This window comes from Dermacentor silvarum, chromosome 2 (genome assembly GCF_013339745.2).
Source record: "Dermacentor silvarum isolate Dsil-2018 chromosome 2, BIME_Dsil_1.4, whole genome shotgun sequence".
NCBI classification, from domain to species: domain Eukaryota; kingdom Metazoa; phylum Arthropoda; class Arachnida; order Ixodida; family Ixodidae; genus Dermacentor; species Dermacentor silvarum.
The window spans coordinates 215,573,350-215,860,499 of record NC_051155.1 but is presented as its reverse complement, the minus strand read 5'-3'; the positions used below and the strand labels follow the sequence as shown (position 1 = coordinate 215,860,499).

Below are 287,150 nucleotides of genomic sequence, written 5' to 3'. Positions count from 1 at the left end.
CCGGCTACCAGGGTGAGGCATTCCACACATACAAATTAGTGATTATTTATTGCAAATGTGTCGGTTCCATCTTACTCGGGGCTCATTACACTGGCGATTGACACAGGTCGTGTGACTGGGGACCGATGTTGCACATCCGCAATTCTGACATTCGCCTGTCGCCACACTGAAATGTTCGCGTCTGCTTACACTGCCATCGCCATGTAAAAAAATGTGTTAGCTTATACAGACGTCCTGCTCCTGTCGCTGATTCGTTCAGTAGGTTTGTGACTGCAATCATGCTACTGAAAAATGAAGCAGTAAGAAACTAAACCGAAAGTCTCTTTCGATCATTTGCGACCAACTTGGTCGCATGGCGTTTGCAAGTCGCTAATGTGAGTAAGTCCTAAACCTTATAATTCACTCTAAGAAAACCTGTCAATGTTCCTGTAGCTTCGTTTGAGTAGTAGTTTGACTTGTGTGACATTAGTTTGCATGCACCCAAATTAACAGCCCACTCTTCTTCAAATAAGTAATTTATCGAGACATGTAAAAGCTTCAGTATCACTAACTAAATGCGCGTTGGTGAAAGAAATAATTGTCATGCTCATTGTGATAATAGTCAAAAGTTAATCTAACAAGTTATCAGTTAAAATGATTTAAACAAGAATGTGGTCCTTGGGACAATTTTAATTGTTGTCTAGCCACTATAGTCTATCCCGGATATACTAAAGCCAGAAATACCAAATGTATACCAAATGATTGCTTATATCAAACAGTACTAACATCTCCTTGGAAATCCTATGCAAAAGTGTAGTGCTGCTGTAGGTGTATATTGAACTTCTGTTCACCAGCCTATTTGATATATCAAATGCTGCACCTTGGTCCTGCAAACGGTGCTTCTCCCAATGAAGCCGTAGATCACCTCATGCCGTCGGAATTATTCAATGCCGATAAAGGGCACAGTTTTGCCACACGCTGCGAAACAAGACATCACATCTGAAGGGAGCGAAAGGCCAGAAGCAACTTAAAAAGACTGCAGGCCGCCCGATGATAGTGTTGTGCATGCTTTCAAGAAGCCCTGCATAGCAAATGCTTTGGATAACACTGATCATGATTTACTGTGGGACTATCAAAAGCTGTTAGCGGCTGTCCTCGGATGAGAATCCTGACAGTCGAGACAAATTATTTGTGTGGTTTACGTCTGATAAGTCACCTTGACCAAATAGAATGTGTTGTTCACTACATTGCAGAATTTACATTTTGTGTAGCCGGTATACGTTGTGCGGGGGATTCAGCTGTATGTATTAGTCTTATATAAGGCCTTTTTAAGATTTTTTGCGATGTTCTGCTTATTGTGTAATGTTGCAGCTAATGCATAATTTTAATACAGGCTATGGTGGCTACAACAGCTGGGGAAATAACCAGAACAGTTATGGCTATGGAGGAGCTGGTGACCAGTCCTACAGTGGTTATGGTATGTTTGCCATTTTCTTTGTTTAGCAGCACCTTGAAGGTGCAGTGTGTACGTGTGTGTCATGCATTAAGAAAAAAGAATAGTACGTGAAGGTGGTCATTCATTGCTAGTTGTAATAAAATATAGCATATGTACCCTGTCCATAAAGTGCATTACAATGGAATCTTGTTGATAAGATCTTCACGGGAACCGGAAAATAAAGGGTATCATCCGAAAATTGTATCATCCAACCAAATCATATCGTATCCAACTGGATCCTATCGTGGAATAGTGGATCCAGTCGTATCCAACCAAATCATATTATTGGGAAAAGAGAAGGAAAGAAAAATAAATAAATCAATGAGGTTTTACTGTAGTCACTGATGTGCCCATCCAGCCTACATACCATGTGTCATAAATTATTTCATATACTCTAATGTAGAAATGGATTACACAGTAAATACAAGCCTGCCTGCATAAAAACTTAACATTGCCAGGTGTGCAGAAGTTGCGGGACAAGCTTGTTCTGTTATGAAGTTGTAGCCACATAGTACATAGCTCGATGACCACAGCACAAATGTGGCTACTGGCTGTAGTACAGTTGCATGTTTTTTGCAATGTTGTAGGATCATATGGGCAGCAGCAGCCCTCAAGCTATGGACCCATGCGCACTGGCTACAGTGATGGATATACAGCTACCCCAACAGCTACTGGTAAGTGCAGTTTGTCTAATTTGATCTGCATTCATTTACATTTGAAGAGATGCTAAAGAGAAAAAAAAAAATGGTTCAGCTGCAGTATTATCACCTTTCTACAATACCAAAAAAAAAAAAAAAAAAAAACTTACCATGAGAAAAGGCTTGGGAAGCCAGGAAAGGCCCAGCAACGCAAGATCGGTGATGATGTTGCCTTAAAGTTATTGAACCAGATTGCCACAAACGTCGCCAATTTTGACCTCGTCTGCTCAGGCCTAGCAAATGTTTTATTACTGAAGAAGCACAGCATTGTATTTTAGGGAGCCAAAGACTGAACTTGGAAAGTTTCGAGCAACTTTTGCTGTGCCACATTACCTTAAGTGTGAAAAAATACTTGGAAATTTGCGATGTCATATCGGGGGGTGCTGGGGTTTCGGTGCAAATTTCAAGAACTGGAAGGGAACAATGTTTCCTTGCTACAAAAAGCCTAATTAGATGTAATGGACTAGTCACATTAAAGATCGCTTAAACTTGAGGTGCTGTCAGCCGGCCTGAATGTCTGGCATCGGGGCACATGTATGTCTAATGAAGGAGGCAATGGTCTAGATCTCTGTGCTACCTGGGTGCTTCTCTGATGTGTTGGTGAGGTTGTAGAACTAGCTTTACATGCCTATGTGCCAAAGGTCAGTGACATTCTGCCTTTAAGAAATGGAATTGCCTGTAACAACACCGCAATATCTGGCTCTGTGCAGGTGGCTACAACGCACCCAGCACCAATGGCATGGCAGCTGCTGCAGTCGGCCAAACTGATGGCGCTTACCATCCGTACCGGAGGTGAATCTGAAGGCACCAGCGAGTGTACATTCCTCACGCCTCCCCTCCCCCCCTTTTTTTTTTCTCGTCCTCTCAATGAAGTCCACCTCATCACCCTGGATTTTTTATACACTCATTTGCCTACAGACTCGTTCAGCCTCATTTTCATTGTGTCATTTGTGACTGTGAAGCCATTCCACATGGCATGGCAGTGTCTTTCTCTTCACGGCTCAGCGACTGGGGTTCCTTGAATGTATTCTGTACTGAAAAACAAATTTCAGGACTTCTTTGTTGCCCGAGAAGGCTGGTGTCACCTGCCCTAAAGCATAAGGTTCTCTTGATTATGTGTACAGCATCTTTGCATATGTAACCCACAAAAAATACATTGAGCACTATATGTGGGTTATGTACCAATTCTGCCTTCAAGTGCAGCTTCACTGCTATGGTTTATTTATTGCCATGAAGTAGCAGCTGAAAACAAAATTTGCACATGGATGCACCCGCTCAGTGCGCTGAAGCATGACCGCTCTTTAAAGTAGCAGCGGAAGTGGTTGCGACTGAACTTACATGAGGCAGAATTATTTCTAAAGACAGTACATTGCCACGGTAGCAGCGGAAGTGGTTGCGACTGAACTTACATGAGGCAGAATTATTTCTAAAGACAGTACATTGCCACGGTAAGTAGCACTCGTTCACTCCTATAAAGATCTCAATGTTGTATGCTGTTATTTCTAAGGTGTAGCACAATTGCAATTGAGGGTTCAGGTTATGTGCAGGAACCAGTTAAAAGCACTGAAATGTGGTATGTATGGTTGTGTGGAGAGTAAAATTTTGTACACAAATGGACCTGCTAAATATGAAATGCCATTGCTGCGAAGAATGTGTGCAACAATAAGTTGGGCTGTTCATCTGGCTGATATAGGTAAGTGCAAGCTTCTCCAAGTTTGTAGATGTCACTGACTGGCCAGAACATATAAACACTATAACTTAGTTAAAATGAAAATTCTTACTTCATTTGTTGCAGTTGCACAGATGTTAATTCAGTGAATTGCTTATGGAATTGACCCCAGCATGTTGCTAACTGTGCTGTCCTTGACATCTGCTGGCCTTATAGAAGTTCCTGCTCTGAGCTATATAGTTGTAGTGTCCATCTGCTGGCCTTATAGAAGTTCCTGCTCTGAGCTATATAGTTGTAGTGTCCTGCTCTGAGCAAGTATCTGCTGGCATAATCTTTGAAACTGGGAAAACATGAGCCTGGTAACAAGTCCCCATGCAAAAGAAATCCTGCCAAAAGGCAAGTTCGCGCCCCTGCCTGCCCGTTCCAAAAGCTTGAATCTGAGGCAAAATCATGGTTCTATTGCACTCTTTCTGCAAGCTTTTCTGCTTTTTGTAGGCATATATTAGCGCATTGGGTTTGGGTGCTTGTTTTACTTGTGCAAAAACAGTTGTACAGTGAAGAAACCACTTATCGCAATATTCAATTGCAGAAAAAAGCAAATCGTATTGCAAAAAAAAAAAAAAAATGATGGGACAGACGACAAAACGTTTAAAATACGGTCGAACCACCTTGCAGAATTACCGGTTTTAACATTACTTGGATGTAACAATAAGCAGCTGTGGCACCTGGAACTTTGGTGTGCGTTTTATGGTAAAAGAAATTGGTTACATAACCGCAGTCCGCGCCCTGAAAGGAAACGTGAAATGTGGGAAGAAAACGCGTAGCGCGTTTTGCTTCTCGCTTCCACCCCTCCGAAACCAGAGTCGACTGCGTCGACGAGGCTTCGGCTTCGTCCTGCTCGCGTTACGGAAGGGTGGAAGGGACAAGTGAAGGCTGGTGCGGCCTTTTGTCTTTTTCCTTACCATTTTCTAGGATTTTGCGTTCCTTTTCCTTCCGGTGCTGGCACCCTAGTAGCCAGATTTGTTAGTTATAATCTTATAGCGCGGCATGAGAACATCGTAGCGAGTGGTTTAGTTTGCTGTTGAACGCAAAAAATTAACGATGCCGCGACTTCTCATTGTTGTAACCAACCTATGATCCAGTATATTGCATTGACCAAACCGGTATCGTTATAAATGGGTTCGACTGCACCTGTCAGGTTTTTGGAGCATAAATCTCGCTGCTTCGCGCTGCAGCCTGGACTCCGTCACTAGTGCACAGTGGTTGCGGGGGCGGGGCGAGGGTTAAGGTAATTTCTCTTGTAGCACAGATGAACATGACTACAATGCTGCTTTCCTGTGTTCTTTAATAATGGTCGGCCTAATTAAGCCCGCTACAGGACGCGACCAATGGTTGTATGCATTACATGACCTGCCCAACTACTATATTTCTCCATCTCGACTGGCCGGCTTTGATGCCACTCGCATGCTGTTTAAATGTCCGTCGACTGTCTCTCTTCTGCGGCCTCGCAGAGGTGCCGATGAGGCTTCAGTCATTACTACTTTGAGCTTGGCGCGTTCTCTCGAGCGACATAGCGGCTAAACAATTGGTTTGAGAAACCCTGGTTGGCCACGAGGATACCGCCGAAACGAGGCCGTATCCCGCGACCGTCTGCCTATTTTCCGCCCCTTGGGGCGGTTCCCTTCTGCAGCACTGTACAGCAAAGTGTTGGAATATCCTGAATATACGAAATATATGATGCAGTGGTAGGAAAAAAAAGGAACGCTTAACCTTGCACATCATTAAGGCTCTACATCTCAAATGTTACGGGGACTCCCGCATTTTATACGCTAAATTTGCCTTTAGGTGTGCCTTCACGGCAGTGCGAATTTGCCCTTATTGTATGGCTTTACAGCAGTACGCGCCGCGCCGCCACACCGAAAGGCAAAATTCGCATGCAACCCGCACTCCGCCAATTCAATCCCCCTTCACCGCTTTTTGTGGTCGTGATTTTGCGTATTGGCATTGTTAGTAATACAGTTTTTCGGGCAAACTCCGCCTAGGCACAATAATACGTCGGCTACTCTATATCCTTATATTAGCGTGCATACTTTCGTTTTCCTGACCCCCCTTGCTGCACCCTCGCGCTACAATTGAATGAGTACGGTATTTCAGTGGCTTTTGGTTACAATGGTCATTATTTTTAATATTCTTACATAAAACAAAATGGGGAAAGCAATATTAAGGGTCAGAACTGGAGGCTACTTAGTTGAGCAAAAATTGTGAATTGCCACGAGTGGATAAATCGTGCGATATGTGCAGGGTCAAAAATTCCGTCACACTCACCTCTTCCTGCTGCTCTTGCCACTGCATTTGGCACGATTTTAACTACCATAAAAGTTGTCGGCACAAATAGCGTGGCAGTCGAGGTGGCTCTTAAGAATTCAGCTTCTTTCATGAATCAACTGCAACCTACCAATATTTCTGTAGCATTTGCTTGCGGTATTGAGGTAACGTGGCCAATTGTATTTACTAAATCCTGAATTTCGCACATTTGGTAGGAGGGAAGGCCACAAACATGGGTGTCACGGTTAACTTGATCCGTCAATGTTCATGAAGATGTCAAGCTGTGTGGGCAACTTCAAGGAAATTGGAATAGGTAGTCTGAATTCAGAGACTTCTAAAATATTTTGCATTCAATGGAGGCTTCACTGTAGTTTCCGGAGCAGCACTCCAAATATATAGCCCGCCTAAAATCTAGATCAAATCGGGTAAAAAGAGGGATTGGGCTAACTTTCGGTGTAAAATCGAGGAAAGTTGAGGAAAAAAAAAGTTGTGAAGGTTTACATAGCCCTGGTTCAGTCTTCCTCAAAACATTCAAAAGAACAGTCACTATCACATTCGAACTGAATATTGATGATCTCGCCATGCAAAGCTCTCTCGCATCCTGACATCCCTGCTGCTCAGTGACAAAATAAGTGACCAAGTTTGGGGATCATTCAGTACTGTTCGCACATCTCCCGTGGTACCTAGCTTCTTTCTGCCAAGGTCACCATTGCAGCCAAAGCGGATGAACCAAAGACTGTCGTTCCCTGTCAGCATTGTTCCTTATGACCCCGTTATTGCTGTGGTCGCCATTGATGGCACCCCCTCGGGACAGTGGGATTACGAGAAGTGAGCTATATTTTGGTGTTCTGGGGAAAAAATTGCAAATTAAGCCATTAACAGGGGTGGGGCATATCTTGGGATATTAGTTGTGCCGCCCTGATTAATATTCTGCTTGCAACACACCTGTATTTGGCTTAACATGGTGAGGTGCATATTTTCTTTAATTGGTCCTTTGTGTTTCAAGGTAACCCACTCCTTGCAACTTATAACTGCTACCCTTGAAGATTAAGGCGTAGCAGCCTTCTTTTATTAACATCTCTTTGGTAGCCGGCTTGTACCAGCAGGCTCGTCTCCTTCGCCTTCCACACGAGGCTGCAGTTTGAGCACCTCGGCTCGACCTTCATCAAACCATGCCGTGACGTGGATGCTATCAAGGACACAGTAGTACAGCCTATCTGAACAGTTGTCCTTGCGATGAATAGAACGTGGGTCGGCCTTCAAAAGGCATTCCAATGCTCTGGCTGCGGCATGCGAGTCCTCGAAGTGCTGCAAGCACCAAGAGCAGGGTGTTTCAAAAGCCGGGTGGCTGCTGCGTCCGTGGAAACGAGAGAGCTGCTCTCGCGCCCTCGGGGTAAAGTCAACTGCCAGTGTGGTGGCCTCCTCAATCCAGCTTGCCCATCGAACGTCTGGTATCTCATCCAAAGTCCCCTGCTGGGGGCTGTCGTACTGAGGCAAGTAGGGCTTAATGTCGAGGATTGGCGTCCCGTCCACAAGGTCCACTCCAGACAGGTGCAGCACAGAACCTGCATAGTTGAGAAACGGATACCTGGTACATGCATTGAAGACAAGCAGCACTGCTGTCGCTAGCCACAGCTGACATTCATCTAAATCCTTGGTAAACAAACGCTTCACATATTGTGGAGGCTACTAGCAGCATTGAAACAGCAGACTCCCGGTAATTCTGGCCATCTGTTGGGCACTGAAGGGGTTCAACTACCAATTTGAGCAAGGTTTCGGTGCTGCAGGATTTCAGCTACCAAGTCTTGCAGCAAGCTACAAGCCGAGGCCAACTTCAGTGCTTGCTGGGCATTATCTTTTGTTTGAGTAATCTTTAAAATGACTTTTTGAGGAGTTGCAGATGGCTCTCTGTGTAGGTAAACTTGTTGAATGGTTCCTGCAATAAATGCTTATGCTAGTAGCAGCGGCTGCTCGATGTAAACAAGTCTCATTAATTTTAGTTTACAGCCACAAGGTTGTTCACGCGACACCAGCATAACAGTATGATGGCAAGTTCAAGAAGCATTATTAGCACATAACGGTGCAGTTTCAGTACAAATGTTGCGAAAACTTCTAGAATATTAGTAGCCTCCAGTTTTGACCCTTAATATGTCAAGCAAAATAATACAATGAACAGCAACACCTCGCCTGCATATTAGTCCTTTTGCTGTAATGGCCTTAAACTCGCTCGTATAACTGCAGTAATGGCTAGTTCTAGATGCCCATTGATTGGCCTGTAAGGCATCTTGAATAAATGAAATGCCCGATGCAACATCCAGAAAACTTGTTCGAAACCCATGCATTGCTATTAGAACCTGTGTCCCATGTTCACTGGCCCAAGGAAGGTTGGTCACACTATGCTTGTTAAACGGCAAAGTACTTTCCCCCATTTTTCTAAAGCTTGCAATCTCTTAAAAAATATAATTTTCTATGCTCCTGTGGTATAAAGTGTTTACTAATGTTACTTAAATAGACTTATAACATCTTGAGAGAAATTATTTAATTTGGTGGTTATGTAATTCATTCTCACGTCCGGGGGCTACATTATTGGGACAGCATTTCCTGGCGATCACTTTCGGAGGTGGTTTCACTTTTGCGAGACTGTGCTTTGGATGTGTCAAAGTACACAGCTGATAGCACTCTTGGCACTGCGGAAAGATGGTGAGCTTGGCAGAGCACCAGAAATGCTGCCAGCCATATATACACGGATATGTCCATTGCTAAGTGGCACTATATCTCTCGTAGTAAAACTATCTCTGAATGTGATCGCCAGAGTATACTGCCCTTGGACGGTCACTTCCAGGGATACTTTTAAGAGATTTTGCGTGACTAGCGCGGGATGCATCAGCGTCTACGATGGACTTGGCATTGTGCCAGGAAGGCTGTTGCCCATGGACGTCAATGCATCTGGTGCTAGTCTCGCAAAAGTGAGTGTTCGAAAATAACGCCACAGCTTGTGGACATACCTTCACAAGTGCTAATGGTGATACATAACAAAGAAAGACATAGCGGTAAAAAATATATTTTTGTGACAAGTTTACATACATAATTTTGCAATTGCCAAAAATAAAAAAGGTTGGTTCTAATAATTTAGTACATCTGAAATAAAGGTAACATGCCAAGTCAACTACAGGTTGATTATGCAAGAATATCATCCAGTGGCAAGTCTGTGCCACCCTGGACTTCCTACGTTTGATTCATAATAATCGTTGAAATACCCAATCAAGGTCCTTAACCAGCAAAGGGTGATTGGAGAATTATATATTATGGCCAATCTGGCTGGTTGCCACTACCTCCCGAGATGCATCCACACCAGCTTTCTTTTTTTTAGCACTGAGGCAAGTCCTTGATAATACATTTTTGTACAAGCCCAAGTGAAGTATGAATGACAAGCTTTGCCTAATTTGAAAGCAAAGTGCTACAATTAACAGAAAAAAAAAATGTGTTTGTGCTGCCTACTGTTCCATGAGCATATGGCCACTGTCTGGAACATGCTTCCTGGCAGCAATTTGTGATTTACATAAGTTGTCTCTGTGTATGCTGGCAGCTGATGTATTCTCAGGTTTGCAAATTGTGCGTCCATGCTATCTTTTCTTTGATGTACAGGTTGAATGATGCAAGACAAAGCGTGCAGTGGCTTTTTGCTTAAAAACAGATATGTTTACACAAGAGAACACATGCCAACAAATGCCTCAGAACACTTGCAATCACCTGGCATCAAAAGTACACTGACAAATATGCTGCATAAATAAAATGTGCAGGTAAAGCACAATTATACACTCGTTTCACTTGGGGCTTAAAGGTTCCGTCTCCTCTCGCGGGCTTGCACACGCTGATGCTTACGTTTTTTTGTCAAGACTGTCATCCGTATGCTGTTATGCATATCCGTATGCTTTTATGCTTTTATTAGCGGTCAGCCATTCAGCACAATGGAAAAATATGAGAAACATACTAAAATATTGCCCCAGGCCGACCTAACGGTGGTGGTAATCATCATTAGGATGTTCATGAAGCCAAGGAGCTCTGGAACAACTGAATAAAAGACGCGTCAACCCAATTTTTCTGAAAAGTGGTGATTCTCACAAACACTGCGCTTTACTTTGACATGCTCCACAATTTTTTTTAATTTTTTTTTTTTTGCACAATTCCTCTGGCCAGAAGTGGCATGTGGGATTAGTACAAAGATATCTGAAGACAATTGAAAGTGTGTGACAATCCCTAGTTGATTTTTGCTACGGTACAATATGCACTTGCTACGCTGCAGTACTCGTTCGCCAAACCTGATGGTGGCAGTGTTCTACTGCTATGTGCAAGGTCACAGGCTTTTAATGGCTTTTTCCTTGCTTTCATGATGTATTTACAACTCTGCTATGGTCTGGCCACTAAGACTGCAGTATCTTTGAATAAATTAATAAATCTTGCAGCCATGGCTGCATTTCAATAAGGATGGAATACAAAAGTACTCGTATATTTAGATATAGGTGCATGTTAAAAAGTCCGGTGGTCAAGAGACAGGTACACCCGTGAGCAAAAGTATACAGACCACAGGGTTGCCGAAAAAACTGAATTTCTTCGTAATTAACAAGCATAAACTGGAATTGACGAGTACACTGAAAAGTTCCCAATGCCAAGTTTGGATTGCATTCCTCAATTTCATGTTGCGTTCACAGGCACAGGAAAAAATGGGCTTTATCGCGCAACCCCTGGTCCGTATACTTTTGCTCACGGGTGTACATAAAGGCAGGGAGGTTAAGCCGAACAGAATATGCAGTTTGCTACCTTACACTGGCAGAAGGAGGAGGTAGAAAGGTAAATGAGATGCAGAGAAAACAGATGCGATTACTGCACACTTCACAGCACAATGGACACATGACCCAGTTGGTCAAAACCGCTCTGGAGCTCTCTGCTATGCCATCCATCATAACCGAGGTGTTGCTTTCGTTTTCTCGCTGCAGCTTATTGTGATGGTAATTTCTTTTTATGCCACGCTAAGTGTCTCTGAACATTATGTAACTTTTCTGTCCAACATGTTCAAGTAAACCTCAATGCACGTAATCCACTTTGGATGTGCCCTGGGACAAAGATAATATGCGAAAGTTTACCTAAAAAGGTGTGAAATTGAACAGTGATCAAGCTGAAGACGGAAAAGTGGATTATGGACAACACATTTTGTCACTGTTGCAGTATCTCAATGAAATGGGCCTGCATGCCTATATTGAGCTCCATTATTATTTTATGCCGCGTGGCAACCTAAGGGAGAATAAAAGAAAAATGCTAATGCATTTGAAAGGTCTTGGGCTGCACCTTGGACAGAGTGTAACCGGGCTAAGGTAAGCCCTACAGGGCAAGGTCGATGTGGGGAGCGGCTGGCCAGGACACCCCAGGTCTGGCCACCTAGGCGGGGTGGTTGAACTTTGCTTCGGTATGCAAACTCCCCTGAGTCTTCCTTCCTGGTATTGCGGTTGAACACTGACAGCAGCCTGCGCAAGGAACACGGTAAGAGAGTGAAACAACGAAGGAGCTATTGTGCAGCCAAAGGAGAAGCTTCACAGCACAATTATGACTGCAGGAAGCAACCAATCATAATCAGTCTCAAGTGCACTCTAGATGTAGGCCTTTATATTAGAAATTGTGCTTTCACAGATTTGGCCTAGATTTACTCGCAACTGTTGCGCAATACTTTGGAACTTTCATTCCTGGCTTCATCCACCGAAATGTTTGCTCTGCTGTCTATTAACATTAAATATGCTACTTTTTTGGGCAAACCTTGACTAGGGTTTTCTAAATAGTTTATTCTGTCTATCTGGATACAGGCTACTGACACATGCATACTTCTCTTGTACTAACGCCAACCAGCGCTGTGAGATGATAGGTACATGTGTCATGTCACACAGCAACAATGTGCTTTAAAAAACATGTTGCAGAAGTACTCTGTTGCTGACTAGTTGGTTCACACTGAACAATATTTGTAATGGACCAGCGCTCTGTCCTATTTTCTTTCATCTCTTCTTAATGTGTATTGCATAGTGCATTACAAATATTGCTTAAAAGGTAATATAGCAGGTGGATGCATGCAGTTTCCATTAGGGAATAGACACATAAATAGAAAGCACAAATAATTGCCTGCATATGCGAGTCTGCATCACATCACATAGCAACAAGCTGCGCATAAAAGCAACAGCATACCCGTTGCATCGACCCTTTCATTGTGGCAGCCAGCGCTTTGAAATGGTATTTGACATTTTACTGCCTTCGGGATAGGTCCAGGGTGTCATGGAACAGAATGTAATATTTAAAAATCGGTAATGCAATTGTCGTCACCCTGATGTTGTCTTCACACAAACATGCTGGTCCATCTAATAAAGTATTGCAGAACCCGAAACAATGCTGGATAGCAAGCCACCCACAAAATGCTTCGCGTAACATTTATGCCTCATAGCATGGGATCTGCAGGAGTTTTTTTTATCATGCTCCATCAATACCCTTATTTTTGATATTTTGCAAATTCATACATAAGTTAACTGATAATAGCGCTGCCAGTAGTGGGGAGGAACAGTAGTACAAGAGCTTAAAGGCCCACTTTAATGAAATCTTTAACGACGCAAAAGCCCAGTTTAAGATAATGAAGATATACCTTCGTGCAAAATTTTATGACTGAAACACGAATGAAAGTGTAGCGAAAAGCTAGCAACAATAGCCGTTTTTGATAACCGAAACGCCGCCATGAGCGCTCACCGGAAGTGATGCATGATCTAGAACGAGCGGCTCCTCGAAATGACCTCCAAGCTAAGGTTGCGCCTGTGGCTGCCTGAGATGCGCTGAAAAATTGGAGGTGGGTCTTTCATCATAGCAACAACCACCAGGTGCATGCACTGCCTGCTTAGCTGCTGTTTAAAGGCTACTGACAAGAAAACCCAGTGTATGAGTGTAGTATACTACTCATTCATAATAAATTTAGCAGAAGTGAAATTTCGTTGCAGATCACTTTTAATTTGAAATTTTGTAGGCATAGGTGGCCACCGGTAGTCCAGAGCACTAATAATTGCAATGCAGACAATGCATTTCATATGAGCCGCATATCACTGGAACATGGTAATGTAGTGCTGCCATCACACGAGCTTAAGTGGCAACACAGAGTCATCATTGGCAGTGAAGAATGGTGTAAAAGCATAATTGGTGTGCCAATTAGCTAAGTGGCAAAAAGCCTGACAAACCTCCTGCAGTGTTTTCTTTTTTTCTGCACTGCAGTGTTTTCTTTTTTCTCTGCACTGCCTAGCCATCTCATGGAACAGGGCAAGTCGGCTGTGGAGTGCTCCATGGAGCCTAGCCACTTTCTACAATGCGTCATTCACTTTGCCTTTAAATGTGCACATATACTGTCTAATTGCAACTGTGTGCTTGCTGAACATTTTGAGCTTGGAATTAAGCAATGCTTTTGCAAATCTCAAAAGCAGATATGCATACATGGCTGCTTCCATTTAAAAATATACGCATTAAAAAAAAAGAGACGACAAGAAATGATTTTCAAGGGCCCCTCACAAAGTCAGAGTCCCGTTTCCAGCCAAAGTGTATTGTTTTGCAGTGCAGCGTTTGCAAACAGACATGCAGTGTTTTTTGCACTACATGCAATGTCTTCTTTCTGGGGCTTTACGTGCCAAAACCAGTTCTGATTATGACGTGCCAAAACCAGTTCCGATTATGAGGCACGCCGTAGTGGGGGGCTGCGGATGAATTTCGACCCCTTAGGGTTCTTTAACGTGCACTACAACGCAAGCACACGGGCGTTTTTGCATTTCGCCTCCATCGAAATGCGGCCGCCGCGGCCGGGATTCGATGCCGCGATCTCGTGCTCAGTGCTTTAGCTGACTGAGCCGCCGCGGCGGTTCTACATGCAATGTCATTACAGAGGCTGCTTGTTATCTGAAACTGGAAAAAGTGTTAGGCAGACTATCTCTACACTTGAACGTGCATGGCATTGTTGTCCAGCACAAGCTGCACAGCCGCTTCTGGTTGCTAAATACATGTCTGCACCATGTCCGCTCAAAATGAACTTGCGAGTAATTACGTAAAATGTTCATCTTGGATACAAAGTGAGATGCACACAGAACTGCATGGAAGCGGTTTAATCATATTCTTAGCATTGGTTTTGGAGAAAATTGGCACCAATTCGATCTGAACCGTTATTTACAGACTACGAAGTGCAACTGCAAGGTGTATTCCGAATACCACGAATTGACATGAAAGTCCAGGATGCATTATCAAAATGCCAACATACCATGTGATGTTACACCTTCATCTCTGTGTAGAGGACAAGAAAGGTGGGTTTTATGTTAACAACATGAGGAGGTGGTCACTTTGTTTACATACATAGAAATGCTGCCTTCAGACATATAAAGGGTTTCAAATTAAAATTAAATTCTGTGGTTTTACGTGCGAAAACCACAATATGATTATGAGACACGCCGTAGTGGGAGACTCCAGATTAACACGGTACGCAGGCATCTTTGCATTTCGCCTCCACTAAAATGCAGCCGCCGCAGTCTGGATTCCATCCCATGCCTTCGGGCTAAGCAGCGCAACGCCAAAGCCACTACGCCACCATGGCGGGTTGGCATGTAAACGGTGTAATTAAACAAAATAAGTTTTTTTCGTGTTCATAATACAGCAGTCGGTAATCAGAGTGGTCATGTGCCTAAGCAGACTTCAGGTCCCAGGAAGAGATCATGCCACACAGCTGTGAATTCACTGGAACACTAGTGTGAATGCCTTATCAGGCAAGCTAGTACTCCTGGCTACCCTACCCCAGTGTCTCTACTAAAACTTGTTACAAGTGTTTGGGTTAAAAATTATATTAAAAATGTGACTGCGCTAACCAAGTTCACCATGAGAAAAGAACAGGATGTGCATTTCTAACAAAACAAAAGTTAGCTTCCGAGTGCACATACATACATGCAACGTACAAGCTGTAATTTCCTGTCAAACAACCTTAAGAGGAAATAAACTTTCTTCCACTCAAACTTCCATACACACGATCTGCAAAGACAGGTGAATAAGTTTCGTATGTAATATGCTAGCAAGAAAGCAGTTTGTAGCAATGAGCATAGCATCTTTCTATTATAGGAACATGATGTGCGTGCTGAACTAACAGACACAACATAACGTGACAGATGGATTTCCATTCTTGAAAAGAGGGGGGTTTCCTCACCAGAAAAGTTGCACTGCGTGAATACTTGAACCAGACAAAGAAGCACCATCAATGTGTTCATCCAATACATTTCGTAGCTGCTGGATGTGAGAATTTTACATTTTGTCGCAGCTGTCCTGTTTGTACTCTCCTCTTTGTGCTAGCTTTCATGTTTGCATACAATATTTTTTTGTTCAAGGACCTTTATAGATTAAAGGACCTTATAGATTAAAGGCAAACACTGACAGAGGAATGTGTTGTCAATACCGCAAGAAGTCTGAACCATGCTTCTCAGAATTTCAGAAGACTGAGTTCTGCCACACAGAGCCAGCCTAGTACATGATGCGCACCACGCCTGACTACTTACCAGACATGAGAAAACTTGTCAAGGCCTTCCAGGCTATGCTCGGGGCATGTGAAAACTTGCTTGTCCAATATCAGAACTGCCTGGCTGTCAGGACAAATGCAGCCTTGACGAGGTGTTCCATTCTTGAAGGGAAATGCTGTCTGAACGTATCCTATTGGCTGGAATGTAAAACTGCTGCTGTCGGCCGATTCTGAAAAGTATTTGCCAGTTGCCATGTCATTACCAGAGTCCTTTGATACTGAAAGGACTCGGACACTATTAGGATAATATGGCCAGCTAAAGGTGTATGCAAAGGTTATAGCATAAAAAAGTAAGGGGACAGTCAAACATGTTTGAATCAGACGTATCTTACAACCGCGTAGCAGAAATACAGGAAAGTAGTAACCAGAGTTATTGCGTGGGTGATCACAGCCTCGATTCTCTATATTTATGGGCATAACTAATCGACATGCACATTCGATTATTCAAAACAGTTGCTTTAAGTGAAATTATTAAGCTTCCTATCTCCAGCTGCCACTATCCTCGACGTTTTAAACTTCGCAAACACGTTTTAGCAAGCTTTTGTTAAGCTGAATGCTCAACTTTGAACTTCCATCTATTCCTTCTAGGAAATAGTACCAGCCTACAAGACGCAAGTGTGCAAATGCAACTTGCAAAAATGCTAAGGCAGTTTTCATCATGTAACACAACTTCGCTGTCAAAAATCAGTGAGAAAATGTACCGCAGTCTCGTGCCTGATGATGTGTAGCCTCAGTAGTGCCATTTCGAATTTTCAGTGCCTGCAAAATTTCCTTGCACTGCCTGTTGAACTGTGCGCTCATTGCCCGCAATTTCGTCCTGTAAAAGACCAGCACAATAACTAGATTAACAAATCGTCTGCACCATCAACAGTGGCAGTCAATGATCATAATTAAGGGTAAACGAAACGTTGACACTTACCGCAAATTGGCTATTTCGCTTCTGCATATTGTTAATTGCTGTTGGAGCACTTCTACGGACGACGACGCTGTCTGCGGCATGACCACTGTTTGAGGAGCTCGCTTCGTGCGCCCGTTGTGCAATTGATACGTCCGAAATAATTATGAAGAATGGCTCATGTGCGTACAGCGCGCTTTTGGCCCATTTGGCTTGCGATACTACACATCATAGAACCATACGCATAGAGTTTCATGTTTTTTATTTAGAAACTCTATTTAGAAACTCTATGACCATACGCAACATAAATGTGGCGACAATGATTTTCTAGAGTTTCGGTTTCGGCGACGCATTCATCAGCACGCTAAATAAATTTTATATTGACTGTCTTGCAGTAATTCTCATTGTCTTTTTCAGAGATGCGCAATAGAGTTGAAAAGCGTTTAAATAATTTGCTTGTAAACGCTGGAACTTCAAATGTCTTATTTTCTTTTTCTTTGTTGATACGACACCGTTTACTAGGCGGTGTCAAGCGGTGATTCTTGACGTCATTGTCCGCCATTACTGCTGCTGCTCAGTTTTTTCTTGTATACGTGATTGGAGTGTGTGCTATGTGTTTGTGCAGAACGCGTTGGCAAGTGAAACCCTGCTTATAAGGGAAGGACTGTGTATGTCCACTTTCTGAGCGGTTCGCACCGACCAGGTACAATGCTACGCAAAGAGGGACTTGTTCAAAGAAAGAACGCTTGTTCGAACCCGGACGGTCGGGGCAAAGACGTGGACGAGCCCGTGAACCGACCAGAGAGTGAAGACGATGTCGATTCAAAGGAGACTCGCCTAACGCTGATGGAAGAAGTGCTTCTTTTGGGGCTTAAAGAAAAAGAGGCAAGTAATTCCATGCTGCGGATCCGCTTTGGCGCTGTCGTATGTAAAGATAACAGTGCTGGGGTCTCCTTCCGGTGACTCGTTTTGCCTAAAGCTTTCACAACGGAACCTCGCGCAGCGCTCTCTGCAGCCGCCCTCATGTCAGGGCCGCCGAGTAGGTTACGTAGTGATTGCGGATGCTTTGGCTCCATTTGTGCCTGAATTTTGCTGTTCCGGCGCCGCTCAAAATGTAGCTTAAGGAGTGGCATCGGCATTGTGTCGCAAATAATGTAGTTGAAACTCTCGTTCGATCCAGAAAGACTTCGTTTCCACATGCCCTGCCGGCTGTATTGCACGGCAATGAATTCATGCGATTTAACCTTTCGAACTACAGTTTCACGCTAGCGACACTGGGTAGCGAACGTGAGTGACGTCCGTCAGGCTTTCTTCTGAGCGAAAAATGGTGCTTCTGAGGGCCTGTCGTCATCCACCTGTTTTCTTCTGCCATCTGCCTGGCTGTGCGCGTGCCTCGCACCGTAGCAGCTGCGCGTTTTTGAAGTGTGTGTCGCGGGTATCACCGCCCTGTCGTTTCTTCGAGGCTGCAATTGGCAGACGTTGGTGAAGTCCGGCGGAGTTTTGAAACTCGAAAGCGCGTGCACGTTCATGACAGCCGCGAACTCGCCTGAGCGGCGTACCTGTATCGGCGTTTCTTCTTACGTGGGGAATTCCGTGTTGCCGACGTCCTTGCCTTGCGTTACTAGAACCAGCACGTGACGAGCGACTACAGTGCCTTTTCTTTTTTTTTTATTTCTGCTTTCGGCGTTGATGTTGATTAAATGAGCATAAACATAGCGATCTTGCAGCTGAACTCAGGCGAAGCGTACACTTCTGTATGAAAGCAAATAGCGTGGGGAGCCAAAAGTTAGTCTGTGGGTGGACGTTTTTCAGAAATGCTGACGTTTGTGTATGAGCAAGGCACAAACTCTGTTCCCAATACAGTCGACTCTGGTTAATTGGACTTTTCACATAATTCGAACGCACTGGAAAGTCCCGGTGAGAAAACATACATTGGGGGAGGTTACGGAATAAAAACTTTAGCTCGTACGTGAAAGAATACCTTTTCGGTTAATTCGACCCTTGCCGGTGTCCTCTCGGCGCGCAGTGGCTATGAAGGCTTGAAAAACTAAGTTCATGTGACGGCATTTTTGCATCCCTAGGCCGAAGCTGTTTTACTTTTCCTTATAGTCAACCCTGAGACAGTGTTTAAATATGTCGGTACTTGCTACCGCATGCCGATTGAGACGTACTTCCAGAGCAGAAATGCGACTGCGTCCAGTAATAAAAATTTTTTTTTGAATTTTTCATCTTACCTTGTAAATGAATTCATGGCATTTATTGAGTAGTAAAAGCCACTAGTTGTCAGCCTTGTTTTCATAAAATTGAGCAGTGTCTCTAAGGCAGCGACATCTCTTCTAACCCCAACTTTGGGAGAACGAATAGTGAAAGATTTGCAAGGTTTATAGCACATTTGTAACCTCTAAGGAAGGCAACAAGTGTTGGAAAAATGAATTTTGATGCCCCATCTAACCATTGCTTGCATCGAAGTTCTTTCGATTAGATAGGTATGCTAAATGATGTTATCATTAGATAATATGCATAGTTAAAATGTAAATGTAATGATTCGATGTGAAAAACCAAATAGGCTAACTCTGCACAAGGGAGACACGTAGAATCATTGTGAAAGTAGCACGAGGGGCTCTCAGCCTACATTATCAACAGGATTGTCAGGTAATGAGGGCTGGCTGATAAGAGCAGAATAGACATACATGTTTTTCTGTTATACTGTTCCTCAAATGTTGGCCAAAAGATAGAGAACTTTGTGTAACCCTGTGCCACAACTGGTGTAGGCATATTGTGTTTTTGGCGAGACTTGTGTTGTCTCTAACATTATTTGCACAGTATTTTTTACTATAATTGTTTCATTGCAATGTTGTAGTGCAAGAGCTGCTACATCGCTTACAAAGAGAGCTGTTTGTATTGTGTTTTTGGAAATGCCATCTACAGTGCGAATGATTTTAAAGCAGCTGTAGCTTACATTTAGCCTCCAGTTTAAATATGCATTAGTAATGACCCTTCACTTTCTTATATCCTTTTTCAGCTGAGAGTGCCTTAAGTGACACACATTGCTACAGGGCCTTCTAACACAAAAGGCCCTGTAGCTAAACCAAGGTATGAAAATAAGAAGACTTTTAGCACAGAAAATGTCATCGCAGTAATGGGCATCTGGCTAATCACTGTGAAGCGTGCGGTTGCAGCCCTCTGTTTGAAGAATTCATTATTCTAAAATGGTATCCCAGTCAGCTCAGTCAAGTTTCATATCTTGACTGTGCTAATGGCTAGAGGTTAGCAGATAGTGTGCGGCCTCATGGTGTTTGCTACGTGCATGCATTGTTTTTAACAATTAACATATATACGTTGAACCCCTGTAAATTAACTCAGTTGGAAGTTAGCGTCTGTGCTTGTTTCAAAGTCCACATTTTTTCCTTTCTGCACTGAAAATCTTTCATTTTTTCATGGAATACCAACTCGTCCAAAGATACACCGCAATAAAATAAATTGCAAAAATACTTTCTTAAAATTAATTGTGAGCTTTAAGTTAGAAAAGAATTCAGAAATGATAAAATGCCAAGGACTGCGCTGAGTGAGTGACGGCAGTAATGTCATTTTGCATCTAAGCTGACCCACTAATGAGTTCATTGCATTAATTTTAGTTCAGTGCTAGAGATTGTACTAAAGCGACACTCAAAAGGAATATAAGTAGAGCTGGATGCATAACTTGCATTCCTGGAGTGCCACAAAACATCATTCCTATCATGAGACGATGCTTGTAAGCCAGACAAAAATGCAAAATTGAAAGAATCACGGCTACACCAACTTGGAAGGTCCCACCAGCTTTCATGCCATCATGAACTTCAGCAGTATATGCTCAGGACTAGCCAAGTTCTTAGTGATAAACTAGCATCACATTGCATTCTAAAGGAATCAGACTTGACCCAGCAACATTTGAGTACTTCTGCCATGCAAAAGCAGCTCGAATGTGCTCAGTGTGTAGCATTACAAAATGTCACCGGTGCTATCATGGAAAATAAATAAAGGGGAAGTTTGCCTTTCATTTTCTGTGCTGATAATCAACTTTTCGTCCCAAAATAAATGGAAGTGGAGTATTTGAAAAATACTTCTGTCTAAGCTGGTCTAGTGTTGCCCTTCAAGAGAGTTTTGGCTTGTCCATTTGTTACCCTTCATGGAATACCGTGTTTCTGAAGATAGGGACAGCAGTAACAACACTGGTGGCAAGGTCCTGTAATGCGTCATCCAACCACAGTGCATAAGAAACATTTGTGACGCAGGTGTGTTCTTGTTGAAGGAAAATAATAAAAAGGAGCTGCATGTTAACAATTACTTTGCTTGGAAAGTTGTTGACATTAGATGCCGACCTTGAAAACTAAAAATAAGACATTTTGGCTACCCCACGGGAGCCGGAACATCTGATTTTTCAATTTTTGTGGTCGGCATCCAATTTCAACTAGTTACCACGTACGTATCTTCCCGACCACACAGGTTTCCCTTGACTGCAACAATTAAGTTGCTGCTGATGCATTACAGCAGCAGCTAAGTAGAATATGGTTGGTCACTGCAGTAGCAGCTGTGTCCCCTCTGGATCAAAATTTGTGCCACATTTCTAGCAATGTAGTGTTCTGGGAATAGTGACACATACCTGGACACGCTAAAACTAGAGCTCGCTAATGTCTCTCAAAACCAGAGGAGCACTTTTTCTAGTTATTGCTATATTTTTAAATGGTGATGATGGGGCTTGCCAAAACTTGCTACAACCTTCTTGCCGGGCAAATTTCTGGTCTGTTATGAAAAACTCATGAAAGGTAGGTGGTTTGAAAGTGGCAATCGTGGTCAACTGTTACTAAATTGGATTTTGTTGTGTTGTGCAGTTCATAATAACTGGCTGTTGTCGTGACAGTTCTAAAAGCTGCTGGAGACATTACGTTGAAGTAAAAAATCACTTATTGCAAGCAATTCTTCTGCATGAAAAAGAACTTGATGAATGTGAAGATGTGACAGTATAGAAAGTTAGAACAAAAATGGAGTGCAGTTTAGAAAAGCCCTCAAACTAAACAGCTGGCTCATTTATAAATTTCACATAGTTTACCAGCTATAGTGAGTCACTGGCTGTGGCTGCTGAGCTGAGGTTGCAGGTTCAATTCCTAGCAGTGGTGTCCGCATTCTAATTGTAATGAGGGCTGAATGCAGAAGCATTTGTATATTTATTTTAATTATTTAACCCTTTCAGACATGGCGTCCACATTTGTGGACGCGACCTATAGCAAGGAATAGAGCACAAACATTAAGCTTAGGGTAAATTGACCATTCCACTAGCGTATATTACTTCCATTTTACTTCTGAGTGATAAGTATTGTTGCAGAGTACAGCTTTAGTGAAGGCACTACCGTGTTTTAAGTGGTGTTTGACGTGGGGCATGTTGGTAGCAACCTGGAATTTTTTTTTTCTTGAAATGCTTGTGGCCAATAAATTACTTGTTCATGTAATTTGAGCAGGTGATTCAATCTTTTTTATGAAGAAACTTAGCATGACTGACTTTACAGTATTCAAATATTTAGTTACTCTGTAATTATGACTCATAAAATGCACAAAGGGTCGTTCTACCACCTTGATTGACTTTAATCGAGTCTCAAGCATCCTGGCATAAAATTATGTTTCACACATGTTTCGACAGTCGCTCAGAATTCGTGTCTGAAGGAGTTTTAAAGTACCTCACAGGCTCCAGTTTGTATTGCATGAGTGAGTGAGATACAAAGTGAAACGTTTGTTGTGGGTATACAGAATTGAAAATATATGAACGTTCTGCACCAACTGAAGACATGAATGGAATAAACACATCTAAGTAATGCAGTGATTATGCAAGAATGCAATTACTGAGCTGGAACTGAAGACACTGCAATGTTTCTATGCTTAGGCTTTAACTTGACCAAAGCTTTTTAATATGCACTGTAACAAAGTTCCCGTATTATGTTCATTGATCTGAATAGTGCAGCCTCTAATGTCATTATTCTTATGATGACCTACCATTCATCCAACTACTTCTAGTAGTTTGTTAAAAAATAGCCCACACTTAACCTTCCACAGGCTTTATTGCAGTAGTCATATCACGCATGTTGCTTTCCAATCAGTCAAACCTTATCAGGATGTCATTGTCTATTGTTTCATACTACTCTGTGTGCATGCTTACCTGTTTCACACAAAGCCTTAAAAAAAATGGGGTTTCTCAGTTGAAGGAACAGTGGTGTACTTAGATAGCCCCAAGAGCAAAACCATTTTGCACTTTGCATAGCACTTTGCATAGCATCATCTTTATCGAAGCTGTTTCACCCTCGTTGGGTAAAGGGCGCCACTGTTTCCGTGAAATTTTTCTTTTTTTTTGGGGGGGGGGGGGGGGGAACTGAAATAGCTGCAGACATGTAGTTTGCCTGTACTGTATGTGGTGGTGAGCTGACCTTTCCGAGGTTGCTGGAACATGCAGGGCTACACATCCTTTTGGAATGACTGCATTTCGTCGGGCCTGCGAGGGTGCATCCTGGTGGAGCTGGCATTGCGAGGCCGCATTGAGCTGGAGCGATGTGGGGTGCGGCGCCGGTCGCTGCTGCTGCGAAAGGTGCTGCTACGCTCAGACACACCTACAGGCGACGTCCTTCTGGATGAAGCATTGCGCCACCTCAAGGAGACTCGACCCCCCGAGACCTTGCAGGCCTGGATTGACTACCTCAGTGGTAGGAGAGCAGATCATGGGTTTTATGAAAGGTCTTGCATACGCATCAGAGCTCATCATGGCAGCAGGCCAAGGGTCAGGTGACCATTGTGCCGATGGCAAGTGATGTTGGCATGCACATGTGCTTTGCAGTGGCACATCAACATTATGTGAAAAAAAAAAAAAAAGATGCACCTTTCACCTGATTTTACCAGAATGCTGCAAGTGGGACTAACTAATTTTCTCAAAAAACAAACTTAGCTACATAGAAAAGTTCGACTAGTCCAGGAATTACATACAGGACCACTGCAAGTGCAGCACAGTCACTTTGCCAACTGAGGCAGCCAGGAGCTGTATTTTCTAATGATCTAGTATTTTATTTTCTCTCTTCTGTTTTCATTGGCTGTAGTGTGGGTTGGATGCCACTGTGTCACTAAGAAAAGAATTGCAAATAGGTCAGTGTTACCTTATGTGGAGGCTTTGAAAGTCAGATTGAAGAAACGAGAGGTGGCCTTCAGCAGCTCTCGTGACGCCATAGTTTTGGACAGTCTTCAGCTCCTTTAGTGGCATTTTTCTTGTTTAAAACAAATAGGAGTACCATGTAACACTGCTGAAATCAAGTCTTAAAGGAACAGCAGCATCACTATACTGTTCCCCATGTGTGTCATGAATAGTAATTTGTTTTAGTGCCCAATGGCATTTGCTGTGCACTTGGTTTGAGGGCATCACGAGGTTAAGAGGTGCAAGGTTGGATCCCATACGAGTGCCAAGTCGAGTTTATTTCTACAGCCACACCCGTGCTGGCCATAAGGACTTTGTCATGGTGTGTTTTTTGTTCTCACCTGTCCTACACCACGGCCCATAGAATTGTTGTAAGAGTTATTACGACACGTAAAATGATAGGGAAATAAGATTGTCACGTTATGCAGCCAAGCCAGAACGTTGTGCAATTTGAATCGAACTTTCTAAGTTGTTAGTGTAGCTTTTTTCTTCAGTCATTTTCTTGCGCTGTTGTGTGAAGGAGATATTTTAATAATGGAAGCATTGCTTTTGTCCAGGTAGGAATGTCGCCTTTATAAATGTAAGCTTGGATATGCCAGTAGTCTTGCCAAGATGTTTTCTTGGAAACAGCGCAGTGATGGTATGTTTATCAGCACTGCATTATTCACTGCACCGGAGGTCTGTAAATATGGGACACCTATATAATTATTGGATATTTACTTGGCAATTTTTTACTTTAGGGCGCTTGTTGTATTTGTAGAATTAAAGCCAGTCAGTGCACAAAGGCACATTCACTTTTTGGTCTGCTCGTATGCAGGTGAGACCTGGAATCCACTGAAGCTGCGCTATCAGCTGCGCAATGTCCGTGAGCGTCTGGCCAAGAACCTGGTTGAAAAGGGAGTCCTGACCACAGAGAAGCAAAACTTCCTGCTCTTCGACATGACCACACACCCGTTGGTAGACCAGACGTCCAAGGGCAAGCTGGTGCGCCGAGTGCAGGAGGCAGTGCTGAGCCGTTGGGTCAATGACCCCCAGCGCATGGACCGGCGGCTGTTGGCATTGCTGGTGCTGGCACATGCCTCTGACGTGCTGGAGAATGCCTTTGCACCGCTCTCTGACGATGACTACGAGCTGGCCATGCGCCGGGTACGCGAGCTGCTCGAGCTTGACATGGAGGCCGAGGCAGCTAAGCCCAATGCCAATGAGGTCATGTGGGGTGTCTTTGCCGCCTTTGTCAAGTGATGCAGCCACGACTCGACCACCCCCGCACCCTGAAGGAGGATAGAGGGGAAGATAACGGGCTGGTGGAGTGCCCTTCTTGGGCACACTTCCAGCCCTACCGAGTGCCTCTGGTCATAACGCCTCTCTTTGGAGCAGGCCCGGTCCTTGGGGGAGTAGTGGCAGGAGCTGCGAGCTTTCAGTTCTCATACACATTGGTGCTGCTGTCGCTGGAAATCAAGGCAATAAGAGCAAAAATCCTCCACACGTTTGTAGAGCTACAGGCAGTTAATGTGGTATCATGCCATTGTTACTATTACTGGCAATTGACGCTTCAGGTGCTGTTTCGGCACTAACATGTGATCATTGCCTCAACATTACTTCATTGAAACAAGCGAGACAAAAGCCATGTCTATTCATCATATTCCTTGCCTCTGTTCTTGTTCCTATTCCCTAGGCTAGTGCCATAGTGTATTGCATAACTGAAAGCTCGCAACAAGGTTGGGTGACCCCCAGCTGGGCAGTGCTTGCCCTTCAAAAGTTATTGGCCCCAAAGCTTTTTCCCAAGCACTGGACCAGATGTTTTCTTTTCCCCAAGGGAGCGCGGGAGGCAACCTTTGTGCTAATCCAGAGCTCCAGCTGCCTGACACTGCAAAAGACCACCAGTGTGCTTTGTGCTGCACATTACAGAAGGTCTGTCCTTGTACATAGCTGGGCCTTTTATTTTTTTCACTCCTGTGGGTGCGGCTCTTGCCGTCAGCTTGGCGGCTTCTGCAGTAGCTCAATGCCAGCTGGGAACCTCTCTCTTCTTTCGCTGTATTCTTTTGGTAAAAGGTGGCTCTCCTGTCGTTCTGATTGTAAATAAACAAACTGCTCTCAACTGAATGTCCAGTTATGAGTTTCATACAGACACGTACCGCACGAAGGCAACAACGGCATGGAAAAGATGACACAGACACAGTGATGTCAACTTAACAGTGCACTTCTACAATTTTATACAATTCACCTGCCTCGCCTTCAGAGTCTGTGCTAAAAGTCCGTCACTCTTCCTTTCCGCTCCCAGTCTCCGTAGCGAGTCGGCTCAGGACCGGTGGGGCCACCGACTTCACCAGTCTTCGGGTTGGTGTTTTCAGGAAAACGGGCAAACGGATCCTTGTCGGATGAACTTGAGTCGCTTTTCTCGCCAGTGCTTGCATTTGCGGGGGGAGTGCTCGCTGGTGCAGGCTCGGCCTCCTTGTGGCACAGGCGAACAAGCACAGGAGTACTTCTTATCAAAGTATTCCCGCACAAGCGCAGTTGCGTGGCGTTCGCGAGCATGTCCGAATGTTGCGGAACCCTTGAGAGCGGACGGCCACGGAGTCTGGGTGCTCGAAGCTTTATATTTAACGGTTTACTTTTCTCACATAAGTTATCACCTGCCCTGCTCACGGCAGCAACACACAAATAAAAGCGACGCGTGCACGAGGCGAACATAGGGCCCATAAATGATGACGACGATAACATGCGTAATGGATGTATCTAGTCGCCGCCTTTGTTAAATGGGTTGAAGTGGACTGCTGGACTACCTTCAGTGCTTCAGAGAGGAAGTGGCTTTCACCTAGCGGCACGCGGCGCAATTACGGCTGTAGTTTGTGGCCTCTGTGATTGGTGTAAGTGATGTCGATCTTAAAGGCGTTACAGCTTGTAATTCACTTACATTTCGTGTATCGTTTTATATTCGGCACGTAATCGCCGAAGTCAACTATACCGTGCCGCGAATATCTTTCATTCAAAACCTGCTTCCAGTCAGGAGCTAAAATCACTAACATATTTTCAACTCTGCTATCCGTGCAATCCCATCGCTCGCATCCACCGCATCCTGTGCTACATGCTGCAGCAAACTGCACGCACAGGCACAGCTTCTTCCCGCATCTCTAACGTTGAGAGGTTTCTTCCATCTGTCATATTGGTTACATGCGCAGAAATTCAAGTTTCTTGCCATGTAAACTCCTGTTTGCATGATATTGTAGTCTATCGACTGCTGTGCGATCACTTCGTTCGGTGGGTTCGGTACTCTCCTCCTCTTGCTGGAGGACGAAGCATCCATCATCTTTCAAATGATGTGACTGTCCGGCATCGTTCGTGACCACTGCCGTTAAAGGTGGAAAACTGCAGTTCGTGTGAGTTCATCGTCAGCCGTGTCAGGCATCTGTGGCTCTCTGATCGCGGTCGAAGCTGTACGTGTGAAACCAAAATTGTGCTCTTCCCGGGCATACGCTTTAAAAATGCGAACCGCTGCTTCTTGCGTTAATAAAAGCACAGTAAAATGTATTGCGTTCATAGCTGATGTATGTACGTGCATTTATTCACTATTTCTCATAAGCAAATGTCCAATCACAAATAGTGGTTAGTCGAGCACACGCTGATTGTTTGGCATAGTCCCTTTTCTGGAACGATACGCTTGTGCACATCAGCTGCAACGTACGTTAACCAGATTACTCTACTTTATTTATTGCTCGTATAGGAAACTGGTGTTCAGCTCACCGAACCTGCACCATGGCTGGTGTTGGAGAGGACACTCCCAGCAACATGACAACGAGCGAAACGGATGCAGCTGCTAGCCAGACGGGCCAGGTACGGCAGTTTCTTTCATCTTTTTTAAGCCGAAGCTTTCTTTGCCTAGCTCAACACGATTTCGCGTTCGTCTGTCGGTCGGCCAGTATCTCGGTGGATACCGGTTAAAGCCCCAGCAAGCCGGCCTTTATACTGCGTGTTGACCGACAAAGGCCAGTGAGCGCACCTCTGTTCTGCGTAATCAAACTATATCATGACATAAAACTGTCACCTCGTAGGTATCTATTAAGCACACTGACCTCTTAATGGAATAGCACATGATATTGAACGGCTTCTTTGATTTTCTTCTTTTGGCCTACCCCCATTCTTGGACAACTAGCTGCTTGATGTGCCACTGGATGATCTGTTCTGAAAAATCAAACAATAAGTTGCTACATAAAATCTGTGATGTCAGTCAGCTCATGTGCATAGGTATCTCTAAAATGCACAGACGCGTTATCTGAAGTTCTTATATCTGGCTTACCCTGTTTTGGGGCCACTGAGTGTGTGCCCATTCTTGGCCAATCCCACAGAATGGGTATGTGCCACTGTGACACAAGGGGTACAGAAGCCTTAGATGCATACAATGCGTCATGCTTCTCTTTGCGTAATCTCCCCTCATCATTCTTCCCGCGGCAAACATCAAACATCGCCTTTGTCCTCGTAACATTGCTGCGTTGACGTCTCACAGTTTGCATTCACACAAACTGTTATTTCTATTTCAGCTTAGCTTGTGCATGGTGTAGAACTTAAACATAGCATCACACTGAGGTTGTGACCTGTACATTGCATAAACATAACCATTGCATCGGATAGGATGTAATTAAAGACAACTGTATGTATTACATTTAGTTTTATAGCATTTAATTAGCGACTTCACGAAAGCTTTGCTTCACATAAATTCCAACATGTGTATTGAATTTGCATAATTTTTTTTTGAAGCAGCACCTGTACAATGTATTGCCCCCTCCCCCTTATCGCATTGCTCATAAATGGCACGTAAACAGCTGTGAGCAAAGTATCACAAAAAATTGCAAACACATGGGTTAGGGCTGCATCTACACACAATAAAGGTTTCCTGGCACTCTTACTTGATTATTTTCCCCTAGAAAATCAAACAAGGCAAAATATACGTCCTTTCCAATAATTCTTATGTCTTGTCCATGGCTATAAGACTGTCTTCATGTGAGCTGATTGGTATGTATGAATAAAGCAAAGCAGTGTGTAAACTTGACATAAAAAAGAGAGACAAACACTAAGCACTGACAACCAACCACTAGTATCATCACCTGTTTGCTTATGTGTTTCAAGGGTGCAGAAGCAACAGTAAATAACCCAATTAGCACTGAGGCCATTGTTGAGGCAACACTACCCAATATTGGGCCAGTGTGTTCCTACATTGGGCCTGCATCCTGACACACTAGGGGAGAAACACTTGCGACCTCACTAAAGGCTCAGGGTCACAGAGATGCACATTCCTGTTCATGCAGAAACAGTGGCAGCGTGCTCAGACACATATCTTTATTGCGAATGCCTTCCAGATCCCACATTTCCTTCCTTCACAATATTTATAAAATTGCACCCTTCGGACATCAGCATGTATCAATGTTCGTGTTAGTGGTTGGCTGGGTGGGTGTTTGCTTAAGCAAACATGTTTTCACAGAAGTACTTGTTGATACATAATCCATTGTGTTATGTAACAGTGCTGACACGACAAGAAAACTTTAGCTTTTGCAGTGTTTCCTTTTGTAGCCTGCTTTTCATTTTCTGTATTTACTTTTAGTACAGTGTCAACACCTTTTCAGTTAGGCATATGAGAGGTTGCCCTTGTGCATTTCTGACTGTGTTTATTAGATTATCAGCTACTCTGTGAAGGCATTGTTTCTAGGGAATATGGTCATTTGAGCTAGTGGTCTTCTAAATTCTAACAAGGTTACAACAATGCTCCTTATCACGCTCCTGCCCACCTGGGTTGAGCATCTGCATCTGGAAGCAATGGTTGGCCCTTTGTTCACATGATTTTCCTAAGCATGATTTTGCGCTTGCATGCTTATTGTAAAGAGCACAGAGACAATGAAATGATTAGTAGATCATTATCAATTGGAGTTTGACTGTCCTCTCTGTACCTAGATATTTTGCCATTTGCTTACCTGATTGGCTGTGCTAGAAACACATCTGAATAATCGCTGATGTCCAGGTCAGGCTTTCAAACCGAGCACATGTTCTCAGAGCCTCAACTGTTGGTAGTTCCTTGTGGAATGCCAGTGTTGATTTCACTAATTGATTGGTGATTGCTGTCAATCTTTAAAGTTTGAGAAGCACAGGGGAAGAAATGCACTGCATTTGTGCCATGGAACTTGGCCGACATAAACCTGTCTAGGGACTCTTATTTTTACTTTATCACTCGTCATTACATGATCAAGCATCATTACATGATCATCATCATTACATGATCGGCATTTGGATTGAATGTTGTCTGGCTACATTTAGTTGAGTTCTGGTTACAAGAGAGAGAGAGAACTTTATTGAGAACCAGCAGTTAGTCGGCTGGGCCTAGGCCTCCTACGATGGGACGTTGAGGTCTTGCCTCTTCGCCGTTTCGTAGGCCTGCTGGGTAGCCCAGAGTTAGTCGTCGAGATGGGAGCTAGCTGCGCAGGTGCCATCTCGACGAGAGGGTCACGAGATTAAGGTCTGGGTATTGATGTTTGCACTCCCATAGCATATGGGGGAGTGTTGCTGATTGAGTTTTACAGATCTTGCACGTGTGGCTTGGGTAGATGTCGGGGTATATAATGTGATAGCATGTGAGGGAGGGGTATGTATTGGTCTGTAACAGGCGAAGAGTGGTTGCCTGTGCTCTGTTTAACTTGCAGTGAGGGGTGGGAAAGGTTCTTCTTTCGAGGTAATATGACTTCACAAGGTCGTTGTATCTTCTAAGGCGGTCGCGTCCTGCGGGTGCACATGCACCGTCTCCGGCATGGTTGACTAGTTCTCGTGCTACGGAGTGTGTAACCTCGTTGAGATTGGTGAGGTGCAGGTGGACATTGCCGGCGTGTGCTGGTATCCAGACGAGGGTGATTTGATTTTCAGACGAATGCGGGGCTTGATGTAAGATACGAAGTGATTGTTGAGAAATACAACCCTTGATGTAGTTGTTGATTGCCGTGCAAGAATCGCTCACTATGGTGTGACAGGCAGGGTCAAGAGTGGCCAGGGCAATGGCCACTTCCTCAGCCGTCTCGGCATTTTGGGTAACGATGCTGGCAGCTAAAAAAAAAACGTGATTCTTTGATCTCCTTGCACAGAGCAAATCATTTGGGACCTGCTGTGACCAGCATGCTGTTGAGAGCCCTGCAAATGCTTCACCACCAATGAACCGCCGAGGCAGTGATGCCTCGCAGTGTCTTACAACCAACGGTGTGCGAGCACGTGGTGACGATTCACTGGCACCTATTGGATCAAACAGTGGCCAAGTAAGTGCCAAGTTTGTGTCGGGTGTTGACAGCTACACCACAACATTGCAATGCTTTTTCATTACTAGAAGTGTGTTTACTCGAAACACATGAATGTGAAATTGAAATAGACAGCATTCCATCTGCTTGTCAGACAATACCATCAGTGCTATAATATTATGAAAGTTAGCACTGTAATTGCAAAAAGCAAATATAACAATCACCTTTGTTTATTGTACATTGACAAATGAATGTTGGGTATGGGTGTACCCAACATGCTAGTTTTGAACATGGGATTTCACAATGAGCAGTTGAAGTGATCACACTTCCAGCAACTATTAATCTCATTGCCTCATTGCTTACCTAGGTCCTGTTCAACTGGCAAGCTTCGAAAAGCACCGTGCAGGAGCGGCTGTCTTTTCTCTTCAACAAGGAAATCCTCAGCGACGTACGTTTCCTGGTTGGCCGGGGTGCACAGCAGCAACGGTTGCCCGCTCACAAGTTTGTACTGTCTGTGGGAAGTGCCGTCTTTGACGCAATGTTTAATGGGGCCCTGGCGACAAATGCAGAAGAGGTGGAGCTTCCCGACGTGGAACCTGCTGCTTTCCTGGCCCTACTCAAGTTCTTGTACTCCGACCAAGTACAGATTGGTGCTGAGACCGTCATGACCACCCTCTACACAGCAAAGAAATATGCAGTGCCTGCTCTGGAGAAGGCTTGTGTCGACTTCCTACAGCGACAGCTGAGTAGTGACAACGCCTTTCTGCTTCTAGCACAGGCACGGCTATTTGATGAGCCTCAGCTGGCAGCACTCTGTCTCGACACTATCGACAAGTGCACAGCAGAAGCCCTTGCAGCAGAAGGCTTTGTGGACATTGACCGGGACACCCTGTGCGCTGTGCTTGAGCGAGATACGCTCCGTATCCGGGAGGTGAAACTGTTTGCTGCTTCTGTGCGCTGGGCGGAGGCGGAGTGTGTGCGCACAGGACGGCCTGTCACTGCGGACAACAAGCGTGCTGCTCTCGGACGGGCACTGTTTCTAGTGCGCTTCCCACTCATGAGCATCGAGGAGTTTGCGTTAGGGCCTGCACAGAGTGGCTTGCTGACGGACAGGGAGCTAGTCTCCCTGTTTCTGCACCTTACGGTGAACCCAAAACCACCCGTTGCATTTCCGGACAGCCCTCGCTGCTGCATCTTGGGAAAAGAACAGGTGGTGGCACGGTTTCAGCAGACTGAGAGCCGTTGGGGCTACTCTGGAACATCTGACCGTATACGGTGAGGTTCACCTGGTTTAGCCATGTGTGAAGTCACTGGCTCAGTTGTTGCTTCCAATGCACTTGCCAAACTTGGTACCCAGAAAATATTGAAGTTTGCTGTGACAAGTTTGTCATGAGGGACAAAGAACTAAATGTTATTCTAATATCTAGAGGCATGCACTAGATACAGGGGTCGCTGAAACATACTTGAGCTCACTCTTTTGAACCTTTCCTTGAAGAGAATGTTACAAAGAAATGTTCAGCAGAATTTGTAGCTTACACCTCTATGAGTACTGGTAGGCGGCCTTCTTCGGTAGCAATAGACTACATGTTGAGAAACGACATGAAAGCATAGATATGAACTTTGAAATTCCAGCAGCTGTTGCCTATGACGTCATAGGTAGTGCCAGTGTTTGACATAAATTATTCCACTATTTATTAGACATAATGAATCCATGACATTTGAAAATAAATGAAAATTCAACCTGGCAATAATCTGTTTAGTGTGGTCAATGAATGTGTGCTAGAGATTCGCTTCCCACCTGGAATCTGGTTTGCACAACACTTTGTGTGATAACAAAACGCAGCCCATGCATGTCCCGCTATTGGGAATTAAGGTGTGCATTTTTGATTCGTCATGCTGAGTGAAGCCACTCACATAGCAGATGCCTCCATTAAAGGCAGCGTTTCATATTTATGGTGTGACAAGGCTATGCCAAGTATAGGATTAGTTCATAGCTCACAGCCCCTTTCTTTATTTTAATTGTGGGCTTTCTTTTGAACATAGAAAAAGGTGATCTAAGCACATTTCTCTCAACAGTAAGAGTTAGCAAACGACTGAGTGAAAATTGTATATGTACTTTGTATATACACCCAAGTTTGATGCAACAATATATTTGCCAATAAGTAGTTGCAATGCTAAAGATTTATTGCTTATGCATAGCATACTAAATTGAATGTAAGCATTATTTGCGTAACTTACAATAATGTTCATGATATATAGAAGAATGCGTACATTAGTAAATAAAACAAAGTTTGAATGCAAGCACATTGCTACCCACTAGTTTTGCAAAAAATGGTATGAAAATTTGCCTTGTAAGCCAAGTGGCACAGCTTGTTTCGCATTGCCATGTGTAAGAGCGTCTGAGGGTGACACTGCTGGCAAGTGGATAACACAGAGAGCAATGCTCACCTAATATCCAGTTTGTCCCACTTTTCAGTCTCTGTAACATGGTGACTTTGCCTGATTTTGCAGCCAGTAACAAATTATTAGGTCTCTACAATTTGGCTGCACTCCCTGTTCTCAAGAATGCCATGTGTGGTGAAACACACAATCACATCGTGCAAGTGCAGCTGCATGCCTTGTGGCATTTGGAAATTGAGGCAAATAGTGCAGTCCAAATCGAGCAAACAGCGCTCATACCATCCTCTTTCTTCCTATGGGTTCTAGGTTTGCACTTCTTTATATTTATGAATGCAGTCACAGTTGGGGCTGTTTAGGATGGCTAAGGCTTTCCAATGAATTTGCATGTTGGATTGCGAAGAATAGCTTCCTTCTGTTATTGCAATGATCTCTGTTGTGGTAGTACTGCACACTAATGTCAAACTGGCAGCTGTGAATATCTGTTCAAACAAAAGGAATTTAGCACATCATGAGCCTTTACCAGTGTGTCCTGACTATTATTGAAGCATCGAACTTGTAACTCACTTTCTTATGCAAACCAAACTGACTATTGTAACCTAAGTGTGAGACATTTCTGTCCGAGAACTGCTAGTCAACTATTGCTACACCATGTCTGCTACCAAGAGTTAACACCACGCCTGCACTTCCAAAGTAGCGAAGGTAGAGAACCGTGGACTCGTGTTAAACTGTCTCCTATAATGCCAAACTGAAGCATGCGGTATAGGCAGCACATGCTGCTCTAATAAATCGAGGATAAAAGTGCTGCACTCCCAGAACTGGTGCAGAGTGCAGCCAAACAGAAGAGACCTATTGAGTTCTTTCAGTACAGACAGGAATTTAGGCTGAATCTATTTGGCTTAATATAGAATATTAATATCCTCACAATCTGAGTTGACATCTAATGTGGGTGTCACATGGCACACTTTTGATCGCAATTGAGCCCGATCCGGATCGATATTTGTGGTCACGATTGGCTTCTTCGCTCATTCTGCGAAAGGGAGCTAATCGTGTTTGAGAATTTCTATCCAAGTTGGGCTCGATTGCGATCGAAAGTGGCCATTTGAGACTGGTATAATTCATTGTGTGGAGAACTCTTGATTTTTCAAGGGCTGGCTAGGTGCACTGACCTTTAAACCATCATGTTTACCTTCCCTCCCTCAGGTTTGCAGTGGACAGGAAGATCTTTGTGCTTGGCTATGGTTTATATGGGTCTATTCATGGCCCTTCGGACTATGATGTCAACATTCAGCTTGTTCAGACAGGCTCTGGCCAAGTGCTTGGCTCACATGACACAAGCTTTAATAGCGATGGATCATCAACCAGATTTCGTGTGCTCTTCAAGAGCCCAGTGGAAGTGGCTCCTAATGTCAACTACACAGCTTGTGCCACGCTCAAGGTCAGTAAATATTTGCATCTTTTTTTTTTTTAGCTGTCTAGCACTACATAATATGGTGGGCACAACTTACATAACTATATTATACTGTCAAAAGTGTGGCGCACAAGCATAGCACTTTGCTCTGAAGCATTCCAATTCTCTGCCTGCTACTTTGCTTTGAGCGGACCTGCCACGGTAGCTCGGGGGCTATGGCGCAGCGTGGCTCAGCACGAGGTCCTGTGCTCAATCCCGGCCACAGCCGCCACATTCAGATGTCAGGCGTGCAAAAATGCTCATGTACCTTACATCGGCTGCACATTGAAAAACCCTAGGCGGTCAGAATTAATTTGGAGGCCCCCACCACGGCAAGCTTAATAATTAGATGTTAACTTCCATATGCATTGGATGATCAACTTTCAATTTGTGCTATTCAACATGCTGCAAATCTTTGGTTGGAAACAGTGACCCGCTGTAGTGGCTATGGCGATGCGCTGCTAAGCCCAAAGGTGCGGTTATAAATCCCAGTTGTGGCGGCTGCATTTAGATGGGGGTGAAATGCAAAAACACCTATGTACCATGCATTGAGTGCACATTACAGAACCCCCTGGTGGTCAAAATTAATCTGGAGTCTCCCACTACGGCGTGCCTCATAATCATATCGTGGCTTTGGCACATATAACCCCAGAATTTCATTTTAAAAATTCATGAGTCATTCCCCTCTGTGAAGATGGATGACCAGCGAAGCTGTTTAGCGCACGACACAGAGGTGACACAGAATTTTGAACAAAAGTATGAACATATTTATTGTTCTGTCTGGTGGTCATTGTGACGGTAAGTGTGCACATACATTCACGTATCACCTGTGTTATTAAATCTGTCCATCACTTAAGACGGACAAACCCCTTAAGCAACGGCTCATGCCTCCGTAAATGCGGCCTCCCCATTACGAAAGCAGAAGAGAAGTGAAATTCTACGCTGGAATGATGAGTGGCAATGGAGCCAGCTGTAGAAGAAGACGACGACAAATGCGTGAGCAGGGGCACAAGCGCGTTTGCACGGTTGCACCGAGGGTTGCCAACCCTTTTCCCTTGGTTGCCTGATAGGCGCACACTACGTCACATACTATGTCATACATTCACAGAGACACATCGTTTTAGACACAGGTGGCCGTTAAACCGAGCTCCGACGCGAGCGACGATGTGCGTTTGCTTTTGTTGTTGGCTCTTTCACTCTCACTTTATAGGGGAGAGCTTTTCCGTGCTGACGCCATAAAATCCCGGATCCTAACCATAGACAGCTTTGCTGTAAAAGCCTGATGAACCAAATGAGAGCAATCTGCTCCCCACCATCACTGTGGGATTTAAAAAAAAAAGGAAAAAAATTACATCACAAAAAAAAAAAGGAATAGAGAGAGAGAGAAGCAGCAGTCGTTGCCAACGTGCTAAAAAATGGTTTCCATGTTTCTTTGCTGCCAGGACCACATTCAGCAGATCAAGGTTGTGGTTTCGATCCCGGCCTCAGCAGTCAAATTTTGATGGGGGAAAAATACAAAAATGCTCGTGTACCATGTATTGGGTGCATGTTGAAGAACTCCAAGTGTTCAAAAATAATCCAGAGTTCTCCAATACAGCATGCCTCACAATCAGATTGTGGTTTTGGTATGTAAAACCACAGAATTAACCCCACAAAGCCCAACGTATCAGTTTTGATACGCTGAATTTGATGCCTAAAAATTCAAATATATGTGCTAATGACCTAAACTAGAGCCCGTACTGGGGTTTTTGATGTGCTGGAGGACGTTTACGGTCGTGATAGTACAGCAAATAAATTACAAATTAAGTAATTACCATACTAATTAATGTTTACTCAATAACATTTCATTGTTTTCCTTGTACCAATAAACATATCTCCATGGCCAGAAATAAATGTAAACCACGCTGTTTTAATTGTCTTTGGTAGGGAATGGTGTTTGGGCTTTGTGGGGTTAAATTTTTAAAACAAAGGCCGGTGGTCAACAGCAGATGACCCTCCCCTTCAGCAGTGCTGCATCTGCATCCTCTACCTGCAAGGGAGATCTTGAATTGCATGGTCTAAATGCAGATGTTGCCCACGAGCCCACTTCAGAACTTGTCAAAGTGCAATGAAAAGACGAAATACAGAGGAATGATAGGACAAGGTGCTTCTGAGCTCACTTCTCTATCCTTGGAAGCCCAAGTGACAGCTAGCCCATCCAAAAGGAAAACGAATTATTACCTCAGAGCATCACACATCGAGCATAGTGGAGTCAAATAATTTTTACATGAGAATCTGATGGCACAAGAACCACCACCTTCGCCACAGTGGCATAAAAGGGGGAGCTGTTGAAAGACACTGTAAGGTGTTCAAACATCATGTTAACTTTGACAGAACAGTTGCCCTGGACAGGGAAGGTAGATGTGGTCGTAGCATATAGTACTAGATGACTGGGAAAATCAAAGATACTTCTAGAATGTGCGTGGGCATGTATGCGTCTGCAATGTCACGATGATGACCTTGCAGAAAATTGTTGCCATTGTATCTCTGCCTCGTCTCCAGAATGTTGGGTAGCCCATTAATTGTCTTGGTTAGAGTTATCAGTTTGTTAATTTCTTCCAAACCGGATGTATTTTTGCCAAATATCTGCTTTTGACCTTTATTTAATGTGCGACTGGTTGAATTTTGGCGTAGCACTGTGGTTTAAGGCTAGGGATGCTAGGCTAACATTCGGATCTGAGCATTAAATCTGTCTAGCTTTGTGAAAGTGTGGTTACTGCACCGCAACATGTCAACAATTTCTTTTTTCTTGCTGCCCTCTTTGTCAACAATTTCTTTTTTCTTGCTGCCCTCTATGAATCTCTTCGATGAGAAACAGCATGTGGTTTTTATCATGTTCAAACTGATTAGCCCGATTGGGCACACTAATGACAAAGCGACCTTTTTCTGCCTACAGGGACCAGACTCTCATTACGGAACAAAGGGCTTGCGTAAGGTAACACTCGACTGCCCTCGTGGGAGCAAGGTTACGTTCCAGTTCACCTATGCTGCTGGAAACAACAATGGCACCTCTGTTGAAGATGGTCAGATTCCAGAGATCATCTTCTTCACATAGTGCATCTGACAGGAATTCCAGTACTGTACCGGTGCATTTAAGACAGACTGCAAAGCAGCGCTGTAATTTAATCTGTTCCCGAGGACTACAATCGGGGAAACTGTGTGAAAGCCTCAGCATTACCCCGAGCCAAAGGTGCGGATACCTTGGTTGTGGTAGGAATGATCTGCATATGTAGCATTGGAACTACTTACCTTTTGTCAATTTATGCGAGTGAGCTTTGATGTTGATTTATTGCCATTAGTGGTCATTAGTGCCCTTACCATGGAATGACATTGCTTTCCACCTCTCAAGAGTTGTGTACAAGCAGTGTAGAACATCAAGCATTCCCAGAATGCCTACTGGTAAAAGTGTGTGAATGCTGGTTTTCGAAAGCGAATCAAATGCAATAGTTATGGTACCAAGTTGGATATAACTTAATATTATTGCATACTTTTCAATTATGTTGAAATATCTTTCAAATAGAGAACATATTTGTACTGGTCTTTAAACTCAATGTCCTCAAAGCACCCTGACCCCCCCCTTTACTCTATTTTAAGATGGACCTCGTTAGCTATGAAATCTACCAGGTCACAGGCTACCTTGCTATTTTCTATGCTTGCTAAACACAAGTAAGGTTTCAGGTATTTGATAGCATACGTGTAGATGTGGAAATGTTTAAGTGAATGATGAAAAAGCTTTGAGCAACAATTTAGTTTTTGACTGCAATGTTACTACACTAGTGGTTAATAAACAGCATTATGTAATTCTGAATATGAATGAGGACCTCATCAGCATACAAGGTTCTTTAACACAAAATGCTTTTGCATGTTCTCACTATTTTTATCAACATGAAATATACATGACCAAATTTTTCTTTTGAGAAGCAAGTGAAGTTAATAGTATTTATTATGTTTTGAAAGATTTTAAATATTTGCACACCCCTACCTCTAGGCGTTGTATAGACGTGGGAAATCAGTGCTGGCAGGTGTTGCTGTGCATGTATATGTAAATGCTGTTTCACTCTGTGCAGTTGTAATTACATTAATGTTCATGGAGTTGTTGATGGAAGAACTTGGACAGTACTACCACGGCCGCTGGATAAAAAAAAATGGTGTGGCCTGCCGTGTCGAGCGCACTGCAATGGGAGCGAATGTGACAACCATAGTTGCATTGTCGGCCGCTTGGCCGGGCCGAATGGCGCTAGCTATCGGTGAGAAAATGCGACGACATTCCAAGCGCGTTCCTGACACATTTTCTATGCCGATGCCAAACAACAGCCCCTGATGTGTGGCGCCGTGGCGGATCACACCGTTTTCGATGCACGTGGCAGGCCGCACCTTTTCTTTTTTATCCAGCGGCCGTGGTACTACTGACCAAGCCATCTCAATAGACCGTTGTGCTGCTATGTGCTATGAGTGAATCTCTAAATGTGGTTTTGAAAAGTCTTGCCACAATGTTATTATCAGGAGCACTACGACCTGGACAGTCAGGTGTCTGATTTTATTTATTTGAGTTATGTTGTGAAACCGAATTTCACGCACTTGGATGGCTGTAATTCTGCGTGGAACATGGCACATGGACCAGTGCGCATTGTGCAGCATTAGCACTCGGGCACATGCTTCCCAGTAAAACCTTATTACACTACATGTATGAGTTGCTCACTTGTATATTGTTTATCTAGTCTCCTGTACCTATTGCAGGGCTTTCCCTTCTTTGTTTTCAAAAAAAAAAAAAAAAAGAAATCTGCAATTGCAAGTTGCTTGTTTCTTGAAATGTACACTATATATACTTTATTAAACTGACCCCTACACTGTATCCTTTAGAGCAATTCGTGTCACTATGGCATCCACTAAGCTGCCCACGGTGAGTTCCTTCTCAGTCACCTTGAAAAGTTTTGTAAGTGCCTGAGAGTCGGTGAACTGTGGAATGCTGTCCAAGGGCAGCTGACGGCCCTTGATGCGTTCCGTGAGTGTTTTCAGGTGGCTGTCTCCTGGGTCATCAAGGCGCACAACAACAATTGTTGAGTCTGTGTCTTGCGCACCTATCTGGCGTAATGAGTCGCCAATGCTGCCGGTGGGCCCCAGAACATAGAGAATCTCGGAGAGCAAGCTTCTTGTTTTCATGCGCCCACTGGAGTAATTTGCCAATGCCTTTGCCACTGCACACTGCACTTGGAAAATGTCTGCCACAAGAGATGCCCTGATGAGGCACACTTGCAGGCTTCCACTTAGCACCAGCTGCCGGAGTTCACCACAGTTTGTCACATCACCAAAGAGCAGGATGGATGCTGCCCTCTTGCCCTCTCGGTTGTGCATAACAAAATCCATTGAGCTGCAAAGTGAAAAGATACACTCTGATGATTTTGCAAGTAAGACTACTAGCTGTGAATAAGCTGGACACTGTAGTGCCCTTGTCATTTTTAGGTATCTGATTGTGCCTGAAATACTTACACTTTCCATTTTTTAGTACTAATGATTAAGAGAAATTCTTACTGCTCAAGCAGCAAAGATGTGTTTTTCCCTTGTAAATGCTCTTGGTCGTGGCACATAGTTGCGGGCTCGCAGCATAATTGTGAAGCTCGTGGAGTGCGCATATCTTTCCCATTTGTAATGTCGGCGCTGGAATTTACTGCCATGAATTGCCATTCCCTGATTAAAAATTACGTTCTGTAATTTCATAGCATGAAAACAAAGGATGAAACAGAAGGAAAACAACATACACAAGCGCTAACTTCCAACTAAAGGTTTATTTCTGATACAGTACAGTTTATACATAAACAACCATGTACATGAACCACATTACAATCGCATAAAGGGACAAGAAACAAACCAACAAGAACCACTGCACGTTATAAAGAAAAGAAGTTCCAAGTTACATGCCAGAATCTGTTGGCCATCACCTACACATGCGACACTTAGATAGCGCAATTCCTTGCTTGACAAGGCGATGGCACACTCGCGCACTGACGATCTCCACTGGCCGTTTCTGCAGCTTTGACTATTTCTCTCGTCTACTGGTCAGCATGTGAATACAGAACGAAGCACTTTTCAAACTATGCTTTACACCCACAGCTGCTATGAATTCGCTGCCATGCATCCTTGCAATCCATTACAGATGCTGTAGCTGTGTTCGCGAAGGTGGTAATTGAGACAACGCCCGGTCTGTCCCACATGTCAGTTACTGCATGAGAGAGGGAAAATGTATATCACAGCCTTCTTGCACTCTACAAAATGGACAGGATGCTTCGTAGAGCATTTCAACTCTTCATTTTGCACTCGCGCCTACACTGCGTGAGTGCGCCATCTATTGCCTTGTCAAGCAAAGAATTGCACTCTCTAGGTGTAACATGTGTAGGCGATGGCTGACAAACACCAAAGCCTACTTATTATGTTTATGCACTGCACCGCTCACAAGCTATGCCAAAATGACACCAAATCAGGTAGATGAACAGTGCGAGACCAATACAAAGCGATGCCACGAGGACGAATGCGATGTACGACGGAAGAATGTAGAGGGAAGAATGGTGACGACGGGAGATTATGGCACCATTACTTGAACTTTATTTTTTCTTCATAACGTGCAGCGGTCCTTGTTGGTTTGTTTTTCGTGCTTTTATGCAACCTGCGATACACTAGTGGTGCAGGTTGAGGGATCTCTGCTTTATGTCCCTCCCACTTTCTGTCCCTTTATGCGATTGTAATGTGGCTCATGTGCAAGGCTTTTCATGTATAAACTAGAAATAAACCTTCAGTTGGAAATTAGTACTTGTTTAGGTCATTTACCTTCTGTCCGTAGTTTTTTTGCACTAAGAAGTTACATCATGGAATACCAACTAGCCTGATCTGTAAAACTATAATTTACAGCATGACACACATGATGCACAAAAACAAGAAATATGTTTGCTGCACAATAACCCGTCTTGATTATTGGTAAATTAAAATTGCAGTGCAATAAGCGGAAACGAAATTGCACCATTGTTTCTATGGGCCTCGTGTGCTGCTGTTTCGAGCTGTACGTCTGGTGCCATCTACGGCAAGTGGTGGCGAAAACCGTATGTTCCTGGTGTGCAGCCATGCAGCACCTGCCATACAACCGTACAGTGTTGGCCACTTTTAGCATGCTACAGTGTATGGCGATGGCCGACAGATTCTGGCATGTAACTTGAACTTTTCTTCATAACGTGCAGTGGCTCTTGTTGGTTTGTTTCTTGTCCCTTTATGCGATTGCAATGTGGTTCATGCACATGACACCTGATAGCGCCAAAAAAAGAAGCACTTCTCTGTGCTGGTATGGCTAAGGATTTCACAAAGATTAAATACAAACGGCCTTAAAGCTACCAAAGGTGGAAGAGCTGTCCGCCACATGTATTTCTATTGATCGACAAGCGAGAAAACGTCTCTAGAACTCGTTGCCCATTTTACGATAGTGAAGCTGATTATCCCTTTGAAACTTTCTGGGTGTTTTTTTTTTCTTTTATACAGTCCGCATGGACAACATCTATGCGTCCAAGAATTTATAAACAGTGTTGGCCACTTTCAACATGCTACATTGTAGCTTGTCGGCACAGGAGGGAGTGCTGTGCTAACCAAAATAAAAGCTACCTTCTAGTGCGTGTGTTCTAGCACTTGCACACTGTTTTTATTATTATCTAATCATACTGCAAGAAAATAAAAACGCTTATCGCATGCGATGCATTTAGACAAGCAAATGCATGCAGACAGAATTCAAAAAGGTGCTGCATCATTTTCCTGAAGTGACTTAAACGAATGTTTTCCAACATAATAATCTTGAATAGAGTGAAAACAGGCTACACCAAATGTTAATTCCCAGCCTTGCTACTGATGGATCTCGTGCACTTTCGAACCATGTGTGGGAGTAACAAAATGCAATGTTTGTTGGATTTCTGGAATTATGAACTTTATCTTCTATAGTAATTTCAAACAGAGCACTACTAGAGTTGACCAAATGTTTATTGACCAATCGGTGAGCCTTAGAAGTGATGCGCGTCGTGCACTCTTGAAAAATATTTGGGGAAGATAAAAATGCTATGTTGGTCTTTTGAAGTTACAGACAGGTAACCAACCCGCACAATCGTGCTCTGCGTGAAGCATTCAATTGGCCATTTATCCGTAGCAGTAAGATATTAGTGTCGCGAACTAGCCACTGGAAGCTTACACCTGCTAGCTGATCCACGCACAAAGTACGCACGGAACATACGGAAGGCACACACCAAGCGAACAGGGACGAATTAGTAGGCCACTACTGGATGAGAATGTGCACGAGTTGATTTAGGGCTTAGAACGCCGCACAACAGATGGAAACGAGTCCCCGAAATTAAGCAAAATGTTTTAAGGGAGTGGATATTGTACCGGCAGTCTGCATTTTACCGCCCCGGAACTGCGCGACCACAGCCAAAAATTTATTTATTCCTTAGAGTAAGTTCCCATAATTAACCGTAATTGTTCTTTCATACCAGCAATTATTTAAAATAAATGTCGATTGGTCGCTGCTTATATAGGTACAACGTAATGCGAACGGCCCTGGATACGTGGGCTACCTCCCAAGTAAAAAAAGCGCACGTTGATACAGCACTTCGTGTAACGCTTAAAAATGTAACATTTCCCAGCATCTGTCATGTCGATCAAAATGTTGGCTTACTTCATTACCTTTTCTTCCCAAGTTCCGAGAACCCTGGAAGCTCCTTTATGGCATACCTCCTTCGTCTGCTCGCCAGGGCTCACTGGATAGAAGCTGTCTGTATTGAAGCTTCAAAACAAGCCGCGCGAAGCCGGAGTTTATTTGTTTTCGTTATCTGACATATCGCGTCTAGACATAGTTATGAAAATAAACTTATAAGTTACTTGGCAGGCAGTTTTAAAACTTTAAATGCTCGCTAATAGGTTAGTTACTACCAACGCAGGTTCTATAAACGTTGGTTACTACACGTACCAGACAGATACGATACGTTCAGATCCAAAACAAGTTCGAAGCCTCAGACGCATGTGTGAAAGACAGACGACAATTCTCTGCTTCTCTGCGTCTCTCTGACGCCTGCTTTATTTTAACACTCCGAGGAGAAATCAGTTGTATGATCCCCGGTCTTCGTTACACGGTACTTCATTGCTTGACTCACTACCTTGCATAGCTAGGAACTTCTTGCACAACCTAGAAATTTATCACCGTGCGTTCATCTTGGTTTCTTAAGTGCACACAAACTTGTCACCGGTGCTTTAATGTATCGGTTAACACATCTATTTCCGTCCTAGAATATTCTTATTGTTTGCATGCCGTGCGCCAGTTTAGGATGCCGTCTACTGTCTTTTCTGTTCTCTACGGAGAGTAATCTGTCCCATGTCTTCTGTTTTCATGAATCATTCTGTGATCTTTGCTTGACAATAAAACCATAGTGAGATAAATATACGTATATGCATGTCTTAAGAAAATGAAAGTGTAATTCCGTCTGCAGTATTCCTATTTTCTTGAACGTACGTGACAATAGCCTCTAGCCTCTTCTGATTGCCTTTTTGTATTCCCAGCGCTCCGGCAAGCGATGACGAGTATCTTGAAACAGACGGCGTTGCTGCCTGATCAAATTGGCAAGCCTCAAAACCACAAGTGCATAGCGCCAGGTTGCCCGAGCATTGGAGAGCGCAGACGTGTGCGTTATTTCCGTCTGCCTTCAGATGAGCAAAGGCAAGTCCACCCTACATTTCTTTTTCTTTTTGAAATCGTAGGGTTACGTGTTCATAGTAGTGGAATCATCTGCCACTTTAAAGATTGTGAACATGTAGTCAGAACTTGTTTCGAACTGATTTCGTTGAAACAAATAGTTTATTTTCTCCAGAGCTGCCTATAACATTATTTTTCTATATCAAAATTTCGTTAAAGTTACTGTGAAAATGTGTTCTTGGGTCCACTTTGACTCCCCCCACTCCCTCTTTCTTTTATTTGCCGTTATTTGTTGTTATTTCCATTACAAGATGTGGCCCATGTAATGCCAGCGAGAATTTAATCCTACCAACATTTCATCTTTAATCCACACAGTCGCCTATCAGTCTCCTAACATGTTATGCCTACAATATTAGGTTATCAGAATATCAGTACTGCGATATGCAGTGGAATTTGTTTCACACACATTTTTAGAGGGATGATGTCACAAACTTTTCTATTGCATGCAGACGCAATCAGTGGCTGGCAAACTGCAATCGTCAGGACCTCAAGAGCCACTCTGAAAAGAGCCTGTACACCAAAGTGTTGTGCCAGCTTCATTTCCACGACTCGCAGTTCATGAATGCACACACCTATCAGCGTCTCATCTGGAATGCTGTTCCAACGTTGTTTGGCAAAGATGTACGCAGGCTGGAAGACTTTGAGCCTAATGAGGGAGCTGGTAAGATTCAGTGTATTAGTTGCATTAAGCCATGAATGAGGCATTTAGCAAGAAGAATATATTTATTTTTGTGACTTTAATCAAAATGAATATTTTAAAGCCACCTGTGAAACACTTTCAAGCAGGTCGTGCATTTTCAAATTGCTGTTTGTTGCACACATACCTGTTCCTCTTACGTTGTAACATTAAGTTAGCCTGCTAATTACATGTGGAGGCAAGATGGAGGCTGATATTTCACATTTGGCTCAAGCAAGCAACCTGACAGTTGCCAAGCCATTGGTGCTGACATTTGGCACTTGTAAATAAGCGTAGTCAATTCTGCATCATGTTGCAAGTAGGCTCACATTGTGCCCTCGCCTACTAGCTACCCCTCGATTACAGAAGGTAAAAATGGCTCGCATAGTTTTTATTGCTTCACTGAATCCTTTCTGAAAGGTTATATTATATAGATCATAACACTAAATGTTTTTGTGAGCTTGTATAGCTCATCCACCAATGTTTCTTTCCTCTTGTGTATACGTATGTGTGTGTACAATACTGTGGTGTCTACAATTTCGTTCCTTTTAGTTTTTTTTTTTTTTTCAGTTAATTACACTCTGTATTTGTGCAGTGAGAGTGGACCATGCATACACTGCGCCAACACCAAGGTTACCACTACCATCATCCCCACTGTCAGCATTACCACCAGCACCACTGGCACCAGCACCACCATTGACTGATTCGCTGCGCCACTATGTAGCTCTCTGTGCTGAGCTTAAGATCAAGCTGGCTGAGAAGGACAGGCAGCTGAAGGCCCTGGAGAAGTGCACTGATGGCATTGTGGATAGTGTTATTCGTCAAGTTAAGATGTTGCCATCTGAGAAACAGCAGCAGCTGGTCAGTGCTCTTGCACCTTTTGTGAACCTGAGCAAAGATGAAGGTAAGTGTGATTTATCTTGTGTGTCATCGTAGTGGCCAGTGATAGGCAGTATCAGAATCAGTTTATTCATGTCAGTAGTGAAGTTGGAGTTACAAGAAATGTGTATGCAGGAGGAGGTCGTTGGAACCCGAATATAGTTAATGTAAAGTAGCTAACATAATTAAAACAGGTAATGAACGTCTAGCACTATTGCAACTGTGGTGGCGACGAGGACAAAGTTCGCCCATTACATGGTGCAGAGAAGACGAGAGAAATTGCATTCTTTGCTGATTCTTCAGTTGTCATCAACACGCCCGCATCTATGGCCAGGCCAGCTTCTGTAGTAAGCGAGGTAGCTCATTGTTGCTCACCTGTTACAAGTGAAAAATGGAACTCTCCGCTGCTGCAGTTCAGTGGCTGTGATGTTCTGCTGCTGAGTAAGGTCATGGGTTTGATTCCTGGCTGCTGCAGCTGCGTATTGGCAGAGTTGGAGTGCAAAAGCATCCATGTTTGATTTAAGTGCACGTCGAGGAACCCATGGTGGTGAAAGTTATTTTGGTGCCCCCCACACAGCATATCTGATTGCTAAGGTGGTGCTTTGTGACCTTAAGATCAATCTAATCTATCATTTCAAGAAAGCTTGGTTATTTTAATCAAGAAAGTAATGCATGTGAGTATGTATAGTTAGATCCCCATAACTCATGTAATCAATCAAAGAAACGTTTCGGGGGGATGGGCCAGTGTTTGCTGCGCTTGCACACATACAGGGCAGCTGGAGAATGCCTAAAATTAAAAATTGCATTCTAGTGCATAATGCCTAGTTATTAAGAATGTAGTGTCATGCTGTGAATGCGTCATCCTACAACCAGAATACAGTGAATGGCCCTTAGTTTTGGGCACTCAATTTGTTTTTAATTTGTATGAAATTTTATTCTGGTGCTAATATTTTGAAAAATTTTGGGAGACTAATTTTCTCAGATTTTAAGCAGCGATAGCCAAGCACACATTATGAGAAGTGGGCTTTTGGAAATCTTGTGTTGTGAATTGATTCCAGGGCCAAGATCATATTTCTTTCTTCTTTCTTCAAATTGTACATCATTTGTACAAATTCACACATTATGCCCTGCCCTCTCCTCCTGCTGAAAAAAGGAAACAGTGGAGGGGGGGGGGGGGACTTGGTTTTCTCTCTCCGTCTTGTCTTATATTTTCACCAGGATGTTGGGGCTTGGCAAGCCTAGTGGGATTGATGCACACTGTACTCACTTGTAACATATGCTTGCCTGTAACTACTTTAAAATAATTGGCGTCCACTAAACTGTGGAAGACGAGTCGCGCAAGTAACACGTGGAAAGTGTGATTAAAAATTTTAGAAGCACTTGGCTACATGCCCATTTGCATAGCATATGTACCATTCTACGGTTTTGGGCTGAATCCTTTTGCTACAGCAGTCGTCTACAAAACGCATTGGCCATCTTAAACCCAGCTCAGAACCAAGTGCCTATTTAATGCCCAACTGATTATGTTCGCTGCCAGGAGCCGCAGAGTTTGCATTTTGTCCACAATAGGAAAGAACATTGAATTTATTGCCGAAAACAGTCATTTGGAACATATCCCCTTTCTTGTAAAGGCAACAGAACTTCCGTTGCGTCATGCTAATTGGAAAAGTCAAATTTTGGCATTTGCCTGACTGTATTGGTCTTAAAGAAGTCTTAAAGATGTTCTATACTGCTGGTCAGGAGCAGCAGGTGTCCCAGTTTCGACCCCCGCTAACGAGAACAAGTTTATTGCAGTATGAATCTTGCTTCTATAGGACACCAAAACCTAAGGTATCTGCATTAGTTTGCTAGTCAGGTAAATGACAATTTTTCCTCCTGTAAAACATTCTTTACATTGGGCATTTCCATACAGCTTATGTGAGTAATTGAAAACGTAATAAGTAAATTTCTATGAATAAATGCACGAGTGAATAACAGCCACATGCAAGCTTCATAACAAGACCCCACACCCTACTGTTAGGCATAAAAAGAACTCCAGACTGTTAATATTTGCATTTTCAAACTCGTTCTCAATGAGTTAAATGTGACCAGCGCTGCTCCCCTTCCATTGTTGCATTGTAACAGGCACATCGAAAGAGCCAAAGGTCCGTGTGGAAGTCCTTTTGCTGAGCAGGAAACATCCAGGCTGCACTCTGCTTGGCTTGCGCAGCAAGTGCTCCTGGGCGAGGGGTCTCTACATGGTGCCTGGGGACTTCTTGCACTTTGGGTATGTGTGTACAGGTGCATTTCTTTGCACATTCGGCAGCCAACAGATTTGCTTGTACACCGAGCCCACACTTTTTATAGACTTTTTTTCAATATTCTAAACTGCGCTTCTCTGCACAGCAGATGTGCCTAACTTATGGAGGCACCAGTCATTGTTCATATTAACATGCATACTTGTTTATCTTTATCCGGTGACTGCATTTCACCGGCTAACAAACGTTAAAAATTATCGTTCAGTGCAAGATGCTTTTTTCTATCGGAAATTTCTCGAATGTTATTGATCATTCTATCTGTTGTCTATGTTGTCGCCGAGCCTCATGTAATAAAATTCTGTGCGTGACGGGAATATTGTTATATATTGTAGAACTTAAGCGAGCATGAGCGATTAGGCTGGAAGGTTCATTGAGTCACGTGTAAATAGCCGAAGCATCTTATCTGCAGGTCAGATTTCGCCGATCACCGACTGTGCTCACCACTGTCGTTGTGCTTTGATTGCCACTTCTTTTGCTGGGCATCCACTGAAGAGTGAACGTTTTGAAGTCATGCTTTTGACAGTGTGCTATTCTATGCCATCACGACAACGTGACAGTATGAAGACGGAGTGCTAACTGCACATGCTGGGACTTGTCTCGTACACATGGTTTCATCATGAGAGGAATGCCTATGTTTTCCATGTCATAATACAAGTAATTGGTGCTTGTACACGCTGTTTGCAAAAAATAAGTACTCCGCCATTAGTAGGGCAGACTACCTAGCAGGAAAGCTAGCTGCACAATAATGAGAAGGGTCTGTTGTGCATCTGCTCTTGTTCAATGCGACATCCATATTTACAGATGAATGTCAAGTTGGATTTGGATATCTATTGTATACCTATAGTCTAGGGAAATGTGTTGTAGTACAGTGGAACCTCAATGTAACGAGCATAGATATAAAGAATTATAGCTTATAATGCAATAAACCTAAAATCTTTCTCACTGATATCAGCGGTTAACAAATATATGCTTATAGTGAATGTCGGATATAACGAAGGTGTTTTCATGTCGAATGAGACTTTGTTATATTCAGGTTTTTGCTTGTACACGCTGTTTGCAAAAAATAAGTACTCCGCCATTAGATGGGCAGACTACCTAGCAGGAAAGCTAGCTGCACAATAATGAGAAGGATCTATTGTGCACCTGCTCTTGTGCATTTCCTTCGGATATAACGAAGGTGTTTTCATGTCGAATGAGACTTTGTTATATTCAGGTTTTACAGTGTTTAATTGATTACAAGTTTGTTTCAGACAAAGTTAATATATCATGTTCAGAGGTGTTCACATACTAGCTTTCACTGATAAAATCAGCAGTGAAAGCTAATGGCTGGTATGGTAATTTCTTGCACTAATGAAATTTCTCCATTCTTGATTCAAAAGTGTTCATCGGTTCATCACAGTGAACATGAAAAATGGCAGGATTTTTAATGAGTTAGCAGAAAAGGGAGGCAGCCTTCCGAGTGAAATTTTAGTCTCCCTGTAAAGTAATATTTGCCTTAGATGTTCGTGAGAGTAAGCTCCAGCAGCTGGACAGGTTTATTTATCGCATAAAGAAAACTGTTGCAGGGCCCTTAAGGAGCACTGATGCATATTTTTTAAAGTTTTAGAAACTTTACCACACACTTCTAATGCGTAAATGGATCACATTTACCTAGTATGATGGTTGGAAAACACTCATAAGAATTTGATACTAAAGTTGTCTAGAAATTACGTACTTATTGTCACTGACATTATCACGATGTGACACAAAGCAAAATTTGCTGATACTGTGTGGCAATAAGGTTAGTATGATGGTGTTGCTCATAAAAAAATTAATGATATTGCCATGTGTGTTCTTCTTGCTGCACTTGTGTGTGGCAACCACAGATATCACAGGAATGGAGCAAGCCAGTGTATATAGTGGCTTCTTGTTGCATCCACCTTCTGGGTATAATTCTGTTCACTGCGCTATACTGTTACACAAAGGATGAAATATTTTGTCCGTTGTGTAACAGTATAGGCGCAGTGAACAGAACGGTGTCGTAGCCCCAGTCGAAGCCTTCTGGGTATACTGAAAACGAAATTGGGTCTTTTAGAAACAAAGTATTTTAGTAAATTATTTAGGGCACTGTGGTGCTCATCAGTATTTCTCCTAAGATTTAGGAAGTTCAGATTTTCATTTACCACAAAAACATGACAAGTCGAAAATGTAATGTCGGTACAATTGGTGGAAACACCACAACTAGACCTGGGACGTAGGAAAAAGAAAGACACACACCTGTGCTATGCACGTCTTCTCTTTCATTATCTTGTGTCTAATTGCACTGCTTCCCCCAAACGGCAGCCCCCCCCCCCCCCCCCCCCCTTCAAAAAGATTTGTCACATTGTCCATTTGTCAGGGGTGGGACTGCCCAAAGTCATCCCGGAGCAATTTTTTGAGCAAGTAAAATTGTGTTTTGGAGCAGTTTGGAGCAGACAAAATTTCATATTGGAGCAGAGTAAATTTCATTTTGGAGCAATTCGGAGCAGGCCAATCTGAATTTTGGTGGAATAATGGAATATGGCAGCACACTTAGAAACCGCGATGGAACAGAGAATCAACCAACACAAAGCGCGTAGTAGAAGCACGCTTTGTAGCTATAGCGTACTAGAATATGGACGAGTGGGTTGAGCAGTGGCACGGGGTTTGTTTTCCTGTAAAGCCGAAAACATCGGTGGAACTACAATCGAACTATATATTCCAGCGCTGATGCTCATGATAATAGCAGAAAATGTTCTCAAGTTATGCGATCCAATCGACGCGCTAACATACTTTCTGGGTCACCATATGTCACCGCAGACCCAGAGAGCCGCAATCAACCCTGGGTTGGTATAACGTTAAACTATTCCAATCTGTCTTTATTGCTATATCAATTATATGGACACTCCAGGCTCATTTCTGCCGTCATCGTCGCCGTGATGTTCCTTAGAAAGCCCAGGAGTGATAACATCGCCGCCGTGCGCCGTATGTGCATGTGAAAGCGTGCGAGGGTTAGCCAACAATGGCGGCTGAGTCTCGCGCGTGCAAGGGAGGAAGCGCGCCGTCTTTGGTCGCACGCAAGGCACCGTGGGGGGAGGGGAGGGAGGGGGTATTCTCCGGCGGCTACTGCGTATGGCGCGGCAGCGCGGGCCCTATCTTGGAAGCGATATGCAATGGGGACAGAGTGCGAGTGCTGATAGTTTTGTGCGCGCTGTGTTTTCGCCGCTTAGCTCGAGTTAAAGCGAGAGGCAGCATGAAGGTCAATTCGTTCGCTGCTGCTGCCGCACTTCCTCACTTCAGCGTTTAGACAGCCAGTTTCCGGGGTCATCGAGTGAGACATGCTCATGATTGTTTGTGTTCGCGTGACACCATCCTTGTTAATTTAGTTAGTAAGCGAATGTTTACAAGTGTATACGGCCGATAAAACTACTATCCTTACTTCGTATAGATGTCTACTAATTTGCTATCGCAATCGATGCTTCACCTTTCAGGCGAAACTGCGACTTTTTATTCTAAATTCGCAATTAGCCCTTTGCGATATGCCAAAATGTCTCAGGCCTCGCCGATGTGGGCATAAAAACAGATTGGAATATTTTTACGGTATACTGGCCCTGGGGACAGAGACGGCCGCCCGCTGAACCCCCTGCAGCGTTTGCCTCCCTAATATCTAATTCGCTCGCAGTGCCCTAAGCCTGCTTTTCGTTTTGAGAGAGGGAGATAATTTATTTGAAAGAAAGCATCGGCCTGAGCTAGCGTGCTCTAGCCTGCTACTCTGCACAGAGGGAGGGGGAACGGGGACATAAAGGTGTGATGAGGGATGATGATGACATAGTAAGGGATGCACAACAGTGAAAGCAAGTTCAACATTCTGTTGATAGACATTCAGACATGTCATTCATGAAGCCACCAGTGGGTTACAGACCTTGTCTGGGGTCACTAGTTCAAATGAACCTTCAGATGAAGGCGCTGGGGACGAAGCTGGTGTGTGGGCTTCTCCTACATCGGAAGCACAAGTGCCAACTAAAAGCTTTACATAATGTAAAGAGCCGCGATAAACGGCTCCAGTACAGCGAGCACCTGCAGGGCACTTTTAGCGGCCGGATTCTCGACCCCGCAGAGAATCGCTCGCATTGACTATCTTGCGCCTCAGCTAGGGAGCGCCGCGCCACTCGGCCCACTCAACTGTATTCTAGTACACTCTAAGCACAGCTGCCCTGGCCGTTCCGACAGCAGTGACAACAGTCGAGTATGGCTGCACGCGCGCCGGCCACTGAAGACTTTACCGGCCGCTTGCTGGAAGCGCCGAAAAGCCCAGTGTTAAAAGCACGAAAATCACGAGAAACTGTGCGGGAAGTGCCGTCACGCGGTCTGCGGAATGTGAACAGCCGCACTCTTTTTCGGAGAACGAATCCGCTTGCTGTTCGCGGCCACTGTCGGAGCACACATGCCGAAACCGTTCTGGCGCAGCGTGGTGCAATTTCAGTCAATTTCCTGCGTTTGGCGCAGGAATCTGCGTTTGGGTATCAAAATGGCGCAATTGGCGCAGGAGTCCCACCCCTGATTTGTTCTTACATTCCAGTGAATCTTGGGAGGCAGCCGCCGTGCGTGCTACAAAGGAGGAGACTGGTCTCGTTGTTGTTGAACCATGTGTCTGCTCAGTGGTGGAGATGGTGCAAGCGTCTGAGGGATACCACTGGATTAACATATTTATGGTGGGCAAGCTGGCTGAGCCAGCAGCCGAGCCTGCTGCACCCAAGGATGCTGTATGTACAGGTGAAGTGATCCTCTGCAGTCACTGCCACATTTGGTGTCATTGTGGGAACCATGCATCAGTGCACAACAGCTTTCTGACAAAGGAGTCCTGACATGAAGTTTTAAAAACCAACTCATCGCTGTAATTTGGTACTCCTAGAGTCTATGATGCTATGCTTAAATTACCTGTTATGTGTGAAAATTCGTTTTTCACTTTAAATGAAATCGTGTTAACACTTGTGCAGCAGCCAGCTTTAAAATGCAGCACGGCAGTGCGATGCCCTCCTGTAGCTTCCAAAATGGCTTGACTTTGTGCACATTTCTGTGCCATCTTTCAGATGCACAGGTACGAGATGAAAATATCTCGGCTATCTCTGCCATAAACAAACACACAAATGTGTTTGTTTATGGCATGAATAATGCGAAGTTAAGACCTATGAGGAGGCCACAAAGGAACAAAACATTTGTGTACAGAGCAATCCACTGTTAAGGGGCATAAGTGTTGCTCATACATGTGCATTGTTCCCTCTGGCAAGTGTGCGATTGGTCTGTTTTTCAGCAGACTCTTTTCGGTTGGCGACGCTGGCAGCTTTGTTCACACCTGTGTAGTGTATCGACATAACTTCAGCCACACAGTATTACACATTAGAGTGTTCCCACTAACAGTGGATTGCACTGTATGTTGCACGGTGCATATATTTGTCTCCTACATGTGCATTTGAGAGATGGCACAGGTTATCAGATGCACTTGTGCTCAGTGTTGGAAGTACTGTGACATGATGTTGCACAGCACTAACAGCACATTGCTCTCATTGCAGTTGAAGCCACAACAAGGTATGGAAAATAACATAAGAATTTAATATATATTGAATACCTTATCAGTGTGGCTACTTTGTTAACATTAACGCTTGTAAAACAAAACAAAAATGGCAATAAACATTCAGTTGCCTTTCCTAGATAAAATGTAAGAAGAAATGTTTTAGTGCAAGTTGTTTTGCTTGTGTCTCACACTGATGGACGTGCGCAATGCAGTTGACAGCAGTGTGGCTAATCAGGACAGGTGCACCAAGTCAGCAAGGGGTGCATTTTTATTATCATTTGTTTCAGTGTGCCCAAATCAAGAACTTCATGTTGGTGTACAAAACATCACTATTAGGCCAGTTGTAATGTGTACTTTGCCTAACCATTTAAGAGCAATGTTGTTGAGCAATGTTGTTATTCACAGGCGATTAGTGTCAGACACGGCAATGCTTGAGTTTTTGTGAAACACCAATCCTGCTGTCATGTGACCATCAATCATTCAGAGACATTATGTAAAGTTGTGATCATGTACTGCTTTAGAACTTAGATAAAATTATGTGAAGCATCCTGGTAGGTAAAGAAGAAAGGTGATCACTGGGTTGTGATAACCACAATATGTGTCAGCAGTTTTTAACCTGGAAGAACATGGTAGGATGTCAAGTGGATTCTTGATGACACAATTTGTCACGATTGCAGAAAACATGCGTAGCTCAAATGACCTGCCTCCTCCACTTAGTAAATAAAAAGATGATCAGTGCATAAGTTCAGATTGTAACCATAAATATATTCGTATTATCCAGAAATTAGTACTACAGTTGACTTTCGTTAATTCGACCCTTATGCGGCCAACGAAATTGATCGAATTATCTGGTGAGTTGAATTAAACAAGATGCAGAAAAAATGCCCAAAGACGCCGCTGATTAATTTCACAGTATTTTCCCGATTCTAACACGCTCTCGAATCAAACGTGTTCACTTTGTGTGTGTCCAAAGTAGAAAACTAGTGTGCCTCTCTTGTCTTCCGTCGGTTCCACGCTGTAGCATTCTACGATGTTCAACCTACAAGCACAACCGGTTACTCTGCTAGAAAACTAATGTCGAAAAGACATTAAAGCACCTAAACAAAGTAGACATGTTACGTGCACCCGTTTTAGCAAGAAAAGTGGGCAAGGGTCCAATATGTGTTGCACAACGGCGGCCGGTTTCTTATAGTCGGCTTTTCCGCAATGCAGCAGTGTTATGCGGCAAAGCATATGAACTCCGCAAAGGCGGTTTACAGCTTCTCACGTGGGGAAAACTAAAAGGCGCGCGTTAGGATTGGGTAAATACCGCAATCAGACTGCCTGCATGTGCTGCATCTATTCTATAGTTATTACTTGAAAATATTCCTAGGGCAGGCCAAAAATAGGTGTTTTTGACGGTAGATTGACTTGTGTTCGATGCATTCATCGAACACAAGCTCTTGATAGATCTTGATAGCTCCACTAAAGGGGTCGCTATCAAGATCACCATAGGGCTCAGCTACGAGTGCTGACAGGGTCAAATTCAAATTATCCAGCGAAGGCCAATTTTAGGATCGAAATAACGAAAGTCTACTGTAGTAGTCGGCTTTTCAGTCGATCAGCTGTTCTCACGTTCCAGAATCAGTTTTCTTGAAACAAGTGGGTTTTAGAAGAAAATTGCACAAAATACAGTAGTTTGGGAACCTTCTGAGTGCGCATCTATGAAAAGCCAATTGCAACGAAATGTCGGACAACAGGGGCCCTGAACCACCCCTCGGGCTTGGTGAAATAACATAGTCCGCGGGTAGCATACGCTGCTGTGAACATCTCAGCCAAGTTTTACTGTCGTACGCAGTGCGTGGCACTTGCAAGCGAAGCGCAAAGTCACCATTCTCTCATACGCTCTTTTCATCAGAAGCCATGATCCTCACTCTTTTCTGGACACTTTATTCCCATACGTGGCTGCTATTGGTTGCTGCGGTCGGCTACACCGCGGCCGCCGTGGGGTGCTGCGACGAGTCCACTGGCTAAGCGCACCATGGCTCGCTGAGGACATCCGCGTTTGGCTTATGTTTAGCACGTCCTAGGTACCAAAACTGGAAGTCATGGTGCCTACAGTAACATACAAAATGAAATTTGAACTGCGCGCCATGGTGACATTTTGAAGGCGGAGCGCTCCGTTGTGGCGACGCCTCACTCCGCCGTAGCCTTTGCAGTGCAAGGCATTAAAGAAGGAATGGCAGCACAGCGGAGGCTGTGTCTGATTGCCAATAACTCCGCTTCTGCTGAACACATTGAAGTACTTTTTGCGGCAAAGTATTTCTGAAATACCCTATTTTCATTTCAAATGCATTTCTCCACTTCGATAAAAAGTGGTTCAGGGCCCCTTTAAAAGGAAGAGTTTCAGATAGTGTAGGTAAAGAGCAGCCTTTCCGCACAATTTTACATTTCAAATACAAGTGGATGCACCAGAAAAAGCTAGCAAAAACAGACATTTTTTATAGTGAAACTGGAAAAAAAACTTCACCATTATTGCTCACCATAAATGACACAGAACCTAAAACATTGAGCCTCTTCAACTTGTTGTCCCAGACTGTCCAGGACTATCTGTGACCCTGCCTATGCAATGCTCATTGGCTGAAAGCACTGCTTCAGACAGTCTGGGACTGCCAGGGATGGGTAATTGCAAGAGGCTCACCGAGAACCAGCGCGGTGGCTCCTTGGCATTACCTCCAAGATCAGGCACACTACAAATCTCGTAGGCTTTGGTCCAAGATTTGCATCATCTGTTTAGGTGCTATTTAAATGTTGTTAAGAAAATTACACAATTACGACCCTACAGCGTTGCCAATATTTTTTCGATAGTACCTGTACACCACTCATTTAAAGCCAATTTAGCCAAACAGAAATTTAATTGAAGTTGGCCTACAAGAATTCCCCGGGGCCTCTTTAGTCAACGTGACGTCGGCCGCTTCTGTTGTGCCACGGGCGCGAAAAAAAAAAAAAAAAAGTGTTCTTCCGCGCTTACGGACTTTTATCAAAATGGCCGCCTCTGCTGTTCGCCTCTACCCATTAGTGTCGTCAGCGAGATCGTGCTTTCTCAAGCTGACTATAGTGCCGTTCAGTCATATCCAAAGGTGAATTCCGTGAAAAGCCCAGTTTGTGTGTTGCGAGCAGTGTTTTCAACACACTCGGTAACGACGATCACTCTGGCGTTTCGTCTTCTGGGTCACCGCTCAGCGCCGTCAGGAAAGAGCCGCCTCTGCAGTTTACTGGTATTCAACTCACTGCTCCAGTTGAAAAATAAGCCCTTTCACCTCATGTGTAGTAACAGACAGATAAAGAATTTGAGCTAATATTTTATTTTCACTCAAAATAAATGCGTCCTTCGGAACTACTTATGTGTGCGTCTGCACTCTGAGAAACCTGGCTCCAACAGCACTACTCGTTGGTGTAAGGCGGTCGGCCGCGGCGTCACGTTCACACAGCGACACCATTGGCTGGAAGGGGGTCCTTTAAGGGGGAAAGCCGCATTTCTCTTGACTTGTATCGGACTTTAAAGTGTGTAGATAGGCAAACTGCTTGCTCGAGAGCTATAATGAAGGCTTGAAAATTGTGCAGGGTGGCACTGGTTTGCATGGGATGCACTGCCTGGCGAAGAGCTGCTTTTCTGGAGTCTGCGTGACTTGCGTCGTGAGAACCTGCTTGATTTAACTGCCTTCCAGTAGCAAAAAGTAGAAATGTAAATAAATAAAAAAGCACCACTGAGCAGTGTAAATAATGTACAAAGAAAGAGAACACTAGTGTTGTATACATATGTTGTACAGTAATGGAAAATATAGCTCTTTTCACAACAGTTTGTGCTGTTCGTGTTTTACTGTGAGTAGCCTCAGATTTCAGAAGAAAATGCACGGCAGAAACTGTTATTTTATAACTGTAAATGTTATTGCTGTGATGTGTTTAGAAGTAAGCGAATTAATTGTAGCAGCTACTGAAACAAACATTTTGGGCACTTGTGAAACATCCAGGCACTGAAGATGCATTCTTAGAAACAGTCTCAGCGCTCAAGAATAGATGGCAGTACATGCTCAACTGCTAAGCCATTTGGGCTACCCTTTGTTTTTTACATCCACTGGACAAACACCATGACATGTGCTGCCACACAACAGACAATTGAGAAGTCCTCCAGGCAATGTGTTCTAAGCCACACATGACATGGTGGTGAGCACGGCAAAGGTTGATCTTGGATGCCATGCGACGTGCGACCTTTCTTCATTGGCTTAGGCTCTAAATCAATGAAGAAAGGTCACATGTCGCATAGCCTCCAAGGTGCCATACTATGCACCTCCTCACCGGCACTTTCATGATCACTGGTTGTACACAGAACGGTGATGTGGGCAAAGCATTGCAGCAAAAATGTTTTCTTCATTGTTAGCCATGTGGTGGCACACACAGTGGAGTGCCACTCAGGCATGGCAAGACATTAGATTCCTATGGTGCCGTATTAGTGGGACCCGCTTCAAGCTTTTGTAAAATATGGCCATCTCGTTTGAAAAAGCGCATCTCAATCACTTTTGGCATTGTTGTAGCTTCAGATGTCACAAATATGCCCATAATGCTCTTTGGACTACAAGCATGAATGCACACGCTGAAAGGCATTGTTGTTGTTGCCTCACGTTTGTGTTCTTGTCGATACAGAGGATTTTACTCTAACACTCTTAACTGGTGACTCACCTTGTTCAAAATATAAGAAACGTGCCAAAGGCATCTAATCTGACGTTTCAAACATCTGAAGTACTGCAGAAAATGAAACTTGTGATTGCAATTTCTGAAGGGGCATAGCCGCCTTTTATATCCATCTTTACATTCGCAAATTTAGAAACCCTTTTTCAAGACATGCAAACTGTCATTTTGTGCAGAAGTGAGCAGATTACCGTGGCAAATTAATAGTTTTTTTTTTCTTTCAAATTGCAACTTTTCCAAATCCATAGTTGGTTGGTGGTACGAGACTTGTGGGGAGCACACGCCGCCACCTTCTCCCGCGGGCACTCGCCGTCGCTTGCGCATGTAGCCCACTCGGTCGGCGGGCGGACACGGGAGAGATGCACTTTGCCCTCTCCCGGTTCTCGCTCGCCTCTCGCGACGCGCGTGCCCGTGCGGGAAGAGGGAAAGTATCCGACGGGCGAGGAGGACATTCCCCTCGTCAAAAGGTAAAAAGGTATAAAAGAGCGCGACCGCGAGACCCCCGGGGCTCTCTGACTTCGCTACACCTACCTGCCCATACGGATATACCCGCTGCAACCCGTGAGTGACCTCATTTGCATGACTATCACACGCGACGAGGCAAGCCTCTTTTATTACTTATTATACAGAGCGGACTTCCCTCTGCAAGTGTGTTTTATTGCCCACAGCAATAAACGTTGCTGAGTTGACTCGCTTGTTGCCTTATTCGCCCGAACCCTACGTAGCTGCGATTATACGTGCTACGGGTTGGGGAAGACCCCCGCAGACTGATGACATGCTTGAGTGAAAATGACATTCAATGAAACATTTTCTTTATTTCTACATGCCTTTCAATATAACGCACCGCTTCTCTGCAAGAGACCTAATAAAAACTCCGCATCTGAAGATTGACAGTATGCAGATTCTACCTATGGCATAAACAACAGCGGAATGAAAACATTTTCCTATATTTTGCAATCACATTTACATAATGCAGCTGGCTGTAGTGTGCTAACAGTACAGCAGTACCAGCTCGCTATATTAAAGCATCACAAAACTGTAATATCACCCTTCCCAGGAGTACATGTCACTGAGCTTGCCCCATGCGAAAGACTCAAATACTGCTAACGGCAGTTATGAGTTCTCTTGCGGTTCTTTTCCTTTGCCAATTCGCTTCTTTCGAGCTGCTGCACCATCTTCTGCCTGGCATTTTTGAAGAGCACACATCTGAAACCTGGCTGCTTCTTCTCAAGCTTCTACCTTTTCAACCTCGTTCGGTCAAGTAAAAACTCCAGCTGTGACTATCCATGCTCAACTCTGACAGTGAGCATTTTATCTTTCCATGGTTTCATACTGCACCGGACGAGAACCAGCACGAAGCTTTCTATGCTCATCTCTGGCCTCGCACCCACCATGCTAAAGCAATTTTCTTTCCTACTGTGCATCGACAGGCCGGGATGGACATGCTCATCCCATTTCCTAGCTTATATAGTGGTTGATTGCAGTAGAAAGCAGGCGTGGAGTAGTGGGTGAGACATTTGGCTTGAATACGCATAAGTGCATGGTTCGATTCCCCACCCCACAATTTTTAAAGCGAAGTTTTCTTTGCGAACCCTCCCGCAATTTTATCATTGTGGCTGCTGCTGCTGTCTTGCTGAATAACTTGCACATAAAAAAAAAAATTACATGCTCGATGGTCGGATCGAATCTCGGTCTCCCAGTACAGCATCCGTATGCTCTAACCATTAGGCCACAATCAGACACATACTTCTATCGTGCGAATGCCAACTAGCCCTTTGAGATGATTGCCGCGTGTTTCACATGGCATAACAAGGCTGTGCAGGAGCACATGCAAGCACGCAAGTTTCCTTTACACCAAAGACGCACGAATGAAAGTGACAAATTTATAGCATTTGAGTCGCTGCTTCACGAAAGCTTCCAAGATGTGCGTCGTATCTGCATTATTTTTTTCCTATGTTGTATAACAAAAGCTCAAAATTCTTGTGAATGGATGGATATGTTCAGCCTATTCACGAGCTCATAACCGCTGTTTGCACTAAAATGGTCAAAATGAGTGGTGCGTCTAAATAGAACAATGTTTTCTAGTCAGCTACACTTTACACATTTGCAATTGTATTGACTCAATCCTGTACCATTTGAAAACGAATACTTGTAGGACTGAATGTTTACATGCGAACTGAAGCCTAACAACTGGTCAAAAAGCTCAATGACATATGAAAGGCACATGAGATTGGTCGGGTGATGCCAACGATTAAAAGCAGTGATCTCGCCTACAACCACAAAGTACACTAAATCCTCCTTACACCGTAGTCACTTTATTTGAAATAAAACGACAGACATAAAAATGAACTACAGTAGACCTATAAGCTAAATTCTATTATTAGTCAACAGTATGAGAACCTTAATTTATTATCTATGAACTCAATGTGCTAGTGTTCACTTGAATGCCAAGTAAGGTGGGCAGATTACCAAGGTCTGCATCTCAAAGAAAAAAAAATTCTGGGGTTTTACATGCTAAAACCACAATATGATTATAAGGCGCACTGTAGTGGGGAACTCCGAATTAATTTCAACCACCTGGGGTGCACCCAATGCACGGTACACAGGCATTTTTTAATTTCACTTCCATCGAAATGTGGCCACCTCTGCCAGGATCCGATCCCGCGCCCTTGAGCTTAGCAATGCCATAGCCACTATGCCACCAAGGCGAAACGCCCGTGTGCTTGCGTTGTAGTGCACGTTAAAGAACCCCAGGTGGTCGAAATTAATCCGGAGCCCTCCACTACGGCGTGCCTCATAATCAGAACTGGTTTTGGCACGTAACACCCTAGAAAAGAAGAAAGAAGAAGAGTTCTCAAAGAGTGTCTTTAAAGTCAATGTAAACTTTTGTACCAATACGAGAGTATACTTTGCCACCTCCTCATTAATGGAGCCAGAGCTACAAGCCAATAAAAAAAATCTACAGAGCTGCCTGAAGAAGTGCTAACGATCCTCTGCTTCCAAATGTTCTACTCAGGCCACCGCAAGAAAGCTGAAAGAGTCTCACTACCGTGCCATAATGTGTCTGGCTTCACTGCTTTATCACATGCCGATAGCTGGGTCAGATTATGAGTGAGAAAACAGATAAATTCCAAAGGTTAATCTGCAACAGGTGACAGCATGGTACCAACTTATGCTGCATCAGGCCCAAACCACAAAGTGGGTCTAGTGGAAAAAGAACAAAGGATACAGATGGAAGGAAATAAGATGGGAAGGCATGTCATGGCAGTTTGCAATAAAAACATAGAAGAAATAGGGGTAAGCGTTTGCACTTGTTGGGCTATGTAAATTTGTATGCTTTAACCAGGTCGGAAATGCAAATAATCCATTTACTACTATTAGTAACACAGGGATGTGTAGTTGTAGTGGACGCAGTGTAACAAGCTATGTTAGACACAAAAGTAAAAAATTAGCGGCATTTCACAGAAATCCACACACTATTTGCATCCACTTTTTTAGGTTATGAACCTAAATAAAAATGCCACAATTAAGAGTAAAAAGCTTTTTTTTTTTTTTCATTTTCATGTGTGTGTTCTATTAACTTTTGTTGCATACGGATGAATTTTTCACATCACTATAGCTGTCTTAAGTGTCTCCTTGGGTTTACCAGAATACTGCTTAGAACGAAATTTTGCTATTTTACCTTCCTTTTAAACTTGCCCTATTCATGATCAAAAGGACATGTCAATCTCATAATGCCCCAAAGCCACCACTGTCTCTTGGCTAGCAAATTCTAATATTTGTCCAACCGCACACTGTTGCCAGTTGCTTGCAGAGTTTGGTTAAAAAGCTATACACTACTCCCTGGCACCAACAAAAACACTGAAGAGACAAAAACTATGTAGTTTCAAGCTGACTACAAAATTAATCCGGAGCCCTCCACTACGGCGTGCCTCATAATCAGAACTGGTTTTGGCACGTAAAACCCCAGAAAGAAGACTACAGAATTGCTGGATGCACCGTCAACAAGAATGGAGTAGAACCCAAATATTGAGGTCTATGATAAATCATGCAGCTTCTACTGCAACATGTAAATATACAGTGAAAGTACAAGTTTTTCTGCTAGTGAAATAGCCACTGCAGGAACAGTAAAAAGGTTTTATGGCTCAAAGACAGCATCTTTTTGCTTCTATTCAGCTGCAAAGTAGAGCAGCGGAATTGCTGTGCAACATATCAGTTTGGCCATTTCTTCTCTGCAGTGCAAAGGCTAGAAATAAATTTCACTGGTATATTAGAAGATACTTTTCTTGCTCCGTGTTGAAGACCTTGTTTTCCACTAAGTTGAGTCAGAGGGGGTTGAAATTTTGCTCCACAATCAACGCTCCATAGTAGATCGCTATCTCTTTTGCTCTTCTGTTGAGGTACGGGTTCAAGTTCTGGTGCTTGGTATGTTCTCCAGCAGATATACATGTACAAAATCTGAGCACATGGTCAAGGATTTGGGTAGCCGTTCCAAAATGATATGTGGAGGTCACCATAAGTGCGAGTCAAATCACTAAAGCTTCAGGTAAGTTAATGCCTTTTCTCAAATGCATTGACTTTCAATGCCCATTAAGAAACAATTTAGCAATGTTGTCAATTAAAAGAACATCTTTGCAATGGATATAGCTAGCTGCTTGTGCATTCAGAGACAGCACACATATTTATGCTGCAACAACACATTCTTCTGATACAATAGTCAAAAAGTATTTTGCTTATTGAACATAAAACAGCCAACATTTTGCACACCATCTTGTTTTTCATGTAGTGTTCACATTTTTTATCATGGTCTTGTACCAATTCCAATTGGCATCCTCCACAGTTTACACTATTTGTCGATTCTTGTAGTATTCCAAAGAAATTTCTCGGTATGCTTTAAAACTAGAAATTTCTTGCTCGTTGTTACCTACACATCTACACTCTTTACACACTAACAAAGTTCCTTGCACTGTTGTAGTTGGCATTAGCAAATACCTCTCACTGGTGTACTTCTGTGGATCAAATGAAGCCACGTACTCTTAGGCATCGTTCCAAGGCAAATGGCTCCCACACACACACAAATTATCTGTGCTTCATGCGTGCTGCGATGTCTCTTCACAAGCATTGCAGGTCATTTATGTCAGCTTGGCAGTACGGTGAACTGATGCTTGACAAGTCATTCCAACGCAAACCTGCACCAGGATCCTGCACAGCGCTGGACACCACTGCACTACGTGATGCACTTCGTACGAGTACTGTCAATCTGAAGCACGTTTCGTCACCTTGTCTCTGCTGTCCATGGGCGGCGGTTCTTCTTCCGTGTATTCGACCTGAAAGAATTCCCGGGCACTTCAATGCAAGCCAGAATGTTTTGCCAATAAGCTTGCAAAAGGCTGGTACTTGAAAAAATACATGGATTCCAGTAGACTTCTGATCTGATCTCTGAAATTACATGCTAAATTTCGTGAGAACAAAATTTATAAAACAGTTTCTTCTTTCTCTTGTTAGTTGAGAATTGCTATGTTCATAAGCAACCCAGAGAAGCCATGACTTTGGTGTTGTTATAACATACAAGAAACCATAGCATGTACTGGCAACAAAGCCCAAATACACATAAATATGATGTGACAAGAATGGTCAAGTAGTGACAAGTTAACTGCAGTAAGAAGCGTACATGCACCACATGTAAACATAAAACAAGCATTAAGAAATGGTATAATACAGGTCCTCACAGTAGCCTTGTCTAGGAACTGACCTTTATTTTCACCTAATTCTTGTTCCGATTTTAAGCCCTTCATGGTTAATGAGCACATCTAAATTGTTCATGCTTTCTTACAATAATTCATGGACGCATGGTAACTTCCGGTACAATTTTTTTTTTCTATACCACACTTGACTACTGATCCTTTTTTGGTTAAAGGGCCCCTCACCAGGCCCCATCACAAATTTTGGTTATACATACACTATAAACGCCATCTAAGGAGTATTTCTCTGAAATAATTTTTTATCGGTTCGTTACTGAAGGAATTAAAGGGAAAATGAGACATCCACCCAAATGTAGCAATTGCTACAAAGGAAACCCATACGGGTTCCTCGAAAGAAATCCTCGCAGTTGAAGAAAAATTTGTCCTGGTTCGGGACTCAAACCCAGGACCACTGCCTTTCCGGGGCAGCCGCTCTACCATCTGAGCTAACCAGGCGGCTAGCAGATGGCAGGGCGAAGTTGAATTTGTCAACAACTCGAAACAAAGGCAAGTGTTTGACGTAATAGTTCAGCGCAAACCCGCTAGGTGGAGAGAAGTAATTAAAGGGAAGAAGAGACATCTGAAGGAGATAGCAGAAATTAATTGTCCTGTTAACATGCCACCAGAAGGTGAGTGTCACTGCCAATGAAGACGTTCTCTCTCTGTCTCGACATAACCTTCTGAAGCTGTGTTCCATTCTTGCCTTCTCCCATACTGGAGCCGAGAGATGTCGAGCCCCACCTTCCACATTGGATGATTAGTTATGGTTAGTGACAAAACCTGCATGGTGAAGAGGCATTTATATGCGTGACTGTGACTCTCAGGCTGGAAGCGGGGCTGCTTGGAGAGGAAGGCATGCGGTGATTGGTTTGAAATTTCAGTTGTTTTTTTGCGGCGCGCTGCACCATAATACTTTGCAGTCATTATCATCAGCACGCCATGTATGCGCTCTACTTGTTTGTTTAAAATGGCCGAGCCTGGTGAGGACCCCTTTAAAGCCAAACTTGTACCTCCACAAGAATGGGAGCGTGCAAGTAGTCTCAGAGGCCATGTCGTGCGTACCTCTTTTAGATAAAAAATGCCACGTTTAACATGGCAGTTAAAGCAACTGAAACAGTAACTGACAAGTGTTGCAGTTGCACTACTCCTGCATAAATTGGTTACACTTCTTCACTTAAGTTGAAACTTCCTGAAACCTAAACACTCAACCAAAAGCAGCTTATTTATCTCCTGATTTCATGAACATGGTTTGTACTTACTTGTACAAGCCCTGACAGCAGAGCATACGAAAGCATGGCGACTGTGGCCACACCGACTGATATCAGTGAGTTGAGCCACGAGAAGGAGAACTCCTCTGTCGATGCCTTTGAGGCTACTGAGTCTCCACTACCGGTATCTGCAAAGTGAAACAAGTGCCGCATGTAACCATATCGTGCTTATTGCAAATTGTGTAAAACACTTTCCCTCTGAAATTTCATTTTGCAGTGGTAAATTTAGTGGCTTTCAAATTTTATGTGATGCAACAATAATCACTGACATACCATCAGCAACCCAACAATGGGAGAAGAGAGAGAGAAAAAAAAAAAAAAACAAAAAAAAACATTGGTTCTTTCGACGTGCACAAAGCTGTAGCAGCATGTTAGCACGGTGTACACACATCATTCATTGTGATCCCATGTAATGTGTGGAATCAAAATCAAGCAAAGAAAAGCAAGAACAGATGACAAGTTGTTTCAAAGAGAGCGAGAATCTTGTCGTCTGTCCTCCAACTTTAGCAGCCAGCTGATACTTTTTACGCTTCATATAATTGTACATCCAATAATAAGTCCTCAAAATAAAACAAAACATGTATTTGTGTAATAATAAAGCTAAAACTGCTGTTTTCGTGGTGTTTCAGTAGGAAATGAATCGTTGTGACAGACGGAACAGTGCTAGCCAGGCGCATCTTCAAGGCGTCCTGGCTCTCCGAGAACGATGCCAATCCGAAGTCACAACATACCGGCATTACCATGCATACCACAGCACAGCAGCGCCAGATTTCCCTCTAGGTAATCTAGTGAGAAACTATGCTGCAACCTGGCAAAGAGGTTGTGCCCTCTCGACGACCTCGCTCGACTGCCACCCACCCTGCTGCATGACGTACGGTAGCATTTTGTGATGTTTGAAGAAGTCCATTTATGAAATATACATGGGCTCTAGGGCTGGCTTCTTTATGTGGCTCAGGTGCTTAGTGGCCGAGCCTGCTACAGAAAAACAATCTAAATCTTTCAAGTAAACCATACAAATGTATAATCTGCTAAGCTATAAATCGAGAAGGACAACTGAGTGGCGCTGCCTATATACAATGATGCAGAAAAACCCACCTTTGACAGAGAAGTACCGCAGCATAATTCTGGTAACAAATGCCGCCAGGTTGTCACATGCCTTGAGGTGGTTCTGCAAGGCGCAGCTTGGAAATGGTGCACGCAGCAAAGGAGCCAGGTGGGCAAACACAATGGCGTCCAATGAAGTGGGGCTGGAATAGCATTGGCGCAGGTGGACAAATTCATGCACTTGGTAGCTTGTAAAAGTTACATTTCATGCCAGAAGCTTGAAAATCATAATCAGCACTGCCAAAACATGAAAATTTCTCAAATCGCGGTAGAAAATATACAAGTTCAAGAGAAAAAGGAGATTAATTTTTTGTGGTGCCTCAAATGTAATTTATTTATTTTTTTTCACAGGGAAAGGTTACTCATTTAGGCCTTTCAGCCTTTAGCCAAAGGACGCTCTTGCCTATATATCTAATTACTGCTTTGTATGTACTATTTACATAAAAAGTGAAGTTGCACACGTGGCAAGAAAGCGAACAAATGAAGAAAGCACAGAGCAAAACTATACTGTTCTGTATTGCATGGTGTGATTTACAGAATTGATTGCATAAGTTCAGGGCACACATCAAGGCTGTGTGCAAAGAGGATTAGGACTGCTTACTTGGCGAAAGATTCACAAAGCCTATGTAAATTCCCTGATGTAAGTAGTCAGAGTCACGTGTTATTTATTTTTTTACTCATTCTACAGCAATTTTTTGCAACATATATATTTCCTGTTTAGCAAAACTACCACAAGGGTAGTTACATGTTATGATTTCATTTACTTGCATTTACTTACAAGTTTTTTCAAGTGTGGCAGTGCTTTTTGTGACCCTACTAGGGTCAAATTCACAGTATGAGTATCGAGCGACAGCTCCACAAAAGTTCGTGTTCTCACATTCTCACAATTCTCACACAGTTCATGTTTGTACATAGCAAAACAGTACAAAGTTGCACTGGTTGCATATTTTAGAGTGGGCTCGAAATCTCAATTCCATGCTTTGTGCTGTATAAATATACGCTTTTTCCGAGGCCCTGTGCCATGTAAACTTTTTATGCCAATATTACAGCCTAGTTCTGAAATACTCATAACACAATATGTGGCACGCTGCCTTACCCATTTTCTTAATTCTTGCATAGAAGAGATACCACAGCCCTTGCTGATAAGAGTATTCAGTATGATAAGTTTTCCAACGCTGGAAACCAATGGGTTTTGAAAACTACGAGCTATGGAATACTTATTAACTAACTTACTATAGTCTACAAGGCTCTTCTGCAAGGCTTTCTTTCAGGCTCAATTGGCAAACAAGTCACTCACCTCTGGCCAAAGAAAAATGGTTCTTTTCCAAGCCGCTGAGATAGTGTGGTCATGCACTCTTGTGCTTCCTTGAAAAGCTGAAAGGAATCATTCACATTACTTCCAACAGCATTAGAAGCCCGAAGAAAACTATTTGGGTGCATGGCTATTAACAAGCCTGAAACTTATTTTTAAAAGACTTCTACTGTTGAGAGACAAGGCCACTTCAAGAATAAAATAATCTACACTATCACTTTCCAAAGAAAGTCATGGCAGTAAAGCAAAGCATGGCAGCACAAGAAAGTGCAGCAAGGTATAAGTTAGATGTGTCTTACTATTACAAGTTACCTAATTTTGCCAGGTTATCAAAACAATAAATAATTTTTAAAGATAAAAAGCAGAGTGCTTCTTATGCTGACTAATGCATGAACACTGATGTGCATTCATGTAAAATATGAAGTTTTAATGGCAAAAGTTCACTGTGGGGGCATGTGTGTCACTATACACAACTTTACAAGCTGATTTACAAATAAATTTGACCTATAAGGAATAGTAATATGCTTATTTCCATCAATGAGAAGCATGACCTTTTGACCTGCATTGTGATATCACTGTATGTTATGATTGGTTCTCGGTTCCTTTAAAGCCGTCAGTTAAGGAATGTACACATACCGCAATCTGTGCCTGGTCACCTTCAAGGTCAAAGCCCTGCAGCTTTGAGTTGAGGACAGCAGTGGCGGCACGCTGCATCTGTCCAGGGATTATGTAGTTAAAAGGAAAGCCGAGCGCCTTAGCGTACCAGGGCCTTGTCAGCTCCACATAGTTCTGGGCATCGACCCACCACTGGTAGAGCTGGAATGGAAGAAGACATTTGCGTTGAAGCTAGCAGGAAGTTCCAAGAAACAGCACTGGCTTTCATTTCTACTTCGCAGGCTAAGGAGGTTGAAATCATTGTTTCTGAGGCCATCGTATAACAATACATAACGAGGGAGCATGAAAACATGACCTGCACAGTGTTATATATATATATAGCACTAAAAGCTGGCATCCCTAGTAACTAAACTTAAACTACAAGTGCAAGGTAGCGGTGGGCCTTGGTGACTGTATATAGACATGCAATAAATGTCATGGTATGTGCATGTGCAGATGCGTCTATGCTGATATATACTGAGTCTGATGCAGCAGAGACAAACATATGACATGGTGTCCGAAGTAGCTCTGCATGCAAATTAGCAAGTTACACATCGCCTTTCAACTCTTGTAGCATCCAGCGTTTACAAGTTTGCCACAAGATTTGCAGAATGAAACAACTTACCAATACTAAATGTTGTGCATGCCACCACAGTGATTGTGAAGCTACTCTCAGCACATTTCAGCTAAATTAAGGCCCAATATTTAACATTTTATCACACACTTTCCCATCTGATGCCTCTTTTGACTTGATTGTATGGTTCTTTAGTGCAGGTTTGTGTAGGCCTATGATAAAGCCTTTACTGGTTTTTTTTTTCCCACCCTGTTCACTTATGTAGTACCCCAATGTAGCTCCTAAGCGAAACTTAAATGACAGTACCAATCAGCTTAGAGATACGTTGCCCATGATGTGCGTGATCCATGCATTAAGAGGTAAGAACCATGTCAGACCCAAAATGTATGCCACATGCAAATTCTTCACATCCTGGAGAACAGGTTACACGTACCAAAGCGGGTTTGAGTTTTTGTCTCAGCATGGCAATGTAAGCCTTTGCATCTGAAGCTTGTTGTGGCGTCAACTGTACATCCGCGCTGTAATTCTGTTATCGAAAAAGAGGGGGAGAAAATAAGAAAGTTGGGGTGAACAAATGTATTAATATGCTCCGCAACCACTATTTCGTGTTTCCTGCCTGTTTTCGGAGGTAGGCCACGACATCTTGAAACTTCGTGAGCTTCGTCTCAGGTCCATGCCGCATCACCGGCAACGATCCTGCAACAGCATTTCGTCAGGATTTCGTCATAACGATCGTAGCCCAAAGCGAAATTCCACAGCAAAACTTCATCGCTTTGGACAACAGCAGGAATTAATCGCAAGCAAAGCGATTTTGCCAGCAGTGCTTACGTACCGAACCAGGGTCGACGGACTTCTCTAGTTTTCAGTGGCGCCCCGGAAAATTTTGCGTACGCCTACCCAGAAAAAAAACAAACAAACAAAGAAAGTAACGCATCGTGAGAAACAAAATTCCTGCACACAGCGCACATGTGAAGTACGATTGGGACTGATGCGAATGAATTACCATGACTTCCAGGCACGCAGTGTCGATGCTGGGCAGGCCCCAGTCACCTTTCCAAATATACACCTCCATCGCACCGACTACGAGCACAACTTAAGCGTAAGTAACTACACCAATACAGTAAGCAGGGGCACACGCTTCCATAATTACGTTTGCGCACTAGAAAGGACAGGATAGCATGCTCTCCAACAGCGCCCGATGTTCGGCAGCACACATCTCAAACAGCTCGCCGGAGTGCCAGCGGCGTGCGTGCGTATGTTTGTGCTGACCTCGATGCCGTTCCGGTCGCTGGATGCAAGAACAGCCCGTGAGGCTCAACCAGTCGGCGCTCATTCTGAAATATGAAAAATTTTTACTTTTCCTAAAGTTAAAACACCCAGAGACTAATAGAAAGGGGAAAACCCGACTATGTACGCAATGCAGCCGAGTCGTTAAGTTTTTGTGCATAAAATCACTGCATCAACATGGTACTACATATGTAAACAGCAATGGCTCCGCCTAATCATTTCGGTGCTGTATTCACCGGAGCTGTTACACTTTGCGAAACGTGTTTTCCTATCACTGTGCAGCTATAACTGTTTCAAATAACTCTCAGGGCTCGCAGATGTGATCTGAATGTGCAGAACGTTTCTCGGGGCATCTCGCGTTTTGTAGTTTCGGTTGTGTTTACTGACGAGCGTCAAGGGATTGGGGCACGTCTTCATGAAGACAGGTGTTCCACTCTTCCAGCGACAAGGCGAAACACCGAGCGTTCTAAATGCCGCTTAAGTTTTTCAATACTGAATAATATTCCAGACTTCTTCAACCGGCTTGAACTGACAGCCGGTTACGAAGGATCAAGATGAGTGCCGTCGCTGCAATTCGACTCTACATTGACAAGATGATAGAAGAAAGTGGGCCGGGAATGAAAGTGTTGATGATGGATAAGGAAACCGTAAGCTAACTAGTGTATTCGAACCGTTTAATCGTTTTTAAACCTCGGCACGTTGTAAAAGTCCTAGAAAACTGGGGTGCATGCACGATGTGAGATGACTGCGAAGGGGCGTACTATTCGAAGATCTCCAAATGATGATGCCATTAATGCCGGTAATAGGCTGTAGCATATTTACTAATTCTGGGACTACCTTGCTTATTCGAAGGGCAGTAGGAGACTGTTGGAACCTGTATGCTAATTTGTGTTCATAAAAGGTCACACGCTGGGCTACTTAAGCACATCTGTTCTCAGAAAAAGCATCCTGTGCCATAGGCAGTTCAGAGACCGTTCTTGGTTTCTACATGTACCCTTTTGTGCCTTTGCTAAAATATGTAAATTATTTGTTGATTATATATAAAAGTGACTAATTGCTGCATAATTAGTTTCGTATATGCACGGCTTGAGCTGGCCGTTTCTTTATTGAAACCTGCGGTGTGCATGTTAAGGTATGGAATACTGAAGCACAGGCACTGCAGTCAAATTTAGTAATCAAACAGTCATCGATGATATCTTTCTGTCAACAGCGACGCTACGCTGGAGATATTAAAATGACCGTGCCGTGCACATCTGTCACATTATTGTCTTAAGTGTGTATGCTCCTCCGATGCCCTCTACACGGTTCCCTTTCAAAATATAATCAGGACCATCAAACCCTTTATAACAGCAAGCTGATTTGTGAAATTAATAGCGCCAGTAATTTGAACACTTGTCATGGACGGTACACACCCTGTATTACAACACAGTGATAATGGCACCTGTCCGAGAAAAATATTTCCATTGCTACATTTTGTATTAATATTGGTGCTAGAATGTTCTGAGTTAGTTGACAAACTAGCACAATAGGCACGTCTCTGTTTTTATTCAACTGATGACACTACTGCACATGGGCCAAGAAAGCTACTTGGTTAAAGAGGAGTGACTTAATTTATGAACAAAAAACTGGAAATACTGTGGCTCATGCTTTCAGAAGTGCAATATTGTGTTTGTATAGTGCTGGCAAAAGCAATGAAATGTGGGCATGCTAAAAACAAACTAGAAAGTAGATTTCACCTCGTACATTTGTCAGCACGTGTGACAGTGGTGCGATCCTCTCACAGGGGCATCGTTTTCGGCATAGAGCCCATGTATAGTACTCCATTTCATGCATAGCAGGCAACACTATGGATGCTAGAGAATCTTCTCCGACTCCTTGCATTCACAGCAAAAAAAATAACGCATTACATATAAAAGCAAGGTATAGGTGTGCATCATATAATTCAATGTTACATTTATATTGTGAAATGTGGTGTAATCATCTGAATCTATTTACCACTGAAAGAACTGAGTGACACATTCCTGTGACCAGCGACTACAGTGCACCAAAGCATAGCACAACATGTTCTGGAAGCATTGAGGAACACAAATAATATGCGATTTAACGTAACCTTATGACCACAAGCTGTAGTTATAAATGTAAAGTAGTTTTTCCATAGAAATCATCGCAGATAAAAAACGAACTGCATAGCGAAATGCGTGGAGTGAGGCTTCCATGACTGTACTAGTTACATAGCTGATGTAGCATTCACTGCTGAGAATAAAACGGAGTATAGCTCCCAGTTATAGCACATTGCGAATTCGACCAGTCTAGTGTAAGAGGTGTTTTATTTTTCTTGCCTCTCGCATTTAATTTTGGCCTAATAACATATTGTGTCTGGCCCTTGCATCACTAAACACTACACATCATCAATAATATATTCTATACGCTCTGTAAAATTTGTTACAGCTAGGCTCTCACACAAATTACATTTGTATAACAGCCTCATTTTTTTTTTACAAATTGCAGTCGTGTTATAAAAATAACAAACCACTGTGCTAACAGATGGGACGCAATAAAGCATTAGAATGGTACAGAAGCTCCCGTCCCATCTGCTCTTTGTGTCCTTTTGTATCTTCTCTATTCGCAATGTGTGCCATTGTTCAGGGGAACAAACTTGCCCTAGGAAAAGTAAAGTCTAGGTGGTTCTTTTTTTTTTTTAATTTGTGCATGCCCAGCTCATTTTCTTGACTTGTATTCCTTTTTAAGTTGTACTGCACTAACTTGGTGTCATTACAGTTGCAGCCCAGCTCTGTGTGACTGTATAACTGTTTTCTTGGTTTTCTGTGTGTCTTTGTTAGCGCATATACCCCAACCACAAGGAACAAATTTCTGACTAATTTTCGGCATCGTTCGAGGACAATGTGATGTGAGGGTGACGCTCATTCAACACTAATGTCCACCCTTGCCAGATCACAATGCTGACACCCAAAAGACCCAAAGAAGCTAGCAAAGCATGTGATGCTGTTAGCAAGGTGACACAAAGCAGCTAGCAAAGTTCATGACGCTGGCTGGCGCCGGTGTTGCAAATCCATCAAAAACTTGTTCCTTGTGGGAGGCCTTAATACCATGAGTGTATACGAACTGTTTTCTGTAGCATTCTTATTGGCAGCCCTATTTGGAAATTAGGAACTGTCATTTGGCAGCATGCTTACTTTTGTTTTGTTCTTCTGTGCTATTGTGCTTGCATAAATACAGAGTGGGTGCCAGTATTCAAGGGAACACCTGATCGATTGTTATACAGGACTTGGTGTCCCAAAGCTGTCGTGAATTAGTTTGGCTATCTGGGGTATCCAATGCCCAGTACACAAATGCTTTTGCATTTTGCCTGCATTAGAATGCACCTGTGGGGGCTGAAAATAAAAATTGTGGTAGGGTCATCACCAAAATAATATTCCAACAACTACTGCAAAGGTACAATTTGCAGTGTAACATGCTGATGCATGCTATGTAGTTCTGGTGTTAATAAAGTGCCACTTGGATGTGGTGCTAACATTTCGTTGCAGAAAGCAAGGGTATAGTAATATATATATATATATATATATATATATATATATATATATATGTAATTTTACAGGGTGATCATTCTGATGTTTTACATAATTTTTTAGAGATCGCCTATCGCAGATAGCATAATTTTAGTCCTTGGTCTGAGTTACTCAAGAAGTGGACATTACTTTCAGGGAAAATCGAAACACACAATCAACTAATTAACAAAAATGTACTAATTAACATCTTAATTAATTACTTTATGGCAGATATTGCAATTTACGAATTGTAACCACTGAGTTAGCAAGTCATATCCACTTAGAATTAATTATCGGGATGACACCAGCTTTGAGATATTCATTTCCAAATGCGCAACTAAATACATGGGCGTTCCAGCTACTTTTGTGCTGCAATGCATAAAAAAGCTTTTTGTTAAACAAGTAAGTGGAACAGTGCATTTTAACCACTAGTTTGATGGTGCATGTCTTGAAAACCATGCCATCCTCAAAATTTGTTCCAAATAGATATGCCCGACAAACTCACCGGCTACAATTTGTAAACTGCAATGTGTGCCGTAAATTGATTAATTACGAAGTTGACTAGTGCATTTTCATCAATAAGTTATGTTTTTCGATTTCTCATACAAGTAATGTCCGCCTCTTTAAATAATCCATCTCAGGGACTAGAATTATGCTATCTGCCACAGGCAATTTAAAAAAAGTTCTGTAAAACTTAAAAATGATCATCCTGTAGTCTAGTATGCAAATCAATTGTTCCTTTTCATACTGTGCACCAAGATAGGGAATGCAGTTGTAGTTCTAATTGTGTTGCTCATTATTACACAGCTCATCTATATGTAGCACTATCTATACCATGACACATGTGTACTTTGCTTACTCCCAGCGATCACCATGTTGAATCTTTTCAGACGACCACAGTGAGTGTTGTATATGCTCAGTCAGAAATGCTGCTCAAGGAAGTGTACCTCTTTGAGAGAATTGACGTGTGTGCTGGTACTGAGGCTATGAAGCACATGAAATGCATAGCATTCCTGCGGCCGATTCGAGAGAATGTGGACCTACTTGTCCAGGAATTGAGAAATCCTCGCTATGGTCAATACTATATCTGTGAGTCAAACGCATTGTGTATCCCTTCTCCATTACAATGTGTGTTACTTCTCTAACTGATGCGATGCATTCTGCGATTTTAATACAGCATGGGCCGATTCTGCATGAATGCAGCTCAGTAAATAGAGACTTTAAACCCACCCCCATTCTCCATATTTAAAGGTTCTTACGTTTCTTCTTCAATTTAGAAGAAGATTGGAATTTCCTTTTTTGGAAACTGCTCTGTCACAATTGATAATGCCAGACTGAAAGAAGAAACTAGGCATTTCTAATTGGTGATAACAGTTCACAGGCCTACCCTTTATCAAAAAGGGATACAACGACCACCTGAGTAAAACTGAGCATGGAGGCATGATAGTTAAAGCTAATTGGTTCGTCTACATAGATTCTGTTCACCCAAACAGTGGCTCTGCTTGACCCCGACTTTTGATAAGTTGTGTTTACTGGACATTACTGGCATAACAGTTTGATGAGAGCATGGCCACTATCTTCAAGCATACATTTATTCTGAATGCATTCATCACTTTTAAGAGCTGGCTTGAATTTTCTGGCCATAAGCAAGCTCTCAAAGCCTGGTGTTTTTCTTGGTGAGAAGCAGTACACAGTTTTGCAGCCCGTGGTTGTCATGCTTTCTTGATAATGTTAGCAAATAGTCTGCAAGTTCGCTAAGCTCATGATTACTTGGAGATGCTAGCAAGCTTGCCAGTGACATAGGTGAACCTTTTGGCTTTATAAATTTTTTTCTGTAGATCTAATGGTTTCTTTGAAGAGTAAAGTGCATGTTTGCAGCAATGATTAGTGCATGCCGGTTCAGCAGAAACAGAAATAGGGATCTCTAGAGAAAGTAAAGGTGTGTCCTGATGTTTCTGATTTACAGATTTTAGTAACACGGTTAACCGCAGTGACATCAAAGAGCTTGCAGAGGCTGATGACCAAGAGTGCATTCAGGAAGTCAAGGAGTTCTTCGGGGATTATGTGGCCTTGGCACCTCACCTATTTTCATTCAACCTGACTGGCTGCTTTCAGGTAAGGGTCTCGGTGTTCGTACACCTCCTTGATATCCTGGAAAACCCTTGAACATATAAAAAAAAAGAGCGATTCAAGGGCCTTTAAAACTCCTTAGAATTATAGTGCTCCTTGAATTCCTTGAAAACTGGGCTGAGGAGCGACTTTTGAACATTCAATGTAACAAACTCTGCATTGGGGCTATACCATGGACACTGTATATCGAAAAATTATCCTTGATGTTTTCTTTTCAGTGCGACTAAGTGATGCCATGTGGCATGTCCACATCCACCAATGACAGGCTTGTTTATCATTGCCATCGGGAGCTAGCTGAAGCAACCAAGCTCTATCACTTTTTTGTTGTTTTGCTAGTTGGTTCACACTGCAGCCATCTCCATTTAATGTGATAGTGTTAAGGGTCCCATCCCGTGTCGCAGAAAATCCGGTGTCGGCGTCTGGCACCGTAGCCAGCGTTGACGTCTTGTGAGCGAAAAATACTCTATACGGCACTAAATAGGTCTTCTACCACTAAAGTTGCTCACACTTAGTCTTACATTGTTTTCCCTGGATTCTTTACAAAGTTATTCCTCGGAATTTTGAGAATGACAGCCCACAAGCAAATGTCATGAAACAAAACCGACAGCGCATGCCTTTTATGTTAAATCTGCTCAGACTAAAATATTAAAAGTGTGAAACAATAAGTGAAGATCGGCCCACACAAGAGGCCCTATTTCTACCGGAAAGCTCGCCTTCGTGCATAGCGTTTGCCGCCAGCGTTTCCCGGTAAACATTCTGGTTACATAAGCTGCAGTTACAAAGAAGCTCGAGAACAAGTTAAGGACCGGACAAATTAAGAGCGATGAAACGAAAAAATGTTAGGCCTAACGTTAAAAGACGGGAAGAGAGTGGTGTGGATAAGAAACAAATAGGGATAGTCGATATTGTAGTTGACAATAAGAGGAAAAAATGGAGCTGGGCAGGCCATGTAATGCGTAGGATGGTGGACCATTAGAGTTACAGAATGGATACCAAGAGAAGGGAAGCACAGTTGAGGACGGCAGAAAACTAGGTGGGGTGATGAAGTTAGGAAATTTGCAGGCTCAAGTTGGAATCAGCTAGTGCAAGACAGGGTTAATTGGAGATCACAGGGAGAGGCCTTCGTCCAGCAGTGGACATAAATATAGGCTGATGATGATGATGATGATGAAGCTGCAGTTTCCGGGAAGCGTGAGAAGAGTCAGAGATCTTCAAATGCTATTGCGTTCCACTCTTAAAGGCGAAGCTTAAGCATCCTCTAAATTTTTCCAACTATCTCTGGCTCCGTTTTTGAGCCCTATAGACTCTATATATGCCTGGCGGAACGCAAGTTTCAGCCATTTGGCTTCAATGCAACGAGCATTTTCAGCGAACACCAGATACTACTAACCATCATGTTAGAAGGCGATTAAATCATTAAAATGGAAAAGTTAACGTTGAAAATCCCCCTGAAGAGTTTGAGGCATGCGTTCAACTCAGCAGCTGCTTAGCTTCAAGAAATTGCAGCTATGAAGGATACGGGATTTCACTGTTTTTCAATGTATGGTGTACAAATTAGGTTTGTTTTCCCTCCTTGAATTGAGTCGAATGTTCTGTATGAACCGTGGGTAAGGGTCTGCTTCTGAAACCACTGTCAAGAGAAGTTGTATGCTAAAACGGTATAGTTGCTCAGCTGTGGAATAGTATTGCTATTTCATTATGATCTCTGCACAGAATTGATTATCTTGTCAAAAAGTACTTATTTTTTTAACATACATGTCTGTAATGTCTTTTCTGTAAAGAAAATTTTGCTTTCTTTTTGTCTCCTGTCACTCTACCCTGTCACACTCACTTTTATGTGCATATGTGCATGCTTCACTTGTACGAAGCGCACTCACCCTGTTCCACGTGGAACGTGGTTAAGAAATCTTACATGAGTGCTTTAACATTGGTGAAAACAGCACCGTTTCCCAAACAGAGACTCTGTTCAAGAATGACTGTTTTACCTCCCATTGGTACCATGCTGCATGATCTGCTAGTTTGGAATGACCAAAGTAGTAAGCAAATAGAGCATAAAATGCTGCTTCTTGTGGAGTGAACTCAGACAAGAGACTGGGAGATTTTGCACATCAGTGTGTCTGTGTGTGTGGCCAAGCTAGTGTGCAGATTTGTAATATCATACTGGTGTGCTCCCTAGCCACCACAGTGCGGCTGGAGGTGAGCACATTTGATAAAGGTGTAGCTTGTCATTGTGCAAGGGCTCCTTCAACATGGTGCCTGTTATGATGTCAGTACTAAAGTCCCTAGATTTCCTGCTCTTTTTTAAGTAGCGACATCTACTCCGTCAGCTGCCATTATCTTCTCAGATAGAATGCGATTGTCAACGGCCGCTGCTATCTACGCTGCTCGCAGCAGTGTGCAAGTGATTGCGGGGGAACAGCGTTAGGAAGAACATGGCTGCCGGAATGAGCGCCGCCCAATGAGATTCGCCGGCGGTGCTTCAAAGCTTGTCGCTGCTTAAAGAAAGCAAAAAATATCTAGGGACTTTAGTCAGTACAGGCCATCCATGCTATGATATATTGTAAAACCTCGCTATAACTAAGTTAAAGGAGAGCCACACTTACTTCATTATATCCATTGTTTCGTTATGATTGTCTGCCCGCATGGCTGACATTGGCTGCGCAGAAAGGCGGAGGTGTATTGTTGGTAACCACTGGGTCAGCCGATGCAAAAGCAAACTAGGCAATGCCAAAGGACCGCATTTTTTTTTTCCAGTTGTGTGCTTGTTGCGGGAGTGTGGAACTGCTGATTCAGATGCATTACAGTGTAATGCGCTGCCACATTTTGGCCTAATTGGTGCAAAATTATCAGTGAATGTTCATTCTGAACTTTTGAATTGATTTATTTTAAATTGATTTTAAATTGATTACTTTAAATTGATTAGTTTCTATGGGAAATTCAAGTGGAGCTACAATTACTTCATTATATCCATGAAGTTGTTATAACCCACTTTGTTATTATGAGGCTTGACTTTGCATCATATCTGAATAATAATAATAGTAATTATAATAATAATAACACTAGCCCTGTTGTAATCTTATCATTCTAATCCTCCGGGCCCCTCAACTCTGTTTCTCTTCCCTAGGCATTTGTTCTGCATGTATAGTTGTAGGGTGTGTCTGACACACATGTATATCTACATTATTACAAACATATTGTGCAAACAAAAAATGAAGCCAGAGAAAGTGCAGGGGAAAGATTGTTATGTTTAATTGAAATGTAATAATGAAAAGATAAACGAAAATTGATTAAAAAACAACTTGGCATTAGTGGTAGTTGAACTTGCATCATCAGCAGTGTGTTCGGTGATTTACTTTATTGTCTGTTGCTTCATATGGTTGTAACTAACAAAAAAATTAAGCCTCTCGGTTCCCCTCACTCTTCTCACTGTATATCTGATGTCTTATTATACCTTTCTCTTCTATTTTGTTAAAAGGTAATCGCCTTTTAACCCTTTATGGTTGAGCTGTTGCCTACAGGCAACATACCAAGAACTTTTTCTTTCTTCCTGAGTTTCGATATAGAGTATGAAGTTTCTGGCTAAATGTTTTCAGCCAAGACAGGCAGCAGGTGTTGTTTGTTGGTTTAGAGCAGAAACACAGGACGAGGAAGAAGTTTGGCATGCGACTCACTTTCTTTTGAAAGCACGGTCAGAGGAGACAGATGCAAGATCTCCGGCTGCATTGTTATCACACATGTGATGTAAATCAAATGAAATGTACACCTCTGGGTCAGATATGATGAGAGCTGTCTGTACCAATTCCAAACAAAGCCATAAGTGGCTAGTGGTGATGCCCATTTCCAATTTTCTTCCTGGTGTTTCCAACCCTATTGCTGAAAAAGTTCCCACAAAAAATATATATTTTTTTCGTCGATTATGCTTGTTCTCAATGTGTTTTGCACATTTAGATAGAATAGCGCTCTTAACATTCATTGAGACAATAGTTTTTGGTTTTGTTTTTCATATTTATATGTCTCCTCCAAGGGTGAATTAATGTGTGATACCGTGATGCTGTACTACATGCACCAGTAGTTGTCGTGTCATGTCATGTCATGTTTGCAACTGCCCTCATGCAACTGCCTAGATCTATGTCTCCGTGCATGCAGGGTCAGCGCTGGAGCACGGCTGCCTTTGAGAGGAGCGTTCAGGGTCTGGTGGCACTTCTGCTCAGCCTGCGCAAGGCTCCTGTGGTGCGCTATCAGTGCAACTCGGAGCCAGCACGGCGGCTAGCTGAAGGTGTCTCGGTAAGGCCCATTTTCAGCCATCTGTGTGTTATCTACTAGAATGTGTGAAAGGATGAAAAGTACTGTAGACCACTTAACACACATTCTGACATTTTCACCTGGAACCTCAACCTAGAACATAGATCAACCAAAGTCAAACAGAAAAGATGGTCTTTTGCGTTACCGAACTTCTGAAAAGACCATGCTTTCATATTATTAAAATTTTAGATGATGCGCATTCCTGAAATGTACAATGCACCAAAATTAATAAGATCAAGACCAGTACTACTTTTTTTTTGTAGCTCAATTTGGTTATATACGTACATAGCCCAGTTTGGCAAATTTGGTAGCAAATGGGCTGTTTTCCTATTATAGCATCATCCTTATGCCATTCCCACAAAAATATTTAAAGTAATGGGTAAACTAATTGTTCAATTTTCTATAATTTACTAATTGGTATTTTACATTAATTGACATTGTTTGACAGCTGCCATCAGTAATGTGGTAAAAAAGGAAACACTAATAAACTTAAAAAAATATTGTAATGGAGATGACAATCACTTGTGGATAAGCAGGTGTGTTGTCAACCAGTTGTGTGCATCAGGCATTCAAGCTTGGAGACATTGCTGTTCTTGGAATTGCTCTAGCCATCATTGACTCTGTATTGAAATTGAGTAAACCTCCTTTAAGATGTCTTCAAACAAAGTATTTGTAATTGCAATCATTACTTTTTTTCCTGTAAAATATATCGGCCTGAAACAGGGCCATTAAAAAAACTTGTGAATGTGAGTTTATACATTAAATTGCCATGTTTTGGATTAAGAAGCTCAAACATCAGGAAGTCTAAAACCACAACTTGTGGCTGAAGAATCTAATTGTGACATGGTGAAAGCAGCAAGTCCAAGTTAGCTTACAATAAGCTGAATTATTTCATCATGTTAGTTTGCAACGTGGCATCAATATCTTTAATAAATCTGCTATTAATGTTTACTAATTAACTGATTGGATAAAATACAATAAGTACTAGCATGTGTTACGTGTGACTGCAAATAATGTGGAGTTGATATAATTTGCATAAGGGGCCTCATTTTTTTATCATTAATAATTTTTTTAACTTGGCATGTGTTAGTTGGGACATACTATATGTACAGTTGCGCTCTATCTCAAGAGTTGTACTTTAAATTATTGTTCATTTAGTAGAAGTGAAAGTGGCACAACTGTAAGAGAACTTTTTGAATAGTGGCATTGGACCACAAACTTAAATGTATGCAGACCTAGCCGTTTGATTGAAGGGTTCTTCTCTCCCATGTGGAAAATTGGAAAATTAGAAAACACGACATGTGTTGTTAAAAAAAATGCCCATCAGCAAACATCCAAATATGAAAAGATACTAAAAATCTCCCAAGGAAAAAGATAGCACAGTGCACAGGCATTTCTTTCGTTGGGTCATTAGGTAATTATGTGACTGTTCATGGAAGGGATAAAAAATGCGTACAAGTGCAAACAGGATTTTGAGAAAGAAAAAGAGGGATATAAAGAGTTTAAAAAAGGGTGACTGATGTCATCATCATTTATGTTGTGGCATGGGGGTGGTAGAGCTCACTTTTGTTTTTCATAATGCTTAATAGCTATAACAGGAACCTTTCACTTTGTACCAGCTTTGTTGTACAGTGAACATATCCATAGGACAAAGTTAAAAGTGCTAATTTATTAGTTGCAGCCACATGACAGCAACAAACAATGAAGCCAAGTGTAGAGGAAACAAACGGTTTTTAATTTTTTTTTGTAGAAATGTAGAAATAATAAAGACGAGGGAAATAAAAGTGGATGAAAAGACAGCTTGCTGCATGTGGAAGCCAAACCCATGTCTTTCGCATTAGGCATGCCGCATGCGATGCTCTAGCATTGGGTAGCCGTGAGTTGCACTGGCTAACACTCACAGGGTCAGGCCTAGTACAAGTGCACAACCACCCAAAAATGTTAGCTGGAGGATGGCTGCCACAGTAGCTCAATGGTAGAGCATTGCACACGTAATGAAGAAGGTGCAGGTTTGGCTCCTACCTATGGGAAATTATTATGCCGTTCCCTTTCATTTATGTTTTCCTTACTATTTCTAGATTTCAAGTACAAAAAAAATTTTAATTTGTCCTGTTCTTTATTTGGATTCATTGTGTATTGCTTTTATGTGGTTGTAACTAACAAAAATTCAAGCTCTTGGTTCTTAATGTTCTTACTCGATGCTAAATTGAATTTGTGCCAGTTGTTTGTGACAACAGCATAAGGCTTTGAGCAGTTGCTACTAACTGGCTGTAAACACATGCATTCTAGAATATATCTTCATGTAGTCACGGTAAAACATTAACAGTGACAACATGTTGTGGGTATTTTGAGTAATCACTTGTACACATCACAGAGTGAGCTGTGCCGTCATGCTCATTCTCTTATATTTTCGTTATTTTGTTTTTCTTTCATCAGAGATACAGTTAAACCTGCTTATAAGGAACCTTCATATAACGAATTCCTGGATATACCGAAGTTTTTCTATTCCCCGCCATTACTCCATAGAAGCACATGTATTTGAGACCTCTACGTAACGAAGTGGCAGTGGGAGACCCCCTCGAAATAACGAATTTTCCCCGCCGACAACCTAGAGATTTCGTCCCAGATTTTGTCATTTTTGCGCGAACAGCAACCGGAAGCACCTTCTCCGCCACTACGGTATGCGAAACGGCGACAGCGCGCTTGGCGCGCTTAAACTCACGGCGACTGCGAGGCGAGAGTGAGCGCACGTGTGCGTGCGTGCGTGCGTGCGAGCGTGCACGAGGCGGGCCTGCATTCCTCGACCCAGCGATCTTGCCGCCGCGGGCATGACCTTTCCCCCTCCCTTCATTCAAACCTGATCCCGCCGCTTGTTGCAGCTGGCCTAGCCCGCCAAGCTGGCACTCTCCTGTTCCAGTTGATCTTGCCGAAGGAAAAAAAAAAACATTTTTTTTTTCAACGCGGTGGCAGTGCCACTCTTTGGTTACTGTGCAAGTCTCTGCACTTCACTTCACTAACCTGACACTAGGTGACACTATATGACGCTACGACACCATCATGTCGCTCGCTCTTCGTTTCCGACGCCTCACGCTTGTGCGAAACGACACGTGTCCACGCATCCAGTACCTGGTGTGACATTCCAAGGATGAGTGCTTCGACGAAGAAACGCAAGGAAAACGGGTGCGCGTTACAATCGAGGGCGCGTTAGAATCGAGTAAATACGGTAAGAGTTTCTTTTTCGAATTTTCGTGCCGAACCTGCATATAACGAAATTCTCTTTATAACGAAGAAGTTTTTAGGAATTTGTCAATTTCGTTATATCCAGATTTAATTGTAGATCAACGTCATATTGTGGGCAGCATGTTTCATTCTTTATTTCACCTTTGTCTGATCTGCAGCAATGGATGAAAAGAGAAGCCAAGCTCTTTGACTTCAGGAAACCGGAGGTGCCACCATTGCTGCTAATCTTGGACCGTAGAAGTGACGTAGTGACACCACTCCTAAATCAGGTAAACTGCAGTTCGTTTGTTTAATACTACATGTAAAGGTCTCAAAGTTGCTAAATAAAATAAATAAAATAATTGGTACAATTTTATTCCTTCATTTTCCCTCGCCCCTTTAAAAGGAATTCTGCCTGACAGCATCATTGTTCTGTCTTCAGTGTCCTACTGACCATTCAGCCAAATGTCCTATGCACAATGGCTTCTCTTTGTTTTTCTTATTTTGTAATGTATCTTCATTTGGATATCAAATTCAAGCACTTGGCTTGGTTCATAGAAGCATGCCTACTGCTTGGGATACTCGTTGGTGTGGCCCAGAAAAAATACATAATCAGTATTGCTTTTTTCATTTTATAGCAGTTAAGAATTATGTTCGCCACATGAAGATCTTACTTTTGAATTTCCTTTCACCGAGTGTTTGTGATGTCAAATGTGATGTAAATTGCTTCTGATTGAAAGAGGTGTTTCCCAGTCATGCATTGCCGAACATCTTTTTTTTTTTTCTTTTGCAGTGGACATATCAGGCAATGGTTCACGAGCTGCTAAAAATCCACAACAACCGAGTCAACCTTTCTCAAGTTCCTGGCATCTCACGAGACCTGCAGGACATGGTGCTGTCAGAAGATAATGACGAGTTCTACAGCAACGTAAGCTTTCTGCGGTGTTTAGTATAGGGTAGCACCTGTTGTAATCACGGATCATTCTTTGTGCAGAACATGTATAAGAACTTTGGTGAGATTGGTTCTAACATCAAGGACCTCATGGAAGAGTTCCAAGCCAAGACAAAAAGTCATGATAAAGTGGAGTCTATAGCTGACATGAAGGTATGTGGCATGCAAAGTTTTGAACAGTCGATAATACTAGAGCTGCAAGCCAGCAGACTTGATGTTTTCTGAAACTTTATTTCTTGCTCATTGAGTGACTAATATTTAGATTATATTCACTCACAATGTTGACATTGCTATGATATTTTTTTTTTAAACTGGAGTAGGTAGTCATGCAAATTGACATGCATTCAGCTTGAACTTAAACCAGCTTGTAGCCTTTTGTGCGGCAGCCTAGACAACTGCGTACACACAATGTCTGCACATAACAGCCATGTGGTAATGGCATATTTTATTACTAGTATAATCAGTATAGACAACTGAGAGTGGCATTTTATGGGACCAGCTACCTCGAACTTGCAGGTTGTTGACATATGATACTTGTGTGAAAGTAACACATTTTCTGTGATATTGCCATCTCAACAAAGTACCTTGCAATATATTTAAAACCACACTCGAAATCCGATTATTCTTTTACTTTCTTTACCCTTCACTGCATGACAAGCTCAACCACTGGATGAGTGAGCTGTTCAGAAGAGCTGTCCTCGATGTTGTAGGAAGAATAGATACACATGTTGGGAGGGGAATGCAGTTTTATGTGCTCATTCATGTCCTGAAAACTTGAGATGGCAAATATTCATTTAGTGCATGAAAAATGACTAAGGAAATTTAGTTGCGATTCTGTGTAGCTGTAGTCACCTAAGGTCAAGTTTGACTGTCTGAGGCACATTAGCATTGTATGCAGCTTCAACCGTATTGACTGATTACACATAACAGCAGCCCTGCATTGCGATTTCTGAAAAAATAAGATACATAGTAGTGAAAGTAAAAAAAAAGAAAGAAAAGGAAAGGAGTTCATAAAGTTGGCGCTTTCCCTCTCGCTGGACAGGCGTTTGTGGAGCACTACCCTCAGTTCAAGAAGATTCAGGGGACTGTGGCCAAACATGTCACATTGGTTGGCGAACTGTCACGTCTAGTCGGTGCCCACAGCCTACTAGAGGTGTCTGAGGTAGAGCAAGAGATTGTGGCCACCAGGGACCACTCGGACCTTCTCAAGGTATGTTCTTAGTAACACCTAATGAATAATAATTTATATTTTCTTTATCTTAATTGAATGGAAGTTAATATATTATGTTCCACTGGCTTTATGAAACACACTATGGTTTATGACTTTTATGATGGTCTCTTTAGAAGTGTTTTTTGTGTTGCATGATTGTTTTCATCAAATGAAAAAAGCCAGAAATGTGTTCATGAAGGTTACCTTGCTACCAACACGCATTGTTTATGGCAACAGTTGGATAGGAAAAAATTAATTGTCCAATTTTTTTGTGATCTGGCTTAACGTGGAGTCTGAAGATGTTGCCAGCACTGTTGCTGCTATCTGCATCTGTGGTGTTTTGTAAACTGTAATACAGTCGACTTCCATCAATTCGACTCTGACGGGACTGATGAAATTGATAAAATTATCTGGCAGGTCGAATTAAATAAGACTCTGAAAGGAATGCACACCACTGATTCATTTGGCAGTGTTTGCCCGATTGGAACACAACCCCAAATCAAATGCGTGCCTGCTTTCTTTGTGTCCAAAGTAGAAAACTAATGTAGAAATGTCATTAAAGCTTCTGAACAAAGTAGGAATCTAACGTGTACCAGACTTTTTAGCAAGGAAAAAGGCAGGGGTCTAATATGTGTTCCACAATGGCGGCCGGCTTCCTAAAGACAGCTTTGTCGCAGTGCAGCCATGTTATGCAGTAAAGCATATGACCACCGCAAACGAGGTTCTGGTTTTGTATTCGATAGCACCGCACGGGCAATTTCCATCCGAATTTTCTTAGAAAATAAGAAGCGTGTGTTATAATAAGGTAATAACCATAATAGGACATCGTGAGCTACCATTATTGCCTGAAAATCTTCCAAGGGCAAGCCAAAAATAGGCATTCTTGACGGAATTTTTTTTTTACTATTATTACTTGCGTTCACTGTCCCCTAAGCTTTGGGGAGACATGCTGCCACTAAAGGGGTTGCTATTGCAGTCACCATAGGGGGCGTGTGTGCATGCCGAGTGGCCAAGTTCGAATGATCCGGCAAACACCAATCTTAGGATTGAAATAATGAAAGTTTGGGCCCATAGGAATGCATGAATGCCAGCCAGGACCTTCGGTCAGGATCCAATTAACCACAGTCAAATTAACGGAAATTTACTGTAGTACATGTGCACCAGGCTGAAAACCTAACAAGTTTAGCTTAAGGTGGTGGGCCACACACACACACACAAAAAAAAAAACATTTTCTTTAAATAAAGCCAGGATTTAAGTTACTTTTTTTTCCTGAATAAGCCTGTCTTATTTAGCTTAATTGACTATATAAAGTGCAGAAAATGGATCATTTTATTTTTTGGCAGGTAACTTTTGTCATGAAATGTGGTAAAAGTGCTAGTTGTGCCAACAGTGATAAGTGGGTAACTAATGAATTGGTGAATTGAGTAAAGCTTTGGCATTTAGAGTAAAGCGTTGTAGCTAAGTGTGGACCTGTGCAATGAACTAGGATAAATGCAATGTGATAAATATTAAGGAAGTAATGTTCGATAAACTAAGCGACCAAATTTATTTGCAAAATGAGCTGTAAATGAAAGAATATTCCATACATTTCTTTTATTCTAGTTCGTTGCACACATCTCTTTGTGAGGAATGAGTGTGCAAAATTTCATATCAAAATATTCATTAAAAAAAGTTATCAAAGTTTGCGTAACATGAGGTGGAGCAAAATCTTGTTTTGAGAAAAACGTAAACAAATCTTCAAACCATGTGAAAGTTGTCAAAAACAACACAGAGCCCTAAAATGTACCAGCTTCATAGCTGGAGCCTCCATGAGATGCACTAGAGTCTTCTTTTGTTTGTGTGGCTGCTCGGCGACAACATAAAATGAATAAAGTATATTGAATAATAATTATATAAAAGAAATAGTACTGATTTTTGGTTTGGCAATACTAGGGTATGGGTTGGAAAACTCACTAACTCCCAAACTAATGGTGATAGGAATATAATTTATTTGGAGCATGTGGCTGAATGTATCTCCTGCCAAAAAAAAAAAAAAAAGGCTTTTGAAGGTGGCCTACCACCTTAACAAAAGTGTACACATAATCTATAGGTACCAAACACTGAAATGTTTAGCTTATCAAAGAACATGGCTTAGCAGAGTTCAGCTTATAAGGAGTCTACCATGTATACATTAATTAGATATCTGCCCAATGGTCACATTCTTTTGTAGTGCAGATGAGTGCTATTTTTATGATGTGTTTGATTGCACTAACTCGGTGTGTCTTCCTCCAGTACTTGGATGAAACAGGGCCATGTACAACTCGGTGCACTTTTTCGTGGTTCAGTGTCTCACCCTCCTTCTTTTGAAAGACAATAATTCCACAGATGCACCCCTAAAGTTTGACTTCTCTGCATTTTTATTATAAAATCCCAATGTGCTGAGATCCGTGTGTCTGCCATTTTTTGCAGGTGTTCTAATTCTTGTTTCTAACTCGCTTTATGATTTTTGTTCCTTGTTCCTAAAATTGAAGTTGATTAATAGTCAACTTTGCATTTTTCTTATTTTCTGCAGCGGGTGCGAAGCTTGATTGGCAGCAGCAAAGTGCGTGACATCGACAGCCTACGGTTGGTCATTCTGTATGCCTTGCACTTTGATAAACATAGCAGCAACGACCTTAGTGGCCTAGTGCAGCTCCTGAAAAACAGAGGCATCGCTGAAAATCTTTTACGGGTGAGTATCAGAGTCAGTCACAATGCATAGCAATATTCAAATAAGAAAAAAAAAAGAAGGTTGATTTTGATGCATACATTGTTTTACTTTTTGCCGCTGACTGTTTTACATCAGATCATCACTGTTATCAAGTTGTCGCTTGGCGCAACACATGCCTACTGTATCCTAAATTTCTTTAACACATTGCAGTCACGCGCAGTTTCCCAATTTGTGGTTGTTCTAGTCAGGAGCCATTTCTTGCGTTTAGGTGCCACGCAGAAAAAAGTGCTCAGGTATGTTAAGTGATTGATTTCGGAAAATTTACATATTCCTGAGGCTCTCAACAGTACTTGAGCACTGTGTGGTAGTGCGCGAAGCACTCTCTTGGTTGGAAGCCAGGATTTACACTGCAGGTCTATAGGGTCCTCATATTTGCTGTCTTCTAAAGTACTCTCACCTGAGGATGTTTTCTGACCATCTGAAGGCGAAATATATTTATTTACAGCACTAAAGTCATCCTCTGATTCACAGAACTTACGTGAATTTCATCCACAAAATGGGCACGTGCAAGAACGCCACCATCTTGTCGGCACTTCAAGCCATAAATTGAACGAAAATTTCTTAAAGCATGAAGGAAGGAATAAGAAGTACTGGCCCTCGTTTCGAGACATTATATTTCAAAAAAGTTTCCAAAAGCTGGCACCACCAACCAAAATAACTGGCTAATGTGAGCATGCACGCGTGTCGGGCACTTCCTGCTTCGACTGGAATGGATATTTTCTGGTTAATGTTGTCGCGTTGCTAATTCTATAGCAGAAGAGCCTTGTTTAATCAGATAGTGTGAATGACGTAAATAGTGTTGTACATTATTGAATTACACAAGCACCAGCAATTACTGCTCATGTACTGTGCATTGAGCACAAGTTTAAGAACCCCAGATCGTCAAAATTAATTTGGAATCCCCCACTACAGCGTGCCTCATAATCATATCATGGTTTTTACACATACAACCCCAGAATTAAATTATTAAATGAATGAGAACGGAGTTGTGAAAGAACAAACGGTTGTTTCACCAAAACTATGCATGTTGTTCCGTGTGACAGGACCCTCCCCCACCCTCACTTTTTTTTTTACCCCGTAATTGTTACTTATCATAGGCTCTATTCTCGATACGCATGGCGGCTGCACGGCCGCCATTATCCGTCATGTTGACTCTCTCATTGGCTGTCGAGAGGTCACGTGTTTTAAAATTTGTGCCAGGAAACGGAAGTTTTGCAAAATGCAATTTTGCGTTTTCATCAGAATGACGAAACGTGAGGTGGAGCTGCAAATTTTATCGACTAATACTTTTTTGTGGTCCTTGGCACCTGTATTGCGACTTTAGCGCTTTAAAAAAAGTGGACAGTAGCGTGCAGAAACCCGTGCAATGCATCTGCAATTTCGCGAATATGTGATGGCTTTCCAAGATAGCCGGCATGTCAGCTTGTTGATTGGCTGAAGGAATATCCCATGAAGAGCGTCACAGGAAGGGCCATTTCGTAAACGTCAATTTGACGTTGCGTGACGTTGAGTTGGGCCTGCCATTGCAGATATTTTGCGCCATAATTTGAGGTGCGACGAGCCACGCTAAATTATGATAATGAGTGACCATATGCAATAGCAGTTGAGAGGCATGTGGATTGCCGCATTTTCCCTGTCATTTGGGGCCATGCAAATCTTTTGTTCACAATGCGTGCTCATAGCATTTGCATCACTCTCGGGTGGTGTTGGCATTTGTGTTTTGAACCATCATTTTTTATTAAAAACACATTTATTTGAAATAATATTGGTTGAAGCTAACAAACTTTCTGCAACTTTTTGCACTTTTCACTGCTGCGTTTGTATCATAATCAATATTAATGACTTTTTGCGTCATCAAAGGCTATGACAACGGCGACTTTTTAATTTATAAAAAGAAATGTACGCAAGGTGGGGCCTTGAAGCTTCCTCTAGCGGTGCGAGTAAGCAGCGGAGTGAACAAGAGATGGCAGTGCCGGCGCTTCCGTCGCGCAAGCGGATGCCTGTGGTGTACCTGTGGCGCACGCAACGCTATCGATGATATTTGGCCGCTTCTCAGCCAGACGAGTCGGGCGGAGTCACTTGCGTTTCACGAGATAGCGATAACGCGGCCTAGAGCGTGCGCTCATTATCACTGGTAGGTCGCTTATGTTGTCTCAAGGTAGAAAGCGAGCGCGTGGGCGCCAATATACGATGACTCATTCCGTTTCCCGAGGACACGCATCCTAGCTAATAAAGCAGACGACAGAAGCAAGAGACGATTTTGATGGAATAATCTTACGCTTTGAGCTAGCTGCTTTATTTTTACTGGGAGGAAAACTGTTTTGCTTTATCAAGAACGCTAGGTTCAATGCCTACATTACAGCTTCTTAGGCGAAACGCCAAATTTGCGTCACATTACGAAAGCGAATCGGGGCCATCAGCGCCATTTTGTAAGCTTCGCGTCTACGTCACGCCTCGAAGAAAATGGCGGAATGTCCAGAATAGCGGCTCAGCTGAGGTAATCTGCTTGGATTGTGGGGTGGATTATCAGTCAAGGCAGGAAAGGGGCCAGCCGTAACTTTTCCACCAGTCTAATGTTTGTGCAGTGCCAATGCTGGACTAATATTGCACAGAGTGGTGGTGGAGTCGGCAAATTGGTGCGGCCACTCCCAACCTCTTGCCCCTCTACTTCCAAAGCTACTGGCAGCAGGTGCGCTTAGTACAAGAATGGCTCTGAGCTGAGATTTCAGAGGACATTAAAAAAGATTGAGGCATTCAGAATGGATTTAGAGCTGGCCCATGTGCCTTGTATAGTTGTAATTACAATGCAATACAATACATTATTGATTGTCAGGCTTAATTGAATTTTATTGCTATGAGATACTTGCACTGGATACATTGTGTGTTTAGCAAACTTTATTTTATTTGTTTTAATCAGTTATTTATTTTTTCAGATGATACCGGCAGCACTTGACTTTCAAGAACGCAGGCTCCAGCCTAACGATAAGTTCAGTGCGGATAATGTGCGCGCCTTTACAAAGAAAGTCATCAAAGGTCTAAAGGTTAGTCCTTTTACATTTCCTTTTGTAAGTGTGTTTTTCATGTTTGAAGATGTTTAGGTCTGTGATCACTCATAATGAAAAACAATTCTTATTGGATTGGGGATAATGTACCAGTTTTATGTTGGGTGAAACTTGCCAGAAGACTTAAAGGGTATAACAGGCTTAACGTAGCATATACAGCAGGACTATGGTTTACACACTGCGTGTAAATCTTAACTTCAGCTCGTCATGTATCTCACCACTTTCTGATTGGCTTGTTGCATGCAAAGGAGATCAAGTGGTGTTTTTTTCTTCACAACATAGATTGGAGCAGACATTTTACCATCATCGTTATCATCACTTTGAGTTAGATTTTCCAAATTACAGATAGTTGCAAGCATTCCATACATTCCAGGGTCATACTATGACTTGCAATGACACTCCTGATGACGAGTCAGGTTCTGTGTTGTGAGTGTGAGTGATACCACACCACGGTCAGACCCGACATGGTGGCGTGGTGCCTATGCCGTTGCACCGCATAGTACAAGGTCACAGATTAAATTCCCGGCCACGGTGGCTACGTTTTGATGGAGGCAAAATGCAGAAGTGCTTGCGTGCTTAAATTTAGGTGCACATTAAATAACCTCAGGTCATGAAAATTAATCCGTAGTTTCTCACCATGGCAAGCCTCGTAATCATATTGTGGTTTTGGCACGTAAAAAACCCCAGTCTTTAATTCATTAATTTTAACCACGGTCAGTCTCCAGTAGTCTGCACGGCAGCTGTGAAGGAATGCTGCAACTTTCCTACTGTAATTCAAAACAATGTGTCCCGTTGGTTCCCGTTGGAAAACAGTGGTTTAATCATGCCTGTAAATAAACATTTATTCATTGCTGTACAAGATTTGCTGTTATGTTTGTGTTTTTTAACCATCTCACCGAAGCATTTAATGTCATAATAAATGAGCCATTATGGTACTGTGTGGAGAGGAAAAATTCCCCTTGAGGGGTTAATAGTGAAGTTGTGCATGTTTTCATTGCAGCTTGGTGCCGAGTCCTTCTAAAACTTTTTGAAATATCATTTTCAGGGTGTCGAGAACATCTACACACAGCATGTGCCACTTGTCTATGACATACTAGAAGACTTGTTGCGAGGTCGGCTAAGAGACAGTGCTTATCCTCAAGCCTATGCACCATCTGACAGGTGAGACTAGAGCAACTACCTGCTTACAAACAATGCCAGCACAGCATTGTAAACCAAAAGTGTGCATTGTAGTGATGTTAGACATTGTGGAGCCAGTGCTTGTTATGCAGGCATTTACAAGTGTAAGTACACACAGAGTTACTGCTCAGTGATACATTCTTAGTAAAATTATGAGAGGACAATATTTTTTTGCAAGAAAAGTAAGATAAATAGACAATAAAAAAAGAAAATAATGTAAGAAAGTTCAGTATGTGACATCTCTTAATGAATAAAAGAATTTGCAGCTTTCTTGCAGATAAAGTATACACTGTCAGCATAGTGTGCTGTACCTTTATACACTTCTAGTTTCACTTCTAGCTCTGTTTTAACAAATTCATATGCAAGCAACAATCGTAATATTACACATTTTTAGCTGAGTGTTGTTTACACTTTGCTCTGCGAAAATTTCACGTTCCAGGGCATTTTTTTACAAGTGCGTCTTCCAGAGACGCAAGGGGCGTGGAGTCATCTTGGCTGTAAAATGTAATAGAAACTAAGATTCACCATCATGCTCCACTCACTGGGCGTGCACTAGTGTTCCCACTCAGTGGCTGCGTGCAAATTGTTAGGATATGCTGCTCTGAGCGGAGCGGACCATAAATGCTTTCTATTGCCATTCGTTAAGGTTTCTTTCCTGTTGCACTTTCTTGCTCATTGTATTGTGAGCTTTGTGAAGGTTGTTGTCACAAGGGATCAAGTCAGACATGTCTTTTACTTCACAGCAGCAACATTCTGCGCTACCAAGACATAACAGTGTTTATTGCGGGCGGAGTGACTTACGAGGAGTCCCTCTCTATATACAAGCTCAATGTAGCGAACCCTACAGTTCGTATCATGTTGGGAGGAACATGTGTCCACAACTTCTCAAGGTAAGGGAGTTTTTAAAAGAGCTTTATGTTTGATGTTTGTGTAAATTGTTTTTGATTAAAGTTGCTAGTGGGGATGTTCATTGGTTTAATGTTTTTAATGCTTTTAATGCAATAGCTCACCAGCATTCACTGTTGGTGGTGATGCAAAATAAAGTGGGCCAATGGCAGAGGTGGTGTAATCAGTGGCATGGGTCGGTCTATCTTAATACCAGTACACAATTTGTCCTCGCACGGGTTTTATTGCAGTTTGTAAAGTGAGCCGTTTCCTAAAGCAGTGCAGCCAAAACATGGGTGTGCTAATTCTGATCATGCTGTCACGTTACAGTTGCTCAAGTCAAGTATGAGGGCCTGTAAGTTTTTATCTTAAGAAAGTGCTGTGCTGTCATGAGGCATCTTGTGTCACAGTATGGTTTTCTTAAAACAGAATTCATATTGTCATTGTGACAGCACAAGCAGTGCCGCATTTCTTGCCACATTTAACAAGAACTGCAGAGCAGCAAGTCTGGGCATGATCTTCTGGATATCATGTGTGATGTAACACACAAGCTGTGTACCCTCAACAAACTGTGCGCCCTTATATTATATTGGTTCAGCGAGGACTGATACAAAAGTAACTCGGTGGTCATGCACAGCAGTGGGAGCCCCGCAGAGAAGGTGATGCAGTTTCTCACCACGTAGTAAGTGACCCAACCACATGCCTATAGATGGACAAGGGCAGCAAGTGGATATAGCAATAATTTGAATACAGGCATCGCCTTCATCCACTTCATTCTTTCTTTTGTATGTTTCCTGTTCACTGGCGGTACCTGTAGAATAAGCACACCCTTGCAGAAGCTAGAGAAAGGAAATGAGCTAAGGTTGGCTGGTGTGTGCACAAAAATTATTTCAAAGTGCTTTTGCCACCGCATTCCTACTAGGTTGTGACCTACTAAGTCTGTACAATGCACTCCTGAATGCAGTTATTGACTGGGTTTGGTTCACATTAATATGCTTCGCATATGTAGAACTAAAAAAAATGAAGTTTTAATGCAGTTTTACCGCATACAAATGACTTGCAGTGTTTTTCTTTTTTTATTTATCTAGTCCTGAAAGGAATCTGAGGTTAACATCATAGAATTGAAAGTTTTTGTATGAGGCATGCAGTTTTGAGCATGATTATGATTTTACTAGTGTTATGCCCTTTTTCATTTCCTTTTAGCTTCCTGGATGAACTTCGAGCTGCATCTAGTGAATACACAAGGTCAGGAAGACGTCTGTAAGGTTGACATTCCATGTTTTCAAATGTACTCTTGTCTGACATTAGTGTATGCGTATCACCGGAAGAAGGACTTGCATTTGGACCTGGAGAGATATGTGTTGTGCATTAGGAAATGGTATGAAGTGCTGCTGTGGGTGTGAAGAAGTGGGATGTGGTGGCATCCTTGGCACTCGTTAAAAGAGGAGTCTTGCTTGACACCGAGTGCAACTTTGTTAAGCTTGTGTGAATATTGTAAAGTTCTTGTTGCATCTAAGTGCGTGGAATTAAACATTGTATAAATAAAGACTGTTCTCATTATTTTGTGCTTGAGATAAAACTGCCGTAAGGCGGAACGTGAGATAGGTAAGACAGTTTATAGAATTATCTACGTTTGCAGTCCAGTGGCTTCCTTTCCATACATAGACCAACAAGTCAAATGTGAGCAACTGCTGTCATATAAAAAAATGTAGGGCTTCTGGTTGCAGTAGAGCGGACTGTAGACTTTCCAGCAGCATCCTCCCATTGTACTTTTCAACACAGCAAAGGGGCAATGTGCGCCGACATGATGTGTCTGCATTGTTATGAGAAGAAGAGAGTGGCCACAATACTAACCACCATACGCCAAAACAGCATCTGGATATATTAACGAAGCTATATTAACGACATATTAACAAAAGTTGTTACCACTGTTGGTGCGTTCGATTTGTCTGCACCACTGTGAACCAGTTCACTGCGAGGCATGCTAAGTGCAGAAAGTGTGGAGCTCGAGTTCAGCGGTGCAGGCACAATGCAACACGGAAAACGAATGCCGAGGTGCATATGTGGTGCAGTCTTTATGTTTGTCCACCTAATGTGCGCCGTCCACGTATGTTTGAGAGGCGGGGTAAAGCACAGTGACGGGTCCCAAGCCGCAGGTATGGTTTGCTTCCAAGGTGTTCCATTTTGAAAACAACAGAGAAACGGTTCCTACACTACAGAAAATCCGACAGCACATTTCTAAGAGCAGTGCACCGTATAATAGCGCACCTTGGAACTGAACTTGTGCTTTCATGGTCGAACATGCAGCATATTTTCTTTCTCTAATTTCTCCAGCTCGGTTTTACAGATCAATAAATATAGAGGAAAACCACCAGCGTTTAGATATTGACAGATACATGTTTTTTTTTTCATCTGAAATAGTGTTGGTTTGATCAGCACGGACAGCTGAAATGCACGCTATGACAAATATACAAAGTGTCCCAACTGTCATGCACCAAGATTTAAAAATATACAAAAGGCACGTAGCTGGACAGAACCAAGGTAATGCTGTTTGCCGTTGCTTGGAGATACTCAGATTATTTTTTTGCATTCCAAGTGCCTCGGGCGGCCACTTGCACGGCAATTTTGCATGTATTCGTGGGCTTCTTTCACGCTTGGAGAAACACTTTTATGTAGCATGTATTGAGCAACAGAAAGCTGTATTGAGAGTTTTTCATGTTGCTCTACAATTTTCTCATTGACAGTTTTCATCTAATTATAATATTTGAGAAGTTGATTAATTAATTAAGACTAATTATCTAATTAGGCGGATGCCAAAAATAATCTGAGTACTATCTACAAGTGATGGAAAACAACTTTACCTTAGTTCTGTCCAGCTATGTGGCATTTGCATATTTTAAAATCTTAGTGCATGATAGTTGGGACACCCTGTATAGACAACATTCTAGTGTAAACATGTGCAAAAACGCACTTAAACAACAAATCCAGCATTGCACAGACACAACAGATGCGCTTACACCTGTATGCTGCTGCGTCTGCTGCTTTGCACTTGTATGTCTACACCAGGTTGGCATCGCCAGTAGGAAGAATTGGCGTAGTCAGAGGGGGGGTTTGGGCCCCCCCCCCGAAATTTTCTCACAAACTACCCCCCCCCCCCTTCCCCCTTTCCCACGGAACAGAAAGCTTCAGGAGGTGGGCTCAGAAAGAGCGACATGGATGAAAGGGGAAAAGTATGGCGAGGGCTAGCGGCGGTCCGAAGGGAGGAGGGTGTTGCCATGGGGGCGATCTTCTCTCACATGCACAGAACCTTGCGGCCCCACTCATGGCGCATCTCTACCTCATTAAGGATTGTGTTAACCATAACTGCAAAGAGGGGATGAGCGCTAAAAATTCCACACAACACAGGTAAAGATGGGACGAGTGCGTGTTGTCTAAGAGCTTCTCATTTCTGGTACTAGACCGAATTGTTGGCCACGCTTCGTGGAAGAAAACGCATTCCAAAAACATTGCGACTTGCTTGTCTAGGAAATGCATAATAAGCTTCCCCCCCCCCCCTTTTTTTTCCCCCTCGTCTCTGACTTTCATTATGTTTATACTTTAGAAGAGCTTGCTGTTAGGCTAGTTTGTACATGCTGTTACGAATTAAAACAGCGCAAAAAACGGGACAAGAAGGAAAGAATTATAGAACATTGACTGGCGCATGGCAAAATATATCAAAGATGGGGTTACTGGGCCAGGGAAGCTAAGAAACTGCCACAACAAACAGGTGGGAGGGAAGGTAGGTGAATAGCCTCGAAGATCACGCAGAAACGGAAATATAGGAATGTTAGGGGCCGCCGCGCCATTAAACAACCTGGTGAGAGAGAGAGCGAGAGAGGAAAAACAGGGAGATTAACCAGACGCAAGTTTCCGGTTTGCTACCCTGCACTGGGGTGAGGATTTAGGGGTTGGAAAGAGGGCGAAGAGAGAGAGAGAGAAAGAAAAGAGTGCGACAGTGACTAACGGAAAAGAATTTTAAGAAAGGGAGTGGGGTGATGGATACAAGGAGGGGGGTGCATAAAAGATGTCAAGAACGAAATTGGCGGATATTTGTGGACATAAAGGGAGCGTCTCGTAACTGCCCAATCACTCGGCACCAGACGGCTGTGGCTAGTCGCCTAGCTGAGGCTCACCTACTCCATCATAACATGTGCCGCTTGCTGCGGAGAGCCCATCCTAACTAAACGTCTCGGCAATTTTCAGAATAGCCAGGTGTAAGGAGACACGACAATTTCAAATCTCACGGAGCTACTGGCCCTTATTTTACTGCGAACTACGGATGCCGTAATTTTCACAAAGACTTCTAAACAGGAAGCTGCCCTGCATCGACTATCTGCCTCATCAATTTCCGAGTGTGATCAATTAACAATATGCGTCGCGTGATGACTACGATACCATGGGCACTAGTTACTTCCAAATATCTCTTCAAACAAGTCGGACTGCAGGTCACCGAAAGTGAGTGAAACTTGCATCATATGATATCGAAGTTCTAGTGCAAAGCTTCGGTCCCGTATTTTGAAATCTAGAGTAATATTGCATGCCCACAATGCCAAAAGTTCGATTGATAAGAGACTGATAGTGCCCGCCCTCTTGTGTACGTAGCCGTGGATATATGACTCATTAGAAGATCTGGCTGGAAAACAATGGTTATTTCCACTGTTACCTGGGCTGCAACAAGTCTGGGCTGCAAAATGCAAACAAGAAGACAAACGGTATAGTGCGCTGTCTTGTTTTTGTTTGAACCCGTTGTTAGCACTGTTCGTTTTTCCAAGTCATGTACCAGCTATAGGTCATCAACATATACATGATGCAAATGCATGAATTCGTAAGCGAAATTTTTTTTTAATATCATTTTCTAAATATCGCATAAGGATGATAGCATAATTTGATGCGAAGTGGCTGCACACTTTAGCAATGAAAAACTTTTGTCAGAAGTTAAGCAAGGTGTTGTTTCGGCAACGCAAACACGTTCATCCCCATTGTTAAAGCGTTTTTGTCCGGGGAGTACTAGGAGTTTGTATTTGCGTGGTCTACAACCCCCTCGAAATAAATGTCTGGCTACGTCGCTGTTAGGAAGGGGGCTAAAATAACGAACAAGCCCTGCACTTTTCCTGCACCTTTTGAATCTAACGGCATGGTTCAGAGGGTGCCACTGCTGTGCCACTGAAACTAATGGCAGGGTGGAGCACCTCGTCAAGTAGTTCAGGTGGTGCAGGTGAATCGAACAGACCTGTGATTTGTTCAAGTTGATGAGGATGTAGAAATTTCTTAAATCTCAAATGCTGTGTAGTTCCCAAACTCTCAAATAGCAGTGCAGATAATTAGTGCACATAGCTAGCTTGAAGCGTGTCTTAAAATTTGGACAGTTCGGAAAGCTTACTCTAGGCAATTTGTGACCAGGTTATGTTCCCGAGGGCTGGTTGGCACATGTCTAAGGCAAAGCTATGCATATACAGAACAAATGAGCACAAAGTTTGCTGCATATGTTGTGCTGTTTTCCTATAGTGTTGTTGCAGTAGGATGGGTAATTGATGTTTCATATCGCTGTGTTGCAACTTGTACAATAACAACTGCATTACAGCTGAGGCTACTGCTACAGCATTCATAATTTGGGATATACTACAGTGAACTGTCTGTAGCTCAAGTAACAAAAATTGATATATGAGCTCAGTTAATGTAATTGAATGATTCCATGTGACAAACATATGTTTATCTGAGTAGTACTAGTATATTACACACCCTGCACATTGTACCAGACTCTTTATATCAATAGCCTAATACAAACATGAAATGGAAGCAACAGTATATTTTACAAGCTGAGCCAATTAACAGTAAACTAACTGATCCTTCTCACTCTCTGTTATGTATGGCAGCAGTTCTGTTTTCTACGGTACTTACATGCAAAAAGAAACACAAGGCTGGCAGCCAGAAGCGTTGAGGACAGACGCACTTCTGTGTTAAATATTGCATGAGTGGTGACTGATGGGGAAAAGGACCTCCATACCTACCCATTTTCTCATATGGATAAAAAATTTAAAAGATTGTGGGCATTGTCACAACTGACACACACGCATACACACACGCTTTCCACCTCAGCATTTATTTTCATCACGTACACGATCACCATTTACATTTGAAAGCTCTGTCACTTTCATCCAATTTTACATTCATATTATATTGGTAAAAACTGCAAGGGTGTACATTATGTAAAAGCCCCCCAACCCCATCCGAAAAAAAAAATATATATATAATAAACTAAAAGGCTCACAGTGCAGCATGCCGATAAGGCGCATTAAGTATTTTCTTGTTTTGGACTTGATCCAGTGGTGGCTTCTTTTTCAGCTATTGCCTGGTAGCGCTCCCGTGTCTTGTTGAGAATGTGGCTCCGCTGGTCTTCCACTTTAGGACCACTGTGGCCCAATCCTTTGCGAGTGTTTCTGGAGGCCACCTTGACCTGCAATCCAGACGTTGTGCAACTGTTAAACAACATGCTCTATTTTCTCAAGATTGAAGGGGCAGTGAAACCTATTTTTGAAGTTGTACAAACTTTACCACACACTTCACGGAAGGATAACGATTACACTAAGCAAGTATAAAGGTTGAGAAATGCTCATACATTAATTTGATACCAAAGATTAGAAGAAAATGCCAGACCTTGTGTCATTCACATTATTATTACATCATGGCACAAAGTAAAATTTGTTGATGTGTTGCAATAAGGCTAGGTATGATCATGGTGCTTCTAAAAAAACACGAGCGTTATGCATGTTTCTTCTGGCTGCACACACTTGTAGCAGGGATCACACGAACAGAACAAGCCAACGTATCATGACGCATGCACACCCCTTAGTAATAAAACCTAAACTTGTTCATAGAAACAAGTACAATCATAGTAAACTATCGAAAGCGCTCTAACACTAGCCAGAACTTTTGATAAGGTTTGGAGGGCTAGGAGGGTTCACTTACTGCACTGAATGAATGAATGACAAGTTGAAAGTTTCATGCCTGCACTCCACACATCTCACTTGTGATGACCAGAGTGGGGGGAGCATGCAAACAATATATGTTACTAAGTCTGTTTGAAGAATATAATTTTTGTACAGATAAACTCAAGTCCTTGGGGCCAGGTCAAATGACGGGGGAAAAAAAACAAATCTGGCTTGCTTGTCAGACTGTACTTCACATTCGTTTATACTCATTCAGTCATGACATAGTGTCATATACAACTAGTTACTTGACCTAGTGCTCCCACTGGTATTGGTATCCCATAGATTTTGCTCACTTCATTAAGGCATCATAAGTTGAACAGTGGTTGGGAACAAAATGGATGCTTGCATCAAATTAAGCATAAATATAAAGCCTTGAAACAACACTAAATGTGATGTGATTTTACATATATCTTTGTTTGTATGCTCAATAAAATTTGTATCTATAGCAGCTATGCCATGTTTCACAGGTCTTATGCTATTTTAAGCACACAATTCTTGAAAAACTCTGGCTGAAAATTCTTGTTGTGCTTTTTGTGCTCATATTAATGATTAATAAACTGCAAAGTGATCGTGAGTCCTTGTGATGTTAATTGCAGTACATCTAATCAGCACAAAGTGATGCCTTCTACTTGGCCAGTGACACGATACTGGCATAGCTACCATCGCTTAAAACTGAGGTAGACAAGGAGACATGCAAATCACTTGGCAAAAGGTGCCTTCCTTCATGAAGTCTCTTATGAGTGCATGTGAAAATCTCTCTTGAGTGCATGTGGGAATTTGAAGTCTGGGGTTAGTGTCATCTCTGGATTGCAAGGAAAATGCCAGCCCACAAACAATTATTTCATTCTAGTGTGTAAATGTGCTGGCTCCCACACACGTCGCACTACGCTGAAGCTCATTGCATGGTTTTCAATTCACCTCCTGGTGAGCTAATTTGTGGGATCATCTTAAGTTTAAATCATACACCACAGAAGAAAGTACTGAAATGTGCTCAAACCGAATTCCACATATCACCACTGATCAGCATCCTTCTTAAGAAGTCTGGTGCCACAACTTCGAATTTCTTAAAGCTTCATGGATACAAATATGAAATGAGAGCCCTTCACATAAATATGCTGTGAATCTTGGCAGTCAGAAAAATATGAGGGTATCAACTAATCATGTGTGTTATTCACTGATCGCAAGGCACTTAAAAGCAAGCACCAACATAGTTACCATCTGTTTCCTTTTCACATTTTAAAAATAAATTAGAGCTCCAGCGTCAAGTAGAAGAATTCAGCAGTGACTTAATATACGACATATTCAGCAATGAACATCCAAAACTGAAGTCCACTTTACTGTCCAATTAAGGTGGCACTAAACAGAAAAAGGCCTGCAGCTGACAAACAAGCATTTGCATGTCGGACAAGCCTTTGAAGCAACAACAGTTTACCTACTCTTTCAAGAAATGTTTCCCTTGGTGTGTTTGCCAGAAATAGCTGCTTCATTTCTTGCATATTCCGCCAGGTCGCAGCAGGGCCAACGACATCACAGACTCCGCGTTCACACTTTGTTCGTACTTCTACACTGTTGACTCTGCTCTTAGCGAAAATTGTGCATTTGGTATTTTAGGTATGAGGCCGATCGGTATAGCTCAACTTAATACTCTGATTTAGTGTCTCCTTAGGACACACTACTCACAGGCTCAGTGGCTCCTTGCTGATGTTTTCCCAAGCCGGCACCTTCTTTCCAGCCCATTTTGTGCAGCAGCTTGAAGCCTATGTTGTCTTCTTGCAATGGTCTGCACAAAAGTATGCGTTAACAGCAGAAGTCAAAGCTAAAGTGGTAGTAAATGCACATATTTTGCCAACAGCCCTGGAACCAATGCACACTGTCACATGCTCCACCAGAATAATGGCGAAGTAAATGGCAAGGTGACATCTCAGTATATTCGCTTTGAGCCAGACACAAAGGGAACCTGGAAATCTGTCTTATCACAGATTTAGCTTAACAGAAATGCACCGAGTAAAGATCTCTAATTGTTCAGCTTATCAGAGAATGGAGCTTAACTCTATGGTACTCTACTGCAGTTTACTATTCGTGTAACCAGCTTCTATGCATCCTTTAACTGAAAACTCTTATCTATAAAATTCTGTCTTATCAGACGTTCAGCCAGAGGGAGTCTATTGTAGTTGATGTGTTGTGTAACCTGCTTCTAGACATCATGTAATCAAAAGAACTATCATCCAGGAGCATGAAGCGAAACAGCGTAATTCCTAGGTTAATGGGTGTGGCCCACATGCTCAAAGAGGAGCAAAGAGCGAAAAGAAATGACCATACTTGTCTACACTCGCTGGCTCCGAGTCCCGTTCGTGAGGAAAGTTGCTTCCACGAGTTTCTCTGCGTTCTTGAGCACGGTCCTGATAACCTCTTGGTGGACTTTTCGCAACATACTCCATGCCCTGCACATCACCATCAAAAAGCACCAAACATTGACCTTACATTCGCATACTTTTGCAGCATAGGAATTGTGCTGTGATGTCGTCCTTTTCTTGCTTCTTACCAATGCAATGCTCTATGGTTGTTCAAAAAAGTGGCTACGTTATTAGTAACAATTGCAAAGTGCTGCTTTTAGGTTTGCAGCTAGCAGTATTAGCTTTCTTTTCCTCTCGAAAAACAAAAACAAAATGGACCAACTGCCAAGATGTGCAAGAAAAATGTAAAAAAAATGCGCACTACGTTAACTGCTGAAAGCATAACTTCTCTGAACATTTCAGTTTAGACTACTGCACATGAAACTGTGGCTTTCGTTAATTTATATCCAATCAGTAGGTGCAAATAAAATCTTTATTTCCTCATGCTTAAAGACAGAAAAAAAGTCGGCAGGCACTCATTTTATAATTTAACCAGTGAATGTGAGCAGTTAATATCTGTAAAAACATGTATACACTTGTTCTATTGCACCACGAGCAACAGACAAGCCAGAACCTGACCTACGGCACAGGATATTAATAAGTGTTTGATGCACAAAAGTGATGCACAAGCAAATGCTGCTGAATATTTCAGAAGGCACATTTTGCTGCAGGAACAACTGAAGTTGTGAATGCATTAAGGAAGAATGAAAAGGCCTTCAGCATAAGTTTGTTTGGACCACTGCTTTATGCTACTTCAAAGGCTCTCAAGCATGCTGGCTGTGCTCTTGGCTAGTGCACACACGAGCAATGAAGTGGCGTTACTTGCAGGGAAGTTAGCTGGAAGGAACCAGTTAATAATATTTGTCTTGACCTTTACAGCACTTGCCCATGTCTACAGCAAATCTGCAGTCCACTGCAGAGAAGCACTGTAGCCATGGTAACCACAGAAAGCCGATACAAAGGTAAAAGAAAATCAGTCAGAAAAGCACTGCATGTGACATAAAAAGGCTGTACACAGGTATTCATCAACAGCATTTTGTCTTCTCTTTGTATATTATAACCCATCATAATTATTATGATATTATAAGCATATAATTTGGTACTGACAAAGCTTTTGTTACTCTATCTCTGCTTATGACCTCTTCAGTCAAATATAAATATCTGCACACATACACAGTGAGCAAGAAAGCAGTCCCTCCACAGTGTGCCACAAGCATCAGTGAATCACAGGTATACCACTCACATATCAGTGACTCACAGTGACCGACAGGTATTAGTGACCGAAAATTACCTTCAGACCATATTTAGCCTTAAGTTTCTTGAGCTGTGCTCGGCGTTTCGCCTCAGAACTGGGCGATGGGGCCCTCTGTGACTCCTGCTGTCCCGAGGTCGAGTCCATGAGTCCTGGCTCGCACCCAGTGCATGTGTTGTGACCTATGTGGATGTGTGCTTCCAGCTCGACTGAGCCCAGCTGCAGCCGGTCCATGTGCTTGCACCAGTGACTCTTGGTCCTGCCACAACCAAAACAGCCACAGTGACTACAATGGCATGGATTGTTTTTATGACACTGTAATGACACCACTACAAAGGTTGCCTCAAATGAAAGGGAACATAATTTTTAAAGAAACAATGCACTCCAGGCAGCCACTGCGTATGGCGCGGCAGAGCGCGGCCGCGCGAGCCTATCTTGAAAGCGATCTGCAATGAGTATAGAGTCTAGGTACACCGAGAGCTCATAGCTTCCTGTGCGCTGTGTTTTTGCAACGCTTAGTTCGCGTTGAAGTGAGAGGCAAGAGCAAGGTCAATTCGCTCGCTGCTACTGCTGCTCTTCCTCACGGCAGCATTTTGACAGCGAGTGTCCGTACTCATCGGGTGAGATATGTTTCCGTTTGCCTGTGCATGCTTGACACCATGCTCATTAATTTAGTTAGTAAGCGAATGTTTACAAGTTCGTACGGCTGATAAAACTGCTATGTTTACTTCGTATAGCTGTCTACTAATTTGCTATTGCAATTGATGCTTCGCCTTTCGGGCAAAACTGCGACTTTATTCTTAACGCTTTATGTTTGCCACTGTTTTTACATTATGTAAAACAAACTATACTATCAGTCCTTTTTTAGCAAACTTGCTCTAAACAAACCTGCTCTAACGGAATGCCATTCAATGAAGTTCCGGCCTGGCTCTGTAGGTCCTTGAGCAGGTAACCCCCTTGATCCTCAGAATAGCGTAGCTTCGCATGAGTCTGAAATATAAAATGACTGTTTTAGGCTGGCACCATCTGCTGTAGATGTCTTGCAACACGTGTGTGAGGAAAACGGGCACCAGCTGACCATGGAGAGCATTTTGCACACAAGAGAACAGTGGCGAGGTGAAATGAAGTTTCTACAGCAAGAGATTCTTTCCTAGCCCTCACATGTTGTAGTTTAACATACTTTTCAGGTGAAAATATTTCTTTTGGCTGTGCAGATGTACACATAAGTGAGCCAGGTGTAAGCACACAAGCCTATTCAGAAGGATATAATGCTGACACGTCATGGCTTACTGAATTTGTGGTCATTAGTTACTTCGAAAATCGCTGCATTTCTTAAGCGGCTTACTGAAAAACGAAAAGTGAGGAGAAGAAGAAGAAAGAAAGGAAAAAAGAGAATTTACAGAGCAAATACACTGATAGCTGAAAAGCCATGTACACCTGTGAGGAAAGTATACAGACCAGGGGTTGCGTGATAAAGCTGTATTTTTCCTCTGCCTGTGAACGCAACTTCAAATTGAGGACTGCAGTCCAAACTTGGCATTGCAAACTTTTCAGTGTAGTCGTCAATTGCAGTTTATGCTTGTTAATTACTAAGAAATTTAGTTTTTTCGGCGACCCTGTGGTCCATTACTTTTGCTCACGGGTGTACCATTGTTAACTAAGGTAAAATAACCTTGTTCCCTCCAATACTTTGTTGCTTTCTCGATGCAATTGATGAGAAGAGAGACCTTCTACTGGTTGCCTCATCTATAAACGGGAGACAAAGCGCCTGAGGTATTTCCATTACGATGTACCAAGCTGGTCACCCTTGCCCCCCCCCCGTCAGCAGCAGCACCATGATACTTGCTGCAGACAACTATAGTGTGGCAGTGTGGCCAGGCAAAAACAAAGAAATCCTGAGAATATCTCAAACAATAGGTATTCATGCCTCATCTACGCTGTCCACATTGGGAAGACAGAGTGCGTGATCAGCGTGGGTTCCCAAAGTAGCGCCTGGAAGTGTCACCAAGTACAGCCTATGCTGCACCAAGTCTCGTGGCTCCTTCAGTACAAGACGAATGCACGGAGGATGCTGGCTGGCCGGATCTTCATCTGCGCTGCTGCTGTCATCGGTTGAACTGGCACTCTCGTCAGTGAAGCTGTCTTCCAGCTCTCCTTCTTCCACAGACTGCTCCGCGGCTGACTCGTCTTTCGGCTCGAGCTTCTTGCGCTGTTGAAAGCAGTAGGTATGCTGCAGTGGCCTACCATAATGATTTGCTTGCTGTTATTTTTTACGCTTGCTTCTATTGTCCTTATGATAAAATACAATAATGCAAAAGCGATATTGTTCAATTTCCAGGATAATTTTCTGCAGATATCACATTAAGGAATGAATCCTTTGATAATGTTAATTGTGCTGTATGCCTACCTGTTTTGACGGAGTAATCCTTGCATTGTTCTTTTATGTGTTCATTCATGTCAATTTCATAAGGCAGCATGCCCACCCTCACAAAAACTTTAAATCCTCTCACTTTATGCTGTACAACTAACATAAAAAAAAAAAAATATTGCACACACAATTATAAGCCCTAAATGCATTGTCGTGCATGCTTGGTCTATTCAGGAGCCATGTTTGTTTCTGGAGTGCATCGGCATGCACGATATGCACTTGAAAGCAGTGTGTGTGTGTGTGTGTGTGTGCACATGTGTGTGTTTTATTTATACATACTGCAACCCTACGAGGGTTATCATAAGCAGGAGTGGGGTACAAAAATCAAAGGTGCCATGCACGCAGCAAAGAGAGAGAGAGAGAAAAAAAAATCAAAGCTGCCACATACACAGCAAAGCACAAGTGCAAGAAATATGCTTAAAAAATGATCTCAATGCATACATACACACATGTATGTGTATATACACAGTATATAAAAAATGGTCCAAGGAATCACAAGGTTTCTGACAAAGTCGTTACATGTTGCATGCATAGTGTTTGAGATTCACTATGAGAAGTGTGCAAGCATTAAATAAGTACACCTATGAATAAATAATGAAGGATTATACTCATGCTAATTTACATATGTATGATCATGCTACCGGAATATGAGCTAGGTCAGGTTGGTAAGTGCAGAGCGGGTGACAACTGGCATTGGTGCCCAATGCCATTTTATCAATCAATCAAATTGGGAGTTTATTATCAAAAACAAAAATACACAAATATTTAGATCATTAGCCCATATGGCTAGTTATCGGTTCAACTGGACACACATGCTCATGCAAGCCAGGTGAACGAACAGAACTGTTATAAATACGTTACTTATACGTGATCATAAAAATTATATTCTATGACTTTATAATCCCAAGGAGAATACGGATTGCAGTAGCAATCATGAAATATGTGCATTTACTAACTGAATTGCAATATCCAACAATTAACACTATATCAAACATACTATAAAAAGGAACTACAAAGTGCATGTACATTTAATATTACAATCTCTGTTGAAAGCATTTTAGTAACATGATAGAGATATGACATGAAGATATTAGATTTTAGCAGTATTCACATTACTAGTTTAATTACAATGTGACTTGATTTAAGAAATCTAATTTACATGAGAATTTAAAATTACACGCAAGTTTTATTTAAGTGGAATGGAGTTCCAAATTTTAGTGCCATTGGATTTAATTAATCTTTTTTCATATGTGTTTCCGCAAGTCGGGAGATTAAGTTGCCAGTGGCTGTATGTCTTGTGCTATGCGTTAGTAAAGAAAACAAACTTAGGGGTAATGGACAGTTAGTGTTGACTATACTATTTACCAATACCAAAACAGTCGATTAGTAATTTTTGTTGAGACATGAACAATTAATATTAGAGCACGTGCAAACAATTCAGTACTTGGACAACGAGTAGAAGAAAACATTATACAGAAAAACTCGTCAACTCGAAGTTGTAAAAACTGAGAAACACTTTGAGATGAGCGGAGTTTCGACATTAGTGAATTCATGAAAATATAAGCTCTCGGCCAAATATAGGCCACATAGATCCTTTCAAAATAGGTGCCAGTAGCGCTAAATTTCTCGCTAAAGCCCAATATACCAGGAGAGGTATTTTCAGTAGATCACTTTTGCGAGATACTGTGCGACTCGGCACACGACACGTCGGGCATCTACGGGCAACAGCGATCCTTGCAAAGAGCCAAGCAAATGCTGTTGACGCAGGCACTGACGTGTCCAAAGCCTATAGTCATGCGAAATATCGCAAGTGCTCATGTCACAAAAATGAATCAACCAAGAATACCACCCCAGGGCCACAATTTTGTAGCCACACCTTCACTCGATTATATGCCACTTTTTCATCCACCGTTTTTAGCTGCCTTATCCCATTAATAATTCTGGCGGAGATTCGCTATGACTACCAAAGAAGCATGATAAGAAATGGCACCGAGAAAGGCATCGCTACATAATTGCATCCCAGAACTTGTTACTTGAGAAAATGCCAAAAACATGCCAAACAATTGGTGCAGCTGGCGTAGCGTGGAGCATGGCGTAGAACGCGAATCCACAAACATAGAAATGCAGAGCATGACGAATAAGCAAGCTGACGACGCTCTGCGCACACGTAAGTATGCATGTTGCGGTATGCATGTATCACGCTTCGTCAGGGGTCAGAGTGGCACTCCGCCTGCATTATCAATGAGATCGCAGCCAGCCATGAACAGTGGATGATAAGAGTGGCGTAGAATGAAGCAGAATTCGTTACAAACTTGCGGCCCTGTTATTTTTTGGTGATATTGCAGCTTCGCACAAAGTATGGAGAACTTTAGGTAATGACTTTTTCCCGACATCTTTGCAGTCGAGATTTCTAGATATCTGAGGGGGTATTCTGTAAGGGTCCACCTAGTGGACCGTCCATTTCGGCTGTCGCGATTGGCTCCAGGTGCACGAGTGAGAAGGAGCCAGCCAGTCTCCTTCTCACTCGTGTAGCTGGAGCCAATCGGCTACAGCCGAAATGGACAGTCCACTAGGTGGACTCTTACAGAACGCAGCAGTAGATTAGGCAGTAATTGTTATGTGCCTTTCTGACAATGTACCTACGTGAACAGGTGTAATGCAATAAACTTCAGTTACTAGTGCAACTATGTATGCGTCTTTGCATGTACCTCACTTACAGCCCTTGTCTTCTAGTACTTTCCCGCACCATATTCATAGTAGAAGCTGTTTGGTAGAAAATATCAGTCATTAGCAAACCCTGCGTTTTATGAAAAACACAAATTCAGTAGCCAGCAACCACCTTGTAGTAGAAGATGAAAATGCATTACTGGTGAGAACAGTGCCTCTGGTCCCTGAACCTAAGCAAGGTACATATGGAGTAAAAGCAACCAACCTTGCGTTTTGGCTTCCTAACTTTGCGTGCTTTGCTGGGCTGTACTTGAGAATGCACTTCGTAGCTTCCAGCATCTGCATTGTAGCGGTAGTAGGTACCTGAAGTTGGCTCATAAAGAAGCTGTGTTGACTGTGGAGAAAAAAAGAAACATAAATTAGCTATAAATAAATAATAACTAACATAAATAAATAAACATAAATTAACTTAAAAGATTTAGAAGGCACGAGAATAACAGAAGACCACATGAGACAAGTGTCCTGCACTAGACTTATAGTTTTGCACTATATGCCAACTATGTCACATTATACATACTATACCGACAGGCTGTGAGCACAGGTCAACACTTTTAAATATGTGTTAATAAGCAAATGTATAAATATAGCATTATTATGCAGTATGTCCTGTCGGAAGACTTACTGGGTCATAGTAGCAACCTGTTGAGACACTGTAGTACATCTGATACTCTTCATTGAAAACATAATCTGAAGAGTCAACCGCTTCCTGTGCTGCCGCCTTCACCAAATCTGCTACTGTGACCTGCGCATTAATAGAAACACAGTAAGACACTTGCATTAATATAGATTGGTGTAAGGCTAAAGTGGAATTAATGGTGCTAACTGTAACATGTTTTAAGAAGGATGCTTTCCCTACAGGTTTGTGTTATTGCCGGAGATAATGATTTAGAAGGCCTGGTCTTATGCAACCACCGACTCTAATTTGAGAAGTGTTGTTCCCTAGTTTATTCAATTTGTTCGTTTGCACAAGTGGCAACTTATGCTAGCAGTTATAGCAGTCGCTTCCTACTAGCTCTCTTCAGGACTGAAATTTTGTAAGCCTAGCTAACCAGAAATTCATCATGAGCAAAGTGAGTCGAGTGCATAAGATAAACATGAGGTGAGGTTATGTCTAACTGCTTGCACGATTGATTAGACGGCTTAATAATTAAGGTATATGTAGGGTGTTCGACTAGTTGCACCATTCATGCGTAGCTGCAAGTCTTGAACTACAGTTGCATGCAATATAAGCCGCAACACCGGTCTTGTGGTCAGAAGGGCTCCAAGACTGCGTGGCTGCAGCCCGTCATACGAAACGCTGCAGACCTAAACCATAGTTTTAATTACTGGTATTTATTACACCAATATTTTGTTCATCAGAGCTGCTGTGCAGTCTTAGAGCCCCTTCAACCATGGCACCGGTGTGGCAGCTCATATTGCGCGCGGCTGTACCTGAAGTTTAGCACTAAATGGTCATATAACAATCTAATGTCGTAGAGTTATGGGAAGAGCGCCAACCGATCTGCACATCTGAGTCTTCGTATTGGTAATCTTTTACTTCACACTTAACTTGATGTATGTTTTTTGCAATACAGAAAAGTGCCCAACCAAGCTCTACTCAAGCGTAGGTTTTTCTAACAATATAGTCATCCACTGGCAAATACCTGTGTTTTGATGTTACTAGTCTGTACATGAACACATCACAATACATTTTATCAGCGCACTCTCCTTTACCATCTGCGCACTGAACAAATCTATCAATCAGTGTGGCTTTACATGGTTTGAACTTCTGCTGTAACATAGCGGTGCTGTAGCATTTTCACAGCGACATGCAATGTGTGTTGTTCATCGTACTGTAGAAAAGAGCTTTCCACTGGGAAAGTGTATCCTATCTGGCATTTCCCCCCAGGTCTGTGAAAGAGGGGTTCTCTGCTACAGTTGCTTATACAGTTCTGATAGTAGTGGTAGCACAGTGGCCGGGTGGAGCAAATGCCGGCAATCTTCCGTCGGCCTAGATGTGTATATTTACGACCACTATCCGTTCAACAATGTATGACAGCATTCGTATTACACAACACACAAATAGATTCAAGTTTTCCAGAAAGCCAGTCAAGTTAACTAGTGAATGGATCTCACATTTGAACCCTCTGGTGGTTTCCAGTCTTGGGTGCCATCACCACTATTTGATGGTACCGGTTCATTCTTTGCATGACACTGACACGGGCAGCAGCGGTCGTCGGTGCCATCCTTGGTCACCAACGCCAGGTCGAGCAACACAGCGTCCTTTCCGTCCTCTTGTCCAGCACTTATTTTTACATCACTGAGCATAATAACAAGCTGCCCCAGTACCCAGCGCACATCAGTTTCGATGCGGGTAGCAGGTGTCGTGCAAGTCCTTGACCAGCGACATGTGTCCTTCCAGTCTAGTTATGTGCTCTTTGATGGACAGCTGACGTTCTAGGTTGCTTATTTTCTCCAAGAAATGGTCGACGCACTCTGTCTGGCCCATTTTTACGTTCCGAGTCCGGTTCGTGCCGACGCAGTGAAATGATTATCCTCGGGAGAGCAATAACCGTGCGGGTAGAGCAGCTCGAGCAAGAAAATGCAGCGTCACAGTTAATAACGAGATGACTGCAGCATGCAGAGTAATCTGACGTGAAAAACCAACACGAGCATTGCTCAAAACACGCGCAAATGATACATTGCGCAGCCGAGAAGCGCTGGTAGCTGCGGTGGAACGAAGTCAAGTCCGTCAAGCAGCGCCAACGGGCTGCGTGTGATTAGAAGCCGAAGCCGAAAACCGGAAACCTTCGAAGACTCAGCGGAACTCCACAAACATGGCAGGCATGTGTGCGCAAGGTGATTTTTGAATGACTCATGCCCTGTGCGGTGATACTCTGAGATCTTGCGTGTATATAAAAAAAAAATCAGAGTGAAAGCACCATATATAACCGCTAAACTGTCTTCAGTGACCTTATGAGGTACAACCTCTTTTTCTGGCCTCTTAGAAGTGCTCTTGCGTCGTGCCCGTGAGATGCGGATAAACATGCAAACACAAGTAAGCGAGAAATGCGAGGCTTATTTTGGGCGTCTGTACAAACGCAAGGATGACATTCGCGTACATTAGCTTTACAATGAGACCTTAGTCTAGGCCATAAAGTGATTAGATGACAGTCCAGCCCGTACACTACGTCGCCAGTCCCATTCAAAGGGTCACTGCACGGCCACAATATTTGTCAACAGCGATGTCATACAAGGAGTAGCGTGTGTTGCACTGCTATTGCTGCCATATCTTGATCTTCGACTGGTTGATTAATTGTGTTTCCTTCTCTCATAAAAGCTTCTGTACAAGTGCGTGTACACTACAAGTTTAGAGGTTCTGGTTTTCGCTCTTCAGCGCAACGAAAGTACGCGTCCGATGGTCACTTGTGAGCTTTTAATGAACTATTGGTGCATTTCTTCGCCTAAATTCAGTGCGTACCTTTAGTTTTGACTTCACTTATGTTTAGGGGACTGCTTAAATGTAATTTCCCGAACACGTTAGTGGTGTGGTTTAGCTTTTGCTATCTACCGCGTGTTTTGAGCAACGCGAATTAGCTGCCGCTTTGCGTACCGCCGCATTTGCGAGGTGTGGTACTCGCCCATCTCTTGCTTCACCGACGCGGCTGACGTACTGTACGTTCAAAACGCGCCTGTTGTCGCCATGCGCGCAGATATTGCGGGCGTTCTTTAGAGATAAAGGTGGGGCATTGATCATGTTTTGAACAAGCGCATCCTTGCTTTTCTTAAGTGATACGATTCACAAGTAGGCTCGACCAAGTGAGCTGAACCGGTTCAGCGCTTGAAGCCTGCGTTCAAAACTTCTGCAGGGATCGCCGACGAAAAGTCAGCATGGAGGTTCCCTGAATGAACGACAAGATGCCTCTGCGAGAGAAACCCAGCCTGATGGATATTTATAGTGCGGAAGACAGAGGAGCGCTTCATTTGTGAGCATACTTATAGTTTTACTAATTATTGGAACCACGTGGCCGTGAATGTGCAATATATGTCAAATGCGTGCTGTTCAACCAAATTTTTTCTGCAGGATTGATGAAGCTGTCATGATCCTAACAGTGCTGTGTATCAGCATTGGTATTTACATACTAGCTTAACTATGCTGTTTCAAAAAAAAAAAAAAAAATATGGTGTAAAGAATTATGAGATTTGTGTAAATATACTTAATTATCAATTAAAGACATTACTAGCTTGTGAAATGTTAAATATCACTAGCGAGTTGGAACCTATGGGACAGGGAAGTGTTTTATAGCTATAGAAACAGAGTCTAGCTCATTTGGATTTACACAGTGACATATATTTTGCTTGATTTTCTGTTCTAAAGCAACATCATCTGACATATGTTACTTCGTATGACGCACCATTACAGAACTTGTACAGGAAAAAAGTTTATAGCATGGAAAGAGTGAACGTTAAAGCAAGAAATTACGGCACGATAAGATGACAGGTGGGTGTGGTCGCTGTGGTAAGAAAACACTTCAGTTTCTGCCATGCAGTAGGAATAATGTTCAGCATTAATTTTGCTGTGCTGTGAATGGTTAGAGGACAATACATATACATACAAAAATGGAAGTTGAGGTAGGGCCTTGCATACAGCTTCTTTGCGCATACTATCCTGACAGATGACAGCAGCTTTAAACAGCTGTATATTGTTCATATTTGTTTTGTGCTATTTTTATAATTCTTTTTCTCCAGCTTTAGAGTCATTACAGCAAATTACCCACTGTGATGTTGCTATTGTACGGCGAACAGCTTGTAATCTTTGACATGTACTGTCGTGAGCAAAAGTAGCAGAAGCTCAGCATTTCTAAAAACCGCAACTGGACATCACTTGAGAGGACAGTTACCAATCATTCTTGTTTAAGGTGTACTCATATGCCTGAAGAACATCCTCAACTAGAAACAATGATGACATTTTACCTGGCTGATGCAAAAATGGAGGTCAGAACCAGAGGAGGGGGAGTTTGTTACATTTGCACGCGGGTCTGCTTTTAATTTTGTGTTTACTTGAGAAAGACATTCTGTGTAGAAAGACATTCTCAGGGCTTTGCTATTGAAAAAAAAGAAAAAGAGATTGTTTAGTCAGGGCTTATTAGTGGATTAAGACATTGTACTAGCACATTGTAGTAGATGCAGGGCCTGAGACATGACCACACATGGTACAACAGTTGGGCATGGCAGTCAGCAAGAGGTATAGCGCTTGTACCTATCATTGATACTACCACAAATGTTAAGGGACACCAGCAAAAAATATTAGGCTGAACTAGATTGCTATATTACATATAAAACTACAGATTGGTCACTGTTATGAGCAGAGCTTTGATATGCCAGAAAGAATGGAAAAATTCAAGGCAGGAAGAAACAGTACGTCAAAATTTTAATACCAGCTCTCTGTGTTGCCAAACATTTTAAGAGCATGTCCTAGAAGGTAATCAATTCCTTACCAAAAAAAGAAAAAAGGATGGATTAAGTTACATTTGGACATAAACAGCAACTGAATCTGGCAACTTTTCCGGACGACATTTGCGTGAAAATGACTGTAATGTATGACAATAATTGCTAAATAAGAGATGCCCGGTGGCATCATTGGTGCTCTGGTTTTGTTGCACAATTCAAGAAGTAGGTATCAAGCCACCATTTTTATTACTAGTAACCAGTCCCTTTCCACAAAAGTGCAGATAAAGTGTTTTGGAAAAGTGATCCATCAGTTAAATTGCTGTAGTGTCCCTTTAAACGCATACAAATCTAAGTTGTATTATTGGTTATGACATAAGGTTCTCACACTTTGTCACTACAGATGCAGTACTTCTGCTTCTTCTTCTTTTTTTTTTTAATATAACAAGTTAGTGAATTTTGATGCCTGTCAGAGTGTGTGGCACATGCGAGTACATTGATGTGTCAGATGAAGCTTTTTGTACATAAGAAGGCCGTTTAGTCAGAGGCCTGCATTACAGTGCCACCTGATTTCACTGTGCCGAGTTGGAGCATCTGTCTAGGTATAGATGACTCTTTTTGGGGTGATGGTGACAACTCGACTTTAGAGATAAATGTGTGGGTGAAACTCCAGCTTTTCACCATATCGAAGATGTGGTCCTAACTGTTACATCGAGGTCGGTTTGAACACAAGTGATTAGTTTCAAAATGCTTCAGGCTCTGGTTATCTTGAAGAACCATTTATTTTTTAGCTACATTCAGAAAATTGGCTGTATTCATGCTTTTGGTCACAGTACGGTATCCTGCAGACCATAAAAGGTCATTTATAAATAACAGATTAAGAAAATGATGAAAATTTGATCCAAATGAATATGCAAGCTTTCTGTGCTGCCATCACACACTATGGTGAGCAGGAATACGCTTCAGTGGATGGCCATGACAGGCTTTTAACTGATTTATCAGAGTCAAAACGCTCAACTATTGATAAGATTTTGTCTGACGTGTGCATGTTTTGCTTGTGAAAATCAGCTATAACTGTCATAGGATAGTGTGATAAGGTGCGTGATGGAACTCTTGAAATGATAAACAGAAGTGTTTGTAATCAGGCATTGTCTTCTTGCTACCTATGATGATGGGCTGTATAGATAACCAAAGCACACAGTCTTTAGTGAAGATGTGTACTTCAGAATAGGGGGGGGGGACAAAAAGTGACAAGTAATGGTGATAATTTCTGGTGCTTAATAGAGTTTCTCCATTTATACCTTACCAGCAATTATGTCTTCGCTGTGTGACTGGAATTGTATTTTTGTAAACGCTTGTAATTTAAGATTTAGAGTGCACAAACTTCCCACAATATGTCATGCTGCAGTTCTGAAGCAGACCATTTAGGGTGACTATTTGAATACAGGCAGCATCATGAATGAGGATGTAGCCTTTTTGCCAGTCTCACACTTTGGCCATTTCAGGTGTTGTTTGTCCCTGTACAGGCCTGAAGGGCATCAGTAACCAGAATTCTATTCGTTTTATTTCTTTTTGCACTTTGTCACTGTCTTGTGTGGCACCCACTCTATATTAATAATCAGAAACGGCCAGTCCAGTATGGTGGATTACAACAACTGCACAAAAAGGAGGGAGGAGTAGAAATTTACAAGATGCAGGATTGCAGAAAATTGAAAAATTTATCGAAGGGAGGCCTAGTTACCTTAAAAAAATCAACCTGCCGTGTGCATTTGCTTTGATGTGCTTCTTCTACATAAGTGCCTGTGAGGACACATTCGAGAGATCACCTCTGCCCTTCATTCAAAGCTTGCTCCATATGGTACATTGTCAATGAAATTTAGGAAGAGACTATAGGCAAAGAATAAATTTAACCATAGCTCCTGGAAACCTCACACTGTCTTTTTTTCTTTCGGTTTCTGTAGATGGCTGAAGCGTGGATCTCTTGCTCAATATTTCCAGGGATTTTTGTTTTATTTATGCTTTGTACTGATATGGAATTGGTTGCAAGTCATTAAATCGCAAACATTTTGTCATCAGGAAATGACATCATTGTCAGAAAGGAGAAGCGAGACCTTGCGCAGCTTGCTGCCTACCACCTGAAGTCGTAGCACACAGAGGCAAGGCTGCACAACACCATGGAGGAGAAGCGTGTGGCTGACTACTTTGTGGTGGCCGGGCTGCCTGCCAACCCACGGCCTCTGGAAGAGGACTGCGTGGCGATGCAGTCCTCGGGGGGCAGCTTTGGGTGTATGCCCGTGACGGACATTGCTGTGATTGTGCGCACTGAGGGTGAGGTGCCACCGCCCGGATTCGAATGCATCGAGCAGACTCCGTTGGGCTTCCCAGCTGACCTAAACCACGGAAGCCTAAGGAGTCCCAGCATCTACCTCTGCTACCGCCGGGGCAGGGACAAACCTCCGCTTGTGGACATTGGGTGAGGTGTTGCCTTCTTCCTTGTGTACTGGGTCATCCACTCTTGGTGGAGGTGGGAAGGATTTGAAAGGGGAGAGGGCACCTATCTAGTGTTTAGTATAACGCCAACATTTTATCGATGTTATTGAAATAAAGTGGCTGAAGAGACACCTAATGGCAGATAGCTACTAATGAAAGTTTGTCCTGCAGGCTTAATTTAAAATTGCAGCTGCTGTGAATACTTGAATACTAATAAGGTGTTCCCCTAGCTCTGGACAACCATGCATGTGCATGATCATTGTTATCACCATTATCATTAGCCTATTTAAGCCCACTGCAGGACAAAGGCTTCCCCTAAAGAACCTCAACTACCCTTGCCCTGCATGAACTGTACCTCTCGTTGCCCACAAACTTCCTAGTCTCTCTGTTCCATCCAATTCTCTGCTGCCTTCAAGCGCATTTCGCTTCCTTTGGCACCTTTCATGCAACTCTAGGACCACTGTTGATCTGTTCTCTATGCAGTACATAACCTTCCCAACCCTTCCTCTTTCTGTACAGGACAGTAGGCGTCCTTCAGGTGAAGAAAGCCTACTTCACCTGAAGTAGACTAAGGTGGCTCTTGGAAGTAGCTTATCAGCTGAATACTCTGATAAGCTGAACAGCTTGGGAACCTTTAGGAGATGTTTTGAACTTGATAGGACATATTTCCTCAGGTTAACTTATGTCTCTGTGATGAGGAAGCTTTATCTTGGGCCTTCCTTATTTAAACCCGTGTGAGAAACAGACGTGCTCTTTCACAGTATCCGCTGCACTGATTTCAATGAAATTTATTGCATTAATGAAGAAAAGGAATTTTTGGGATTTAAAACAATTTTAAAATTTACACTTTCATGATTAGTAAAAAACATGATGCAAAATCTGAGAGAGAATAATTAGTCAAAGATTAAGTCGTTTTTGTGGTCAAACCTCCTAGTCCGGAAGACCGTTGGCTTGTGGCTCTTCTGGGTCCGAGCTGGACAGGGTTGCCTCCGACTCGACTGTCGTCAGATTATGGTTGGCCAATATTTTCGGATTCTGTTGGCACGCCCAGACCATGTGATATAACGTGACCATCTGGGGGCATAATTTACATTGTGGATGGTACGTCATAGGATCTATCTTGGACAAAACATAAGGATTCAGAAAGGACAATGTTTGTAATTGCTGCCATGCTACCTGCGTTGCCTTATCTAATTTGGGACCAGGCGGGGGCAGAGTGCGTCTACTCAGCCGAATGTGTTGCAGGATCTCAGAATATGAAAGGAGGGGCTGGGAGTTGTCCTGGTCAGCGAGAAGTGGCGGAGTCCTGGTGTAAAAGTTCTCAGGTGGAGACATGAGCGATCTCATAGCCCCGAACTCCCGCATACCCTGGTACCCATAGCAGCTGTTTCCACTGACCCTCTTGACGATTGTCTGCAGCTTGTTGCAGTATTGAGTGTGCGAGGTGGCCGACTTGACCTCTTGTGAAGTTGCGATACGCTGCCTGGGAATCCGTGAGGACTAAGGTGGCTCTTGGATTACGCATGGCTAAGGCTATACTGGCCTCTTCATGGCTGTGATGTCTATTCCGGTGGCCGAGATGCAGTCTACCAACTGTCCCCTGTGTACAACGGTTGCCGTGGAGCGGTTCTTCAGGGGTCCGGCAGCATTTACAAAGAAGGCACCTGCTTGATCCGAATATTTGTCGTAGGCTTTGGTTCTGGCAGCTCTCCTGTTTTCGTGGTGGACGCGGTGCATATTACGTGGCAACGGGCGAGCCACTCTTCCAGAGTGATGTGCTATATAGCAGTTCTGTCGGCTTGTAGGTGGTGGTATATAGCAGGTAGTGTGGAGCTTTTCGAATTGCTTCCTGCAAAATATGACAATAATAAAAAATGAATTGGATCATCAAATTCACACTTAAGTCTACAATAAACGCAGATACAACAATTCTGTAAACTGCGTATCTTAGATTGCTGAAAACCGACAGAACTGCTATATAGCATGTCACTCTGGAAGATGCCGCTGTTTTGTGATAAGGTATTTTACAAAACTCCCATAAACGAAGGGGAAGTAAGAGTTTCATACAAACTCTGAAATAATGTACAGATCTTGTCAATGTTACCTGCTCTTTCATATGCAGTTTATGTAGCTGCAATGTGATTTTAATGCAATAGCATTAAGGGTGTCGTGTTGCAGAAAGTCTGGTGTCAACGTTGGCGCCGTTGCCGGCGTTTGCGTACCGTGAGCGAAAATTGCCGTATATATTCTATACAGCACTGAAGTTCTATCACTTAGTTGCTGATACCTTTTCTTACATTCTTTCTTCTGCTTTCTTGCTCCTGCTTTTACCTTGTTCTGCTCATTGTCTTGATTTTCCATCTCCCACCTTCCCCTTGTTTTCCCTGGATTCTTTACAAAGTTATTCCTCTGAATTTTGAGAATGACAGCCCACAAACAAATTTCATGAAACAAAACACCGACAGCACATGCCTTTTATGTTAAATGTGCTCAGACTGAAACTTTAAATGTGCGAAACAAGGACAGAAGATTGGCTCATGCAAGAGGCTGCGTTTCTACCAGAAAAAGCTTGCCTTCGTGCATAGTGTTCGCCGTCAGCGTTTCCCGGTAAACATTACAGTTACACAAGCTGCAGTTGCCGGGAAGCGTGAGAAGGAGTCGGGGGATCTTCGAATGCTATCGCGTTCCACTCTTAAAGGCAAAGCTGAAGCGTCCTCCAAATTTTTTGTTGCCAAGTTCTAAACTTGATGCTTCCATTTTGTGAAACTATCTGATTTTATGTTATCTTTGTAAAATGCTTGAGGAGCATAAATAAATAAATAAAAGCCTTCTTCAACCATTCTGTAGAAGTTGACATTTTCTTTTATAGTCTGCAGATATCCAAATCAGTTCAGAGGTTGCATATCGGAGGCATTCATTCACTTGAGTGGAGGGCCAGAGATTAATCGTCCTTTTAATTAAATGGGTTCCAGATTAATAATTGTTTATTACTTCCTAAGCTTTTTGATCTGAATGCACCTTGTGCACTCTACAGTTTTTTTCATCCTTGTAGCCTTTTCGTGAAGCAGCTTTTGTACAGAATGCCTTGGACATTATGTTCTGCAGCTGGTTAATTTACCAAGAGTAAGCAGGCAGCTATTATTTAAGTGCCCAAACCTGCAGTCATCGTCTGTGAGCTGTAATGTTAGATGTTAACACTATTCTTTTCCATTTCAAATTTTGCAAGTGAGGGGCAACATTGACTGTGTGTGACAATGGTAATAGGAGGGCGAAGTGAAATCAGAATCTGAATAATGCGGCTTGATGTCCCAAAGCAACACACAGGCTACCAGACACGCTGTAGCAAGGAGTCTCCCGATCAATTTTAACCTCCTTGGATTCTTTAACGCATGCCTAAATTTAAATTCACAAGCATTTTTGCATTCTGCCTCCATCGGGGTGTGGCCATGGTGGCTAGGCATCGAACTTGTAACCTCATGCTCTGCAGCAGGATGCCATAGCCACTGAGCCAATGCGGCGGGCAATAGTAGAGCGGGCTACAGCAGCATTTGGTAGTATCACAGCAGCAGCCTCAAGAAACCAGATTGGTGGGCTTGCATGTACCTCGGTGTGATGACAGGTTCCTCGGGGTTGAGTTTTTAAACTGAGGCTGAGCCTCAGTTCAGGAAAGACGAAGCCATTTTTTCCCCAAAACAAAATTAATATTCATTACAAGATAAAGAAAACAAGAGAACAGTAAACAGCACACAGAAAGTACATAAGAAAACAAACAAAAGTACAACTAGCCACGTTAGTCCACGCAATAGGTTCAACCGCCTCTCGGTCCCGAACAAATAAAGAAAAACTCAACCATCAAAAGTCCTATTTACTCGGGCAGTGCGTTGACTGCATGCGATGGCGCTTGCGTTGACGGCAGTAGTGGCGTGGCGGGCAGTGGCATACGAAGGACGCGGACTAACGGTAGAGCAAACCTGGGGCATGAGAGTCCCAGGCTGTCAGAGTCGAAGGCCGTCCAAGTGCGACCGCTACAGCTGAGCGGCGTAAGTACTGGTTCCTTGGCTCGCGGCTTCGCCCTGGCGCCTCTCACCAGCGTCGCTCCAGGCCTCTGGGCACCCCCAGGTGACCTCTGCTCTCCGCACGGCGGCTCAGGAACAGGAACGCCAACAGGAACAGGAACGCCAACAGCAGCAGGAACAACACGAATAACCGAGCCCTATGCACGGCGGATCTCTCCAGGGACAGCCGGGGTCATGCTGGTTCTGTCGAGGCTCTCGGGTTCGGGTCTGGACCCCGACGACACCGACCTCAACACCAGCGATCTTTGCACCCCCGTCTCCGAGTGATCTCTTTCCGAGCGTTCCAGTCTCGTCTCCTTCTCTCTGCTCGTTCCTCGTACCACGGTGGTTTTGTGCCCACTACTGATTGGTTCATCCGCTTTCTCCCTCGTCCGGGCGCTCGTGCGACCGCCTGCCAACATCGTCTTCTTTGTTGGCAACTCGATGGTGTTTGGAGCAGACACTCCTACGCAGTGTTTTGTCGCTGTCCACTCACTCATGACACTCTGTCACACAGGCCACTTTCAGTCGCAGTCGAGCCCATGACCAACTTTGACTACTGCGATTGGCTCCCTTTTGCCGCTTGTGTAAATGAACCATTTGCGATGGAGCAATTTGATCTCAGTCTGGCTTGATCACGATCGCAAGTGCTCCATGTGACTGTGGCGTAAATTTTGTGTAGTGGTCCTCCTTCTATTTCTCTCTTAGCATCATTTGTTTTCTCTTTCATTTTCTATGTGTCGGAGCAGGGTCCTGTACGAAAACAAGCAGCGTGTCATGGCTGACAGCGAGATTCTCAAGAAGACACCTTATGGGCGGCCAGCCAATGTCAACAACAGTGGCTCTCGAACATTCCTCACTTTTCGCAGGGCTTCTGAAAATGCCCCGTGCAATCAACTGGTCGTCACTGACCTCTGTGTCATTCTCGCTAACAAGGTGAGCACTCTATGTTTGGCTAACCTAGCGAGGAAGTTGCTAAATTTAGTAAGTTTTCAGTAACCTGAACGACAGCTTTGTCTTCTTAGAGTGTTAGCTACATTCTGGGTGAGTTTCTTGCTTGCCAGTTAGTCTTTCTTGCAGCATTGTCAGAATGACTGCTTCTCGGACCATAAAAAAGTCAACTGTCGACATAGGTAAATTGCAAGATTTCTGGAAAGCGCACGTTGCACTGGTGGAGGTGACCACGTGAATATTGAGTTTCCAATAAAATGGTTTTATGTTCTATAGTTCGCTAAGTCGCTTGTGTTATTATATAAAATGATACACTATGCAGATAGCCCATAAATTGCCTTGATAAAATTCCGCAAAGAACTTTTTCTAAGTTCAGTGCTGCACCTTGGTTTTATCCTAAGGGTGGAATATATGTGCCTCCATTTGTCGTGACTTCAAAAGGCTTACCAAAGAGCTTATCAATGAGCCATTTGGTTGCATGAAAGCTGCTTTTCTAGGCAAAGCAAAATCTTGAAATCTAATATTGTTTTAGGAAACCTGATATTGTTTTAGGAAATGTTGCCTTTTGACATTCCGACTGTTAACTTGCCACCACAGTCAGTAACTTAAATCAACATTTTAAAGAAATAATAAGGAAGACGTCTAGGAACAACAGAACTAATAAAAAGAAAAGAAAATTTATGAGCAAGTCATCATCATCGTCACTTAGCAACATTTCACTTGAAATTCCGCATTTTGGCATGCGACCAGTTGACTTTGTCCAAGAAAAGTTAACAACACTAGTGACCAATGTTTCAAGCTTGATAATTAGCGGTTTACATCTTACAGCCATTTGATCTGATTATGCAGACACAGACCAGGGCAGGGAAAGCATTTTCGTACTTCAAAAGTAGTGAATTATTTCTTGACCAGTAGATTACTGTCCAAAGCCTTGTGAGTGCTTTACGTAGTTCAGTAGAAGAGGGGAATTAGCTTGCACAGGGTAATAGTACCCCTTAGATAAGGTAAGTTTTTCTTTTACTCAATTTGCCTGTATGTTTCTTTTGCTTTTTATGGTAATACAACTAATTGAATAGTGGCCAAAAATTCTATAACTGTAGTACAAGGTGTGGGAGAGGTGTATACTTGATCTTGCCTTCGGGTATGACTTCACGGCAATGAATTCTGCATTGCTGTGAAGCTGCAGCAGGAGGCAGAAATTGCATACTGATGCGATGGAAATTGCCATGAGGCCACACCAGGCTTCTGAGAGCACCAGTGATAGCAGAGATAGCTGAGGATGCTTTATAAAGATTTGTGTGGGTTAGACATGCTACACGTGCTATGTATATATATATATGCAGGAAAGAGACAACAAACTTTTTGGAGATAAGACATATGTACTGTACATATGTACTACATATGAACGTTTTCGTCTGGTGGACCAGCCTTTGTTAAGGCTGGTCCACCAGCCGAAAACGTTAGGTAACTATGTCTTATTTCCAAAAAGCTTGTTGTCTCTTTCCTGCATCTGTTACGTCAGGTCCAGCGTGTACAACTTTCAAGAAACTCCCTATATACAGGGTGTTTCAGCTAACACTTAAAAATTCTTATAGGTTGCCTGTGGCAGATAGCACAATTTTATTTAATGAGCTGATCTACTCGAAGAGGCGGACATTACTTGCACAAGAAATAGAAATGCATAATCGAATAATTAACAAAATTCACTAATTAAGTTTTTAACTAATTACCTGATGGTCCATATTGCAATTTACAAATTGTAGTCGTGGATTTTGCAAGACGGATCCACTAGGAGCGAATTCTCGGGATGACACCAGTTTCGAGATATTAATTCCCGAACTTTGCGGAGAAATGCATTGGCATTCCAGTTAGTTTCTTAACAAAACGTAACTTTATGCATTGAAACACAAATTTTTTGTGCAAATAATGTCCGCCTCTTCGAGTAGACCAGCTCATTAACTAGAATTGGGCTATCTGCCACAGGCAACCATAAATAAATTTTGAAAGTGTTCACTGAAACATCCTATATATATATATATATATATCCAAAATGCAAAATCGGTGAACTTACAATTCAAAATGGCAGAATGGTCGTATCGGAAATAAAAGTAAAAAGAGAGACAGAAAGGATTAATTGTGCTGTAACTGAATCAAGCTCAGACACCTTTGTGTAAAAAAATATGGCCTATTTTGTTTACAGTGATGTGTGACAGTTGTATGGGACAACATTGCAATTGGAGGAGCGTACAGTCAAAGTGCTTGTATCACGCCTTTCATTGTAGGAAAAGTGTGCCTAATTGGATGCTTGTTGTACTGCAATTCTTCAGCAGCTGTTTGCAAATATTGAAAGTGTAGCACTGATATTTTAGTTACAAGACAGGCTTCCTCCTTTAATTTTAGGGTGAGACGCCTCCTCATGCGTACTGCAAGATTGACCGCAATCTCAATAAAGGCATGGTGAGTGCATCAGGTTTCTTAATGCTCATTTCTCTTCATACTTAAATCTTTGAGCACTAGCAAAATTATAAAATTCAAAAATGCTTGCTTTTCTTATTGTGTGTCTGAATGGAACTATTTACACAATAAGAGTACGTGTATGATATTGAAAAAAAAATTTAAATAATGCCATCTCTAACTTTAAAACTGCACCATGAACAAGCGCCTGTGACCTTAATAACAACTTCTGCATATCATAGATGGAATGAACACAGGAATTGATTGACATTCAATAAATTCAACCACATTATTGGCATTCATTAGCTGCAGAAGTTTATGTGAACAAGCCGGACTCATTTCTGGCAAAGAGGATGAATTGTGATGACAATAGTTGCAGTGAGCTCTAGGGTAATATTACATTTGATAGTTCACATTGTTGTACCCTGTGCACCCGTAAGGGTCCTCAGATAATGGCTAAATATTTGAGAACCACTGCGTTTGAGTGCCGTATTTTCCGTTGTATAAATCGCATTTTTTTTTCTGAAATTTTTGTCGGTGTGTCTTATAGAACAGTGCAACTTATATACACTTTTTTTCGGAAAGACTGCCGTCAAAATCTGATTGGATGCTATGGCCATGCGAAGCGCGCTGGGTTGTGTGCGTGCTATGGAGGTACCGGGTTCTTCTCGTGATTGAGTTGCCGAGCGCCGTGCGAGAAGGACGGAGCAGCAACGCAAGCGGCGGCAGGCCAACCATGAGTTGGCTGACCCCGAAGTCGTCGCATCTGCAGATCAATTTCAAGATACGGCACGCGCCGCTGCAAAAACTACGCAGTTGCTACCAGAGCACAAGCCACCCCCCCTCCCTCCCGAGCTCCCGTTTTCCTTCCTTGTGTGAAATTCAGCTCACTGTTGCACGCTTTCACTCACACATACAGCATATGGCGTGCGGGGACGATGTTATCACCCTTGGACTTTATACAGAACATTGCGGCGACCACGACGGCAGAAATGCTCCTGGAGTGTCCATATCATTGCTATCGCAATTATATAGGATTAGCAACCACACGCTTGCACGTGACCCGCGTCCACTAAGTGAAATGTCACTGCTATTTCTTTAAATCGCTTACCGAATGAACAGGTGCGTGTTATACACCGGTCCAACTTAAATATGTTTTTTTCCCAGAAAAACTGCCGTATTGAGGGGGGTGTGACTTATAGACCGGAAAATACAGTGGTTGTGTGGCCAACTACCACAGCCTCATTGGATTTCCCGATTTTCACAAGGCCTTACAGTTAAACTTAGAATAAGACAAAACAGAAAAATTGCCAATACATTCTATTAATGGGGTTGTATTTTCACGTTTGCAGGTTGGCTCAGATGTTTTTCTTTGTTACAAGAAGTCCATGAACAGGCCTAGTCTCATTTGCTACGAGCCAGGTAAGCCACCTGTTCTCTTGTAATAACTTTGTCTCTTCCCTCAAAAGTTATAACCGTTCTAAAGTGGCGCTCAACAGATTCCTTGCTGAGATAGCTGTCTCCTTTTTGGCGAAGGAAATAAAAACAAATAGCTCTTCACATAAACAACTGAGAGGGCTTGTGATAGCAAGTCATTTTGTGCCACTGGCTTATTTGCTGTTGGTCACCAGTTGTCACTTCATGTGCATGTTGAAGGTAATATTGGTTGCCTTACAAGGCACCAATCTTGGGTGCCTTTGTGAAGCTTCTGTGTTTTCTATGATGTGGTGTTGTGGTGCCATCTAGCATGTGCTCAGTGAATGGTTGCTGTTGCCTCTGAGATTTTAGTGCACAGCTTGGTGTCTTTATCTGCTGTTGCCTGTTCTAAATTTAAAATTTATTTTGCATGATTAGGCATATGACACACGAAAGGCTTCAGACAAAATGAAGCAAACCAGTGCAAACAAAAATTCATTGACCATTCCACTCTGTGAAGGTGGTTGACCAGCGAAGTTGTAGAAGTCACCGTAGGTCATATTTAGGGAGACATTTTTAAGAGAAGCCATCATACATATATGACATGTGTTACGAAATGAATGAAGTCTCATTTATTTCGTAACACACGTGACGATGGCTTTGTGGTCACTGTGATAGACAACTATGGGCTCTGCGATCACACTAGAAAGGTGACACTAGACTAGACACTAAAAACGACACTGGTGACGTTGTTATCGAATGACAGTCTGTCACACACGCTGCAGCTCGAGCTGAAATGACAATTGAAAAAGTCTTTTTGGAACCTGGCGTACGTGCCCTTGAAATATTCAAAGTTTGCATCTTGGTACCAAAGGCGCTTTGCGGCATTCTCTGACTCACAATATGCGTTGTCGGTTCACAAGAGTGTTGCAGAGATAGTTGCGCTTGCTGATATGTAAATAACAGCGTGTTCTGCTGGCATTGAAGTGCTTGCCAGCAGTGCACTGGATACTTGCAATGAGGTTTTGTTGTTTGTGCTGTTAGTGATGATTTCTGATGATAAATACTGCAGTCATGCATGGTAGGCTCATTGCAATTACTATGACCATTTCTTACAGCAGGTGCTGCTCGCAGCCTCCAGTCTTGAACATTGCACCGACTTTTAAACTTCCTTTTTGTAAAGGTGTTTGTGTTCCAGAAGACTGCCTTATGCATTTCAATAAACACTTGCTCAAGTTATCCAGAGTATGATTAATATGTGAATGCAGTTGTGACTCGCTTACAGTGCAGTCCTTTGAAGAGAGTTAAAAAGGTGTGATAATATTGCCCAGCGAACAACATCAAAGCCAGAGTTTCATTTATCCCATAGAAACTAGTAAGCAATGTGATTATTCAGATTTTTCATTATCCTGGTGTTCATTGCTTTTCATTTAGCTGTGCTGGAGCGTTTCCCACGGGAAGACTACGCAAGCTTTCCCTTGCCCGAGCAGGTGGCTCTCTTCTGCCTTCCCATGGGTGCCACCGTGGAGGCCTGGCCCAAGAAGGCCAGCCAGCCCAGGCCAACCTTCTCCACCTTTGTGCTAACCCTTGGCTCAGCAGACAAGGTACTGGCATCATTACCATTCATGATAGCTAATGCCATCTGTTGCTAAGAAAAAATGAGCGCGTATTTACAGCACATCTTTCACATATTAGCAAATAGGATCTGTGTTCTCAAATGACCACTTCTGAGCTTGTTTATGATGTAGCGATTCCTTCCATTTGTTTCTATGCCGCTTTCATTGTGTACTGTTCACGGCTCGCAGACCCTGTTAATAATGTGAGCAGAGCGTCGCTCTGACCACCGACGAAGCGCGAAAAAAAATGGCATTGGCATAAAATCGTTACATTATCTCGGCCCAGGTGATGTCACTTTCAGATCTGTTCTGTTGGCTAAGCCATTGAAATTATGTGATAAAAAATTGAAGGACACCTTGTAAATTCCAAAGTGTGTTCGGCAAAAGCCTGTGCCCATTCGACTGACTACTGCCGCATGCGCATTCGCTCATTCTTCTTCTGGCGTTTGGTATCGAGGGAATCCACATTCTTGGGGTGCTTCTCCAAACCGCTTGCTGTGGAATCATCACCGGGCCGCTTGGGAGCCATCCAACTAACTCGACTGCTGCAACGAGACGTCTGACGAAGGAGCATTGCCGCGCGTGCCGCTGTGCCATCACGTGATTGCTGAGAGAGTGTAAGGGGGAGAGGCCACAGCTGTGGCAGCGCAACTGTTGCTATGCACTGCTGTGCCATCACGTGATTGCTGAGAGAGTGTGAGGGGGAGAGGCCACAGCTGACACCCTTCCAGGGCACGGACGGACGGATGGTCGGACGCCGCGAGTATGAGCCATTAAAGGCTTTCACCTTAAAAGAAACTTGTGGGCAGGCACTCTTTATCTACATTATTTTTGTATTGTGTATTTGTCAAGGAAATCGTAAGGTAGGTGGTGTAAATTTGATGACTAAAGGAATACTGCCACATCATTTTTATGCTTCACGAGGTAGCGGGATCGAATCCCGGCCACGGCGGCCGCATTTCGATGGAGGCGAAATGCAATAACGCCCGTGTGCTTGCGTTGTAGTGCACGTTAAAAGAACCCCAGGTGGTCAAAATTAATCCGGAGCCCTCCACTACGGCGTGCCTCATAATCAGAACTGGTTTTGGCACGTAAAACCCCAGAAAGAAGAAGAAGAAGATTTTTATGCTTCACTTTCTTTTTTGCTTTACTAGGTAGGTGCTGCCTCTATAATTAAGGTTTAAAGCCTTAGCTCCTTGAGTGGGTGACTGATGAATTAATTACATCATCTTTTAATGTGACCATTTATAAATGCGTCCTCACTGCAGCGTGGCTTCGGGCATAAAGCAGGCCACATTTGATATGATGGCAGTAGGAGATGGTGGTCACATGATCTCACAAACCACTGACAGACAACACAATTTTGTCTGATGCAGTGGCGGATAAGGCAACACCATGATCATGTTGCCTAATCACCTCAGACCCGAAGCCCGCTCAGTGGCATAATAACATTTCAAGCCAGTTATTATTACCGTCTGGTATATTATGAACGGGAAGACCCAATTTTTCATTTAAATAACCTGGTTAGATAGTGGAAGCAGCATCTTCATGTAAATGGAGAAAGTAACCACCTCCTTATGATTCTTGTCATAAAAACAGTTTTTACTGGCCAAAAAACATTTGATGAAGATCTAACATCGCGTGGTATGTTGGGCTTGTTGATGCTGCATCCTCTATTTTTGTGTCAACTCACCGTAATCGAGAGGTACTTGTTGGTTGCCTTTTATTGTCTCTGACGATACGACCTAGACCTAATTAGTAGGAATTTTCACAAAAGCTGGAGGAATTAAGGTGTGCCCGGTGCCTTTGTGCGAGCATTCATCTGCTCTGTTTTCCTTACACCTTTGCTGTGAACTGGTTTGCGGTGGTGGCGCTTGCGTTGCCAGCAGCGGTAGCCGCGGCCGGGAGAGCAAGCACGAGAGATGATCTCTCCGAGACAGCACTGGGTACATAACATAGAAGTTTTCCTCTTGTCCGCCGGCACCTTTGTTAGGGTCTCAGGACTTGAGCTTGCTTATGGTGCCTTTGCACGTACAGCGAGCGTGTACCTTGTGTTGATCCTTTTGCGAATGTTAAGCCGAAGAGCAGCGCGTAGTGCTTGCATGTGGTCCTGCTACGCTGAGCTGCACTTATCGGAGGCGCAAGCCAACGGAGATTGCCCGAGCTCTCGCGAGTGGGCCCATTGGTGATCGTGAGAGCAAGCATCATACCTGCGGGGAGCCATCCTCTCGCAGCAAAGTGGTAGCAGCGCCCCTTGCTGTAACTTTCACCCTGGTGTGGGAGCGGCCCGGGACCAGACGTTTGTGCGTTGTTTAGTGGCGTCGGAGGCAATAAACGGTTTCTGCCAACTTGGGGCAATACTGTGTTCTCGTGCGTGCGTATTGCTCGGTACTCTCCTTTTGCAGGCTGAGCCCACGCTCAGCGGCGCACTAGGTTACGCGAGGCGATGGCTGATGCGAAGTTGTGGCTCGCTGAGCCAGAACACCACTGTGGTCGGTACTCCTGTAAGATACGAGACCCCCGCAAAGCTTACAGCAGTAATGAGCCTAAACTGCTTTGAAACTGCCTGCAATGGAATAATAGCAATGTACCAAATTGGTTACGATGGGACCTTAGGAGGCTAAAGCAGTTTCCTGTGCCACCAAAACATTTATTCCATCCCTCTTCAATTGGCATTTCTTCACCTTCAACAGAGAATAAATCTAAATTGTAACATCTTCAACTGTTGCTTCTTAAAGGAATAATACGCGTCCCTCTCATTTTTCCTTTCCCCTTATTTTGTCAGGTTAGGCAGAGTTGGAGGTCTGTGTTGGCAGTGCACATGGTTCAGCATAATGTGGCATTTGGTAACACTGTCATGGCATGGTATGAATTTATTACTCCAGGCTGATTGGTGTACATTGATTCATTGAGTGGTTTGTAACAATAAGTTATCATTACGTCTGATTTACTCTTCATCACTTGCTGTCGACTTGATGCCACGCCCAGGAGTGCACTTTATGTGAGCAGTAGTCGTGTTAAAAGATGATCAAACTAATTATTTGTTGCTTACTGAAAGAAGTGAGTTTTCATACCATAGTTACTGGGCTGGCAACTGTTTTTTAGAAAAGAAAAAAAGAAAACGAAGAAAAAAAAAGGAAAAAAAACAAGCAACTTTGTCAGTGCTTCTTCAAAGAAACCTATTTATGCAGCGAGGCATTCATGTTAAGGGGGGACATGGGTCTCTAGGCCTAAAAATTACCAAAAAAATTGAGCTTTGTAAAATTGCATTTTCAGATTCTGTATCTATTATTCTCTTGATCTACCAAATTTCTTACATCATGTGTCGATATTTAAACCATAATATATTAGTTTTAAAGCTATAGTGTGGGAGATTAGTTTGTTTTCTTCATTTTCGTGAAAAACTAATTTTGCACACCCAGCATTACATTTACTGTAATATATCAGTAGCTATCACAGATAGAATAATAATTCTTCTTGCAGCATGAAGCTAGATGTTTGGAGCACACAACATAGGAAGCACTTTCCAAGTTTTTGCGTTTTAAGTTTTTAAATTTGGTCTTGTGTGTGACCAAATGCATAAAGTTTGGTTCAAAAATAGGTAAGGATAGCTCATTTCCCCCTATCCCCCCTTAAGTGGTCAATTGAGAACAAGGTCTCAGCTCTTAGTACATTGGGAAATTGGAAAATTTCTAGGCAACAAGAAGCTGTAAATATTTTTTGCAAACTGTTTAATTTTTGCCATTATGATTGCCGCTTTGCTAACTACAAGACTTTCCATCATATGCTCTGATTGTGAAGGCTCTGTTGTATCTGCGATACTGTCTGCTTCATATCTGTGATTGCCTTTACACATACCCTTTGTATATGCATGTGTGTGCAGGTGTACGGCGCATCCATCACTTTTTACGAACGCTTTCCTGAGGAGCAGCTGACCGATGCTCAGAGAGCCCAGCTGAGTAGCAGTAACAGGTCAGGCCAGCCCCAGCCAACTGAGGAGGAGGTCTTCTCAGCCAATAAATCTATCTGTTTGCTTTCACACTGGCCCTTCTTCCGCACCTTTGAAAAGTTCCTACGCTTCCTCTACCGACTCTCCTTTGTCAAGAACCCCCGTGTTTCAGTGGAAAGGTGAGAGCTTTATAAGCTGTCTGTGAAGTGACTTATCAGAAAGTGAAATAGTGAGTTGTGGCTCCTTCAACTCTGGGGTCTGATTTACTTTAAAACCAACTAACCATCCATCCGTTCTTGTGTATCTGTTATCCAATGGGACCAGTGAAATTATAATAAATGCCAAACACTAAAATGCATGCAACAAATGAAATCTTGGTGTATTATAACTTGGTATTCAAAGTTATACTGCTTGGTTGTGTTGTACAAAGTGCTTAGGAGCATTTCTATTCCTGGAACTGGCCTTTATAGGCTCTTGGAACTTGTTAGCTCACATTATTACTAAGCTAAGAGTGCGAGAAATGAATCAACGGTTGAAAAATGAAAGAAAACTGTATGATCATGAGAGTGGCCATGGTTGTTCACGCCTTGCTAAATAAATAGCATTTGTACGCTTACTATTCCCGAGGATAAAACTTGAAAATAGTGCATCCCAAGATTGGCGTGTTATCAGAGACTATTGTGCCATATCCTAAGAGGAAGCTTTAGCTCAGGTCCAACCCCGATGACACCTATTCAAATATATGTAAAACGCAGAAACGCTTTTTGGAAATAACCGCTGGACTGATTTTAATAAAATTTGTTGCATTTGAGAGAGAAAGTATTCCACACACAGTGGCACATGGTTCACTTCCGCAGCATAGTGCTAGCAGAATTTTTTGTGCTGTAAAATGAGAATTGCAAGGGATGAAAAATCAAAATAAAGGAAAGCAATTTAAGGAAGACGACATTGCCAGTGTAGGACAGTAAAAAGTTATGAATGAGCAAGGACAATTAAAATGTATGTTTGGTTGGTGAGTCTTCCATGTACTTCCAGTATCATAAAAAGGTCAGCAGAGGCAATGTGCAATTCTTGGTCAGCTCACTGTCTGCCACACTTATCCTAAAAGATGCTCGGTGCTGTAATCTTTGTGGTCTTTACTGTAACCACAGTCATGTGTCAATACTTTTATGCATACTGGTATAACAGGCATTATACTGGAGGAGATATGCAAAACATGAAAGCTAACATATGCTGATAACAACGAAGTAAAGAAGTGTTTCATGCTCATAGCTGCTCCCAGAAGCTTATGAAAAAAGTGGCGAAATAATATTATTTCTGTTTTACCACAGGTACATCTCCCATTTCATGTTGGACATCCCATTCCCTTCTGTACAGCGACCAAGGATATGGATACAGGTGAGGGATATCAGTGCAGTTCGATCTCTGTTAACATGATGATTTATGGCTCTTATTTGTCCTCAGCTGGAAGATGATCATATTTCACTGTCTCAGCTGGAAGACACACCGCTCCCACTCAGGTAGGGCCACTTGCTTCTTCTCTTGCCTAGAAGTTTCGCCATGTTATCAGTGCTGCGTTGACACCAAACGTTATGCATCATTCCCTGTTTTTCAGTGGTGCATCCTTCAGAGAGTTTCTAAAAACACTGGCACCTGACAACTGCTTATGTGTTCTACTTCTGGCGCTGACCGAACAGAAGATGCTGTTCCACTCCTTGCGGCCAGATGTGCTTACCAGTGTGTCAGAAGCTTTGGTGGCAGTAAGCACTTCGTTGTGTACTGTTCTCTGCATGCTATTTGCCCCTTTGCTCGATGGTATTACTGTGGTTATGTCAAGTTGGTTCAAATACAAAGATGGACGATGAGCTCTTTGAATGAAAGGAGGATAAGGTGATGTGAGTCGAGGACCAGTAGCTTGTCCTGTCTTGTAGTTTCCTGTAGTTTGTCACATTGTAGTGACGGCTTAGAACCAGATGTCAAAACTGTGAGTTATGAATCTAACTCCTTATTGGGCAAACGTGTGCCCAGAAAGACGAGAAGTACTCAAATCACAATGATAATGGTGAGCACAGTAATCGGTCATCAAATCTAATCCCACATGTCAAGTGCGTCTGCCCTTTTTACATGTCTCGCCATACATTCTGGAGTGATAGTGACGTGTGTAAATCTGATCGGACATTCCCCCTTTGACCCAGAATCGGCGACAGTGGGCGAGAAACTTCAAATACTGTAGGCATGTTTTGTGTTGAGTGACAACTTGGTAATGGGGATGACCATGTTAAAATCTTGTAATTTAGAATCACTGGATGAGCGCAGATGTAAGCATTGGCTAAAGTTACTTCTTGAAAGGACACACAAGACAAAATAAGGAATTGTATTTGCAACCTCCATGAAGATGTGCCTGCATAAATCACAGCAGAGCTATTGAGCCTTACCGAACGCGCACTGATGCTTTTCGTTTCTCTTTTTTCCCCGATACAATAGAAATATGAAATAGTTTGCCTGGTGCTGTTGTTAGCAATGAACGTGCTGCCAATTTTGAACATGCGGTGGATACGTACACATTGGAAACCGTGTATTCTGAGTTTTACTTAGAGCACTTTCTGTAGTTGGTTTCCCATTGTGTATTGTTCATTTGTTTTTCCTTGTTGATTCTCACTTTGTTGATTGCCCATTGTATATCAGTGAAATTGGGTGTACCACAGTGTACAGTGTAGACCGCTTATAACATAAGTCGCCGGAGTGAATATCCGCACTATAAGCGGTACCGCACTATAACCAAAGCAACAATTTTCAAGGCCCGCACATTGGCAAAGCATGTGCACCGAGCCGCCACGCGTATGTGACAGTCGAGGAATGCGGTTAGAACGTTTGCATTCAATTTACAGTCGAATCTCGTTAATTCGAACCAAATCACGCGGCGCGGCGCCTCCGACCGGCATTGCTCTGGCACCGCCATAGAGTAAAAGCTTAGGAGAGACCCCTCAATGTCGCGCGCGAACAAAAGAAAAAAAAAAAAAAGAAGAAAAAAAAAACGCGTCGGAAATTTCACCCTCTCTCAAATAGCAAGGTCGCTGATTCTGCGTTGCGCCGGAACATGTGTGTACGTGCCGACGTCTCAGCCATGCTACCGTAGCCACGTGTAGAAAATGGAACTGAACCCTTCTTTCTCCTTTATGCTTCCTCTACTTTCTAGTCACGTGTTGACCTTGCACGCTGCGGATATAGCGCAGAGGGAAGCAGTGGCGCAGTCCCAGGCCGGCCAACGAAACTGCCCACGCCGGCAAACGCCCGCTTCTCGATAACGGCAGAAAACGAAACTTTGGGGAGCTGGCGCCGGGCCGGCTGGAGCGGCGGCGCCTGCACGGCGGCGGGCGCGCACGGTGGCAGTCGAAAGTGAGGTAGCTACGAGGGAGGGCAAGGGGAGCCACTGAAGCGGCGAAGTTGCTGAGGTGAAATCCGCTTCCCTGCCGCCCTCCTCCCTCACATTCCACGGTCTCCGCGTGCACCCTTCGCCGCGCCGTGCAGGCGCCGCCCGCTCCCTAAGTTTCGTTTACTGCCGTTATTGTGAAGCGAGCGTTGGCCAGCGTTGGCAGTTTCATGGCCCTCGCTCGCTATGCGCACCCTGATATTTCACGACTCGCACTCAAGATTCTGGTTTCAGCCTCACTGGCTGTTCGTTCGCACCACGTGCCTTTCTTCTCCACTTCGTCTCTGTTTCTTCCTCGCCACTTCTTTGGGCGCGCGTTTGAGGGGAGCGTTCGCCGTCTCCGCTGGCTTCCGTACTCCCAGGCAGCCGCACTGTAACCGGTATTTCGTTTCCCGCAACTGCACTATAAGCGATACGTGTATACATGAAGTGCTATGGGAAAATTAACGGGAGTCTGAAAAGACCATACTATATCCTGTCCTGCACTATAAGCGGTTACGTTATAAGTGGTCTATACTGTACCATGTATTTGTGATATTTAAACATTACACTCCCTGTAATTGCACCGAGAATGGGATTGATAGCATCAACTAACTAACTAAATAATTAAACACAGAAACAAACAAGCCAAGATACATACATACATATTCCAGTGAACATGAACACAAATAAGTAAATAAATAAATAAATAAATAAATAAATAAATAAATAAATAAATAAATAAATAATCCAGTGAGAATGAACACTGACAAAAAGTGGAGGAATGACATGTGGTTACGTTTTCACTCGGTGTTAAAAATGAGGCTGTGACTGTGTGGTGGTGTTAAGGTGGTACATAAGCACTGGGCTGCATACATGTGCAGGCGTTTTCAGGTTTGCAAATGTCTCGTTTTGCGTGCTGTGAGGGCAGCTGGCTGCTGCATGGCACTCTGAAATGCATTGAACAGGCACTGCTGCTGTACAGTCAAGAGGGCACATTGATTAAGACTTGTTCATTATTTATAGATACACATTTAAATTAATAATCAATCAGTCAATCAAACCAACAAGCGAACAAACTGTATTCAACATATTCCCGATGTGTGGGGCACAAACAAAAAGCCTGAGAAGGCTTGACTGGGTCTGTGTCAGAGAATCATGGCATACAGTGGTAGCAAGCTTATAAGTGTACAGAGTGCAAAATAGTAAAGCAAATGTAGTAATGCGATAAAATATAAAAATAAAGAACAGGCAACAAGATGACGAAATCAAAAAAAGCTTAATACTACAACAATGGTAATAAAAAGACAGTAATTACAACAAAGAATCGCATACCTCACGCATTCAAGTAAAGATGCGTGCAATGTACCGTATAAACTGGATTATAGGTCGAGTGGGAATATATTTCGACCCCCTAAGTTTAGGTAAAAAAAAAAAAAAGAGGAAAAAAAAGACGCCGCTCACCCACCACCGGAGCCGTAGTCTCACTCATCGGAAGTAGCAACACTGTCCTTGAAAGCCGACCGTTTGTCGCATGCCGCTTCGAGTCCAGCCTCTCGCGTGAGCTCCACGGCTTTGTAGCGCACTGTATGACCGGTCACCGACAGTGAGCTCGCACGAAGTTCCCGCACAAAGTCTGCGAGTGTGTCCTCAAGCTGCGGATGAACTGCACTACGCCCACAAAATGACGTTTTGCATCGGTTGCACTTCAGGAGCTTTCTTTTCTGCACTCCCCAATACCGTCCACTTTTTTTCGAAACGCCAAACTGGCGTTGAGTGGCCATGTTGCCGTTCGCTTCAGCAAGGTTGCCAGAGGTTGCCAGACGACTCACATTCGGCTAAAGACCACTATATAAGATGAGGCGTGACTTTAGCTTGTTTTTTTCATGTAAAAATCTCTACTTATATTCCGGTTTATACGGTATACATAACTAAGCATACATTATAAACGTATATAAACCACAGTAGTGACTGCACTTCAGTCTACTTATACAAGGACAAAATTGACACGTGTACTTTATCTTTCTTGGTGACCGCTTTCACCAGCTAACAAACGTTGAACACTATCGCGCAGCGCAAGATTCACCTACATGATATAGAAATGGGAATGTTATCGTTGATGCTGTGTGTTGTGTATGTCCACGCCGAACCTTGTTTAATCATATTGCATGCGCAACATGAATTGTGTAGTAGTTTATGGAAATCACAGAGCACCAGCGATTACACATAAACCTTTGACGGAAGTTTCCAGTGTAATCAGTTTTTCAATTAATCAATGTGTGAGTTTTGCTACTGTTTTCTTCACCATCACTACTACGTGACAATATACATCAGTAAGTAAAAGTCAGTGCACTGCAGAAGTACCGTAAGGTCACAACAAATGAGGAATACACATAACTACTATGAACAGATACCGTATTTACTCGAAGAATGGTCGAACATGATTATAGGTCGACACCTATATATTGAACTCACACAGAAATGAAAAAAAAAATGATAATTAAAATGTAGGTTGACTCATGTCCTTTTACAAAAACGGGAAAAAAAAAATTAACATGACACACGTTTATTTACCGTAAGCTTGGCTATTAAATCTCGCTAGTTGATGCCAGAAGAAGCATCCTCGTCAGAGCTGCCAGAGAAGTCGTACTTGTTGGATGCTTCGCAGGCGTCCTCGGCACCCCCGAAAGACGTCATGCTCGATGACGATGAGCGCGACAGAAAAACTACGTTAGTTCGGTAATTTTGCTAGCTTTGCTAGCAAATATAGGTCGAGATTTTTTGGTCATTAATATAGGTCGATAGCTCAGTTGAGTAAAATGTTCGATAAAAAAGCTCGGCCTATATTCGAATAAATATGTTTCAAACCCACTTTAATTAGAACTTCTGTTTTATTTGAACTGATGATCTGGTCCTGTCAAAATTATGTGTATTTAAATGTGCAAGAATGCTGGGTAATTGAAACGCTAAGCATTCGCTACGATTAATTTGACCATACCGTGCTGCCGGCCATGCTCTCGGTAGTGCGGCTGCATGTCGGCTGCTGCCCCCGTCTCTTGTTGCAAGAACTGTACCCACACCACCCACGCCTGTATAACCCACACCAAAGATTAAAACAATTTACCAGTAGCTATATATGTGAATTTTGCCTTGAGGTGGTACCACGGCTTCACAGCAGTAAAAACTTTCCGCCATGAAGCTACACTTTCGGAACTCGGCACTCATGTGTTAGCTAAGGGCACATGCGCCGCCTAATGCAGCATTGCACGTAAGTCCTCCATTCAGTGAGCTTCCTTTAATTCGAACTCCGTTTAATTCTATTAAGTAGCTAAGGTATATCTTATCCTTACTCAATACTTTTACGTATTAGTAGTGCAAAACATGCGCGGAAAAGGCATCAACACATGGTCCAACTTTTACAACCGTTGAAGGTGCTAAATATCGCCGCCATTTAAAAAAAAAGAGGAAGAAAGGACAATGCACATTTTTGGACCCCTTTTAAGTTTAAATTATCGAGATTCGGCTAAATATTTACTGTGAAGATGCTTCATAGAGATAGATTCTAAATTTATGTCACTGTCATTTACAGTAATGAAGGGCTGTTCTGGCAACCAACAGCTTTGCATTGTCCTTTCTTCCTCTTTTTTTTTAAATGGCGGCAATATTTAGCACCTTCAACGGTTGTAAAAGTTGGACCATGTGTTGATGCCTTTTCCGCGCATGTTTTGCACTACTAATACGTAAAAGTACTGAGTAAGGATAAGATATACCTTAGCTACTTAATAGAGTATGTTCTTAGTTGCTTGAGAGTGATAGCTAGTTGCATTTTCTTTCTATTTATAAACAGTTTATTGCTATAGGCATTCTTTCTGTTGACAAATGGCAGTAGAAACACTATCACAACAATCCGACTACATCACAACATAGCCTTTTTGAGTTAGCTGTTCATTCTCAGAAAAGTTGCCCTCACCACCAGAGTTGCTGAAGCCAAATCGTTTTTGTAACTTCTTTTCTTTTTGTGTTTTGTTTTTTTGTTTTAGCATCTTTAAAGTGCTGTTGTCCTGTTACATTGCCCTGATTGTTCCTAGCTCAAGTTGCAAGGCTGACATCCTTGGTTTTCTTCTCTTCCTTTTGAAAGAAATTAGGCTCAGTAAAAGGCTGTCTTAGTATGCGTCACTGAATATGCTTGTGATTCATTTTCAGTGTTCTTTCATGGTCCATACGTAAGTTGGTGAGAAAATATTGCTAACCTGATTCTTCCCTCCTTGCAGTTGATGTTCCCATTCCATTGGCAGTGCCCTTACATCCCACTGTGTCCATTGGGCCTCTCTGATGTGCTTAGTGCTCCACTGCCCTTTATTGTTGGTGAGTTTTCTCAGATCAGGACAGAAACACAGAATTGTCTTAGAACTTACAAGTCACAGCAGGAGTCTTCAGCTTTGGACCTTATGAAGTTGTTTGAAGACCAGTTGAAGTACTGTGTTGTTTTAACAAACACAGTGGGTCATTGCACTTATTTGTGCTCTGTGAGCTTTGTCATGCCTTATGCTTGAAGTCTCAAGCTGCCAAGCTTTTTTCGTTTGTTTAGCCACATATGTAGAGTAGGTGTCCGTAAAGTTTTTTTTCCTCGAGAAGACCCAGTTCTTTCCTTCAGGTTTTTCTTTTTGGGTAACTTGTGGCTGAAAACAGAGGTTTGACCTTGCTTTCGATCAATGTTTCAAGGGTTTCATGTACAGTGCACACTGACTGGGTATGCTAGTGGTAGAAGATGAGACTTATAGGGCCCCTCACCAGGTCACATAGCAAATTTTGGTTATATGCTGGAAGTTGTTCGTGCCCTCTAGGGAGCCTTCTACCAAAATAATTTTTTGAATTGGTTCATCAATAGCCGAGATAGAAAGATTTCAGTGCCGCAAAGCCATGATTTCAGGAGGCGAGCGCCACTGCCAAGAGAGACACTCTTTCCACTTGCCCCATCTAGTCTTTGCAAGCGAAATTCCTTCCCTGCGTTCTCCCATGCCTCAGCTAGAGAATTGCATGAGGCATACGTCACGGGCCCTGCCTCTATTTTTTTTTCTCCCGCATTTTTGCTGCGCGGTGCACTTCCGGTGACAGCCTCGAGCGCGAGCTGTTGCGTTTGTCTTGTTTTGAGCAGCGCACGATTTTGTGTGCTGTGCACGAGATCACCCGACTAGCGGTATAAGTCAGTGCTGCATGAACACTGAGGCAGATATAAGCGGATCACAGAGCATTATCGCGCACTGGAACACGGTAGAAAAGGACGTACTGTAGTTTCGTTGTCAGCGCGTGCGATTGTATGATGTGGGAACAAGCAGACAAAACGGAAGTACGAGGGGCGTTCATAAAGTTCGTATTATTGACATGAAAAAAGAGAGACAAACCAACGGATTTGTATTGGTAGTTTATTCCTTCTCTGCATAATCTCCTCCCAAAGTCACACACTTCTGCCAATGATGCATGAGCTGCCACAGTCCAGTGCTGTAGAACTCTTCATTTTGAAAGTTCAGGAAGAGCTCGACTTGAGCAATGACTTGTCCGTCATCCCGAATATGTTTCCCGCGCAGTGTGCTCTTCATGCGAGGGAAGTGAAAGAAGTCACTTGGTGGGCGGTCAGGTAAATATGGCGGGTGGGGCAAACTTTTGTAGCCTAAAGGAGGCTGAATGTGTCGCCATCACAGGTGCTGAGTGAGCCGGTGCATTGTCATGGCGCAGGCGGACACCTTTCGTGAGCTTTCTTCTACGCTTCTCCTTGATAGCACCTCACAATTTGGTGAGAAGCTCGCAATAGTACTTTGCTGTAATAGTTTGGCCTTTGCTGGCATAATCTGTGAGAAGAGCACCACGGCAGTCCCAGAAGACGCTCAGCAAGACCTTGCTTGGTGACGGCACAACCTTGACCTTTTTTTTTTGGCGCGGGTGAGTTTCCGTGCTTCCATTGCAGGGTCATAATTGTGCACCTAACACTCATCCATGGTTATCAGGCGTTCAAAAAGTCGTCAGGGTCGCTCTCGCAAAGCTTCAACATTTTTGCGGCTGCTCCGTTCCGCAAGTCTTTTTGCACTGGAGTCAGCAAATGCAGAACCCAGAGCTCGGCAACTTCCGTCATATGCAGGTTGTTGTGAAGTATGTTGTGCACAGAGCCTGCACTCACGTTAACCTGTCCTACAGTTATGAGCCTGTCAGCGAGCACGAGAGCCTCCACTTGTGCAGCAATTTGTGGTTCACCATCAAGCGAAGGGTGGCCACTTTGTTCTGCGTCATCCAGGCTTGTTTGACCGCACTGAAATCGTCTGCGCCATTTGACAACATTGTCATAGGCTGGGGCATTGTCACCGTACACCGCCACCATTTTGGCATCTTGGCACCTGGTATCAGTCTTGGCATCTTGACCATTCAAATACAGAAAGCGGATCACTGCACGTGTTTCGACTTTCCCGATGGGTGCTGCCATTTTGTTTTGGCCCCCTAGCGGTGTTGCGCGGTATTATATAAAACATTACTTTTATATTACGCTAAAACTAGACAGACGCACACTCATTTTGATGCATATTGTGCACGCCTTTTCTAAATCTTTCGCACTGATAATACGAACTTTATGAACGCCCCTCGTACATGTCTTTTGCTGCGGTGTAAAGTAAAACAAAAACGCACAGACATTCAGTTTGTGTATTTTATTATTTCTCTGAACTTTAATTCGCCTATTGAAGCAACAGATTGCACAAATAACAGATGTTGCCTTGAATAATTCTTGAAGTTGCATGTCACCATGAGCGACGTCACAGCACATACGCATGTACGTAGGTGCACTTGCACATATACGTCAACCCTCCGGCTTGGAGCGCTGTGCCCACGAGGAGAAAGGCAAACGGCATTGGGTTTGAAATTTCATCTCTTTCCGCAGTGCGTAGCGATGTAATATTTAGCAGACGCGATCGTTAGCACACATTGTATGCACGGTGCTTGTCAGCTCAAAATGACTGGACCTCTTGAGAGGCCCTTTAACTGCAGGCAGGCATGCTTGCTTGCTTTTAGCCTTACGTTCATGTCGTGTAAGCTGATGCAATATGAAGTAAAGGTGTGATGTCAGCGAATTATTACATCGCATTGGTTGTTGCTGTTTTCTGCAAATATTAATTATATTGGGAAGTGGTTGGCCAAAAATATGTCCACAGCACGAAATTTGCTCATGCCAATGCAAGCTTGTTTCATTGCAGGCGTGGACTCTAGGTACTTTGACATGTACGAGCCCCCACAAGAAGTGGCCTGCATTGATCTCGACACCAACACCATTTTCATGTGAGTGTTTCATTTTGGCGTTAATTTTAAAAAAATTTATGTGAGAACATTTCAAAATAAAAAGAAAAATTGGGCCAGGATGGCAGATTGCCCTATTTCGAACAACTTGCTGTTTGTACAGTGGGAAAAGACTACACACTGGTCAGAGAAATTCGCAGTTGAAGCCCAACTTTTCTAATTTGTCTTGTACATGAATTGTCGTGGCACTTAAAATTTCACAGTGTTCACGGCACAGTACACTCGAACCCAGATATATCGAATCTGAAGGGGATCACAAGAAAGTTCGATATTGTTACGCGCTATGCCGAGCATGGAAGAATGCGCCAAAAAGGCGGTGAAGACGACGATCGGGGCAGCGCTCGTGTTGTTGTTCTGCCATCTTGCCTGCAGCCGTCTCTCTTTGTATATATCGTGTAAATATAATTTTCCTATCCCTTTTGCTACTCACATCCCCGTGGCAATATTATAAGTAATTCGATATATAAAATAAAAATTTTATACAAAAAGTTTTAAGGGGATTCTGCTGTTCGTTATACACAATAATTCATTATATGTGGGTGCGATATATCTGGGCTTATCTGTATTGTGTGCACAATAGGGCACCACTAAAAGTGCTTATTTTTACGTGTTTCTATCACGAAAAGGCATAAAAGTGGGAATTGTGCATAAAAACAATGCAAGATGCACAAACTGCATATGTTTCAAAGCATGCAACTCACAACAATGCAAAGCCACTTAAGTGAAAACATCAGGCAAAAAAATATTGTCTTTTAATTGTCACACCATCAAAATCTCTTGCACGCGCTTACTTTCGTTTTCTTGTGTAAAGCCTACAACAGTTTCCACATTGAATTATTGCACTATTTTTTAAAGCAGTTTAGGTCAGTCTATAAAATAATCAACAAAGAGTAAGCCTCAGCCAGTCATCTCCAAAATCTATGATGGATTAGGAAAACGAAGGTGGCCTTTCTGTTGCACGAGCACCATTTGTTGCTTGTGCATCATTATCTGGCTTGTCACATTTTTGTCATAAGCAAAAGTTGTGTTGTGTAGTGATGTCGCTATCAATCTAGCCTAACAATGCTTTTCTTTAGTGTACCTGTAGCAAAAGGACAGACTGGACAGAACATGCCATTCCATCGTGTTGCTAGACTGAAAAAGTGCAGTGCTACTACAGACAATGAAATTTCTTGGGGCATGTCCAGCACTGGACATGTAAAAATCTTACTTTGTTATTTTGGCAGCAATAGAAGAAAAGCCTGTTTCATCCATTAACTGAAATTTTGTAGTACTATCATATCTGCAATATCCTATCTCAATAGCTAATGATGTTTTGCAGTTTAGCATGAGGTGACAGGTTTCATTCCTGGCCAAAGTAGATGCATTTATATGATGGCAGAAGGGAAAGATGCTTGAGCACTTAGATGTTTTAAAGAGCCCGAGGCAGTATAAATTAATCAGGAGCGCTCGTCTGCAGCATCTGTTGTGTCGTAGGTTTTGCTTTGGTATGGTAAACCCAATCAGTGGATCAATCAACCTTGGGCCCTGCTCATAATTTGACCGAATTTTGATTTTGTCTCCCTTTTCCAGTAATGAAGAAAAAAGTTTTCTCACCTTAAAGCTTCTTCCCAAGGTATGTTGCTGACTCATCCTTTCTTGCTTTATTTTTCAGGTTTGTTTTCATGATAAAAAAGTTCTATATTGACCAGCCACACTCTCTTTGTACTTTGCTCGCCAGTTTTGATGTAACACGGTCTAAATGATTGGCGGTTTACTCCCTTTGCAAGGCTACTTTGGGCATCCATTAACTTATGTGTGAGCCACTAATGAATTTTGTTACTGGGAAAGTGAAGTGAGAAAGGCATTTATCCTACAAAATTTGATCATCTGGTTTATCTATATTTTGGCTTTTCTCTCTGAATTATTTACATCGCTGTGTGTGCCTATGGCAATTCTTGCTCTGAGCTGCGCACCACAGGAACAGCTATTTTGCTTGCAGTAGGTGGTGGTCAGAAGAATGCCAATATCATGCTCCTAATTATTGAGTTTATTATTAGCCATGAATGTTGCTGCAGTCCATGACATTCCTTTCTGTTGCTTGATCTACAAATTATGATTAATAGCTTGCCTTTATATTTGGATGCTTGTGTCTTGGCTTACAATGCTGTAAATAGAGAGATGGATGCAGCTTCCTTCTTGGAGAAATAAGTAGCATAACAGTTTATTTGCGTAACCTGCCTTTTGGCATGGGCTCTGATGTTTGACATCTGAATAACATCAGTGCTGGTCAGGCTTGGCTGCTTTTGGCTTCATTGTTTCAGACAGCATGAAATAGATGCTGTGCTGGTTAGTCTTCTTTTCTTTTTGGTGAGGAAAATGGTCCATGCTAGTCTGTATGTTGTAAACCTGCCCATCACGTATCTCGACATATTTAACAGTCGGGATCATCTTTTTAAGTCTATCTGCAAACAAGTCTTCTAAAACGTTCCAACTGCAAGTGCAGATTAGGTTGTGGAACTAGCTTCCAGGTTCATTTGTTGTGTTGTATATTGTAGATGAGGTGGAAATGTATTCAGTACCTTCGCTAATGCTGATTTGCTAAACTAATCATTTTCATGCATGCACTTTCATGCTTTATTATACTTTCCCCCCCCTCTGCCTTACATAAAGCCCGCTTTAGGAATAAAAGGAATAATAAAAATTAAATAAAACAAAAATCTTGTTTTTGTCTTGTGCAGAAGGCAACAAGGACATTGCGTGGAAACCTGCAGTCCTTGTATGAGAAGGTCTGTTTGTATGAAAACAATGTTGCCAGCATCGCAGCTGCAGCTGCACAGAACCCGACTTCAGCTGGGGGTGCCTTGGGACCTATTGACCGAGAAATTGGACTTCACAGGAAGGAGGTAGGGTGTAGAAAACCTTGCAAAGTGATTTATTTAGTTTTGTGATGTACTAATGGTTACCATATCTGTCTGCAGCGTCGATTGGAGCTGGAAATTCAAGAAGCGTTCTTACGGTTTATGGCAGCCATTCTGAAAGACTTTGGTTCCTACTTGAGGCCGATCACCACAGCTCCAAAGCCAGGGGTTACTGACCCAAATTCACTGTTTGACATCAATGGTAAGCTGGTTAATTAACAATGCTCAGCAATTTATCACATTTTGACACGCGAGCTTGTAATATTGGCTTTCTGCATTTGTGTACCTGCTGTCTGTCATGAGCATTGGTGTTCTGATTATCAGCAGCAGTAATTGAACGCACTTTTAGACCGTAATATAGTACGTCAGCAAAGCTCTGTGATATTAGCAGTTTGAGCTCTATGCTGGGATTGCTAAAGCTGGGCGTGTTTAGTATGCAGTACCATAGGCAGTGTACTAATTTTGACCTTCTTCAACCATTGCAGGCTTCCTGAAAAGCCGAGATCGAGCATACCATCGCTTTTATCATTTGATGATGCACACTCAGATGTTCACCCGTTTCATCGAAGAGCGCTCATTTGTCTCGGACAAAGATGTCAGCTTGGCTTTCTTTGATGAATGTACAGAAAGGGTGGATGCCGCTGGTGAATCTGCAGAGCATCTGCTTTTGGAGGTGTGTGTTTATAGACATATTGTGTTTGTAGCCACTGTTTTCAAGCTTGGTACCTTTGTTGAACCAACATGGGAAGTTGTGAACATTATTGTGTGCTTCAGCAACGATTGTTTAAAAAGAAATAGTGGATTCGAGATTAAATGTTCATTTCTGCTGACCAAGGCATCAGAATTCGTGCGATAATTGCCAATATGGTTATTACCGAAATTTAATTTATTAACATTTTAATTAACAACCTAATGGAGCATGTTGTAATTGCAGAATTGACGTCAGCCAGCACTTAAAGCATGACCTTTTGCTAGAAACTTCATGCCTTGCACCACTTTCTCAAAATATGCAGACTCTAAATTTGCTGGGCAAGGCATTGTTGTTCCAGTGAATAGTTTTTTATACTGCAATGTTTAAATTGTAATATTACTTGGTGAGCTTCATACAATATTAAATGAAGTTACGACATAAGCAACACACGGACAAAGGGTGCAGTATGGGAAGACTTGAGGTTCGGAAAGATTATGGAAATAATGCATAAAAGCATTGTGGAACTGTCAATAGATGTTTCAGGAAAGAGATCTTCTGTCACTGCACAAGTGACATAAATAGAACAAGTTCCAGCTGTTAATGTTTCAAGGAGAGAATTGTATGTGAAAGTATTGGTATTGTGAGCTCTGTTCCACTATAAAATTTTTCAAATACCGTATTTTTTCACATATAACACGCCACTGCGTATAACCTGCACCCACAATCACAACTGCCCGGGGGAAAAAAAAAAGAAACCATAAATATGCCCATATAACCCATGGAAATAACTGCATACAACAATGCTCAAATCTTCATAAAAACAATCTCTATACCAGATGCAGGACTCGTCCATGTCGTATCTTCGGCTAGAGGCTCTGTTTCCCATCTCTTTGGTGACACTGGTAATCTTCAGCTTCTGATGTGCTTGAAAGGACTGCCGTTGAGCACAGCTCATCGTTATTGGAGTTCTTGCTCGCCGGCACCGCGTGCACTAGTATTCACTAACTACTGAACATATAACATCGAGCCGGAAAAAAAGAGGAGAATGGACGACCATGATAGAGGGGAGAAAGGAGCTTCAACACACAGGGTGGGGAGAGGGTGGGTTTCCCTAGGGGATAACAAAATGTTAAATGATGGGAAACTTTACCTTGAAGTGTGGCTTCGGGGCAGTGTGCACAGCACTCCCATGAAGCCACAACTCAAGGCAGAATTCACATTGCCGTGAAGCCACACGTCAAGGCAGAATTTGCATGTAATCCAAACCTGGCTTTACTGTTAACTGTACCAAATTTTTGGTTCGGGGTATACGCGAAAAAATATGCTATTTGGTATATTTGTTGTATAGATCCGTGCAGTGCCGGCAGTGCCACATGTCAGATGTGCTGCGGAGCCCCTCGTGCTCAATACCACTCAAGCGAGCGCCTCACTGCTTTGTTTTCGGCGCAATAGGGGCGCTGAGTGTGCCGCGGATGGGCCACCCCAGCTGACATGGTTGTGGACTTCATTCTGCGAGTGTTTCTGCCTTACTGCATGCGCTCCCCAAGGTTTGGCCGATGCGGGGATCACACACACAGCGCCTGATTCGCAGAACGGTGCTGTGTCGGCCTGGGCTGCCTTTGTCGGTGCAAGGTTCATTCAGGTTGACAGGACCAATCGAAATGATAACCTGGTGCAGACAGAGGGAACTGCAACAAAAGCAGTGCGTAATTCAGAAAGTGCGAAAGCTTGCGCTAAGATCGGGCTGATTAGCCGCTGGAAGGCACGCAGATCGTGTTGGATACGTGGAGACAAAAACTTAATGCCACTTCAGCAGTCGTCAGCCTAGCCCGTACGCGTGATCTTGGGACCGATCACTAATGAGCCACCGGTACAAGCATATTAGCGGCAAGCATTCTGTGATGGCCTGTGCCATGTTGCCACGTTGCCCAGTAGCTAATTTTCGTCATGGTCTCACTGCCAAAGCCACGAAACCTCATCGGCACTGCTTCGTCGAGCGTTGGTGACTAAAGCTACAGTTTGGTACCGAGTTGACGCAGTTCTGTTAGCAGCAGCAGCAGCACGACACTCGGAAGGGCCAACAAACCGCCTCACAAAAGAAAGCGAGTGTATGGGATGGCAACAAAGTTGTTTGCAGCCGCCATCTTTGCGGCACACTGTACTATTCCTGATGCCGTTCATAGATGCGCATTGCTCTTTTTGTAAATTTGGGCAACCCACCACAAGACTAGCTTTGGATTTACACGGTAGGCACGAAAGTGTCATGTGACTAATGTTCTGACCGCCCGGCTGCATACATTTGTGTGGACAGTGGATTGACAAGGAGGGGGGGGGGTTGCCTCGCACAAATTAGCCGTGGTTCTTCCGATTTTAGAACCTTTGACAGATGGCAAATGACCCTGAACCCGACAATAAAAAGGCGCCTGCTCGTTACCGTTGGTGCCGACTACGATTGACCTTGCACAGCACCGGTGATCACTACACGCGGAGTGGTGATTCTGCCACGTGATGCACGGTGCGCACTTTCATCTGTTGAGCAGATTGGCCTTATGATAATCCACTTGCTATAAAGATGAGAAAGCCTTTCTGTATTTTGGAGGAAAGCTGGAAAGCGAAACTATCTATGCAATAAAAGGTTGCCATAAAAGACAGGTCTGCTATTGAACTGAGAGCCTCATTGGTATTCAGTCCAACATAACGTCACTAATTCTTTAGCTTCAGAGGCAAAGTAGCACTTGATTCTATTTGACATTCGCCTGAAAAAAAAATATATATATATTTTCCAGACCTTTATATACTAGAACCGAAAAAAAAAAAAATTGTGGGTTTTCACGTGCCAAAACCATGATCTGATTATGAGGCACGCCGTAGTGGAGGACTTCGGAAAATTTGAACCACCTGGGGTTCTTTAACGTGCACCTAAGTCTAAGTACATTTCGCCCCCACAAAATGCGGCCGCCATGGCCGGGATTTGATCCGGCGACCTCGTGCTTAGCAGCCCAACACCACAGCTACTAAGCAACCACGGCCGGTTACTAGAACTGAGCTGTAATTGGTGCTGGCATACTAATTTCAAGTTCCCTTTAAAAAGAGCAGACCATACTGTATGTATATCTTGATTTCTATGTACCTAAGTTTGCTACATTTTTGTTATGCAATGCTAGGAGACTCCCGAGCATGTGCAGCACCGTGTTTTCTTGGCCAAGATTTGCAAGCATTAAACTTTGTGACAAGTTTTCTGGTATTTGATATTCGATTCTGTATTTGGTTTTTTTTTTTCTTGATTTGATTCAATATTCCATTAGAAATCTACTATTCTGTATTTTCACACACCTAGTTTCAAGTAATGCTCATCATCTAGTCTAGACGTAGTAGAACTCTCAGTGAACGTTTAATAGTTAAGCTTAGGTAAAGGGATTAAAATTGTAATCACTTTTGATGTCACCCTCTGACAGTGACTCAATTGTCTTTTTTTCTGCCCGCATTCAGGTGGCAGGATCTATGCAGAGCCACGAGCACACAGTGTTCATCTCGGCACCCGAACCGCCACTAGTTGAAGGCCTGAATGGGAGCCCCGGTACGTTTGGGGCTCTTAACCCGGCCCTGTTTCACCGGCAGCCCGCCATGTCACTGCTGCGAGTGGTGCCAGAGTTCCAACCATCAGCGAGTCCTGTTGCTCGGCGCACGAAGCAGGAGGTCAAATCTGCCCTACGAGTGAGTTCGGCTGCCATGCGAAACATAACCCTAAGACACTAATTGGTGTAGTGTGTGGTGTGACTGCTGATCACAGGGGTCTGGGGGTTACAACTCCCAGACTCCCCTGTAGGTGCACCACTGACTGAAGGGATTGCAGCATTTTTCTATAAATGAAGCACCAGTTTACGACAAATGTGGGTCCTTATCTAACTGCGCTAGTGATCCTAGAAGTGTCGTGCTCTGCACAACACTGCTGCCTGCATTGAGTCAGAGGCCAACGCGGAGGGGGCAGCACACCTCCCATAGAAAGCATTGACATAGCAGTGGGGTGAGGCAGAGCCAGTAAGTTCTTACGTAGGAAAGTTCAATATAATTGGCCAAAGTATATTTTCTTTCATGTTAATATGCAATACAACTTTTTTTACGGCGAAGCTGTATATGGCTAGGTTCTGGCAGATCGCGTCCGTGGCCATAATGACTCGTAGAGCCAATTTTTGGCTTCGAAAACTCGCGTCTCGTTCACTTGGTATATACCAAAATTGGCATGGAAGGGTATGAATGTATGACTAACATGACTGATATGTCATGACATCAATAACTTTACATGCTCGTCAGCTACGTCACGATTAACAATAATAAAATCACGTGCGGCGCATACCCGCATTGGATATCTGGGTGTGAGCCAGGGACAAGAAAGAAGGAAAGAAAGAAAGAAAGAACGAACGAAAGAAAGAAAGAAAGAAAGAAAGAAAGAAAGGAAGGAAAGAGAGAGAGAGAAAGAAGAAAAAAAAAAGGAAGGAAAGAAAGAAATTACGTGTGGCTCATACCGGGGCTGCACATTTCAGCTTCACTGGTTTACTATCTGTATGGGGTGCATGGGCGGTGAATTTTTTCTTGCAAGCGGCTGACTACAATTTACTGGTTATAGAAGGGATATAATGGGAGCTGGCACCCTACTTTCACAGCAGCTGTGCCAATTCTACCCTCAGGTTTTGTAATTTTTATCACTTAGGAAAGCTCTGTTCCTTGTGAATGTGACAATTTGGATGCCTTGGAACTCAGTACTTGGAGACTATGACCTTTAAAATATGGAATGGCATGTTGAGGATAGGTCAGTGATAAACATCTGAAATTCAGTTTTAGCAGTATGGAAAGGAAAGAGCTGTTTTAGTTGTAAATAAAGATATTGTTAACATTTACCTCAAAAATGAGAGGAATAAAGCTCATCATGTTTAATAGATTGCTGGTTGTGAGCAATAGGTGGTTTCTACATGTGGTCATATGATAAGCTTCTGTGTTAGTGCTCAAAAGTACTTTAGCTGTATCTTGGAGTGGAGTGGTGTTAAGCAAAAATGATGTGTTTAACTATATTTGCAGGCTGCTCGGATACAAGCTGAATGTCCTGTCAGTTGGGCTAAGTAAGTTCATAGTATCTTGTCATCTCCTTGTTTTCCTGGTTCAAGCATATAAATGCATTATACATATGAGCGGAGCATAGTGTTTCTGGCTTTCGCATTCAGTGGTGCAGCAGTGCACATCCGACAGAGCAAAGGTAATGTAAGGTCACAAAGGAGGCTCGCTTTTACCCATTCGAACCGTATTGTAGCAAACACTGATATACCGAATTTATGGATATACTGAACTCTTGCTGAAACTTTACAAGGTTAATATGCTCCAAGAGTCTTAATAATGAACCCAGGTGAGTGCGACATAGATAGATATATTGAGCTTTTCCCTGCCAGAAATCACTCGATTTGGAGGCATGATGTGGGCTTCTTTGAAGCAAATCGGCAGACAGCGGTGGCGTGGTAGGTATGAACTCACTCCCTCAACCACACGTGAAAATGTTACGTCAAATGTGCCGAGTGCACCTGTCAGCATGGCGACATAAACACATGATGGCATGGCGAACCTTGGCACATGGCTTCCGAGCTAAGGTGGTGTGCACCGGCGTGCTGAAAGTCTCGGAGGCTGTGCCTGCGGTGTCTGATCTCGGAGGCCATGCTCAGCACTTCGTCAATGCTGCTGGTTCCGCATGGCGAAGTTGCTGTTGTTGCACGTGATTCAGCATTTGGCATGGCTAAAGGCACTGGTGAAAAGCTTAGACGTAAGCGACGTCACACTGGACATTATTCAAAGCTGTTCGGATGTGGGTTCATTCATTAGCATTTTTGGCATAACATTCACAAACAGTGTACCTCCACTGAGAACTGAAACAGAAGAGTGGCTGAAGGCAGTACTGCTGAACTCATTTAAACGCTGAAAATCAGTTTAGCACAGTTTTATATATTTTTGTAAACAAAAGGCAGTGAACACTGAAACCATTTTGACTCCTTGTAAAAAAATGTTGTTTCAAGGCCACCTCCTCGCTAATCGATTTCACTCCTAATGTCTGCCATTCTGCGCAGTACACCTCTGACATTCTACGCACTCCACCCACTCCTGGTTGCCCACTATCCTGATGATGATGATCGCTTAGGTGTTTCCCTTTGTTTAGGGTGATCTGCGGGAGGATGAAGCCCGGTACTGACCTCTAAATTATGAAAAAGAAATTTGTAGAAAGAGAGAGAGAGAAAAAAAGGAAATATTCTTTCTCTTTCTGCCAGTTTTTCTGGGCACACAAGCCTAAGCCACCTGGCGTTGGCTTTTCACCCTCATGCAATTATTGGCCAAACTTCATGTGAAATAATTCACACAGTAATTTGTAGATAATAATGCTCTTATAGCGATAATTCTTATGTAGACAATATTTTATTTATACTTTGCTTGTTCTAAGTGTGCTTGTTAACTGTGGTTTTGCAGGCTAAACCATTTTTCAGCTTTTTGTGTTTCCCATGCTACCTTTTTTTCCCATTCGAGCCTGAGTATTCCCCCCAAATGTTTTATTTGTTGTGTCTAGTACATTTTCTTGTTCTATTTGAATTTTTCCAGGTGTCTTGCTGGCACAAGCTATAGTGTTTGGTTCATGCATATACCAGCCTACACCAAAACCTTTGCGTCCAAAGCCAAGGCCCTACGTGTGGCTGATGAAGTGTTGCAGCGCATGCAGCAATTGAAGCTGCCAGCTCCTGACGAGGTTAGCTCCTATATATTGTCTATAGTGCAGCTTCCTGTCCTCCTGATATAACGGCCCATTGTTCTATGTGTTGTATCGTAGCAGACTGGCTTCAAGTGCACTAATGCCTTTGAGTTTTTCCTAGTCTTTCTTTTGCTATTGGGCTTGTGACATGGTGAAAGTATAAAGGATCTAACCTGGCGCTGTGAAAAATGAAACTGCGGAGAAGAGAGCGGGCACATTGCTTGAAGAAAAACACAAATTATTTTACTTTTTATAAAATTTATTAACTTATGCATTTTTTCTCAGGTGAGCACTCACTGAGATGATTCCTCTTCAAAAGATGATGTGCATTTTGCATTTGCTTGATGCCCATTTTGATGGACATCGTTATCGCAGCGATGCACACTTCAGATATTATCATGTGTGACCTTAACAGTATGTTGATATGTGTGTTCTACCCACCGTGGTTGCTCAGTGGCTATGGTGTTGGGTTGCTGAGCACGAGGTCGCGGGATTGAATCCCGGCCATGGTGGCCGCATTTCGATAGGGGCGAAATTTCCCCTATTTGTTCCTTGATGTCTATGTTTGTTGGCTTCTTATGATATGATTAATAAAAATCGAGCCCCTCGGTTCCCTTTCTTCTTGTTCACTAATGTAGTCTGGAGCTTTGTGGGCATACTATGCACACCTTTACTGTTCTGCTCTGTGTAATCAGTATGATCAATTTATGTAATGAAATGAAAGTTGTTTTCTTAGTGACACCAGTACAAACAGGATAGTTATAAATTCTACTTAATTCCAACAAATCTGGTCATTTTGGTTGGGTCGCTATGTTTTCAGCACATATTGAAGCTGCCTAATTAGGTTGTTTAAGACAAGACTTTCGGTAATGTTGTTAAACCAAGCATTTTCTGGCTTCCCAGCACAGAGCAATAGACTACTGAATGAAGGGACATTGAGAGCAGTCGAGGTGTGGTTATGTTATGTATAATGGGCTACTGTGTTGGTAGGGGCTGCTTCAAGGTGTCTCAGGCCCAGTCTCTAATGTATTGGTCTAATAGCTCGGGAACACACTCTTCTCTTCTTTAGCCAAGTGTCGATCAGTTTTATATCTGCTAACAATTTCATGAAGGTTTGTGTCGAATGGGACATAGTATTGCATTGCATGTATATTCGTTTGTGTGAAAACTCATAATTCTTTTTTGGACCAAATTTTACTTGTGCTAAGGTAGTTCAGACTACTGATAATGTAAATAATTTACGGCCCCTAGGAATTTGAATGAACACTAGTTGGCTGTATTAAGAAACAATATAAATCATGGCAGTTACCTCATTTTCTATGAGGTGAAGTTTCAACATTGAAAACACTAAAATAATAAGTTTAATGGCCTTGGTTTTTCTTGTGCAACCAAAACCAATAATTTTATCTTTCTTTATGCTTTTCAGGTCTCTTATCGCATCCTTATGCTGCTTTGTGGCCAATATGGTCAGCCAGCTCTTGCTGTCAAAATCCTTTTTGACATGAAGAAGCACGGCATTCAAGCCAATGCGATTACCTATGGCTACTATAACAAGGTAATAGGCTATGTTTACTGCGTACTCATTTATTTGTCTTGTCCTCACTTTTGCTTTTTGTTTTCTTGTTAGTGTGCATGCTTTTTTTGGGGGGGTGGCTAATATTATTGTAGTATAGGCAAAAAGGCTGAAGGTTCTGTGCTATAACAATGCATTGCTAGAAACTGTGTGACAGATGGGCCACATTGAATGAAATGGAACAAACAATATAATGAATAAGGGCGCTTGAGGGTTTTCCTGTGTGAAACATCTGTCGTGAAGCTCGTAGCATTAGTTTGTACAACCATGCCAAGCTCCTAATGTGTTCATTATACCTATGCCACTTGGAAAAAGTTAATGATAATAGGCCCTTGTGATCTTAAGTTCCTTGATTCCACTAATTTTGGATCCAGTGGCCACAGATACAGCTTTAATGCTGTAAACGTAATGATGACATTTGGGCTATCGGTAATTTTATAGGTCATTGAAGAAAATACACAAAATTTTCACTGCCAACATGAATTAAATAAGTTGTTTGTGATGGTAACTTTTTACAGTGAATACCGAGCTTATATTTATGTCTGCCGCTTAATGCATTAGCTGGCCGCAGTCAAGGAAGTCATTTTATGGAAGGCCAGTGGCTTTGAGTGGCCAGTGGCTTGGCTTGGTTGGACCACAGTCGGCAAGCCAGCTGGCCGATCTTGCGTGATAACATCGATCGCAGAGTTGTGTGTTCACGCCCGTGCAGTGAGCGTGCATGTAATTTATTTTTGTTCCTTTGTCTCGTATCGGCACTACAAGATGTCGATGGGTCATCAAAATCAGCCGGAGACCCAAAGGCACCTCATTTGCATTTCTTTTGAATAGACCTGATCGCGATTTTTTTCGTCAATATCTGCATGTCGGCTTATAACGAATATCGGATATAACAAAGATATTTTCATGGCTGATGCGGCTTCGTTATAACAAGGTTCAACTTCGTGATTAGCAGCAGCGCAAAGGAGAAGGACGAAGCGAGACGACAAACATGGTGCTTAACGTGAACCTTAAAGGGACACTAAAGGCAAATACTCTATTGACGTAGACTGTTTAAATACTATTCCAGATACCTCGCAACGCTTGTTTCTTGCAAAGAAAAAACTTAGTTTACGAGAAAATTGCATCTGAAGGGTCCGAATACCTTTATGACTATTCAAATCTCCCGCCACGCCAACCGGGGAGTGGTGACGTTGCATACGCCATCACCCCCCTTTGCTGCCATCAGTCAGCAAAACGGCGCCTGACAGATGGCGGTATGAGGTGCCGCTGCAGCTGCCTTTGGTCAAGTGACGTGGACCGTTTGGGCATCCCACGACATCGCATGGAAGTGAAATTCTCTGGTACTTACAGCGAGTTTCACGGGCCAGCAAAACCAGCGCAGCACTACGTGATAACAAACTCCTGAAACGCGAAAGCACAGTCGGCGTGGAGTTGAGCGAAAACTAAACCTTTCGACCGCCCGAGTCGTTGTCAACGGTGTAATGTCAATGAGTTCTTGTTTCTAAAAATAAAATAGAACTGGTCAAGTAGCATTTTTTTTCGTCTTATAATACAGTACAATGGTGTTTTTATCTTACTATATCTTACTATATCTTACTATATCTTACTATATGTTGATTTTACGCACTTTACAGCGACTATTTTAGGCCCCTTTACAGCCCTGTCACATCTACTTCTCAGAATTCATCACTTCACTGCGAACTAACAAACACTGGCATGGCGCTCTTTGGCCATACCTGGCCCTTGCGCCACTAAACCACACACATTCATTCATTGGTGTTTTTATAATGAGTAGTTGAGTACTAGTGACCCAATTTAAACGAGGAGTGCCTTTGTCATCGCCCAAGTACTTGAATGTCCCGGGGGAGTCTCTAATTGTGTCCTGCATTTACCTAAATTTCTCGATTACTAAGGCTCTGTTCGCGATAATATTGACACCTTAGAGATACTTGAGCACTAAGCCATCAATTTTCTTTACTTAGTATTTGCCTTTAGTGGCCCTTTAACCAACTTGCCCAACTCGCCGCTCTTCTAAAGTTCAACTGTGTGTGGCTGTTTCAACTTTCAGTTTAGAACCAGACTTGACCTTTATATATTTATTTATGTTTTATTTATTTATTTGCCTATTTACTTATTTATTTATGAATGGGAAAAATTGTCATCCACCAGAATGTAGCACGAAGCTACAAAGGAAACCCATACAGGTTTCTCAGATAAAATGCTTCGCAGTTAAGGAAAAATTCGTCCTGGTCCGGGATTCCGCAGAACTGATTTGCCTTAATTATTTATTTACCCACCAGGCCCTAGGGCATTAAAGAGGGGAGAGGGTACAAGGTTAATTAATGCAAAACAACAGCAATGTTTGGTGAAGAAACATTACTTGAGTGCAATATTTTTACTTGAGAAGACGTCCACCTCCACCGAATATGTTACATGGGAAGACGCGGACGAAAAGCTATATACATGAATATTTACAAACTGATACGCTGCACTTGGGCAAAAGGCAACAGCCTGCGCTAGCTTCAAATCGTCATCGTCTTCAGACCACTGGCCTCTTCGTCATCATAAATACTGGTCCGTAGCAATGTTATCCTCTGCTACATCATGTTTTGTGGCCTATGACAGATTAGTTGCATTGAAGCTTTTCTATTGCCACCGCTTCACCCTGTCTGGCATTTCTCTTGCAGGCAGTCTTGGAGTGTGCATGGCCCACAGGGGACAGTGCTCATTGGGCCAAACTGCGCAACGTCGTGCTAGCAGTGTCTCAGTTTAAGCGTGCTCTGCGGCGGTCCCAGGGGTCTCTGGGCTGTACAGTACCTGATGCCCCGCGTAGTGCGGGCAGCAGCCGCACCAGTCTTGAGGAGACCCTGCGGCCTCAGCTTGACCCAATGGCTATGACTCCGGAGCTGCTGCCTGAGCTGCTCACCAAGACAGATGACCGATCCAGCTCTGGTTAGACTGTGACCCATTTGTCATCTGCTTTGTCACATGAAAGTTGTGACCAAATGCTGCTCAGTCTATGCCTCCAACTTCTTGACCATCCAAGCATGTTACCAGCACTGATGCTTGACTGTGCAGGGGGCATGGAAACTAACAGGACTGTGCAGTCATATTTAGCTTGTATCTATTGCCAGAATCATTTCGCATTGCATTCAGCTTCCATCTATGTGGAACTTCACCTCATTTTTATATTCTCGGACTGATTTTACTGTGCTAAAGGAAAATCGTGCGCCTACAATAACGGAAGGTCTGACTCATGTTGAGACTGCTGTTTTCTTTCTGAAATCATCGCTCTGCTAATAGTGCTCAGGTTTGTTGATGCTAAGGGTGCTTCGGTCATCTATTAATTCATCGATTAATTCATCAGTGCCCTGGTTGCTACTGCACAGTACTTTTTAAACAACCTTGATCACAAGTTCCAACAGCTGCCTTTGCTAAAAGCTGTTATTGCTACATTTATATGTAAAACTCACTCTTCATATAAAATTTCATATTACTACTTCTGGAGTCCTCCATAACTTTTTTGCCAACTAAGAATAGCCAGTCGGAAAAGATTTGTCAGAGATGACTTTGCAAAGCACTATTATTTATATCTGAGTGCTTTTTTGTATGGGACACTCAGTGCCATTTCGTACAAATGTAATGTGACCTTTTTTGTACTACAAATTTCCCAGTGGTGCCTCTTACAGGGACCCCGATATTACTACGATGTGCACCTGCATGGTGTCGCAAGTGCATATGTTGTAGTGCATGCAGGCACACCTTGTGGTAATCGCCTGTTCCGCTATTCTAAAGAGATTGTATTCTTAGCTTGCGTTATATATTGTTCACATTACATTCATGCGAGTATGGTATTCTTGACTCCCCTGCCCTTGTCGCAAGTCTGTAGACTGACCGGGGAGTTGTTGCTGGATGTAGATGCAGCGGCCAAGCCGAGGGTTCACACTGCTGCAGGAGGCCAGTCAGATGCGGGTTACGGCTCGACCAGCCAGGACGAGACAGCCAAGGCATCGTGGCAGGAGCTGCCAGTTGTTCCTCAGCCAAGCAAGGAGAGAATAGGCAAGCCCTGACCTTTTCAGTATTGGCAGAAACTTCAGCGCGTCAGTGAATTTCCCATGTTCAGGAATGTGGATATAGCTCATAAGAATCGCATTCCCTTGTTAATGCGGTCACAGACACTTTCGCTGCTTGTCAATGTGCTTGCATTCTTAAGGTACTTCACGGTCTTTCCGGGGGGGAGGGGGCTGACTATCTACCCATGTCTCTATGTATGTTTGTATCTGTTTTCCCACCAACCTGGGTCACTGTGTAGTCCATGGTCGAATGGTCAGAGCATCGAGCTGCAGTGCTGAGGGAATAGGGTTCAAAACCTGCTGTTAGACCAACTTGTACATGTCCACATGTACACAACTTGAGTGTACATATGAGTGGCAATGTGTACATATGTGCCACTCTTCAATGAACCTCTTTCCCATCGACATAGGTCACTGTAGGTGTGGAACTGAGTATGTACCACTGTTCAGTGAAACTCTTTGACACCGATTTGGAGCACTGGGTAAATGCCACTCGGTCTGTGCTGGTATTCAATGAACCTCTTTGATGCCAACTTGGGTCGTCGGAGATTCTTTAAATTTCTCCGATGCTGGGCGGAATTGAACCCACGTCACACAAGTTCCTCAAGGACAGCAACCCGATGCCTTAGCAGGCTGCACCACAAATGCACTGGGTATATGCCACTTTTCAATGAACATCTTTCACCCCAATGCTTTAGCGAGCTGTGCCATGAATGTACTGAATATGTGCTGCTCTTCAGTGAACCTCTTGCCAACTTGGGTCGCTGTGTATATCACACTGGGTGTGTAGCAAGCGAGGGAACGATTCTCAGCGTTCGCACACACCAGCACCATGTCTCCCCATCTCGGAGGCCACACGCTAACTTCTCGGCAGTGCCACTAGAGGCCGGCACTGCCGGGTGCAGTGTGTTTGTAAAGAAATGCGAGAGAGAAGCCTTGCTGCTGCACGACGCATTTCTCAGCATTTGTACGCTCTGGTGCGCCATGCATTTCAGAGGCCACACGCAGCCTTGGTGGCAGTGCCGCTAGATGGCGCCGAGTGTTCTTAGGTCGTGAAGGTGGAGTCCAGCTGCAGCACACAGCTCATACATAACTCATTTTGACGGTGGCAATACATTGTGTCGCTGTATTGATTCAATGCTAAACGCATTCCCGTTGACTGGCATCATGAGATACTGAATTTCTCTTGTCATCATGCTTCTTAAAGCTTTTTCTAGATGGTGTAACAAGACTGTGCTGGTCATTGCCTTGTAATACGTTAAGGTTCATCAATTAGAATGGTGGCACAGTGGTTCACTGTGCCACCATATGCATCTCCATTAAGAAAGCACTGATGGCTACACTCTCCTACAGGGTAACCTATCTAGACGCTCAAGCCTGCATTAACAGTGATCGAACAAGGAAAGTTGCCCTGGGTATGTATTCTGCAGCAATCCACTTCGGCGATACTATCGATTTGGCCGCGTCTTCAAAAATCAGATGAGCTCATTTTCTGGTTAAGCACATGCTCAACCAGCCAATGAGCTCATCTGATTTTGCTCAACTAGCTAATCAGCTCGCACGTGATGGCAAAGGCGTGGCAAAATCGATAGTATCGCCGAAGCAGATTGTAGCAGAATACGTCCCCAGATGTAGGCAAGTAACCTTGTCGAAACGTTGGCTTCAGTGACATTTCTTGTTCTAACAGTGTTAATCACTTCAAGCCTCCATCTTCTATGAACCCCTCTCTTGGTTTTGGAAGCCTATATGAAGTGTTTTAGAACTTCATACTCAGTCCACCTATTGGAATAACACCAAGTTCATCGTTCAGATAGCATTCATTTGTGAAATCGAGCATTTTTTACAAACTGTCATTGCAGCTCCCCAACAGAGGCAAAGGAGGAGTGGTGCTGTGGTACAAAGCATGCGCTTTGAGGAACTGGACTTCACCGAGTCGGATCGATTCCGGAATCGGGTTAACAGCTTGATCCGCGGTTCGGTCGGAGCTCTTGGAAGTGCATCATCATTGACAGACGCTATAGGTACCCCATTGTCTGAGTGTATTGTTTTTCCTGCATCCAATTTGCTGTTCGTTCTCTTGTTGAAAATTGTAGCTGTTGGGCCACAAAGGATTTCATGCAAATCTAGAATGCTATGCCACCAGTCCCAGTATAAGAGTAATCCACTGTATAAACTGTAAAGTGAATATGCTCACTAATAAAATATTTTGTTATTGTGTTACATTTGGTTAAGTGTTATGTTTATAGTATGACATAAAAAGATTGCTCGTGCATGACAGTTCAACAACCTAATTGAAAACATTCTGTTAAAGTTTCCTTGTTGCCATGTGTTAAGCTTACAATAGTCGTTAGTGACCAAGTAATGGAAACTACGAAAGGAATAACAGCATAACAGGAATAACAGCTGCTGCTTTGTTTAGTTTTTTTTTTTTATCACACATCCTGTGTTCGCAGAATTCATTTTGAAGCAAGTTGGTCGCCTCCTTCTTCCCACCTTTTTTAATCTGTGTTGTCATATTTCCGTTCTATTGTACTTTTGTTATCCACAATCTTGAAAAGCTATGTAGCAAGAAGCAATAATTAGAAAACATTCATTTTTGTGATGGGCAGTTCTGCTTTCTTTATTGCATTTAGGTACTGGCTGCACATTATGCGTAAGTACACCATTTGCGAGGACTCATATCTTGTTTGTTCACAGTTTGTGCATCTTTGTTCATCTTTGTTCATAGGCAAAGAAAGGTTTGCTTTAAAATAATTTGCAAAAGTAAGTACCTTACTGACTGCTGAGGGTTACAGGTAGGAGAGGGCACTCATATGTGCACATATGGATTATCACAACCATGACTGCACAATCGCATCAGTGGTACCACTTGGCTCCTGCCAACGCCTGCGGCCGCTTGAATATCCAATGTGGGCACATTTTGACTATTTCTTAGGGATGCCCTCTGACCAGGTGTGTTTGCTAGTATTGCTCTGCCCACGCAGGAAAGCAGGAATGTTTTAACTGAAAGACTTGTTTGAATCATGAAGCCTCAAAATGCATTGAAAACATAGTCGACCGACAAACATTTTTAGATTTGCGTGAATAGTTAAAATTTTAAATTAACCAAGTTTGAATTATTGTGAGTACACTGCATTTGTGTGCTTATTATGAATCTGTAGTGTCAGCTGAGTGATTCCCCTCTCTCGTGGTTGTCGCAAAGAACCTCACCATCCCTTTTCTCATCCTTTGTCCTCCTTCAGCAGCTCAGAGCCTGGAAGAGCTAATGTGTGCATGTCTTTTTGTGTAGTGCCTTCTGCGGGGGTCCTTATTACAAGTGAAGCCATGCGGCAAAATGCCTTCCTGCGTAGCAATGGTGGCATTATGGCAGACAGGCTGCAAAGTGGTCGGCGGCGCTACCATAGCGCGAGTGACCGTGCCAACCAGCGGAGGCCCAATAACATGTGAGTAGCTCTACAGTGTGGACTCCTCGCATGGGACAGAAGCGTGCAGGGGTTGCACAAAGGAACAGCTGAGGTCTCTGCTACTGGTAGCTCAGTTTCCAAGCAAGTTGCAGAAAAACATGCCATGCTTGCATAAATGTAACACAGTTGATATGTTTTGAGGACTAAACAAAATATATGTGTGTACATATGTATATATACTTCTGCAATTAACCCATGGCCCTCAGTCCCCAGTGGCTGCGAAGCACCTGACCAAGGCGGCGGTCAGACCTGCGACGCGCCAGATGGTGCTAAGAATCTCTGGGTCTGGACAGGCCGCCACTGGAATCTGAACCTGGCAACGTTCAACACGTGCACCCTCTCAAGTGAGGCTAGCTTAGCAGGCTGTTTGAGGAATTATCAGGCATTGCCTGGGATATTATTACCCTTAGTGAGGTTAGAAGAACTGGTGAGGCTTATGCAGTGCTGACTAATGGCCATGTCCTCTGCTACAGAGGTCTTTCAGATAAGAGAGAATTCGGGGTAGGATTTCTAATCCATAAGGACAAAGCGGGCAACATTGATGAATTCTACAGCATTAATGAGAGGGTAGCAGTTGTCGTAATAAAGCTGAATAAGAGGTATCGAATGAAGGTAGTACAAGCCCATGCCCCAACCTCCAGTCACGATGATGAAGAAATAAAACAGTTTTATGAAGATGTTGAATTAGCGATGAGAAAGGTGCAAACTCAGTATACTGTAGTCATGGGTGACTTCAATGCAAACGTGGGGAAAAACCAGGCTGGTGAGCAAGCAATTAGCAACTACGGCATCGATTCAAGGATCGTTAAAGGAGAAATGTTGGTAGAATTCGCGGAAAGGAATCGGCTCCGAATAATAAATACCTTCTTCCGGAAGCGCACCAACAGGAAGAGGACCTGGAAAAGCCCTAATGGAGAAACAAGGAATGAAATAAATTTCATACTCTCTGCCGATCCGAGCATAGTGCAGGATGTAGAAGTGTTAGGTAGGGTAAAGTGCAGTGACCATAGGTTAGTGAGGTCTAGGATTTCTCTCAATTTTAAGAGAGAAAGAGTAAAATTAGTCAAGAAGAAACAGGCCAACCTAGACGCAGTAAGGGTAAAAGCAGACCAATTCGGGCTGGTGCTTGCAAACAAATATGCAGCTTTAGAACAGGAAGATGAAGACAACATAGACGTAATGAATGAAACTGCTACTAGGCTGATCTCAGAAGCAGCAATTGGAAGTGGGAGGTAAGGCACCAAGGGCAACCAGTAGGTAAGCTCTCCCAAGTAACAAAGGACCTAAAAAAAAAACGACAAAACACGAAAGTGGCAAACTCGAGAGATCAGATAGAATTTGCTGAACTGTCAAAACTGATCAACAAGAAGAAAGTAAGGGATATTCGAAATTATAACGTGGAAAAGATTGAGGAAGCAGTAAAATTTGGACGCAGCATAAATCAATGAGAAGAAAACTTGGCATAGGACAAGGCAAGATGTATGCATTGAGAAATAAGCAGGGTAATATCATCAGCAATTTCGATGACATAGTAAAAGCAGCAGAATTCTATACTGACCTGTACTGTACCCAGAGCAGCCAAGCTACTTTCATTCTAAGTAGTGATGAACAGGATACAGAGGCTCCTTCTATAACTAGCGATGAAGTTAGGAGGAACTTGCAAGACATGACCAGGGGAAAAGCTGCTGGAGAAGATGGAGTAACAGTCAATTTAATCAAAGATGGAGGAGATATCATGCTTGAAAAGCTTGCCGCCCTTTATACGCAATGTCTCATGACCTCAAGTGTACCAGAGAGCTGGAAGAACGCCAATGTTATACTAATCCATAAGAAGGGAGACGTTAAAAAATTAAACAATTATAGACCCATTAGCTTGCTTTCTGTATTGCATTGTATTACTTTCTGTATTGAGGAAGGCACCTCAGAAGTTCTGGCGTTATGTCAATTCATCCACAAAACCGTTATCTTCGGAATCCAATAGTACTGCTGCATTGCAAGCTGATAGTTTTAATTCTTACTTTACATCCGTTTTTACTAAAGATAATGGTCATACACCTCATGTAGCCAACACACCTACTAGACCACCTATTGCAGAAATTGAAATCAATGAACAAGGTGTTTTAAATCTCTTGCTGAATATTGATGTTAAGAAGAGCCCTGGTCCTGACGGCATTTCAAACGAGTTTTTGCGTAGATATGCAGAATGGAACTCTAAATACCTTACTAAAATTTTTCAGTCCTCCGTTGATAGTGGTTGCTTTCCGGTAGCATGGAAACGCGAAAAAATTATACCTATACACAGAAGTGGCAGCACTGCGGACATGGCAAATTATAGACCAATTTCTATTACAGGCGCGTGTTCTAAACTTCTCGAGCACATTATTTATAAAGAATTAGTTTCTTACTTGGACAAACACAACTTGTTTTTTCCTGGACAGCATGGTTTCCGAAAAAAGCTATCAACAACCACCCAGCTTACAGAAATCGTACGTGACCTCTCTGAAACGTTAAACTCTGGTGGTCAAACAGACCTAATCTTCTTCGACCTTGCGAAAGCATTTGACAAAGTGTCCCACCCGAAATTAATCACAAAAATTAATTCTGTATTACAAAGCCCCGCAATTACTCGCTGGTTTTCATCTTACCTTTCTTCTAGAGAACAATATGTTGATTTCGCGGGGTGCACATCACGCCCTTTCTGTGTTGTCACTCTGTCATGTCAATGTCAGCCTCATGCATTGAAGAATTTTTACAATGTGTTAACGTTGTTCTTTTTGCCGCTAACTACAGTGTAGACTGCTTATAACGTAAGTTCCCAGAGTCTCGAATATCCACACTATAAGCGGTACCACACTATAACCAAAACATCTATTTTATTGCGATAATGGACACTCCAGGCACATTTCTGCCGTCGCTGTCACCGTGCTCTAGGTTCCGTATTTGCCTACTAAATAAATTAACAAGCACGGTGTCACGCGCGTACAAGCAAACATGAACACATGTCACTTGTTGACCGCGGAAATGAACTGTCAAAACCCTCGAGCGACGAAGCACGGCGAGCGAATTAACCTTCGTACTATCATGCTTCTCGCTTCAACGCGACCTATACGCGTCGAAAACATGGCGCGCGGCGGACTTTCTCCGTCGCAGATTGCTTTCAAGATAGGGCCAAGGCGATCGTATCGCCGAAGTGGATCGTCGCAGATTACGTCCTGCTTCGGTCCACTGAAACCGTTCCGCATTGCCTTGCTGGCAAAAATCCTTTCCTTCTGTTTGCGCCAGTCCCGAACGCAAATTTCGGATTCTCCGAACGCCCGTGATGCGGCCCGATTTCCGTCCGACTCCGCACACATGATCACTTTGCTTTTAAATGTGGCATCATGATGAACTCGGTACTGCATGCTGATAGAGCAAACGCAGAGAACGTAAAGACAGACGGTAGACTATTGCCTAAGCACGTGTACTGCAGCACATGGAGGAAGCTACGGTAGCTAAGCTCGAGAGTAGCTAGGCTCGACGCGCGTGCGAGGCGGTCATTTTGAAATGCCGACGGCTATATGGTAACGCAGATTTATGGTCATACTTGATTCTAACGCGCACGCAATTTTCGGGCCTGTTTTATCAGGAAAAAATGTGCGCGTTAGATTCGAGTAAATACGGTATTTGTGGCTTGAGGGGAGCGTTTGCCGTCTAGGTTGACTGCCGAACTTCCAGGCAACCGCACTGTAACCAGTATTTTGTGGAAGAACCACACAAGAGGCTGATAAGGGTTCAGCTCACCTAGCATGGATCCGCGCTCGGGCCCGGGGCAGTCACTCGCTGCACGCGTGGACGGCGTGCAGCGGTCTCCGCGGCTGAGTTGAGTTGCAGCCAGTTGCAAGCTCGTCAGCTTGAAAGACAAAAACCCATTGGGAGAATGCTGCTTCTCCTGAGCGGCGGAGAGGGAGTCTCGCTGGTTCAAAGAAAGGGGAAAGGAGGGAACGGGGTGCCTTGGCTGCGGCGTCGTGGACAGGCATGAAAAGCAGTGGGAGTGGTGAAACGTGCCCTCTCCCCGCTACCCTCTGCGAGCATGTGATCATCGTGTGATAACTGCATGGCCACTGCGAAGATATCCAAATCTGCGTGCATTCCCACAAGGTGTCTGTTTGCAAAGAATTTTGTACAGGCTGCTTAACATGTTTTGGTTTCTGTTTCTAAAGTCGTTGAAAATTGCAGTGTACTTAACAGGCTAAACAAAAGTTTGTAAAGACACACTTTTGTTTACTAAGTAAAAAATGTAACAAAAATTATGAGATATACAAAATGTATTGCTGTCTAATTGGCACAATCTCCGAAAAAATCTAAATTTTTGATTGAGCAGGTATTCCGCTACAAAAATTGAATTGCAAGCACTATGGTTGGGCGTGCCGGGCGGCAGCCGCCGATGTTCCGGGCTGGTTTGCGTTGTGGCCGCTTTCACACTCAAAATCCTGTGAAAAGTCAGCGTCCTCCTGCTCGCTGCTGATCAATGCATCGATAAGATCAGCCGCAGAGGCAGTGGAATCTGTGATCTCCCAAAGCGTGCACGCCGCTTCCGGAGTCAGACATTTTTGCATTCTGCTTTGATGATCGCAAAACTTCGGCGCGCGTTTAAAAATCACCGCCTGGCTGGAAAAGAGCGAACTGCTTTGAAAACACAAATATAGTTCTCCTCCTTCACGTTGTGGGGTCTCACATGTGCTCTTGGGACAAAGGAACGACAACACAGTAGTCCAAACAATCAAAAGGGCATCTATTGCATCTTTCATACACTAATACACACTAGCCGAATTACTACCAATACTAGAACATTTACATGGGCGCGCCACAAATCAAGGAAGTCCGACTCACCGCGACCCGATAGCGAGGGAATATGTTCGCCCCATGCTGTGACACCATCGCCTAATCGTTCACGTGTACCGTCATGCGAACGGTGGCGCGTTCGAACGATCCGTGTTCGTCCATACCGGTGTCCTGCTCTTTGCCTCCCAAGACGGTCCGGCGAAGCAGGCTGGCGCACGCACGAAGCGTTCGTGCGTGTTGGTCACCGATCCCAAGCCAAAGAGGAAGCGCGTTTGACCTTTTTCTCTAAAGTCACCCCGCCGTTCGGTGGCGTTAGCATTGCGATACTCGCGCCATCTCTCGTAATGCGCCGCAACCACCACGACCGCCGCCGGCACTTAGCCACGCGGTGAAGCCGGATTACAGGAGACACGTGAGAGTCGTGCATCCCCACAACGTCCGATAGCGCAGTGTGTCCGTGAGTAGCACGAAAGGTCTCGAAAGCGGCGTTTCATACCATTGATAGCGGGCTAACGATGCCCAATGGGCGCGGTACAGAAAGAGTTAATTTCCACCTTACAGGTGGTGCCACAGTAATAGCGCTGTTAATGCATTGGCAATGCTGAATGCTCTAAAAGCCTGATTCTTCACTGCATCAATAATTTAATATACCTATGCTCTAGCACTGCATACAATGACGATATGCTAAAATGTTGATATCTCAGTATGTGTTGTACTGTGGTAAAGCGGATAGGTGGTGCTTTTGCAGTGGGTCTAACGTAAGTCCTTGTATATGCTTTTTTTTTTTTTTTTTACATGTAAGAACGAACCCTATCCAGGGACTTTAGGTTTTATGTATCATGGTAATGGCTGTCACAGGGTGGTGTGCCACCGTTCAGGAAAATAGCATCAGGTAAACCTCCTGAGTGCTATAATCAAAGACCCTGCATTTTCAGAAAAAAACAAGTTTCCTAGTGCCCAATGTGTTTGGTGCGGTCAGAAAAGAAAACGGGAAGAGTACCAGTATGGATGCAGTTATTAAGAGAACTGTGTTTATCTCAAATGTTAATGAGCGTTCACTGTACCGGTAAGCCTACGAACATAACAGAGACAGCAGGGTAACAAGGAAATGCCCACTAGATGCCCAGCAGGAAACACGACGCAGGTGAACATATTTAGGGGGGCATTTGCCCCTGCTGTTGGCCAAGGAGGCTGCATGGAACTACTGAGGACTAGTATAAACAATGTTATGCCTCACTGTTGCTTTCACGTAAAGGCAGCTTATGGCTAGAGCACCAAAACATTTGTTGTATCAATGAAAGCACCCACTGATTTGAATCGACAGGACAGCGAGGAGACGGCACGGCACGGATGAACACATTTGGAAAGGCATTCACCTTTCCTATTGGTTAAGGAGTCTAGCAGCTTCCACAGCATTACAAGGAACTACTGAGATAAAGTATAGGTCTATATAATGTAAGGAAAAAAAGCAGTATAATTACCACTTGTCGTGTGAACAGCAGTGCAACATTCCAGTCACTACTGTTACTACATTGCTACTTGAAACAGGCATGACATCATGTGAAATGCTGCTGAAGCTTGTATGCTATTGTGTCTGTATGTTTAGGACAAAGCAGGTTTGTGCTAGTCCACATTTTGCCTTATAACAGTACAGTGGAATCTCGATGATACGATCACGGCTAATACGAATTTCCGGATAATACGAATTTTCTGTGGTCCCGGCCGAGCCCCATTACTTTGTAACGTGCTAGAGAACTGTTGTTACAAATTGATTTTCGACCCGTGTCGGTTGATATGAATGAACGCCGCCCCACTGACGGCCGCGAAAGAGAACAGCGCGCAGTCACGCACTTTCTCCCTTTCTCTTTTGGTACGGAGGCTCGGACGCGGCGCCGGACAGCGCGGAGCCCATGACTGGGCGGGAAGAGTTTGAAGCGGTGGTGCTTTTGTTGCTTTTCCTTTTGTGCTTTTCCCCACGCAGGCGTGGGGAAGCGCGGCCGCCGCAGCGAGCAAAGGTTCGTGCGGTCTATTGCTTCAAGGGAAACTGAGCGGCGTAAGCACAGCGCATACAAAGGTCAGAGCCGTGTGGAGATCGCTTTCAAGATACGGTGCGAGCGACAACACCGACAGCCGGCACAGGCGCCAAGTACAAAAACGCATTTGTTGGCAGATTAGAAGCCACCCCCCCCCCCTCTCTCCCTCCTGCGCTGCCTTCCCGCTTTGCTCCTTTCGTGTGGGAGATTGCGTCGCCAGTTACCCTTGCACCCAGTTGCAAGATACCACTTACAACGTGCAAGATACCCATTTGGTGCTGCAGCGCAGCGTCGCCCTCCCTTCCCTCCCATACCCCCACGGCCTTTCGCGCGACGGAAGCCGCGTTTGCTCTCGGCTGTGCGTTCGCTCTCCGTGAAGGCGTGCGTCCCCCACGCGCTATCACTTGCACATACGGCACGCGGCGACAATTTTATTGCCCTTGGACTCATGATCCACGTCTCTGCATCGCCCTCGTTGATCTCCTCTCCCATCGTTGGGCGCACCTCGTTGAGAAGCGTGCTCGCTACCACCCTTGTCGGCGAGATTTTTCCCGCGGAAGCCGGATTATAACCGGTATTTCGTCTCACGCGGCTGCACTCTAAGTGGTATGCATATACATGGAATTCTATTGGAGGGTAAACGGGAGTTGGAAAAGGCCACGTTGTAGCCAGTTCTGCACTATAAACGGTTGCGTTATAAGTGGTCTATACTGTAAATGCTCTTTATGTGCGTGTGCATGAATGAGTTCACCTCTGACTCCTTAATTTAGCTAGTTTTAATTGTGTTTCGATGATATGAATTTCGGCTAATACAAATATTTTTTGTAACCCCGTGAGATTCGTATCATCGAGATTCCACTGTATTGGTTTTAGCCGTGGTCCTGGACATTACCACACTTTATTATTGCCATGTGTAGATTACATTACAGTCTTTAACACGCTTTTGCATTGGATGCCATTTCTAGCATATTGCGGCGTCTGTAGTGCGGCAAAGACGGCGACGTAACAAGACATATTGGCACTTGTGAAAAACATAGAGAGCAAGAAGAAGATGAAGCAGTGACTAGCGCGCGATATTAAAGAGCTGTCTGTTCTTGTTACTGCTCCTGCTGACAAGTGCGTTTCGTTTGTCCCTCGAGTTTCCGACGTCACAACACTATAAAGCTGCATCATATGTTTTTCATGATGGTCACCTCAATATTTCAAAGCTCTTAATTTGGACTGTTCTATCAGTGTAAATTCTTATGTGAACTCGTTGAAAATATCTAGAATGACTTGTGTTTCCAGCTTTGCCTGCATCTTTAACCATGGACTAATTCAGGCTCAAAGACATATAGTAAACCCTTGTCATAACAAAGCCGTGTTACTCGAATTATCGCTTTATTCGAACTTTTTCCCAGTCCCAACCCAAATGCATGCTTTTTATACCGGATTACTTGAAGCATACCGATAAGCTGCTGCGCTTAGAGCGAGCTGGCAAGAGGTGTGTGCGCGCTCGCGGCGGCGCTCATTGTCTTTCATGCCGAGTGAAGCTTTCTGCGCTGGGTAGCTGCCTCATCGCGCCGCCTGAGCACCCTTTTCCTCCATGCTGCGCTTGCGTGTTATCAGCGGCGAGTGGGTGTGCGCGCACGGTGGTGCTACTCACCTTTTGAGCTGAGTGACCCTCAGCCTCCCCATCGGTGCACCCTTTTGCGCCATGTTGCGCTCGTACGTTATCAGTGGCGAGCAGTGCTGTGGAAGTGGTGCGCAAAGTGCGTAACGGTTCAGACAAATGTTACTTCGCGCCACCTTCCGCATGCCTGGCATGCCTAAGTGAACCGAATCGAGACGCACTACTTCCTTTATGGTTGTCTGCGCGCATGCATCGCCCGGTGCAGGCTTTGTCAACACATGGTTTGTGGATTAATTCTGTATGCGTGCCTCCCGTGTGCTTTTCTGATTTTCAGTTGGAAATGGCACCACCAGTCCCTGTGTGAAAGTGTCTGACCTTAGAACAAAAAGTTATTTTGATATGCGAGGTGGAAAAGAGTAACCGTCAGAAATGTGAAATCGCAAAGCGATTCGGTGTACCACATTCAACATTGTCAATTGTACTGAAGAACAAGGAAGCCGTACTGAATGCCTTCAAGAAGAGCTTCTCAGCCAAACGAAAGCGCAACCGTGATTCCAAGTATCCTGAAGTGGAGAGTGTGCTTCTTGAGTAGTTGAAAATGCCAGAAGTGTGAACCTCCTTATGAATGGGCCTGCACCGACTGCAAAAGCCGAAGCTCTAGTACTCCAAATGGACAAGCAAGACTTTAAATATGCTTTAAGAGACTGCACGGCGTTTCCTCAAAATCTATTGTTGCCGAAAGTTCAGCCGAGTACCGTGTCTGGTCTATCAGAAACATCTACTCCTGTGATGCCAAATGGCACTGGCTGTTATGCTAAATTCTTGGTTGTACACACATGCATACCCACTGTGGATGGGGAAACAGCTGCCATGCTCGTTCATTCAGTGTAGATGCTCACGTCATGCCAAGATGTTTAGGTAGATTCCACCAATGGCTTGCTGTCCTTTCTTCAATTTTTATTGCCTTTGTGGTTATCGCAAATTTCAACAATAATGAAGAACTAGTGCTCCCCTATGAAGGAAACACGTCTGCTTCTGTGTGTTTTCCCTTGTTCCAGATACTTTTGAACCTTTGCGATTTGCAGAGGGGAATAATGAAGCAGTGAACAAAGGTGCACCTCATCTCATTTGCAACATGAAATCGACATCATACTTCACATATTGCATATTTAATTCCTTTGTAAAGTAGCCTAGTTAGCTAGTTAGGGACCTAGTTCATCTAGTTGCTTGCTATTAGGACAGGTGCTTGCTAGTGCTTGCCTGGGCCCTTCCTCTCTCTTTCTTTTGCAAGTGTTATAACTCTCAGATTTCGGTGGCGTCCATGTACGCACAAAATCATCATCATCAGCATTGGCTCGAGCTTTGTTGTCGTCTTCTGCAGCTGGCTCTTTGGCACCCTTCGGTTTGCGCTTGTGCTACTGCTCCCGCATTCGTGTCGTCATCTGCCTCCACAGCTGGCTGCGTTGCCACTAATCGTTCCAGCGTAGAATTTCACTTCTCTTCTGTCGTCGTAATAGGGAGGCCGCGTTTACGAGGGTATGAGTCATTGCTTAAGGGGGTATAATCCATTCATTGTCTTACGTAACGGACAGATTTAATTTTGAAGCAATTTTATGAAAATCCGTCCAGAATGAGCGCGCTCGGGAAAGGGCTCATTGTCGATGTGCTAATTCTAGCGTGAGGGCTTCCGAAGCCCAGATGAAATGTCAGCGAAGAGCTGCAGACCCTGAGTTTCGGGAGCACGATGTTGAGGCCAAACGTCAGCGTTGTCTTGCCCTCCAGGAACCTGAAAATGGTGGTGCATGCCTCGGCAATGCTAGCACCACCTTCCCCGGTGTGACGGCCAGGTTTCAACGCGATTTTTTCAACCCGAACTTCGGAGCTAGCTGCAGTGTGTGTGAACGGCTGTGGTTTGAGCACAACGTGGTACTCGTCAGTGCAATTCGTTCGGAGGAACACCGAAGAAACACATGACAAGCTTCACTTACTGCCATTTCCTCTACAGGGGAGGGGCTACTGATTTTTTTTACAATGTCTTATAAACAGTGCTCACTACTTAAAATGAAGCAGTCATTGGTCATTCTTGCTTGCACACCCACTGCCTCTGCTTTTTTTCTTTCATGTAGCCTCAAGAAATGGTTTTCTCTGCAGAGCGCCACTTCGAGGGTCTTTTCAATAGTCTTGCACTGTCTTCCAGCAAAACAGTGTAATGTTACATGGCCGTCACATGGAAGATGAGCAAAACACTTGGCTGTGCACTGTCTTTGTCTGCAATGTTTGTAGTATAGCATGTCACCCTTCTTCTGCACTAAACAAAAGGCCCTAGACAGCTCACTGTCAAACCCCTGTCCCCCAGCACTGTTCTTTGTTTGCCTGCCTCTCACTGTGCACATTCTTCTCTCATGCGGCTGCTCTTCCCCTCCCTGCTGCTTTCCACGCTGCACTGTCATTCCACCGCTATCCTGGCTTCTGCACCGCTGGCTTGGACGGGGACAGAAGGAGAAACCTGCGTGTACTTGGCAGGTCTTGGACGCTTGGCGGGGACGACACTGCCCTGGGACAGGGAGACTCTCACCTGGCTGCCCTTGCTGAAACGCCAGTCACCTCAGAGACACCCTCTGAGAGGCTGCTTGGCAAGGTGAGTGGCATTTAAAATGTGACAGCATATGTTAGAACTTTCAGAAAGAAAACCCCAGATTCCAGCGACTCTCATTGTCTTTAACTCAGTTTGTGCGAACAGCAATTGTCAGCCTTTGACTTCCCAGTACGTTCAGAGAATTCCACTTGATCTCGGAAGAACTCCTTGGTACTCCTGCAAGAGAACTCCAGTGGCACTGGAAGAACTCCTAGGAACTCATAGACAGGGCTAGGAGGCTCAAGACATAGTGGTTTGATTTGATTCCAGGTCGGATATCTTTTTTACACAACTTCATGCCGTGCTTTAAGTAAACTTGGACATTATCAGCCTATTTCCTAGCAATTACTGCTGTTCACAGTAAAATCTCAACTGCTCCTTAAACTTGGGATTAAGTAAACTTGGACATTATCAGCCTATTTCCTAGCAATTACTGCTGTTCACAGTAAAATCTCAACTGCTCCTTAAACTTGGGAGTTATAGTTGTGCCTATAGTCGAGAGAAGTAGTTAAATAAGGAAGTCTGCAGATAAACTGTGTTCAAATCACCAGCTCTTTAGTCCTTAGATTTTGTTTGCAAGGCCACTGACAATCGGGTGGCTGCCCTTGTAATGCAGAGCCCTAGAATAACTAGGGCTCTGCATTTCAAGGGCAGCATGTGAGACATGTGGTATGAATTTTAAACAGCAAATTGTGAGTTGATGTGCTCATGTTCTTTTTTTTTATGCTGTGCTGTGCAATCAAGAAGCCAAATGTGATTGGGCTGTTAACACCCACATAGACAACTTGATCGCCAACTTTGCATCTGTGTCATCAGGGCCCCTTTTCTCGCAGGAACAGCAAGAGGAAGATCGCACGGCCAGCCCTACTCCAGATGTCTCAAACAGCCATTTCTCGGATGTTGTCACCCCACCTCGGTCCATGCCACGACCAGCCCCAGTGCATCGCTTCTCAACTGGGGGCTCACCGGCCAACCTGGCTCGCACCCTGGAGCAGTCGAAGGAGTTTATCAGTTCCACCTTGAGCCCCCTGAGAGATGCCTGGCAGCAGATGGACCTGTCAGGGGCAGCTGCCTCCATCTCCTCTACCCTTGGGCTCAAGACCCGCAAGTTCTCCTTGGGCTCAAAGATGGCATCCGTGACGAGAAGCTCCACCTTCCACTCCAACCACAAGTCCAGTTCAGCGAGGTCATCACCTGCCAGGTCATTGTCGCAGATGGAATCCCTTGTGGAACAGGTCAGTCATAAGAGCTTATAGGAATTTACAGGAAGCTAACAAATATTCATGACAGCCACTCGTGCAGGCGTGCAGGGGTAGCATTCTCAGTCAATAATGTTTGGGGATACAATCACTTTTGTGATATTTTACATGTAACACGCCTGTTGGCGTCTATGGATGACAGTGTTCCTGGTTATGTGTAAAGACGGCATGCTTGGCACTGTGCCAGGAATGCTGCCACCCATAGGTACTGATGTGCCTGGTTCTACTCGCACAAAATTTCGTGAAGGTGATCATAATCCCAAAGGTGATCTACCAAGACTACCACCCCAGCTTACACTGGTTGAAACAGTATGGGGGCAGCATCATTATTGAATAAGATGGAAAAGGTTCACTTCACTAAGAACAGTCGAGAGCATTCTTAACTAATCAGCACTAGTGTTCTTTTAAGAAAATGCCGGAATGCTTCAACTTGTCCCCATGCTGCAGGATGCACCGCCTACATCACCAAGCCCCAGGCCCACCATGCCAGTGGAGTCCACCGTGGTAGTCGACGGTCCTGCTGTGTCTAATCCACGTGGCTTGTCGCGATCGTCTACTTTACCTTACTCACCAGGCCGTCGCTACTCGCCCCAGTGCGTGCCAACATCTCGAGAGGCTCCTCCCTTGATGAGTGGCCAGTCACCACAGTCATCCACTTTTGGCCTGTCACGATTGTCGAGTCGTCATTCAGAGTATCTGGTTGATAGCCTGCGCCTTGCTGCCAACTCCATGGCCTCCAAGTTTACCGAGATAAAGCAGTCACTATCGGCCTCCAACACTCCCACAAGAGGTTAGCTTTGCTTGGTTAACTTTTCTACTAAGGTTAGCTTTGCTGTATTTGGGGAAAAGTTGAAAACAGTTCATTCTTGCAGGCTCATCATATTCTTTGCCTCGTGGCTATGAGCACTTGCTGCTGGAAGATGATGATCAAGAGAGCTCACTGTCTCTCGAATCCAGCCGTCGTGCAAGCATGGACCTTTTGATGGGGCATGGTGGAGAAGAGAACCTCGAGGAGCTTGCCCCCGAAGACAGCTTGCTTATGGCAGACAGTGCAATAGGTGGGGGACCTTTTCGGCTGGAGAAGCCTTTTCATCAACAGTTGTTTGCTCTTGTCTTGCGGAACAGTGGGAAGCTGCTTGTATGAGTGCGTATGTATATGTAAACCGTGTTCACTCACAGTGATATTTGCGTAGTAATATTTATATTTGGGTATGTGTCTCGTGAGTAAACATGCTGTTTTCGTTTCAGTATTCTCTAAGTACAGTTGTGCACCTCTGCTTCTACAGTGAATGCCTCTACAACGAAATGACCTGTATAACGAATTAATAATTGTGCCTCGGTTCTATTGTGAGTGGTGCAGTGCGTGACCTTTACAATGAAGTGACCTGTATAACGAACATTTTCGGAGGTCCTAAGCACTTCATTATAAAGAATTTGACTGGATGTTTCGTGAACTCCCAGTGTAATGTTCCTACATCGCAAGTACGTACTGCAAAAGCTAATCATTTTTACTATCTCTTTGCTGTTTGGCAAAAAGTGACCGTACATTGCCTTGTTTGATTAAATAAATATACTTAGCTTGGAAGGCTGGATTCAGCTCAATATATCTGTCTTTTAGGCACATAGTAATTAGTGTTTGTTGACTCTGTCAACGGACAAGCTGTAGGTAAATTAGCTAATTTGAGTGCAATCTATAGAAGTTATAGGTGTCTCATCACCTATTATAAGTGCATTTGAGTTCAGAGCATAGGCTGCTACTTTGACATCTTTGTCAGACAGTTGTACATTGAGTTGAGTCCTGTTCTGATCCAGACTTAGATGGCAAAGAGGAAAGCTTTAAGAAGACAGTATGAAAGTCTGTGAAGATTTGGGCTGCTTTACTGTGGACTGAGCAATCTATACTGACAAGTGATGCAAAGAGGCAGCTGGGAGATAGAGTGGAATCAAGCAAGCACCGTTAAGCTAGATTCCCGATTGCATTCAAAGATCATGCTGTAGCTGAGGTGTCAACCTTTAGCATGAGTGCCATTCAGGCAAGACTCACCACTCTTTGGAAAGCACATTTTCTTTCAAAAAGTAATGTGCACGACTAGCCATGCTGTAGTTGTTGACCAGTCATTTCTTGCCGCATCAATTAAGCAGCAGCATACCTTAAGGTGTGAGGGGAAAAGAGACTTTTCATTGCTACAAGTATTTGGAAAGGTTACTCGCAACCTCCTTTTCGTTTACCTTAGCATAAAAAGAATTGCGGCAGAACTCAACTCACAATGAATGTCGACAGTAATGCGTTAGCATTGAATCAGTGTAGCGACAAAATGCATTTCCAGCTTCGAAACGAGTTATGTATGAGGCGTGTACTGCAGCGGGACTCCTGTTTCGCATTCCTTAAGAACACTTGGCACCATCTAGCGCCGTCATCGGGCCTGTATGTGGCCTCCGAATTTCATAATGTGCCAGTGCTTGCGAATGCTGAGAAACGCGTCATGTGGCAACTTAGCTCCTCTCTCGCTCTTCTTTCTGGGCACGCTGCGCCATCTAGTGGCACTGCTGAGAAGTCCGCGTGTGGCCTCCAAGACAAAAAGTGTGGCCGGCTGGTGGCTGCGAATGCCAAGAACAGTTCCCTCGCTTCCGGCATACTCAGTGACCCAACTTGGTGAGAGGTTCATTGAAGAGTGACACATACCCAGTGCATTCATGGTGCAGCTCGATAAAGCATTGGCGGGAAAGGCATTCATTGAAAGCGGCATGTACCCAGTGCATCTGTGGCATAGCCTGCTAATGTATCGGGTTGCTGTCCTTGAGGAACCCTTGTGAGGTGGGTTCGATTCCGATCTGCAGCGCAGGAATTGAAGGGATCTTTTTCGTCATTGTAGAGCAGCATATTCTTAGTGGCGCATCCCTAGTGACACAAGTTGGTGTCAAAGAGTTTCTTCGAACAGCGGTGCCTACCCAGTCCCGCACCTACAGTGTCACCACGAAAGAGGTTCATTGAAGGGCAGCACGTATGTGCACATTGGCACATACTCAGTGACCCAAGTTGGTCCGATGGTTGGTTTCAAACCCTGTTATCTAAGCACAGCAGCCCGATGTGCTAACCATTCGACCACGGATTGCCCAGTGACCCAGGTAGGTGGGAAAATGGTTAGGTACATACGAGGTCTGTTAGAAAAGTATCCGACCTTATTAATATATATATATTTTTTTGCGAACACCTGATGGATATGAAACAAGCGCACTTGCATCAGCCAACCTTGAACCTGAACCTTTGTGCGCATGCGCAAATTTTTTCCCATCTGCCGATAGCGTCAGTCGCTGGGACGCAGCGTTTGAGTGAGGTAGTGCGCAGTGCTCTCGTCGGTTTTTTTATTGCACGGAAAATGACGTAGCGACTGGAGCAGCGCTACTACATTAAATTTTGCCAGAAACTGGGCGACAGCCAAGTGAAAACCATTCGGAAGGTTCAGATGGCTTTCGGTAACGATGCTATGAGCAGCACACAGATTAAGGAGTGGTACAACCGGTTTAAAGATGGCCGCACATCGGTGGAGAGTGAGCCACGCTCCGGTCGGCCATCAACATGCCGAAATGACTAGGTCATTGCCGAAGTGAACGCTGTGGTGATGCGGGACCGTTGTGTGACTATCCGAGAAATTGCGGAAGAGGTGTGCTTCAGCACTTTTTCTGCACGTTCCATTTCGACTGAAGATTTGGCCATGAAGAGAGTTGCGGCGAAATTCGTGCCGAAGCTGCTCATGGTGGAGCAAAAGCAACTTCGTGTTGAAGTCTCACAGGACGTGCTGGATTCCACAAATAGTGACCCCGACTTCATGAACACCAAAATCACTGGTGACGAGTCTTGGGTGTACGGGTACGACCCGGAAACCGAATCCCGGTCGTCACAGTGGAAGCATTCCGCGTCACCAAGACCAAAGAAGGCCCGCCAAGTGCGCAGCAACGTCAAAGTGATGCTGACTGCTTTCTTTGACTCCCGCGGTGTGGTACACTACGAGTACGCACCACAGGGTGAAACAATCACCAAAGAGTACTACAGGGATGTCCTCCGTCGCCTACATGATGCTGTGCAGCGCAACAGACCGGAGTTGTAGTCAACAGGAAATGGGCGCATTCATCACGACAATGCTCCTGCACATTTCTCGCTCTTGATTCAGGATTTTTTGGCGAAAAACCAGACTCCTATAGTTCAACAGGCTCCTTACTCTCCAGATATGGCCCCCTGCGGCTTCTGGCTGTTTCCCAAAATCAAGAGGCGATTGAAAGGAGCACGATTTCAGACAAGACAAGGCATTATGGCTGCAACGACAGCTGAGCTAAACTCCATTCCGAAAGAGGCCTTCTCGGAATGCTTCCAACAATGGCAGCACCGCTGGGAGAAGTGTGTGGAGTCCCTAGGAGACTACTTTGAGCGTGATTAGGTTTCCAACGCTCCAGTTACGCGAATTTTTTTTATTCTGCCAAAGGTCGGATACTTTTCCAACAGACCTCGTACATACATGCAGACACAGAAAGTGCGTGAAGTACCCAAAGAATGGCATTAAAAAAATTGATGCCAGGGAATGAACAGTGTCAAGGTATGCTTACGTTCTATTGCGCAGAAAAGAAACTCTGCTTATATATCAAGCTAGAGACAGCTTTGCTAGCTGGAATGAATTGGAGCGCATGCAATGTATTCTACCATAACAACAGGTGGCACCCCTGGTGCTGGCTCTTCACTGCTACGTCCCATGGAACCTGCTGAGGCGGTTGTACCGACTGCAAGCAGTGGCAGTACTAGCCGCGTGGCGCTGGAGGTGTCCATCACTTCTTGCTCCCAGTGCAACACATGTAAATCCCTTCTGTACGACGAGGAGATTATGGACGGCTGGACAGCAGACGACTCAAACCTCAACACTAGGCAAGTGTTGTTGAATATCTCCTGTTAGCCATCACAGTGGCTCAGTGGCTATGGCATTCTGCTGCTGAGCACGAGAATGTGGGATTAATTTCCGGCCACAGCAGCCGGACTCCAATTGGGATGACTGCAATAACGCTTGTGTACTTAGATTTAGGTGCACATTAAAGAACCCGACTTAGTCGAAATTAGTCTGGTGCCCCGGTACGGCATCTCCTATAACTTCTGTGTTGCTTTGAGATGTTAAGCACCACGAATTGATCAATATCTTCTGTTAGATATTAATTTTACCACGAAGTCCTAGCCCGTTCAGTCTGAAATTTACTTCTTACAATTAATTATATTCTTCAAGCCTTTTAATTTTGTGGCCATGTCCTGCTGAACATACCAGTTGGCTGTTAAATTGAACAGTAATTCAGTGCATAATCACTGATGCTTTGCAATTGCAGTAGAATCTAATTAATACAAACTCCAAGGGTACCGGAAGTTTATTCGAATGAGACGGTGTTCGAACTAAGAACCTCTTTAAATACAGCACCCGATCAATTGTGCGGTACAGCGTACGAAACTAAAACCGTCACTGGGCTTGCCTTGAAACTATTGTCTTTCCTCCATCTGTGGGTGACAACATGTGACGAAAGAAGCCTAGATAAAGTCCAAGTGCAGTAAGATCCCCACCTCGCATGCCGTTTTCTGTGGATGTGAGGAAAAATGTATGAGGGTGAGCCGAGAAGCATGGTGGCTTGATGCGCTCCGTCCTTCCGCGTTAGGTGAGCGCATTAATGTGATTGAGCGTGTGCTAAGGTCGCCTTTCTGCTCCTTTCAAGCCGTATGAGAAAGGCACACTACTCTGCTTGCTCAGGTTCGGTCTCGGTTTCCCACGCATTGCACCTTTGCCTTTGGCACGTGTTTGTCCAAAAAGCCGTCCATGGGAGTGAGAAATTTTGTTTGAAATAGCCATTGTGCGGTTTTTAGAGTTTGAATTCATGGGAGTTTTTCTCTATTCATGTACATGAAGACTTTCCCAGGATGAACAGATCAGTTGGAATTGGAATGCGTCAATATGAATTATAAGATTTTGAATTATCAGGATTTCATTGTATTTTAGGTATGTACAGTGATGAGGACTTGCATAGTTGAGATAAATGGCATTGACTCAATGTTATGGCAAACATATACAACCTCTTATTTTAACCCTTTGCGGTCCGATGTCGGGCAGGGCCTGAGAACACAACATGGCCACAGCGGTGCGCTGTCGGGCACCGCCCGACATGGGGGTTCGGGGATTAAATTTCGCGGTTTTTCTCACTGCGATTCGTGCGCATTCTTTGTATACACGATGCGCCGTCTCTTGAGGGATAAATAAACTTTGTTTGCTGAAGTTTACTTCTCTTTTCACTAGCTTATCACTCTTTTCACTAGTTTACTTCTCATTGCACAATGTTCAGCACGGCTTCTGGATACCAGAGCGTTCTCACTTGCGCGCGGAACAGCACGTTCGCGCGCAATAAACACGGTGCACCATCTCTTGAGGGATAAATAAACTTTGTTTGTTGAAGTTTACTTCTTTTTGCACTAGGGTGCAGCACAATGTTCAGCACGGCTTCTGGATACCAGAGCGTTCTCGCGCCCGCAACCGCACATTCGCCTGGTTCGCTGAGAAGCATGACCACATTTTCACCGCATGCGTTTTACGGTGGTGCATTTAGTGAAAGCTTCGAGGGGTTTCCATTGTCAATAGCTTTATTTTGAGGCGCACACAGCTGCAGAATCATGGTGAGAAAGAACAGCGACATCTGCAGTACCGCCGCAACCTCATCCTACAGCTGGTGGGTGACGTGAGGGCTAGAGCCAAAAAGCGAGGCCCGTCTGCGCGGAAGGAGTGCGAGGAAAGGCTAGATGGGAGGAGCCATTTCATCTACAAGCTCCCAGGCCGAAGCAGCAAGGACTGTGCCGCTTGTAGCGATCGAAAAACAAACGGAGGCAGGGGGGAAACTGTGTTTTTCTGCAAAACCTGCAGTAACAACCCTGGCCTGTACCCAGGAGAATGCTTCGAGCGGTATCACATGCTGCTCAAATACCGGTAGAGGAGTTGCCTGCAGAATGCAAGAGAAAAAATAAAGATCCTGTGAGTTTTTCTTCCACAGTTGGTGGTTTTCTTAGCGGCGCCACAAACTGGCAAAATAGTTTCGGACCAGAACAGCCGGAAAGTGGGTAAAAGTTTCGGACCGCAAAGGGTTAAGGACTTCCTAGGGGCCGTGAAAACGTCCGAAAAATTGTGCAGTCCGAAAAAATGAATGCATGCCTTTTACTGCTCCCAAGAGCTCAAATCGCCACAGGCATGTCCGAAAAAGCTCTGAAGGCCTGCCAGTACACTTGTTAGGCATATCGGTGCTCGTACTGTGACAGGAGACGGCGGGTGTAGCCGTGTATAATTAAGGAATACATCCTGTGGTCCCGTGACAATTGCCCCTTCCCACTCTTGTTATGCTTCACCGCGTAACACTACTACTGTATTAAGGTGAAGCTGACTTTCAGGAACCGGCATAATGTAACGCGCCATGCTTTCCGAGCTGAGAAGCCAATGGTGAGCATTACAAAGGCGGAGTTGGTGCCATTGCTGACAGCGGTGAATTCTTTCAATGAAAAACACAGCCCTGAACAGCAAGAAGCTTAATAGCTAACGTCGAAGCGGCTAGGCTTAGTGTTGCCGCGGTTGTGGCTACAGCTGCCAGCAGATCTGTGTGCAAGAGCGGCAGTTCGAGGTGGCAAGATAATCAAAATGGCGGTGGTGGTGGTCTTGATTAATGCCGTTTTGAACCTGCATTCCCGGCAAAAAGTCTGGAAAATCGGACGACAAAGGGTTATTCCATCTGAAATTTCAGACGTTCTTATACATTGACTGTATGGGTTACGTGGTGGTGCCGCGAAGCCGTCTGAATTATCGGGCATGTCCGAAAAATCGGGCGTCCGTAAAATCCATCGACTGTAAATGATTCTTGTGGTAAGTTGCGCAATGATACCATATTTTAAAGGGGCCTTGAACCACATTTTATTGAAGTGGAGAAAGGCATTTGAAGTTAAAATAGGCTATTTCAGAAATACTTTGCCTCAAAATGTACTTCAATGCGTTCAGTATAATCGGAGTTATTGGCTATCAAACAGGGCTGTCGTGGTGCTTCCGCTCCTTCTTCAATGCCTTGCACTGCTAAGGCTACGGCTGAGCGGGGCGTGCCCCCAAGGCCTTCTAAATGTCACCGTGGCGTGCAGTTCAAATTTGATTTTGGATGTTAATGTAGATGGCACTACTTCCGATTATGAAGGCTATGATGCAAGCTGCAGTGCACTTAGCCAGTGGACTCATGCCGCTACCCCGCGGTGGCCGCGGTATCTACGCTCTGTAGCAAACCGCAGCTACATGCAACTGTAGTGCGTATGCTCAGCGTTTGCTTTATGCATGACAGGGCTTGAGCGCATGGTCACGCTCAAATGCTCCAGTCTGGCGGTGCTAAATGGTGCGGACTGGCTTTGTCCTTCGCCAGCTTGACCAGCGGATAATAGCCACATCCAACTTGCACGTTTTGGAAGCGCTATCAAATAGTCTGCCAAGGTGTCTAACTAGGAGCGGCCAGCAGTGAGCGCGCGCCCGCAAGCGTGTGTGTGGTCTGATCAGGCTATCTCCTTGATTGGCGTCAGCTATTGGCCAATGCAGACATTTATGGGAATCCACTATATGATGAAATAATGTATCCAGAAGAGAGTAAGGAGCAGGCTTCTGTTGAAAAGAGATAGTTTGAGAGAAGGGTGACTTCGTGCTCTGCTTGCGAGCTCCACGTGTCGTGCACGACTGTATAGCTTGGGTGAAATGTTCACAGCAGCGTACTCTATCCGCTGACAGTGTTTTTTCATCAAGCCCGAGGGGTACTTCAGGACCCCTTTAAAGCATTTTAACTTGATTGACATTTTATTCTAGGTAGAATTTATCGGCAGAATTCTATTAGTTTAATACATTACTGAAATATATGTTTACAGAATGTTAAAAAAAAAGTTGCACCAGGTATATATAAGACTTTTAGCTAAACCACTGCATTGTTTGTACTCAAATCTCGCACAGAGAGGGCATTTCGCATTGGATTCATTTTAATAGCTCAATGGAACAGTGGCAGTGTCATTGTATTTGGCAAAACCATAACCTATGGGTGTAACACAGCACGTGCCTTGTTTTGGCATTACAGTGACAGACAACACTGTGGTCCCGTGAATTGGGTACTTCTTGTTGCATTATGTTGGTATAATGCAATTTGTCAGTGTAATCAATTAAATGTATCAGTATGACCAGCAGGACACAAAAAGTGAATGATAACTTTCGGTTACTTCGTTATTTTCATTTATAATAATTTCTCAGTGCTACTTGTCACTACAGTTAAACATCATTACTATAATGAAGTCGCTAAATTGCCAATTGGCTTCATTATTATATCAAAATATTGTTATATTGAACTTCAACCTTTTATGCAAATAAGTACAGTCGCCGATGGATTTTTCTTACATGGAAGGGTCCGCAAAATTTTCTGAATTATGGCGATAAATTCCGGCAGAGAGACTTAAGACTGCTTACGTGTGGGAATGCGAAAGCATTATACTGTTTGTAGACCTCGGACTGTCGTGAACGCGCTCATTTTTTACAGTCATGACCTGGCGCCACCTCCTCCCCATTGGCTACGCCATCACGTGCCCAACGACGCACGCAATAGGCCGCACCTTTAGTTAGCCACATGGCTGCGACGTGATGTGTGCGATCATGGCTGCACTAGGCACACCTTTAGTAAGCCAGAACCGTGGAGCTGCTGTGGCTTCGGGGAAGCGTGCTCCCAAAGTTCGATTCCCACCCGGACCGAAATGTACCAAGTTTACTATTCAAAGCCTATATAATTTACTTTGTTTACAGGAACCTCCCTGAGAAATGTGATGTCAATCCAAGCATTTCTTTGCGTGTTTTTACTCTTTGTGGCATCGGCCATTTTTGGTAGCATCTTTCGGTCACGCCGGCGGTGACGGATTTTTGCGTAATGGGGCATATAATGCTTTTGAAATAATAAAAGCACATTTGAATGACAAAAAAAAATACGTTTTGCTGAATTTGCGAACCGCTGACAAAAGATAACGGTTTCTTGCCGTGTCGACGATATCTTAACGTCGGCGGTGCGTAGCAAAAAGCAAAGCTAGCTTCGCTTTCGCATCCACTCTGCCCCCGCGGCAGATAGCGTCACCTACAATGGGACGACATCATGAAAAGTTGCAGTGGGGAGTGAATGCGTTGTCTGCCTCATGCTTCAATGCATCTCCACTCAAGATTATGTACCTCCAGTACTAAACGTGCGAGAAAACAGCATACATGGCACCATGCCGTCTCGGCATGCCAACTCTGCATATGTGGCAGCTTACCTCTAAAACAGCATGTGAGCTGCGTATCTATCTGCTCAGTCGCGCTGACAGCCATGCACAGCTACAGCCACATTAGAAAAGAAGGCACGCGCCAACCTGCCCCCCACTCCCTCCCCATCACCCCTGGTGCCTGCTTGATCGTGTTACCACGAGCTCGCTCCGCTCCCCCTCTTCCCCCTTGCTCGGCTGGAAGACAGCTCATCAAACCACCATCCTTGTTGGTTCACCCTCGCATGCTTTCATTCAAACTCAAATTATAAAGCGCAGGGGGTACGATAAGATCTTATTGGCACTTCGACTTAATACAGAACATGACGCTGCTCTGCTTCGGTGGTTGCAATTTAAAAGGTGTGTTCGGAAGCAGTGACTTGTAATTCTACGATTTGACCATCTGCATCTGCGGAAGTTTCTGTTTATTGTCTCGGTATTCGTTTGTGATGGCAGTAAAATGTTAATATATTAAAATCGTGTATAAACAAACATTGTTACATTGAAGCTTTAAATACGTTGTGTTCTATGAACAAGAAGTTATTAAAAGTTATGTACTTTGTTATATTGAAGTTCGTTATATCTAGGTTTAATGGTACTACTGCAAAAAGTTGCAGGGAAAAGGGTGTTTGGGGTGGAGGGAGGTAATGCTGTGTATTGATGTGTAGATCAAATGTGCAAGCTGCTTGACAATAAAAAGCTCCAAGTAATCATTCTGTAGTTACTGTCTTAGTGATTCCCTGCTAATATTTTTCAGGTGCTACTTCTGCAATGGGACTGTAGTTCCACTCCTTACTGTGAGCATCAAGGTAAGTGCTCAATTTTATTGGGATAACAATTACTATACGGACACTTGAGGCATTTTTGCACCTCTGAAATCTGGCTGTTACAGTCGATAGTACATCGGCGACATACGCATGAAGGGTGAGAAGGTCTTTGGAGATGCAAAAGACATGCAGTGCATTTCGCTGTATAAACAAGGGAAGCGTTTTGCCTTCCACTGCTGGCACCAGCTTTGTGTGTGCTAACACTAGCATCCCAGCCGAGCAGCTATGTGCATACCACATTGTGGTGCTTACAGTGGTCTGAGTGGACAGTAAATTTGAAGCTACGAACACCGACGGTTAGCTGTTAAGTGCATCCTGTTCACCTTTGATGCTTGTCACCTGCAATGTCACTAGCAGAGCTCCTCATCATGTCAGCTTTGTGAGAGGTCTGGTTATGAGATACCAGGGTGAAGCAGCTACCTCGCGACAGTAGTTATTTCGTGTGCTGGGTCGCGCTGTTAGAATGTTGTTAGAACACCGGCCAACGACCTCAATTGCACTGCTAGACATTGCTATCGCTGTCTATTCTTCTGCGGAACTGCCAATATTTTGTGTTTGAAAATGTATTTAGTACTGCATTTACACATGTAAGACCCACACCTCTATTATTTTTAGAGATCTCCACAGGGTGAGAGCCTCACCTGAGTCAGACCTATGGCAACCTTTCAATACCATATTCTGCACCATGCATGTTACACGGAATGCTTTGCCACTGATGATTTATAATTTATTAGGCAAGCATTATATACCGGGTGCGTGATGAGGTATTTGAGAACACAATTCATAGTGAAATCTTTTTGTGCGCACAATCGACACGGACACAGTGAAGGGGGGGACACACGAGAACACAATGTTGGCTTCAGGTAGAGAAGAATATCTCCCGCAAAAATAGACATATTTTCACCAAACTTTGGGAAATACTTCTCTTACGGTTTATTTCCACAATTACTCAATGAATCCACCATCCGCAGCAATAACTGATTCAATTCGGCTTTCGAAACGGCTGCATGCACGGATCAGGTGGTCCTTAGAAATGTTGGCCGTTGAGTCAGCAATGGTGGCCTTCAGCGAGTCTTTTGTATTATGTGGCTGTTTGTTGGCCTCTATCTCAATGACATAGTAGTCGAGTGGATTTAAATCTGGAGAACTAGGAGGCCACAAGTGAGGCGATGTGGGCAGGAGCCAAATCTTGCTGAAAGACATAAGGTTTTCTTTTCGAAACAGTCTCTATGCAGGGCTTTACAATGGTGGCAAGCACCTCCACGTACACGGCAGCATTAAGGTGGAGTCCTTCTACAAAAAAGTGTTGCGGCATGACGTCAGCCTTGTTGCTGATGACGGCTAACACCATCACAGGCGACAGAAATTTTGTGTACATCACTGTAGGCACCTCATCAGCGTTTGCGCAAAGCCACCTGTCGTTACGGCGATTAACTTTTTGGTCTCAGTCAAAGTACTTTTCATCTGAAAAAAACCAGAGCATTCCAGGCTCCTCAAGTCTCTTCAGCTTGCATAGCAAGTGCTTGGACCAGAGCAGACAATTCTCCCAAGTTTTATCGGACATGAATTGTCCCCTCCTCATGACATTGGAATAATACCTCAAGTACTCGTGCACTGACAGTCGACTCTGCGACTTGGAGCTCCTTTGCAATGGCCCGCATTGACTTTCCCGGGTCGTCACTCACAATGGCTTGCAGCCTCCGGAGAAAATCAGGGGTTCTGACGATTTCTGATCACTGACTGTGCTTTTTCCTTTTCTCCACAAATGCCACATCACCACCAGAACACATCAGTTCTGTCTGCACCTTGTAAACGAAAGACTTCGCTACGTTCAGAAAGGTGCAATTTCCAAGTCGCTGTGGTGTGCGGCCAGGGCGACGAGGACTGCATGGCATTAAAAAAAAAAATTTAATTATGGGGTTTTATGTGCCAAAACAATGATCTGATTATGAAGCACACCGTAGTGGGGGACTCCGGAAATTTGGACCACCTGGGGTTCTTTAACATGCACCTAAATCTAAGTACACGGGTGTTTTTGCATATCACCCCATCGAGATGCGGCCACCGTGGCCGGGATTCGATCCCGCAACCTCATGCTCAGCAGCCCAACACCATAGCCACTGAGCAACCACGGCAGGTGACTGCATGGCATTTCATTTCCTGCGTCAACCTGTACGCTTACATCTTTGAACAAACTGCACAGTATGAATGATAAGGGGTCAACCAACAAACCGCACGCATAGATAGTTATGATGAGCCTGCTGGTGTCTATGGCGATAAGGAATAGTGTTTTCAATACCTTGCGCACCCAGTAACACTCTTCGTCACTTTCACCACCACCATTGATTCTACATTAGCTGGTAATTAAGCTCACCTCATTGAAACCCTCCTAAAGAAGGCCATACTCAGTGTTGTCCATGCTGTTCAGCTATTTGCAACTGTACGAGGTACCACTGATGTCATGCATTCATGTTGTTCATGTGAAGGGTCTTCTCATGATTATACAGGGCCACCCTCACTATAGCTGCATTGGTTGTGTCACACTTGCGAGTGATTGTGGTGCATGTGTTGGTGCAAGTGTCTGTAGATGAAACTGTCTTTTTATTTCTTATTTGGTAAAGAATTCTGGCGTTGGAGGATGCACGCCTTACATGTGTAAATGCAGTAGAACCTTGTTATAATGAAGTCGCATCTGACATAAAAATACCTCTGTTATACCGAATAGTTTGTTATATACATGTTCATTATGTTGAGGTTCCACTGTAGTTAGTGCATTCATGTGCTCTCCAAGATGTCAAATATTGCACTAGCAATGTCTCCAAGGTTTGTTCTAGTAGTCAGTTTTCACATTTGGCTTTAATTGAAATCTGTTTGGCAGGACTATAGGGTGGAGGACTCCCCAGTGGGTGGCAGCCTGGCACCCTCCATGGAGAGCCTGCCCAGTGCTGCCGGGTTGTCCTCCCGTCTCAGCCCCGAGCGCAGTCCACTGGTCAAGGAGCCCAGTCCCGAGGCGACAGGAGGACGTGCTGTCACACCCGACACTAGGGCTGGCGACTTTGATGCCAGCAGGCCGGACAGTATAGACAGTGGCAATGATGGCTTCCTGCTGCTTGAAGAGAGCCCAGATGCAGGTGTGTGTGTTTGTCAGTGTGGTCTATTTCTTCACATTCATGTTCTGGATGACTTAGGGGCACAGATGGATTGACCGTGCTTTTGAGAACGAGGGGGTGTCGTCAAGAGTGATAATGTGGTGCGCTTTCTTAATTTCACGAAAAGTATACGTTTTTTTCTCTCTGTCATGTACTACCTGAGTGATGGTAAAGAAAGCAATTAATTTTAAAATTTTCTTTTAATGCATGTAAGAAGTCTGTGAATGTGGATGTTCAAATAGGCTCACTTGATAGTTGCGTCTCTACTAGGATGCCCGCATTTAATTGTTGATGCACTAGTGTGCGTCATGCTGGCATTGCATATAGCAAAATGCTTGAGTAGAGCGCACCAGAAGAAGGCTTTTTTCATTTTTTTTCTCATTTAATATGTAATGAAGGTAATGCCTGAAAGTAATTCTAATGCCTCATATGCTTGTGAGGTTTGAGGGTATGTGTGTAGCTACCTTTGCATGCTGAAAATAGTACACATCAAAATTTGGGTAATGGTTCAAGGTCCTGCTTGCTGTCCTTTACATTTGCTCTCATGCGAGATCATTGTTCCCTATCACCTTTGGTGTTGCATACTTGTGGTGCAGAGTTGATTTTATTTTTACATGCTTTGCGCCAACTGCTAAGCCATATTTGTGCGACGCAATGTCATCCTGTGTGCTGGTTTGTGGCTTATCGGCTGCTAAGCTTGAGCGTGCAGGTTTGGTTACTGGCTGTGGCAGCCACTCTCTGATGGGGGCAGAATGCAAAAGTGCTCGTGTACAGTGTATGTCAAAGCACCCCAGGTGGATGACATTTATTCGGAGCACCCACTGCAGTGTCTCAAATAGCCTGTGCATTAATTTAGGACTTTAAGTTTCATAATTTGATTTGATTTGATTTGATTGCAGCAGATGGTCCAAGGGTGGGTGACTCATGTCCTGAGTCTCCTCTGGGCAGCCCGCCGGGCCAGGCTGGAGCTTCATACCTGGCCAGTCCAACTAGTCGTGCGTTGTCAGCGCCTGTTGACATCCCTTTGGCTGCTGCCAACGAGAGCCTCATGGTGGTGAGCATCGTCGTATCTGTTGCGGTGGCTCACTGACTGTAGCATTCCAATGCCGAACACAAGGTCAAATTGTGATAGATGCAGAACACAACAGTGCTCGAGCATGGCCAATGTCGGATTTTTTGGACTTCTAGGGGCCGCAAAAACATCCAAAGAATCGGGCAGTCCAAAAAATGAATACATGCCTCTTACTGCCCCCAAGGGCTCAAATTGCCACAGGCATGTTCGAAATAGCTCTGAAGGTCTGCAAGTACAGTTATTAGGCGTATTAGTGCTTGTACTGTGACTGGAGATGGTGGGTGCATGCGTGTAATAAAGATTCACACACTGTGTCCCGTGACACTGCCCCCTTTCCAATCTTGGTATGCTTCACTGCGTAACATTGCGTATGCTTTGCCTTCTAACATTACTGTGTTGTGGCAAAGCTGACTTTTAGGAACCGGCGTTATGCAACGCTAGAGCCTTGCTGTGCTTTCCGCACTTTGAAGCCAGCAATCAGGATGACAGAGGCAGAGTCAATGTCATTGCTGGCAGCTGTGAATTTTGTCAATGAAAAACAGGGCACCGAACAGTAGAAAGCTTAGTAGTAAATGTTGAAGCAGCTAGGCCTAGCGTTGCCATGGTGGTGGCTATGGCTGCCAGTCGATCGTCGTGCGAGAGCTCTGGTTTAGGGCTGCGAGATTATCAAAACAGCTGCGATGGTGGCTTCAATTAATACTGTTTCGGACGTGTGGTCACAGCAAAAAGTCCGGAAAATCACATGGCGAAGGGTTCTGGCGTCCAAAATCTCAGATGTCTTTATACATTGGCTCTATGGAGTACGTGTCATTATCATGAAGGCGTCTGAATTATAAGGTATGTCCAAAAAATCAGACGTCTGAAAAAAAAAAATTGGTTGTTGACTCTACATTGAAAGACACCCGGCAGCAAGAGCTATTGATCATTAGTGCAACGTAGTGTCTGAATATTCAAAGTTTTGAAAGCGACTTGTGAGCTGCTGCCTGCACCATAGACAGCAATGGGTGGATGCAAAGAACTCGCACGATTAGCAGCAGGAACATGCACATGGCAGAAAAAAAAAAAAAAAAAGAAACGGATTGTACATACGAAAATGACAACCTTTGATTTTTTTGGGTGGGCTTTGCATTGGCACCAAACAAATACTGCATGGCTGACTCTATGGAGGCAGTCATTCATTAGCACAGTGGAGCACAAAGATAATGCTGAATTAATAGACATATGCATAAAGAAAACAAAAATAGTATAAAAGAGTATCCATACAACATAGCTCCAAAAGGAACCTTTAGAAGAAAATAGTGCACCTTAACATGGCAGTCAACTAGCATGAATGTGCCACCGGATAACAGGTACTCATGTAAATAAAGAGAGAAAAAAAAAAAACATTATGCAAAGAAATGGCATTCTGGTGCCATAAACATGTATTGCTGCATGTGAACATGTATAGATGACCTTTCATTTTCTTGTTTTACAACTTCTTTTTGTGACGTGCATGGTGCTATCTACTAAAGTACCAGTTGCATGCAACTACACATAGACAAGAAGTGGGCACTGCTTTCTTCTTGGCATTCTTTATATAGCGTAGAACCTCGTTAATACGTTTACAAAAAAAGAAAAATGCGAGAAAATATGTATAAGTCAGGGAAATGTGCAATCCGAAGTAAAAAATAAAGTTGGTAGACTCATCTGTATTTGACATGTACGTAACGCGAAGCATTTTGCGAATTGTTGCCGCACAAGACGCCCACATGCACCAAGCTGGTGGGGACTGAGTGGCCCTAGACATGCGTTGTCATTTTTGTGGCTTCGGCAAGTTTGTGCTCCTTGAATTCAGCCTGTGTCAGCAGCTTCTTCGGGCGGGGCATTTTAGCGGGACGTTTTGACGTGCCCACTCAGCAAGAATCCTTGTAGCAGGAAATGCCGATGAGCATTAAGTTGGCAGTGCCCGAGCGGCCTGAGATGCTCTTCGTCGTTTTCCTATTGCGTAGTGTTTAAGACACCAATGGAAACTGAAACGAAATCGAGAAGGTGGGTGACGCAGGAATACAATGCCACGAAAGTGAAACATGACGCTCACTTCGCACTGCTTGCAGCAGGGAAAGGCAGAGCGTTTGGGTTATCGCTTATTAAAAATGTGCAGTACGCTTCCAACGGCACTATGCCACACATGCTGTGGAAAAAAGAGGTGAAGATGCTTATAGTAAGAGGATTGGCGGCGATAGCTTTGATTGAAATGTGCGGCAACTCGCGAGGGGAGATTTGCTGGTACTGGAGGGGGAAACTGAGTGTGTGTTGGCATTTTTACATGGCACGGGTGGGCGAGCGAGTACTGCGGGGAAGCTGCTGTGGTGGGTGCCTACTGCTTTCGATCACGCATGCCTCGTGCCTTTTCTTGTTCACGTAGGATTTAGCAGCCAGAAAATGTATCGTACTAATATCGCGGTTTGGTGCTGCACTGTACGTTGATGCCAAAAGATCCTGTTTTTCGGGAGCGTATTAACTGGTAAATAAAGAAGCGTAATTCTATTGGGTCATTTTTTTGTGTTCTTGATTGTGAAATTCGGTGCCTGTAAATCATACAAAACGGAATCATATCAATGAGGTTCTGCTGTAGTTATTTACTTATGCACAGTGAAATCTCATTGATGCAACTTTCACAAGAACCAAAAAGTAAAACGTATCATCTGTAAATTGTATTATTCGAAATACATTGCTCTTGTAAGACACTGGCTGGGAAATGAACAAAAACGTATTATCGAAAAAACGTATTATGCAGAATTGTATCAACGAGTCACTGACCGATTTTTCAAACACAGACAGGGCCGTGAAAATGTAAATGATCGGGTAGTTCAAAAAATGTATTATTATCTGTAAAATCAATTTAATAATTTTTTAGGACATCAGCAGTACAAAAAGTTCATTCGCAGAATCTGGTTCCATATTCTGCTTTATTGGAATAATATTTACTTGAAGTTTCATGATGATCAAGGCTCCGGGTAGACTTCACATTCGTGATTTGTGCAGCTTGATGTGTGCCGTGCCGATGTGAAGTAGGTTTGCGACCTTGACAGCCTTGACTCTGTGCGAGGCTGTGAGTTTAGGATGCGTGGCACAAATTCAGTATGGAGCTTTATGCCTACACATGAGCGTACACCTTGCACATACAAACTTGCTAGGCATTCATTGCAGTTGTCTGCTGATCGTCCACAGACCTGAACTGTGCTTCATGAGCATAGCTGTCAGTCCAGCTCATGAGCATAATCTCATGCCTTAACTGCTGATGTATGGGGTTTGCTGGTGCTAACATATTAAAGGTGAACTCCTCTCAACTGCTTGGCAACTGCCACACCCTCCAACTAGGCCTAACCAGCATCGCTTCGTCAGAGTCGGCAACCAAAGGTGCAGTTTTCGTGTAGAGTTGATGAAACATACTTCAAAGCAGCTGTACAGCACTTGGAAAGCCAAGGAATCGCCACAACAATGAAAGTGAGGGTGTGGCTGCCATGTTTGCAACATTGCACGTACGGATCGGTCCGAAAAATTGAGCTACACACCATATGGCATTCGAAATTTCGATCAACAATATACATAGGGTCTGTGGAGTAGGTAGCAGCACTGCAGGGAAGTCTGAACAATTGAGCATGTCCAAAATATCTGTCATCTGAAAAATTGGTTGCCGACTGTATACGTAGAAACAAGTTGAAGCTCAAGAGAACGGAACACATAAATAAGTGATGCAGAAAGGCCAGCATTATTGAAGACACAGATGCATATCAGATAGGGAAGGAGGCGTGGCGCCACCTCAAGCTACAATGAAGAAATGGAAGGTGGTGAAGTTGAGATTTGTGATGCAGGCATCTCCATCGTCTGGTTCTAACGAGACTAGCGACCGTGCTGAGCATCGAACTCGCCGTGTCACTGTTGGGGATGCCCCTCTGGGTTTACGGACAGCAGCTGGCCGTCTAGGATCAGCTGAGCTGCTGCTTGATCCACAGTCCGCTGCTGGCACCACGCCCTTGTTCAAGTTGGGATCAGGTGAGCACAGCTGCACTGTAAAATAGAGTGTAACCCACTCTTTCTTAGTGGGTTTTCCTTTTAGCTTCATGCTACTTTTAAATGGGTAACAATTTTCCTTTTCTTGGTCAGTGTTAATTGGAACATCAATCGATACATTGCACCACAGAATTTGAAAACATTTCTCTAAACAGGTGTTAAGTATAGGATTTCTGCTAGATGAGTGCGACTTCATTACTGCTTGGCTTCAATTCCACAATTGAGACATGTGCCCCAAGACAAGTTGACTAGTGAAACTTCGGCAATTTGCCTAAACATCAACTAACTTTTTTTTTAATGTAATGTTCGCCTATTCAAGTAACCCAGCTTATGTGACAGAATTGCACTATCTACCATCGGCAAGTTTTAATCCCTTCCGTGCCATGCTGTTACCCTGAATTCGTACCAAAAATGGCCAAATTATTTTTAAAACTTCAGTTGCCAACATGTTTTACTTCCTCCACCAAAAGACACTCTCTCCTGCTTGTGCTTCCCCATGGATTCTGTGTTGCTATCTACCGGAAGAGTAAAAAAGTGCTGAGACAGAACCAGCTCGTCCATGGCATTGCTAGAAAATGAAAAATATCATCGATGAGCTCAGCTCACCCTTCGCTGTCTTACCAGAAACGCATGGACGAATCCAGTTTGTCCATGGCACGGAAGGGGTTAAAGGGGCCCTGAACCACCCCTCGGCCTTGGTAAAATAGCATAGTCTGTGGGTAGCATATGCTGCTGTGAACATCTCAGCCAAGTTTTGTCTTCGTACGCGGTGCGTGGAGCTTGCAAGCGAAGCACGAAGTCACCTTTCTCTCAAACGCTCTCGTTTCAACAATAACCATGATCCTCACTCATTTCTGTGCGCTTTATTTTGTAATAAAGCACATTCCACTACGTGGCTGCTATTGGTCGCTGTGGTCAGCGACCAATAGCAGCCACGTAGTGGAATGTGCACCACTGCAGGGTGCCGCCACAAGTCCACTGGCTACGCGCACTGCGGCTCGCTGAGGACAACTGCGTTTGGCTAAAGTTTAGCGTGTCGTAGGCACCAAATCTAAAGTCGTGGCATCTACGTTAACACCCAAAATGAAACTTGAACTGCGCGCCACGATGACATTTCAAAGGCGGAGCGTTGTGACCACTCCTCGCTTCGCCATAGCCTTTGCAGTGCAAGGCATCGAAGAAGGAACGGGAGCAGAGTGGAGGCCGTGTTTGAAAGAACGGGAGCAGAGTGGAGGCCGTGTTTGATTGCTGAATGCATTGAAGTACTTTTTGCGGCAAAGTATTTCTGAAATAGCCTATTTTCATTTCATATGTCTTTCTCCACTTTGATAAAAAGTGATTCAGGGGCCCTTTAATAATTCTTCCACGCAGACAAAAAAGACCACTTGGTGTACGTGTATGCACAGACACCTGAATACACACATAAAAACCACCTATGAAGAATTTGCTCTGGTAAAGCGTGATTCAGCTTTACGACAATGTAGGTCACAATGCCATGGAGCCGCACTGCAAGGCAAGATTTGGGTATACAGTGGAACTCTGATTATACGACCTTCTCGGGACCATTCAAAAACTTTCTATAATTCCACCAACAAAAATTATGTCTATAATGTACAGGTTCGCGCGACAGAGTTGGGAGCAGCTTCTATTTAATGCTAATGCTTTGCAATAACTGCGTCCGTGAACACGCGTATCTAGTACGATCCGCGTGCCTTCCGGTAGCTAATTGGTTCGATATTCACACATGCTCTCGTGCTTTCTATACGCTCTGGGGTGGTATGCTCAGGTGATCACTTTCATAGATAGTTTCACTTTTGCAAGACTCTGCGCTGGACACATTGAAGTATACGGTTGACAGGGCTCTTGGTACTGTGCGCAGATAGTGAGCTTGGCACAGAGCCAAAAAGCTGTCTGTCTTGTATGCGGACGTGTCTGGTGACAGGCGCAGGCACTGTGGAAACGTTCAGAGAGAGAAAATACAGAGGCAGCAATGAAGGGACAAAAGTGGGTGGTGGTTGACCGATGTGAAGGGGAAGAGAAACGAATGATGGGAGAGCAGCGAACACAAGGGAAGGAAAAAGACGAAGCTTTTCTCACGTGCAGGGGTGCTCTCCCCCCCTGCTGACGGAGGGGACTGCGTCGCAAGTGAGCTGCCGGAGGTTGGCAGCGCTTGCCACGGTGTTCACTGTTAGGTTCGCAGTTTTGTGGAGGTCGTTGTATTAGATGAGGTGTCCATAATCTTGCATCGTATAATCGAGGGCTTTAACGCATTGTCTCTATGGGGAGTTCACCGGGGCTGCGCTAATTCATCGTAATGCCCAGGACGTCGCGAAATTGGCAGACACATAACTGGGTTTCCACTGTAACTGTGTGTCGACATTGTACTGAAGCTTCCTGATTTTTATGTATGGATAATATGCATGTAAACGCTGTACTAGAGTGAAAAGAGAAAGAAAAGCAATCTGCGATTTCACTTTTGTCTACACACAAATAAATGTTTCGAATTGTTCGTACAGCTGCACCAAACTGTCCACTTTTTGCTGTTGAATGAGCAGAGATTGTAGTTATTGCGCCTTCATGCGTGGTGACTTCTCCTATTCTGAACACCTGCAGCAAGTCCGTCCCGCGTGAGTTTGTCTCTGGGGCCATCCGTGTCCCTGGATCCGATGACAGTGCCGTACCTGAGCCCCTTGGTGCTTCGCAAGGAAGTCGAAAACCTGCTGGAACACGAGGACGACGACTGCCTTCTCAGTGCTGGTTTTGTTGACCACCACCCCATACTCTATTGGAACTTGGTATGCTTTAATTGTACTCTACTCAAAAGAAATAACATACACAACCCTACAAAAAATGTTTGGACCTTTAGCTTAATGTGAGTCAGTGTGCAAGTGTATTATGATGAAAAAGCAAACAATGTAGAAAATACATGTGCAGTCTGTCAGAAGCATTTCGGAGAAGAATGCTCATTAAGAATTGGCAGACATGACATTGTCAGTGGTGCTTTAAGACGAACTTGAAAGGTCCTTGGGAAGCTGTTTATAAGGTCCTTGGGAAGCTGTTTATTGAGAAATTCATCTTAGCAGAACTTCTAAACAGAATAGAACAATTGGTGACAAGAATGGATTGGAAAAATAATTGTTACAAAATTTGACCCCAGATGTTCAAAATTAATCCAGAGCTCTCAACTAGGGTGCCTATCATGACCTTCTGCACAGCTTCAAGGTGTTAAGCTCCTTTGGTTATTATTAATTAATATTGTTGTACCATATTTACTCATGCAACACATGTACTGCTTTTTTTTCTGTAATCTTGACGGTGTGCAGGCATTACATGAGTCGGGCATATGGCTGCCTTCTGACATTGCATAGTGTACCACTACTGCTATACTGAGTATGCAGCCACCAGTAATCCACTAAAAAAAAAAAAGAATAATTTTCTTACGCTATCATAGTCTTCCTTGCTAGCTCTAATGTGTGCACTGGGTAAGCTTTCTTTTTCTTCTGCTTGAATTTTTTAGATTGGGGGTGGGAGGCAGTTCTTGTGTCAGAGTAGGCCTTGCACAAGTAAATGCAGCATCATAATGTGAACCAGACTGCATGATGTGTGGTGGCGCATTTAACATGTTAAAGGCCCACCATATATACTCTTTAAAGCTTATGCAGTGTCTGCACAGCACAAATGCATATAAAAAATACACTGTTGCCGAAAGTGACAGATATAAATTGAGATAAGTTAAAGGTCGGCTACCCATAGTTTGGACTAATTACGGAAAACAGACATTACATTATCAAATTACACGCAACTTGAATAAATATGAAGGAATAGTGAAACCATCCAGAGGTTGAAATTTAGTTGTGGTGTTGCAGTTGTGCACGAGTCTACAACAAACACGTAGCCGCAAGAATTTTTTGAAATGCTGCTGTAATAGCGGAGTTACACGCGTTTGATGATCGAAAAACGGCCCTCGCTTGTTTCGCTCTTTCCTTCGCTACTCTCCTCGTCGGCTGGTCTCTCCTCGTCGAGTGCTTCTCCAAATGTCACGTAACATACGTCATCGCCAACGCGCTTCTAAAAACACTGCCCACTTCCGGTTAAGGCACATCCACGCTAGTGGTAAATATACCGACGGCGAACCGGCCTCCAGTACCCTAGAACGTCTGCCGCGCGAGGGGTATCCAAAGTAGATGGCAGTTTGGCCGGTGCACCGCCCGCAGCACCATCAACGGGCCAATCGACAACTGCGAAGCTGCACACCTCCGCCACCGGCGACAAAAACATCGGCTTCAGCTTCTGTTCCACGCAAAATAATTTTCCCTAGATAAAGTGATGCATAAATTGTACATTTTATGAAGAACGATATCCACTGTCAAATGCTAAACATGAACGAGAGCTCCGATACTTGTCAAGCTCAGCTGCCGTGCACGGCTACCGACGGGAGACGACCGGCTCGGCTGTGCTCACATCGCAGCCGATGGCGCCTCTAATATAAGCGTGTTTTCTTCTTCGTGTACAATTATTGCGAAGAGTGATAACGGTAAAAAAATATTATGGCTTGTGAGCGTCCGTAATTAATTCCGAAGCGCCGTCCGTTTTAGCTTTGAAGTGAGCCGGAAAAGGCCTAGCGACAATATCGGCGGCGGTGGCGGTGAGGCTACCGTACAAATGGGTCCCGGTCTCATCCTCTCTACGGCAAGGAAATCTTGCCGTTCACGAGGAAAACCGCCGTCGAACGGCGGCCCACGAATGGCAAACAGCATGCGGCGAGTTACCGTGCCGGTAACGGGGACGTGGGCTCAGCGCTTCTCGGCTACCCGCTGTTGCTGCGGTGCCGGCCCGTGTTCATGTGAAGCGTGCCGCTATAGACCCCGTGTTGCACGCTCGTCTAGAAAGGCCAACACTGTTGCACTCTGTTCGCGCAGCTAATCAGACCGCTAAGCACGACTGTGTTGGAACGTGAGCGATTTGGCACTTGCGTTGCGGGCTGTAATTACCGATTCGCAAGGGCGCACAAGCGAGCAACACGACAAGGAAGAGCAGGGAGCGCGCGTACCTGCTAGCAGACAAACCGGAAGTCGTAGGTTCTTGTTCGACCAATGGGCATCATCATCGACGCTGACATCACCAGATTCACCCTGCTGACATCGTGACGACCGCTGGGGATACCGGAAAGACCAGGAGAGGAGGACGGCATTGCTTTTTTTTTATTTTGTAGCGCGCCCGCGGCACGTAGCACTGCAGCGTTTGGCATCGTTGATCGCGACGGCATTCAGAACTCGATGCGCGTTTTTACTTGAAATGTTCAAAAAATATCTGAGGTGGTTTAGGGGCCCTTTAAAGCATATTTTCAGGATGTACCTTATAACTACTGACGTTGGACTGTGACCATGCCTGTATTATTCAAAACCTTTTTTAGAAAATTGTATGAATTACTACTGTTACTGTTGTGAACATGTATTTATTTTGCTTTAATTTGTTTTTGAATAGGTTATTGTAACAGACTAACATGATTCGTTTTTCTGCAATATTGAGTATGTTATATATTGTGTATATATTTATATATATATGTATGTTATATATATTTAAACATTTGCATTTACATTACTCTTTTCATGTGAAGAAATGTTCTTGCATTGCTTCTGAAATTTAATAACAAGTGAGTGTCCTTTTAAAACTTGTGAAGAAACTTCTCATATTGCATAATGTGAAGCTCTGTTTGAATATTATTTTTGTGATTTTTGTATTGTACTTGTTGCAAACTGAGGTGGACAGAGGTTGTCAGGTGTCTGCAGCCTTTAGCCTTAGTCTCCTCAGGAAAAACCTGAAATAAAGTGAAAGTGATTGATTGATTGATTGATTGATTGATTTCATGATCTGGTTGACACAGATTTGGTACTTCAAACGACTTAGTTTACCAAGCCATCTTCCAGAACTGTGCCTACAGGCTGTTTCTCTCCTCAGGGATCGCCAGGTGAGCTAAAAAAATCCTCTCTTCTACATCGTTGTGAAAGTGCTGGTGCCCTCTGTTTGTGGCAAGTAGAATATGTGCACTCACTGTCTGAAAGGCCAAATCAAGAGAAAATTCTTTTGATTATGTGCCATTCCATAATTGTATCGAGACAGGAGCTGCAGAAACAGCTGTCCCCTGTGCATTTTTTCTGGAGTCATATCTGAGAAACCTGGTGTACGACATTGGGTCGCTCCATAAATGAACTTAGAAGTCGAATACTACCTGCATTGCAAATAAAAGTTTTGCAGTCCAATGTAACTGAAATAAATTGTTGAGATCTAAGGCGATGCATTCTGACAGCATCTACTGCATTCATAGGGTGGCATTCAACTGGTTGCATCCAATTGTTAATTGAAATGTCTATACTGGAGTGATGGTTATGTGACATTACGGCATCCGCTTGAACCATGGGGCTGTACAGTGCTGTCTACTCTGTGGTGGAACACACCATTGACATTCAGTCTAGCATAACTTTGACATTTATTCCAGTTTATAAAGAGAACTTGGCCAAACAGGTCACAATGTAGATGCCTATTGATAAAAAGATAATCCGCAAGCCTTCATTTCAAATGCTCTCACAAACGCTTGACTATCTGTGAACTGTTTGTTTCACCTGACACATGGCAACCCTTTACATGTCCCAAATATCACAGCTGTGCTTTTCTTACTTTACCATCACTTTTATGTGAAGAGAAGTTTCTCCTCATGCATCACAGAAGCTGTGTCAGGTGCTAATCTGGGTGCGCATTTAACTTCTGCTGTAGTGGATTTATCTATATTAAAATGCATGCAAGTTAATCTGCTGATCTATTATTAAATTTTTTTTCCAGGTCCCTGAGCAATGGCAGTCCCTTGAAGGGAAGATGGTGGTGATCAGCTGCTGCTGGGACAACCCCAGGCTGCATAGCAACATGGTGCCATACATGTACTCGCAGCTTGGCAAACACAGTTGAGTGAAACTGCTGCACTTCTATTCTGTGGTCAAGGGCTGCTTGTACCATTTTGCTCACCCTTTCTTTGTATGAATAACGTACCCTATGCCTTTGCCATACAAATAAGAAATTGAAAGTACAATAACCAGATGTAAATCTTTAACCTAAAGCATTCTAGCTTGCTGCAAAGTTGTGTAATAATGTTGACTTTCTTTGAATTATGAAAGTGGTAAAACTATACAAATAGACAGTAGGCTTTTTTTCACATTCTTTTCTTTGTTGGTGTTTGTGTTATTAACTTCCAGCGTAATTATTCTCTTCCTTTTGGCTACCTTTAAGCAAGCCAGGGCTGTGATTTTGTAGTGATGCCTTTTCCGATGCTGTTCCTTTGTGCTCTTCGTCATCGGTCAGAGCGGCCATGTTATCAATGGGATCAGCCAGCCGCGACTGGTGGATGATAAGAGTGGCATAGAATCAGTCGGAAGGCATCTCTATAAAGTTGCAGCCCTGAACTGCTCGCTGAGAAAGATGTTCTTCCCCAGAATGATTTATTTGCGTGAACCTCTTGCTTTGTGTTCTCTGGCAGACATGTCCTTTTTGGTGCAATCGCTGGTCACAGAAGACAACAAGCCAACGAAAAGGTGAGTGTGGTAATAAGCAAGCCTTTACTTTCCTTTTTTCAGCATTGCTTATCAACTGCACATAAAGCCATTCTAGCCTATCTGTTCTCTTCTAGTACAGCAAGTTGGGTGGGGTCGCTTTCATTCACGACGAACTTACAGAGCATAAAAATGGACGAGGACAAGATGGCCTTTCGGACGAGTTCTCCAGTTGTCTATCTCGTCCTCATTTTTTGCATTTTGTACATTCATCATGAATGCTTATATGCTTTCTTCTTGCTCTCTGACATGGGAAGTTCATGACGGGGGAGCTGCATAATAATGTGTAGTTGTTGCAGTGTGATGATGGCTGTCATGTTGTGCTCATTCTTGCCTGGGAGAACTTCTTAACCCACCACACTAATTCAGTGATTGTGGTTTTCTACTGTGGAACACGAGTTCACCGATTCAATTTGTGGCTTGGCGCATCTGCATTTTTATGAGGGGTAGAATGCAAAAATATTTGAATACTGCTTATAGTTAGGGCATTTTAAAAGAAGCCAAGTTGATAAAAATTAAATAGGAGCCCTCCACTGCAGTGTCTATCATTACTCACATCAAGAACTGCCAAGCTATTTGACTCGTGGTTGGACAAGTTCGTGCTTTAGAGCCATGGAAGAACAGCTGTGAATAGTTAGTACAATAAAGAGGAATGGGAACAACTGCGAAGTTAGGAAAGGGAGAAAGACAAAAAGAAGAAACCATCGCTGCACAAGAAATGTAGTCTAGTAGAGCAGCACTTGTTCCTTTTAGCCTTTCATTCTGTGTTTGTGTTTTCCCACCTTTTTGTGCACTGCTTTCTTCTCATCCTCTTTCTTACTGACAGCCTGCGGGAGCGGGTGCTGAGTTGTGTGCAGCAAAGCAACGTGCGTGAGGCAGTGGAACTGCTGGTGAGGGAGAGGCACAAGACACGCAGCCAGCAGCGCCGGCCCAGCCTCTACCGTGATGTTCTTTTCCTGTCCTTGGCCACCCTTGGCAAGGATTCTCTCAACCAGAGTGAGTAACCCTTGCCGTTCTGGTCATCAATGATTCTTATTCTTGCCCATGGAGTTGAAACTGGGGAGCCATTTCTTGCATGACACCTGTCTAATCATTTAAACAATTGTAGGAACATTATCAGTAATGGTAGATTTTTAATTTGCATGTTGCAATGAAATATTTGGCATATTTAGATTGGAAATATGTGTGTGTAGGGTACCTGTAAAGCATTCTTTTTTTTATTTTTTTTTTCTGGTAAGGATATTTTTTACAGCACCATTTCAGGAAAATAGGTGACATGCTTGAAATAACACAAAAGTTTTTGTGTTATGAACTAATGTGAAAAATCTTGCACTAGAACACTCCTTAGAAGGCATATAACAATTTCCACCGTATCACCAAAATTTTACGGTCCTTTCAAGCTCAGAATGAGAATTATTATAATTGTCAATTGACAACTCAGTTGACATTGCTTCCTCTATATGACCACGCTTCTCTTGAACAAAAGCTTCAGCAGCTTTTGCAGTTCAGAGGTTTCAGATTAGAAGCACTTTTCCTCATTAGTGTTTTCAAGAGCTTGCCCTAAGAGAATTGTAACGTGTCCCCAGTGAACTGCACAGAAACTTCAAAACAGAATGGCCGCTGCAGCACACACTTGAAAATTATTTAATGGAACATCCAGGTGACATAATATGAGTAAAGGGGAGCTGTTGTAGAGCAGAATGTTTTGCAAACATGGGGTAGTATTCTATTGTTCGCAGTAGCATGAAAATGAATCTTTAATACTATTTATTATGCCTATCCTTAATGATTTCTGTTTGAATAGAAAACCAGCTTTCCTTCCAGTGTCATTTCTTCCACTGTGTGCCATGCAGGCACAATAAAATTTGCATGCTTGACTGTATTTCCTATAGTAGCTTGAATTCTGAAGGGTCTTTTTTTAGCCCTTAATTGTGGGTTTCCCAATTTTTATTTGCCAGCGCTTTGAGCAGCTTTTTGGAGCCATATCATCTTGCCCTTGCAGTTTTATCAATTCTGGATGCACCAGCACTGGACCCAAACAACAATGTTGTATTTCTGTAATTTTTTTTCTCTTTTGCAGATTTGTTCTACCGTGATTATGTTAAAATATATGAAGAACTGGCGGCCAAACGCTCTGCGTTGTTCAAGTGCGACAAGTACCCATCAGTGCGTGCCATGCTTTGCCGCAAGTACTTCAGAGACTTGGAGCTGAAGCCATTCTCTTTGACTTAAAGCCGTGAATGTTCACATTGACTGTAGATGGGCGGCATGCTGTGTTTGAGCCATGTGCTCGGTTCAACGAAAGGGGTGTCGCTTCTTTCTTCAGCTCTGCCATGGTTTGATGCTGGAGAGCTACGATCAAGCTAGCGCAGCGGATTGTTGTTGACTTTGTGAAGAACTGTTGGCATTTGTTTCCTTTAGGTGATGTAGTTCACTTACAAGAGTGCTACGCCTTCTTGAGCGGTGTTAAATAGCCTATATCAAATAATTTACAAAAGCAATGCATTGTCTTATTTATACACTAATGTGCGGTTTGATAATATATAGTCGACTCGCAGTTGTTAATTCTTTTTTTTTTTTTTTTTGTGCATGGCATTGTATAGACATATACAACAATTTTTAAACGACAGAAAAAAAGAAAACTCATCAAAATGTGCCACAAGGAACTGAAGCAATGCCCCAGCTATTTCGGAGTCAGGCCTCTAAAGGTGCACGCAGAAACTCTGTAGTAGTGATTGATGAGTGTATGATTGCTTCGTTTGTCGGCGTTTTGTCAGTTAGTGTTTTTACTAATCAAGAGGCTGTTTTCAGTTTTGTTTACTAATTCTGTGAGCAGTTGGCTAGGTTTTTCTCTTTTCTTAGGCACGTGCATTCATATCATACTCACTCATAAAATCAGCGGCAAAGATTAAGCAGGGGCCCTGTTTTGTAACGGTTTTCTTTTTTCATTTGTTCTGCTTTTTATCACTGGCTTGCATGCCACTGTTATCACTTGTATGAACCCTTTGACATGAGGGATGATAAGGAAAGAACAGAAGAAAAATAATTGTTACTTAATTCGGCCCTAATCTTGATGTTTTGCTTGAAACATGTCGCGCTTACATGATACATTCTCGTTTCATGTTATGGGGCTGCACTTCAACATCTCTTCAGCCGTTGGTGTTGGGCAGCTGCCATAGACAGTAGCAGCAACTCATTGTGTGCAATGCGCTCTTACCTGCGCTCTTCATTGTTTACCATGAATTTAAAATGCACGTGTGCCATTGTTGTTGTTGAACTGGCACACTTGTCTTCACCCAACCACTGTTGAAATCACTCTGCTCATGTGTAGGCCAACATGCACATGGTACATCATGCCAGCACACCTGTGACTGCTTCAAAATTGCAGCTACACTTGTATGATAACACACTGTACACTACATTGCATGTATACATGCATATATTATATATACATATATATTATATATATACTGATATGTTTTTTTATGAAGTTTAGTAAAAGGGTTATGGAAAATGTTGTCTCCCTGCTTTTTCTGAGGCCTATGGCTTTTCTGATCACATCTTTATGTTATTGTGTCCGTTGCACTGTGCCGTGTCAATTGCATTTTGGGATTAGTACACTAGAACCTCGTTATAATGACACCACATCTGACACGAAAATATCTTCCTTATATCCAATATTGGTTATAAATGTATACTATATTAGTTGCACGCCAATATCAGCAGGAAACATTCTTACTTCATTATGCAGTTGAACCTCGATATAACGGAAGTATTTAACTTTCATAACCTCCTGTTCATAGAACACCATGTATTTAGAACCTTAATATAATGAAGTGTGTTTATACGAGATTTCAATATAACGAAATTTCACTGCTGCTGCAAAGGAATTCCAAGACAATTGGAAACTTCTGCAGACGCAGATGGTCAAATGATTGGATTACAAACGGCTGCTTGCGGACGCAGCTCTCAAATCGCGCGCCCCGCAACAAGAGTGACCGCCGAAGTGGTGCAGCGTCATGTTCCGTATAAAGTCCATGTGCGATAAGATCCTACCGCGCCCCGCGCACTGTGTGCTTCAGGTGCGAGTGAAAGTGTGCGAGGGTGATACAAGAAAGTTGGTGGCTGCACGAGTGCCGCCTTCCCGCGCGAGCAAAGGGAAAAGGAAGGGGAGGGGAGCGAGCTCGCGGTAATGCGATCAAGCACGAGGAAGGGAAGGGGTGGGGGGGAGTTATTCTGGCGCGGCCGAGGCTGCGCATGGCTGTAAGCGCGGCTGAGCGCATACACAGCTTCGCACCCTGCTTTAGAGGTAATCTGCTGCGTGTGCAAAGAGTGGGCGTGCGGAGACGGCGTGGCATCATGTGCGATGTCTTCCCGCGCGTTTAGTACTGGAGGTTGCGTAATCTCGGGTTTCGGAGACCGATTGAAGCGAGAGGTAGGAGAAGAATTCGCTCCCCACTGCCGGCGCTTTTCATGATAGCGTCGTCTCAGTGCGGGCGACGCTATCAGCCGCGGGGGAGGAGTGGACGCGAAAGCGTGGCTGGCTTCCCTTAATTCGTACCGCCGATGTGAAGATATCGGCAACATGGCTTGAAACCTTATCATTCGTCGCCGGCTCTCAAATTCAACAAAATAATTGTTTTCTTATTAAATTTTGCTTTATTTTTCGATTGCACGATAATTTGGACAATTTTGCAGCCCTTTTCCGTGTAAGAAAAATCAATCGGTGACTGTACTTTTCTGCATAAAAGGTCGACTTCAATACAACAAAATTTCTATATAATGAAAAATTGCCTATCTTACCGACCTTGTTATATCGAGGTTTAACTCGGTTAATATGTAATAATAATATATAATAATGAATTAAGTAGTAAAAATTCGTTATATTCATGTTCGTTATGTTGAGGTTTGACTGAATACAGTATCAGTATGCAGCTTCTATGAACTACAGTTTCATTTGGTCTCAATATCCTGGTTAGTCCCATGCCTTGAACTGCAATTCCTGATGCAACACAACAGGTTAAAGTGTGAAGGCAAACATTGTCATGCATACGTTGTGCAATTACCATGTTAAATTTTCAGCCTTATGGACGCCAGTAGGCAAACACATCCACATTTCGACCTCTCTTGCTACGTTGAATGTATGTCATGGTCTTGTCATTATTCCGCTGTTCATCCAAGCTGTGATTTGCATGTGCACTGATTGTAGCTCTGCATAAGTGTGTTACATATCAGCTTTGGCAATAAGTCCAACACATGCAGCATATAAAACTTCAATATCTCTTTTATTTGCGATAGTCACAAACATTATTTCAGTTCTCAGGCCAACTTGTATGTCAATAGAAGGCTATACAGTTTACTTGGTTTTTTTTTTCTGCATTCATGTTGCACGTGGCTTGACCTAGTTTGTCTTGACGCTGGCTCACTTATATATGAGAAAATTCAGTAGATAGCTAATTCTGTGCATCTGTGACCAGAGAAACACAAATGTCTTAAGGATGTTTTGATAAACCCGAACACATCTGTACATGCATTTGAGCCACTTGGAGTTAGTGTCATGTCTCAAACTGTGACACTGATTCCTACCAGGAAATTTAAGGTGTGTAGAGGGGCATGATATCTTTTTTTAGCATGTGACCTTTAGATGAAGTTGCCTGCTATAGAGAGCATATGCCAGAGTCTGGTTTGTTCAGAGCACAAACATTACATGCCTAGAATGTGCATACGCTGACGGAGGGATTGAAGACTGTGTTCGCTGGACAGTCAAAGACATAGATAACGTAGGTGCCATCAAGTTGCGACACGCACCGGTAGAATCTGTGTGGGTCATTTGGATATGCATAGAAGCCATCGTTAGGACATGTTGGCTCTGATGCAGATGTTGTGGTAGGAAAGCCCGTCGTCGTAAGTAGACTGACGCCAGTCTCGTTTTCTGGTTTCAATGTTGCTGGAGGCGTTGATGGCAAGTTCATTCCTGTAGTCGACCCTGTTTCTGGTTTCGGCTCTGTTGACGGCGTTGATGGCAAGTTCATTCCTGTAGTCGACCCTGTTTCTGGTTTCGGCTCTGCTGGTGGTGTTGATGGCAAATTCGTTACCGTGGTTGGCAGTGGCATGGTGGAGTTACTTTCAAGTGCATCTTTTATAGCTCTCTGCAGGGGGTTTTTCGTACCTCCGCATGTTCCTGAGAAGTCATCCGTTTCAATGGACCAGACCATGGCACCAGCAAGACCCAGCGAGCGTGCGAATAGGACCTGTTATGCAGGAAAGCAACAGATTTGTAAAAACTGTTGTTGTGCTTAAGCAAATTGATTACAATCTGTCTTGTCATTTATAATCTGTAGAGGCCAAGCTCGAGTGTTGTCTCTGTAATCAAGGTGCTGCATCAACTGCTATCGATTTGCAAACATATCTCTCATTGTTCTTTGGAGAGAGCCTTCCCACAGTTCCGAGAAGCCATCTGTTTCAATAGAAAAGGCCAAGCCATTGACAAGACCCATGGAGTGAGCAAACTTCACCTGCTGCGTAAAAAGCAATAGATTTCTACTTGCTATTGTGTAGAAAATGCATGCGCCAACTCTGGTGTCATTGATACTTTAAAGCAGAGCAGGATCATTAGACATTTGAAGCTATGTCATGCCAGTTTACAAGTGGGGCTCGGATTTTAATTTAATACACAGCCATCTTGGTGGTTAAATTCATCAGGAAAACATACATGGGCATGCATACAATGTGTGTACCTTCGATAATGCTTATAGTGTTTTCCTCTAGAGAGCATACTGAAGGTACACTGAAGGCAGTGATAGTTCATGTTCCTGAAGATCCCTTGGCCATTTGCCCTATGCCTAGATATGGCTTACTCAGGGAACAAATTGCGATTGATTAGAGCATGTTGAATTGCCTGCGTCTTTATGCAGCACGATGACTTCCTTGTGCAAGAGCGATGCTATACACATCCCTTACAGTGATGGGTCAGCAGGTCTACCTAGACAACATTATTGTTCATGAACCTACATTCGATCTGCGACGAGCCGGCCAGATTTTACGGAGATGCGCCATATTTTGACAACTTCACCATCCTCGCATCCATTTCACACCCACGCCAAAGCTCACCAAGGTCATAACTTTTTTTTGTTCAACACGTAGCTACTACACCCTCATTGCAATGATGACACCTGCTGCCCGTCGGAAGATATCACTCACTATAGAAAAAATTTGACCCTTTGGGGCTTGCCCCCTAACAATAACCGTAATCCGGAGATGGATGGATGGATGGATGTAAAACTTTAATGAACGTCCTGAGGTACGCGACTCAGCGCGCAGCGGGCCGCTCCCACGTTGGGACAGTCAGGCCATGCCCGACCGCCGCATCGTGGGCCCTCTGGACAGCCCATAGTTGCGCCCCGGCATCGGGGCTCTTGATAGCGGAGAGCCACTTGTCCTCATTTATTTGTTCCGTGCCTCGTAACGAGGGGCAACGCCAGAGCATATGGTCTAAGCTAGCGAAGTCATTGCAGTGCCTGCAAGAACTACTGGCATAAGTGGCCTATTTTTAATTTTTTTTGTTTATTGTTACTGCTATGACAACTCCAACCCACGCGCATTCGTACTTGCAAAAGAAAAAAAGTAACTTGTTTTAGGTCAAGCCCTTTAGGTGAGCTTTCACGCATCCATGGAATTCAGTTTGAGCCAGGGCGGACAAACAACCAAAGTATTCACCTCTGCTTCCGTAAAGGTTTTTTTTTTTTCCTTCTTTTTTTAACGTGATCGACAAGGTGAGACTGAGAGACAGCTGGACTGTGGGCTCTGGCAAGCAACGTTAATAGCCAATGATATCTTTGCTATGGCCAGAGAACAGGCTTTCGTTGTTGGCACTGTGCACCCGTGACTCGGACAGTTATTGCTTTTCTTACTTTTGCTGTGAGGCTTTGCGCATCGTCAAAGCCGATCCACAGGTTTCCTTTCACAGCTACTGGGGCGACCACGCCAGCGTCTCGCGTTATTTTCCAGTCCTTGGACGCCTGCAGCTGCGTGCAAATCTGAAAAAGCATGAAAGGTTAAAAATTATGTGGCTAGATCACGAATGCCCGACAGTGCGAAAGTGAAGTGGATTGACACTAACGAGGTACACAACTTGTGCTTCACGTGCAGTTTCGTCAGCCGTTTTTCGTTTGTTATTCTTATTGGCCATGAAACCTTTAATGCATCTGGAGTGCTTGGCGAAGCGTTCTGGCCATGTACTAGCCGCAGCGTTTCGCTGTTAGGACAGGTCATTGCCCCGCCGTCTTTCATGTCAAATTTAAAGTAGCACCGTAATTAACTGGGCTGTGTTGGGCTAACATCGTCTGACGTCCTGTGCTGCGAGGGATCAATGTGGCGAAGCCGCGTTTTAGAACTTTCTGAAGGACCGCTTGGCGCATCGATTAGGGCTGAAGGCGTTCATTTATTTGATTAATATTGAAATAAGCAGGAAGTGGGCGTAGTGCTTGCTTTCCTGTAGTGCGCGGCTGTTACCAGGGCAAGTGATCGCTCTTCCGGCATAGCAACACATGGAATACAAATTAGCAACTCTGCTTTCATCACCGGGCAAAAGGAACGCGTTTGTGAAACCAGACCCCAATCTTGCGGATGCAATTGCGCAGCTGATTATTGTTTTCAACACGTATTATCGAAGATAACACAAAAATGTACTGCGCACGATATAATTTGATATAATTTATATTTCAGGTGCTCGCACGCGCACACACACATTTTACTATTTCGGTTTCGGTCGGTGGGTGGTACTATGAGCTCTTCAAGGGCCATTAAAGTATATAATTAAATCAAGCTCGACTGGTTCAGCGTTTTAATGACGCACGCACGCGCGCGCACACACAGCAATCCGTACAGGCGAAGCTGAAACGTACGGCCCCGGTGTTTATCACTCGGTTAATCCCGACGGTTCATTGAAGTATTTCTCAATTATTGGTTACGTCTTTTGTGTTTCTTAATGAGGTTACACACACGTTCGGCTGCGATGGAGAGCACGACATCACTGACGGTATGCGCGCAGTCCGCCGTTATCGCTTGCGTTCGATATCTCGAGTTTGCTCGGCGGCGTGGTTAGTAGCATTCGCCCGCCCATTGCCGCTTGCGATTCTTCGAAATTAAATTGATAAGATAATGCGTAAGACATTGAATTAAATTGCGTAAGACAATGAATGGATCATACTCCCCTAAGCAATGGCTCATACCCCCGTAAACGCGGCCTCCCCATTACGACGACACATTAAAAATTGAAGGACGCTTAAGCTTCGCCTTTAAGAGTAGAACGCGATAGCGTTATCGGGACCCGTTCGCATCGCATCGTTCGCATCCGGCAAGTAGGCTTCATTCACTGCAACGTGGCAGCTTAGAAAGACCAAGCTTACACCGATCCCTTGAAAGTCGGCTTCACTTTTAAACAAATGCATTGCTGGGAAGACGTTTTTCCAGGAGCAATATAAGTCGTTTTAGTTTAAAATGTGAAGGCCCTAGGACCTTTTTTAATTATTTTATTAATCGTTTGATATTGCCCCGACGCGCACGCGTGTCCAAAACGCATTTCTCAGGCCAAGTACCAATTTGGCTTGCCGAGGATGCCAGCGCCATTTGGATAAGATTTTCGCAAGTAGGCTCCCCGAGTGAGCCGGTGTTATGGTAGAAATGCTGGCAAAAGAGGGTTGTGTTAAGTTTCCTCGTAACAGAATTATGTTTTCTCGTACATTCAAATAACAGTTCGACGCCACCATATCTGTAGGTTGTGCTTGAATTGTACTTTACCATTTTTCTGACGGATTTCACCGTGAGAAATTCAATTTTTGTTCACTAACACCTTGCTCCACGCGGAGGGCCTGCGCGGTCGGTTTGGTTGCGGATGATTTTCTCCGCCACGGACGCCTGACATGCACGCCGACGCTGGATTTTCTGCGACACGGGGCCCTCGCGTTAATACGAGCCAGCTGTGGAAGAAGGCGACGAACGGGGGAGCAGTGTTACGAGTGCGTGCTGAGCACGAGCGCAACTCGAGGGGCGCCAACAAGCCAGCTGCGAAAGAGGACGACGCTTGAGCCAATGCTGGTGATTATAGTTTTCTGTACAGAGGCGACGGACAGACGCTTTTTCGTTTCGACTGGCGCGAGAACTCGCATTCCGCGTCTGCGGTCCGCCCCCTCGCTTCAACCGAGCCTGGAGGGATCTAGAGAACAAAGACCCGCTCGTATTACACCACGAAATCACTTCAAATCATAGGTTAGCATGAAGAATTTTCCCTCCTCCTCACCAAAACCTAAAAAAAAAAAAAAAAAAAAAACACAGGCCGTCACTTATTACAGACAGTTGCAGACTAGCTAGGACACACATCACACCAACAACACTAAGCGGGATCAATCCTGACCTTCCTACTGCATGCCCACACTGCGGCCCCGAATACAACTTCGAACACATGCTCTGGCTGTGCCCTGCCAACGCGGGCACGGACTTTCCTGACCAGTCCTCCTGGGACTCGGCGCTCAGAGCTCATCGCCAGAGGGCCCGGGCCGTCGCCGAAGGACTCTATCTACCTGCCCCGACCTGGGTGGAGTCACCGGATTGATTGGCGGGGCCTCCGGCCCCGCTTTAATTTTTTCTCCTCAGGACCTCAATAAAGTTAGTACTCACTCACTCGCCTATAGCCATACTTATAGTTATGGATTTATGTGCCAAAAACCCGATCTGATTATGAGGCACGCCGTAGTGGGGGGACGCCGGAATAATTTTGACCACCTGGGGTTCTTAACGTCGTCACCTAAATCTAAGTACACGTGTGTTTTCGCCCCATCGAAATGCGGCTGCCGTGGCCGGGATTCGATCCCGCGACCTCGTGCTTAGCAGCCCAACACCATAGCCACTATGCAACCACGGACACACTACACGACATTGCACAATGGATATGCCTCCGCACGGACGCACAAATGTGTCATTAAAACGCTAAACCAGTCGAGCATGATCTAATGGTATATTTTAATGGCCCTTGAAGAGCTCATAGTACCACCCACTGACCGAAACCGAAATAGTAAAATGCGTTTATAGCAGCAGAGTCCTCGAATGACTGGTGGCAAGCACCTGCATATATGCTAACCTCATTGTAGCCGAGGTAACCTGATTCCCCGGTTGCGGGCCCGGCAGGTCCGGGACCCACTGTGGGAGCCAGGAAGCCATTGTTCTCCGGGTTGGCCAGCGTGAAGGTGCGGCCGTAAAGGGGCATGCCTAGCACGAGCTTGTTCGGATCCGCCCCCATGTCGAGCCACATCTTGACAGCTTGCTTCTGTGGAGAAAGCGGCCAAGAACTAAGGTAAGAACGCGCGGCATCCAGTGACACTAATGAGGAAAATAAGTTTATCTGTATTAGTGAAATTACGCTTCTACATCACACACACGCATACAAAAAATCAGGCCACTCCTACCGTGAAAATTAGAGGATAAGATTGAAAAGACGTAAAGAGGAAAGGTAGGTGGCGACGCTGCATGCTTTGAAGTTCCTGCATCAGCTCGGCGTAACGTCACGGATTTTGATGGCGTTTGTTTGATGGACTACATTGTATATATAAGGGAGCCAAGGTCTGCAGCTAGCACCGCATTCGTCACCAGCGTAGTCGATAATCACGGGACCGAAATGCGTCGTCGGTTTCCAGAGTGAGCGCTGCGGAGGCAGAGGAACTAGCGATAGCGTTAGCCATCACGACGAGACCTCACTGGCGGACTCTCTGACGGCATGCAGAAATTATTCTCGCACCAAAATTTACAGGGCTGCACAACGCATTCTGAATGGAGCGCACCAGCTGCCACCATACATACAAATCGTGTGGACTCCGGGGCATGAGTCCTTACGCGGCAATCAGCAGGCACACGCCTATGCCCGAGCGCATGCACACCGGGAGCCTCGAGATGACCGCGCCGAGCTGTTCCAACCGGAGCCCATACAATTAACCTACACGCACATCCTACAACACTATCGTCTTTCACGAACACTACCCGCACCGCATAATGCTCTGACGCGAGAAGAAGCCGTAATATGACGAAAACTCCAAACAAACACGTACATATCCACATTTGAGTCTTTACCACGCCATACACCCTGCGCTGTATTCCTATAAATGTCCACACTGCGACCAATGTGCAACGCTTTACCACATGGTATGGGCTTGCGCAAACACACCACCGCTCACACCTATAACACGCCCCACCACACGGCAATGGGAGGCAGCGCTGTCCAGCTCCCACTCGACGGACCACCTCAACCTGGTCAACCGAGCGAGAAGGGCAGCTAAGGCCGCTGGACTCCTGGACTGAGGGGACCACCCACTGCAGAGCGGAGGAGCTACCTACGCTCGAGTGCTCTTTCGATTAAAGTTTATTCTCTCTCTCTCTCTCTCTGAAGCTAGCAAGTTTCGCGAACCTTTACTGTTCCATAACGTCCCAAATTCGAGAGAAAGCACATTGAGCAGTGCCTATTCTGAGAACGAGCCCTCCGCCCTCCAACTTCGGTATTATTCTCTTCATTCCATTGTACTCCAGTTCGCATGGTCTACAGATTTTACCTGCACCAGATTCTAAGAGCTTCATTTAGGACCGGCGTGACCTAGTTGTGGACACACGTGACGTACCCCGCCATGTCGCCTCTAACTCTGAAAAAGCAACATGGAAGAAATAGTCGGTGACTGAGGCTTTTATTGTTATTCATTTATGCCTCACAATAACGAATGACATGGACACTGCTTTCTGTTGTTATTGAGAATCGAGAAATACCTTTCTGTTCGATAGCTGCAGAATTCGTTAGGAAAACTTGCCAAGTGAAGAGTTCAACATCGTCCTCAGTGGTTTGTTGTGTAAGCCCGATCACCGGTGTCTTCATACATGTATCTTTACGTGCAAGCAATATAATCGCGCATAGTCTCACGTTAGCTGCAGTTATGAAACTGCAGCAGGGCTTCGACGTGCGTTTTTGTCCACAGTGGAGCGTCGAGATCTCGCCAGTGTCTATCCAGCAAATTTTATTTTTCTGTCTTTTGTCACTAGACTCAATTCGCCTCTGTCTATGGGTCCTACCAGAGTACTTCAATGAAGAACTCTAGTAGGACCCATAGACATGAGTCCAGAGTCATTCAATGGAGGACTCTGGTCCTACCCAGAGTCCCACCATTATGTGCAAATATTAATATAAGGAATGCGACCAGGATAGTTGCTGTTGATCCATGATGCTTGACAGCGCGAACGTAGACAAAGGACGGCGAAAGAGGCGAGAAACGAAGACAAGCGCTTGTCTTCGTTTATCTCCACTTTCGCCGTCCGTTGTCTACGTTCGTTCTGTCAAATATCATGGGTTAAATATTGAAAGCCGTTCCAGAGAGATATACATAAAAATCCTATAATGTCGAAATGTCATTCCTCGCTGCTTCTATACTGTTGTATTTTCATCGCGCCGATTCCCCTGAAAGAGCTTCAGCAACTGTGTAAGCGACTTGTTTCTAGCCAGCCTCATTTTCCGCGATTTGGTTCTATGCCGAAATTTCCGAAAAATTTGCGAGGGCTGTCTCGCGATTGTACTTGTGTCGGTCAGTATCTCGACAAAATAATACTTGCCACGTTGAGTTTTTTCTCATCTTCACTGGCGTTTTCGCGGACTCCTAGCGGTGAGCAGTGTCCAGTGTAACTGTTCCAAGACCCGAAGAAGTCGTACGCCATGACGGAAATGTAGTCCAGGTGCCTGGGAAGTAGTACAAATTCTTTAACGTTTCTACGTGGACATTCGATAAAAAAAGTAAAGTGATATATAAGGCGAATTAACTGCTGTGCGTTACTTGCCTGTTTAAATTGCGCGCTTGAATATTAATTTATAGCGGGGTGACTCAAACGTATACCTTGTAATCGCAGGCACATCGTATGCTCCATCCACAGTGCTCTCCCCTGCAGATACAGCCGCTGTTAGAAGTCGTCCGGGACCAAGAACGTTCCGGAGCTCCTGCGCAAAAGAAAATATACAGTAAACTTTCATTATAACGAAGTCGTCGAGGCAGGAACTCTACTTCGCTTTAAGCGGTATTCCATTAAAAGCGGAGATGCTCTAAAGGAGACGTGCACTCCAACGGCGCGGGAGCTCGTAAAACGTATACTTAAATACACCCGTTCTCGACAGTGCATGGCGACGTGACAGGGCAGAAATTCTTCTGACACCCGTGAGGAGCGGCTTCGTTTGTCTATTATCACGTGATGCCGTTAATTAATCCCAAGGAGCTATACCGCCATGTGGTCGAGGGATCTTCGCAGCGCTCTTTGACTCTCCAGGTTCGAAGAAACTGCGTGTCACCGCTTATAGAGGGTGTTTCAGCTAACTTGCACCAAGTCTTAAAAAATTCGCGCGTGCGCTACGAGAATGCAACCAACTTAGGATTGTTCACTGTCCCCTTGTGCAACCCAAATTACCTTTTACTTTGAGCTGCAAGCCATTAATTAACAATAATTAAGTACTAACCAACTTTTAGGGTATTGCTTTAAACGCAATATCTAATTTATAATTTATTTCTCGGTTCCGTCATGGGCGCAGCCACCAACTTGATTGGGGTGTCTTCGGCTCCCCCAATCTTTTTTCCTCAGGACCTTTCAATAAAGTTCTTGTCAACTGTCGACTGTGATGATAGCTGATGTGGTTTTTATTTTTCCAGGCTGCAAAGATAGCGTGCGAGATTTGAAAAAGTCACCACATGACTAGGCGCTTGTGCGGCGACATTAGTGATCTCAAACATTCTACCAACGAGTGATCGATGCTGCACGCAGACCGAGGGCACGAAAAGGCCGCAAGCAAAAATGATAGGTGATGGTCACACCCGTCGTCTCCGATGCATCACCATCTGCCGCTAATACCTCCTCGCCTTTTACACAGTCTGTTAACAGCAATAACGCTGACAGCGCTTATCATATACATTATTTATATCGTATATCCAATGGCTGCATTTCATTTCATTCATTGCTTCAACGGACAAGATATATCTGGGAATCAAGACAATTGTCTTCGGACCATCTCAACGAAGGCCACGACGGCCAGCTGTTGATATCGCTTGATGTAGATTCAAGAAAACTGGACTGCACCACCAATTAGTTGTACACAGAATCATACAAAGATGGCTTATGCATGCCTCCAGACGGTCAATGTAATCGCGATTGTCAATTGTGCTGCTTCACTAGTGATATGTGTCATGTCTGAGGTCTCTCATATTTATGCGTTCGGTCTGATGCAGTATCGACCATTCCTTGGTAGCATGTTAGAAGGCATTAGTATTGCGGCGCGCAAGCGCTTAGTCGCGTAGTTTTTCACATCTTGCGCGCTTTCCTTACAGCCCGGAAAAGTAAAAATCACAGGAGCTAACGCGAAAGAAAGAAATTGTTTGGATACTTCTCAATAGGCTCTATAGCTTCTCCATTGAAGATGATTTACGTTTAACGCAATACTTTAAAAGTTAGTTGGTTAATTCACTATTGTTAATGAATGGCCTAAGCTTATAGTAAACATAATTCCAGTTGCACGAGGTGACAGTGAACAATTCTATTTTGTTTTATAAGTGGGTTGCATTCTCACAGCACGCACGTAAATTTTTTAAGGCTTGGCAGAAATAAGCTGAGATACCGTGTTTGTATGCTGCACTGTGTGGTCCCGTGTGGATTTTTCGCTTCGCACTTCGTACTAAGCGGAGTCCTGCGCCACTGCACTTCGAATAATCCGGTCAAAAATGCATGCACTGCTGTCGGCACATCGAAATACTTCGTATAAAGCGATTTTGTCGTAACGAGGTATAGTTAAACCGTATATAAGGCTGCCGTCAAAAGTCGTACAGCCACGTTTTCATGCCTTTGCCCCCAGGGAATGAGTGAGGTACCTGCAGCAGCAAGACGAAGTTCTGCTTGTCTTGTGGCAGGCCTCCCCTGGCGGCCGGGTACTCCCAGTCGAAGTCGAGCCCGTCGAAACCGTGCTTGTCGAGGAAGTCCACCGCGCTCCGCGCGAAGCGCTGGCGCCCCTCCGGAGTGGAGGCCATGCGCGAGTACTTCTCTGAGCCTTCGTTCCAGCCGCCGATGGCCAGCAGCGTCTTCAGGTGCGGGTGCGAGACCTTCAGTTTGTTCACCTTCTCGTACATGCCTGTCCCAGAATGAGTATAAACGCTCGATGTTTATGCTAAGCCAGAGGAGGTATAGATGGCGTGTTTTGTAGTTGAAATGAAAGACAGATATTTCGTGTTGAACGTTGTCTGCCATTCTTTCTTCTGTTATACTGTATCTTGAGTTTAACTTCACTTGATAAACGATAGAAACCAACGTCAAAGGGAACACCTTATCAACATTCGAGAAATGTCACTCCAGCAGATGTACAGAGGGGAGAACATTACTCGCCGGTATATTTGTTTGTTACGCTGTCATGCTGAACAATATGTCCACTGTGGTACCGTGCAAGAACAGCGATAAAATATGTTCTTGAATGCAAATAACACGTTGTAGTTCGCTCTGTTCTCCCATGTGCTTCGTTCAGAGAGAAGTATATGCACTAAGAACACTGCTCTTCCTCGTTAGGCTCTTGGCCATCGGCTCACGCGTTGCGGATTCTACCAACATTGCGGTGATGTTCCACACCTGCGTGACCCGAGCTTTTCGCGCTATAAAGTTTAAGTGTCTCCGTTCATTTTTCTTTTCTCCTCGTTCTGCACTGAAAGCGTCTATATATATGAATACAGAGACGCGCAGGCTACTACTGCGCTCAAAATATCAACATTTTAGCGGGCGTAAACAAGGCCTCACTGCAGCCAATGTTTTTATGCTCGCACAGAATTCTCGCGTCATAGTCACGTTATAAGTAACGCACGCGAAAAACAGTCCTGTGTTTTTAGGTGAGGAAGCTAGAAGTGAAAGTTACAACTGAACAAAAGTTGGAGCCGTAGCCCGACGCGTGCCAAAACGATAACGTCGACTGCCGCCATGACGAACGTCGACGATTGCGTGAAGCGCGTATGTTAACCTTCGGGGCAAAGATACGCGCCGCAATAATCGGGAAGGAAGTCAACACGGTGCTGCTGAAGATGAGCGTACTCAAGGTCTGCACGTGCGGCACGTGCACCCGTGTCTCCGACGCCGTCCGGATTTTGCTTGACGCAATTCGGCGTTGCAGCGCACAGACGGTATATGTGCAACATTACAAAACACTGAGCCATTTGGTACACGTTTAGCTAAGGAAATGAACCAGCGAACACAGAGAGCAAGGAATACACCGGCCATCCGCTGAATGTTCACTGTAATCATTTGTTCTTTGTATATGCGCCACCCCGCTGATTTCTGAGTATATTAGGGCCATGCAGTATAGGCATATATATAACTATAGTATATAGATCTGACGTGGCCCCAAAAAGGGCTGATTCCTATATTGCTTAAGGTATAATTAAAGCCCACCTTATAAGTGTTACAAAACAAAATGTTTCGCACCGAGGCCGTAGTTGTCCTTTAGGTCCAGGTAGGGGTCGAACGCCGCGATAACCCCATTATCCAGCTTGGCGAAGGCGTACACCAGGTGGGTGCAGAGTGACGGGTCGATCTGGCCTACTGAGAACTTGCCGGCGCCACTGCGGTAGTGCGACCAGCTGCCCCAGTAGCAGAAGAACACGTGTCGCTTGCTGGCTGTGTCATCTGCGTGATCGTATGACGAACTCTTTTTCGTTAGAGCTATACACTTTACAAGAACGCACAATCGCCTGCAAACGTTTACGGGACACGGGTTCCACGACAAATGTGTATTTCTACTCTGATAAGGCATGGTGCTTCTAATAATTAGTGGAATCTAAGTGGATCAATATATGTTTGTCACAAAAACAACTGCAGGCTGAAAATTTTAATTCGACGCGGTGTGCCCAAACTTCGCGGGAATTCAGTTCTTTCGCAAATTCCGTGTCTCGTAAACGTTCATCGCCGACTGTACATTTTAAACATAGAAAGAAAAGAAGACGTGGAGGTTGGCATCTCTTCAAAGAGACAGCGGCCGCTCCCATTGCTAATATAAAGTGGGGATTGGACATCGTGAAAATGTAATAAAAATGGGTGAAGTGCACGGGAGAGAGTAATAATTATTTCATAACTAGAAAGCGCGTCTATTTACTAGTAAGCGAGTATACACATCTATACAGTTCGACACCATCAGACCTATACGTAATGTGTACTTCTAAGTGTTGGGACTCTGTCTAGATTTGAAGATGTGGCTCCAGGATTCTCGCGCTCAGTTCAACCACTTGATGCTGACATCAATAATACGCTTAAGGATGGTGGAACTGCACGCCTGAGTAGCCAGTTGCAGCAATTAACAAACAAATCACGACCACTCGCACTGTCGCGAAGTCAGGTGGCGCACTGAATGGCGAGGACTTCTTGCCGCGATTTTCCTTGGAAGTGCTGCGTTTCAATACGCACTGTACAGAACTGAGGAAAGTGAATTATGGTAATGCGGCAACGAATCAAGTGAATTCGACGCACAGGGTTTGGACGAGAGAGCGTGTCGCTATGAGCGGTCATTTGACATGTGTAAACTCTATTGGAGACAAGCTTTATTAGCTTCGACGAGCAGATTAGGAAACCATGAGCGACAAGCAGGTTAGGGAATCACGATGAGTTTGCTGTCCTTAATGTTTGTATACCGATCAGCTTTCTATTCATAAAAGAAAAAGTTATTTAACCGCTTACTTGATTTTTCGGTATCGGTCTACGTGGAATGGGAGTAACTGTGGCATTTATTTGTCATCCACTTTGTCCCCAGTTGCTGGCATTTCGATGCGCGCAGTGAATAAAATATGAATTTATGCCTATGCAAATATTCGCAAAGGAAAAAAAAAGGGGTAAAAGAGAGAGAGAGAGCGAAAAAAAAAAAGCCGGGGGGGGGGGGGGGGGGGGGGGGGGCGTTATATGCGAATGTGAGTATAAGAGAGTTGAAATCAGTACGAGTTAACCGGTTCAAACACAAGCACAGCGGTGGCTTATTCAAATTCGTGCCTTTAGCTGCAGATTTTGGTACAGCCTGAAGGGTAATGTTGTATTACTCGGGGGAAAAATAAGGGAAAAAAATAAAGAAAAGAAAAAAAAAAAAAAGAAAAAAAAAACAGGCCGTACGTCTCCTAAAGTTTTCTTAAAATGTCATCTCTCTTGGAACGCTGCACGTGTACATTGTGGTTCCTCTTCGTATAAATTAATTTGTGGTCTTGGCTTTGTGGTCATTACTATTGACATCTGGGTTATGTGCCTCTACATGTGGGTTACGTAACCGTCGTTTCACATTTCGGCACGGGGTTAGTGGGAGACCTATGCTTAAGAAGAAGCGTATGGGATCATAGTCATTCTACACAATGTGTTCGTTAAATTCGCAGGTGCCTTCTTTCTCTGGGGAACCGATGAACCGATTTGAATAAAGTTTGGCCCTCTCATCTTTTACAAAAAATTTCAACAAAATTTATAAATAAACTATTAAGGCACTAGTTGAAGCACTGACTCTGCAACAAAAACATATATCACAGTCCGTAAACAGCATCTGTTACAGCGTCTAAAGTGGGTGAAGCTTTCAAAACCAACAGCGATATCAGTGTAATCAGTGATGAGTGGTTATTTACCAGATTTTTATAAGAACTTTGCGTTCAATTGATTCCCCGACTATGTGAAACCCCTGCTAGACCCCTGCCGTGAGATATGCATGCATGGCTTCTGACGTCGCAACGGGCTATGACTGTTCAAAATCATTAAGCTAGGCTGCCATTCTCGCCAAGATTGCAGAAAATTATCAAGAGTGCACGATGAACCCAGATATACCTCTTGTAACCCGCGAAAATGACCACCCGCAATTGTCGAACCTCCTCTCTACTTTTACACTTCGTAAGTACCTCCCGGATTTTCCGCCTGGATACTTGGCAGGTACTAATATGAACGGTGTGATAACTCCTCGCTGATCACTCGTGAGACTTCGCAGTCTTGATAAAGGTTTCAATGCAGCTGATTGTCACGCGTGCAATGCTGCGCCAGCAGTCGCCTGATAGTGACCTATGATGGCGTCACATTTACTGCGTCAGCTGTTACGTGCCCACCCACGCTCGTTCGCGTCCGTCGCCCTCTATGCGAGTCAGCCACTTTCTGATGATGTTGGTGGTGATTTATGGCGTTTAATGGCACGACGGACACTTTTCGCGCGCGTGTGTTGGTGACTTTCAAACGAAAAAAAAAAAAGTTTTGAGAATAAACGTTTCATAAATCAAGTAGACCACGCGTAGGAAACTGGTGATAACCCTAAGAGGGTGACTGGATAAAATTCTAAATCCCTGTAATTAATTACTAAAGTTGCAATAACGACGTAGCTGGAGTCAGCGGATGGTTTTGAGAAAGAGGTGATAAGGGAGGCTAACCAGGCTGAGCCCAGTTGGCTAGCCTGCAATGGGGAAGGGCAAAGATGAGGAGGTTGCGCACCTATACGCAATGAAGCATTCACCGTTCAGTTCGTCACAAGCGGTCATAAAGGCTGGCTATTTTCAGACAATAGCCGCAGGCAGGCGAGATAATGTACCTACACGCAAAACTAAGCCGGAAGCGAGCACACCTTGTGTAGGTATAAGAGCAAGAACGTAAATAGTGCGCGCAAAATCCTGAAGTCCGTAATTCTCATCAAAGTTATCATGAACCGTGAAATACAGGGCGGGCGCTGATCCATCTATAAGTTCTTCAGGCTTGACAAACAAGTTGCATTGGATTTTCACGTTCGGATTTTACGTGGAGAAAAATCAAATTATCTTGGGTTGCCACAATTAAATCATCAAAGTTAATAAAATAGTTGCGGAGTGGGGCCCTCCATTCCGTTTCCGCTCTATTCTGGGGAGTGGAAATCCCCATAATTCCGCTTCTTTTAACTCCTCGGAATGGTGAGGGTTGGGACGTGCAGTTTTCTTGCAGTGGCTGAGCTTATCCATAAATGAAATGCTTTCTCTGTGCTTGCATACTATATACTTACGCCTTGCACGCCTAGTAACTTTAAATACCTATTTTTGAAGTCTGAACAAGGTTACAAATGACGTTACGTACTATTTTTTTTTTCGCACAAGAACAAACACGTGCTGTGACCTGCTATCTCCGCAGCTCGTTGTTGCCTGTATACAACCTCCATAATATCCACTGTTCTTAAAAGAAGACTTTTCTTCTCAATTTTTGTTTCGGCAAAATTATCTCTGCTTATCTCCGGTGAAAACATTAGCATCAGCCCTCAAAAAGAAGCATTGTGCGAACAGTCGGATGGTAGACCACATGCCTGGTCAATGCAGTACCCGTGCTTTAGGAACTTTATTTCAGTACTACACATATTCAAGATGAGTACACAAGACATACGCCGTGTAACAGCACTAGACAAAAAATACATAAAACACGCATTATAAAACACACGTAAACCATCTCAACGAACAAGGTCAGTGATACAAGAGACGTGAAAGCCCTTTTAAGTTATACATGTATTGCTTTCAAGAACATTGTAGAAAAATGGCGTAAAAGACATTACAGCATGTAGTCAATAATTCACTGCATCATCCCCGTGCAAATTAGAAACGGTAAATGTTGCTTACAGCACTGGTGATATATATATATATACACTGCAGAAATGGAGTGCATAAGGGGTTGGTGTGCGGAATACCGCACTTCATAAAAACTCAAAAACAAACGTTGCATAGCAGTTGCAGTAGAAATAGCATAGACTAAACGTTCTAACTGTTGCGCTTGGTGAACGTTAACTGCTCGAAAGAGGCGTCACAGAGGCCACCCCTTCGTGCACTCGCGACCGTAGAAAAAGCGCGCTCTATGTCAACCGATGTTCCGTTAACTGCAAAAACACTTTTTGCGACCCATGGGGCGTGTTCCAAATCACCATTGGCTCGTGCAGGGTGCAACAGTTTGCGACGTCGTTTCTGGCCTCTGTCCTTATGATCGTAGGTCAAACACGCTTTTACTAAATCGAATCATTCTTGACAACTAAAAGTTGCTGCCTTTAAATGCACTTCAACCTTGCAACGCAGAAAGGTTTCCCGGTCTTCAGAAGTGTATAGAATACCGCGTTATTTATAATTACGAACGCTTCTGCGTGTACCGTGTACCATTCGAATAGTTCGAAAGATATACCATTCAAACATGTACTCAAAGCTACTCGGACGTTTTTGCATTCCGCCTACATTGGAATGCGGCCTTGCTCGGTAGGGAACGCAGTGTTTTTGTTCTTGCTTATTATTTCCCTAAATTCAGTCAATACGTTAAACGAGTATACTTTAAAGCGCGATAGCAGACAGAAAACAAGGTGACAGCCTCAAGACAAGCGCTTGTTTCATGGGGCCGTATTCTGAAACGATCCACGTCGGCGATAGTACCGTCTAGGCGACAATATCGCCGTCAGGCTCGCGCTAATTGGCTGTTTGAGCAAAATTGAATGACGTCGTGCTCAACTAGCCAATCAGCTCATCAAATTTTGCTAAAACAGCCAATCAGCGCGCGCCGTTGGCCATTGGGATAGTATCGCCGAAGTGGATCGTTTCAGAATACGGCCCATGGTTAATTTCGATCAACAATATAGCCCATCTCTTCATCCTGCTAGCCAAAATTTACGCGTTATTTAGATGTAAGCACACTGTCATCGTATATCGAGACGATTACAATAATTTCAGCTCTTTTACACATGAGGCTGGGAAAGCGGTTTTGACAGCGCGAAGCGTGTGACTGGTATGCGAAGAAAAATTTAAAATAATGTTAGGCCCGCTCATTATGCGCCTCCGTGCAACTCGTGGAATGGGTCCAATTTAGCAGCGAGAGATGCAGATAAGGACGATAAGAATCACGACGGGCAGGTCTGTGGTCAGCATTTCAGCTACCATGCACCGTTCTCGATACATTCTCAATGATACGAGAAATTGCCAAGCCGAGAAGTGGCTTTCAATACTGCGATTCTACAGTTATCAAAAATGCGAACAATGTAATCGAACGTTATTACCTTTCGTGAGTGACGACGCCTTCTCCTGCAGACATAAGACGCTTGACGCGCAGAGCGAGACGACTAAAAGAGCGATTCCCTTCATGATAGCTACGCAGTTCATTGCACACAGCACGTTCGCAACAAAGTGACGGGCGCCAGGTATATATTGGATGCTCGCTGCACGTAAACGACCAACACTCCTATATGAGTCGCCGTTATTCGCGCGCGCCTGAGAAGCTCAGCGTCGGAGTCCGCGAGTTGCGGCGTCCACAAAAAGACCCGTAAATGCGTGCAGTCGTGAATGCTTATCGTTCGCCGCGAACACCACGGAGCTCAGTCACTTATCGCCGACTCTGAATTTTTATGGAAAGGGCATCATTATGTGGTTCCCCTATCTGCGGACCTTCGCCTCATTATCTTTCCAGCGAGCAATTTGATGGCTGAGCTAGGCGACGGTGCGCTGGTCTTCACACTCCGTGCGTGCGGTCTATTCAGTGAGAGCCTGGCTCTTTCGGCCGGAGCTTGTAGCTTATTTTATGACTCGATGCGCTGACATAGGTGTCGAAATGGTAAAACAACCTCCGCCATTAGCTTCACTTTTGTGGACAACATAATAGGAGGTCGGAGTGATGGACTTTTGAAGGGGGTAGCGTATTCGGTGACGTATACTGTAGAAGCTGCGTGTATACGGTGTGAGGAACTTTTTATTGAGAGGAGAGCGGAGAAGACATTGGTGATGTTTTGATACGTTTTGTGTGCGGCTCGGATAGAGTTACGCACATCACAAGGTCGTCATGCAGACAGCACATCATACTATCATAGGACTAAAGTCGTACCATCATTGTTTTCAGTACTGCAACCTTGAACAGTGACGGAGGTAAGAAAGCGGGAACAGGCCGATACGTTAAAGGGCGATAACTTTGAGAACGTCCACTTCACTGCGTGAAAGCGGGGAAAGCAAAAGGACGTGCGCACTGCAGTCGATGTATGTCGCCGAGAAGAAGAAGAAGAAGAAAAAGAGAGAGAGAGAGAGAGAGAGAAAGAGAGAGAAGAAGAGAGAGAGCGGACCCTAAATGTGTCAGTCGTTTCTTTGCGAGTGATTGAATATTTCACTGACTAACAGTTGACACCTCGCAAGTGTTAAAAAACAGAACGGAAAAAGGATTCAGCTGAGCTCGACGTGCTGTCGTGAGAGGGCAGACGTCATAATAAGCAGCCTTTATTAAAGTGGCATTACGAGTTCAGTCACCTTTCGGCGGAGTTTGAGGAAAATAAAGAATTGAACCACATTTCTTTCGAGATAACTGTCTTTATGCGGTGGCGCTTAGTACGCCGTGCTCCTAGTAACCGGATCCGTTTATCGGTGCGCCCCGTTATGCCGTGAGAGGTTGTGAAGTTGCCAAAGGACAGGAAACTGTTTACAGGTCTGCAAACCGAGGCGCCACAGACGATGACGTCTAACTCGCGTCAGGGCTTGTTTACAGGGTCATATGCGGACAGACGCTGTCGAGGCATTTATTTCACTTTTCAACACCACCGTATGTATACAGCGTGACGGTGTTTCTGGAGTTAAATATGACGTCAGAGTTCTATACTCGCTGTCACGCACGTCTGTCCATGACGCTACCTAACAGCTGACCTCCACGCGCTGTCCGCGTGCGTTGCCTTATGTCGTTGACTTCTCAAGTTGCTTTTTTTTTTTTTTCGTGCAACTTTCAGCGTCATAGGTTCTACTAGTACATATTAACCTATGATATAGCAGGAATAGCTTAAGAATATAAGGACCGCGCAACGAGAGATGGAACCCAAAATGATAAGCGTAAAGTTCAGATACAGGATGAAAAGATTAAAAAAAGACCGATAAAAGATGATGATGATGATGATGATGATGATGATGATGATGATGATGATGTCATTCACTCACACTTGTCGTGTGGTATTAAAGTGAATGGCTGATGAATGTTTGTGCAAATACAGCGGCCCATAAGAGCACCTGCAGTCAACCGCGCGGGTCTTGGAAAGTTACACCGGACAAACATTTTATCACCTAAAAAGAAAAGAAAAAAGGAAAACGAAAGCAGGAAGGCCGGCTTCACTTTATGTCGCTTACAGGTCGCTCGGCGCTCTATTGTTTGCTTGAAGGACCATAACTAGACACTGAATACGCTTATGTAAACAGGCAGTATGTATATTCTGCGTCATCCTGGCAGGAAACTAGCCTCAGCTGTACAGGTGATAACAGCACGCGAGTGAGTTATCATGAACCGTTGCGGGGGCTGCACACTGCTTCCTCAGCTCCACCAATTATGTTAGGGGACAGTCATCTCCCTAGAATATGACTCACTGGTACTGTACGCACGTAAGAAAGGGCTGTGCATGTTACTTGAGCGGCGTATTCTACGCGGTGCTATTGAAATACTAGAAGTTTACGCTCTTAGCAAACTAAGGACACTCTACCAAGAAACGTACATCTTCATCATAGGCTCCACAGAGCACACACAACGAAAACACATATATTTGTTTGGTAAAACAACCACAGTTGCCGTATTTTCCAGTGGCGGTTTACACGCGCTTAGGAACACTTCTCCTCTAAAGTTACCCATGGTATTATAGCGCGCGTTTTTATTTTCCGTTATAATAAGAAGAATGCGCCCTACCTATACTTTCCGATTGTGCGGAATTGTGCAGTTTTCGACGAGTGTCTTCATGCAGACACTGTTTGCAATGTACATACGTCTTGCGCGCGTGTCTTCGAATAAGCGTCATCGGTACTCCTGTTGTGTGCGCAGCTAACGTGCGAGAGTGAGTTTTGCAAAGACGTGTTCACTCCAAGTATTTCTCAGAGCTTGTATTGTGCGTCGACTTCTCATCGAATACTACGACACCCACATGGCAAACACAACAAAACACGACGGAAACACGTATATACGACGCACATTAAAGAAACACCATATAAGGTCCCGTTTCACAACATATCTCGTTTAGATCCCCAGTTGAACCTATACATTTACGACAGACCTTTTATCTTTTGCTTTGTTCGGATATCGTAACTAAAGCCTTTCTGAATAATACGACATAAGGAAATAGCACAAAAAATGTTCCAGAAGACGGGGTAGCTGTCGTGTATATAAAAATTGTGCAGATTTAACGCACATGTTTTAAGCTATATGTGAAGCGAAGCTTTCGTGAAGCGGTTAATGAAATGCTATAAAATTGCCCATTTAATTCGTGCTTCTTTGGCCTAAAGGAAAGTGGTGCGTGCGTGCGGTCTCGCGTACCCGTGCTGCGCAATGTGATAAATCTTATGCATGCTTGCGTTTGCTCAATTCTTCTTATTTATTACAAATGTACCGGGTGCACGTCCTAACCAGTCCCCCGCTGTGTGGTTAAGTGTCATTGTAGAGATATCATCACCATCGTCATCAACACGAGGACACGCTCGTAGGCCGATCCTCCCCCCCCCCCCCCCCTCCCCACCCCCAGTGGGTATGTGGGATAGTATAGGGTGGCTCAGTTCTAGCCACCCTAGCCATAGTATGGGAATCATAATCACCATCAGCACGTGGTGACCATCTCAAAGAGCTACTAGGCGCCGTCACGATATGTATGTACGTCCCGCTTTTTTGCCAACCACCGTAATGAATTGGCGGAATTACAAGAATCGACTACGATGCTGTCGTAAAATGTGGCACTGTCGTAATTTTCCGTATCGCGTGGGGTTACAAGAGGACGTTCGAGTTATTAGCGTACGTACACAGTAGCGAAGTTCGGCTCGCGCAGTCTTACTGTGGTGAACCAGTCATCCGGGGTGGTAATTCCTCAATTACCCACATGTCTGAGTAATAATACTGTACGTTTCCTGCTTTTCGCCCGCGGTATTGATCTTCAGTACCGCCATGTCAAATATGTTAACTTCCTGCCCTCATTGCTCACTGTGTGTATACGCCCACGACTGACAATGACGTTCATGGCGTACGTTGTCACACACCTCTTAACTCTCTCTCTCTCTCACACACGCATACACACACGCGCACACCACGCACGCACGCACGCACGCACGCGCACACACGCACACACACACACACGCGCACACCACGCACGCACGCACACACGCACGCACGCACGCACGCACGCACACACACACACACACCACACACACACACACACACACACACACACACACACACACACACGCACACGCACACGCACACACACACCACACACACACACACACACACACACACACACACACACACACACACACACGCGCGCGCGCGCGCGCAGGCACACCACGCCATTTCTCGTGGCATTACGTTTCGGCGTTTAGACTTGAACCGAGAAATTGGAGTTTACCCGAGCTAAAGGATAATGACCGTTAATTTTCACCTGTGCCGTGGCAGCGCCCATGAATCTTTCGTCAAAATTTAAAGGCAAATGGAGTGCAGTCGTTGTGGGTGTCTTCTATCGCGCTATGTACCATTTATGCATGGGAGCCATGTAGTGTCGGTACTTTACGTCTTCCATTTTGACCTATTCATTGGTCAATTTCTTGACTTCTGCGTGACATATGTACAGATTGCACGACTGTATTTAGCCAGCATATATGGCTAGTTTACTATCTCAAGACCAATTTAGGGTTCATATTCTAAGAAGTCGTCAAGATTAAAGCCCCAAGAAACGTGTGTTTATCTTAACTGCCATTAGCGTGTTTACAGTAAAGTGTGTGAATATTCGAAATTTTGAATACGAATCGAAAAGCCTTTGTTATTAAATTCTTATTCGATTCGAGAATTCACTATTCGAAATTGTCAAATATTCGTTTGTGCTCGAAAAGAAAGAATAACAACACTTATTGGATTCTCAGGGGAGAAGGACCGATGCAAGTGAAGACTGTTCCAAATGTACCTTCTACTCTCACTACTCTCAACTTCTACTCAATAATTTCCATTAATTAAATCAAAATTTCTCGCTTTTAGGCAACCTATATACAGACTTGTCTCGATTTAGCCAAAGCAGTTCATCATTTGGCCAGTCCCACCATGTTTGCATGCATAAAAAAAAAAAAAGCGTGGTGCTGTAGTACCACATTTCTCTTCTTCAACGAGCACATGACTCACGTGCCCCTGATGAGGTGCTATTCCAATGTTTCGTTACTTGCATTGTCATGATGCAATGAATAACTGAAAGCAAATGTTTCTCCTCGTCTACTAGCTCCTCAGTTTAGCGGACGTCCATTACAAACGGCATTACATGCGTATGTCAAATAATCTATATAACCTCATCTTTTTTTACAAAAAGGACTCCGCGAAAATTCTTTTTTACCTTTGCTTTAAAAGGACAAAACATTCTATATTCAATTCTATATCCGGATGTAGTTTTTCTCAAGAATGCGTATTTGAGTCGATTCGAAAATTTCACTGTTTCAACACCTTTAGTTTACATATACAAAAAATAAAGAAAGGTCAAACCTATTGTTTAAACTGGCTGAGAGTGAGAGTGATTTATGCTGATGGCATTGGAAATGTTGGTAACTGTTGTGTCGCCGGCTTCTCCACAAACAATAGATTGTCCAATGAGCAAAGGATGATAACATGAGGTGATATGAACAAACAAACAAACAAACAAACAAACAAACAAACAAACAAACAAACAAACAAACAAACAAACAAACAAACAAACAAACAAACAAACAAACAAACAAACAAACAAACAAACAAACAAACAAACAAACAAACCATTCGGCAATAAAGCCCATTTCGTAAACATGCTTAAATAACAACAGTCAAGCATTCAGCTCAGTATCGTGAGGTCAGTATCTTGAGGTCAACTGGCTGAGAGTACGGTCATTGCCATAATCTTATTACTTGTAGATTTTATGCACTTTACAGACAGACAGACAAAGAACTTTATTAAGGTCCTGAGGAGCCAGCCATTGGAGCCCCTGAGAGGCCCCTGGCTAGCTGTTGGCTAATCCCATGTTGGAGCCGGGAGGCCATGCCTCTCTGCTCTCTCACGGGCCCTCTGGACAGCCTTGTACTGGTCTTCCTGTTTAGTGCTCGTGATGGCCTTCTCCCAGTCCTCGCTGTTGTTGAAGTCGTGTAACACAGGGCACTGCCAGAGCATGCGGGCTAAAGTACAGAATTCTTCCCCGCAATCCGGACAATGAGAGATCTATTTCTGCATGCACTTTACAGTGACTATTTTTAGGCTCCTTTACAGCCATGCCACATCTAATGTTTTGTCCACACCTCGTAATTCACTATCATGTACCATTGAGAAGCCATTATCATCGCCTTGGCGCTCTTTGGCCACATCTGGTCCTTGCGCCAATAAACCACACTAATCATCAGAGTACGGTGAGGGCGTGAGAAGGATATTGTCATTTGCAAGCTTAAGTAGAAAGTAAGGGAGGGCGGAGTGAAAATAAAATGTTAAGGGGAAGGTCGAGCGAGGGCCGCCAAATTTTAAGAAGTGAGAGTGAGGTGGCGCCAAGATTCTGAAATTGAGGGCGAGGGAGTAAGGATAATTAGAACACTTGCCGAGCTGCGCAAGCACTTGCATTTTTGTTGCGCAGTGTAGCAATAAACTCATTTCTGTACTATCTAGGCCCTTCCTTTAAACGTTAAAATGGCAGCTTGAGAGGCGAATAGGTGATACACAACACGTATATGAAGAGAGAGAGAATAAACAGTATACAAGAAGTTAGACGTCCTTGCCGAATGAAGACCGTCTGTAAGTTCCAAAAGGAGACCGTACCAGGGGCACTGTTTTGTTTGTTTGAGCCTAGAAATAAAAACTTTTTTTTAGAAGCTGTTGTTAGACGATTTGGTTCCTTGGTTACTGACGCACTAAACCAACCACGAAAGCAAAATAGCAGTAGTTGGACATCCATTGGTGCGTTTGCTTACGCGCGACACAACAATTACTGGGATGTCATAGTTCCGCCTGAATTGCTATCCAGTCAAAAAGCGAACTGTTGTTATTTGGCTACATTGAACCATACAAAATCGACTGCACTAATCAGAAATGCACCTCCAATACCCCAGTCACCCGGCGCACTTTCAATCGCGATCGAGCTTGATCGGCATCGAATTTCGCGACCGTGATTGTGCCAATGAGCCCATCGCGATCGAGGTGTTCGATCCCGATCGGGCTCGTTCGCGATCGAAAGTGCACCGGTGGCACCCATATTTATTTCTTACAACTAAACTAAATTAAACTGAAGCTAGCTAAACTAAACTAAAAATACGAGCTGTCTGACGTTGACGCTGAGCGTAACCGTGTTTAACATTGGTCAGTGTTGTTTGTATACTTTAGCCATCGTCGACCGTATGGAGCGTTCGTGTCAAACACGCCACCAATACCCAGCCGAGGGAGCCTCGACTCTTTTTGCAGTGGTCATGCGCGGACTCTGACTGCCTGTGTACGTCTTCGGTGCGACTTGCATCCTCGGAGCTATCGTCTTTCTTGCTACGGACGTCGACCGTGGAGTCAGCATAGATGCGGGCGACATCGCCGGCTTTCGTTTCCGAGATGCTGCAGCGCAAGCTGGCGGACTGCAAGCACACGCGTTGACCGGATGCCTCGCCATGCATCGAAAGTCGCTCCTGTTTGTACTTGTGGTCGGAGGTACGTGTATGTCCCATGGATGGTGTTTGCGGTGTGAGAGCGCATGGAGTAATTGCATTTACTGGTTATATATTTTTCAGAATGTCATACAGTTGCGTTTTCAATGGAACGACGGTTATCAAAAGCCCAGTGACTAAAGTTAATTCGTTACTGCAGTCTGGCCGGTTCGCGGCCATGGATATTGCTGCGTAATAATGTCGCTGCTCATACACTTGGTCCATCCCTAAAGCTGCAAGTGCCATCAAAGGGACAAAGCCTAGATTGCATCAGTAACTTCCTTACAGACAGAATGCAGTTTGTATAGAAGGAAATCAGTTGAGGTCTTCAGATACCGGTGGCTTCATGAGATACCAGAAGGCAGCGTTTTGATGCTGGTGGTATTTTTACTTTTTGTCAACGATCTGGCGCTCATGTTGTAACTTCAGTTGCAGGTTATTTGCAGACGATTGCATTTTGTACCAAGAAATAAGTTCCCGCGATGATCACGTCTCATTAAACGCCGATTTAGAAGCAGTTTTTGGGTGGTTCACTGATTGGCAAATGGACATAAATATTAAGAAATCCGCTCGTTAAACGTAACAAAAAAAAAAAAAAAAAAAAGAGGACATTCATCCGACTTCAAGTGTACCGCTGAGTCAATTGACGTGGCTAAACTTAAGGAGCGCAAATACGTTGGCGTAATATTATCGCACGATTTTAGATGGGATTCTCATATTCATTATATTACATCATCCGCGTTAAAGAGATTACTCTTTTTGAAAAGACGCTTGCAGCTAGCACCACCGGATACAAAATTACTAGCCTATAAACCATTTACCAGACCCATATCCTGGAATATGTTGAAGTTGTTTGGTTTGCCTTCACGAAAAAAAGAATAAATAAAAAAAGAAAGCTATCCAACAAGCTCGGAAGAGTTCAAAGAAAAGCAGAATACCAGTTAACCAATATTCAAGAATAAGTAAACATTATCTTTGCCTCATGTCGCAAGGACAGACCCGCAAATGTGTTGTTGTGTTGTTGGTAGATTTTCATGTGTTGAAACATATACGGTTGAATAATTGAGTAACGCTATGATCTTCGGATGATCAAGCCTTGTGTTGAGGAAGCACAAACACGATACTATGTTTGTGCTTCCTCCTGTCGCGTCAATGTCATGCGCGGAACGCTCATTTATTACTGTGTGTTACCAACTTACCCAAATCTCTGTTACTTGTTCGTTTATTGACACTGTGCCTTCGAAGGAGAATTGCCTCACAGAAAGTTAACCTATCATCGTTCGTCTTACTATAGGGCCATGTGGCTTGCGTAGCCACTGATAAACAGACCCAGGGAGCTGACTGCGCACTTCCCTGCTCTTGAGAAAGAAAGTTTTCCCACAATGCCAGCATATATACTTTGTCACTGTCAATCTTGTTTGCGCCTATCAACCAGCTGGCTCAACTGCACTTGGCAACGAATGAAATGCCATAATGTGCGTGGCCTTCGTTGCACATAGCGCCAAGTTGCCCGAAGCACGCGTACTTTGGGTAGGTTATTAATTAAACTCATGCGAATAGCACGCGCACATCTTCACCTGGAACTATCCACAAGCGAAACAAAGCTAACTGCATGGCCACGTTCGGTCAAGGTGGTCGCGTAAACATGACCAGGAACGATCAAAAGAAGAGTCACGCCGCACGATTTATTGCTCGTTTAGATGGTCCTCTTCCACTTTTTCCGTGCCGTTTTCGCGCTGACACCATGCACGACTCGAGCGAAACGTTACGAACATATACTCAAAACAGCAAAGAATTTAGACACGAACGAGTAAGAAGACGACACAACTGGGCTGTATTTTGAGCTGTTTTCAGTATGGAAAGTACAGCCCACAAGCCAACGCCTTACCGAGTTTTCGGTCATAATATCGCGCGGGCGTGAAGTGTGACAAAGAGTGATTCATCCCGTTGCATTCGCTGCCGATTGATGTAACGAATCGGCGCGCGCCCTTGACCGAACGCCGTGGCAGCAGCGAGTCTGCGCCCTAAACCTTCAGGTCGCGTGTCCTGTCACCGTATACGATGTCAGGAAAAAGGCGTGTTGATTCAACATACGAGACGACCCCTTTCTGCGTTTTCAAACAAGAGAAATGCGTATTATGCGAGTCATGCATCGAGCACAGATATTTCTAATTTTCCGTGTCACATATAGCGGCGAAATTTAGTTGTATACTTGTGGATTATAGCTGCAGAGCAAAACTGTTAAAATCTGCGAGCTTCTGCTTTGCCTCACTACTGAGGCTCGCCAGTCTTTCTTGCCCGCTATACTTCTGCGGAGAAAACCGGAAGCTGGTCTCTGTTTGTAAACAGCAAAGTCGTCGAAAGAAATAGCGTCGCTGACCATGTATGCTCGTTGCCTCAGCGTCCATGGAAGTTGCGCTGGGCGCGACCACGGCCCTGGCAGCGGTGTTCAACTCGGCCGGTGTTCGGGGCAGCGTTGACGTGGAGCCTTTGGCAGCCGCGGCGCACGGCGTCTCGGTGCGCGCCTCGCTGGTGGGCGGCCAACCGCGCGAGACCTTCCGCTGGGCGGTGCACCGGCTGCCGCCCAGGCACGACTCCTCCGCACCGTGCGCCAACGACTGGATCGGCGAGCCGTGAGTGTTCGCGATCGAGCGCGCGGGCCCGGTAGCGTTTGCAGCGAGATGCGAGTGAGATGAGATGAACGTAATAAACACACCGCAGCGGCTGCAGCGCGGACCGCGTGGCAGATGTTTTAGAGCGACAGCTCTATACTACCCCAGGTGCTTACCCATAAAACGCCTGTTTACGTATAAATCTGACCTTCAAGCTCAGCCGAGGTCAAAGTGCGGCGCGTGACGCGTTTCTATCAATAGCGCCGCTTGCCCCGTGCTTTCTACCAACCAAAGCGCGGCGCCGGCCGGCCGGGAAAAGAAATAATAATAAATAAAAAAGAAATAAAATAAAAAATAAAAAGAAGGGCCAGAACGTTCGCCTTCGTGCATATAGCGTTCGCCGCCAGCGTTTCCCGGCAAACATTACGGCTACGAAGCTGTAGTTGCCGGGAAGCGTGGGAAGCAGTCAGGGATCTTTGAATGCTATCGCGTTTCACTCTTAAAGGCGAAGCTTAAGCGTCTCCCATTTTTTGTTCTTTTATTGCGATTGTATGGACACTCCAAGCGAATTTTCGCCGTCGGCATCGGCGTTGAAGGCTCCGCATATATTTAGTTATATGTATGCTATATGCTTATCCGCGCCCTGTATGCAGGTTATACATGCATATGCTACACTATTCAATCACTAAAGTTGCTCAGACCAGGTCTTACGTTCTTGACTAAATTATTCCTCCGGATTTTCACAATGGCAGCCTGCGAACAAAACGTCATGAAACATTACATTCACAGCGCATGCCGTTTATCTTAAGTCTTCTCAAGCTATTAATTGATTCCGATGTACCACTCCCCTCTATAATGCCTTTGGCCCTGACGGTATTATAAATAAATAAATAAATAAATAAATAAATAAATAAATAAATAAATAAATAAATAAATAAATAAATAAATAAATAAATAAATAAATAAAATAAATTAAATTATGGGGTTTTACGTGCCAAAACCAGTTCTGATTATGAGGCACGCCGTAGTGGGGGACTCCGGAAATTTGGACCACCTGGGGTTCTTTAACGTGCACCTAAATCTAAGTACACGGGTGTTTTCGCATTTCGCCCCCATCGAAATGCGGCCGCCGCGGCCGGGATTCGATCCCGCGACCTCGTGCTCAGCAGCCCAACACCATAGCCACTGAGCAACCACGGCGGGTAAATAAATAAATAAATAAATAAATAAATAAATAAATAAATAAATAAATAAATAAATAAATAAATAAATAAATAAAAGTGTAAAACAATATCAGGGGTCAGAGCTGAAAGTGATGTCATTTTATTGGTGCGGGCAGCGTAATGGCGCCTGTGCGATGTCGTTACAAGACCTACACGGTGTGTTAAAGTTTTTAAAGGTGCCAGAAATTTTGGTGCACTCACGTATGTCACGTCCACGTTAGCGCGCGAACACCAACCGAGAAGTTCAAGCGTATCGCTAATCCTTGGTACGGCAGCACGACCTCCTCTATAAGAGGAGGCCGTGTACGGCAGTAAGTGCTTCGCCCTTCACGCGACACTGCCATTTTTTTTTTAATGCGAAGCATTTCTTGGCGAACATTTGCTATTTTGACAGTATCTATCTAGATATCTATTTAGCCGCCTACGTCATTGTGCTCTCATGATCGTTTCGTTAACTTGGTATGCACCAAAACTGGCATACTATAACAGCAGTATATGACGAACATAAAATGATATGACATGACATGAACGTCATGACATGCGTGTCATGTAGGTCATGAAACACCCGCCTACGTCCCGGTGCTCTCATGGTCGTTTCGCTAACTTGGTAGGCACCGAAATTGGCATAGTATGACAGGAGTTATGACGAACATAAGTGATAGGTCATGACATAAATGTCATGACATGCCTGTCATGGAGGTCATGACAATGACTCAGCGAAAAAAAAAATTAATACTCAAAAAACAATGAAATGGGTTCGGATGTGGTACTAAGTGAAGGAGAAGGCTAAAGGTTGATGGTAGAAGTCATAGTCATGAGTATGACTATGGCTTTCGCCTTAAGATCTCTTAGGTGTAGCTAAAAGGACTCCTGAGGACTCATTACATGCGTGTCACGTAGGTCATGAAAGAGCCGCCTACGTCTTGGTGCTCTCATGGTCGTTTCGGTCACCTGGTAGGCTCCCCGCACACTGCTTCGCATAGCATCGATTCCCACAGGGCGTGGGATCTGCCGGCTTTTTTTTTTCTTTTAGGGAAGGTAAGAGAGACAAACGCGGTACGATTCCTAAAAGAACAGCTGACAATGAATCATCGACTAACGACGTAGAGAGAGAGAGAGAGAGAGAGAGAGAGAGAGAAGAGCAAGGATGGAAAATGTATGCAGCGAGGTCAACTAGACGAGCTTCCTGTTCGCTGTAGCGTTTGTATATGCCACTAAACAGATAAATGCAGTGATTTCCAATGCGTTTGTAGTATGTGCAATGAAAAGTCTTCACAGATGAATGCAGTGCTTCTTAATCCTTTTGCAGTATGTGCAATTGGAAGCGCGCTATATGGAATGAGCTACGTCATGTAAGGGGCGGTTCACCTGTGTGTCGACACTATAGATCCCGCCTCTGAATGCAAAATTATCGTATCGAGTGCCAAATTTGATGACGAAAATGTGTGTAAATATATGCATTGAAAACTGTTGAATCTCGACGGTTTATTTAGCAGGCCGTGCGCTGAAGAGAATGACGCTGGCCATCATGATGAATATATACAGATTAAGAAGATGAAGGAGTAATATAATGCTGACACAATATTCCCCGCGTGTGGAAGCGGCCAACCTGCCGCTGGTTATGGCGGCGAACGCCGTATGAAAGACTTTAAACGCGAAACATGCACAATCTCTGTGGCACGGCAGCGGCCGTCCGAAGGCGTAACAACTGGAGTGACACGATAGTTAACTGGAGAAGTCTGTTCCCGAACAATGTAGGGCCCGATAACACGGGACTGAAACTTCTCGCATAATCCAGGAGCGCGAACTGGGGTCCACAGCAACACTTCGTCTCCAGGGTGGAAGGAAACGACACGGTGGGATGCATCATAGCGAGTTTTGCGGTCTTGTTGACTGGCGTCGGTGTTGAGGTGGGCGCGTTGGCGACACCGGGAAATGCGCGAAACAAACTGCTCACACATTGATGTGGACGAGGGCACGGGAACACCAAAGAAAGAAACGTCGAGGATAGTGATCGGTTGACGACCATACACAAGTAAAAATGGAGAGTACCCCGTAGTGCGTTGGACGGCCGCGTGTTGTATGCGAAAGTGACGAATGGGAGAATGACATCCCAACTGGTGTCGTCAGGGTTGATGTACGTACATTGATATCATGTCGGACAGCGTGCGATGAAAGCGCTCTGTGAGGCCATTAGTTTGAGGGTGGTAGCTATAAATCGTTTATGGATGGTATTGGACGCACGGAGAACATCGTCGAGAAGTTTAGACAGAAAGGTCCTGCCGCGGTCACTCAAATAGACACGTGGGGCCCCGTGCCGTAAAAAGATGGCTTCCAAGAAAAAGACTGCAACCTCCGCTGCGGATCATGACGGTAGTGCGGCTGTTTCAGCGTACCGTGTCAAATGGTCTGCAGCTGTGACGATCCATTGTTTACCGCCAGCCGATCAGGGTAGTGGTCCATACAGGTCGATACCAACGACTGCGAAAGGAGCTTGAGGACACGGTACAGGTTGGAGCAGTCCAGCCAGAGGTGAGGCCATTCGTTTGCGGTGTTGGCAGAGCGAACAGGAAGCCACGTATTTCTCTACGCTGGTTGCAAGTCCAGGCCAAGAGAAGCGGCTGCGGATTCGCTCATAGGTTTTATGGAAACCAAAGTGACCGGCAGTGGGATCGTCGTGAAAGGTCTCCAGTATCGGGGCCCGAAGTGATCGGGGAGCGACAGGAACCCAACGGTGTCCTTCGGGATGAAACACTTACCGGTATAGCATCAAATTTTCGATCTTGAAATTCTTCAACTGCCGACGGAGCCGAGCGTTAGGTGTGCGAGATGATCCGCGAATACGTTCCATAATGGAGTGGCAGATATATAGGAGTCACTACGTTGGCAAGATGCAAACGTATGAGAATGGCTGGATGGGAGCCGGTCGAGAGCTGCGAGCGAAGGAAATGCAGAAGACGCGTCCTGCGGTTTGCTCATGGAAAGTGGTAAGCAGGCAGCGTTTGACGACGGTGGTAGGGGACAACGAGAGAGAGAGCATCGGCATCCTGGTGTTATTTTCCAGACTTGTAGATGACGTCGAAGTCGTATTCTTGTAAACTAACTATCCAACGGCCGAGACGTCCCGTTAAATTCTTTAGCGTCGCCAACCAGCACAAGGAGTGGTGATCAGTAACGACCATAAAATGGCGGCCGTGCAGATAAGGCCGAAAATTTTGGACGGACCAAACAACGGCGAGACACTCTTGCTCGGCAATCGTGTAATTTTTCTCTGCAGCTGTCAGCGTGCGACTTGCGTATGCGACCACACGTTCCTCGGAATTTCGCTGACGCTGCAGAAGAACAGCGCCGATACCGTGGCCGCTGGCGTCAGTATGTATAGAAGAGTGGGCTGTGGTGTTGTCGAAATGACAAAGCACAGGTTCGGACGTGAGGGCACGTTTGAGAGCGTCAAACGCAGTTTGGCATTCGTCCGGGAGCTCCAGAAGGAAGGAGTTGATGGAGCGGCGCCGCAATGGTGGCAAAGTTACGTATGAAGCGCCGGAAATACAAAGCTAAGCTAAGAAAGCTACGCAAGTCTTTGGCGCGTTGAGACCTGGGGAAGCGGAGGACAGCGCTAATCTTATCGGGGTCAGGTCGAATGCCCTTCTTGCTGACAAGGTGTCCGAGTACTTTAATGGTTTTGCTGGCGAAGTGGCATGTCAGGACTGAGAGGCATGTCAGGACTTCGTCGAAGCGCTGCAAGTGCTGATGGAAGGTCGACGAAAATATGACGATGTCGTCAAGTTAGCATAAGCAAGTCTTCCACTTTAGGCCCCGTAGTACAGTGTCAATCATCCGCTCAAATGAGACGGGAGCGTTACACAGGCCGAAATGAATTACGTTAAATTCGTAAAGTGCATGGTGATCTGCCAGTATCCGGAGCGTAGATGAAAGCTAAAGAAATGCTCCGCGCCTTGTAAAGAATCTAACGCATCATCGATTTGGGGCAGTGGATATACATCTTTGCGGCTTATAATATTTTGTTCAAGGCACGCAAAATCGCACTGAGCCGTCTTTATTACGCACCAAAACGACCCCCCCCCCCCCCCCCCCCTGAAGCCGACTTAACCCCCCCCTATTTTGTTTAACCCCTTTTCTTTCCTTGCGCATTTGAGTACTGCAACTAAGATATAAGACGCGTAATCGTCTGCACACTCACAAAAAGCGCATTTTTTGACAATTTCCCGTGAAGAAATTGAAATTAGTGCTATTTAGACGGTATTGGCAAACTGTCAACCCCCCCCCCCCCCCCCCCCCCCTTCTGGCAGATATCCTGGGTACGCTACTGCGCCAAAAGTACGGTTGCAACGCTCCGTCAACCCGTTCGTCTGTGGATGGTATGCGCTAGTGGTCCTGTGGATGATGTTACAAGGAGAAAGTAGAGAGACAGAGAGCATAGATGCACGATCAGAGATGGTTTCGTTCACCACATAATATGTTTCGCGTGTGCTAACTGTGCGGGATCCATGAGAGAAATTAAATACTTAAGAAGAAGCTTTCTTAGCCCCGATTCAAGTCTTAATTTCCTGATTACATAGACGAATTTATAATTTTCCTAGACGAATGAGAAACGAATAGAGACTGTCATTACGCCACCGCTTAATCGATTTGAATGGTATTTGTCGGAATTAAAATAGAAGTTATACTGACTGTTGGAAGCAGGCTTTCGATTTATGGCCTCAAATTTACAGCAATATTTTTGGTCACAATAATGATGTCATTTTGTGTCACTTACAGTAAATCTGTAGATATTAAAGATAAATAAAGCGTCAAGTTTACAGCTCAATTACTGTGCACCGTAAACAAGTATCGCAATTCTTTTAAATGTGTATCTGTTCCATAAGCTAACGCTGAAAAATGCGAGATATGTTTCGTTTACACGATATCGCTGCATTGTTCACGTGAGTTTGCGGTAAACCTATTCAGAAGTTGGTAGTACATTTCAGAGCAATGTGTAATACATAAATGTTGACTGCCTTGAATGTCCTAATTGTTGCAGTTCACAGTATTGCGATAACTGGTTTCATTATATAAAGTTAAAGCTGCAAACTTGCTGCTTCTTTCTGTATTTTTTTTAGCCTCCGAATATTTTAAACAAAACGGGAGGCCTAAACTTAAAATGTGCTTCAACAGTCGGTAGATCTTAGCTTTCTATTAAAGGAAAAACCTCAGCAGAATCGATGCCAAACAAACCGATTTATCTGTTCCTACGTATTTAAAGAAACAAGGCCCTTGACTGCCTCTGAGCACTAGTGGTCATTTATTGATGAAATTGTTCTGTATATGTATTGTCGCTTTTCTTTCTTTTTGTATTTCTTTCCTTTTCTCTTTCTTTCTTTATTTCTTACGTTGGTGAACATGAGTTATGCTGGGACTGTTATGTTGAGTTATGTTGATTTCGTGAAGTAACCTTGAGGAAATAAAATCTATCGTGGGCAAATTGTCGGCTAGTAAGGAATCCGGACTTGACGCTATTCATGTTATGAAAAACAATATTGATGTCTTATGCATGCCCCTTTGTACCATGCGATAAGCAGTAATGCTTACCCAAATGTACTAAAAGTCGCAAATGTTTTTCCTGTGTACAAAACTGGTGACCCGAACCATCCGAGTAGTTATAGACCAATTTCTGTTCTTAGTATCGTCAACACACTATTTGAAAAACTAATTGTACTACAGATAAATGCATTTCTTGTAAAGAATACCGTAATCTGTCAGCAGCAGCACGGCTCTATTGCAGGTAGATCCACATCAACCACAGTTTTAACACTTTCGCAGTTCTTGACTCTGCTCTTAACAAGCAGAGAATTGTTGTGTCCATTTTTCTTGATATAAGAAAGGCGTTCGATACAATCTGTCACTCTATACTGTTAGAAAAGCTAGAATCTTATGATATTGTCGGAAACTGCCGCTTCATTTCATCTACAACTGTTTTCACGCACGAAAGCAACAAGTAGTGATTAATAAACATCACTCCGCGTTCACTGATGTCATACGTGATGCACCAGCTCTGTTTTAAGCCCTTTTCTGTTTTCACTATACATAAAACGGTTTAATTACCACACGCACTTAAGTTGTCAAAAGTCTTAATATATGCTGACGATACAGGCTTAGTTTACTCAGGCAACTCCCTTTCGTCATTACAGGAAATTATATCTTGCGAACTGCTACTGGTTAGCTAAATGGCTTCCAGAAAATAGGCTAGCCCTAAATAATGATAAAACTAAGCACATAATATGTCACTTCAACAGGAAAACACTAGATCACAGTGTTTTTAATGTGACTACAGCGAACCGAACTCTGAATGGTGTTGAAACATTTAAATATTTAGGTGTTGCTTAAGACTGTCACTTGCATTGGAGAGAACAAATCAACGCTGTTTGTAAGAAACTCACTTTCAGCTGTTACACCTGGCCCGTGCCGGGCAATATTTTCTTCGTGCTTTGCTTCGTTGATTATATTTCTCTTCATTTAATTGCCACCTGGACGATTGTTGTGAAATACGGGGGCCTAACATATAACACTTAAATCTTTACTGCACTTGCAAAAGCGTGCCTAAAGAAAAATAACATTTCGCTCTGTTCATCGCCCTATAGTATATCATTCTGTTTAATGACCTTCGTATCCTTTCTTTTACGACATTTAAGAAATTGTAAGATCGCTTGTTTAGTTCACGAAATACTCAACGCAAACTTCCCCTTTAACAACACCATTTTACTTCCCACGCGCAAAAACCAGGCAGGAAGGTGACTTCAATTTGAATCTTCCTTATTGAAACAACGTCTGCAGTGATCGATTATTAGAGTTCTTTGGAGCTATAACTTGAAACACTGCGCAACGCTTCTACTTGTCTAGTCAAATGTAATTACTCTCCCTTAGTAAATAATACTTGCTAATGTAAATAATGTTCTTACTCGTTGAGCAGGTAATGTATATACGTAGTTAACCTTTTCTGAATTGGACCAGATACAAGCCACATAGGCGACTGGTCCAACTATTTTGAACGCATGTTATGAATTGTTTAAACAAAGCTAATTTTTTTATTTGATTTGATTTTCCCAGATCCATAGTATGCTATGTATGCCTATATGTCTTGCACCTGTCGGACGGTGCGCTGTGCGTTGTGATATGTCTGGTATCGTGGTATGCTCTTGCCTCCCCATTTTGCCAGCGCAACAAGAAACAGCCGGTTCCATCTCCTGTCGTCAGCAGTGTCATCTTTACTTACTCATCTCAATGAAGACGAGAAGAAAAAAAAAGATTATTGCACAATCAAAAACACGAGAACCGCCGCAGAGCCATGACCTTGTTTATTCCTTTTAATTACGCTTGCTTTTTCTGGCTGGCAGATAAAGTGTTATCAGTGCTGTCGCGGCGCGCAATAAGGCATCGCGCGCTGGCGCTATATCATGTTATCGAGCTGCATCGCATAGACGTCGGGGTACGGAATGTGCCTGCTTTTTTAACAAAGCGGATTGAAGGCCGACTTTTCCGACGGATATTTCGAATCACGTGTTATTCCCGGGGACAATGAGAATACTCCTCCTGATAAATGTGTACGTTCACGCAACCTTCTTTCTTTTTTTCTTTTTGACCTAGAAATATCCGCTGCCACAAGCCATGAGCACCGCGCGGCTGCGTTCGTTGAGCACTTGCATTTCGCTGCCAGAACGGCGCTGGCCTTGGGCGGTATTCTGTATAAGAGTTATACCGAGTGGACTGTCCATTTCGGCGGCTGCTGATTCGCTGCTGCTTGACGTGCAGGAAGGTGCCAGCCAGTCTCCTTCCTGCACGTCAAGCAGCGGCGAATCAGCGGTCGCCGAAATGGACAGTCCACTCGGTATAACTCTTATACAGAATACCGCCCCTTGTCACCGCACGGCAGGTTATACCACGCAAAGGCTGGGCAGGCTTCTCTCCCGCGCTCGCAAAACTCGCGAACGTATTTCGGATTCAAAAGGACGCTAAATAATATATAAAAAAGAAAACGCTAAATCAGTATACACTGATAACGTATTCTTTCAAAACTCTATTTTCGTTAATTCCGCGGTGAGTGATTGATGTATGTTTCCAAGCGTAAAAGTGTTTTTCCGAGCGTGAAAGAAGCCCGTGAATACACGCAAAGTGCCTCGAGCGGCCAGTCGCACGGCAATTTTGCGTGTATTCGCGGGCTTCTTTCACGCTCGGAAAAACACGTTTATATAGCACGTATATTGAGCAAGAGAAAGCTGTATCGGGAGTTTGTTTTTCTCGTTGCTCTACACCTTTCTTCATGACACTTTTACCCAATTATAAAAATTGAGAAGTTGATTAATTTTTATAATTGGGTAAAAGGGCCATGGAGAAAATTGTAGAGCAACGTGAAAAACAAACTCCCGATACAGAATTGAGAAGTTGATTTACCCGCCGGGGTGGCTCAGTCAGCTAAGGCGTTGCGCTGCTGAGCACGAGATCGCGGGATCGAATCCCGGCCGCGGCGGCCGCATTTCGATTGAGGCGAAATGCAAAAACGCCCGTGTGCTTGCGTTGTAGTGCACGTTAAAGAACCCCAGGTGGTCAAAATTAATCCGGAGCCCACCACTACGGCGTGCCTCATAATCAGGACTGGTTTTGGCACGTAAAACCCCAGAAAGACGAAAGACGAAGAGAAGTTGATTAATTAATTCATACTAGTTATGTAATTAGGCGGAATGCAGAAAATAATCTGAGTATCTCCGAGTGACGGCAAACAACATCGCCTTGGTTCCGTCCAGCTACGTGGCATTTGCATATTTTTAAATATTGGTGCATGATAGTTGAGACACCCTGTATAGAAGGCGAATAGCGATAAATATCGACGGTAAGGCCTTTAGATTCAGTTTTTATTAGAGCAATAGAGTTATTCATACTTGAACGGGTGTTATATACAGGAGGAGGTCCCATGGTCGGAGACTACGTGGCCCTCCTTTAATAATAACAAACATAACAGAAAGAATAAATTGCAACAACGAAACGTATTAAGAAATGAAGTTATCCGCCACTGCGTACAGTACAGCTGTAACAGTGACAGGCGCTAATAACAAGAACACTATACAATGTTAACGTAAAATATCAGTCATAAAGCAAAATCAAAGATAAACAAGAAGCCGATAAAGAACCAATGGCAAAGTACACCAGTCAAAAGCGCGGCGGTATAAGTACAAATAGGGGCGGACATGTTAAGATGTAATAACCTATGAAAGCAACAGCGCAAAATAAACGTTAACAAAAGCGTTATATATATATATATATATATATATATATATATATATATATATATATATATAAAGAAGCCAACGAACAATGACACCAAGGCCAACATAGGGGAAATTACTTGTACTTACTAATTGAATTAAAGATATGATAAATTAATGGAAATGAAAATGGATGAAAAAACAACTGTCCGCAGGTGGGGAACGATCCCACGTCTTCGCATTACGCGTGCGATGCTCTTGTATACCATTGAGCTACCGCCGAGCCGTTTTCCCATCCACTTTCTGGGGTATTTATGTTTAACAACTAGAACTAACCCTGGGAGTGTTAGCCAGCGCCACCACTCACAAACCATGGCGGCCAGCGGATGTGGAACATCCTTTCTATATAATAAAACAAGACCAATGCAGTAAATAGAGCAATATATTCTTAACATCACTAAAGTGAGCGACAAGTAAAAATATGTACGTTAATTCAGCCTCCATTAATAAGAATTGTTTGTTAAACGAGTAATTAAACTGAGATTATTCTATTAGTGGTGGTATTTTGTTCCCAAATGAAATAGATTAAAAGAGTACTGTCTGTTTACCGTAGTTAGTATGGTAGTTTCGGGAAAAGGAAGTCATTACCTGGAGCAAACCTACTATTGTTAATATTGTCTAGATATGCATGCTGTTGCAATTAACGCTATCGGAGCTTCATTCTTGAGATATCTGAACAAAAGTATATATACCAAGATTGTAACTGACTAGATCATTGACTGTCGGGATGAAGGAGTTGTTGGAATTAGTATGAAAATGGGTTAGACCTAGGCAACCTTTGCCAAGTTTGTAATGCCTGTTAAACGCAGGTAACACGCAAAGTACTTGATGTCTCTCAAGCGTTATGTATTATTGAGGTACCTAATCTATTTGTCATTTTTGATTTCGCATTTTTGATGGGCTTTAATATTGGCTATCTTCGTCACTTTTTTTTTCTGTGTGTGATCCTTGATTGTACAAGCGTTCTTCGCTGACTGCGTTCCTGTCCTTCTCCCGTTCATTGTTTCTTTGCCGGTCGGCCTAACAATTGGGTTTGATAATGCCTTTCAAGCAGCGCTGTGTGCTTTTTTTTTTCTTTTTCGCCATCGATTGTATTTTTTGTACCCGCCGTGGTTGCTTAATGTCTTTGGCGTTGCGCCGATAGCACGAGGTCGCGGGATCAAATCTCGGATCAAATGAACTGCGGCTCAGGCCTGCAGTGCTTTCAATACTCTTTTCTTTTTTCTCTCTTTTTTTCTATGTACGTTAGCTTATACGGCTTACGCAAAATCGGCGCTACGTTTATGTGAATTTCGTCAAACTTCTATTCACGAATACGCGACTAACTGCAGTGCGGTGTGGAGTTTGTACACTTTAGACCTCCTGGTTATTGCGGTTCACAGTTTTGTGACTTTTTTTTTTTCACTGCGGAATGACGCTGTTGTAAACTTGATGGCTTCAATTTTGAAAAAAAGAAAGAAACAAGAAGCGAGGAAATTCCTCCCAGTACAAATTAGCGATCATCGAGAGTGCGTGTTGGAATTCAGTATAATGTGTGGTGCTACCTGTTATCGCCTTTTGTCTCTGTTCCAGAGTGATATGACTATATATGTGGACTTAATTTACTCTCTTATCTATAACTCTTCCGATTTAGGCAAAATTCAGTGTTGACAATGCCACTTTCCAAGAAGAGAGGGAACTGTAACTCCCTTTCCATCTTCCAATTAACATTCTGGTTTATGGTAAAATATGTGCATAGATTCACACAATTATAGCCACGATAACTGCTGCATCAGTTACCAGACATTTCGCTTCTGTCATTTAGAACAAGATTAAAAAGAGCAGCCCACGGCCTATTTTCGGACTTCGTATAAAACAAAGAAAAGCTTCCCTATTTAAAAGATCACTGCCATCATCGACATAGAAAGCTTGCCATACATTGATTTGAAGCATTGGATGTTTAACACAGTTGTGTGCTCAGGTTACTTTTCCTTCTGGGTGCATATAAACTTCAAAACAATAATTTAGTATTATTGCTACAGCGAAACGGTTTAGGGCTAGGGTTCCGTGGATTTTTCGTGTGCGTAAGCAAAACCTCAGGTCCCGCGTGAACGCGCTCGTGCCACTGCTCGCGCGTTTGTCGTCGTCGTCTTTCACAGCCGTCTTTCACAGCTGGCTCGTCGGCGTCCCTCCGATATGCATCTTGAGTAGAATAGTTATCAATAGGCACCATTTTCAAGAGCAGTAGGCTTCCATATAAATAAAAGGTCGCAGTTTCGCCCAAAAGGCGAAGCATCAATTACGATAGCAAATTAGTAAAGAGCTATACGTAGTTATAATTGTAATTATAAAGAGCAAATTAGTAGAGAGCTATTCGGAGTAGGGATAGTGGTTTTATCGGCTGCATAAACTTGGACCCATTCGCTTACTAACTGAATTAACAATCGTGGTGTCAGCGCGCACAAGCAAACATGAATAGATCACACTGAATGACCGCAGACGACTGTCAAAACGCCGCAGCGGGCGAAGGCTCGCCCGGTCTATCGCTTCAACGGAAACTGAGTGGCGAATGCACAGCGCATACAAAGGTCAGAGCCGTGTGGAGATAAGAGATGGTGCGGGCGACCGCCAACGCAGGGCAAAGTGCAGAGGAGTTGTGAAGAAGATAAGCTCCCCCCCCCCCTCCTTTCCGCGCTGCCTTCCCGCTTTCTTGCTTTCGCGTGGGAGATTGCGTAGCAAGATACGCCTTTGGTGCCGGAGCACAGCGCCGCCCCGCCTCCCTCCCTCCCATACCCCCACGGCCTTTCGCGCGACGGTCGCGTTTGCTTTCCGCCGTGCGTTCGCTCTCCGTGATAGCGCGCGGGGTAGGGAGCCTACATGCAACGCCGTTTTAGGGTGGTGACAGCCTTTGTAAGGGTACTTGCCGCCGCCAGCTAAATTGGCGGGTTAAATCTGGGGCCCAAAATGGCGAAAGACCAGCCGACAGACCACATTTCCCGCAACCCTTGGTGACGTGAAATTAATTAACTTCTTTTAATAAACTTTGGCCTCAGCAGGCAGAGGCAAATGGCGCGTCTGAGCGCCGTACACGGCACGTCTACGTTTTAGTTAAATAGACTAGTAAGGACAGTCTTTATTGCAGCACACTTCGAAAAGCACCCTTTATATATTATGTAAAACTGGAAGGCAACGACAATGCTTAATGCAGTTCACATTCTTGGCGTGAGATAATGCTACCACGAGCACGCCATCGTGCCTTATAACTTGTTGCTTTATATGTGTCGCATGACGTGCAATATAAAAGTAAGTTTGATGTGTTAAAATAAAAGGAAAAGGCAACTAGTATATTTAAGATGTATGCAGGTTTCTTGTGCGCATTGGCGCAAAACTAAATTAAAGAAATTTAATAGATCGCGTGCCAACATGAGTACATCAGAGCGTGACAAAAAAAAAAAAGGCAGAAAGACTGGGGACCAAAATGGCTACCCACCAAATTTGGCGGTAAATAGCGGTCAAAATTTTGGTGTTGTCACCACCCTAAAACGGCGTTGCATGTAGGCTCCCTATAGCGCGGGGGAGTTCGCCCTCCGTGATAGCGCGCGTCCCCCGCGCGCTTTCGCTCGCGCATACGGCGCGCGGCGTCGATTTTATCGCCCTTGGAATCTATACGAAACCTCACGGCGACGGCGACGCCGACGGCAGAAATCCGGTTGAAGTGTCCATATAATTGCTATCGCAATATAACAAAATTCTCATAGCAGCTGTGGCTGTACAGTAAAGAGTGACGGACGATAATTTATTAGGTATATGTAGGTAGTCTAGGTAAACTTCCGGCAATCGATTTTTGTCAGCGTACCGAACGGTTCAGAACGCGGCTCCTGTTCTACAGGATCCAGGACCTGACCGGTGAGTTCGGCCAACTAACCTCGGAACAGGAGACGCGTCTCGCGACCAAGACGCCACTTCCTGTGGAGCCCCGACAATGGGCAGGCCGCGCCCTGGTGCTACACAGCGTCCAGACGGGCCGCACGGCGTGCGCCGCGCTGCAGCCGCCGGGCGCTCCGGTCACTACGTACGCCGCTCGGTTCACGGGGCCTCCCGTGGCCGGTACGCTCTTTGTGCGACGGTGGCCCAGTTTCGGCACCGTCTACGCCGAGCTGCACTGGACCAACGGAACGCGCCGTGACGCCCAGGTATTCAAAAGTTCGCACGATGTAGGACTTCGACATTAACGGTTTTTTCGTCCAATCTTTCGAAGTCGCAAACATCTGCCGAGGGGTCCTGTGGCAGGAAGCTTGCAGCGCGCCCGGAGCTGCGAGGTTCCAAGAGACCCTGTCTGCCTCCGCGAAGGCTTTTTACCTCCTTTCCTTGTCTCTATAGCGTTGTGCGTGTCCTGTATTCTGTTTCTGTCTCAAGTTTTCTGCGCTGTTCTAGCTGTATAGATGAGTTATAGAAAGGAAGATTAACCAGAGGTAGTTATGCTGGCTACCCCCGCGACGGAAGAGGTTAAGGACATAGAAAGGGAACAAAAGAAAGAAAGACGAGAAGCGCAATGAACATAATGCGAGCACAAAAATAAGGGGTAGTCTCAAAGAGGTTACAGTAAGACGGAAGTCAACGTCCGGTGACGCGCGTTGTGGCTTCGAAACATTTGACAATGACTGTATATTGGCTGGCAGCAAACTAGTCAGCTGTTGCGTCCCGAATCGGACGGGCGCATTATTTGATTGTTTCCCATCGAGGAAGGCCCTTTCATCAGCGTCGCCCAGACGGCGACAGTGCCAGACACCGACGTTGACGGGCAAACAAGCGCCCCAAATCGGCAGTGTGCATCGTTTGTGTGTTCCCCCTGATGCCACCCCCTTCATCAGCGGCCGCCTACCCGGAGACGCGGCGCGACACCGGCTGGGACGCGATGACAAAGAAGCTCACGAAGCGACCACAACCGCCACCTTTCGTGGAAGCGGGCGCCAGCGCGAAGGTCACTCTCCCGTCACTGAGAGAGAGAAACCAAGGAGACGACTTTCGTAGAAGGAGTGTGAATCCCCTGTTTCCAGATTGTCTCGTCTTTGCTTCGAAGGTGCAACATTAGAGGCGGAGTTCTCTAAACAATACGACCCTCTGATTGGCCGCACCAAGGTCATCAAATTCCCTAGTCGGGTCAACTAGGGAAGTCCAATGTTTTATAAGGAGACACCTTGAGTGCAGTGGTGTGGCCTGACGTGTTCTGATATGTGCTCAGACATGTAGTGAGCTGAGACTTTCAAAGTGCTCTCCCATGGAGTGGGCTTCCATATTTGGAGCCGCTATAAATATGTAGAATAAAACCTTTTCCTCTCGCTTTACTCCCGGACGTACTCATCCCTATGGCTGAAGGATGACCGGCCTAAACGCTACCCCGAGTCCCAACACTGCACACTTAGCGGCCTCTCTAGTGCAGCTTAAGCAGAGTATTAGCCTGTCGTCATATTAGGTCGACGTGTTGGGCCACCTCATGCTGAAGGCACTGCCAGAGTACGTACCCTGCACATTGCTCACTGCAGGATTTAAACCAATAAGCCATACTCCGATTGTGAAATTAAAATAGCAACGACAGGCTCCAGACATGTGAACCGCTTTCTGATCAAAAGACACAGTAAACAAGTACAAAGACACAAGTAACCTTTCGTTCGTGTTCAGCTGTCACTGCACTATTCTTCGCCTCACTCTAAAGGTGCGGTGGTCCATTCATACAAGGAAGCAGGACCAGCCGACACGTCTTCAGCAGCCGCCTCCCGGAGCTCCAACAGCAGACCTCACGCACGTAACGCCTCCAAACGTCCCTAAGCCGCCTACGGTAGAGCCCTGTTACACGCCGCCAGACTCCTGTTCCCAGGTCAGCGTGGGCAAGGTGAGTTGGCAGACGATCAACGTTGGGAATTGCAAAATTTCCTGTCATGCTACACCTCTTTTTTTTTATTGCGATAAAGACTTGCCGTTAAGGCATAATTCTTGATGTGTATATGTGTATTGCATGTGTGCTGTGACGCCTGCGTTGTGTATGAATTGAAGCAGTGTTTTGTGGAATCTGTTATTCCACGGACAAAATATAGCAAGTCGCAACGTCTAACAAAACTGCGTAGGCAAGCAGAGAGAAGACGCGTGCCGGATGGCTACGTCAGCGAATACCACTGCGGAGCAATGCTAATATTAAGATGCTAATTTGTGCCCATACGATGGCTCTTAAATTTCAGATACTATCTTTTACAACAGGGGTAACGTCAAGGTGCTGCGGGAATAGCAACTATTTGCTTTGCTAAGCAAATCTCGAAGCTCTTCACAGAAAAGCACTCCGAAAAAGATGTCCTTGCCTTTATCCAAAGGTGCACAAGGTCAGAGCAGGATCCTTCTGAAAATTCGTTAGTATGCGCTGTCCTTCGGAGCTGCGCATTGCGTAGCCGCTGTAGCGGATCACGCGTAACGCTTTGTAAAAAAATTCTGCAGCCTTGATTCCCTGGCCGAGTAGTGAAATTATCAGCAGCGGAAATTAACAGCGCTGGAACGACAAGCAGGCAAAAAAAGTTAATGCTTGGTAACAATGGTGCCCGCCCACGCGGCTTCCCTCACAGCGGCCGGGAAATGTGGGAACGAGGACGTACCACGTTCTAGAGGGCGTTCCTCCTGCTCTCGATACATGCGGCGGAGGCGACAGTGCGTCGGGGAGTCAACTGGTGGCAACCCTGGTGGACGTGGCAACGGCGCAGCCAATGGCCGCGGCAGTGCTGCACGAGTGGAGGTCGCGGCACGCAGTGGCCGACTTGGGAGTGCGCCACGGAAAGCTCATCTTCCACCAGCCGTCACCGTTCGAGCCGACGCTGTCCATCGTACAGTTGGAGAATCTTGACTACGTCGCGTCAAAGCTGCTCATTGGACCAATTTCCATTGGCACCGCAGACAAACAGTGTCCGGGACCGGCTGCGCCCTACAACCCGGCCAAGGTACTACGTGCGGTCTTTGTCGAAAGAAGCCAAAGCCAGTGGGGGTATGGGCACTGCTGCGTGCTCGTCGCGTCGTGTTGTGCCCGTAAGAACTATACACGGGACGGAATTCTCGAACGATAACTTTTAGGGGTACATCACTTTCGCGAGATTTCGCGTGACCTTGCGCATCGACGTCTACGGGCGACAGCATTCCTGGCACTGTGCACCAAGACAGCGTGCTTGTCACTGTGCGTGGAACGGCCGTAGACATCTGCTGAGTCACACGAAATCTCGCGACAATGCTGAGTCACACGAAATCTCGCGAAAGTAATCGTATTCTCTAAAATGATCGTTCGAGAATACCGCTCCTGGTGCTAGAAAGTTTTGGAGCGTGAGGACGATAGTTCGCCTTTCTCATGCAGAGCTTTACGATTGTTCGCCTTCCTCATGCAGAGCTTTACGATAGTTCGCCTTACTCATACAAAGCTTTACGGTAGCTCGCCTTGATCATGCAAAGCTTTACGATAGTTGGTCTTCCTCATGCAGAGCTTTACGATAGTTCGCCTTCCACATGCAGAGCTCAAGGCGCGTACGCCTTCCATATACAGTCTCGCTCAAGGCGCGTACTTCAAGTGCGGCAGAAGCGAGCCATCACGCAGAACTCTGCATTCGCAGGCGATCTCTCTTCCAAAAACTGATCGAGTTAAATCATGACATCACCGTTGGTCATATTTATGGTGTATAAGCAAAATGCAGCGCCGGTGCAAACATCGCCGACGACTTGTGCCGAGACAGGCTCTCAACACTGAACATGCATGCAGCGCTCTTCGCCACTGACCATCAGAGGTGCCCCCCCCCCCTCCCCCCTCGTTCTAGTCCCGTTTGAATAAATGCCTTTCTTGTGTTTCGTCCTCTCCACGGCGACACGATGATGACAGTTTTGGTGCGGCGTATTAATAGACACAGCAACAGTAGCAATAATTAAGCCTCGGCAGCTACCGTCGTCAGCCATTTCTCGTTGAAAGAGTCCACGAAACAGGGCTCGCGCAGGTCGAGCACACGGCCAGTCCACCGGAGGGCCACGGCACGACCGACCAGTTCCCCGTGGGCGACCTGAGCGGCAAGTACGGTCCGGTGGCGGGACACCGTGCCGTCTACTGGCACCTGCTCGACCCGACGCTGCCTCTGTCGGGGCACGAGAGCGTCGTGGGCCGCATGCTGCTTGTGCGCGGTTCGGACGGCCGACCCCTGGTGTGCGCCAACCTGCTGCCGGTGTCCGCCAGGCCCCTGCTGCGAGTACGGGCCACGCTTGAAGGGCCACTCAGGGGATCTATCACCATCACGCGCGCCGACCACGGTATATATATACTGCCGCTTGGCTTCCTATCTTTCTGTCTCTCCTTACCCCTTCACCTGTGCAGGACAGCTAACATGATGTTCTCTTGCGGTTAACCTTCCTTCCTATGTAATTTCGTGCACCTCTTTATCTCCATCTCTTCGTTCCACGCTTCGCTTTCTATGAACGATTCTGTTTCTTTGCTGCGCAACCGCTTCCTGGACAAATTCGGCAGCTGAACTTCTCCGTACAGTTAGGTTGAACTTCACTAGATGGCGGACCACATGCAACAAGCGGATACAAGTTCTATGATTAAACAGGCCACAGACCTCCCCACATCGATTCATCACTCCTTCCTTAATCTTGGCACGCCAATTACAGTGTCAGTAGCGCTGTGAGTGTGAGCGTAAAGTTGGCCATCTTCTTAAAGGGACACTAAAGTGAAATAAAAAGTCAAGCTAAAGTGATAGAGCAATGCTCTGGAACATCTAAGGCGTCAATATATTCGCGAACAGCGCTTTAGTAATCGAGAAATTGAGGTAAATGCAGGATACGATAAGACTCTCCCCAGGGACATTCCGGTACTTACCCGATGACGAAGGTACTCCTAATATATATATATATATATATATATATATATGTCACTAGTAATCAACCACTCGTGTTAAAAAGATTATTTCGTTGGATTATAAGACGGAAGAAAATGCTACTTCTATTCGATTCTTGGAAAAATACCTTTCTTTGGCGTACACTCGATAACGACACGGGCGGTCAAAAGGTTGTGTTTTCGCTCGACTCTGCGCCGCGCGCTTTCGAGTTTCAGTAGTTCCGATATCGCGTAGTGCTGCGCTGGTGTTGCTGGCTCGCTAAACTCGCACTTGAATTTGCTAGCAGCAGAGAATGCCACGTCCACGTGATGTCGCGGGATGCCCGAACGGTCCGCGTCACGGCACGTCCAGACGGTGACCAGCGTCGTCGCCCGACGTCGCATTGCTGGAGTCCTCGCTGCTTTCGCGCTCGGAAAAGCCGGTGTCGAGGCCGCCGTCGTAGTAGTCAACGACGCCGGCAGCACGAGCCCTCAGCAGCATGTCACGCTCATCGGGGCTTAAATCGCTAAAATCGAGCCCAGCATCGCGAGCCAATGTGTCGTTGTCAGGGTCGTCAACTAGTTGGTCCATTGCGGCGCGGCCGCATTTCGATGGAGGTGAAATGCAAAAAAAAAAAATGTTGCAGTGGCTTAGCTCGGCTATGCCAGGATATACGTAGCGTTAGCAAAGGTTCAGCTGATTATTCTTAGCTTTCCTGGTTGTCTAGATTGTGAAGGATTAGCTTGATTGTCATGCTTACTGCTGCTCCAATGACACACACAAACGCCAGTCAGAAGCGCAGCGGCTCCAGCGCAGTGTCAGACGGCGACTACACAGCGAGCGCGCGCCGGCGCCAGTGCATCTACCACGGCTACGACGTCACTCCTCTGGAATGCGCAGACCGGCGGCGGCGGAGTGCGCGAGAGGTGCCGGCTCCGGTGGCTCCGGTGCGCAAGCCGTGTGACATCACTGATCCTTGCGCATGCGCAGCACGGCTCTTGATGTGCCGCGCGAAACGGGCTTGGCTAGGCCAGTGTAGCTAACGCTACAAAAACGTCCGTGTGCTTGCGTTGTAGTGCACGTTAAAGACCAGGCGGTCAAAATTAATCCGGAGACCTCCACTACGGCGTGCCTCATAATCAGAACTGGTTTTGGCACACAAACCCCAGAAAGAAGAAGCGACGAGCATCGGCGATCACCGTGTTCACAATTCGGCGCGCGCTATACCTTCCGCTTTCGCACTGCCGTCAGCTCTGTCTTGGCTCTGTTAGGGTGGCCACCCTAGCTCTGTTTCTGGCCGCGCGTTTGCGCAAAAAAAAAAAAAAAAAAAAAAAGCCGTCTTGTCTTGGCACGAAACAAGTGTTTCGAGGTTTCTGGTATGGTATTTTAACAGTCCACGTTGAAATAATATTTGCCTTTAGTGTCCCTTTAAGTGTACTTTCTAAAGTCGCACAGTCTAGTTTCGCGCATCGTTTATTAAAGTCGGCTTCTTCTGACATACAGTCGCTATGAGAAAAAAAATAAAAAAAATGTGGGCAGCTTGCACTAGTGGTGCAAGGCTGGAGTAAACAGCGGAGCTGGCGATCGACCTAGCTTCTTCCAGGTTTTACTAGGCTTGGCTAAGTTTTGCTAGGAAATGCTAAGTGCTGCTAGGCACGGTATTCCGAATCGGCTCGCCGCCGACGCGCAGATTCTCGCTTGGCCGCGCGGCGCGCTTCAAGATGAGCGGCTTCTTCGGGTGTCCGTGTCTTCTTTGGTCGTCTCGTGTCAAGGCTCATGCACTCGCCACAGAGTCAACGAAAGTTCTGCCGCCGTCGCGGCGGCTCCGAGCTTTATCTCCCCGGTGGCATCAGGGCCAAGCTGCGCCTCCACAGTTGCCGGGGCGTGGCTGGTTGAAACCTGCCGAGCCGCCGCCAGAGGCACCTGCTGCAGCCACGGACACCTCGCGCGTTCGGCTAGAACGCTGGGAAACGCGGACGGCGTCGGCAGCAGCTCTGCGCGTTGCCTCGTTGGTGCTGCTACAATTTCTCTCTCCTGTCATTTTCTCTTTCTCTCTCCCAAGCATAGTGCGCGCCACGCGCATCCTCTCCTTCCCTCACCTTAATGCCCCATGTCAAGGCAACATGTGCACGGCATGGAGAGGAGGCAAAGCACACGCCGCTCCGCGAGGTAGTTGCTAGGCAACGCGCGGTGACGTCATCGCCAGGAGCAGTTTTCGCACTACGCGGCGCAACCACGAGCTTAAACAGCTCCGCTGTTGAAAAAATTACAGTAAACGCGCGTCTCCTGTCTCTCTCTTTTTATTGCGATAGCAATTATATGGACACTCAAAAGCAGATTTCTGCCGTCGGCGTCGCCGTCGCCGTGAGGTTCCGTATGACGTCATTTGGAGAAGAAATCGTCGCCGCGCGCCGAACGCTGTATGTGCGAGTGAAAGGGCGCGAGGGGCGCGTCTTTCACGGGGAGTGAACGCACGGCGGAGAACAAACGCGCGTTCCGCGCCGTGCTCGCTTAAGGGCTGCAGAAGTAGGCGTCTCTTTTCTCCTTTACAATCACCATATATGTAGAGCAAACGCACCTTCTTCCGACGCGCGAGAAGCCGTGGGGGAGGGGGAGGGAAGGGAGGCGACGTTTAGCTGCGGCACCAAGTGCCTATTTATATCACAGGCTCCGGCAACAGTCACCAACGCCGCACGCATTTTGAGCGAACGCGGGCAAAACGCCGATGGCGTCGACAACAGTTCTGCGTGTTGCCGATGCTGCTGCATGTCTACAGTGTACTAGAATACTCTTCTAGTACACTGTATGCATGTCCAAGTTTATACAGCTGATAAAGCTAATATCATTACTCCGTATAGCTCTCTACAAGTTTGCTATCGCAATTGATGCTTCGCCTTTCAGGTGAAACTGCGACCACTTTTTTCCTCGCAAGGTTAAAGAGCATAGGATCTTTTGGGGACATGTTTTGTCGCTCTTCGCGTCAGAAATTATTTATGAGCTAGCGTAGAAAAATAGAACACGCAGGAGTCATGGCGTATGCGCTCCTACTGTCCGCAACATATATCTTTGCTGCTTTTACCGGTTTCCTCACCCGCATCTCCCTTTCGCACGAACTTTACTTCGTCTGTGACACAGTATTTGTGGTGCTTTTTGATAAAGTTTACATGGTAGCTGATTACAAGCGCGCGCTCTGTGTGTTTTCGTCTGTATTCAGCGGACTGACATTTTAAGTTCATACAGATAGCTAAAAAGCAAACAAAAATGCAACACAGTGGATCAATGGAAGCCTTTAAGACGTGCTTCGTATCTTCACGTTGTTGTAAACATAATCATTTCTTGCATTTACTCTCCTCGCGTGCCCAATACTGAAAGTAGCCGGCCACAGAACGCTGGTTCAGGCCAATCTCTCAGCTCCTCACGACCTATAAATCTCTGTCTGAATATCTGGAGGCTGCTCACGTGAACGACAAATGAAGCTGTTTTTATCGTACATGGCATTCTCCGTATCGTTCATGCTGTAAAACACAAGTTCAGTTGAAACGATACCCACGGTATCACACAGTCCTGGAGTGATTATTGCGATAACAATTACATGTACACTCCAGGCGCATTTCTGCCATCGGCGTCGCCGTGAGGTTCCGTATAACTTCCAAGGACGATACACCAAATGCCATATGCTGTATGTGCGAGTGAACGCGTGCGAGGGTGAGCCGGCGATTGCGGCTCTATCTCGCGTACGCAAGGGAGGAAAGCGGGGAGGAAGCGTGCCGTCTTCCGTCGCGCGCAGGGCTCCGGGGAAGAGTAGGGAGGGGGGGGGGGGGCGTTCTGCTCCGGGCCGCTGTATCCATCTGCGACGGGGACAGAGTCCGCCGTGCGCTGCGTTTTCGTGGCTTCGTTCGCGTTAATGCGAGAGGCAGCACGAAGGTAAATTCGCTCGCTGCTGCTGCCGCGTTTAATTCCTTACTCCAGCGTTTTGACAGCGAGTTTCCGCGGTCATAAAATGAGATGTGTTCATGTTTGCTAGTGCGCGCGTGACACCATGATTGTTAATTTGGTTAGTACGCCTATGTTTACAAGTGAATACGGCCGATAAAACCACTATCCTTACTTCGTATAACTGTCCTCTAATTTGCTGTCGCAATCGGTGCTTCGCCTTTCGGGCTAAACTGAGACTTTTTTTCTGAAAAGAACGAAAAAAAAAACCACGTTGTCAACTTCTAGCAAAATCACGTGTATGTCACGTTGATAACTTTCACAATCCAGCACGAAATAAAAGATCATTTGACAGGGCGCAGTAATGTACACCACTTAGGTGCGCGAAGACAAACGCACATTGGAGGATGCAACAGCGCCGTTCTGCCTAGAATGGACTACCTCTTTACTACTTGAAAAGTACTCGAATCGAATATCGACGCCTGCAGTCAATGTATATTTAACATTTTTCAGCATTCAACGGACAGCAGTTATTAGATTTCAAAGTTTAAGGCAACGATGCTCGCTGTCTTGGTGTCCAAGCAAACGGGCGTCTATAGCACACACACTCTATAACGGCCGTTTGCCCTTTCCGGTGCGCGTTCATTTGCGCACAGCCGAGGACCCGCTGGGCGACGCGTACGTGGACCTGGGACTGTGTTGGCAGGATGGCCGCAACGGCAGCGTGGACCACAATTGGCACTTGCACTCCGTACCGCTGGCGTCGGGCTCGTTCGACTGCGCAGCCACCAAGGGTCACTACAACCCGCACCGCGTGGACACGGGACCAGCGTACGGCTGCGAGTGCACGACCCACGCACCGCTACGGTGTGAGGCGGGTGACTTAGCCGGCCGACAGGGCGTCGTCTCCATACCGGACTGTCGCACGGGACTGGCCAGGTACATATGCATGTAAGATATCGGTGTGTGCTGTCCTGTCGAATTGCGCCAAGTTTGCGTGCCGAACAAATCAGAAAGGGCGTTGCCGACCTGCGCGACATTCAGAGCTCGCAAAATGGCGAATTTGACAATATGGCGGAATTCATTCCCGGTTCATACAGCGATAGCTGTCACAGGCTTTTGACTTGCTCGGTTTCTTCCGCAGTCGTTGGTGACGTCTGTCGTCACACGTTCAATACATGATAACACATATAATGCACAGGTTTGATACATAAAAATAGTTGCGCCGCCGTTGGGGAGCAGGGTATTTATGAGCCGTCTTTAATGCGGGTCGTGCATCAATAACAATTATTACGCTTAATTACGTTTGAGGCTTGTTTGCCACACGTGTACGCCCTTTGGTCAATGCACATGATTTACGCTGGACGAGAATAGCAATCGCTAAGCGCCGAAAAAGGCTCGCGTGCTGCTCGCGCCTATTAATTATAGGCTAAAAAAAAAAAAGCACACGTCTCGACGTGCCCGTACCAGCAGTAACCCGAAGAACGTGCATATTGGCACACATGCATACCAAGCGCGAATCGCGTGGTATAGTAGCCAAAAAGGCGCTGTAGCGCTCAAGATCTGGAAAGGGAAGCAACACAAAACAGTTGAGGCACGAAATGACACAAAGGAAGAGATCGAGATTCAAGAAAGGCGGTTAATGGTGGCTCAGTGGCGTTCTGCTGGTTGAGCATGAGGTCGCGGCTATGATGCCCGGCTCGTCGTACCGCATCTTGGGTGCACATTAAAGAACCTCAAGTTGTCGAAGTTAATCATTGCTTGAGCATTAATTGCTTGAGAAATGTATCTGGCGTTATATTCATATCCGTCCTCCAGACATAACGTTATTTTCTAGTTTCACACCTTTCTGAGTGCGGCGAGCTCGACCACCAGACGACTAAGCTTTCCAAAAATGTCAACCATTCATTGCTCTTGGAGTAATAGAGCTTTAGCTAGAGGACAACTCCGATTTCCCTATTCAAATACAGTTGAACGCCTTAATAACGAAGTGCTTGGGGCCTCTGAAATCATTCGTTATACAGGTCACTTCGCTGTAAATGTGGCGAACCGCACAACTCTCAATAGAACCGGTATATAATTATTCCCTCGTTACACAGGCCATACAGGTAGGGGCGCTCGTTGTAGAGGCGCTCGACTGAACATGTAAAACGCAGAAATGCTTTTATGAGACGACCGCTGGACCGATTTGAATTAAATTTGTTGCATTTGTGAGCGAAAGTTAAATTCTAGTGATATTAGAAAGCAGAATTTCGATGTAGGGCCTGGATATTTTTTTTTCATTATCGAAAACTGATAAGCTAAAAAATTGAAGCACGAAGTCCACAAACACGTAACTCATTACCAAAAAGCGATATCGCAGTTTTGTAAACTGCATCTGTTAGAGGAACTAAAGCGGACAAATTTTATATCTGAATTTTCAGCTTACGCGAAATTTTCAAAATGTTCACAAGGGTGTTGCAAAAGTCCTACTGACTTGGTATATTTCAGACTATTGGTATATTTCAGAGCAGTGTGAAATACAATTTTTTTTTCACTTTAGATTTATTATTATACAGCGTGGTTTACTGAATTGTGATATCGTTTTTTATTGCCGACTTACACTCGTAGTGATGATGATGATGATAATTTATTGGCATTTCCTTTGAAACGGGGCGGTGAGAAATAGTCACGTAGCCTGTTTGAGTTACTCAGGTATGCTATAGATGCTTTTCATGCCAGCATTCTTGTTATACATCTCTTCATTGTCTCTTCCTCAAAACTTCTCTACCTTGTACCGCTACCATCGACGGTAGTGGCAGTACTAGTGCGCGCTGACGGACGCGCCACTGGTGGCGGCCTTGCTAGGCGCACTCGGGAAAGGAGGCAGCCGTCCACCGTAGTTATCTGTGTCGTTGCTCGTGCCAGCGCCTCCTATATTTTTTCAATGCCAGTGAAATCGCCCGCTCCGCAATGGGAGCCGCTGGTCCGCCTTAGTTCAGTGAGTTACCGCGATGTGACGCTACCCAGAGGGAGCCTACATTCAAGCGCTCTTTAAAACGGCGTTGCATGTAGGCTTCCTAGGTACGACTGCTTGCGTCACGCGTGCGTCTGAGCCACTGAGCGCACGCCGCTGCCGTTCCGGAGGAGATGCGGTACACTGTAGATGCGGTAGACGCTTCACGCGTCTGTCAGGATTACTTCCTCCGACTTCCGTCGTGAGGCGCCACCCAGTTATCCCCACGACCGTAAAGCAGGCGCGAACGCTAGCCGACGGGAGAGAGTAGGAAAGGGCAATCGGAGAGGGTAGCGAACCGTTGGATCGGCCGCATCTGGCAGGCATAAAAAAATAGGAGGCGCTGCTCAGTCCAGGCACGGCCGCTGGATAAAAAAACACCTGTTTTTTATCCAGCGGCCGTGGTCCAGGGCTCCGCTCGCCGTCGCCGCCCGAGCTTACTTGCAAAAGTGCCCGCTAGGTGGCCACCAGTGGCGTCTCTAAAAGCAGTGTAATGCTGCAAACATGATACTTGAGTTTTTATTTTTAGATGCGAAGCAGCTTATGGCGGGAGCTTTGTCCGTCCCTCCTGCGTCCCGCGGCGTCCGACACCCCAACAGCGCTTGCGCGTCCCCCTCCTCTCCTACGCTCCCCCCTTTCTCTCCTCTAGGAATCCGGAGCGGCGCGCACGACAGGTGGTGCGACAGCTGCATACTCCGCTGGGGGCGCCACGGTAGTTCCGCGTTATGAAAATGACGGAGCGCGCGCGCCTCATTCTCTCTCCTGTGCAGCGCCGCGATCAGCGCTCGGGTCGCCGCCGCGAAACGATCTCCCCGCTGCTTCGCATCCACACATGGTTCCCTTTAGAGGGAGATGGAGTAATTTTTTTTACTTTGCAGTATTCTACCTTTGTAAAAAAAGTAATGACCCAAATGTAAAATTCGCTTGCTACAGTCATCATATTTGAACATTTTATTTTAAATGCAACAAACCTCATCAAATTCAGAACAATGGTTACCGAGAAAACTGATTTCTCTGCTTTCATGTATTTAGACAGGAGCTAAAGCTTCCTCTTAAACACGAGCTGGAAGGCATTAACTGTGAGAAACAGGACCCAACGCGTGCACATTTGGCCATGCACCAGTGTGCATTACTGTACAATTTGGATTACACATGAACCTACCAGAATGAAGTCACTCTAACATTGAATTCCAAGCCCGTCATGGGTATGCTTGCATCTTTGTTTCCATCCTTCATGATTTCCGTGGTTGTGTACATGCACATACCGCACTTTACAAATGTACCGCTTACATTGTCTTTGCAATTATATTTTTCTTTTTCCTGCCACAGGTACCACTTTGCAGACTCGCACGTGGCACTGTCTGGCCCAACGAGCGTCATTGGGCTTCCAGTTGTATTTCATGAGTCACACTTCAGGATGCCTCGTGTTGCCTGTGCAAACCTTAAGCCCCTATAGAATGTTTTGCTATAAAGCTTGCTATAGAAAAGAAAGATTGCATTAAATAGCTTCAAAGCACCACATATAATGAAACATTCAAGTGTCCCACTTCTAAAGGGTATTTAGAGGTATACCAGACCAATGGTCAAGAAATGTCATGAACTTTGCAGCAGCAAGTTCCCGTCTACATTCGTGCTAAGCCCTTTGCACTTCTTAATAGTTCTTCAATCATTCCATAAAGCACAGACAGTTTCCAAAAAGATACCTCAGAGTACCAGCAGCTTTCACTACCAATGCTTTTTCACAATTTTTCTTATATAATGTAGCTGATTCCGTATAGCACGCCAGTCTAGAAGCCGGTCAGAGCCGACAACTTTGCTCCTGCTCTCGATTGGTAGAAAAAGATCGGCTTCCACTTTCCCCTTGCAATCATCTCTTTTATCACAGTAAAACATGCCACTTCAGCATTGCCTGACTCCTGTCATGTTTCAATGGCGTCGTTAATGACGAATGTCGATGCTATGAGGATAGCATTATCTCTGGCTCTCACCTGCATGCTCATGTCTACAAACAAGTTGAAACTGTACTACCAGCACAGAAGTCGTGCTGATGGTCCTGGACACAACCCTAGCAACCTTGAAGTGGACTAGACGCAGTTACAACGCTTCTCACATGCCATTATTTTGGTCAAAACAAAACTACAACAATTGGTGTACAATGTCTGCCTAACATTGCCCTATATAAAAAGCGTGCTAGGAATCACTCATATGCATGAAAGTAGCCTACAGCTATTTTACTGGATTGAAAAATATTATCAAATGACTTCTCAACGACTGTTGCATAACAAGTTACTTCGCGCTTCACATTAAACAGATAGATAGGAGGCCCACTAATGTGCATACTGCTATACTAGGAAATTGCTGAGTGCTGTATGTTGCTTAGGTAAGAGAAGCAGACAAGTCTGCAATCTATCAAAATGCTTTTGGTAATCATGCAATCCCCACAACAACACAACACGAGGCATCTAGGAATAGGGCTAAGCCTTGACCTTGTTAAATTGCAACAGACACATGCCACATTTCGCTGCTTCTGCAGACAGCTTGCTGCACATTTTATTCATACAATGTGGACTCACTACACAGTGGCACAAAAGAAGGTATGAACTGTAAACACAAAGATGAATATGGAAGTATATACCTCATTAATTGTGAGCATTACAAGAAAGCTCATCATTATTGGGTGCATGACAAAAGCTAACAAGAACATGCATGACAATGCTTATTTTTGAGATCTACAAAACAGCGCCTATACTCGAGTACCTTTAAGGGAAAATACGAGCGATCACTACTGTTTGCATCATGAGGAAAGTGCTTTTGTTTTTACCAGCAGTTTCTAACAGGGCACTGAATGGTGTGGCACACCTTGTGCTTCAGTTGTCTTAAATCCAATTCGGACAACTGCAGCATGTTACTACAGATACACCAGTGGCTATGTGGCATGCTACATTGCATTATGTTTTGCTGCAACTGCCAGGTTAGTACACCAACAATTAGGGAACAAGAACACGGCTGGTTATGCCATTCACATAAATAAATAGTGTCGGCCATACTAATTCGTGAAAAGGCCGCCTGATCTTCAAAGGGCTGCCACACATTGACCCTGAAACTAGCTCATTACTGCAGATATGCATAAGATAATACCACTACAGCTTTAAAACAAAATTTTTCTTTTAGATTAGGCGGGCAACTTTTCTACCATGAGGGGAATATAAAGTGATACACATAAAACAGGCAAACACAGATACAATTCAGCAATACAGGCATAAGCTGAATAATATGAAGTCAAGCATTTGCAACCGGTCTCTGCAATAAATGCAATAAATGGTGCCACATTACTGGATATGCCTAGTTCTTTTATTGTGTGCATTGCAATAGACACATACTCAATGCATTACAAAGTTAAACAGCTTCCACCAGAGTCCACACAAAAATCTACTTGCATATCTGTTTGAGTGGTAGCACACTGCGCTTGACGAGAATAAGCCAGTAAAAAGGTGATACTGGTGCAGTGCATCAAGATATTATCCTCTTTTTAGCCTTGAAAGACTAGCATGTTTGATGCTTGCTCATCATGCCAGGAACTAGGAACTTTCACTTACTTTCTGAATGCTACAGGGCAATCATTCTTCAACTACAAGAACATTATTTGCAGAAGGGTGGCTGGCTTTCGCCCAGTGGAAATACTTCACAACAGCACAGCATTGCATCCGCCATGGCAAAAAGAAAACATAAATGTGTGACAGTGTTCATGCAGCCAAGGAGTGAGGCAGCAGACTCAGGAAATTGGCTAAATTGCAGTATGGCCTAGGAGTGCTCTTGCAAGCCCATGGGCACTTGTGACCCTCTCTCACTTGTTCATACTCAATTTATTTGTTCCCAAACAGCGTTCAATTTTTTTTCCATGCACTAAGCCATATGTACTGCCTCTGAATCCCACCACACTCCTGCTAGGCTGTCACTTGAAAGGGCAATGATGAGAAGCATGTGGCTGACAGGCTAGTAGTTTCAATACTACCCTAATGCTGAGAGACAACTACGTACGAATCGGGACGGGAGGGAGTGAAAGGAAAAGGGTACAGGACGACATTTAGGGAAGAACAGTAGGGCTGGCCCTCAAGTACACTCCAGCTCCATGGTGATGTCGTCTTCACCAGTCGAAAGCACCGCAGCCGTGACAAAGCCGATGCGCGAGACCCTGAGGACCACCTCGACAAATTGCAGCTTCCAGACATCACTCTCGGTGGCTGTCGCGTTGGGGTCACGCACCAGCCCAAAGCCGCACTCGAAGAGTCCCATGCAGCTGTTGTATTCGTGCACGACACCAGTCACGCTGATGCGTGCCAGTCCATGATCCTCCACTTCACACTTGACCGAGCGCACATTGGGATGGAACATGCGGCGTGCACCTCCGGCCAGCTGCCACAGAAATCGTGAGGCCGGCTCCGAACCCCGGATCGAGAGAACACGTGGAGGGTTCTCCCGCCCAGCAAGCCGCTCAAAGCACTGCACCTGTTGGTCCAATGAACAAGGTTTTGAGTAGCTAAAGAATGTTAAAACACACAAGCATGATAGTGAACATGCAAAAAGAATAGAGGAATGAAGAAAATTGCTACGTAAGCCACTAATAGGATAATCATAAGTGAAATAAAGAAAAGCATAAAGAAAGTGAAGTGTCCTTACAGACACTTCACTTTCTTCACTTTCAGATGGGAAAATCATTAACTTAAATGTTATGTTCACATTAGAGGGGCAAAAAAACAACACGAAACACATCTGACAGCTCATGAGTGAGAAAAAAAATCACAATTTCCATATCACAATTGGTAGCACATGTGATGCATGAAAATGCGTCTTCAATGATGATGTTTTGATAATTTAACTACTCCAAAAATGAAAATGAAGCCTCCCAAAGTAAATCAATTCAATGGCACATTCTATGGCTTCAATGAGCAATGGCCTACAATAAAGCAAGCAGCAAAAACCATTAGATGAATAGTAAGTGGTATTCTGCACATAAGCCCACCTGTATACTTTTTTTTTTATTTTTTGTAAAGTTTGGCCTACGGCACAGATGTTTATTTAAATAAAAGCGTATGCTTGCCACTTTGAAAGTTTACATAAGATCCTAATGGATGGTGTCCAAATAGTATCCCCAGCACCGGCTCCATCGAAGCAATGGAAGCCAATCTTGAAGGCCACGCTTTTGTGTACTGCAGGCAGTGAAAGATACTGCACAAGCCCAAACCGCTTCTCAGGCACTACTTTTTATACATCCCCTATTACCTCTTTCTGCACCGCGCCCATTAGACATTAGACGTCGATGGTTTGAAATGCTGCTTTAAGTTTCAAGACCTTCTGCACTGCTCACGGACACACTGCACTATCGGACGTGAAAGAGGAGAACTATGTTTTAGTTTTCTAAGCAGTTTGCTTTTTTCCCGAGTGAGACGGTGATTTTTGAACGTGCTCCAAAGTTTTACGATCATCAAAGTAGAAAACAAAAATGGCCGCCCGATATTGATGATTTGAAAAGCCACTTTCAAGACCTTCCGTGTCGCTCACGGACACACTGCGCAATCGGACATGAAGGAGGAGAACTATGTTTTTATTTTCTAAGCAGCTCGCATTTTCCCCGCATGTTTTTATTTTTTAAGCAGCTCACTTTTTTCCCACCATGCGTCATTTTTAACACACTCCGAAGTTTCGCGATCGTCAAAGTAGAAAGCAAAAATCGCCGCCTCCGAGAGCGGCGCGCACGCTTCGAAAAATCACAGATTTTGCGATTCCGCTGCATCTGCGCCTGATTTTATCGATGGATTGAGCACCAGCGAGTCTGAGGATGCTGCTTTTCCATCGGACTTTGACTCTGAGAGCGACGACGGCGGAAACAGGCCCGGAACATCGGCGGCCCCAGCCTGGCACGTCAAACTGTAGTGCTTGCAGTTAAATGTTTGTAGCGGAATACCTGCTCAATGACAAATTTAGATTTTTTTCGGAGATAGTGTGTATTAGACGGCAATACAATTTGTATATATCGTAATTTTCGTTACATTTTTTTCTTAGTGGATACAAGCATGTCTTTACAAACATTGTTCAATTTTATCCAACAATCTTGATTTTGGCAATTTATATCTTTTTTATGACATATATCCTGTTAATAAAACTTTTATTCGTGAAAAGTGCATTCATTCTGCTTTTTGTTTATGTATTACATAAAATATTGAGTGTAGCAGTCCCTCCAGAAAAAAAAAATTTGGTGTAACCTACAAAAAACACCTACTTTCTCCATGGTAGGGACAGTCCTTCTTTACACAATTTTGAATGGCTTCATATGGGGAACCCTTAATCTAGTGAGAAACTCCATAATCCAAAGGAGAGTTGGTACAATCGAACCTCATTATAACAAAGTCACATCCGACTTGAAGACATCGTCACCGTAGTAGATATTTGTTATAAGCACATACGCTGATGTTGTTGAATAAAAAATTTGCAATCACGTCTGTAAAAAAGAAATGCAAGTCTAATGCCTCCAATAAGCCAGCAAAGTGTCTCCTGTGGATTTTGACGGTCCATTTGCGGCTTGTGTCGATACATGGCACAGGAACAACAATAAATTACACCTGCTTTGCACTGGCACTAATAATACACAACTGTGCAATCAGTGTGATCACACAGGATTGGCATGTTGGCTTGTTGGTTGCGATCCAACCAAGTTGAGACGTGGGCCAAAGCACACGTGTCCAGAATATACCATTCCAACATGGAGAAAAGAAAGTTTTCTTTTCTCTATGCATTTCAAGTTACGCTTGTTAGGTACAGTCACCTACAGATTTTTCGGTCATGCGCTAGTATTTCCTACCATGGGGAAAATGGCCATTTTTTGTAGGTTAAACAATATTTTTTTTTCAGAAAGAACTATTGCACTCAATATTTTATGCAATATACTACATGAAAGAAAAGCAGAATGAATCTGCTTTTCAGTCATACAACTTTTATTAACGAGATCTATGTAAAAAAATGTCACAGTTTCGCCCGAAAGGCGAAGCATCGATTGCGATAGCAAATTAGTAGAGCGCTATTTGGAGTAGGGATAGTAGTTTTATCGGCTGCATAAACTTGGACACATTCGCTTACTAACTGAATTAACAATCGTGGTGTCAGCGCGCACAAGCAAACATGAACAGATCACACTGAATGACCGCAGCCAACGACTGTCAAAACGCTGGCAGCAAGCGCAAGTTTGCGCGGTCTATCGCTTCAACGGAAACTGAGCGGCAAATGCACAGCCCATACAAAGGTCAGAGCGGTGTGGAGATAAGAGACGGTGTGGGTGACCGCCGGGCAGAGAAGTTGTTGGCAGAGGAGAAGCTGCCCCCCCCTCCCTCCCTCTTCCCGTTTCTTGCTTTCACGTGGGAGATTGAGTGGTAAGATACGCCTTTGGCACCGGTGCACAGCGCCGCCCTGCCTCCCTCCCTCCCATACCCCAACGGCCTTTCGCAGGACGGTTGCGTTCGCTTTCCGCCGTGCGTTCGCCCTCCGTGATAGCGCGCGTCCCCCGCGCGCTTTCGCTTGCGCATACGGCGCGCGGCGACAATTTTATCGCCCTTGGAATCTATACGGAACCTCACGGCGACGGCGACGGCAGAAATCTGGTTGAAGTGTCCATATAATTGCTATCGCAATAAAAATATAAACTGCCAAAACAAGATTGTAGAATAAAAGTAAACAAAATCTTTTAAGGATTTGCTTATCTAAAAATAAAATAATGCGAAAACATTTTAGAAATATACATTTTTTGCTATCTAATAGCCACTGTCTGCAATGAAATCAAAATTTTCTCCTGAAAACAAACTTGTGCAATGAAACTTTACATGGAGGCACAACAGTTGCGCACGCCATGCAACAAAGCAATTGCTCAATATGATATAGATAACCTTTGCAAGTCTTGCAGGAAACTCTTGTTTTCTGCTGCGTTCTGCTGTCGTAACATTTCTTGCAGTTTCGGTATGTCTCCATGTTAGCTGGCTGGTGCTGATTGGCTTCAGCTTGTGGAGGAGCATGAACTAGAGGGGCATCCTCAAATTCTGGGTTGATTTCCATCGTCGTCGCTCTCAGAATCAAAGTAAGATGAAAAGGCAGCATCCTCTGACTCGCTGCTGCTAGAGCCATCAATAAAATCCACCACACAGATGCAGCACAATCGCGAGATCTGCGATTGCACTGGCAATCATTCTTGCTTTCAACTACGACGAGCATGTGTGCGTCTTCGGAGCTCATTCAAAAATCGCCGCCAGTGTAAAAAACAAGCTCCATAAGAAACAAAAGTTTATTTCTCCTACTATACGTCATTAAAGTTTTACATCCATCCATCCATCCTACTATACGTCAGATGGCGCAGTGTGTCCGTGAGCGGTGCGGAAGATCTTGAAAACAGTGTCTGAAAGCATCGTTAGCGGGATAACGATGCCCAATGGGCATGGTAGGGAATAAACTGAGGCAAAGAAGTGTCAAAATTTTCGAAATAATTCTCTGCAAGGTCGCTCAAATTGCTAAAACTGTTGACTGAATTTTAAATAATGTAGGTGTTTTGCAACACTATAATATATTATAATATGGCGTAGCGCATCTACCAAAACATTTCACATTCATCTAGTGTCCATGCACATGGATGAATGAACGCTGCATATGACAGCAAGGTGATGATGATGACGATGTATAGGGTTTTTTTGGCGCAAGGGCCAGGGATGGCCAAAGAGCGCCAAGAAATGGTGTGGAGAAATCAATGCTGCGATGAATGAAAGGTGTAAAATGTAACGAGGATGTATAGAGGCCTAAAATATTCACTGTAAGGTGTATAAAATATACAAGTGTTAACATGCAGCACAACATCACTTAGAAAGTTAAGCACTGCCTTGCTTTCAAACAGAGGTTCTGGGCCAAGAAACAGTGTCGGATGTAAGGGGATATTTTGTTTATAATCTTAAGGAAAGTGCCTTTTACACTGTTTCTGCTTCCCGGCACTCCAGCAAGACGTGGAGAACGGTCAGCCTTTCGCCACAACCTGCCACAGAGCCAGTTAAAAGGTATGAGTGTGTACCATATGTATGCCCTATTCTGAGTCGGCAAAAGAGAACTTCAGATCGTCGTGACTTGGTTTATGATGGCCAGTTTCCTATAAGTGGCTTAATTACATGAAGCTTGTTGAATGTTTGTTGATTCCATAAGTGTTTCCAATAGTTTTGGAGTTTTTTGCGTAAGAATGGCTTCAAGTCTGTGGCAGGAATGGGTATGGACGAATTGCTAGGTCTTGTTGCTATGGTAGTTGCCATTTTATCTGCAAGCTCGTTACCCTCTATACACCTGCACCCAGGCACCCAACATATTACAACCTGTTGGTTAGAGGCATACATATTGCAGAGCAGAGAATAGAGGTCGTTTATAACAGGATTTTTCTGTTTTCGTAGTGATTTTAACGTTTTGACAACACTTAGGGAATCTGTGAATATAATGGCAGTTGGAAGCTTTGTTTTCCTAATGTGTTTAGCAGCTGACAGTATTGCTTAGGCCTCTGCCGTGAAGATACTAGTTTCAGGATGTAGAACGTCGGATTCCGAAAATGATGGGCCAACAGCCACGTATGATACGCCGGCTTGTGACTTTGACGCATCTGTGTAGAACTCTGGGCAGGTATACTTTGACTGAAGCTCTTGAAAGTGCATATGTATGTGCGCATCTGGGGCGTGTTTTGTTACATCTACAAATGATGTATCGCATTCAACAATTTGCCATTTCCACGGCTGTAACAGCTTTGCTGGCGCCATTACAGGAGTTGCAAAGACTGAAACACCCGTTTCCTCACTGAGGTTCCTCAAATGCAGTGAAAAGGGCTGTCTTATTGCAGGTCGGTTACGAAAGAGGGTGGCACTAGTCATATCATTTATAACTGAATAAGAGGGCTGCTCATCTTTAGAGTGTACTTTCAGCTAATACAAGAAACTGGAGTACGACCTCTGCAGATGCAGTGACACTCATTTGATTCTGTGTAAAGACTTTCTATTGGGCTTGTCCTAAAGGCACCGGTCGCCAGGCGAATACCTAGATGGTGAACAGGATCCAGTATTTTTAGGGCGCTTGGAGTGGCAGACTGATACACTATGGCCCCATAGTCTAAGCGTGTGCGTATAAGGCTTTTGTATAGATTCATGAGGCACTTTCTGTCACTGCCCCATGTTGTGCGAGACAGAATTTTAAGGATGTTCATTGTTTTGTGGCATTTGTTCTTCATATGTTTTATGTGTGGAATGAAGCTTAGTTTAGAGTCTAAAATGATGCCTAAAAATTTTTGTTCCGTGTTCACAGGCAATCGCTGTCCATGCAGCTCTATGTTAGGATCTAGGAGTAGGCCTCTCTTTCTTGAGAATAGGATGCAAGAACTTTTACTAAATCCATTCTCAAACGCCCATGTTGACACTTTATTGAGGCCAAGTTGAATCTGTCGCTCGCAGACTGCGAGGTTACAGGACCTGAATCCTATTTGAACGTCATCAACGTAAGTACAGTGTAGACCGCTTATAACGTAAGTCGCCGGAGTCGCGAATATCCGCACTATAACCAAAGCAACAATTTTCAAGGCCCGCACATCTGCAAAACATGTGCACCGAGCCGCCACGCGTATGCGACAGTCGAGGAATGCGGCTAGAACATTTGCATTCAATTTAGAATCGAATCTCGTTAATTCGAACCAAATCATGCGGCGGCGCCTCCAACCGGCATTGCTCCGGCACCACCATAGAGTAAAAGCTTAGGAGAGACCCCTCAATGTTGCCCGCGAACAAAACACACAAAAAAAAAGAAAGAAAAAAAAAATGAGGCGGAAATTTCACCTTCTCTCAAATGGCAAAGTCGCCGATTCTGCGTTGCGCCGGAACATGCGTGTATGTGCCGACGTCTCAGCCACGCTACCGTAGCCACGTGTAGAAAATGGCAGTGAACCCTTCGTTCTCCTTTATCCTTTACTTTCTAGTCACGTGTTGAACTCGCACGCAGCGGCTACGGTGCAGAGGGAAGCAGCGGCGTGTCCCAGGCCGGCCAACGAAACTGCCCACGCCGGCAAACGCCCGCTTCTCGATAACGGCAGAAAACGAAACTTCGGGGAGCTGGCGCCGGGCCGGCTGGAGCGGCGGCGCCTGCACGGCGGCGGGCTTGCACGGTGACAGTCGAAACTGAGGGAGCTACGAGGGAGGGCGAGGAGAGCCACCGGAGCAGCGGAGTTGCCGAGGCGAAATCGGCTTCCCTGCTGCCCTCCTCCCTCACATTCCACGTCTCCGCGTGCGCCCTTCGCCGTGCCGTGCCGCCCGCTCCCTGAAGTTTCGTTTATTGCCGTTATCGTGAAGCAAGCGTTGGCCGGCATTGGCAGTTTCGTGGCCCTCGCTCGCTATGTGCGGCGTGATATTTCATGACTCGCACTAAAGATTCTGGTTTCAGCCTCACTGGCTGTTCGTTCGCACCACGTGCCCTTCTCCTTCACTTCGTCTCTCTTTCTTCCTCGAGCACTCCTTGGGGCGCCTGTTATAGGGAGCGTTCGCCGTCTCCGCTGACTTCCGTACTCCCAGGCAGCCGCACTGTAACCGGTATTTCGTTTCCCACAACTGCACTATAAGCGATACGTGTATACATGGAGTGCTATGGAAAAATTAACGGGAGTCTGAAAAGACCGCACTATATCCGGTCTTGCACTATAAGTGGTTACGTTATAAGTGGTCTATACTGTAGAATAAAACATATTTCGTGGAATATATGTATGCAAATAATTCATTTTTACTATAAACAAAGTGCAACTAAGTACACCACCCTGTGGTACACCAGTTTCCTGAATAAATGGCCTGGACAGGGCATCGCCAACTCTAACACGAAATGTACGATTGGATAGGTAACTTTCAATTATATTATGCACATTACCACGGATGCCCATTTCTGAGAGGTCCCTCAAGATACCGTAGCGCCAGGTTGTGTCATATGCTTTTTCGATGTCAAGAAACACGGCCAGAAAGAATTGTTTGTGGACGAAAGCGTCACGAATGCATGCTTCAATGCCCACGAGATGGTCGGTTGTGGAACGACCTTCTCTAAACCCACATTGATATGGGTCAAGTAATTTGTTTGCTTCAAGATGTAAAAGCCGACGATTAATCATCTTTTCAAATAACTTGCAGATGCAACTTGTTAATGCTATGGACCGGTAACTTGCGACTGAGGACGGATCTTTTCCTTGTTTCAAGATAGGTACCACAATAGCTTCTTTCCATGAATCTGTAATGTACCCTGCTGCCCAGATGGTGTTGAAAAGGGACAGTAGGGCTACTTATGCGTCAGGATGAAGATGTTTAATCATTGTGTACATGACTCTATCAGGTCCCGGGGCAGATTTCATACAGGTGCTCAAGGCAGCTTTGAGCTCGGCAGTTCTAAATGGTAGGTTATAAGGTTCATTGGGGCTACATTTACGGTTCAACGCCTTATTTTCCGCTACTGCTTTGTGTTTGAGGAATGCCTCTGAATAAATGACCGAACTGCATACACGCTGGAAATGTTCCCCAAGTGCGTTAGCCTGGTCTTCAAGGCTGTCGCCTTGATCGTCGACCAACGGGAATAGGTAAGGTTGCCGACTTGATAATTTGCGTAGTCTGTTCCACACTTTTGCTTCCTGCGTGTAGGAATTTATACTCGAGATGAATCTTTCCCAGCTCTCTTCTTTAACTTTAAGTCGCGTTCTCCTGCCTTGCGACTTAAAGGGTTTGAAATTTATAAGATTTTCTGCGGTTGGGGACTTTCGCAGCAAGCCCCAAGCCTTATTTTGCTTCTTACGAGCAGTCCTACAATCTACAATTCAGAGTCCTACGCCTCTTTTTTGGAGCCCCATTTGTTTGTGGTATGCACTCGAATGCGGCGTCAGTTATAAAAGCGGTAAAAAAGTGACAGCATTGTTGATATTAAAATTGTTAAGAGCATTTCGAGGCATCTCTGTCATTTGGTAAAATTTTGCCCAATCACGGATTCTAGTTTCCATCGAGGGGCCCGTGTAAAGAGGTCATGTTGTTCTGATGTTTTAAGACAAATGGGAAAATGATCACTGCCATATAGGTTTTTAATTGCGTCCCATTCCAGGCAAGGCAGAAGTGTGACAGAGCAGATAGCTAGGTCTATTGCAGAGTAGCTGTTGTGTGCCATACTATAAAATGTCGGCTTTCTTATTCAGTAGGCATACACCCGAGTTCAAGAGAAACTGTTCTATCATGCGGCCCCTCGCATCACACCGCGGGTCACCCCAGAGCGGATTGTGTGCGCTGAAATCACCGAGTAAGATAAATGGCTCCGGAAGCTGGTTTATGAGAGATTGGAATTCTAAGCTGTTGAGTTTATAGTCAGAAGGGATATATATGGAGCAGATTGTTACAAGCTTATTAAGTACAATCGCATGAATGGCAACTGCTTCGAGAGGGGTTTGAAGCATCAGCTGCTGGCTAGAAATTGAGTTTACAGTGATGATTGCGACACCACCTGCCGAGGCAAGGGCGTTCTCGCGATCTTTACGAAATGTGACATACGAATTCAGGAAGTTTGTGTTGATTGATTTTAGATGTGTCTCTTGGATGCAGAGTACTTTGGGGCTATATTTTTCTAGCAGTTCCTTAGCGTAATCAAGGTTACGCAGTAGACCTCTAGCATTCCACTGAAGGATCTGCGTCGCCATAATAACAAAAAATAGAGGTGAGGTCTACTCTGCATGCCAAGATTTCCACATTTATGTCATGCTTTTCTTTCCGGGACCTGTTATTCTCGGCTTTTCCTTTGCGGCACGCTCAAGAGAGCTGCGCCACTCATTCGACACCGATGGTGCCGAGAGGCTTGGGTTTGTGTCCATTGCCTCCTGGGAGGCACTGGATGAGCGCGCTGCGCGCGAATGACATCGCTGACGTGACAGCGTGTTTTGATTTCAGTTACCCCAAATTACTTTTGCATTAGCTTGCAAGGTAACACTTTTCATCATACCGCAGTGCAGTCAATGCATTTGTTGAAGTAAACGACAGGGTGCGGATGCCCTGAGCTTTTTAAAGGGGCCCTGCAACCATTTTAAACCCGCCAAGTTTACACCACAATGTGTTCCTTGTGTTATCCTGAGGTGAATGCAAAAAGAATTACAGTGCAATCTCAATATAACGAACTTCAGGGGATTGCAGTAAATGGTTCTTTATTCTGAAAAGTCATAGTGAAAGCCCCAAAATTAACAATTCCGCCCATTAACCCATCATGATGTTCTTAAGTGGTCACCATATGAGCTATCCACTAAGACGTCGCTGTTGGCTCTCAGCCCGCGCTATTGCTATTTGCCATGGAATCCGGCCCTACACACCACCGAAGCATAGTGTAATAAGAGCGATGCACTCAAAACAGATGCCGATGCTGAGAAAACTACCGACAAAAAAGGAAGCTCCATGTCACCTCCAAAGCGCAATGTTTCTTGTTTGTTTGCTTTTTACATTCCTTGCCGTGGCCACCGTAACTGTCTCGCTCAAGGCAGACACCTGAACTATTTTAAAGCGCAAGCGCGCGTAAATGACACCGCCCGGAAAGTACAAAGTGTGACCGTGTGGCAACCCCGCGAGTAGCGAGTACGGCCGCAGAAAGCGCGAGAGAGGCGCGCAGTAAGAAGGGCGAAAGAAGGAACAGATGCACCTCTGTTGCTAGACGACACTGGTCTGTGCAGATCATGCGCTCGCAAAACCTGATGCGCCGTCGCCTCAGCTAGTGTTTGAACGGTCCTGCGCGTAACAATCGCCAATTCAGGACCTTCTCAGAAAGAACAGCTCGCCTGATTATTCAGTTGACGGTGTACACCGTTAGCTTGGCTCGGAACGAAAAAGCGCGAGTTGAGAGCGAAAATATTTTGCGGGGATTCCCGAATTGATGCGCGCCTTCTTGCCTGGCTGGTCCCGCTGCTTTACTGAGCTGCGCTGTTGGAATATCTGTCCACGTGGGGCCTTCGGGCCCACTGCACCACTGTAGAGCACAAGGGCGCTGTCCTAAACCAGAGAGAGACCCATTGCAATGCGCGTCAGCATGTCATCTGCCATCCTTAGAGTTGGTTGGTACGGAAAAAGCGTGCACAAAAGAACCTGTATGCGCGCGCAGGCGATAGCTGCTTCCCTTGTGACATGCCACTGTCACCGATTTGCGTGATCGTCACGCTGTTTTCGAGTCTTTTTCGGAACTCATGGAGTGATTATCGTGGGCGATTGGCCTTTCGAGAGGTGGCCGACCTGCTTTCCGACGCGCCGATGCTGCGTGCCAGCGTACCCTCCCCCCCCCCCCCTGAGTGTTGACCGTTGGACAGTGCACCTAGTGTCAGTTGCAACCAAAATTACATTTGTACTGCATAAATGTGTGTCCTCTTCATGGCTTTAAAACGCATAAAACATTAAACATTTTTAATGTCACCATTGTATGTACAGCATGTCACATGCTTTTACCTCCCATCCGCTGCTTAAAATTGATGTATGACGCTGCAGTCAGCATGCAAACTGATTCAGGAGTAAATTAAAATATCAAATGGTCTGATTTTGGTGCTTTCACTGGCGCTGGAGGCATCGTCAAGTCCTATATAGTAAGGAAACATGGAATAAAAACAACATGCCTAATTTGGGCACAGGGTCTCTTTAAGGAAGTAGTGCCACTGCAATTTTGCCGTTCATACCTCTAGCTGTGCTGTTGATATCTGTGCACTTTGACGGAAATATTTATCTGTACCCGCGAAATAAACGTATGCTGCAAATCAAACAAAGAAGCACGGGCGAATCTGAACACAAGCATTTTCATATACCTAGTGTGGAGCACGACAATGCAATCATAGCGCTAAACAGCCGACTATGCACGTGTATACTAAAATTTACCGGGAAACACCCAAAGGCAGAGCAACCTTGTTCATGTATATGGGCGAGTTTTGCTTTGGAGGAAAGAAAGGTTGGCCATGTATCTGCTTGCTTTGCTGCAAATGTGTAGGCACATTAATGTGTTGGTACTACGTCAGCACATGGCATGCAAAAAAAAAAAAAAAGATCAAATTATCCACATCCTTCACATGGTGTCGTGAAGTGGCACACTGTTCTGACAGATTCTGTAAGGAAAGTCACAACTTCCTTACAATTTGAGTAACGTTTCGTGTAATTTTGGCACTTTGCTCTACGTGGAAAACAAGTTTGGACAACAACAAATTATAAACGTGATGATGTTTTCTTTGGTAAATATGAACTTAAGTGGGAGGCATTCTTGTTAGCATAACTTGCACTGCGACATCATTTCAGCTTGAGTGCAGTGACTTCATTATGTCAATATTAAAAAGAAAAAAGCTTAGAAATGAATTTAAACTATAAAATTTGTAGTCTATTTTTATGATACAAACAAAAATTTATCTTTGCAGAAATCATAGTGACAAACTGATCAACAACCACATTTTGTACAAATCTAGGGCAATTTTTTATCCAAGTCGGGAAAACTGGCTACGGAGGTTGGCAGCACTATTGCCTCTGCATGAGTGCCTCAATCTGTAAACATAATTCTGCTATTCTGTCCCTTCAATGGGGCTGCTACGGTCCAGGAGTAGTGTATATATGTCAGAAATGGAGCGTCACGGGTTGAAGCCCTGTTTGGACACAAGGAATGTTTTCTGCTCTACTCAGTGGCATTTTTGATGACAAGCAAACCAGCAAACATTCTCAGCCACGATCTCATAAATGGCTATCACCATTAAAGGCATGAATGAGTTCGAGACAATGGCTGCAGCGGCTACAACTGTGATGCGCCTAATTTATTGGCCTCTCGTGTCCTCTTTCATCTTTCTTTATTCTTGCAGTGGAGGGCAACCTTGGTCCATCACCAAGCTGCTATTCAATCAGAAACGTTAGCTGTCAGCCAGCATGTCTTGTGTCGCTCTTACAGAGGCCCTGAAACACTTTTCTAACTAAACATAGAATGACCTTACTATAAGTATGTCGCCTCGCAAATCTGCCACAAAATGTTTCGAATCCTTCAAGTGTAAGCGAGTTAGACATAGTTATTGCCCTGATGAGTGGCTTTCTCTCTCCTCTAATCTCTACTAGCGTGCTGGAAACTACACAGGGGAGAAGCCTTTGCCCGCCCAAAAGCCGAGTGTCTTGGTGGCCGAGAGGGCTTGCCGCGACATCCCATGGCAGCTGCATGTTATGCAGCATGCCAATGCTATCTTGAGGAGGCCACGTGCAGCAGACGCAGCTGCAACTGCCGTGTGCAGACCAACGGTGCAAAGAAGAAATAATTTTCCTGTCGTTTTGGAGATTGCAGAAATATATATTGTTTATTTATTTAACTCAAAATAGCAATAGGAGCATTGCAGAGAATGTTCTCGCGATCACCAAATCAGCCAATAGCTGACGGTGGGCATCGTTCCTTGCAATGGTGCTGCATGATGACAATGTGGAGGCGAGAGAGACACAATTTTTTTGCTGCTTTTTGCACAAGACTAAATTCCCTGCTGCATGCAGGGCAATAATATTTGGCTCGCATGTGCACAGGATCCTTTTCTACAGATCAGCAACATTTTCTTAGTACGTTCAAAAAGTGTTTCAGGACCACTCTCACAAACATGCCAATCGCACAAGCCTGCCAACACCTCCTTGTGTTACCTTAGCTAACAGTCATGTTTTTACCATCAGCCTATACAAAAAAAGCTATCAGTGAGAATTAAAGTGCCTGTGGTGATGGTGGATATGATGTTTTTGACTGAGGAACCAATTGGGAACGTTGGCCTTTCAACACAATTATCAATAGGGCATTACATCATCTCCTTATGCTGGCCTTCTGATGTCTTGATGTTTGCTGGTTTTTCTGACCTGAACCTCATTAGCATGAGTTTTCAAAGAATTCAAGGAGTACAAATGTATTTAAGATTTCAAAATCATTGCAGATTTTGTTTACTAAAATCAAGAGTTTTCAAGGTTTTCAAGTAAGCGTACTAACTCTGTGCACGATAGAGGGATTGTCTAGTCGTACCATGAACATTTTGAGATGAGACTATAACAGATGCCTGTCGCATTGTCCTGTGTCAAAAACAACCAACAGCTATTTTTTCAGTTGTCAACAAACATACAATTTTTGTAAAAAGCAATTTTTATCTTGGGTACAAAATATGGCAGAGCAAGGCTTAGGTTACAGAATATATGTTCTAGATGCTTCGATACTCGACATGCACATGCCTGCCAGAAAAGGCAAGTGTTGTACGAAGAGTCCAAGAGGCCTAGAGTGGACAAAGAGTGACAATGTGGGAAAGAAACATGCATGATATGTGAAACTGAGTCATTGAGATGTCATGTACCATTAAGTGCATCGAAATTTTAAAAACATGGTTTCTTGTTTTATTACTAGCTGCTTTGGTCAGCGTAGCTCTACTCAGTCAGTTTTAATATGTCACATTTTCCCCAAACTTTTGAAAACCACCTTGCTCTAATGACCTTCTTAAACTACACACAAGTTCTTGCCACAAATAAATTTTAAAACGGAGCCTAAGGAGCACAGAATGCTTACTCGGAGATGACAGTTGGGAAAGAAGTGCTGATGGCCCAACTTCTCCCCTTCTGAATTCAGCTGTGCAAAGAACCAATTGGTGAACTCCGTGCCCAGCTTCTCCTGGAAGCTGGCCTCCGATGTCTTGCCATCCTTTTCGGTGCTGTTTGATGGAAACTGGCCAGACTTGAGTGCCTGCATTTACCAGTGTTCCATTTAGAGTGGTGCCCCCACAATGCAATGGGGTCTTTTTTCGCTAGCTGCAGAGTCCTAACAGCGTTGACTATAAAATGAATTTTCCTTAAAGAAAGAAGGCACACATTAATAAATCGCATGATCTGACCATGCACCTAATGAACACAATAATGCAAACAAAATAATTCAATGTCATACTTGGCTGGGCAAGCTATTAAAAAACTCTGGCTGAGCATAGCCGAGAGTGTGGATCTGTTCCTTTCTTCGATGAACTGTCATATCATGCAGGAATCGCAATCAAAACATGAGGAAAATCATTGAGGAGTATCATATCAAAAAAGAAGCAGAGTTCTGCGTACGCCAACCAGGTATGGACCAGTGAATGAAGGAAATATTGTTTCTAGATGTATCATAGCTTGACACTGTGGTGGTTTGTCTGTTTTTGTTGATGCTTTGCATGTTTATCACTACCAAGTCAGGTATCACTCTATATATAGCCCCCCCCCCCCCTCCTCTCTTCAATAAAAATTCAGTTGGTAGTCAGTACTATCTTGTCTTTTCCTTCGTCACATCCAATCTTTTCACGTTGTTTCGAGAAAGAACTAACACCAACTTGATTAACTTTCAGTTCTACTGAGTCCAAAAAAAACAACTACATTTTCACATATCAAAATGCGACAACAAGCCCGGTAATCTCTTGGTGAAGTTCTAGTAGCACAACTGTAACCAGTTTTAACAAAATTCATTAAAGCATACCTGCCAATCTGTGAACTTGAAAAGCAGTAAAGATTCCATGGACATGACACCAGAATGGAAGAGGGGATAGCGCACATATTTATAAAATTTTCCTGGAGCACAAACCATTTGTGGGATACAATCATACCTTATTAATGGTGATTTATCTTTAGAAGCAGCACACATGCAACTTAAAACCAGGATAATGAATCGCAACTAAACCGAACCCCAAAAATCGGAAACATTTTAAATTTTTGCACAAACCGGAACTGAACTGGACCATTACTATTTTTTTCACTCCCGAGTGATACCGAAAAGAACAAATAAGGGTTTTCAGTTCAGGTCGGCCACCTGTTTTGGAGCTTTTCATCCATGAATTGCCTGCATTTGTGGTTCAACTATGCTACCACATTGGTCAATACACACTATCTTCCCGTGATTTTACAAGTAGCAACAGCATTAGTGCGGCTTTTAGCATATCACGTCAGGGGGCACACTAGGTGTTGCATTAACATGACAATATTTGCATCGAATCCAACGCACGGACTCACCAGACTGTGATGCGTGCAAACTACTTGAGACAGCAGAGCACATACACTTGAGTGTCTTTTCAAAGTGAGCCAAATCCATTAGAAGTGAAATGGAGAAAAACTGTGTGATATTTCACAAATAAGCCGCTAATTGTCAATGGCAAATAATTTTTCCTCGATTCATTGGCAGCAATGAAATATGTTACTGGGACTTGTAGAATAAATCAACCCTTGTAGTTAAACTACAATTTGACACCAAATTTCAGGATTCGGCTCATTTTGTTGTGTCACAACGAATTGTCCCACTTTGAATGAATATATTTAACTGAGGCGCTTTGAATTATCTCGAATTTCTGATTTTGTACTCACCTTTGTCGTGTCTGTACATGAGAAGTTGTCTAAGTATATTATGGACAACCGTAAGCACAATGCAGAACATGTTTCTGCAAGAGCCACTTATTTCTTGTTCTCGAGGCGTATCTTGTAGCACCCTGCTAACCTTCAAAGAGATGTCTGGCTTTTGCTAGGCCTCCAGTGCTTTCTCTCACAGAGTTTAACAAGCCATTAAATTGAAGTTACATTGCTCTATCAAAATATTCAAAGTTCAACAAATTTCACTCAAGTTTTTCACTGACACCCCCCCTTTAATACAACATCGCATTTCAATGCTCCTTTTGTGTGGTCCCACTTCGGTAGAAGTGCAGCTTTTAGAGTTCTCCTTGGTCGATGTACACTCGTCCACAACAGTATGACAGGGCACGCGAGAGTATGGATGCGCACAACAGCGCGATAGTGTAGCCATGCATCGAAGCAAACCTGTGCAAGCACAGTGATGGCGTAACTTCGCGTTATCTGCTACATTGAACGGCACAGGCCCACCAAGCCTGCATTATCGAAATGAAATGAGGTTTGCTTTCAGTAGCATGTTGTTTTCGCACTAAGCCAGCCTTGCGTTTGTGTGCCAGATGCAAACAGAACAGTTTAACCACATCGAGACCAACACACTGTGTCACAAATTCAATCGGCAACAATTTAGCAGATGACATAAAGCCCCGCTTCAAGCTACCACTATGCAGATTTACTTCGATGTGCAGCCAGGGACCGTAGTGCGGCCGCGCTGGCTGCAATAGTGCACCGGGTAGCACGACCATGCCCGCTCGGGTGCTCCTCAATATTTTGTTGTCAAGTGTACCCTCGCAGAACTCTGTCTTAGATAGCCGATTGGTCGCCAACTTCTTCATAGTCCCACTCCATAGCCAGGGGCCATTTCACCAACGAAAATGAACAAAACTAGACAGTATGCTCACGTGGTGCCATTGGGTATGGTTGGAGACCAGCGAGCTAAACTGTTTCACAAACAAAATTTTTCGTAAGACTTGATGCAACACTTGTAAATATTGTAGAATGAGCCAAAATTTGTAAACATTAAGGAAAATTCGGGAGTTGGCAGGCATGTTACAGGCAAATAGCGGCAAAAACATGGTGATCTTCATTCCATTTTGCCTTTAGTATCCGGTGGACCATTAGGCTTACAGAATGGATACCAAGAGAAGGGAAGCGCAGTCGACGGCAGAAAACTAGGTGGAGTGATAAAGTTAGGAAATTCGCAGGCGCAAGTTGGAATCAGCTAGTGCAAGACAGGGCATAAATATAGGCTGATGGTGATGATACTTGAAGCGCAATCAAATATAATTTAGGTGGGTGGCAGGTCTTCGATGGCAACTGAATTTCAAGTTTTGCAGAAGCACGCCACAATTCGCAGGATTTTCTTGTTTTTAATTGCATAATTAAAGAAACTCACTTTTCTTGTTGCCAAAGTTGATATCTAGATGCGATATTGTTCTCACTCATCAGTGTTGCTGATAAAGAGCAAAGTACTTTATGTCACCATAGAAGTTTATTTATGTACACAGATAGTGGGGATGGTGAGCAAAAAAGCTGTGTGACAGCAGCTTCATTAGGTCCACTTCCCTATATAAAAGGCTACTGCTGAGTGGTAAGGGAAAAGTGTCAATGTGGGATGCTCTCACTGTGCAAGTGTGGCCCTGAGGTCAGATAGCACTTTATCTTAAACTTTTACCATGAGTAGGAGACAGTGTAGTTGACAAATTCCATCCTTCCCTATCTGCACAAAATCGTTACACCCGTCCACAATGAGGTGGTGCCAGCCTCCGTCCCCCATTCTCTATTTGAACAAGAGCCACTCTCTTGTTGCTAGCCAAGATCTGCCCCTCGATACTGCTTGTCCTCTGCCCTCTATCTATGTACCCTGTATGCAGTAAAATTTATTCGATGATGAAAGACACTAGGAAATCCACATAGACAGAACCATGCACTTGATTCCATATATCACCTGCACACTTCCAAGTGATTTTGTTCAATTCCTATCCCCAGCCCACAAGTCACAGCAACAACAGCAGCATGGGCAATACAAAGTGCTGTGCACAAAACTCAATGCTGTTATGCCAAACAGCAGTGTCGTTAATGAAAACACGAAAAAAAAAAAAAAAAAAAAAAAACGAGCAGCCCAAAGCATTACAGTTGGAGCTGAATTTTACTTACATTATCTTCCTGCCAGTGCTGTAGGCATGCATTGATGAGATCAGACTTGGCCAGTGCAGGCGCCACAAAGACGCTTTCACTCCAAAGATAGCGAAACAGCAGTTCTCGCAGAATCTTTTTGCGCCGTAGAAGATCAGCTGGGTTCTGGGTACCACTAAGGATGGCTCTCTCGGCTTCTGCATTGTGCACAAAGAGAGAGTTGCTAATAAGCCTTGGGCCAGCAAGCCCTATGCTACACCACAAGAGCACGGCACTTTTCACAATAAATCCTTTTTTTTTTTTTAATGCCCTATGTGTTTGTAGAACTGAAAATAACGCACATGCATCTGAATGTTGTGACATGGGACACTGCAGAGTTTGTAAGTGTATTCACATGTGACTTCAGCAGCATTGTGGTTGTATGTACAAACATAGGGGCTACATGACATATAACAGGTTGCTTGTTGATGCAGTAAGTCCAGATTTGCATTCCATTTACACTGAGCGTCATTTATATTTCAGGTACTTGTACTTCAGATGAGTATCCATGAAATACTGCGTCGGCTCAATCACTTATGCACGAAAGAACCAATTTATCAGCTGGAATTTAGCAGAATCCACAAAATGCACTCAACTTTACGAAATACGGGATAATACAACTTAGGTTAAAGCAATTTGTTTGCGCATCAAGTGTGCGTGGCTGAAGGAACGCGAAGACCGTGAAGAACGTTGGCTCGGTGCATGACAGATAGCCCAACGAAGTGTTTTGACTGCTCCCAAACCGTGCGTTGCAGTGAACACTGCGTTACGTTAACTCGATGTTGACACATAACGTCAGATATATGCACTGTTTACAGGAGAGCATACTGCTCACTAAGTATTTCTGAACGTAACTTCTTGCGAAATTATGAAGGCGTTGCAAGCGCGCCTAGAGCTCAAGCGAGCCTTGTGGACGAACGCACCTAAGTGCTTAAGATTTTCGCGAGAAGTCATAATTATAAAACAGTCAAGAAGAAGATCAAGTCATATAAGTATAACATCGATTCAACTACTGCAGAGTCTCTCCCAGAGGACGTCAAAGGATTTCGCAAACGTTATGCTTTCATATGTGAAAGAGCGCCCTATCCCTTCGTGGGGTACAACTTGCAACGGGATACAATACCATGCACAAGCAAAGAGTTCAGGCATAAGATAACTTAATGCGCGAGCGCCATACGCGAGAAGGTACTATTTGCGTGCCTACAAATACAATTTACCTGATCTTTCTGTAAGCTTGATTTGCTTGCAAGTGACAGTCTGTGCCAGTGCAATCACGTCCGCGAGTTCCAGAGCGCCGATGATCTTACTCAGACCCTGCTGCTCTCTTTCTGTGAGCATTTTTTGGCTTTAAGTTATTTCGGCGCTATTCATCGCATGTTTTTCACAATTTTGGGTTCACATGTAAAAAAAGAAAAACAGCATTACGGGCGGTAACAACAGAACCAGCTCATATTCGGGACGACTTGACTTGGCTAGAATATGTACGGTATGCAAACGGCTGTGCGCAAAATAAGCATTAAAAGAGGACGCTAGTGACCATAAAATAAAATATCTTAAGTATTCAATTACAAAATTTAAATATTTTTAACTACAACTTACAGCAATAAAAAATGATTTATTTTAATATTAACAGCAACGCGTATTGCAATCATGGTAACGTTTGTTACAGTTTCGGTTTCAGTTCCGAGATTGAACGCGTGCGCTGCATGGCGAAAATGCGTACAGACGGTAGACTTTAGCTGCATTTGCAGTAATTATTGTTTATTGACAAGTAGACAATTTTGAAGGATGGCAATTCATGCATACATCAAGATAAACAAACATGCGTTGTAAACTTGTATGTAAACTCGCCCGGTCACTAAAGGGGTTGAGACATCAAATTTGTGGCTTGCGCGTTCTTTGTTTCAAACGTTTCTTATTGCTCCAGGAAGCATGATACACGCTCGAAGATTCGTATATTCTTAGCAAATAATTTATTATCGCATTATTTATGTGAACAATTTTCGGTTTCGGTTTCTGGGCGCCGAGTTGGACATTGACGTCACCCTCTAGGAAGCTTGGTCACGTGGGCCCACAAAGCTGTGACGCACCCACTGCTGCATCGTCTGCTCTCGCACACACGGGCTGTACCAGCGCAGGCAAACAAAACCACGCCGACAGTTGTCATGGCTAGCTGAGGCATCTCCGATTCCGACTCTGCGTGTGCGTCCGATGCGGCTCACTGCACTCCGCTAGACACGAGGCTCTCTAGGCTTGCCCCGTGCTGTGGGTCACCGCTCATTGTACGTCACTCTAATGTTAAGTTATGACGTCATTAAAACTTTCGTTACGCTTCAACACGGTGACGTCGGTATCAATCGCTCTAGCGATGGGTCTCGATCGCGAGAACGAGCATTTAGGCACTCTTTGCAAGCGAATTGAAATATATTTTAAACGTTTGCTGTGTGCCACAGTTCATGTTGAGTGTCCTTGCATACAGAGGAAGCCTACAGCAGGCGTCTTACAGCCTCAAATTTTCGTGTCTCAACCCCTCTATGAGCCCACGAACGTGCGACGGCGACCGTGGCTCCGCAGATGTACCAAGCTACACTCGGTGGCAGGCTTGAAGGCGCTCACGCGCCAGGTTTCTTACCTATCTGCTTAGCCAAGCATTCCACAAAGCGCAGTCTCGCTCTTGTGGAAATAAATTGCCATTACAACGTAGAGAAGCTCCTTGTTGGGCTGTTTGGTTTCGCTCTTGAGGAATGGTTTTAGAGCGCGTCTCTTAGCCAGCTTCTGCGGCGAGAATCGGCGTTGGCGTAACTGAGCGAACGAGCGCAGCGAAAGGTTAAAGAACGAACGCGGAGCCCAGCGGGGGATGAGAGACGCGAGAAGGAAAGCAGAGGAGCTAGGAGGGTATATGACAACCAGCCCAAGTTAGCACGTTATTGCGTGAGAAAGCGTAGTGCGGCCACGATGGCTACGAGATGGCGCCAGAG

General features: G+C 44.2%; 13 protein-coding genes across 28 annotated transcripts in view; 7 read left to right on the top strand and 6 right to left on the bottom strand.

The window, feature by feature from the left end:
- The window catches only part of LOC119442607 (heterogeneous nuclear ribonucleoprotein 27C), a 12,732-nt gene extending 9,641 nt beyond the window's left edge, over window positions 1-3,091 (top strand). The window contains exons 8-11 of the mRNA XM_037707549.2: window positions 1-12; window positions 1,373-1,456; window positions 2,062-2,148; window positions 2,883-3,091. The exon at window positions 1-12 is cut by the window's left edge and continues 139 nt beyond it. Coding sequence (XP_037563477.1) covers window positions 1-12; window positions 1,373-1,456; window positions 2,062-2,148; window positions 2,883-2,968 — 269 coding nt within the window. The 3' untranslated portion in view covers window positions 2,969-3,091. The remainder of the gene's footprint in view (window positions 13-1,372; window positions 1,457-2,061; window positions 2,149-2,882) is intronic.
- Window positions 3,092-7,184: 4,093 nt separating this feature from the next.
- LOC119442605 (tRNA (adenine(37)-N6)-methyltransferase) lies at window positions 7,185-16,924 on the bottom strand. The gene is made up of 5 exons (XM_037707547.2): window positions 16,696-16,924; window positions 16,478-16,593; window positions 15,757-15,946; window positions 11,510-11,685; window positions 7,185-7,731 (listed from the first exon to the last, which is right to left on the bottom strand). Exons 1-5 carry the CDS (start codon window positions 16,773-16,775, stop codon window positions 7,238-7,240), a joined length of 1,056 nt encoding a protein of 351 aa, XP_037563475.1. The 5' UTR covers window positions 16,776-16,924; the 3' UTR covers window positions 7,185-7,237.
- A 285-nt stretch (window positions 16,925-17,209) lies between these two features.
- LOC119442603 (Golgi phosphoprotein 3 homolog sauron) lies at window positions 17,210-25,975 on the top strand. The gene is made up of 3 exons (XM_037707545.2): window positions 17,210-17,556; window positions 23,147-23,393; window positions 24,690-25,975. Exons 1-3 carry the CDS (start codon window positions 17,380-17,382, stop codon window positions 25,112-25,114), a joined length of 849 nt encoding a protein of 282 aa, XP_037563473.1. The 5' UTR covers window positions 17,210-17,379; the 3' UTR covers window positions 25,115-25,975.
- Window positions 25,976-26,270: 295 nt separating this feature from the next.
- LOC119442600 (BTB/POZ domain-containing protein 1) lies at window positions 26,271-39,872 on the top strand. Of its 3 annotated transcripts, none has more exons than XM_037707537.2 (6): window positions 26,271-27,249; window positions 27,594-27,703; window positions 30,988-31,155; window positions 31,502-32,409; window positions 34,735-34,969; window positions 37,917-39,872. In XM_037707537.2, exons 2-6 carry the CDS (start codon window positions 27,626-27,628, stop codon window positions 38,073-38,075), a joined length of 1,548 nt encoding a protein of 515 aa, XP_037563465.1. In that variant the 5' UTR covers window positions 26,271-27,249; window positions 27,594-27,625; the 3' UTR covers window positions 38,076-39,872. The 3 variants fall into 3 exon arrangements, with proteins under 3 accessions (XP_037563465.1, XP_049518216.1, XP_049518217.1); XM_049662259.1 differs by having other exon boundaries at window positions 26,271-27,253; window positions 27,609-27,703; XM_049662260.1 differs by having other exon boundaries at window positions 26,271-27,306.
- On the bottom strand, window positions 39,770-43,810 carry LOC119440703 (EKC/KEOPS complex subunit Tprkb). Its single transcript, XM_037705592.2, has 2 exons — window positions 43,724-43,810; window positions 39,770-40,388 (listed from the first exon to the last, which is right to left on the bottom strand). Exon 2 carries the CDS (start codon window positions 40,382-40,384, stop codon window positions 39,863-39,865), a length of 522 nt encoding a protein of 173 aa, XP_037561520.2. The 5' UTR covers window positions 40,385-40,388; window positions 43,724-43,810; the 3' UTR covers window positions 39,770-39,862.
- A 204-nt stretch (window positions 43,811-44,014) lies between these two features.
- LOC119442602 (uncharacterized) lies at window positions 44,015-58,048 on the top strand. Of its 4 annotated transcripts, none has more exons than XM_037707543.2 (7): window positions 44,015-44,169; window positions 44,594-44,750; window positions 45,236-45,447; window positions 46,058-46,366; window positions 48,466-48,607; window positions 53,215-53,408; window positions 57,811-58,048. In XM_037707543.2, the coding sequence occupies exons 2-7, from the start codon at window positions 44,608-44,610 to the stop codon at window positions 57,915-57,917; spliced, it is 1,107 nt and encodes a 368-aa protein (XP_037563471.1). In that variant the 5' UTR covers window positions 44,015-44,169; window positions 44,594-44,607; the 3' UTR covers window positions 57,918-58,048. The 4 variants fall into 4 exon arrangements, with proteins under 4 accessions (XP_037563471.1, XP_049518211.1, XP_049518212.1 ...); XM_049662254.1 differs by lacking the exon at window positions 57,811-58,048 and adding an exon at window positions 56,782-57,794; XM_049662255.1 differs by lacking the exon at window positions 57,811-58,048 and adding an exon at window positions 56,782-57,795 and having other exon boundaries at window positions 44,037-44,238.
- A 1,674-nt stretch (window positions 58,049-59,722) lies between these two features.
- LOC119442597 (metaxin-1) lies at window positions 59,723-70,862 on the bottom strand. The gene is made up of 9 exons (XM_037707535.2): window positions 70,589-70,862; window positions 70,418-70,478; window positions 70,202-70,281; window positions 70,019-70,111; window positions 68,994-69,173; window positions 68,343-68,419; window positions 67,037-67,188; window positions 65,933-66,069; window positions 59,723-64,259 (listed from the first exon to the last, which is right to left on the bottom strand). Exons 1-9 carry the CDS (start codon window positions 70,655-70,657, stop codon window positions 64,188-64,190), a joined length of 921 nt encoding a protein of 306 aa, XP_037563463.1. The 5' UTR covers window positions 70,658-70,862; the 3' UTR covers window positions 59,723-64,187.
- A 189-nt stretch (window positions 70,863-71,051) lies between these two features.
- Window positions 71,052-95,687, top strand: LOC119442596 (vacuolar protein sorting-associated protein 45). Of its 2 annotated transcripts, none has more exons than XM_037707532.2 (13): window positions 71,052-71,519; window positions 75,329-75,527; window positions 76,405-76,553; window positions 80,715-80,852; window positions 84,269-84,379; window positions 84,883-85,017; window positions 85,084-85,194; window positions 86,084-86,251; window positions 88,804-88,962; window positions 91,935-92,042; window positions 93,109-93,224; window positions 93,989-94,132; window positions 95,331-95,687. In XM_037707532.2, the coding sequence occupies exons 1-13, from the start codon at window positions 71,427-71,429 to the stop codon at window positions 95,389-95,391; spliced, it is 1,692 nt and encodes a 563-aa protein (XP_037563460.1). In that variant the 5' UTR covers window positions 71,052-71,426; the 3' UTR covers window positions 95,392-95,687. The 2 variants fall into 2 exon arrangements, with proteins under 2 accessions (XP_037563460.1, XP_037563459.1); XM_037707531.2 differs by having other exon boundaries at window positions 71,053-71,519; window positions 93,986-94,132.
- A 4,563-nt stretch (window positions 95,688-100,250) lies between these two features.
- LOC119442598 (angiogenic factor with G patch and FHA domains 1-like) lies at window positions 100,251-112,670 on the bottom strand. The gene is given in 11 exon segments (XM_049662258.1): window positions 100,251-100,620; window positions 102,836-102,935; window positions 103,475-103,596; window positions 104,840-105,024; window positions 105,026-105,059; window positions 105,689-105,790; window positions 106,728-107,009; window positions 110,161-110,289; window positions 110,578-110,697; window positions 112,071-112,313; window positions 112,315-112,670. Coding segments are annotated over 11 exon segments (1,608 nt in total). The 5' UTR covers window positions 112,444-112,670; the 3' UTR covers window positions 100,251-100,458.
- Window positions 112,671-112,705: 35 nt separating this feature from the next.
- Window positions 112,706-204,576, top strand: LOC119442594 (DENN domain-containing protein Crag). 8 transcript variants are annotated; one of them, XM_049662249.1, is made up of 40 exons: window positions 112,706-112,793; window positions 113,804-113,920; window positions 117,459-117,855; window positions 122,677-122,863; window positions 125,279-125,335; window positions 126,685-126,754; window positions 128,183-128,352; window positions 132,248-132,492; window positions 133,645-133,711; window positions 133,778-133,833; window positions 133,929-134,073; window positions 139,994-140,087; window positions 142,958-143,039; window positions 144,630-144,672; window positions 145,778-145,942; window positions 146,018-146,159; window positions 146,443-146,630; window positions 150,138-150,362; window positions 151,722-151,762; window positions 153,276-153,420; window positions 154,850-154,978; window positions 157,684-157,948; window positions 158,915-159,055; window positions 160,929-161,090; window positions 162,359-162,512; window positions 173,496-173,637; window positions 174,468-174,869; window positions 175,341-175,683; window positions 175,766-175,951; window positions 179,598-179,805; window positions 185,993-186,044; window positions 188,941-189,193; window positions 190,111-190,265; window positions 194,138-194,318; window positions 196,950-197,131; window positions 200,221-200,304; window positions 201,174-201,291; window positions 201,862-201,916; window positions 202,761-202,930; window positions 204,015-204,576. In XM_049662249.1, exons 3-40 carry the CDS (start codon window positions 117,557-117,559, stop codon window positions 204,164-204,166), a joined length of 5,955 nt encoding a protein of 1,984 aa, XP_049518206.1. In that variant the 5' UTR covers window positions 112,706-112,793; window positions 113,804-113,920; window positions 117,459-117,556; the 3' UTR covers window positions 204,167-204,576. The 8 variants fall into 8 exon arrangements, with proteins under 8 accessions (XP_049518206.1, XP_037563452.1, XP_049518209.1 ...); XM_037707524.2 differs by having other exon boundaries at window positions 112,785-112,915; XM_037707529.2 differs by lacking the exon at window positions 112,706-112,793 and adding an exon at window positions 112,816-112,992 and having other exon boundaries at window positions 158,951-159,055.
- Window positions 204,577-207,198: 2,622 nt separating this feature from the next.
- Window positions 207,199-235,111, bottom strand: LOC119442591 (chitinase-3-like protein 1). Of its 2 annotated transcripts, none has more exons than XM_037707521.2 (8): window positions 234,987-235,111; window positions 219,446-219,646; window positions 217,858-218,114; window positions 215,848-215,948; window positions 215,570-215,693; window positions 213,069-213,254; window positions 209,845-209,970; window positions 207,199-208,185 (listed from the first exon to the last, which is right to left on the bottom strand). In XM_037707521.2, the coding sequence occupies exons 1-8, from the start codon at window positions 235,012-235,014 to the stop codon at window positions 207,646-207,648; spliced, it is 1,563 nt and encodes a 520-aa protein (XP_037563449.1). In that variant the 5' UTR covers window positions 235,015-235,111; the 3' UTR covers window positions 207,199-207,645. The 2 variants fall into 2 exon arrangements, with proteins under 2 accessions (XP_037563449.1, XP_037563447.1); XM_037707519.2 differs by lacking the exon at window positions 234,987-235,111 and adding an exon at window positions 225,000-225,314.
- Window positions 232,146-263,939, top strand: LOC119442590 (uncharacterized). Of its 2 annotated transcripts, XM_037707518.2 has the most exons (8): window positions 232,150-232,610; window positions 235,008-235,239; window positions 249,624-249,927; window positions 251,448-251,624; window positions 252,343-252,711; window positions 253,744-254,050; window positions 259,206-259,488; window positions 262,874-263,939. In XM_037707518.2, exons 1-8 carry the CDS (start codon window positions 232,571-232,573, stop codon window positions 262,998-263,000), a joined length of 1,839 nt encoding a protein of 612 aa, XP_037563446.2. In that variant the 5' UTR covers window positions 232,150-232,570; the 3' UTR covers window positions 263,001-263,939. The 2 variants fall into 2 exon arrangements, with proteins under 2 accessions (XP_049518210.1, XP_037563446.2); XM_049662253.1 differs by lacking the exon at window positions 235,008-235,239 and having other exon boundaries at window positions 232,146-232,610.
- Window positions 263,940-264,060: 121 nt separating this feature from the next.
- LOC119442592 (uncharacterized protein C3orf38 homolog) lies at window positions 264,061-285,643 on the bottom strand. The gene is made up of 4 exons (XM_037707522.2): window positions 285,390-285,643; window positions 284,155-284,330; window positions 280,154-280,327; window positions 264,061-266,050 (listed from the first exon to the last, which is right to left on the bottom strand). Exons 1-4 carry the CDS (start codon window positions 285,508-285,510, stop codon window positions 265,655-265,657), a joined length of 867 nt encoding a protein of 288 aa, XP_037563450.1. The 5' UTR covers window positions 285,511-285,643; the 3' UTR covers window positions 264,061-265,654.
- Window positions 285,644-287,150: the final 1,507 nt, after the last annotated feature.

Bases quoted from the DNA above. Each gene is read 5' to 3' on its own strand.
- LOC119442605 (XM_037707547.2), bottom strand. From the start codon at position 16,775: ATGCCGCAGACAGCGTCGTCGTCCGTAGAAGTGCTCCAACAGCAATTA. The intron at 15,947-16,477 runs GTACATTTTCTC...AATACTTTTCAG, and splicing joins TCATCAGGCACGAGACTGCG to AATCGGCCGACAGCAGCAGT. The intron at 11,686-15,756 runs GTAAGTAGTCAG...TTCCTTGCGCAG, and splicing joins GACAAGTTTTCTCATGTCTG to GCTGCTGTCAGTGTTCAACC.
- LOC119442603 (XM_037707545.2), top strand. From the start codon at position 17,380: ATGCTACGCAAAGAGGGACTTGTTCAAAGAAAGAACGCTTGTTCGAAC. The intron at 17,557-23,146 runs GCAAGTAATTCC...TGGAACATGCAG, and splicing joins TGGGGCTTAAAGAAAAAGAG to GGCTACACATCCTTTTGGAA. The intron at 23,394-24,689 runs GTAGGAGAGCAG...GCTCGTATGCAG, and splicing joins CTGGATTGACTACCTCAGTG to GTGAGACCTGGAATCCACTG.
- LOC119442600 (XM_037707537.2), top strand. From the start codon at position 27,626: ATGGCTGGTGTTGGAGAGGACACTCCCAGCAACATGACAACGAGCGAA. The intron at 27,704-30,987 runs GTACGGCAGTTT...CTCCTTGCACAG, and splicing joins CTGCTAGCCAGACGGGCCAG to AGCAAATCATTTGGGACCTG. The intron at 34,970-37,916 runs GTCAGTAAATAT...TTCTGCCTACAG, and splicing joins CAGCTTGTGCCACGCTCAAG to GGACCAGACTCTCATTACGG.
- LOC119440703 (XM_037705592.2), bottom strand. From the start codon at position 40,384: ATGGATTTTGTTATGCACAACCGAGAGGGCAAGAGGGCAGCATCCATC.
- LOC119442602 (XM_049662255.1), top strand. From the start codon at position 44,608: ATGACGAGTATCTTGAAACAGACGGCGTTGCTGCCTGATCAAATTGGC. The intron at 46,367-48,465 runs GTAAGTGTGATT...GCATTGTAACAG, and splicing joins GAACCTGAGCAAAGATGAAG to GCACATCGAAAGAGCCAAAG. The intron at 53,409-56,781 runs GTGAAGTGATCC...TTGTTGTCCCAG, and splicing joins CAAGGATGCTGTATGTACAG to ACTGTCCAGGACTATCTGTG.
- LOC119442597 (XM_037707535.2), bottom strand. From the start codon at position 70,657: ATGGAGGTGTATATTTGGAAAGGTGACTGGGGCCTGCCCAGCATCGAC. The intron at 69,174-70,018 runs GTACGTGTAACC...CTTCCATTCCAG, and splicing joins AAAAACTCAAACCCGCTTTG to CTCTACCAGTGGTGGGTCGA. The intron at 68,420-68,993 runs GTATGTGTACAT...GATTCCTTTCAG, and splicing joins GTGACCAGGCACAGATTGCG to CTTTTCAAGGAAGCACAAGA.
- LOC119442596 (XM_037707531.2), top strand. From the start codon at position 71,427: ATGAGTGCCGTCGCTGCAATTCGACTCTACATTGACAAGATGATAGAA. The intron at 85,018-85,083 runs GTAAGCTTTCTG...TTCTTTGTGCAG, and splicing joins ATGACGAGTTCTACAGCAAC to AACATGTATAAGAACTTTGG. The intron at 86,252-88,803 runs GTATGTTCTTAG...TATTTTCTGCAG, and splicing joins ACCACTCGGACCTTCTCAAG to CGGGTGCGAAGCTTGATTGG.
- LOC119442594 (XM_049662249.1), top strand. From the start codon at position 117,557: ATGGAGGAGAAGCGTGTGGCTGACTACTTTGTGGTGGCCGGGCTGCCT. The intron at 161,091-162,358 runs GTACCCCATTGT...CTTTTTGTGTAG, and splicing joins ATCATTGACAGACGCTATAG to TGCCTTCTGCGGGGGTCCTT. The intron at 197,132-200,220 runs GTATGCTTTAAT...TGGTTGACACAG, and splicing joins CCATACTCTATTGGAACTTG to ATTTGGTACTTCAAACGACT.
- LOC119442591 (XM_037707519.2), bottom strand. From the start codon at position 225,102: ATGAACTGCGTAGCTATCATGAAGGGAATCGCTCTTTTAGTCGTCTCG. The intron at 219,647-224,999 runs GTAATAACGTTC...ACGATCACGCAG, and splicing joins GGCGTCGTCACTCACGAAAG to ATGACACAGCCAGCAAGCGA. The intron at 218,115-219,445 runs GTGCGAAACATT...ATTCTGGGACAG, and splicing joins AAAGGACAACTACGGCCTCG to GCATGTACGAGAAGGTGAAC.
- LOC119442590 (XM_037707518.2), top strand. From the start codon at position 232,571: ATGCATCGAAAGTCGCTCCTGTTTGTACTTGTGGTCGGAG. The intron at 252,712-253,743 runs GTACTACGTGCG...GGGCTCGCGCAG, and splicing joins CGCCCTACAACCCGGCCAAG to GTCGAGCACACGGCCAGTCC. The intron at 259,489-262,873 runs GTACATATGCAT...TTCCTGCCACAG, and splicing joins TGTCGCACGGGACTGGCCAG to GTACCACTTTGCAGACTCGC.
- LOC119442592 (XM_037707522.2), bottom strand. From the start codon at position 285,510: ATGCTCACAGAAAGAGAGCAGCAGGGTCTGAGTAAGATCATCGGCGCT. The intron at 284,331-285,389 runs GTAAATTGTATT...TGCACAATGCAG, and splicing joins CAAGCTTACAGAAAGATCAG to AAGCCGAGAGAGCCATCCTT. The intron at 280,328-284,154 runs GTAAGTAAAATT...TGGTAAATGCAG, and splicing joins AGCACTGGCAGGAAGATAAT to GCACTCAAGTCTGGCCAGTT.